A 230,741-nucleotide genomic window follows, 5' to 3' on the forward strand; every position below is an offset into this window, starting at 1 on the left:
ATATTCGGATGGGTATCCGCGCCGATCCAGACCTATTTGACGGATCGGGTATCGGCCGTGCGTGACCGATCCACGTCCCATACTTACTTATTTAGTTTTTGGCAGTCTCTAAAAAGACAGCTCATGTTTCGTGTTAAATCTATTTGTACAACCAATCGTACGACAGCTCTTTCCCATTTTATATGTGTTTTTTGCGGCATTCAAGTCGAATGCTAACGCTGCCCCTCAGTCTTTTTTGGTAGTCAGTGGGAGTGAGTACAGTGACTTCCGCCTGCTGTGACGTCATGCGCATACGCTTCACAGTACAAGGAACGTAGGATAAGACGTGACAATCTGGGAGTATTTTAGGCTTTTATCAGAAACCAGTAGCACAGCGATTTGCAGTCTTTGTAAAATAAAGTTTTGAGAGGTGGGAATAGTGGTTAATGGACAATCCCATTTAACAAAGCACACGCAACTGTGCAAGACAAAAAAAGCAATGGATGATTTGGTAGTCGCTAACTTGGACTGTTTTGCGAACTCGCTGCAGCTTGTGATACAAGAGGGGCTGCCATCACAACAACGTGTAACTGAGCTGACGTCTATGGGAGAAAAATTGTGTTACAATTTTAAGCATTCGCCACTCGTGTATAATTACTTTGAAGATATTCATATTGATCTGCAAAAACGCTTTAAACAAGACAAACAAGGTGGAACAGTACGTTATGTATGTTCGTAGTAGTCTAATTAAATATTTTTTTGTTATACATTTTTTTTCAATCTGCATTTACTAGCTTAAAAAAAATATATATAAAGTGTAATAAAGTAAAAAGAGCTCTTGATTCAGAATCGGTATCGGCAGTTGTGTATCGGATCGGTACTGAAAAAATGTGGATCGGCCCATCCCTAAAAATAATATTTAAAAAGAGATCTTTTCTTTAAATGGGCGTAGGTTTTGCCTTTCAGTATGTAGCCTGGTATTACTCAGCCTACAACTGAGTAACTGTTATGGTGTGTTATGTGTAAGTGGCTGGATTAACTCACAGCCTGAGTTTACTGTCTCTTTAAGAGCAGGTAACACGAACTTGTTCTCTATGCACAATCTAGTTTGATTCCTCATAGTGGCAGAGTTGTTAAGGAATAGGTGATTGGGACTGTCCATCATTGGATTCGTACTACCGATTGGAAAAAAAGAGGGAGGGGAGAGACACGCGGGCTTCGCGCCAGTTCTGTTAGTCCGGTCGTATCCCGTTTTTATCGACAGGAACATAGTACCTTTTGGGAAAATTCTAAGCCTCATAGTGCTTTATACGATTAGATAAAGCACTCCTTTTTGAGAGTTCAATTCAGAGCCGAGTTTGCGCTTTTGGTAACTACGCCACCTCATTACGTTGTCTATGAGCTAGCTAGTATTAGCATTGGGACGCCATTTGGCAGATTTTTTTTCTTCCTCCCTTTCCCTTTGTAATGGGGCAATCTATGCGTTTTATTTTGTTCTGGAGTGACGCCCTAATTGTAAATGCAGTAAGCCTAGAAAGCACCGTGCATATGGCATCTACGAGCTGCTCAGATAGCGCCTCCAGCTACCGTGAGACGCTGGAGGTTCCTCTGAGTGGTCAGCGCGGAGGCTATTGCGCCCGGATAGCACCACCAGGCTACCAGGATAAGCCCGTGGTTCCTCCGGCAACGCGGGACAATGAGACCGTTGGACGGAGTGGAGGGAAAAGGGACGTGAGTAACGGAGACTATCCTCATAATAAAGCAGCGACGCATAACGGAAGATCTTTTCTTTTTTTCTTTTCCATTTTGAGTTTTTCAATGCCAGAGAGGAATGGCTGAGTTATCCATTAATTTTGTAAAATAAAGTGTGTAGTGTTCTTATTTAAACAACTTCTGCTGAAGGGTCTCTGTAAACAGATTTATTAAGGGGGCTCAGGACGGTGATAACCAGAGAACCCAGGTCAGCCCATTACGTTAAAGTATGTAGAGAAGGGTTAGGAGTATATCTTAAAACTTCCACAAAGTTAAGAAAAACCTTTAGGTACCTAAATGTTGAATAATTTGTGTTGAATTCATTGGATGTGGTGACATTTTCACGTTAACCGGTTAATTTGACAGAATTATTTTACCTCAATGTCCAAAAACAATAATACAAAATAAAAATACAGACTTTCTTTGTGAATGCTAGCAGTTAATTCAGCAAACTATTGCCATTACTGTATAAATATCAGATGCTGTTAGTGCTCTGCAAAACCAAAGTATATTTTTGTATATCGGTTAACTAGGAAGCTGAAACCTTAAAGATACCATATTTTGCGTGTAACTTTGATGGGCCATAAAACCTGTTGAAAAACAAGAGAGATTTTTTATGCTGTTATTGGTTTTCAATTCATCTTCAAACCACTTATGGTTGGGGCCATAATATTGGTCCTGAATGCCTACCTCATAAATGTATGACATCAATGGCCTGTGATCTTTCTTTTAAGTCTCGGAGTCTAGAGTGAGAGGGAACAAGAGACCCCGCTCACCAAGTATGGATGAGGGACGCCCAGTGAAAAGGGAGAGGAGGAATTCACAAGGTAGAATTAGTCCCTCTACAGGGAAAACCCAGAAGGGCTCCTTAATTATCATTTTGTTAATATACTGTAAATGTGATTTTGTTTCTGTTTGACCAATTTATAAATGACTGTTGTAGTAGTAATAGATTTACTGACCTATTGTCATGTGGGTTACAGAAGACCAATAGAGCACAAAGCATTTGTTAATGTAGTATGAATTTTTTGAGACGGAGCTTATACGAGCAAATTTACTACATGATATCGTGGTTGATATCGTAACAGTCTGACAATGGTTTCGATATATTTTTTATCGCGATATTACGTTTTTCATTGCATCCCTAGTAAATATGTATTTTTGGTTTGCATTTTGTCACTGAACACCCCAAACATTTGCATGTGTCTCAGTTCAAAATTACACTCTACATCCACATTCAATGCAGTTTATTGTTCAATTACATTGTCAATCTCTCATTGTTTGCAGTACCAAGTGGCCACAGTGAGGCAGCAGCTGGGAGTGCCCCTGGAGATACCTGGCAGCTTCGTAGCCAGCTCCAGTGTGAAATTAATCAACAGCTGGCACGAAGACAATTACAGTCAGAAGCAGCAGTGTTGGATAGCACAGGCCAATCAACTCCGAAACCCACCTCCAGTAATTCTAAAGGTTTATATTTGTCTCAGTCTATTATATGAGTAAGATATATCTTACATTAGATCTCAACAAGCATATACATATGATATGTACAGTCTTTATGGACTCCATGTTCTTATAAGAAGTGCATTTGTATTTATGTTAGTTCGGTTCGGTTCTGTGCAAAATCTCTCTATAAAAATAATCTCTAATCTTCCCAGGTTGCAATCAAAGAAGTGCGCAACGATGATGGGGAAGAGGTAGACATAGTAAGTAGCATGTTGGGTGACACATTAACACTTAAAAGGGGATAAGTGTCTTTTCTGCTCCCGGCATTGCCTCTTATCTGCTTCAACAACCCCACAGCCTGCACTTGGGGGGAAGATGCCGAAGGAGGTTGCCTTGATGATGCAGCTGAGCATCCCACCAACCTGCCCCTATATTGTGAAGTTTATTGAGTGGTTTGACGGTCTGGAAAGCCACTCAATAATACTAGAGAGTCCTGAGCCATGTCAGGACTTGAATTCCTACAGCATTGACTGCGGTGGCTTCATAAGCGAGGAGGTGGCACAGCTGGTGCAATTACAGCTGCTGCTGGCCTTATTTTTCTGTGAGGAGAGGGGCGTCCAACATGCAGACATCTCAGCCGAAAACCTCCTCATTCAGAGTGAATCTCTACTGGTGAAACTGATAGACTTTGGATGTGGGAGTTTTCAGAAAGACAGCCCCGATCCAGAAAACATGGGTTAGTGAAAAAAAGATGTTAATTATACAGAAATATTGCTCCTTCATATTCTGTTTGCTTTATGTAAAATAGCGAGAGTTTATCAGTGTCTGTGACATCTTCGCTCTCTCATCTCATTAATTTTTTCTGATTTATAGGAGCAGCACTGCATCAGTCCCTGGATTTCGATGCTGTGTACAATATCGTGCGCATAAGCACAATGCTGTTTCGTCTAGTATGTGGAATATTTCCTGTTCGGAGCCGAGAATCTGACTCTTTGCAGTACCCCACAGCTGTCTCAGAAGGTTAGTGTCAGCAATGTCACACTGATCATGCCTGATGAGAGAGCCCTCTCACTTTAAATAATATCTCAACTCCAACATCTGTTTTCAGAATTAAAAAATTTAATGAATTGGTTCATCAGCCGAGACCTAACGAAGCGTCCCACGCTGGAGCAGATTGCTTCCCATCCTTGGCTCCAGAAGGGCTGGCAGTCGGTCTTGGGCAAGACCTAGGTAATAATAAACTCTTCACTTTGTCATATGGCCGGCCTCAAAGCAAAATGCACATTATAAAAGCCATTCTGGAACTGACAAGTTGATGTTGTTGGGTAGATCTGACAAACTCAGCACAGACCTGATGGAAGTGCACAAAGACTTATAACCCCCACCTCTTATCTTTTACACTACGGAACAACTTCCCTGTCTCCTCTATCAGTACCAATGCTGGAAAAGGGAACGGGTGGAACAGGGGTTCAAGATCTCATTTCTAATACTCAGACATCTCAGGTTCTTCACAGTACATCGTCTTGCATCTGCTAAAACACCAATTTACATAGTGTTTTTTTGTTCACTGTTAATGCATCACATTTTCCCTTTTACAGGTGAATAGAAGAGCTTGCTCTGGGATCAACAAGCTGCAATAAACGTTCTCTTGTCAGGCACATTGCGATCCTTCCGCTTCTTCTTTCTGCATGCGGTTTTGGTCGGTGCTGAGGACGGATCATGCTGTTCCGCCAGTGAGCATAAGGTAGCCCACAGTCCAGGACTACCCGCCTGAGTATAGCCAAGACCACCCCGCTCCTCAGCTGCAGAAGGTCTTGTCACACCTCCTCCGTGAGGTGCCTGTCTTTGGATAGGGAAATCTTTTCTAATATGTGACCCTCCAGCTCCCCGGGTGCTGAATTAGTTTCCCACCGCTATGTCACATGGGCTAAATGCAGAGGACACATTTTGTTGTTGTGTGCTGTGGTGTGTCAACAATGACAATTAATCACTAAATTCTAAAAGAATGCCGTACATAACACTAATAAATTATTGTGGTTCAAAACCAGGTGTTTTAGCTTCATTGTGTAACCCCTGTAGATATCACATTTTCTTACACATAGGAACACCTAGAGGGTACGTTATTTCATCTGCTTTTCTCGCATATACAGGAAACTATCTCAGTGGGGCGCCGTATCTCATTTTCTTCACTAGAACAGCACCCATCAAAGATAGATTTCCCTCTATTACAAGGGCACTTCATCATGTTTGCTCACTTAGAAGGACACCCTAGCGGCCACTTTGTGAGTTTTCTCCAACAGAAAGGCACACATAGGGCACCTCAAGTTTACCCAATAGTAAGGGCACCTTATATAGCACTACAACACATTGTCCCCACTTGAGTGGCATTCATTAAGACAACTCACATTCTCACACAGGGACAGACACCCTATACAGCACTACATGACATTAGGAGTACCAAACCCGCAGCCTATCCCGGAAGCAATGGGTTGTCGTAAATCACTTTGGATAAAAGCATCTACCAGATGAATAAAGGTAAATGATTATTTTCATATTATTTATCATTATTGCACTGGCCAGGTTTGCATTGCGCCAAATATCTGTCATATGGCAATAATACACCCTGAATGTGCCAAATATCGAGCTGCATCCCAAGGTCTACATCCATCTCACCAGTTTAAAAACTCCGCTCTAAACCCCAAAAAATGAAAATGCTCACACATATTGCAGCACCAAATTGGAAACAGTTTCACAGCAATTAATGAATTTGGTAACACTTTACAGTAACAGTAGATGAATTAGCATGTACTAATACGTGAATTAGTAACTTCTTGACTATGAACTAATGATGAGCTAAGACATGTATTAATCAAGAACTAATGAAGAACTAATGTAACTACGACATGAGTCATATGAATTACAGCATGAATAGCACCACCTTAATTCATGTTAATACATTAACATGCAGGAACTAACACTGTGGTAAACTAAATCAAACATGTTCTAAATGAAAGATGGCACAATGCAAAATTGTTTAGAAATTTGTCACCTGCAGCTGTCACAAACATCAGTGAATAATTTCATCTAACTCATCCAACATACAGTGATGCATTCACAATTAAAAACAATTGTCTCATCCTGTTTTGAGCGATTCTACTGCTGCCGTCCTACAATAATGCATTCATTAAGCAGATGCAATTTTCCTATTTAAAATCAGTGTTAGCATAGAGATGCTGGTTATCGCTTTGGTTATGTTATGGATCAATTTACTGTCATTATATCATCATATTGCACTGAAGTCAGATGTTTGTCTTGTGTTCTTGCTCTTCTTTTGCCCCTTAAAAAAGTCAACTTTCCTCCTACCATTCAGTTCCTTCTCCATCCAAATGCAGCCACAGGACCTCTGCTCTTCTACTTCTTTACAAACCACCAAAAGGCACAAAAAAATCTTATTTACATGAGCTTATAAAATATGTATAATTGATAATTTTTTTAAATGTCAGGGTTAGGTTAGGGTTGGCCAATAACTCATGACATAATGATACATTAACAAGTCATGAATTCATGTTACTTTATAAGTAATTAATATTGAGTAAACAATTATGTGCCCCCCCCCCCAAGTAAAGTCATGACATAATGATACATTAACAAGTCATGAATTCATGTTACTTTATACATAATTAATAATGAGTTAGTAATAATGTGCCTTATTTTGCACCAGTATATCCAAGATGATTAGTTTAAATTACATACTCATCAGCATGTAAAAAAACCCCCACAAAGCACAGAAATGAAAAGGTAAAACACGCCTTTTATTTTATAACGGTTTAACTATCAGAACACCTTTAATCAACAGGCAAGTTTTATATTATTTACATAAAACAACCTAAAAGGTATGCAAAACTAAAATCAATATTTAAAACCGTTTCGAGAATGGTCACTAATAACAGTAACATTACACATAACTTTACAACTACGCATTGCAACATTTTTTTTTTTTTACGATTTATATTAACAAAACATTGTTAGACTATTGAAGGAATAGTTCACCCAAAAATTAAACTTGTCATTTACTCACCCTCAAGTAGTTCCAAACCTGAATGATTTTTTTTCGTCCTTCTGCTGAACACAAATGAAGCTATTTGGAAGAATGTTTGCAACCAAGCAGATCTCGGCCCCCATTGATTACCATAGCATTTTTTCCTACTATGGCAGTCAGTGGTGCCCAAGATCTGCTTGGTTGCAAACATTCGTCCAAATATCTTCCCTTGTGTTCAGCAGAAGAAAAATCTAATACAGATTTGGAACTACTTGAGGGTGAGTAAATGACAATTTTCATTTTTGGGTGTACTATCCCTTTAAGCAACAAGTACACCTCACTTCTTTGATATATCAAGAAGGGCACTGCTCTCTTTCAATTTTTTTATCGTCTACATTAGGCTGAGCCAGGCACCTTGCAAGACAGACATCAGAACATTTGTGTATGCTTTCTCCCATTTTAAAAGTGGCTCTCACTGCTTTGTATTCTTCAGGATTTGCAACTGCCAACTCAGCAATGGGGGCTTGCATGACAATTGTGTTTCTGTCAACATTCATTTTGTTGTACGCTTCAGCTTTAGTGAAGCCACCATTTACCAGGTGTAACACTTTGTGGTAGCGTTTGATGGAGTCTTCAGGGTTTTTTACTGGAGGGGAAAGAAGAATGTTGTACAAGTCCGATATAACAAAGGTGAGAATTATTTTAATAATGATAATTAGAATTTTGATGTGTGTTATTGCTTTAAGAACAGACTACAAAACCAAAATGTGGTTATGACAACAAATGTGATTCTGCTGTAAAACAGGTTGCATCGCTTCCAGTTAAGGTAATCTATGTTCTTTATTAAATATTGTCCAAGGAGCTAATACAAACTGAGCATAAACAATGTTAATCACATATGCATTATGATATCTAAAAGTTTCATTTTTTTTTCTCACCAACATTTGGATATTAAACTTGAATAAAAGGCCAACAATAAAAACAATATGTGCCTACACAGCTTCGCTGCTTGACCCCTAATAACTAGATAGGTTAGCAGATTACCCTTAAGGTACAGTAAGTCATTTTCGCTGCTAGAGGAAGCACATTGAAAACAACAACAATGGCAGAGCGTGATGACGCTGAGAAGGAGCATGATTTTCTCTCATTATAATGAATTAGCTGAAAGTAATGTGAGGTTGAATAATAAATGGGCCATAGATCTTACCGAATTTGTCTTATTCAATGGTGTGTGTCACGGGAGATCGCGGGCAGAGCGGCGATCGTGCGGGCAGGCGTGGAAGGAGCAGGCAGGCAAGCGGGATACGGGAAAACGGGGGTTTATTATACAGAAATCCGGGGCAGGGAATACAGGACGGCAACAGACATCAATGACGGACGAAGGACTAAGGTAAGACACGGACTGAAATACACTGGACTGAATGAAAAGAAGCAGACACAGCTGGGTACAATCGGTAAAGAACACGTGGGTAATCCGGGGGCGTGGCACACAGGAGGAGCGGACGAGCCGGGCATGACAGTGTGATAATGCTGTGCAGATTTACGTTTTCAAAGCAATAATAGTAAAAGTACATTTGAACGTACCCACATAATTTGCAAAAAACTGTTTCATAATTATATATATAACATATACTGTGTTAATTTACATAGCCATAGACTTCAGACATGTTAAGTGTCAATAAATTTATCAAAAACCCTAACCCTGTACTTACATAAACTTTACTTGTAAAGAATTCAAGAGTTAAAGATTAAAACCCTTTCATAAGGGAGGTAGCAAGCTGTAAAATTGCTGCACAGCTACCACTTTCTCTCGCAGTGTAAGCATTTTGTACAGTGGAGGCGGCAGCAGTCTTGGAGCAACATAGTTACCAGTGTTGTCATGGTTTCTATAGTCGTAAAAGCCGTAAACCGACTAAGGCGGATATGACGCCACTGACAACTCTATTTTCTTGTTATTTACAAATAGTTGGAAACATTTGAGATAGTAGGTAGTCATCTGAACAAAATATATAACACTGCTCTAGTGTTTTTGGGATATTTTATTTATTTATCTTTTAATCTTACTTACTGTGCCTTTAAAACCTTAATTTTCACTTCTGGTTGAACTATACCTTTTAATATTTTTGATTGAATAAACATACCTCTCCTAAAATCAACCCTCAGTTTCTTGGATTTTTTCTTATTTCTTTGTTTTTTATCCTTTTTCTTCTTTGTTCTTGGTTCGGAATCTGATGAATCTGAAGATTCCGAGGAATCAGAAGATTCATCACTGGACACTTTCTTCTTGGATGCAGCAGTATGACAAAGAACAATTAAAAACAAGTGTAGAACAAAACTACAGGTAAAGACTTTTTACCACATTTAATTTAGGAATAAGTTACTTAATTTAAATTACTTCTAATTACAAGTTGTAACTTATGGACTGCCAGAATTGTTCTTAAAGTTCATGACCCTAATACTCACCATCCTCCAATCTTGCTCTGAGAAAATTTTTGTCATCTGTCAGGGAGTCAACTTTTTCCTGAAGATGAAGAATCTTCTGCTTTTGCATCTCTATTGTTAGTTTTGCTTTGTCAAGAGCAATCTGCAAAGTGGGTGCACCTAATAAAAGAGAAATCAGAAACATGCAACTTGGCTGAAAGCAGAATAAGAAAAATGTGGCCTACTTCAATTAGGCCTAAGTCAAAATACATAATTTACACCCTACACATTAACAGCCACATTTCTGTGAACCAAATTACACAAATGAAATAACTAAATTAACATTTCAATCCAGCAATTCTCTTTTCCCATTTTTTCCTGCAATGTTTACATATTTCTTGCAAAATATATAATCAAAATATAATTAATTTAGAAAATGTGTACACGCAGTACGTATACTTTCACTTGAGTACACTTTAATATGGCAACACTTTATAATAATTTAGTACATTTTATAACTTAATTACAACTTTTCTCTCAAATTCCTAATTGGCTCCTTATCAATAGTTAGTAGTTAAGGTAGTTGTTAAGTTTAGGTATTGGGTAGGATTAGGGATGTAGTATAAGGTTATGTAGATAAGCCAACAATATGTGCTTAATTCGTCTAATAAATGGCTAATATTCAAGTGCATGCCAATAAGCAACTAGTTAAGTGACCCTAACATATGTTAAATATCAACTTTAATACTTTTTATACCCCAACGCTTACAAGCTAAGTGACAAAACACTGTTTAATATCTCAGGAGAGATACCAATGAATGAAACTTTATGGATGTATCAGTAATTATATTAAATGACTTACTTTTTGATGAGTTAGCTGTACTTTCAGTCTAAACATTTTTGCGTGCAGATACAACTATAGGGGGGAAGCAAGCATAGTTCAGTATAAAAAAAAACAAAAAAAAAACACCTGAAAACATGTACATAAGCAGGGTTGCCAACTCACACATATGGCTTGTCTCACATTAATAGGCTGCCCAACTAAACTTTACAACAATTTTACATCAATAATCCCTATGTTTTCACACTGCATTGTGGAGTAAACATTTCCATGCAGTGAAATGGTTTTGTGATTGAGAACATTGATACCTTAAAATGGCCAATCCCCTGACCAGTGCCCTGACTTTTGAAGTAGAGAGCTGACAGAGTTAAAAATGCCTGTCTGTATTAGAAACTGTAGACAAATGAGGTGCATTGTTTATTGTAATGAATACTATATTATTTTTTCACTGTGTAGAGAATAAAACAAGCATAGAATAAAGCATTATGATTAATTTAAATACATAAAAAAATGGCATGGTTTTACAGATAAAACTTGAATTGACTGGGCCTTATTTCAATTAAGATTTTCAAGTAGCCTATCTTTTATAAACATCCCTTAGAATAAAACATTAACGCTACTGTTGTGCAAAACAATGTTTTACGATATGTCAGTGCAATCAGTTTTCAGCTAAAAAAACCGCTCAAACATGCATTTAAGTGAGACTAGGCCTTGTCTCTGAAAACGGGACAATGAGTTACCAAAATCTCACTCAAGCCAGGCCACTCAAGTTTACAAGCCTGGCAAAAGTACATCAAACAACATGCATGTTACAAATGCTTACCATATTCACCTGAGCTGTACTTGCTCTGTGTGGTAATTTTCCTCCCACAACGCGTTGCCTTTCTCTTCTCATCCATCTTGCTCAAATTTGTTGATTGGCGCGAAGCTATGCTTAATGGTGCGGTTGGCGCCACCCCATCGTCCTCGTGGTCTAATGACATAGTTTGGATTTTTATTACTGTAATTCCACTTCTAAACCCTTGGCGTGAAGCTCTGGTGGGTCTTGGATATCTTTACAGTTATCCCAGTTTATATATACATCCAAAGAAGGTGCAATACCATAAACTTTTACTTGGGTTAATGTGTGTATTATGTTTAAGCCCCTGCACATGATTGAAGCAGGTTCTCATCGCACCGGAAATAGGCGGGGCAATCTCTGTTGTTTTTAGCGCCACCTGACCTGAGTTTAATTAGTTAGCACCAATAGCTCTCTGGTCATGTTGCATTCAAAATTGCTGCTTTTTGCGATTCAGAAACCCACGACTAACAGGAAACGCAAGCTCATTAAATGGCTTCAAAGTAAAAAGTTACTAGCAAGGAGAGTAAAGTGCTCAAGATGTGGCCATAATATGATAATGGAGAGAAATCGAAGACGTCGACAGTTTTCATTGGTAAGTTAAACAAATTACAGATTTGATGTTTACATGATACACTGTTGAATTTTTTTTCCCCATGGATATTATAGGTCTACAACCTAAAAAAGTCCTTAAATGCGGCTTTTAAATGTCGTAAATACGGTTTTCCTAATTAGGGTCTTAAAACGACTTAAATCTAGATTCGATAGGTCTTATTAGGGTGATATTACCATGAAAAATTTCCCACAAATATCTGTCGATATCGATAAACGTCTTCTATATATAAATTTGAATCTGGCCGCAGATGAAAAACTTGGGTTGCTTAATTTCACACCGCCCCCACCTCCCCAGGCAGGTGAGTTTTTATTAGGTTGGAGCTGAACTCTGCAGGGCTGCAGCTCTCCAGGACCAGGGTTCGCTACCCTGGCCTATGAGATATTGTGTGTGTTTGAATAATATGGCGGCAAATCTATGCCATTAATAACCGAGCGTCCCACTGATGCTGCCGCGTGACATGTTCTCTGCGCGTAATTCTCTTAATCTAAGTTTGAACAGTTTTCCCCTAAGTTAAATGTGTTGTCATTTGTGTAATGATAAGCTGTCAACAATGTTAATGATTTTATTAATATTTATATTTGTTGCCTGCATAGCCTATGAGTTTCCTACATTACAATATAAAAAAGATGCATCCAACAATCAGAATATTGCTAGGGGTGTAGGTTTCAAGCTTATAAAATCAACAATTATCTGCATATGAAAACAATAGAGTAATAATAAAACATAAGTTTAATGTCTTCATTAAGATAGCTAAGTGTGCGTGTATTTGGGTGTATTTCCATTGCAGGTTTGGTCTTAAATTTCATGTAAAGTGGTATTAAAAAGGTCTTAAAAAGTCTTTAATTTAACGTGTTCATATCTGAAACCATGAATACATTCTCTCCACGCTGCAGTGTGTCAGGCAGCTTTGCCACAAAGACTTTAATAGATGGTTATAATAAAACAGGTTTTATATCTTGTTAAAAGTTTATATTTTACATGTTATCATGTTTGTATTTTATGTTACAGAAATAATGATAGTTCTGAGAGTTAGGGAAAAGAAAAAATGTTATCAATGTGTGTTAAAAATACTTTTATCTACATAACCTGTCACGTTCGGCGGTGAGACGGGTGATCGCACAGGTAGGCGAGTGAGCAGGAACAGTGTGCAGACATAAAAGTCATCGAGGCAAGAAAACTAGCCGATCAGTGCGAGTAGGGTCTCTCGTTGAGAAGTCAAAACTCAGCTTGTCATCTTGGCTAATGTTCATTTACAGGTGAGTCTGTTATTGGACAGCTGAGAAGGTATAGTATATTACAATGCATTTCAAAGTTCTTTGTTTTAATTTTTGACAACTCAGCTTTCCATCATCATTGAGTCATCATTGTGTACTTCACAGGTTCACTCAGGGGTTACGGATCAGACAAATTGATGTGATGCAAGATGGCATCGCAAAACACTCTCTAAGATGGCTCGTATCATGAGGAATGTTTGCCATTGTGCTATGAAACGATTCAGAAGAAGACATGGACAGATGATTGGAAGTGCTCTGGAATTTGCCGTTCTTGATGAAAGTAACTTTCGTCATAAAAAAAGGTAAATTTAGAGCCTATAAGGCAAATTCACACTGCATTTGCTGACCACTATTGTCATTTGAACATTTCTAATTGGCATTTATTTGGTTTTGGAATGTCTGTGATGTCTACTTGCTTACTATTTCTAGTAACATATAAATAATGTACAGGCACGCATCTGTTTTTCTCTCATCTGTTTTCTTTTAATAGAAATAACCAACTGAGTGTATATGTAAACCTTGTGTGTTTTGAAATAAAAATCAGCTACACTTGTATGAAGCTCCCCCAGACTTTAATTTGTTACCCGTCTGTATGTGTAAACATGTTAAATGAATATAATGATAATGTAGTATTTCTTTTTTTTTATTGCATATTTACTGTAACTTTTACAGTATGGGTGAGGGAGAGCATCAACAACATGGAGGCAATTGAAATGGGTGTTTGGCATTCTAGGTGTGAGGAATAAACACAGACACCCAAACTTGCGGCTTGTGAAAAGATGATCAAGAACACACCTCGTCCCCATAGTTGTGAAACGTGCGTCCAGGCACTACCATTATTTCAGATGTGTGGAGAGCCTACCGGGGTGTGCTTTGGCCAGCATGGGCTACAGACATTTCACAGTAAACCATTCCCAGTGGTTTGTAGACACACACAGTGGAGCTCACTCACAACACATTGAAAGAGCGTGGAAAACGAACATATGGAGACTAAGAGGGAATAGGACAGAGAAGATGCTAAAGGAACACCTCTCACTCATAGAGTGAACTCACTGGCTTGGAGAAAAACATAAGCAGGGACCACTTGGGCGCATAGTAAAAGACATTTGCCATTAATTTCCTGTTTAGAGGACAACAAGCTGAACATTTGTATTTTGTGTAAGACAAGTAAAATAAAGGTTAAAATACAAGTTACCTCAGCCTCTTGATTTAAGGTGCACTGACATTTAAACCTTGTAAAAATATGTAAAATAAAAGGTGTGTTTTATCTTTTCATTTCTGTGCTTTGTGGGGTTTTTTTTACATGCTGATGAGTATGTAATTTAAACTAATCATCTTGGATATACTGGTGCAAAATAAGGCACATTATTACTAACTCATTATTAATTATGTATAAAGTAACATGAATTCATGACTTGTTAATGTATCATGTCATGACTTTACTTGGGGGGGGGGCACATAATTGTTTACTCAATATTAATTACTTATAAAGTAACTGTCACGATCGAGGCGAACAGAACGGCGATCGTGCGAGCAGGTGTGCAAGGAACAGGCTGACAGGTGAAGATCAGGGCAGACGAAGGGTTTATTGCAGGTCTCAGGATCAGGGAAAATCCAAAAACGTCAAACAACACCAAAACCACAATGACGGACCAGGCAAACAGGAAAGACCAGGACTTAAATAAGACAAGACTAATCAAAGTAATCGGGCACAGCAGGAGACGATCAGGGAAGCACATGTGGGTAATCAGGGGGCATGGCACATACGAGGAGCGTATGAGCCGGATATCACAGAACCCTCCCCTAAAGGCGCGCTGCACTGGGCGCGCCTAGGAAGGGGCGATGAACGGGACGAGGGAAACCGAATCTGAAAAAGAAGAGTAAAAGCCATTAACGGGAGACAGGAAACAAGATCGAGGTACAAAATAGAGCAAGGGACAAGATGTAGGACAAGAGCTGACAAAGAATAGGGAAGGCAGAAAGACAGAGTAGGAAGGGTGACACAGAAGGAACGGGCGGAACAAAGGGGCCAGGAGTGCTAGGCGGGTACACCGGGGAACAAGGAACAGAGACGGGCGGAAAGAAAGGTCGAGGCTGAAAGACGGGAGCGTAGGGCGAAACGGAGGGGGAACAAAGGGGAGTCCGAGGGAGCCCCAGTGGGCGACGGGAGGCAGCCGGAGGGGCTGCAGACGGCCGGAGCCGGAGGGGACCTCGGAGGGGCTGAGGAGACAGGGCGAGGGACAAACGGAGGGGCCAAAGAGGGAGCACCAGGGAAGGGGACGAGGGAGCTGGAGGGGACCTAGGCGAGGGCAAGGAGAGGGGGGGAGCTGCAGTAGGCGGCGACGTCCTCCGACGCGCAGGAGGTAGGGGACCAGCAGGCGACCGAGGAGCCGCCGTTGGGGAACCCGCAGGCGACCGACCAGGCATCGGACTGGGGAGCGAGGCGGGGCGACGTGGCCGTTGAGGGGGATCCGCAGGTGACAGCCGACCCGGAGGGCCAGGACCCACAGGCGCCAACCGAGCCCCAGGACAGGCGAGGGAGGGCGAGCCAGGGGGCAGGGCGGGTGGGACCCCAGCCCTGCGTCTGTGTCCTCTCCCCTTATGGGACACGGACATAAGGACCCTTGGCCGGGGTCGGGCTCGCTGGGGTGAGGGCGAAGGAGGTACAAGAAGGGTCCCCAAGGGGTCCCACTCAAGCTCCTCCACCTCCGAAGAGGGAGGAGTGAACTGGGGCAGAAGGGACTGGAGAGGGGTCAGGAATGGGAGTGGGGCCAGGAACTAGAGTCTCATTGGCCACAGTCACAGGGGACACAGGGCGCGCCTCGGGCGTGGGAGCTGCAGGCAAGAGGAGCGCCACGGGCATGGGAGCTGCAGGTAAGAGGAGCGCCGCGGGCGTGGGAACTGCAGGCAGGGAGAGCGCCTGCTCGGGGACAGCTGCAGGCGGCAGAGGGAGCGCCTGCTCGAGAGCAGCTGCAGGCGGTAGAGGGAGCGCCTGCTCGGGAGCAACTGCAGGCGGCAGAGGGAGCGCCTGCTCGGGAGCAGCTGGCACAGCAGGAGACGATCAGGGAAGCACACGTGGGTAATCAGGGGGCGTGGCACACACGAGGAGCGTACGAGCCGGGTATCACAGTAACATGAATTCATGACTTGTTAATGTATCATTATGTCATGACTTTACTTGGGGGGCACATAATTGTTTACTCAATATTAATTACTTATAAAGTAACATGAATTCATGACTTGTTAATGTATCATTATGTCATGACTTTACTTGGGGGGGGCATAATTGTTTACTCAATATTAATTACATATAAAGTCCCATGAATTCTTTTTAATGCAGCAGTAAGTCATGAGTTATTGGCCAACCCTAACCTAACCCTGACATTTTAAAAAAAAATATCAATTATACATGTTTTATAAACTCATGTAAATAAGATTTTTTGTGCCTTTTGGTGGTTTGTAAAGAAGTAGAAGAGCAGAGGTCCTGTGGCTGCATTTGGATGGAGAAGGAACTGAATGGTAGGAGGAAAGTTGACTTTTTGAAGGGGCAATTGCGGCTCAAAAGAAGAGCAAGAACACAAGACAAACATCTGACTTCAGTGCATTATGATGATATAATGACAGTAAATTGATCCATAACATAACCAAAGCGATAACCAGCATCTCTATGCTAACACTGATTTTAAATTGGAAAATTGCATCTGCTTAATGAATGCATTATTGTAGGACGGCAGCAGTAGAATCACTCAAAACAGGATGAGACAATTGTTCTTAATTGTGAATGCATCACTGTATGTTGGATGAGTTAGATGAAATCATTCACTGATGTTTGTGACAGCTGCAGGTTACAAATGTCTAAACAATTTTGCATTGTGCCATCTTTCATTTAGAACATGCTTGATTTAGTTTACCGCAAAGTGTTAATTAATACATTAACTAACATGCAGGAACTAACATGAATTAAGGTGGTGCTATTCATGCTGTAATTCATATGACTCATGACGTAGTTACGTTAGTTCTTCATTAGTTCTTGATTAATACATGTCTTAGCTCATCATTAGTTCATAGTCAAGAAATTACTAATTCACGTATTAGTACATGCTAATTCATATACTGTTATTGTAAAGTGTTACGATGAATTCATTCAAGATCCATCACCATATTTTATTGTAAATACATAATGACTGAAAATACATAGTCAACCAAAAGAAAGACAGTATTTTTTAAGATTACATCCAAAATCCCTCTGATTGTTTGTAAGCTCTGTGCAAACCATGACTTTTGCTGTAAAATGCAACTGAGTAAATATCAGGGAAAATCCTACTAGAACACTTTTTTTCGTTACAGCCTCAGTATGGGTGCACTCTATTTTCATTTAGGTAATTCCAAAAGACCCTATTATTGAAAGGTTTTAATGTTCACATACTCCAAACAATAATGCAGATGAAAAAAAACACACACAAAAAAATTACAAAATCATATTGTCACGCTCCGGTTCGGACGAACAGGCGATCGTGCGGGCGGTTGGCCAAAAATCAGGCAGACGCGGCAGGATCGGGGAGATCGGGGGTTTATTAAGGGAAAGGAACACTGGGAACATGGAAACTACGGGAGACCAACTAACGCACAAGAGTCAAGCAATGACGAACGAGGGTAACAGGCAAGACCAGGATATAAATAGGACATGACTAACTCAAAATAATCAGACACAGCAGGAGACAATTAGGGAATCACACATGGGTAATCAGGGGGCGTGGCACACACGAGGAGCGGACGAGCCGGGCATCACACATATATACAAAGCCGTCCCCCAAATCCCTGATGGCGAAGTCTAATAAAAAAAACTAATCAATAAACACTACCAACAATGTCCAAAACATACAAGCATAACGGGGCAGTTGACGATGCATGAGTGAAAGAAATACCTCGTGGACAGCTCTCCGAAGAGAACGAACCAGCTCCTGATGCGGGGTTAGGTGATGGGGAGCAGGGCCGTAGCCAGGGTGTGAAAAATAGAGAGTGAGTTCACAACTCTGAAACATACAGTTTTTGTTTCACCTAAATTGATTTGTATACAAAAACGATTTACTTTATACAGTTTAAAAACGAACATCAATTGACCAATAAACCACGTCTATTTATACAAATTTTATAAAATACTGCATTTGAAAACTATTCAGCTTTATAATATCAGGATAGAACAGCCACTCTGTTAGGAACATTACGGCTTTTAGGTTGAGATTGTTTGATATGCTGCTGTTATGAACACTGATGTCACATTAGCGCATTCAAAAGGGCTGCATATGCTGAAGTATGTCTTGCTTGGAGGTTAAAGGATTTTGGCGTCCCTTAGTTTTATGGGAAATGAGCAGTTGTGCCTTTCACCATGCATTAAGGTGTGTGCGTGCGTATATATGTATGTATGTGTGTGTAACCAAATTATTCAGTTTAATGAGCATAATTACAAAAAAATCGGTTTATTTAGAATTTAATAGTTGTAATTTGCTATCGCCACACCCCCTCATACTGTGTTAATGGAAGATTCAGACAAGGTAGACAAACCGGTTACGCGGACTGTGTAAGAACAAGTATTCATAGGACAACCGAAACTTTGAAGAAAATAAAATGCTGTATTTTTTTTATTAAAAAAAATAAATCATACTGTTGACTTATCGCGGTGTGACCGGTACAATACGAATCTATATTGTGCTTTGCGCGTGCGACACGGAGCTGCTGCGGCGTATCTGCTCGGTTACCCACACCGCCCGCGTGGCGGCTACAGCAAGGTACTGCGCTAATTTTCTAATGAAAATGGCAATCAATAATAAAATGTTTGATTTAGAAAAGTCAGAAAAGACCGTTAAGGTTTAATCAACGAGTCACGTTATTTTGCTTACTCTCCTTCATAGCAAGAGCGCAGCTGTTAATAGAATATTAGGGGAAGCGCAGTAGTTTTCAGGTGACCTCCATCACTCTTACAATGGCCACAAAAATATGCAGGGATTATTACTATTATGATCGTTTTTCCATAATGTATCCAGTTCCCAACCTTTATGGGACTCACCATTATCAAAGGTAAACTCACGGTAGAAACACGACGCTTGCAGTACAACTGCAGATCCACGTCACAGCAGTTGTGTTCGGGGCTAGGAGGGGGCTGCAGGTTAGGCTTGGGCGGTGTATTAGTTTGAAATAACCCCCTCCCCCCAAATTTAACTTACTCAAAGTCAATGGCAGCTAAAACTGGTAAAGTGCTCCCATTGGCATTCAAAGGTCTGCCATCATTTACTGGTCAGTGATGTCATCTGACTGTCAGGTTTGCGGGTGGACAAGCGAGCAGGAAGCAGGGAAACACCAGGCAGGCAGGGAATTCGCGGTTTATTAGGGATTGAAACAGGGAAGACGGGGCAGACAGCGACAAACTCAGAGCAACTAACCTTAACTAACATCAATGACAGACCACAAGCAGGGCAACACGTGGACTGAAATAGACAAGACTGGGCGAAAATAATAGAACACAGCTCGGCAATATCAGGGAAGCACACGTGGATAATCAGGGGGCGTGGCACACACGAGGATCGGACGAGCCGGGTATGACACTGACAAATGTCATTTCCATTCTGTGATATCATAAAAACCTTTTCCATTCAGCAATATCACGAAAACATTACGAAGTACCTTTTTAAAAGTAGCATCATCGTTACTTTTGATGGAAGGGTCGCCAAACTCTGCACAATTGCTCAATGTTCCCCAAAAAAAGGACAACATGGAAATTAAGAAGCCTTCGGGTAAAGTAAGATTTAGTAAAATAATTAGAGCGACATACCGATATTCAGATGGGTATCCGCGCCGATCCAGACCTATTTGATGGATCGGGTATCGGCCATGCCTGACCGATCCACGTCCCATACTTATTTATTTAGTTTTTGGCAGTCTCTAAAAAGACAGCTCATGTTTCGTGTTAAATCTGTTTGTACAACCAATCGTACGACAGCTCTTTCCCATTTTATATGTGTTTTTTTGTGGCATTCAAGTCGAATGCTAACGCTGCCCCTCAGTCTTTTTTGCTACTCAGTGGGTGTGAGTACAGTGACTTCTGCCTGCTGTGATGTCATGCGCATATCTTTCACAGTACGAGGAGTGTAAAATAAGAAGTGACTATCTGGGAGTATTTTACGCTTTTAACAGAAACATTTGCAATCTTTGTAAAATAAAATTTTGAGAGGTGGGAATAGCGTTTAATGGAAAATCCCATTTAACAAAGCACACACAACAATGCAAGACAAAAAAAGCAATAGATGATTTGGTAGTCACTAACTTGGACTGTTTTGCAAACTCGCTGCAGCTTCTGATACAAGAGGGGCTGCCATCACAACAACGTGTAACTGAGCTGACGCCAATGGGAGAAAAATTGTGTTAAAATTTTAAGCATTCGCCACTTATGTATAATTACTTTGAAGATATTCATATTGATCTGCAAATGCCTCAAAAACGTTTAAAACAAGATGTACAAACAAGGTGGGACAGTACGTTATGTACGTTTGTAGCAGCCTAATTAAATATTTTTTGTCATACATTTCCATCTGTATTTACTAGCTTAAAAATTATATACATAAAGTATAACAAAGTAAAAAGAGATCTTGAATCAGAATTTGTATCGGTATCAGCAGTTACGTATCGAAATCGGTTTGAAACTGAAAAAATGTGGATCAGCCCATCCCTAAAAATAATATTTAAAAATAGATCCTTTCTTTAAATGGGCGTAAGTTTTGCCTTTCAGTGTTGGATGTGGTGACATTTTCACGTTAACCGGTTAATTTGACAGAGAATTATTTTACCTCAATGTCCAAAAACGATAATACAAAATAAAAATACAGACTTTCCCTGTGAATGCTACTGTAGCAGTTAATTCAGCAAACTATTGCCATTACTGTATGAATATGAAATGCTGTTAGCGCTCTGCAAAACCAAAGTGTATTTTTGTATGTCGGCTAACTAGGAAGCTGGAACCTTAAAAATACCATATTTTACGTGTAACTTTGATGGGCCATGAAACCTGTTGAAAATGAAGAGATATTTTTTATACTGTTATTGGTTTATCAATTCATCTTCTATCCACTTATGGTTGGGGCCATAATATTGGTCCTGAATGCCTACATCATAAATGTATGACATTAATGTCCTGTGATCTTTCTTTTAAGTCTCGGAGTCTAGAGTGAGAGGGAACAAGAGACCCCGCTCACCAAGTATGGATGAGGGACGCCCAGTAAAAAGGGGGAGGAGTAATTCACAAGGCAGAATTCATCCCTCTACAGCGAAAACCCAGAAGGGCTCCATTAAAGGTTTGTCATGTGACAGCAAAGTCATCATTGGAGATTGGAACCAGACTGATGTTATAGGTTAACTTATAGCAAACAAAAGTAACAAAGAAAAGATAGAATTTTTATTATTAGTTTTTGAAATGAAACTTACTGTGTATAATAATAATAATACCGGCAATCTTGGATGTACCTCAGTTTTTTGCTCACGGTAAGCTCCAGGCCCCAGCACACTTACTATGAACACCTACAATGGTCGGGGGCCATAATACTGACCATAAATGTCTATCTATCTATGCACCACATCATAAGTATATGATATTAATTTCCTGTGACCTTTCTTTGAAATGTCTGAGGCTAGGGTGAGAGGGAGGAAGAGATCCCTCTCACCAGGCAAGGATGAGGGACGCCCAGAAAAAAGGGGGAAGAGCAAAAATACTACTGCTGGTGTGTATGACAGACCGATTTATAAATGATTGTTGTAATAGTAACAGATTTAATAACCTATTGTCATGTTGGTTACAGAAGGCCAATAGAGCACAAAGCATTGTTTAATTAATTAATTATGAATTTTTTGAGACGGAGCTTATACGAGCAAATTAACTATGTGATATCGTGGTTGATGTAACAGTCCGACAACAGTTTCAAGGTATTTTTATATCGTGATACTGCTATATTGCGTTTCTCATTGCATCCCTAGTAGATATATATTTTTAGTTTGCATTTTGTGACTGAACTCCCCAAACATTTCCATGTGTCTCAGTTCAAAACTACACTCTACATCCACATTTAATGCAGTTTATTGTTCAATTACATTGTCAATCTCTCATTGTCTATAGTACCAAGCGACCACAATGAAACAGCAGTTGGGAGTGGCACTGGAGATACCTGGAAGCTTCATAGCCAGCTCCAATATGAAATTAGCCAGCAGCTGACACGAAGACAAATGCAATCAGAAGCAGCAGCTTTGGACAGCGCAGGCCACTCTACTCCCAAACCCACCTCCAGTAATTCTAAAAGTTTATATTTGTCTCAGTCTTTTATATGACATGGATAAATTTTCACAGATGATTTATTTTCAATGTATGACTAATAACTGAACATAACATTAATTGTATAGTCATTTGCTAAACTACTACAGGCATGCGGGTTTGCATATCTGAAACAAAAGGTAAACGAAGGCCCCCAAAAATATATTAATGCATTAAAGTTTCTTCTCTGGCTGCTCTGGTTTTAAATATCATCTAATATTTTGTAATTCTGGATGTTACCCTGACTAGCTGCTCAGTGTTGATTTGTGTCCCACTGTTTTTCTCTGTGCTGTAGAACGGCTGGAGGACATTTATACTGAAGGGGCCTTAATCGGCAGTGGAGTTTATGGGAATGTGTATGCCGGAATCCGGAAGAAAGACGGATTACCAGTAAGATATATCTTACATTAGATCTCAACAAGCATATACATATGATATGTACAGTCTTTATGGAATCCATGTTCTTATAAGAAGTGCATTTGTATTTATGTTAGTTCGGTTCGGTTCTGTGCAAATTCTCTCTATAAAAATAATCTCTAATCTTCCCAGGTTGCAATCAAAGAAGTGCGCAACGATGATGGGGAAGAGGTAGACATAGTAAGTAGCATGTTGGGCGACACATTAACACTTAAAAGGGGATAAGTGTCTTTTCTGCTCCCGGCATTGCCTCTTATCTGCTTCAACAACCCCACAGCCTGCACTTGGGGGGAAGATGCCGAAGGAGGTTGCCTTGATGATGCAGCTGAGCATCCCACCAACCTGCCCCTATATCGTGAAGTTTATTGAGTGGTTTGACGGTCCGGAAAGCCACTCAATAATACTAGAGAGACCTGAGCCATGTCAGGACTTGAATTCCTACAGCATTGACTGCGGTGGCTTCATAAGCGAGGAGGTGGCACAGCTGGTGCTATTACAGATGTTTCTGGCCTTATTTTTCTGTGAGGAGAGGGGCGTCCAACATGCAGACATCTGAGCCCAAAACCTCCTCATTCAGAGTGAATCTCTACTGGTGAAACTGATAGACTTTGGATGTGGGAGTTTTCAGAAAGACAGCCCCGATCCAGAAAACATAGGTTAGTGAATAAAAGATGTTAATTATACAGAAATATCACTCCTTTATACTCTGTTTGCTTTCTGTAAAATAGTGAGATGTAAAGTGAGTTTATCAGTGTCTGTGGCATCTTCACGCTCTCATCTCATTCATTTTTTCTGATTTATAGGAGCAGCACTGCATCAGGCCCTGGACTTTGATGCTGTGTACAATATCGTGCGCATAAGCACAATGCTGTTTCGTCTAGTATGTGGAATATTTCCTGTTCGGAGCCGAGAAACTGGCTCTCTGCAGGTCCCCAGAACAGTCTCAGAAGGTTAGTGTCAGCAATGTCACACTGATCATGCCTGATGAGAGAGCCCTCTCACTTTAAATAATATTCCAACTCCAACATTTGTTTTCAGAATTTAAAAATGTATTGGATTGGTGCTTCAACCGAGACCGAACGAAGCGTCCCACTCTGGAGCAGATTGCTTCCAATCCTTGGCTCCAGAAGGGCCGGCAGTCGGTCTTGAGCAAGACCTAGGTAATAATAAACTCTTCACTTTGTCATATTGCCGGCCTCAAAGCAAAATGCACATTATAAAAGCCATTCTGGAACTGACAAGTTGATGATGTTGGGTAGATCTAACAAACTCAGCACAGACCTGATGGAAGTGCAAAAAGACTTATAACCCCCACCTCTTATCTTTTACACTATGGAACAACTTCCCTGTCTCCTCTATCAGTACCAATGCTGGAAAAGGGAATGGGTGGAACAGGGGTTCAAGATCTCATTTCTAACACTCAGACATCTCAGGTTCTTCACAGTACATAGTCTTGCATCTGCTAAAACACTAATTCACATAGTATTTTTTGTTCCCTGTCAATACATCATGTTTTGCCTTTTACAGGTGAATGGAAGAGCAGAGGGAACAGGCACATTGCGATCCTACTGCTTCTTTTTGCATGCGGTTTTAGTCGGCGCTGGGGACGGTTCAGGCTGTTCCGCCAGTGAGCATAAGACAGCCCACAGTCCAGGCCAACCCGCCTGAGCATAGCCTCGACCACCCCGCTTCCTCAGCTGCAGGAGGTCCTGTCGCACCTCCTCCGTTCTAAGTCTCAGTTCAAAACTACACTCTACATCCACATTCAATGCACTTTATTGTTCAATTACATTGTCAGTTTCTCATTGTCTGCAGTACCAAGCGACCACAATGAAACAGCAGTTGGGAGTGGCACTGGAGATACCTGGCACCTTCATAGCCAACTCCAGTATGAAATTAGCCAGCAGCTGACACGAAGACAAATGCAATCAGAAGCAGCAGCTTTGGATAGCGCAGGCCACTCTACTCCCAAACCCACCTCCAGTAATTCTAAAAGTTTATATTTGTCTCAGTCTTTTATATGACATGGATAAATTTTCACAGATGATTTATTTTCAATGTATGACTAATAACTGAACATAACATTAATTGTATAGTCATTTGCTAAACTACTACAGGCATGCGGGTTTGCATATCTGAAACAAAAGGTAAACGAAGGCCCCCAAAAATATATTAATGCATTAAAGTTTCTTCTCTGGCTGCTCTGGTTTTAAATATCATCTAATATTTTGTAATTCTGGATGTTACCCTGACTAGCTGCTCAGTGTTGATTTGTGTCCCACTGTTTTTCTCTGTGCTGTAGAACGGCTGGAGGACATTTATACTGAAGGGGCCTTAATCGGCAGTGGAGTTTATGGGAATGTGTATGCCGGAATCCGGAAGAAAGACGGATTACCAGTAAGATATATCTTACATTAGATCTCAACAAGCATATACATATGATATGTACAGTCTTTATGGAATCCATGTTCTTATAAGAAGTGCATTTGTATTTGTGTTAGTTCGGTTCGGTTCTGTGCAAATTCTCTCTATAAAAATAATCTCTAATCTTCCCAGGTTGCAATCAAAGAAGTGCGCAACGATGATGGGGAAGAGGTAGACATAGTAAGTAGCATGTTGGGCGACACATTAACACTTAAAAGGGGATAAGTGTCTTTTCTGCTCCCGGCATTGCCTCTTATCTGCTTCAACAACCCCACAGCCTGCACTTGGGGGGAAGATGCCGAAGGAGGTTGCCTTGATGATGCAGCTGAGCATCCCACCAACCTGCCCCTATATCGTGAAGTTTATTGAGTGGTTTGACGGTCCGGAAAGCCACTCAATAATACTAGAGAGACCTGAGCCATGTCAGGACTTGAATTCCTACAGCATTGACTGCGGTGGCTTCATAAGCGAGGAGGTGGCACAGCTGGTGCTATTACAGATGTTTCTGGCCTTATTTTTCTGTGAGGAGAGGGGCGTCCAACATGCAGACATCTGAGCCCAAAACCTCCTCATTCAGAGTGAATCTCTACTGGTGAAACTGATAGACTTTGGATGTGGGAGTTTTCAGAAAGACAGCCCCGATCCAGAAAACATGGGTTAGTGAATAAAAGATGTTAATTATACAGAAATATCACTCCTTTATACTCTGTTTGCTTTCTGTAAAATAGTGAGATGTAAAGTGAGTTTATCAGTGTCTGTGGCATCTTCACGCTCTCATCTCATTCATTTTTTCTGATTTATAGGAGCAGCACTGCATCAGGCCCTGGACTTTGATGCCATGTACACCGTCATGCGCATCGGCACAATGTTGTTGCGTGTGGTCTGTGGAACACTACCAGTTCGGAGCCGAGAAACTGGCTCTCTGCAGGTCCCCAGAACAGTCTCAGAAGGTTAGTGTCAGCAATGTCACACTGATCATGCCTGATGAGAGAGCCCTCTCACTTTAAATAATATTCCAACTCCAACATTTGTTTTCAGAATTTAAAAATGTATTGGATTGGTGCTTCAACCGAGACCGAACGAAGCGTCCCACTCTGGAGCAGATTGCTTCCAATCCTTGGCTCCAGAAGGGCCGGCAGTCGGTCTTGAGCAAGACCTAGGTAATAATAAACTCTTCACTTTGTCATATTGCCGGCCTCAAAGCAAAATGCACATTATAAAAGCCATTCTGGAACTGACAAGTTGATGATGTTGGGTAGATCTAACAAACTCAGCACAGACCTGATGGAAGTGCAAAAAGACTTATAACCCCCACCTCTTATCTTTTACACTATGGAACAACTTCCCTGTCTCCTCTATCAGTACCAATGCTGGAAAAGGGAATGGGTGGAACAGGGGTTCAAGATCTCATTTCTAACACTCAGACATCTCAGGTTCTTCACAGTACATAGTCTTGCATCTGCTAAAACACTAATTCACATAGTATTTTTTGTTCCCTGTCAATACATCATGTTTTGCCTTTTACAGGTGAATGGAAGAGCAGAGGGAACAGGCACATTGCGATCCTACTGCTTCTTTTTGCATGCGGTTTTAGTCGGCGCTGGGGACGGTTCAGGCTGTTCCGCCAGTGAGCATAAGACAGCCCACAGTCCAGGCCAACCCGCCTGAGCATAGCCTCGACCACCCCGCTTCCTCAGCTGCAGGAGGTCCTGTCGCACCTCCTCCGTTCTAAGTCTCAGTTCAAAACTACACTCTACATCCACATTCAATGCACTTTATTGTTCAATTACATTGTCAGTTTCTCATTGTCTGCAGTACCAAGCGACCACAATGAAACAGCAGTTGGGAGTGGCACTGGAGATACCTGGCACCTTCATAGCCAACTCCAGTATGAAATTAGCCAGCAGCTGACACGAAGACAAATGCAATCAGAAGCAGCAGCTTTGGATAGCGCAGGCCACTCTACTCCCAAACCCACCTCCAGTAATTCTAAAAGTTTATATTTGTCTCAGTCTTTTATATGACATGGATAAATTTTCACAGATGATTTATTTTCAATGTATGACTAATAACTGAACATAACATTAATTGTATAGTCATTTGCTAAACTACTACAGGCATGCGGGTTTGCATATCTGAAACAAAAGGTAAACGAAGGCCCCCAAAAATATATTAATGCATTAAAGTTTCTTCTCTGGCTGCTCTGGTTTTAAATATCATCTAATATTTTGTAATTCTGGATGTTACCCTGACTAGCTGCTCAGTGTTGATTTGTGTCCCACTGTTTTTCTCTGTGCTGTAGAACGGCTGGAGGACATTTATACTGAAGGGGCCTTAATCGGCAGTGGAGTTTATGGGAATGTGTATGCCGGAATCCGGAAGAAAGACGGATTACCAGTAAGATATATCTTACATTAGATCTCAACAAGCATATACATATGATATGTACAGTCTTTATGGAATCCATGTTCTTATAAGAAGTGCATTTGTATTTATGTTAGTTCGGTTCGGTTCTGTGCAAATTCTCTCTATAAAAATAATCTCTAATCTTCCCAGGTTGCAATCAAAGAAGTGCGCAACGATGATGGGGAAGAGGTAGACATAGTAAGTAGCATGTTGGGCGACACATTAACACTTAAAAGGGGATAAGTGTCTTTTCTGCTCCCGGCATTGCCTCTTATCTGCTTCAACAACCCCACAGCCTGCACTTGGGGGGAAGATGCCGAAGGAGGTTGCCTTGATGATGCAGCTGAGCATCCCACCAACCTGCCCCTATATCGTGAAGTTTATTGAGTGGTTTGACGGTCCGGAAAGCCACTCAATAATACTAGAGAGACCTGAGCCATGTCAGGACTTGAATTCCTACAGCATTGACTGCGGTGGCTTCATAAGCGAGGAGGTGGCACAGCTGGTGCTATTACAGATGTTTCTGGCCTTATTTTTCTGTGAGGAGAGGGGCGTCCAACATGCAGACATCTGAGCCCCAATTCTCCTCATTATGAGTGAATCTCTACTGGTGAAACTGATAGACTTTGGATGTGGGAGTTTTCAGAAAGACAGCCCCGATCCAGAAAACATGGGTTAGTGAAGAAAAGATGTTAATTATACAGAAATATCACTCCTTTATACTCTGTTTGCTTTCTGTAAAATAGTGAGATGTAAAGTGAGTTTATCAGTGTCTGTGGCATCTTCACGCTCTCATCTCATTCATTTTTTCTGATTTATAGGAGCAGCACTGCATCAGGCCCTGGACTTTGATGCTGTGTACAATATCGTGCGCATAAGCACAATGCTGTTTCGTCTAGTATGTGGAATATTTCCTGTTCGGAGCCGAGAATCTGACTCTCTGCAGTACCCCACAGCTGTCTCAGAAGGTTAGTGTCAGCAATGTCACACTGATCATGCCTGATGAGAGAGCCTGACAAGTTGATGATGTTGGGTAGATCTGACAAACTCAGCACAGACCTGATGGAAGTGCACAAAGACTTATAACCCCCACCTCTTATCTTTTACACTACGGAACAACTTCCCTGTCTCCTCTATCAGTACCAACGCTGAAAAACGGAATGGTTGAAACAGGGGTTCAAGATCTCATTTCTAATACTCAGACATCTCAGGTTCTTCACAGTAACTTGTTTCAAGGTGGGATTTCAGGTTTTGGACATATTGGGAGTGTGAGCCTGGCTGGTGATTAACCGGTAGGCCGAAGGCTAGATCGACTGGTAATCTTGGTTGTCGCCCAAACATCAGTTCTTAGTACAGTTTTAAGCATGTACTAAGGGCTTTACATAGTCTCGCCAATGATTCTTCTTCTGGTTCTCTAGTATTCCCAGCATATTCAGTAGGGTCCTGTTGAAACGTTCAATGTGGTTCCCTCTTGGATGGTAGGGTGTAGTTCGTATTTTCTGAATGCCAGCCAGTTCACACAGCTCTTTTATGGTGTGAGACTCAAAGTGTGGACCTTGATCACTATGAAGCCTCACTGGAAAACCATAGTGCACAATGAAATGGTCCCATAAGCATTTGGCAACAGTTCGTGGTCTTTGATTTGAGGTGGGTATTGCCACTGCATACTTTGTAAAGTGATCAGTAATGACTAGGATATCTTTAGTGTTGCTTGAGTCTGGTTCTAAGGTGAAGAAATCCATGCATACGTTCAATGGGCCGTGTAGCTATGATGTTCACAAGGTGCGGTTTTCTCTGGCAAAACCTTGCGTCGTACACAGCAGTTACAGGTTTTGGCTTTCTTTTCCACCTCAGCAGACATCCTGGGCCAATAAAATCGGTTCCGAACAAGGTCTAGGGTTCACTCCACACCCATGTGGCCCATCTCATCATGAAGGATGTTCAGAACTAGAGATCTCAGCTTCTCAGGCAGCACAAGCTGGTAACGTGTTTCAGCACCTTCTTGCCGCTTTCGATACAGAACACCACTTTGCACTGCAAGTCTATTCCACACTCTCAGTAAAAGACAGAGTTCTGGGAGCTCTTTTCTGAGGGTCTCTCTCCTGACTCCACTTGATCGAGTACTTCTCGAATACAAGTGTCCGCTTGTTGCTCTCTTCTCAGTTCAGATGTTGTGAAGGAGGGAACAACAGGTAACCCACCAAGCTGATCCTCCTTTTGAAAGCTTTCTGGGACAGCCCTTGTATGATAAGCAAGTGAGAGGATCAAGGGAGTGTTTGAGCATGGACTCCCCTAGCTCACTATCTGACAGTTGACAAACTAAATGTTTTTCACCAATGGCTTTGACTGTACTCTCATTTACTAAATTTGGAGAGTGAGATTCTGATAAATGTCTCTGTGTGAACTGCTGCATTCGTTCCAGCTCTTTCCTTGACGACACATCATCAGGTAGGCTGTCGTGGACGTCTGGACAGTCCGTCTGCATCCTGATTTTGCCTACCTGCTCTGTACTGCAGCTGGAAATCGAATGTTGACAGAGCTGCTAACCATCTGTAGCTTGTGGCACCGAGCTTGGCAGAGGTAAGGATGTATGTTAATGGATTGCTATCAGTGATAACAAGAAATAGGTTTCCATAAAGGTAATCCTGGTATTTCTCAGTCACTTCCCATTTGAGAGCAAGAAATTCCAATTTGTGAGCAAATTGGAGCAGGATACCTTGATTCACACCTTGATAGTCCACGGCATGCATAAACAATCACTCGCATCTGTCCTTGTTGCTCCTGGTAGAGAGCAGCACCAAGACCTGAGGTGCTAGCATCTGTATGCAAAGTGTAGGACAGCTTAGGGTCAGAAAACCCGAGAACAGGAGCAATTAACTTTTGAATGATGCCGTCAAATGCCACCTGGCATGAAGCGGTCCACATATCACCAAACGAGTCCTTTGGGTGGTGATATTTCTCTGTGCCCACTTTGGTATTGATGTGTTTTCGCAGAGGTGGATATCCAGCAGTGAGCTCATTGCCAAAGTGGTAAAACCCCTCATAGTCTTTAATAAATCTGCAGTAATAACCACAGAACCCCAGGAATGTTCTCAATTCTTTCAGGTTTTTTGGTTTTGGCCGGGTTTTTAAAGCTGTGACTTTCTCAGGATCTGTTTCAATACCTTCTTCAGATACAATGTGGCCTAGATACTTTACAGAGCTCGGAAAAAACTTTCATTTCTCCGGTGAGAACTTCAAGCCATACTCTTTCAGCCGGCTGAGCACCCTCAGCAGTTTTTCCTCATGCTCCTCTAATGTTGAAGAGAAGATGATCAGATCGTCGAGAAAAACCAGAGCTTGTTTTAGATTCAGTTCTCCGAGACAACGTTCCAGTCTTTGGAATGTTCTGGGGGCGTTTGTGATACCTTGAGGCATCCTGTTAAACTCAAAGAACCCTAGAGGGCAGACAAATGAGGTTTTGTGCTTGTCTGATTCCTCCATTTCTATCTGGTAGACACCAGATTTAAGATCTAGCTTCTGAAAACCATTTGAGTCCGGTCAGTGCTGAGAAAGACTCTTCCAAGTTTGGTAAAGTGTATGAATCCTTTATTGTTTGAAGGTTCAGCTTTCTATAATCTATAGAGTCTAATATCTCCATTTTTTTCTGGACCACCACGACTGGTGAGGAGAAGGGTGATTCAGACTCACGAATGACTTCTGCTTCAAGAAGCTGCTGAAGATGGTTGCGCACAGCCTCTATGTCTTGTGGGTGTATTGGCCTTGCTTCTTCCAAAGGTAGAATCAAGGATTTCTAGATATACACCGGGAGGTGATTCAAGTGTCAGGTGTTTTACGATGTCAATGGCAGGTGATGAGAGACTTTCAAGGAGCCTCCGTGATTTATGTAAATCTGGTTGTCTGGTGTCTTACAAGAATAGTTCCACATTAGAACGCCATGTCTCATAATCTACTTCAGTGTTGGGGCGGGGGCTGTGCCCAGAGAAAGGTCTGAGTCTAAGGGGTGCATGCATTTGCAGAGCATTATTTTCACTTCTCACTATGTGCTCAACTATGACTTTCTGTAACTCGGGCGGGTTAACTTCAGTAAGCTTCAAAAGTAGGTGTTGTTTTCCCAGTGGAGGCCGATAATTGGGGACAACTCTGATCGGGGGGTTGAATTTGCTGTTCTAAAGGTGTGTGGAGTTGAGGACCAACATGTGTATCAGCCTGTGTGACACACACCTTCGGGTCATGAAGTGGGTCCGGCTCCATGTGCTCACTTTGGGACTCCAAGTCACCTGTGTCAACAGCTTTGCTGGTGAAGGAAAGCTCCTCTAAGACAGCTGCAAAATCCTTGCCGGTCTGCTTCGCTATGTCTTTCAGCTCTGTGGTGTATGTCTGTGTCACTGTTTTGCTGACTAACGGTGTGTACACACTGGTTAAGGCGTCAATGTGATATATAATGTCCGTTAGGGATCTAGGCGAGAACTTATATGGCAATAAAGGTGAGAGTGACTGAACAGCTGCGCCATATGTGCATTCTACAATAACCTGATCACCTGATCCTAAATGAGAAGAGGCTACAGGAATCATCCTTTGAATGGAGCCATACTGTTTAAGAAAGTCATGTAATTCCTCATTTACCTCTGTGCCGGCCAACCCGCTAACTATTACAGAGTTATGGATTTTCACACTACTCAACTGAGTCGCTCCCATCTTTTGTCTACTTTTAAAAGTCTCTGGTCTCTAATACTACGCCTACTTGAACCACTCCTGGCTGGTTCGCCATGTTGTGTAACGTTCGTGTCACTGAGAAACAGAGAACATATGCTATTGGGACAGTTCTAGGTTCGGAAGGAGTGGTTTGAATAGCTTAAACAGTGGATAAGTAGACCAGAGATAAAACCTTGGCTTCATAGCCGGCAATTTTACTGAAATTGCACACACAATCACACATACACACAACAGTAGCAAAATTAATTTGATTCAACTTCCCCTCTTTCCCTTCCTTTTTTAGATCCAGGATAGGTTTTGGTAATTACTATCCTAGTTTTAATTAGTTTTGTCAACTAGATGTTTAATTTTTTTCCTAAGACCGGTCTGTATACTTACTCTTGGATTGATAATTTGATTCACTAAACTATTTACCTTCTTCCCTTCAGTAACTCTCAATCTGAAAGAGTCTGCAACTCTTAATATGGCACCTTTCTTGAATATACTGACCTTTTAAATCAGTGTTCTTTTAGAATACAGCTGAAAATATACTATTCAAGTCAAATCAAATGAACAACATGGCAAAAGAATTCAATAATGAAGAGTAGGTATGTGACGAATCCCGCATTCAGCAGCGGCCATTATCTCCACACTTACTGCTAACGAACTGTTGTGTCACGCAGAGGGGTATCCTAGGAAAAGCGGAATTAAAATTGGTTCGTGTTGGGTATTCCACGGGAATCCTTAGCATGACACAAAGAAGATCCCTTTGTATCGCCTTGATTTAGAAATTTTCAATTTGGTTATGTTTTTCATGTTGATCGATTTCTTTAAACTTGTACGACAAATTCAGCAGCCAAACACTCCCTTGTGAAATATAGGAGACTATTCGAAGGTAAGTTGAGATCATTAACTATGTTTCAAATATAACATGACGAAGTTTCATAGAGGTCTGACGATCAGAAATGAAGAATTTGGCTCCGGTCAAATGTGGTCTCCGAGTATGCGGGGCAGCCACCATTTTGGAACAATAAGAAATCCATGAAAAATAACGTTCAAAATCGGGCCTGATTAAATTATTCGAGTAATGTAAAAAATGTTAATAATACTTTTAATATATTTTAAAGCACCTTATTTTTAACATAACCATGATATTCTTGGTAAAACTTATCATATCAGAAACACAGGTTATTCAGATCTGAACTTGGTGTAAGGAGGAAATATCTTAAGGAAAATAATGAGATGCTGCCAAATTATTCTTCTGAATCATTCTCACAATCACTTCTTGCAGATATTGAAAAAGTGGCATACCATTATCAAAATCTTTAAAAATTAACTGACCCCAGAGTTAGGGTCAGTTATTTCTGTATTCAGTTATTGAATCAAGTCAGTCTAGAGAATCAACACCTGAACGTCAACCTCCTTCGTCACCACTAAACCTCAGGCCACCACTTGCATCTTTGCCATTGACACCACAGGATGAACCACAGCCATCTACACTGCAGGAAAAAACACAGCCATCAGCACCACAGTATGAACCTCAGCCATCGACAAGTGCTGCTTTGCCAGACAATCGGCCACCTTCATGCCAGCAACCGTCCAAATCAAGAACCCCTCTTACCCCCTGCAAGTTGCAGCTCAAGAAACGCCTAGAGTTAATTTCATCTCAGCAATCAGCCATGCAGAAGAGGTATCAGGCAACCATAAAGGCTCTAAAACATCAAGGCAAAACTCCAAAAAGGATTGTGAATCAAGCAATAAAATGGAAAACAGACAGAATAAAATCTTTGAAGCAAAAACTTAGTGGACATCCCCTTGCAATTGAACTTGCCGAAACCAAATGCCAACTTCATAAACTTACGACTGCACATGAAAAACTGAAAGCTTATTATAAAATCAGAAGAAACTCACTGTCCAATCCTTGCAGCACTAAATGTTACAGGAAAAACTAAAATGCACTGATTCAGGATTTACAGAATGAGAACCTTCTGTTAAAAGATAAAATTCAAAAAAAGATAATGAGACTGGCAACTTGAAGAGTGACAAATTATACTCCTGTAATATAAGGATGATGGTTTTTTTTACCATATTATTAAGCAAGTGCCAACAGCAAACATACCAATTCTGTTGCGCCAAATTCTTGTACATGCCGGGAATAAAGCTGAGGACATTCCAAACCACAGTACCGTAGAACTGATGGCACGTGAGGTAGGTGTAATATCTGATCCAGACTGCTGAAGAACATATAGAAAATGAGAATGTAACTATTGGCTTCGACGCAACTACACAAGAAGGGAAACATGTCAATGAAATACATTTTACGATGGAAAAGAAATGTAACGTGGCCGCCATAGATGAGTTGCCAGGAGGCACTGCTGCTGATTATGCGGAGCATATTTTAAACACTATTGACAACCTGTGCCAAATATACTGTTACTTTCATGAGACTGACGAGCTAGAACAAAGGAATGTAAAGAAAAAGATCATTGGAAATATTGAGTGACCGTTGTGTTTGTAATAGGGCTGCTTTACGGATGGTATGTTCTGAGTGGAGCAAGGGTTTAAATGAATTAAATTGTCATTTACACCCTTTAGATTCCATAGCTAGTGCTACTCGCAGCGCTTTAAAAAAATCTGAAGAATTGAAGGGAAAGCTGTTTGGTTCGGATTCTATTGCTGCAAATCTTATACTTTCCATTAACAAGCTTCGCTTTAAGAATGGAAAGGGAGACCCTCGTGGGTTCATTTCCTTCTTAGATAAAAATAACTTACCTCGTGGACTTCTGCCTCGTTACCGTGGCAATCGCCTTCATGTTTTGTTCCTCATCAGTGGAATTCTTATTTATTATTATGACATCATTGTTGATTTTTTTAAAGACTGGAGGAGTCTTGGTTGGAGGACTACGCCTCGCTATACATCAGGACTTCACCAATGAACTTGCAAAAACGTCAGTGTGTCAGTGTGAACGTTTGTGTTTTGGAATTAATGGGCAAAATGTTAACTGCCCCATGGATGAAAACATTACATACCTCTAACGAAAATGAAATTAACCATGTAGAGGGTATTGAGGTTGTCCAACAGGTTACATAGAGGCTGAAGGTAGCAATAGATAACCCAGAAAATCTTCTTTTATCAGATACTGATCTATTTGGCAACACATTAACAGCAGATGCCACTCTCATGAAGTTGCGACATGAGCTGCAAAAGGACTTTGCCATGAAATGCATGTACAACAAACTTACGACAGCCTGTCTTAGTGCAACTCTACAGGTGTTGGAGCGACAGTACAGCACATACTTTACATTACAAATTACAGATAAATTAAAAAAGGAGACATGCACTGCAAGAAGTCATGACATAGATGCAGAGGAGATAATGGGGTTGTTTTCTGCCTCTCAGAAATCTTGTTGATATTTTAGAGGGCAAAATTGTCCGAGGACAACATGGGAACTGACTTGGTAACATATACTGGAAAAGTGGAGAAATTCAGAAAGGCATCTGGGAAATACAAGGTTGTGTATTGGCATGTAGATGAGGAATATGATGATGCTACAGACTGGGAAATGTCAAAGTATGCCATGGCCTCCGATCTTTTGCTTGGGGATCTGCTTATTGCTGAATAACTTACCTGTCATTCCAATGTCATAAGACTGTTACTTTGTTTCTTGAGCTGATTGACTTTTGTCTATGATAATAAGTTTTAGAGAATTTCTGAAGTTGATGCCACAGTTAATACACAGTTTACTTATCTGCAATGATTGACTATAGATATCTTGGATTATTAAGTTTAATAGAGTTTCTGAAATTGATGCCAGGATTTATTTGATTACTGATTCCGGGGATGTTTCCATTGTGGTAAGTTCATGCAGAAACACAGCTTTCTAGCAATGAATTAAAATAAAATCAATTCACAGAAAGTGGTATTGACTGTATTGCTACATGTTAGCTTATCTTTTCAGATATCTAGTAATGGAAATATCTGAACATGATTTTTTTATTTATGTCCAAACTTAGGGAATAACTGGGCCATTTATTCATTAATTACCTTATTAACTAATAAAGCTATAATCAGCTGATAGAAGGAAGTCTTGTCTATGTGGAAACTACACTTTTAGATGATAATCTAGTGCTAGTCATTTTTTCTTTCAGTCATTGTCAGATTTGGGGAATTTCTGAAGAGCTTCAATATCAATTGTGCATGTCACAACAAAGCAAAAAGCTTAATAACGGGGTCGTGCTAATTAATCAATTAAAATTACAATTAACTGAGAAATTATTATGAATCAGTTAGTTTTCACAAGAGGATAATATATTCTCACTGTCCTGAAAATTTCACTTTAAAATATTGAGAAACAAAAAAGCAATTCGCGGTCACAGTTTTCACATAAAACAAGACTTTTAATTGCCGTACAAATCAACAGTAAAATTAGTGTAACTTTTTTGTTTCTCAACCGATTTTCAAAATCTTGGTGTATTTAGCTCTTTCCAAGCCCTATCCTGTCATACCATTCTTAGATTTTTTTTTACATTTTAATTTTTTTGTCACATACCTATGAACAGTACATCACATAGGATGTTTTTATAATATGATTCAGTTCAATGTTCCGTTCAGTCCTCATTCATTTAATCAATGAGAGGTAATTGCACAATCCTACCACAATAACAGTGAGATAGTCTTCCAGTAGGAAAAATAAAGTTCAAACCGTGTCCCTTCGAGCCGGTTGTGACGTTGTCTCAGCCTCTTAAAGCGCGAAATCCTTGGGCAAAGCTCGCCATCCGAAGTCCTCGTGCACGCGCGTCTCCTCACACATGTACACGAGATAATGAACTTTCGTCGTTATCCCTCGATGCCCGGGAAACTCTGCTCAACGCCATGAACATTATATTTTTTTTGTCAAAAGTACTTAAATCTTAACAGTTGAAAAAGAAAAATAATCAGTTTCTGTTTCACGGTTAACTCAAAATGGCTATTTTTCCACTACACATTAGCCTCAGTACACATTAGAATATAGAACACATAAAATAAAAAAATAAAAAAAAACATCATTTGTACATTCAGTTGTCAAGTAAAACCGAAAAATAACCCATTTACTATGAATTATGTCAACGTTTTCCGTTCGAAAACGAACTTCGGTTAAACCGTTTACTCGTACAACACACTTCTCTCAAACTCCATAAAAACACAACAAAACTCACCAAAACTTCTCTGGTTAAGGTCGCTACCGTTTCAACAATCTGCAACACTGTTTTGACTGGAAAAGATCCGAAATTCACTTTGAAAACTAGAAAATTATTCTAACTTCGCGTCTCTGCCGCTTCTTTAGTCTGCTGCCGTTAGTCTCTCTCTCCTATGCACTATATTACTGCGCATGCGTGAGGAGGGGACAGAAGCACGCTGTAGGAAGGTAACACCAAAATCATAACATTTTTTACATGTAAATGTTTTAACGTGTAAATTAGACTATTTCACAAATCTTTGTTTTCTGGCTTATCTCATAGTTAATTATTTGTTAGCATTTTATTTATTTCACTATTTATAATATTTGTAACCTGGGTTACATAAACATAGGGACTTTTTAGACCATTGTAAGGGCATGGTGTAGGGCACTGCATCCATTTCTTTTAATATTAATATTTTCATATTGTTATTTTCTTTGCTTGTTCAATAGGCCAGTTCTCTCCTGCCACGGGGTAGGCTGGTTTTCCATTGCCTTGTTTGTCGTAAATCACTTTGGATAAAAGCATCTACCAAATGAATAAAGGTAAATGATTATATTCATATTATTTATCATTATTGCACTGGCCAAGTTTGCATTGCGCCAAATATCTGTCATATGGCAATAATACACCCTGAATGCGCCAAATATCGAGCTACATCCCAAGGTCTACATCCATCTCACCAGTTTAAAAACTCCGCTCTAAACCCCAAAAAATGAAAATGCTCACATATATTGCAGCACCGAATTGGAAACAATTTCACAGCAATTAATGAATTTGTTCCAGATCCATCACAATATTTTATTGTAAATACATAATGACTGAAAATACATAGTCAACCAAAAGAAAGACAGTATTTTTTAAGATTACATCCAAAATCCCTCTGATTGTTTGTAAGCTCTCTGTGAACCATGACTTTTGCTGTAGGATGCAACTGAGTAAATATCAGGAAAATCCTACTAGAACACTTTTTTTGTTACAGCCTCAGTATGGGTGCACTCTATTTTCATTTATGTAATTCCAAAAGACCCTGTTAGGAACATTACGGCTTTTAGGTTGAGGGTGTTATAAATGTTGCTGTTATGAACACTGATGTCACATTTACGCATACAAAAGGGCTGCATATGCTGAAGTACGTCTTGCTTGGAGGTTAAAGGATTTTTGCATTTCTTAATTTTATGGGAAACGGGCAGTTGTGCCTTTCACCATGCATTAAGGTGTGTGTGTATATATGTATGTATGTGTGTGTAACCACGTTATTCAGTTTGTGTATAATTACACAAAATCGGTTTATTTCGAATTTAATAGTTATAATTTGCTATCGCCACACCCCCTCATACTGTGTTAATGGAAGATTCACACAAGGCAGACAAACCGGTTACATAGACTGTATAAGAACAAGTATGCAGAGGACAGAGAGAGTGAATCTGTCACGATCTGGGGCGAGCAGACAGGCGATCGTGCGGGTCGGCTGGTAAGGAGCAGGCAACAAGGCAGATATCGGGGCAAAACTCGGGGTTTATTAGGGAACACGGACTAGGATACGAGGGATACCATTACCTAACCACAATGACGGACAGGGGAAACAGGTCAGACCAGGACTTAAATACACCAAGACTAATAAAAGGAATCGGACAAAGCTGGAGACGATCAGGGAAGCACACGTGGGTAATCAGGGGGCATGGCACACACGAGGAGTGAACGAGCCGGGCATGACAGAATCATCCCGCTCGCATAAAATTGACAGGTCGGGTCAAAGGTCACAAAGATCAAAGGATTGGGATCAAAAGGTCTGAAGGGGGCGGGGCCAGGCAGGGCCCCACGTGACGTCGCAAATATTGTTCATGGTTATTAATAATTTCCAGATGTTGGGGATATGAAATTAGTTATGGTTGGTTATTATTTATTCAATTTGATTTAATTCAATTGTGTGCTTATGGATACAAGTGTGATTGTGTCTGAAATGCTATAGCCTGTGTTATGAGGGTGCTGGCTCAAAATGATCGAGTGTGACCGTCTGCTGCTGGGGTCTGGCGCTGGCGCTGCCGTGGCGGAAGGTGAATGATTCCGGTCCGGAGGCTGGAAATGTTGCGGATACTACAGTCCTCTGAGGCTGGTCCCACTGCGGCTGGGTCTCTGCGGCTCCCCCCTCTGTAGACTGGGTCTCTGTAGGCTGGGTCTATGCGAGCTGGCCCTCCGTGGCTGCCCCCTCTGTAAGCTGACCCTCTGTAGGCTGCCCCTCTGTAGGCTGCCCCTCTGTGGTTGGTTGCGTCTGCAAAGGACTTGGACATTCTGAGAGCAATGTTGGAGCGAGTGTTGTACGAGTATGAAAGAAACCCTGTGAAAGTGAGAGAGCATAGAATGAGAGGAGGTGTATCCGACGTTATCCTCCTCCAATGAACGCCCCTCCTGCAGCAGTTCGTATGTGTGTCTGTGAAAAGTGGCGGGGAGGCGAGGGGGAGCGTGGGGGTTAGTGTGTGACCACCACCACTGCAGCATTCCCACGTTTGTACACCTGCCTGTTGGCTAAGAGACAATAGAAAAGCCACACATCAAATTGATATTTTGCCTTTCAGTATACAACAAGTTGAAGTTGGGGGACCCAGTAGTTTTACCCATATCCTGTTTAGTTTTCCCCATGCACCTGTTATTTTCTCCCGTCGTAGATCATCCCTGGGTCGAGCTTACCGTCGCTGTTTGCGCATAACTACAAACGAAATAAACACCGTGACGATCAAAAAAATTAGGAATCCCCGGTAACCTAAAACTTGACACACCGTATTTCTCATTAAAGAATCCTAAGAAAAAAGTTTGTCTTTTCCCGCTCATTTCATCTACTCATAAAAGGAACGCAACCACATGTAGATATTTATTACATTAACACGACTCGCCACCCGTAGCGTCCGGTGAGGCGAGGGTCGAAGAACCCTGTTTCCTTCCCTCCTTAGAGACATTATTAGACATGGTAAATGAAAGGGGGTCTGTTTCAGACTCTGAAGCAGAAGCGGGATGTGGGGTGCCCGGCGACGAGGTCGTATAGTCCCCAGCGGATTCTGAAATGTTGGAGGCCTTGTCAGACGTACAATTTCTTCTCAATGCTGAGGAGATTGAAAATGACTTGGGCCTGGGGTGGGAGGATTTGGGAGAATTTGAAAATGCCCCCGTTGAACAGGAAGGAGGTGGTGGTGACGTGGAAATCATGGATCCCCCACCCGACGGGGTTGTACATCGGCATAAATTCAATAATGTACAGATTAGACGGATTCTAAATATTCCGCAACCTAGAAACGGCGCAAATTTCCGCGAGTACTATGAAAATGTAATCGGAGGGTTTCAAAATATTGTGAATGAGGCAATACCATACGCCGCATGGGGAGCTTATATACAGGTCACCCTGCGTGGTGACTTTTTAAACGATGAGTTGTCGCAAATTGTACGGTATGGGGAGGGGGAGCTGACAGACTTCCAGCAATTGCTGGATCGCCTGGGTCAGTCTAATGAAGAAGTTCTAAACGATTCCAACCTCGAAGTAATCGTAGATGTAATCAATATCCCACGCAGTCGTGGGAACAAACGAAAACTACAGACCTTGCTAGCTACAGAAATAATTTCTAAAAAAGCCAGACACATGTTTATCATTAATAACAACAGCAACGCGTGTTTCGCCATAAATTTGGCGCATCTGCTCCATGGAAATCTCACTGACGCCGAGGGTGAAAAGCTCGGCCTGGAGTTACAGGAGAAAGTGGGATTCCCCCCCCGACCACGCTGTAGCTTTGAACGACATTATCAATTTTGAGAAAATCAATCATTGCAAAGCAGTAGTGTATTATCAAGAAGCGTATTCAAACAATCTCCACATTTACCAGACACCCACACCGATCGACGGTAGACGGCTGGTGTATTTCTTTTTACACAAACAGCATTTTTATGGTATTAAAAGCGTCACGGGTTTCTTAGGGGTGAGCTGCGTTTGCACAAACTGTTTCAAAGGGTACAACTCGCCACACACTCATCGTTGCGGAAAGTTCTGCAACGTCTGTCAGACTAATTGCAGAGAAGCTGGAAGCACACCGGCTATACAGTGTGAGCGCTATAATTTCAGATGCTTAAATAACTTGTGCTTCGAGCGTCACCGTACGCCAAGGGTCTGCCCCGTTAGGGGGGACATTGCTAGCCCCTGTGACAAGTTCAGAAAATGTAAAGCTTGTGGGCTTAACTACTACGTAAGTGACGAGAATCCAAAACCGCATTCGTGCAGAACACCAAAATGTAATATCTGCGACGGTAAACTCCACACAGCCGAACCGGACATATCCACCCCACATCTCTGCTATTTAAATCCACCGGAGAAGCCTAAAAAGGGGGGACGTGGGAAGCAGGTCGCCAAAAGGGGTGAGGGGAGTAATAAGGTCCCCAAATATGTGTTTTTTGACTTTCAAACATCCTAGACCTCGGGTACCCATATCCCCGTTTATGTGTGCGCCATCTCCGATCAGAATGAGACAATGACTGCAAAGGGCCCTGACTGCGCGCTGCAGTTCCTTAGACATTTCAGGACCCCATACTATACAGACGTCTGCTTCATTAGTCACTATGGAAAGGCGTTCTATAATTACATCATACTGAACGCGATGGTGAAGGAAGGGGTAGAACCGCATGTAGTGTCACAGGGGAATAAAATCGTTCTCATCGTGGACAGCATGTTTGAGCAAAGGTACATCGACAGTCACTCCTTTCTAAGCATGGCGTTGAGAAAAATCCCAGAAGCAATGGGTTGCTCGACTCCTGCTATTTTCCACATCATTTCACAGACATGGAAAACTTTGGATACGTACAGTAGGCCCGTACCCCCCTCCCGATCAATTTGGGCCCGATCAAATGCCCGCCAAAGTCTTATGAATGGTACGACGGTGTAAAGCACCAGACCTTTAATTGAGATGATTGCTTACTGTAAGAATGATGTGGCGATTCTGAGAGAGGGCTGCTTGCGCTTCCTGCAAGAGTTTAAAACGCTCACGGGTTGTGATCCCTTCTCCACGCCCACCATCGCTTCAGCCGCGTTGCTGGTTTTGGAGCAGATTGGGGGGATAACCGTAAGAATCGAAGAAGGAGGCTTTCCCCTCTTCAGGTTCCAAAATTATCCCAATCCAGTGTTCACCCTCTCTATTCCGGTCAGGTGTGTTTGCGACCAGAAAAGTGGGCCTTCTCTCTATGCGGCCGGGTAATAAATCACTAGGCCACACACCCCCAAAAGTATCGCCCAGCAGGGGTTGTAATCAGGGGCACCGCTAAGGGGGGGAAAGTTGGGACAATTCTAAGGGCCCACGCCCTTTAGGGGCCCCCAGAGATCTGAATGGGTGTGGTAGGGGGGCCCAACCTCATATTTTGTCATAGGGCCCAAAATTGCTAGCGGCGCCCCTGGTTGTAATAGACATTCCAGCTGGTGAGTGTTCATGATTAAAGGTCCACCAAAACCTGTCTCTTTGAGTTTATTTCAATCACGCTGTCGAAGCAGGCATAGACTATGAGACTCATGGTTCGAGGTAGCGGGGCTCTGAACCTTAAATCCAGACGGCATGTGCCGCTGATGACGGGTGACAGGGCACCACCGTCCAGCTCGTTGTCCCGGGAGAGATTGAGAGCAAATAGCGAGTATCCGTTTTCAAAATCCTCACGGTTAATGCACAGCGCCGAATCCCTTAAATGTCTGTTTGTAGCCAGGAAAAAGTTGTAAAACTCTCTGACCGACTGCCTCGCGTTAAAATCGGGTTGGAATGGTTTGCTAGGTATGTGTCGACCGTTCACAGAGAGGCTCAGAAATTCCAAGTCACAATGCTGAAACCAAAATGGGTTTCTGTTTCGTGTCCCCACGAACGCTGCGTGGTCCACGATCCCCAAAACGATGTAGCGTGGTAATTTACCCTGGAAAAGATTGTCCTGCGGGCAGACCCGCGATTGCGCAGGCAGAGTATAATTTTTAATGACTACCCTGCTTATAGGGTACAGGGCTTTCATAAGAGCGGCCGCGTGACCCAGTGACACCGCTGGGGAGACGTCCACTTTTTTTCACAAACAAGCTGGCCCTCAGTATTTTCAGCTCATAATGCCGCCAGAACGTGGGTCAAAGCGGGGATCAGCCAGTCGGTCCAGAGGTCACGTAGCACAGAGTCAAAATGGATGTAAAAGTAATTCCTCTCGGGCAGAAACAGGCAAGGATGCTGCCTTTGACTGGGATGATCCACCTCGCAGCCGTAGCAGTTCTTCTGCTGATGCTTCCTGATGACTGAGGGTAAAAAGCCCACTATCATCGCTTTTATGCAGTTCAGCATCCCTAGGCACAAAGCAGGTGTGGAGAGAAGCGTGCAGATCTCAGGCATCGGGACTTCTCCAGGGTCAGAGGCGTCAGTGATGGAGGAGGGGTTGGAGGGTGAAAGGCCCCATATTTCCCGCTTTCGTCGTCGGAGGAGATTACGATCACTTCGTTGGTAGAATCTGTAGATGCTGCCATGATGTTGAGGATGGTGATGATTTTGAGAGGGTTGTAACAACGTCCACTTTATACACTGTCTGTCGTGGGTGAAATGTAGGGTGGAGGGGAGGGGGGTGATCCAAATCACATATGGTAATCTCATTCCAGAAAAGCTGCAATTAGACCACGGCCATATATTCACCATTCTGTCCCCACAGCTCACCTGTCACGTCCTACTTGATAACAGTTGTCCGTTCTTCCCGATTGCTAGCATTCTGATCTTTTACTCACCCCACACATGAATATTACATTGTAAGTTTTTTCAACGCTTGCATCTCCTTACGCCCCCGACTATCCTTGAACAGCGCGTGGAAGAAACCCCCCTTTTCTTCAAACATCCGCATCCAAATCACATACGTTATTCTCAGCCCATAACAGTCGCATTTAGGCAGCTGACATATATTCAGCATTCTGTCCTCCAGCTCCCCGGTCACACCCCTCCGATCTTTACCTTTGTCAGGATTTTTAAACTGCATGACCATATTGTAGATGTTCCCCCGATTGTCAAGGTCGGTGCTCTCTTTCATCATCCAGATGATGATAGACTTCAGGTTTTCCCATTCATCTTCAGAGAAACTCAGCAGATGCGGGTCGTCTTTTGGGGGGTCTGCGCCATCTACGGCGACCTGAAACATGTGCAGTTCCTCCTCATCGTAGTCAAAGAGCCAAATCACTTTATCCCCGTTGGGCATCTCCCAAGTAGCCCTCAGGTCTTCCGACGCTCGCATCATAGGTACCCGTCTACGTGCCATATGAATCTTCCTGGGAGCCCCGGGAGGCCGTACACCATCCTCCTCCTCCTGAATCTTTGACCGTGCCGCAGAATCTTTCATTTCGGGCATGCCAGACATGTCTGTATCTATATTCTCTGTATTACCTCTTACAGGTAGGCGTACTGTTCGAAGCTTGTTATGTTCCCCACGGCCCGGTGGGGGGCTTGGCACTCTGCAGTTCAGCATCCATAGGCACAAAGCGGGTGTTGAGAGAAGCGATGTTCCACCGATTGCCAGGGTCGGTGCTCTCCATCATCATCGGGGTGATGACGGACTTCAAGGTTTCCCATTCATCTACCGAGAGACTCACCCGCTGTCGCTCGTTTTTCGGGGGGTCTGGGGCGTTTCCGGCGACCTGAAAGATGCGCAGTTCCTCCTCATCGTAGTCAAAGAGCCAGATCTCTTTATCCCCATTGGGCATCTCCCATGTAGCCCTCAGGTCTTCCAACGCTCGCATCGAAGGTGCCGTACGATTCTTCCTGGGAGCCCCCTGAGACCGTACACCATCCTCCTCCTCCTGAATCTTTGACCGTGCCGCAGAATCTTTCATTTCAGGCATGCTGGACATGTCTGTATCTATATTCTCTGTATTACCTCTTACTGTTAAGCCTACTGCTCGAAGCTTGTTATATTACCCATGGCCTGCTGGGGGGCCGTGGCACTCCCAACATGCATCTTTTGCGGTAGACAAACTTTTTTCTTAGGATTCTTTAATGTCGTGTCAAGTTTTGGGTTACCGGGGATTCCTAATTTTTTTTATCGTCATGGTGTTTATTTCGTTTATAGTTATGCGCAGACAGCGACAGTAACCTCGACCCAGGGATGATCTACGACGGGGGAAAATAACAGGTGCATGGGGAAAACTAAACAGGATATGGGTAAAACTACTGGACCCCCCAACTTCAACTTGTTATATACTGAAAGACAAAATGTCAATTTGATGTGTGGCTTTTCTATTGTCTCTTAGCCGACAGACAGGTGTACAAACGTGGGAATGCTGCAGTGGTGGTGGTCACACACTACCCCCCACGCTCCCCCTCCCCTCCCCGCCACTTTTCACAGACACACATACGAACTGCTGCAGGAGGGGCGTTCATTGGAGCAGGATAACGTTAGACACACCTCCTCTCATTCTACGCTCTCTCACTTTCACAGGGTTTCTTTCATACTCGTACAACACTCGCTCCAACATCGCTCTCAGAATGTCCAAGTCCTTTGCAGACGCAACCAACCACAGAGGGGCAGCCTACAGAGGGGCAGCCTACAGAGGGACAGCCTACAGAGGGACAGCCTACAGAGGGACAGCCGCAGGTTGTCAGCTTACAGAGACCCAGCCTCAGAGACCCAGTCTACAGAGGGGGGAGCCGCAGAGACCCAGCTGCAGTGGGACCAGCCTCAGAGGACTGTAGTATCCGCAACATTTCCAGCCTCCGGACCGGAATCATTCACCTTCCAACACGGCAGCGCCAGCGCCAGACCCCAGCAGCAGACGGTCACACTCGATCATTTTGAGCCAGCACCCTCATAACACAGGCTATAGCATTTCAGACACAATCACACTTGTATCCATAAGCACACGATTGAATAAAATCAAATTGAATAAATAATAACCAACCATAACTAATTTCATATCCCCAACATCTGGAAATTATTAATAACCATGAACAATATTTGTGACGTCACATGGCTCACACCTGGGCCCTGCCTGGCCCCGCCCCCTTTTGACCTTTTGATCCCAATCCTTTGATCTTCATGACCTTTGACCCAACCTGTCAATTTGATGCGAGCGGGATGATTCAGCTTTGAAGAAAATAAAATGCTTTATTTTTATAAATATAGACTGTTGCATAATCATACTGTTGACTTATCGCGGTGTGACCGGTACAATACGAATCCATATTGTGCTTCGCGCGTGCAGCACGGAGCTGCTGCGGCGTATCTGAGCGGTTACCCACACCGCCTGCGTGGCGGCTACAGCAAGGTGCTGCGCTAATTTTCTAATGAAAATGGCAATCAATAATAAAATGTAGGATTTAGAAAAGTCCGAAAAGACCGTAAAGGTTTAACCAGCGAGTCACGTTATTTTGCTTACTCTCCTTCATAGCAAGATCGCAGCTATTAATAGAATATTAGGGGAAGCGCAGTAGTTTTCAGGTGACCTCCTTCACTCTTACAATGGCCACAAACATATACAGGGATTGTTACTATTATGGTCGTTTTTCCATAATGTATCCGGTTCCCAACCTTTATGGGACTCACCATTATCAAAGGTAAACTCACGGTAGAAAGACGACGCTTGCAGTAGAACTGCAGATCCACGTCACAGCAGTTGTGTTCGGGGCTAGGAGGGGGTTGCAGGTTAGGCTTGGGCGGTGTATTAGTTCGAAATGACCCCCTCCCCCAAATTTAACTTATTCAAAGTCAATGGCAGTTAAAACTGGCAAAGTGCTCCCATTGGCATTCAAAGGTCTGCCATCATTTACTGGTCAGTGATGTCATCTGAATGTCAGGTTTGTGGGTGGACAAGCGAGCAGGAAGCGGGGAAAGACCAGGCGGGCAAGCAGGCAGGGAATTCGCGGTTTATTAGGGATTGGACCAGGGAAGACGGGGCAGACAGCGACAAACTCAGAGCAACTAACCTTAACTAACATCAATGACGGACCACAAACAGGGCAAGAGGTGGACTGAAATAGACAAGACTGGGCGAAAATAATAGGACACAGCTGGGCAAGATTGGGGAAGCACACGTGGATAATCAGGGGGCGTGGCACACACGAGGATCTGACGAGCCGGGCATGACACTGACAAATGTCATTTCCATTCTGTGATATCATAAAAACCTTTTCCATTCAGCAATATCACAAAAAACATTATGAAGTACCTTTTTAAAAGTAGCATCATCGTTACTTTTGATGGAAGGGTCGCCAAACTTTGCACAATTGGTCAATGTTCCCCAAACAAAGGACAACATGGAAATTAAGAAGCCTTCGGGTAAAGTAAGATTTAGTAAAATAATTAGAGCGACATACCGATATTCAGATGGGTATCCGCGCCGATCCAGACCTATTTGATGGATCGGGTATCGGCCATGCCTGACCGATCCACGTCCCATACTTACTTATTTAGTTTTTGGCAGTCTCTAAAAAGACAGCTCCTATTTCGTGTTAAATCTATTTGTACAACCAATCGTACGACAGCTCTTTCCCATTTTATATGTGTTTTTTTGCGGCATTCAAGTCGAATGCGAACGCTGCCCCTCAGTCTTTTTTGCTACTCAGTGGGTGTGAGTACAGTGACTTCCGCCTGCTGTGACGTCATGCGCATATCTTTCACAGTACGAGGAGTGTAAAATAAGAAGTGACTATCTGGGAGTATTTTACGCTTTTAACAGAAACATTTGCAATCTTTGTAAAATAAAATTTTGAGAGGTGGGAATAGCGTTTAATGGACAATCCCATTTAACAAAGCACACACAACTGTGCAAGACAAGAAAAGCAATGGATGATTTGGTAGTCGCTAACTTGGACTGTTTTGCGAACTCGCAGCAGCTTGTGATACAAGAGGGGCTGCCATCGCAACAACGTGTAACTGAGCAGACGCCAATGGGAGAAAAATTGTGTTAAAATTTTAAGCATTTGCCACTTGTGTATAATTACTTTGAAGATATTCATATTGATCTGCAAAAATGCTTTAAACAAGACAAACAAGGTGGAACAGTACGTTATGTATGTTTGTAGTAGTCTAAATATTTTTTTATACATTTTTTCCATCTGTATTTACTAGCTTAAAAAATTATATATAAAGTGTAACAAAGTAAAAAGAGCTCTTGATTCAGAATCTGTATCGGCAGTTGTGTATCGGATCGGTACTGAAAAAATGTGGATCGGCCCATCCCCAGTGTTGCCAACTATTTTCAATGGAAAGTAGCTAAAGTCTGCTCGAAAAGTCGCCAAATGTAGGGACTTGGAAATTTTTCACCAAATTGTCTTGATTAACTTCACACCTATTTTAATGGAAAGAGATTAAAAAACCATAAATAATGATGCCTCATTTGTCAATATATCTTTAATAGAACCAGAGATATTGAAGATTTAATATGCCTGAAATCGGATTTTTGTTCTAATGTAATTACAATTAGAGCTGCAGAAAAAACTGTGACTACTTAGAACAACTTCGCTCTGCATAGGCGGAGGGCAGCCTGCGCCTCATTCAATAAATGTAAGAAATTGTAAATAGGGTATGGTGCACTTAAACAACCAGAACTTTGCCAATATCTAACCAATCTTAGTGATTTTTGTTGTTGAATGTTGAAATGAAAATTTACTTGGAGTATCTACATTAACTGGCATGATGTTCAACCAATCAGGAGCCAGATCGGTGGTCACGTGACATTGATCCATCCTCCGTACAGCACATAAAATCTTCAATCACATAAGATCTTCAATCATCCAGAAGTGGGCACAGGATTGTATAGTGTGGGCATGCATCAATTGTCATCATAGTTGGCAATTTTCACATTTAGGGTGCAATAAATATGCCTGTGGACAAATAATCGATGCCCCACGATTCTTTCGATTTTTATTTAGTGCGTGAAAGTTACCTTGTTTTCAAATTGTTGTTGCTCCGCGAATACTGAACCGATTTTGATCCGGTAAAAAATAAGAAAATCAAGGATAAATAAATTATTCAAAACGGCGGATATCTCATAAGTTGAATGCAGAGCTAGCCGCGAAAACCGCATATTCGCACCCACCCCGTAGCCACCGCTGAAAAAATGATGACGTCATCACACGGAATATTAGAGTGAGCGACCAAAGCAAGATTTCCAAGTCCCTACCAAATGTCGCTAGATGACGTCATATGTATATTTGCATATTGATGACGTAATTACGTCGTATTTGCATTCTGCGTGTTTTCCATAATCCTTCCTCACGTGTCCAATATAAAACTGTTATCAATTACGTTGCATATTTTCTGTCAGACGACACAACGGAACTTATTAACCAGCAGCTACATCCTCTGTAATGAAATAATTCCGGAATCCGGATTTATAACTGCGTTGGACAAAATCACTACTGTAGGTAAGTTAAAGACAGCATATGTGTTGTGATATTGTCAGTTATATTTACAAGTAAAATGAAAATAGATATAATTTATACCACAGAATGCTTTCCGTCCTTATTTCACGGACGGATTGGGCCGTGGCAACACCGTTTGCACAAGCGCAGCTCATTCACATCTATGTCAGCTGCCGTGCGGTCACGGGAATATGCTGCTCCTTTCTGCCGGAGCTAGCGCTCACTCATCAGAGCAGACACAGGGAGATGAGTAACTGTCCCGGGAAAGCAAGACCTCGCGCTTACAGGATAGTACTGGCGACATTTGGAATGTTGCTAAGGTTTGTCCAAAAGTCGCTAGATTTGTCGCTAGGTGCTTTTTTGAAAAAAAAAAAGTCATCAAGGGGGTCTGAAAAGTCGCTAAGTTGGCAACGCTGCCCATCCCTAAAAATAATATTTTAAAATAGATCTTTTCTTTAAATGGGCATAGGTTTTGCCTTTTAGTATGTAGCCTGGCATTACTCAGCCTACAACTGAGTAACTGTTATGGTGTGTTATGTGTATGTGGTTGGATTGATTAACTCACAGCCTGAGTTTACTGTCTCTTTAAGAGCAGGTAACACAAACTTGTTCTGTATGCACAATCTAGTTTGATTCCTCATAGTGGCAGAGTTGTTTAGGAATAGGTGATTGGGACTGTCCATCATTGGATTCGTACTCACCAGGCTACCGATTGGAAAAAAAGAGGGAGGGGAGAGACACGCGGGCTTCGCGCCAGTTCTGTTAGTCCGGTCGTATCCCGTTTTTATCGACAGGGACATAGTACCTTTTGAGAAAATTCTAAGCCTCATAGTGCTATATACGAATAGATAAAGCACTCCTTTTTGAGAGTTCAATTCAGAGCCGAGTTTGCGCTTTTGGTAACTACGCCACCTCATTACGTTGGCTAGGAGCTAACTAGTATTAGCATTGGGACACCATTTGGTAGATTTTTTTTCTTCCTCCCTTTCCCTTTGTAATGGGGCAATCTATGCGTTTTATTTTGTTCTGGAGTGACGCCCTAATTGTAAATGCAGTAAGCCTAGAAAGCACCGTGCATATGGCATCTACGAGCTGCTCAGATAGCGCCTCCAGCTACCGTGAGACGCTGGAGGTTCCTCTGAGTGGTCAGCGCGGAGGCTATTGCGCCCGGATAGCGCTACCAGGATAAGCCCGTGGTTCCTCCGGCAACGCGGGACAATGAGACCGTTGGACGGAGTGGAGGGAAAAGGGACGTGAGTAACGGAGACTATCCTCATAATAAAGCAGCTACGCATAACGGAAGATCTTTTCTTTTTTTCTTTTCCATTTTGAGTTTTTCAATGCCAGAGAGGAATGGCTGAGTTATCCATTAATTTTGTAAAATAAAGTGTGTAGTGTTCCTATTTAAACAACTTCTGCTGAAGGGTCTCTGTAAACAGATTTATTAAGGGGGCTCAGGACGGTGATAACCAGAGAACCCAGGTCAGCCCATTACGTTAAAGTACGTAGTGAAGGGTTAGAAGTATACCTTAAAACTTCCACAAAGTTAAGAATAAGCTTTAGGTGCCTAAATGTTGAATAATTTGTATTGAATTCATTGGATGTGGTGACATTTTCACGTTAACCGGTTAATTTGACAGAATTATTTTACCTCAATGTCCAAAAACAATAATACAAAATAAAAATACAGACTTTCTTTGTGAATGCTAGCAGTTAATTCAGCAAACTATTGCCATTACTGTATAAATATCAGATGCTGTTAGCGCTCTGCAAAACCAAAGTATATTTTTGTATATCGGTTAACTAGGAAGCTGAAACCTTAAAAATACCATATTTTACGTGTAACTTTGATGGGCCATGAAACCTGTTGAAAAACAAGAGAGATTTTTTATGCTGTTATTGGTTTATCAATTCATCTTCAAACCACTTATGGTTGGGGCCATAATATTGGTCCTGAATGCCTACCTCATAAATGTATGACATCAATGGCCTGTGATCTTTCTTTTAAGTCTCGGAGTCTAAAGCAAGACGGAAGAAGAGACCCCGCTCACCAAGTAAGGATGAAAGACACCCAGTGAAAAGGGGGAGGAGGAACCTGAATTCACAAGTCAGAATTTGTTCCTCTCCATCTACAGCCAAAACCCAGAAGGGCCCCTTTAAAAGTTTGTCATGGGACAGCAAAGTTATTATTGGAGATTGGAACCAGACTGGTGTCATAGGTTAATAATAGCAAATAAAAGTTAAAGAAAGGATCATTTTTACTATTAGTTTTTTAAATGAAACTTACTGTGTATAATAATAATACCTGCAATCTTGGATGTACCCCAGTGTTTTGGTCACGGTAAGCTCCAGGCCCCACCACACTTACTATGGTCGGAGGCCATAATACTGTCCATGAATGTCTATCCATCTATGCATCACATCATAAGTATATGATATTAATTTCCTTTCACCTTTCTTTGAAGTCTCTGAGTCCAAAGTGAGAGGGAGGAAGAGATCCCTCTCACCAGACAAGGATGAGGGACGCCCAGGAAAAAGGGAGAGGAGCAAAAGAACCTACTGCTGGTGTGTATGATAGACCGATTTATGAATGATTGTTGTAATAGTAATAGATTTACAGTAATAACCTATTGTCATGTGGGTTACAGAAGGCCAATAGAGCACAAAGCATTCTTTAATGTAGTATGAGTTTTTTGAGACGGAGCTTATACGAGCAAATTACGTGATATCGTGATTGATGTCGTAACAGTTCGACAACAGTTTCGATGTATTTTTATATTGTGATACTGCGATATTACGTTTTTCATTGCATCCCTAGTAGATATACATTTTTAGTTTGCATTTTGTCACTGAACTACCAAAATATTTGCATGTGTCTCAGTTCAAAACTACACTCTACATCCACATTCAATGCAGTTTATTGTTCAATTACATTGTCAATCTCTCATTGTCTGCAGTACCAAGTGGCCACAATGAATCAGTAGCTGGGAGTGGCATTGGAGATGCCTGGAAGCTTCGTAGCCAGCTCCAGTATGAAGTTACCCAGTAGCTGACACGAAGACAAATGCAATCAGAAGCAGCAGCTTTGGATAGCGCAGGCCACTCTACTCCCAAACCCACCTCCAGTAATTCTAAAGGTTTATATTTGTCTGTCTTTTATATGAGGTGGATAAATTTTCACAGATGATTTATTTTCGATGTGTGACTAATAACTGAACATAACATTAATTGTATAGTCATTTGCTAAACTACTACAGGCATGCGGGTTTGCATATCTGAATCAAAAGGTAAATGAAGGCCCCCAAAAATATGATATTAATGCATTAAAGTTTCTTCTCTGGCTGCTCTGGTTTTAAATAATATCTAATATTTTGTAATTCTGGATGTTACCCTGACTAGCTGCTCAGTATTGATTTGTGTTCCAACTGTTTTTCTCTGTGCTGTAGAACGGCTGGAGGACATTTATACTAAAGGCCTTAATCGGCAGTGGAGTTTATGGGAATGTGTATGCCGGAATCCGGAAGAAAGACGGATTACCAGTAAGATATATCTCACATTAGGTCTCAACAAGCATATACATATGATATGTACAGTCTTTATGGACTCCATGTTCTTAGAAGTGCATTTGTATTTATGTGAGTTTGGTTTGGTTCTGTGCAAAATTCTCTCTATAAAAATAATCTCTAATCTTCCCAGGTTGCAATCAAAGAAATGAGGAAAGATGATGGGGAAGAGGTAGACATAGTAAGTAGCATGTAGGGCGACACACTAACATTTAAAAGGGGATAAGTGTCTTTTCTGCTCCCGGCATTGCCTCTTATCTGCTTCAACAACCCCACAGCCTGCACTTGGGGGGAAGATGCCCAAGGAGGTGGCCTTGATGATGCAGCTGAGCATCCCACCAACCTGCCCCTACATAATTCAAGTTAAGTGGTTTGACGGTCCAGAAAACCATTTCATAGTTATGGAGAGACCCGAACCATGTCTGGACCTGAATCGCTACAGCATTGACTGTGGTGGTTACGTTAGTGAGGAGCTCGCACAGCTGGTCCTTCTACAGCTGCTGCTGGCTGCGTTTTACTGCGAAGAGAGGGGCATCCAACATGGAGACATCTCTGCCCAAAATCTCCTCATCCAGAGTGGTTCTCTGCTGGTGAAACTAATAGATTTTGGATGTGGGGGTTTTCAAAAAGGCCTTGGGTTAGTGAAAAAAAGATGTTTATTATACAGAAATATCACTCCTTTATACTCTGTTTGCTTTCTGTAAAATAGTGAGATGTAAAGTGAGTTTATCAGTGTCTGTGGCATCTTCACGCTCTCATCTCATTCACTTTTTCTGATTTATAGGAGCAGCACTGCATCAGGCCCTGGACTTTGATGCCATGTACACCGTCATGCGCATCGGCACAATGTTGTTGCGTGTGGTCTGTGGAACACTACCAGTTCGGAGCCGAGAAACTGGCTCTCTGCAGTTCCCCAGAGCAGTCTCAGAAGGTTAGTGTCAGCAATGTCACACTGATCATGCCTGATGAGAGAGCCCTCTCACTTTAAATAATATCCCAACTCCAACATCTGTTTTCAGAATTTAAAAATTTAATGAATTGGTTCATCAGATGAGACCGAACGAAGCGTCCCACTCTGGAGCAGATTGCTTCCCATCCTTGGCTCCAGAAGGGCTGGCAGTCGGTCTTGGGCAAGACCTAGGTAATAATAAACTCTTCACTTTGTCATATGGCCGGCCTCAAAGCAAAATGCACATTATAAAAGCCATTCTGGAACTGACAAGTTGATGTTGTTGGGTAGATCTGACAAACTCAGCACAGACCTGATGGAAATGCTCAAAGACTTATATTGCCCACCTCTTATCTTTTACACTATGGAACAACTTCCCTGTCTCTTCTATCAGTACCAATGCTGGAAAAGGGAACGGGTGGAACAGGGGTTCAAGATCTCATTTCTAATACTCAGACATCTCAGGTTCTTCACAGTACATCGTCTTGCATCTGCTAAAACACCAATTTACGTAGTGTTTTTTTGTTCAGTGTTAATGCATCACATTTTCCCTTTTACAGGCGAATAGAAGAGCTTGCTCTGGGATCAACAAGCTGCAATAAACGTTTTCTTGTCAGGCACATTGCGATCCTTCCGCTTCTTCTTTCTGCATGCGGTTTTGGTCGGCGCTGGGGACGGATCAGGCTGTTCCGCCAGTGAGGCATAAGGCAGCCCACAGTCCAGGACTACTCACCTGAGCATAGCCTCGACCACTCAGCTCAGCTGCAGGAGGGGGAAATTTTTTCTAATATTTCCCTCAAAAGATCAGTGATGGTTAGTGCTGCAATGGTATGGCATTCCCTAGGCCCACTACTTTAGATGCATATGTCATTGCCAAGGATTACCAAACCATTCTGGAGCACTGTGTTCACCCAGTGGTTCAAACATTGTACCTTGAAGCTAGTGACGTGTATCAGGATGACAATGCATCGATACGTACAGCAAGACTGGTGACAGAGTGGTTTGATGAACGTGAAAGTGAAGTTGAACATCTCTCATGTCCTACACAGTCAGCAGATCTCAATATTGCTCAGGCACTTTGGGATGTTTTGGAGGAGCGAGTTAGGAAATGTTTTCCTCCACCAGCATCACGTAGTGACCTGGCCGCTGTTCTGCAAGAGGAATGGCTCAAAATCCCTCTTCAGTATAGTACTTGTATCTGTCCTTCCCAAGACAAATTAATGCTGTATTGGCTACTAATGTGGGCAGTGGTGGCTTAATGGTTAGGGTAGAGCACTTGTAATTGAAAGATTACCGGCAAGACACCACTGAGGTACCCTGAGCAAGGTACTACCCCCAAGGACTGCTCCTATGGCGCTGAAATAGTTGCCCCCTGCTATGTCACATGTGGGTTAAATGCAGAGGACCCATTTCGTTGTGTGCTGTGGTGTGTCAACAATGACAATCACTAAATTCTAAAAGAATGCCGTACATAACACTAATAAATTATTGTGGTTTAAAACCAAGTGTTTCAGTTCCATTGTCTAACCCCTGTAGATATCACATTTTCTTACACATAGGAACACCTAGAGGGTACATTATTTCATCTGCTTTTCTCGCATGTAGAGGAAACTGCATTCTGCAGTATATGAAAAAAAACAAACTAAATCTAACCTGGAATGGCGTTACTGCAATCATCTCACTGGGCATCTGCCAGTCATCAAAAGCAGATTCGCGTGCGGGGGTGCACTTCCCCATTTCGTTGTTCGGTGATGCTACACGGACCGGGGCAAATGCAAACATAAGGTCAGCTACGAGCACAAACATTGCCATCACACCACCTCAGCAGCAACCTAGTGCGACTGACTAGCACCACAGCGGTTGCAGCAGACAGACAGCAGGCCTTACTGTCACCAACGTCGGCTCTCAGAGCTGAAGTTCTCTGGTGCCTGAACACCGCAGTTAGCCGTCATTCGTACAATTCGAATGAGGGTATTGGGGAACTATTCGGAAGCCTGTTCACTGATTCCGATATAGCTAAAAGTTTCGCATGTGGCAAGGATAAGACTGCATATGTCGGTGAGGCTCTGAACTAGTTCAGCTGGAGTTTGTTGTGGCCATGGGGTGTCAATAAGAACACTTAGGACAGGGCACGGCAGATGCTTGCTCTTTAGTGAGGATGTATTAACTTCTGAACAACTGCTGGATCTGTGTGGTCTGAAACAAACAATATAAATACTTAAAGGGACTTTCTCCAGTAAAGCCTACAGCCTATGTGTCATGCCCTGCTCGTCGGCTCCTCCTGTGTGCCACGCCCCCTAATTACCCACGTGTGATTTCCTGATCGTGCCCAGTCGTGTCTTGTTTCCTGCTGCCTTGTTTCATGTATTTAAGTTCCTGATTTGTACTAACCCGTGTCTGTCATTGATGTTACCCAGCGTTTGTCCGTGCCTGTTGCCAGTAAAAACCCTGTTTCCCGAACCTTGCCTGTGTGCCTGCTTCCGCTCGCTCGCCTCTCTGCCCGCTCACCAGGCGATCGCGAGCCGTCCCGTGACACTATGCACTAACAATAACAAATAATAACACTAAAGGTTCATGCTACAGTATTTATAGAAGGGATACAGAGTACATATAAAAGATTCAGGTATAATACAACAGCAGAATCACACATTACCAACAAATAACAGAGTCATAACGTAAACTTTACTGCAGCTTACGACCTAACGCAATTACTATTCTACAATCTTTGTGGCCTAAAATACCGTGGCCAGGGTGTGAAAAATAGTGAGTGAGTTGACAACTTGGAAACATACGGTTTTTGTTTCATCTAAATTGATTTGTATACAGTTTTTATACAGTTGTTTAAAAACGAACATCAATTGACCAATAAACTACGTCTATTTATACAACATTTCATAAAACACTGCAGTTGAAAACTTCATCTTTACGATTTCAGGGCAGAACAGCCACTCTGTTAGGAACATTACGGCTTTTAGGTTGAGGGGGTTAGATATGCTGCTGTTATGAACACTGATGTCACATTAGCGCATACAAGAGGGCTGCATATGCTGAAGTATGTCTTGCTTGGAGGTTAAAGGATTTTGGCGTTTCTTAGTTTTATGGGAAATGAGCAGTTGTGCCTTTCACCATGCATTAAGGTGTGTGCGTGCGTGTGTGTGTTTGTGTGTGTGTGTGTGTGTATATATATATATATATATATATATATATATATATATATATATATATATATATATATATATGTGTGTGTGTGTGTGTGTGTGTGTGTGTGTGTGTGTGTGTGTGTGTGTGTGCGTAACCAAATTATTCATTTTAATGAGCATAATTACAAAAAATCGGTTTATTTAGAATAACACCACCTCATACTGTGTTAATGGAAGATTCACACAAGGCAGACAAACCGGTTACATAGACTGTATAAGAACAGAGGACGACCGAAGCTTTGAAAAAAATAAAATGCTTTATTTTTATAAATATAGACTGTTGCATAATCATACTGTTGACTTATCGCGGTGTGACCGGTACAATACGAATCCATATTGTGCTTTGCGCGTGAGACACGGAGCTGCTGCTGCGTATCTGCGCGGTTACCCACACCGCCCGCGTGGCGGCTACAGCAAGGTGCTGCGCTAATTTTCTAATGAAAATGGCAATCAATAATAAAATGTTGGATTTAGAAAAGTCCGAAAAGACCGTAAAGGTTTAACCAGCGAGTCACGTTATTTTGCTTACTCTCCTTCATAGCAAGATCGCAGCTATTAATAGAATATTAGGGGAAGCGCAGTAATTTTCAGGTGACCTCCTTCAATATTACAATGACCACAAACATATACAGGGATTATTACTATTATGGTCGTTTTTCTATAATGTATCCGATTCCAAACCTTTATGGGACTCACCATTATGAAAGGTATACTCACGGTAGAAAGACGACGCTTGCAGTAGCAGCACCGCGGCAGCAAAACGGGCGGTGTGGATAAACGCGCGGACCCACGTCACAACAGTTGCGTTCGGGGTTTGGAGGGGGTTGCAGGTTACTCTAGGGTGGTGTATTAGTTCGAAATTAGCCCCCCCCCAACTCTGGCTTGGAAAGTTTTACCGGGCAAATAGTGGAATGGTATTGATTTTTAAAACACCGTAAAATACTATACACACTGTGGTATAATATCTGGATGGTATGACTATATAAAACGACAGATAGGACACCAGAGATATGACCCCCGGGGTGTCTACATTTGGCTAATGCTGCCGATGATATATCAATAAATAAGCATGCAATGTAAAAGTGGGGTTTAGAGCAGGTAGTTTTCAAATCACAACACTTGTTTCCCTGTCCTAAAAATCACACACACACACACACACACACACACACACACATATATATATATATATATATATATATATATATATATATATATATATATATATATATATATATATATACAGATATGCTGTAGGCATTGTAAAATAAGGTTTTATCGGTTTGCATTGAATTATTTCTAATACATTTTTACATGCTTGCAAGTTTCAATTTTTCGACCAATCAGCAAACGGTATTTTGACAGCACATCGGGAGTTTATGACGTAGTTGCGTTCTAGAATTTTGCTTTGCAGTACGCATTGCATGTTGATAATTTCCGAGTTTACATTCAAATCTGCACAATACTTGGCTGGGTGTCAATTCCGAGTGGAGCTTTTTGGAATACTCGAAGTACACTATGGAAATCAACAAGTCTTCAGGTGAGCTAAGATTTAATGACATAAAATATTAAAATAGATCCATTCTTTAAATGAATACAAATTTTGCCCTTCAGTGTGTCTTAAAACTTCCTCAAAGAACCTTTAGGTACCTAAATGTTGAATAATCTCTGTTGAATTCATTGGATGTGGTGATATTTTCATGTCACAGTTTCTTTGTATTAAAAGTTGTGTAATATAACACCAGATGGAACAGCATCGCGCAAATTTCACTTATTCAAAGTCAATGGCAGCTAAAACTGGCAAAGTGCTCCCATTGGCATTCAAAGGTCTGCCATCATTTACTGGTTAGTGATGTCATCTGACAAATGTCATTTCCATTCTGTGATATCACAAAAAACATTATAAAGTAGGACCTTTTTAAAAGTAGTATCATCGTCACTTTTGATGGAAGGGTCGCCAAACTCTGCACAATTGCTCAATGTCCCCCAAACAAAGGACAACATGGAAATTAAGAAGCCTTCGGGTAAAGTAAGATTTAGTAGAATAATTAGAGCGACATACCGATATTCGGATGGGTATCCGCGCCGATCCAGACCTATTTGACGGATCGGGTATCGGCCACGCGTGACTGATCCACGTCCTCTACTTACTTATTTAGTTTTTGGCAATATTTAAAAAGATAACTCATATTTCATGTTAAATCTATTTGTACAATTAATCGTACAACAGCTTTTTCCCATTTTATATGTGTTTTTCTGCGGCATTCAAATCGAACGCTAACGCTGCCCCTCAGTCTTTTTTGCTACTCAGTCGGTGTGAGTACAGTGACTTCCGCCTGCTGTGACGTCATGCGCATACGCTTCACAGTACACGGAGTGTGAAATAAGAAGTGACTATTTGGGAGTATTTTACGCTTTTAACAGAAACGAGTAGCACAGTGATTTGCAATCTTTGTAAAATTAAGTTTTGAGAGGTGGGAATAGCGATTAATGGACAATCCCACGTAACAAAGCACACGCAACTGTGAGACAAATAAAAGTAATGGCTGATTTGGGAGTCGCTAACTTGGACTGTTTTGCGAACTCGCTGCAGCTTGTGATACAAGAGGGGCTGCCATCGTAACAAAGTGTAACTGAGATGACGCCAATGGGAGAATAGTTGTGTTAATATTTTGAACTACAAATGCCTCAAAAACGCTTAAAACAAGACGTACAAATGAGGTGGAACAGTACGTTATGTATGTTTGTAGCAGCCTATTTAAATATTTTTTGTCATACATTTTTTTCTATCTGTATTTACTCCCTTAAAAAAATTATATATAAAGTATGACAAAGTAAAAAGAGCTCTTGAATCAGAATTTGTATCGGTATCGGCAGTTGTGTGTCGGAATCGGGTCGGAACTGAAAAAATGTGGATCAGCCCATCCCTAAAAATAATCCCTAAAAATAATATTTAAAAATAGATCCTTTCTTTAAATGAGCGTAAGTTTTGCCTTTCAGTATATGTAGCCTGACATTACTCAGCATTATCTTAAAACTTCCTCAAAGTTAAGAATAACCTTTAGGAACCTAAATGTCGAATAAAATTAGTGTTGAATTCATTGGTGACATTTTCATGTTAATTTGACATGTTAACCGGTTAATTTGACAGAGAATTATTTTACCTCAATATGCAAAAACAATAATACAAAATAAAAATACAGACTTTCTTTGTGAATGCTAGCAGTTAATTCAGCAAACTATTGCCATTACTGTATAAATATCAGATGCTGTTAGCGCTCTGCAAAACCAAAGTGTATTTTTGTATGTCGGCTAACTAGGAAGCTGAAACCTTAAAAAATGAGATTACCATATTTTATGTCGAACTTTGATGGGTCATGAAACCTGTTGAAAAACAAGAGATTTTTTATGCTGTTATTAGTTTATCAATTAATCTTCTATCCACTTATGGTTGGGGCCATAATATTGGTCCTAAATGCCTACGTCGTAAATGTATGACATTAATGTCCTGTGATCTTTCTTTTAAGTCTCGGAGTCTAGAGTGAGAGGGAACAAGAGACCCCGCTCACCAAGTAAGGATGAGGGACGCCCAGTGAAAAGGGAGAGGAGGAATTCACAAGGCAAAATTCGTCCCTCTCCATCTACAGCGAAAACCCAGAAGGGCTCCTTTAAAGGTTTGTCATGTGACAGCAAAGTCATCATTGGAGATTGGAACCAGACTGATGTTATAGGTTAACTTATAGCAAACAAAAGTAACAAAGAAAAGATAGAATTTTTATTATTAGTTTCTGAAATGAAAGTTACTGTGTATAACAATAATAATAATAATAATAATATTAATAATAATAATAATAATAATACCTGCAATCTTGGATGTACCCCAGTCTTTTGCTCACGGTAAGCTCCAGGCCCCTTTTAGCATAAAGTGCTTCTGCTTTTCTTCATTAATGAAATATCCAGCTATGACCTTAAGCATTTCCCAGAACTTAGCAGTAATTGTCCTTTGCAATGAATGACTAAACATTACATGTAATTATAAACCGAAAACAAGTCAGTAGTCAGTCGTTTCTTTATAAAATATTAATTATTAATGCAGCAGCTGAATCTTTTAATCAAAACACAATCTGTAATTCTGAAGTAGTGTTTTCTGCCATTTTTCCGCCGGATCTGTTTTCACTGCGTGAAATATAGGCCACGCCCATACATACTAACATGCCAAATAATGCGTGAAAACGGTGCATGTGTAACACTTATGAACCTGTTATGAACCACTTAGTAGTGCTACTGGCCAGTTCTATGTTCGATGGGAGTGGTGGGAGAAAAGATAATGACAAAATTTAGGACAACAACCTTTAGTAAATATTAATTGTAGAACATGATGGATCATGAATACATTTATATACATTTACATTTAGATGGAAAAAATATAAATCTACCTCTTTATATAGTATGGATTTAGATATTGTTTGTTTTGGGTTCTAAGTCCAGTGGTCAAATCAGGTATCCATAGTTAATCCTAAGTCTGATTTTAGTTATATCCAAGTTCAGTTGTGCTAATGTTAGACTGCGCACAGATCATATTAAATAATTATTTTGTGTCTATTTATAATCACCTAATACATCCTTATTTAAATTTTCTATCCAGTATCTTTAGCACCTATTTATCTTTCCTTTAAATCAGTAACTTCCCCACATATGAAACTCAAAATTAAATGCGTATAAAAGGAAAAAACAAAATCACATCGTATACCATTCAGGCATAACAATGTCCAAAGGTTATTATACACTTCGATTCAGTCCATCATATCCTAACTGCACACGTTGTAATAAATTCAAAGTTCCCTCTACTCATCCTTCGCTGTTGCTCCATGGGTCTAGCAAACCATCCTGCTATGAACTCCATTTGGTGGGTCCCTGTTCGGCGAAGCACATGCAGGAATATCCATTCCAAATCTTCAGAAGTTTCAATGTAGTGCAGAAAAAAACAATTTATCGTGGTTTAAAACATTTCTTCCATCTTCTTTTTCCTTTAGTTGATTTAAAAAATCTTCTTACACCACGTAAGCTGTAAAATCAAGTTTAGCAAGTTTTCTTTTTACTGTATTCTAAATCCTATGGTAACCTGTTAGGACTCGCTACAGCCAGCCTCAACTGCTTCTGCAAAAAAAAACCTCGCTCTCCACATCACGTCGTGATATCACCTCACATTCTGCATAGAATCGTCTTTTTTTTCTTAGAGATTAATTATCATTTTGTTAATATACTGTAAATGTGATTTTGTTTCTGTTTGACCAATTTATAAATGACTGTTGTAATAGTAATAGATTTAATAACCTATTGTCATGTGGGTTACAGAAGGCCAATAGAGCACAAAGCATTTGTTAATGTAGTATGTATTTTTTGAGACGGAGCTTATACGAGCAAATTAACTACATGATATCGTGGTTGATATCGTAACAGTCTGACAATGGTTTCGAGGTATTTTTTATCGCGATATTACGTTTTTCATTGCATCCCTAGTAGATATGTATTTTTGGTTTGCATTTTGTCACTGAACTCCCCAAACATTTGCATGTGTCTCAGTTCAAAATTACACTCTACATCCACATTCAATGCAGTTTATTGTTCAATTACATTGTCAATCTCTCATTGTTTGCAGTACCAAGTGGCCACAGTGAGGCAGCAGCTGGGAGTGCCCCTGGAGATACCTGGCAGCTTCGTAGCCAGCTCCAGTGTGAAATTAATCAACAGCTGGCACGAAGACAATTACAGTCAGAAGCAGCAGTGTTGGATAGCACAGGCCAATCAACTACGAAACCCACCTCCAGTAATTCTAAAGGTTTATATTTGTCTCAGTCTATTATATGAGTTGGATAAATTTTCACAGATGATTTATTTTCAGGGGCGGCATGGTGGTGCAGTGGTTAGCACTATTGCCTCACACCTGTGGGACCCGGGTTCGAGTCTCTGCCTGGATCACATGTGTGTGGAGTTTGCATGTTCTCCCCATGTCATCGTGGGGTTTCCTCCGGGTACTCCGGTTTCCCCCCACAGTCCAAAAACATGCTGAGGCTAATTGGAGTTGCTAAATTGCCCATAGGTGTGCATGTGTGAGTGAATGGTGTGTGAGTGTGCCCTGTGGTGGGTTGGCCCCCCATCCTGGGTTGTTCCCTGCCTCGTGCCCATTGCTTCCGGGATAGGCTCCGGACCCCCCGCGACCCAATAGGATAAGTGGTTTGGAAAATGGATGGATTTATTTTCAATGTGTGACTAATAATTGAACATAACATTAATTGTATAGTCATTTGCTAAACTACTACAGGCATGTGAGTTTGCATATCTGAATCAAAAGGTAAATGAAGTCCCCCAAAATTATGATATTAACGCATTAAAGTTTCTTCTCTGGCTGCTCTGGTTTTAAATAATATCTAATATTTTGTAATTCTGGATGTTACCCTGACTAGCTGCTCAGTATTGATTTGTGTCCCACTGTTTTTCTCTGTGCTGTAGAACGGCTGGAGGACATTTACGATAAAGGGGCCCTAATCGGCAGTGGAGTATACGGAAATGTGTATGCCGGAATCCGGAAAAAAGATGGATTACCAGTAAGATATATCTTACATTAGGTCTCAACAAGCATATACATATAATATGTACAGTCTTTATGGACTCCATGTTCTTAGAAGAAGTGCATTTGTATTTATGTCAGTTCGGTTCGGTTCTGTGCAAAATTTTCTCTATAAAAATAATCTCTAATCTTCCCAGGTTGCAATCAAAGAAGTGAGGAAAGACGATGGGGAAGAGGTAGACATAGTAAGTAGCATGTAGGGCGACACACTAATATTTAAAAGGGGATAAGTGTCTTTTCTGCTCCTTGCATTGCCTCTTATCTGCTTCAACAACCCCACAGCCTGCACTTGGGGGGAAGATACCCAAGGAGGTGGCTTTGCTGATGCAGCTGAGCATCCCACCAACCTGCCCCTACGTAATTCAGCTAATTGAGTGGTTTGATGGTCCAGAAAGCCACTTCATAGTGATGGAGAGACCCGAACCATGTCTGGACCTGAATCGCTACAGCATTGACTGTGGTGGTTACGTTAGTGAGGAGCTCGCACAGCTGGTCCTTCTACAGCTGCTGCTGGCTGTGTTTCATTGTGAGGAGAGGGGCGTCAGACATGGTGACATCTCGGCTCAAAACCTCCTCATCGAGACTGATTCTCTGCTAGTGAAACTTATTGACTTTGGATGTGGGAGTTTTCATGAAGGCAGCTCCGACTTGGGTTAGTGAAAAAAAGATGTTAATTATACAGAAATATCACTCCTTTATACTCTGTTTGCTTTCTGTAAAATTGTGAGATGTAAAGTGAGTTTATCAGTGTCTGTGGCATCTTCACACTCTCATCTCATTCATTTTTTCTGATTTATAGGAGCAGCACTGCATCAGCCCCTAGATTTTGATGCCATGTATACCGTCTTGCGCATCAGCGCAATGCTGTTCCATCTAGTGTGTGGAATGCTGCCGGTTCGGAGCCGAGAAACTGGGTCTCTTCAATTCCCCCGAGCCGTCTCAGAAGGTTAGTGTCAGCAATGTCACACTGACCATGCCTGATGAGAGAGCCTTCTCACTTTAAATAATATCTTAACTCCAACATCTGTTTTCAGAATTTAAAAATTTTATGAATTGGTGCATCAGCCGAGACAGAACAAAGCGCCCCACGCTGGAGCAGATTGCTGCACATCCTTGGCTCCAGAAGGGCTGGAAGTCCTAATGTTGACTGTGACTTGTTTTTTCTGTGTCATGTGCTACAGTACTGCTACACAAATAAGGAACAAAGTTCTGGATTGATTGAAATTAATGACTTTATATCCTAAGCCAATCTTTGTGTTTTTCTAAACTTATTTTTCAGCATTTTACTGTTTGAAATGAAAGATTTGTTACCCACCTAGGCTTGAGCAAAGAAGCAGATGTAGGACATTATACTGTTTCTGTTATTAAATTAAGTTACAATGTACAGATCTAGAGCTATATATCTTTATAAAAGTGCTGTAAATATGAAAGGTCTATCTGTATATTCTTTCCTTTTGTCAATTTCAAATTACTACTGTTGATTTATTGGAATAAATTCACTTTGTTCAATTTAGTACTATTACGTTTTTTGCTCCCCCAACTGTCAGTTGTGTTAGTGTGTTGTAGTTTACGCAAGATAAAAAACAAAAAGATTCCACTTGTGCAAAGTTGTTCATTTGCCATACTACAATTAAATCAAATTAAATTCAATATTTCAAATGCCAAAGTACAACACATTCATTACAAGACAAATCACATTTTAAGGTCAAAAGCTTATAGAGCCAACAAATCATGATCAGGAAGTGCAGCCAGCAACTTCCTGGTGTTGCCAGCCGACAGGACCTGGACCATACAGCCTCCTTCCGTGACAAACACTTAGGAAAAAAGGAAAAGAATGGACAAGAGAGGGAGAGGCACAACGCCTGTATGCTTTGCCAACTGCCAGTTCATGTTTTAAAACATCAAATATTACATGTTGACTGCAAGTTTTCATTGATTTCTAGTAATCAAGAAAACACAACACTAACAGAATTTAAAACTGACCTCTAAAAACATTAACTATCATGTTATCTATCTTTCCAGTGTCTCAATATTGGCATGTTTCGCTAAATCTAACATTTATATTTCTAAAACAGTAAATACAAATCTAATTCACAAAATTACCATGTGCAATTGGCAATCAAAAGCTAATTACTGTGTTATATTTTAACTGAATTATTTGTTACTAGTCCCATTTGCAGAGGGAAATGTGGAGGTAAAAATAAATAAAGAAATAGTCAACTTTTTCTTTAATAGCTTTTATCATTTCCTCATCTCTGGGGATCCTCTGAATGAACATGTCCTCTTGTACATAAACCATAAAGTCACACCAGTCAAAGCCAGAAATGAGTGTAGGAATATTAGCTCAGGTAAATTTTAATATCTCCACCAATATGTTTTGAAATTAATTAAATTTTAATAAATTTTTATTTAATGATGATTTTTAATTAATTGTTATGCCGAACGGTTGGTTCCTCCAAACACGATTGCGGATCCCCCGTGAGTCGGTTAATATGAGACTTAAATGGGATTCACTAATTACCAGTATCGCTTAATAACCTAGGTTAGAAGGCTCGTCCAGCGAGCTGCGTCACCAGGTAATGTAAACGATCGGTCACGAAACTCCCCTCACGGCCGACGAGAGGGAGTCTCGCGATATTTCAGGTGAGTTTGAGGTTTCATAGCGTAGTAGCCAGATCGCACAGAGGCAGGGACTTTTGTGAAAACTCAGTGAACGGAGGCTGAAGTTGTGTGAAAGACATGCATTTATTCCTAACACTACAAATAACATGAGACAAACATTACCCTTAACACAAACAACAAGCACGAAATAACGGAATAGAAACAGACAGAATGTAATTATTGAAATGAAATGACTAGATTTAAATGAGTAACCTGTAATTTCTACAGTCACACAGTAAGACCTTAAGTTCTCATATCCATAGTTCATTATTTGCATGCTCTTTTTAATTAAATTGCTTTATTTACAGTAATAATTCATAGGTCTTGGTTGATGTGTTTTGTCTTTTGTGTTAGGTGTAGCTGTCATGCCCAGCTAGTCCGCTCCTCGTGTGTGCCACGCCCCCCTGATTACCCACGTGTTCTTTCCCGATTGTATCCTGCTGTGTCCGCTTCCTTTGATTGGTCTTTGTGTATTTAAGTCCTGGTCTGACCTGTTCCCCTGGTCAATAATTATAGTTAGTTGTAGTAAATGTTTCCTGGTCCCTTTTCCCCAATAAAACCCCGTCGTTTGCCCCGATTTCGTCTGTCTCGCCTGCTTTTTGCACGCCTGCCCGCACGATCACCGCTCTCCCCGCGACTGATCGTGACAGTAGCGTACATATATTGATATTGTAGGGTTGTGTGCAGTGATTGTTTAAATTAATCTTTTGGTTTGTAGTTACTTTGGTTGTGGGGGATGGTGTTTTCTATTCAGCATAAAGGTGTGGCTGAGGGTGGAGGTGTTTCAAAGGACAAGCCCTAGAGCAGGAGTGAACCATGTGCTGCCATGGCAAGAGGGGGAAGTTGCGGTTTAGCTGTGTTTTGCTTTTTTTAGTTATATGTAGTACTTATTTGGTTTACCCCTTTTGTGTGTTAATTGGTTTGGCCAAACCACTATATATATGTTCTCATATGTCTCCTTATAGAGTTATGGTTCTCAAACTTGGTCCTTGGATATTGACAAATAAAAATTTGCCGGGTAATACCTCTGTAGCAATTTATAACAAACATCTCTACATTTATTAGAAATGACATATTTGGATGACAAACACCAAACTTTTTTTCCACAAAATATTTGGAACAAACCTCCCCCAATATGAAATGGCTTTTCAGGGCTCGAAATCAACTTTTTTATTTGGTAGCACTGGTGCTCCCAACTTCAAAAAGTTAGGAGCACCAGCAAAAATTTAGGAGCACCCGCCAAAAATTAATGAGCATCACAACTACAAATTGTATATTAACAGATTTCTTAAATTTGAAAACTACACCAATCAACACTAACAACAACTAGCTACAACAAATCTGAAGCTTTACATATCCTGTGGCCAGGATTTGAAATTCGGTCTTCTGGCTCGCTGTCCCTCTGACATCCATCTTTTGACTGAGGCTGAGGCATCAAAGGCTTCCGAAGGAGGTCCCTCAATGCTGATTCGAATTAGATCTTGTAATGAAGATCTAATGTCTGACTTTATGCGCTTTTGGATAGAGAACCCCTCTCACACTGCGCTGAGGACACAGGAAGGACTAACATGATCTTTACTAGATGAAGGATGTTCTGAAATAAAAATTATTTTAATTTCATTGTCAGGGTAGAAGTATTTAGCCTAAAATACATTGATAATCTAACTACTGTGACATTAATTTGCTTAGCCTACTTGTAAATCTGAGGAATAGGGTTCCTTGGTCAGAAGGACTTCCCATAACCTGTGGTAGCTCTTGTCTTTAAAAGACATGAACACTAGGGTTTTCAAGGTCTGGAACTCCTCCATGGCAAGGGCACAGTCACAGCCGTTCCTTAATGAAATACAGTCCAAGTGTAACTGGTTGGTTTTTTAATGTTAAAGCTTTTAACACAAACAATTAGAAGTCTGTATTTTGAATATTAACAATGAATTACCTTTCCAGTACATCTGGAAAATGGTCCAACAGGAAAGTGACCTCCTCTATTCCATAATCAACCAACTCCTCTGCTGTCTCTGGCCAAACATCATGGTTAAACACGTGGAAACATTTGACCGCTTTGGTTGCTGCAGTGTCCGTTCCATGTTCCTCCTGACCTAAAAAAAAGCAATAAAAAGACATTTCTGTAATAAAATGTGACTCTGGACCACAAAACCAGTCTTAAGTCGTTGGGGTACATTTGTAGCAACAGCCAAAAAATACATTGTACGGGTCAAAATTATTGATTCTTGTTGTATGCCAAAAATCATTAAGATATTAAGTAAAGATCATGTTCCATTAATATATATTGTAAAATTCCTACTGTAAATATATCAAAACTTAATTTGATTAGTAATATGCACTGGTAAGTTTGGATATATATATATATATATATATATATATATATATATATATATATATATATATATATATATATATATATATATATATATATATTTTTTTTTTTTTTTTTTGCATCCTCAGATTCCAGATATCAAATAGCTGTATCTCCAAATATTGTCCTGTCCTAACAAACCACACATCAACGGAAAGCTTATTTATGGTCCAGGGTCACATATTTTTAAATAACGTTTTAATGTTTTTTTTTTAATTATTAGTTTTATGATGAATAATTAAATTATTTTAATGTAGGTTATCAAAAGTATGTCATTTACATATTGTGTTACACATCCTGATTAATAACATACAAAGCAGGCTGCTAAATCGAGGACGAAGCTGTTTAACTATTGCCGCAACGGTGGTCTCTATCTGCTTCTGATGTCTGGGAGCAGTCTGACTGATTGGTCCATCCTTAGCCATATTCTCTGCCTCTCCTTTCCTCAAAGGAACTCCATTGACAAATTAAAATGAAGACTATACATTGCAAACTAATGAAATGATTCTAAATGCTGTTAATTTCACATATAATTTCACTACACTACACTAAAACATTACAGTTCATGTAATATCCTGTCTGCACAAGACACCTACCTACATGACACAAATTAAAATGATCAGTAACACTTTCCTGTATGACCATCAACTGAATGTTCAATTGAACGCTTGAAAAGCTTTTATAAAGGTTGTACCCGAAACATAAACTGAGGCTGCATTTCCTGCTCCTGCTCCCTAGCATCTCTCTGCCTTTTCATGGCTGCATGAAAGGAAGCCAGCTTTCCACCTGGACGTGGCCTCACAGCCATTGCTTCAACGTTGAGGATCAGGTTCCTCAAGCTGCTGACTGCCTGTTAATGCGATATATTATGGTATAATTGATTGTTTCATCACAAGGTAAAGCTTACCTGGGGGAGGATCACATCATTTCTTTGAAGTAACAAGCTGTATTTACTGATGGCAGAAAATAAATCTGCAAAGAAATGGCAGAAAGCCAGAAATGAGCCATCCTCCATTGTCTCCTTGATCTACAAAGAAAACAATAAATTTATACCTTCCCTTTCCTCACTTTACATGAGCAATATCTATACATGTAAGACATAGCACTGTGCAGATAATTATTTATACAGGTATGACAGAGCAGGTAAAGTTCCACACAGTTTCCAGGCCATGATCATTCCCACCCATACTTTACACTGACATGCTTTGCTCTGCCAGCTATATCAGCATTTGTTGATGATGCAGCCAGGTGGTCCATATGAGCATATACTGCTGTGTGCTGCTCAGAATCTTCCAGGGTCCCCTCCTTCTTCTCTTGCTTCAGCAGCACATTCAATGCCCTGGACACATGTGGCAACCATCTTGTGCCCTTGACACCACTTGGATTGTTCACCGATACACCCAGTTCGACTCCAAGGCATTTTAATTCCCTTCTGGATTTAGAGCTGAAGTGATAGGTCTTCCAAATTAAGGTTAGCAGGTTGTACACATTGCCTACCCAAGGTGAATCCTTCTGAGCAGAGAGTAGGGCAAGCTCCAATCTAAAATAATGTGCAAATAGAGTACAAATCTGAAAATTTAGTTTGCTATCAAGACAGAGAGCCTTAGTTTTTTGTTAACCTGTGAGTTACTGACCATTATCAGCTCACCTATGAGGCATGCAGTGAAATGGGATGATATGCTTTCCTGCCTCCTCTTGGAGTTTCACTGATACACCTCCCTTCTTCTCAAGATTCACAGCTGCTCCATCAGCTCCCATAGCCACTGTCTTCTGCATCCAGTTGTCATGAGTCCCCAAGACCAGCAAATGCTGACTTGGAGGCTGCATAGATTCCTAAAATGTTTCCCACTAGTTAAATACATGTTTAAATGGGTCGAACATCATTAACACTTTAACAAACAAATCCATTTATAATATAAAAACCAACAAACATTCAGTAAAACACTAAATACAATTTATATATATATATATATATATATATATATATATATATATATATATATATAATATAATATAATATAATAATATATATATATAAAACCCTCTATTGCATGATATATGAAATAATAGAGAAAAAAATATTTGCACACATATTATTACCCGTCATCAAGCACATTGAATAATTCAACAGATAATTTAGAAAAATAATAATATTAGGGGGTAGATTTAGGTTTGTTACTTTGGAGCAACAACATGCAATAATTGTAATAAATACAAAAAGTGCAGTCTATTTAAAATGAATCTCTGTATTTCATAACAAAACATATTTTATGAAAGAGATTCAACACCAACTTCATTTAAAAAAAACATTTGTACTGAAAATATAATACATTACTGTCAGGTATCATTTTTGTGTAGGTTTGTTACCTATAAGCAACAACACGCAACAAAGGAACATCATTTTTATGCAATCATTCTCATTCAGCCTTCATGTCAGGAAATCATACACTGGATAAAAACAAATTTTTATTGTTTAAAACATTTTTCATGAACTAGTACAGAACAGCACTGGTGGATTATTCAATATTAACCCAGAAATCATGGACAGGAGTCCAACTCATCTATTGGTTACTGTGTGTGAAAGGAGAAGAAGCAGTTTTTTTCAGGAGTGTGACACAGAAACACATCACATTTCATGCACTTGACCTTGATTATTCCATTGCATCCAGGATATTTACACCTCCCTCTCTTTTCACTGTAGACAGACCAGTGGTCTATGCGATCCAAGCGAACTGGGGCTGGGGGAACAGGTGCAATTGGGCCTCGTCTTCTTTTCAGGTCTAAACCTGCCTGGACACTCAGAGATGGCCGTCCCCTCTTGCTGCAAATTGTGTCTTCTTTGCAGAGGCAGCATGCCACCTCAGTTTTGAAATCCATCAAGCTCAGCTGCTCCTTTTGTTTCACACCACAATTGGTGGAATTTCTTTTGTGGAGAAGCCAGGCTTCCACCATCACCATGTCCATCATATGGAAGAAGAGGCGAAGATACCATTTTTTGGAACGCACTTTGGTGCGATACAGTGCGATTAGGGAATCAAGGAGGTCTACTCTGCCCATGCTTTTATTGTAGATAGAAACAATGTTTGGCCTTACCACCTCCACCATTTTTTGGGTCTTCTTGTCCCACCTCTTGACCAAGGTGGTGGGGTAGGCTGCTGCATATGTACTTAGCAAGTGGACTGAACGGTTGTCATGCCATTTTACTGCTCTCAGGTTGACGCCATCGTGTTTTGTTTCCTTCTCTTCAAAGGTCCCTCTTCCTTTTTCCTTCATTGTTTTGTCATCAGTAAAGGTGCAATTGGGCAACCTTGAGGATTTCACTGTTCCAACACTATGGATTTTCATCCTCTCCAGTTGGACTTGTAGGTCGATGCCGCAGAACCAGCTATCAAAAAACAACTTGAAGGACTGGTTGGTGGGAATGACTGAACACAGCTTTAGAACTATGTTGCCACTGGCACCAATGTCCGGCTTCCCTTCAGCTTGAGTGATGGTTCCAGTGTAGACCTGAAAGTTGTAAATGATTGTCAGCAAGGATAAATACTTTATACCCCCAGCGTTTTGTTTTTTTTGGATTGTATTGTTTTAAACTGCTTTTGCCTTTAAAAGGCACAATCTGCTCATCAACACAGAGCATCTCAAGCATTGGAACGCCATTGAAGTTCCTCTTCAGGGCTGTCAGGAGAGGACGGATTTTGAAGAGCCTGTCATGCCCAGGCTGACCTACTGGGATCTGCTCTTCATTGTTGCTGAAGTGGAGGTATCTCTTGATGGTCTCCCAGCGATTGACTGTCATAGTGTCGGCAATGCAATCCACCCTTGCAGCTGTGCTCCAGTACATCCGTGTTTTTGGAAAGTTGAAGACTGCCATGTGCTGTGCAATGCCAATGAACTGCTCAATTTCCTTGAAAGTAACGTTAATCGGCTTATTTATGTCAGACTGGCTGGCATACAAGTTGCTCTGTGTGACCATGTTTTCTGTTATGTCTTGTGTCAGGTTTCTGAAGTAGTCAATTGGTGCTTTGACCTCTGTGGCCTGAGGGAGCTTGAATTTCCACTGGGGGACAGGTGGTATACTTTTTCGGCCATTTTTCCATGTGAGGTCCACGTTCTTGGCTTTTATGTATACCTGTTCCTCTTCCTTCTCTTCCACCTCTTCATTTATTTCTTCAATGTCTCCATCTGGAGGAATCAATAAACACATAACAAGTAATAACTATTATTTGGTATGTGTTTATTGATACCTCCAGATGTTGATATTTGTTGTGGTCTAAAAAATAACTAATAATATCCTAGTATTATTTCTAATGGCTGGTTATTACATCATAGAATGCATTATACAATGCAAAAATTACACTGTTAGCTGTAAGCAACTTAAACCTAACACTGAACACTCAATTACCTGACTGATCAAACCCATCATCACTGACTCCATCATTGACTGGTCTTTCCTCATCACTACCATCTAACTCATCCTCACTTTCATCACGTGGTAAAACCAAAACCGTATCCACTGCCTGACTTCTCTTTCTGCCATAGAATGTTAATGTGTTCATTGTCACTGAAAAGGATAATTACAAAATTATTATATATATCTGGAAATATTGATGGCAGTGAACATTTGGAGTACACACACGCACACACACACACACAGACACAAGTGCACATGCACATCTGAGCTGACAAAGCTACAAAATCTACGCTATGCATAGATGACTAACAGTAGCTAAACTGAAAAATAATCATAAATATTGTTAACAAGGCATATACTGACAAATACTTTAATATTTCTTGGTATCCTGCCATCTGTGTGAAATACTGTATTGCTAACAATAGTGTATTGCTAACAAGCATTCTCATTCTACTGTTGCATGTTGTTGCTTTGAGGCAACATAGCTATTTTAGCCCTTTACAAAACAAAAATTCAATGAAAACATTATTAACAGAGTGAAATGAAATCAGTACTTTGAAATATTTTTTATTTTATGAAAATCCTCAAGATAATATCAGTTTTTCAAAGTTTTGTGGAGCTGAAAAAATATGGCTGCCACATGCGAGTGCAGGTGAGGAAAAGAGATTGAAAAAAGGGGTGAAACAAGTCATGTGATCAAATACAAGCAGACTATTGGCTTCTTATACTTCCTTCAGATTACAAATGAGCATTTTTATTGGTGTATGATTTATTGTGCCTGGGAAACTGAGGGAAAATGGGTATGTTACCCTGAAGCAACGCTATGCAATAGAGGGATATATATATATATATATATATATATATACACACACACACACAAAATAACTATGCAATACCAAATAGGCTATTAATTAATTAGAAAGAAAGAAGAAGAAGAAACAACTTACCATCAGCATTAGCATGTTCCACCTCAACATGCCCGATGAGGATGGTCGTGGGTTGTCCGTCAAGCAGGATGCGGACAAACACAATCACGCACTCCTTGACAGACAGGTCGGTGTCTCCATCGATCATGAATGAAATGTACTGGGCTGATGATACTTTAACTGCAGTGTTCTCACGGATGGTATCTGCTATTACGCCGATGATATTGGCACATGACTTGTCATTTGCATATGTCATGTTAATTGCAATACCGTTCTTTTTCATTAGCTGCAACATGGGTTTAAATTTAGTGAAGGCGAGCTCTTCTTTGGCGATAGTGTATGTGGTGTTAAATTTTACGTTCAGTTCTGCCAACTGCGCGGAACGGCTGGCAGTATCCTGACGATTAAAAGCCTTAACGATCGAACCTGATGATACTGAACTTTTTGCCAAACATTTGTCCCTGCATTTCTTGTTTGGCACTCTCACCGTGTTTGACCAAGCTCTTGTGTTTAAAGTGCGTAGATTCAGTGGCGAACACTGTGTTACCTGCAAACTCCGTCCCACAGATTTTACAGTGAATGCAGTGCATAGAGCCATTTTCATAGCGGAGCCACTCGAAGTCTTTCAACCATTCTCTCCGAAAACTGTACGCCTTCTTTTCGGCTGGTGAATCAACATTCACCACATGATCACTATCACCAACGCCATTATTTGTAACTTTAGGTGGTTTGCAAAATAAATCTGTCAGTGTTCTTTTCATTTTCCCTCTTCTTCACCTCTTTACATTTCCCCGCTGTAGTTAGCGCCATCACCTGAATGAGTGATTGGTTAATAATAGCTGTCAATCTAAAATCTCAACGGCAGAACGGTCACCATATCAGCATTCAGCACACAGAACAGACATATACTGTTAACATTTTTTAGAGAAGTTAAAACAGGTAGCATGACAAGAATTACATGCACTCGCACCAATGCTCCCAAATATATTTTGAGGTCACATAGATGAAATTTCGGGAGCATATGCGACCAAAATGGTCGCAATTTCGAGCCCTGCTTTTGGTATAGTGACTACGTTTCCTTGAGCCAAAGATGTAATTCTCCTGTTACGAGCTGATGGACTGAACGAAAAACAAATTTTTCCTACCTTGGTATCATTTAGGTTCCAGGTATAGGGTACTAAATCTCTAGCCACTCCTAGAGCATAATAACCCCTTTGGAAATCGCATTCTCTAGGAGTAACAGAGATTGCATGGCAAGACAAAAACTCACTATATGTCATAAGGAAACCATCAGAATTAAATAATTGCTTCACCAAAATAATGTTGTTGTTAAATCAGCTATAAAGCTTCAGAAAACTTTTTTATAATATCAATCACAATGGGTACTTGTGACGAGTCTTTAAAAAATAGTGTGGTATCATCAGCTAATTGGCTGATGATGATCTGCCTGCCTAAAAGGGGGATTCCTTGTAGATTACTCTCTCGGTAATGTAGGTAGAGGAGCTGAACAGCAAGTAAAAACAAATGAGGAGATAGAGGACAGCCCTGGCGAACACCACGTGATAACTGAAAACGTGGTGATGTGCCATATTTCAGTTATATCGCACAATTTCCATTTCGGTAAAGAGTTCGAATGGATTTACAAAAAAATTCCCCAAAACCAAATTTGCGTAACGAATTAAAGATAAACTCATGTTCTAAGGAGTCAAAGGCCTTATAGAAGTCCAAAAAAAGGATAAAGCTGGCACCATCTATAAGCTCTGAGTCGTCTAATAAGTTTAGCACTAATTTATCATCATTTGCAATATGGCTATTAGATAGAAAACCTGATTGTGTTTCATCAGTTATAGTGTTCAGGGTTCTCTAAATTCGTTTGACTAATACTAGGTGTCATGTCCAGCTCGTCCAATCCTCGTGTGTGCCACGCCCCCTGATTATCCACGTGTGCTTCCCTAATCAGGCCCAGCTGTATCCTGTTATTTCGCCATGTCTTGTTTACATCAGTCCACATCTTGTCCTGTCCGATGTCCGTCATTGATGTTACTAACGTGTGATGTCTCGTGTACCCGCTCTCCCCAATAAATCCCCAGTTTTCCCCGTATTCTGCCTGCCTGCCTCGTCCTTCCCTGCCTCCTGCCCGTATTTGCCCATGGTTCATGACACTAGGGCAAGAACTTTGTAGTCATTATTCAATAAATGTATCGGTCGCCAGTTCTCAATACAGTTGAAATCTTTTTTAGGTTTTTGGATTTTAGTTATAAGTCCTTGTGTCCATGTAGGAGGAAGACCTTCCGTCTTGATACTTTCATTAAAAACATTAAGTAAAAAGGGGGTAATTCTTTTGAAAAGGTCTGATAAAATTCTGCAGTTAATCCATCTGGCCCTGGGGATTTATTATTTTTAAGTGTTATTATAGAATCAAGTACCTCTGCCTCCCTAAGATCATTTTCACATTCAGATTTATCTCCCTGAGACACTACATTACAATTCTGAACTGAATTCAAAAAGTTGCCTCTTCTGAATAACTTGATTTATAGAGAAACTTTGAGCAATAGTGTGCTATTGTAACAGGTTCATCAGTCAAACTACCATCAATACACAGTGTGTTCATAGCTGAGTTTCTAAATTTGTTTCAGTTAAGATTAGAAACACATGATGAATTCTGCTCCCCCTTCTCCATCCACTTCCTCCTCGATCTTACAAAGGCCTCATGTGCTTTCATTCTGTATATATTACTGTATGTAATTTATTCTTGCATTCACTTAGCAGTAACAATTCCTCTGCAGAAAGGGTATCAACACTTTAGCATGATAGAAATGATATTTTATGTATAATGCAGTCCTCTTCAAATCTTCTCAACTTTGCATATCCAATACCATAAGAACTTAGATACTAACCAATTTCATACTTTGATCACAAGCTTTCTTCTAGTAAGAATGAATAAAAAAAGGGACATAAACTTTAACTTCACTGTGTAAAAGACGTTTACACAGTTGTTTAACTTCCAGCACATACTGTAGCTCTGGGAATATTAAAAACTGGATCTTGACAGTGATGATCTTGTGATCTTTTAATGGGCAAGGATGAAAATCTACCTGTACATCACTTGTAGTAATACTCTGAGAAACAAGCCAATAGTCAATTCGAGACTAGAAAAGTCATTCGAGCTCCATGGATAAATTTTGGATCTAGGAGACTTTAGCCTCCAGATATCTACAATATTAAATTTCTGCATAAATAAATTCCACCAGGGCAGTGTTATGTGGTTTACCTTTCTTTGGTGGAAACCTGTCCAAATTGTTATCCAACAGCAGATTGAAATCCCCACCCACAACTAAAAGAGAGTCAGGAAATTTGCTCACATAAAATAACAGCTTTTCTCCTATTGCATAAAATAAACTGCCATTATCCCTATAAGCATTATAGCCATAAATGTTCAATATAATCACAGTAAGTTACCGGGAGGCGGGCTGTAGCAACATCTGGTGAGTAGAGATTGGGGTAGAAGACTGGCGACCTGCAGACTCAATACATAAACATTTACGGCAGGTGACATCATCTATCACAGTGTGCTTTGGGGCTACAACTAATCAGGACAAAGGGGCACTGCAGTGAACAGTGAGGGCAGCGGAAAAAATCATCAGTGCCCCCCCTGCCCTCCATACAGGACTTTTACTACGCAAGGACTAGGAAACAGGCAGAGAATATCATTGCAGATCAGTCACACCCTGGACACAATCTTTTCCAGCTCCTCCCCTCTGGTAGGTGCTACAGAACTCTGCATGCAAACCCACCAGACATAGGAGCAGCTTCTCCCCTCTGGTAAGCGCTACAGAACTCTGTACACAAAACCCACCAGACATAGGAGCAGCTCCTCCCCTCCGGCAGGCGCTACAGAACTCTGTACACAAAACCCACCAGACATAGGAGCAGCTCCTCCCCTCCGGCAGGCGCTACAGAACTCTGTACACAAAACCCACCAGACATAGAAGCAGCTCCTCCCCTCTGGCAGGCGCTACAGAACTATGGATACAAACCCACCAGACATAGAAGCAGCTCCTCCCCTCTGGCTGGTCCTACAGAACTCTGCATGCAAAAACCACCAGACATAGGAGCATATTCTTCCCTCAGACCATCACCCTCATAAGCAGGTAAGCTGTGTCACCTGCCTTCTGTCAGTTCCCCCCCCTCTTTATACTCTGTTTGCACTCAAGCTTGCACCATATTCTTGTACAATGTTACCCATGTGTGTATATTTCAAATTTTATTTCTTGTATAGTGCAATGTGTTGTTTGTGTAGTGTCATTTATTGTCTGTGTACTAGGGAGTCTCTAGCAGCCGGAACCAAATTCCTTGTGTGCCCCAGCACACTTGGCGTATAAAGCTGATTCTAATTCTGATTCTTTCATCAGTGGACTCTGGGGGACAATGCACACCCCTTAGATTTTCAGAATAACTAAATTATAAATGAAAACATTGCACACATATTATATGCCATTGGGGCAATGCACTAAGGGGTTAATAGCTCTGAACCCAAATGAGACAGGCATGTCCTATGAAGTGTGCTTATGAATATAGCCTGGACTTCAAGTAACAAATATTGTATAACAAAGTATTTATCCCTTATAATTTTTATAATAACAATAAGTATACTTTTTTGAAATATATATTGTTTATTAGAAATGGCTCCTCAAATGTTGAAATTTGTCTCCCTACACCCTCTGCTTGTTCCCTTCTTCTCTTTCTGTCTTCACTCAAGGAGAGCTCCTCAGGCATCTCCAGCCTGCAATTCCTGGGAAATGCCACCTGCCACCCATCCTTGGAAACGTCGCCCATTCTCAGGATCTCATACGTCACCATTCATCACAGAGTCACAGTGCCTGCAGACATCTGGATAAAAGGAAAAGCCCTGAAGTGCAACACATTTTGGAAACTTGCATAATAAAAATTTCCTCTCATCACCATTCTATATTTTGTCGTTTAATTATGCTTAATTACATTTAGTATGGATTAAGGCAATTCCCTAATCAATAATGGCACATTTTTTAACTGTGGTTACATGTGTTTAATCTGCTGCAGTGAAGGACTAAACCTATAGATGATTTTTATTATGTTAATAAATGTAAAGCTGTGTCAGGTAGACCAGCACACAGTTTAAGCAACCAGCATGAGCACCAAACATCAAATAACCTCTGAATACTGTACATGGGCATGAAAATCTACACTACTACCTTAAGAGATTCACATCCCAAGTGCCAAATGAAATCATCCGTCTTTATTAACTAGTGTTCAGTATAAGTATAACCTAATGAGTCTGTAATATTTTGAAATATAACAGCAGCATGAAATGTATATAATGCTGTATTTATGATTTACGGGAGTTGTAGTAAAATAAGAGAATGCAGTCTTTATCCAGTACACAAGCTGGATGATGTTAGAGTGGATGTAAGAATTTCATTGCAATACTTCTAAAATCAATGTGTGAGACCTGTGGTATTGCTCTTAATGCCAGTATAAATACATTCATTGATCCCCTATTTATGTTCGTACGGAAATAAGGACTCATAGAGTACAAAATCAAGTAGATTAATAAGTAAAATAAATCTGAAAAATTTGTCCTCGAGCGTCGTAACTGTTTCATCTGTGCCACGCATAGTGTCTGTTGAGGAGGAATGAAGAGCAGAGAGCGGCTTGTGTTGCTCCAGGTTCATGAGGCAACTGGCTTTCTCCAATTAACTTTACTGTGATCCCTACATATAATCCAAAGCATTCACAGCACCCATAGTGCCAGAAATTAAATTTAGCAAAATAAAAGTGCTTTCTTCCAAGTGTGTTATGTAATTTGATAAAGGTTGCAACTCACAGAGTGATCTGGCTGACAGCACATATATAACTGCCAGGGGAGAGGGGAAGCATAGGATAGGATTAATTTACCAATCCGAATAAAAATAAAAAAAGTAGTAGTAGCATACATCAGAATTACCAGAGGATGGAGATTTGGTGGCTAAAACATTCCCTAAATGTACAGTCCGTGTTTTTGCTTCCTCTCAGCTCCTAGCACGGGAACCAGGTATTCAATGCTCCTGATTGGCTGGAAGCTGAGAGGGACCAAAAACTAATTGACCATTCCAAACAAAAAAAAGATATAGTGTATACATCAGAATTACCAGAGGATGGAGATTTGGTGGCTAAAACATTCCCTAAATGTACAGTCCGTGTTTTTGCTTCCTCTCAGCTCCTAGCACGGGAACCAGGTATTCAATGCTCCTGATTGGCTGGAAGCTGAGAGGGACCAAAAACTAATTGACCATTCCAAACAAAAAAAAGATATAGTGTATACATCAGAATTACCAGAGGATGGAGATTTGGTGGCTAAAACATTCCCTAAAGGGACTTTTTTAATACAACCTGAAGAACTTAGAGAAAAAGGGAATTTTCTTAGTAGAGTACCACTTATAGCAGTGTTTCCCAACCCAGTCCTCAGGAACCCCAGGCAGTCCGTGTTTTTGCTTCCTCTCAGCTCCTAGCACGTGTACCAGGTATTCAATGTTCCTGATTGGTTGGGAGTTGGGAGGGAGCAAAAACATGGACTGTTCAGGGTCCCTAAGGACTGGATTTGGAAACTCTGACTTATAGAGTCTGTGTTGTTGCACAGTGCCTTTGGAAAAAGTTTTCAAATCTTGATGCTTAGAGTAACAGGCAAACAGGTCAAGGTGTGTGACACAGCTTTTTAACAATGCACCTCCCTTTAATGTAATATCTGCCTTCCAAACTAAAGCAAGATTATTGGTATATGTGGGCTGATTGCCCCCTGGTGGTTGGTGGTAAGTTTGCAGCCAACCATGGAATAAATTAATGCCTTGGACTGCTGAGTGCAGCATGTGATGCTCTATGCTACTTTCACTACACTCTGTAGCACGTTTCAGTCCCTGGTTAAGCAGATGCCAGGATGTTATGCTGCTTCTGAGTATGGACTCCACAGCACACCTGTTTGCGGGGTCTGTAGGTAACATCCAGGCCTTCCTCAGACAGCTAAGGGAGTAAAGGTACTGATGGGCCTTCTTCATAGGAGCTGTAGCGTGCTGTGCCACTTAAGGCCAGCGGTGAGGGTGACTCTGAGCAGTTTAATGCTGCTGACCCTCATGCAGGTTCAATAATAATATAAATGGGACTGTGACCTTCCTCCTGCTTACTTAAGCTGATGACTCGTTCCTTAGACCAAGGCTTAGTGTTACTGACTGCTTGTCTTGAAACCACTCTGGCAGGCGTCGTACCTCTTCCCTGACTTTTGTCTTAATCAATAATACGACCAAAATACCATTCAGTTCTAAAACAGAAAGCTAAAATATTGATAATATTAACTACAGCTATTTTTAACCTTCGCTAACGCAACGCAATGTAAAACGCCTTCATATTCAAGCAGAAACTGTTCGATGAAGAATTTATAGCCCTTGCCTAGTTCGCACCGGTTCGTTAGGGACAATTATTTTATCATCTTCTACCTGTATTCGTGACAGATGCACCAGACACTGAGAAACTCTATGAGAAAGTATTTCAACTTCGCATTTTCTACTTGATTAACATTGATAACCTGCTTCGAGTCAGAACGAAAGTTGGCTGACGTCATGTGACAAGGGTCCTTTATTTAAAAGATCGAATGTAGCTATTTCCGGGTCACAGTGGACGCCGACAGAGTAAAAGTAATATTTCGTGGATGTTATTTTACGAATCATCTCACAAATATGAATCACTGTGGACATACAGGATGTCATGCTAAAAACAAAACATGTTACTCTATTATGTCGATTTAATGTTAGGCGAATGTTATTGCGTCACTTTTTAAACTTTTATTTTGAAATTTTATAACCGGAAGTGGATGAGATTGTTAGGAGCGCCTGCCAGTAACTGTCAGTTTCTGATCACTAAAGCTGGGAATCGGTGTACGCGATGCGGATTTTGTGTAATGTACCTGTTGAGTAGTAACCGGGTCTTGTGGACGAAGTATCACGGAAAATAAGGTATTTACATTGATGCGAGCGATTTGTTCAGGGTAAATAGGTGATTTAGGGTAAAAAGTACACGCACAGTTGTTACTATAATGGAAGGCTTCAGAGACGCGGTCACTTTGCATAGCTTACCATTTACCCAAAATTGAAAATGTCACTTTACCATACATAATTACACATTACAGCTGAAGGGAGCGGTGGATTTTGGTGAACAGCTGACACCAATAGGCTATTTCAACTTGATTGTCAGATGAGGTGTTATTTTTAAATAAAATACGAACGATCACGCTGTATAACAAAGGTATGTTATAGCACACTCACTGTCATGAACATGGGGATCGCTAACTACTAAAAACTGCGACGTGAACTTTGCGAGGAGTCCGAACAAACCAAACACCAGAAAAGAGATCCAGAAACTTAGCGTCACTTATGAGCTGATGTTCCCGTATCTCTAGGTAAATAAAAGTAAATAATGGCGGTGAAGCTACGGATAGGGAATTAATGGCAGGAGTAGGTGGCATACCGAACGGTATACTAAATTTAAATTTAAGATGTTTAAATAAATAACATATTTGTATGAGCGAGTCGAGCCATTTTTCGACAATGGACATTTGCCCAATAAAGAATTCAACGTTAATCTCCGTTTACTTTATCGTTCTGTTTATGTAGTTCTGACTGGTACATTCCGTGACTTCGTATAGTATAAAATAATTTGTATTGATACTGTGTTTTGTTGTGTGTATTAAAATTATTTGAGTTTGTGATGTAGTATATGTGTTGTGACATTTTGGCATACTTTATCTGAATGACAAACCGCTACTGCAAATTTCAAATGTTTTGGTCTGTTGCACTTTATCAAAATAGCATATCTACATAATTTAAGGAGGGTAAAATAGTTTGATAAGAATTTATGACGCCGAAATTAACTGTATTTTTATCCGAGGCAGTGTGCCCTAATAAGGAAATTTACCCAATCAAAATAAAACACCTATAGTTTTTGACAGTGATATCATGTTCTGATAAGGAAATGTAAGCTATCAGAAAAACATACTTATAACAAGTATACAACTACACTATAACTGCATGTAATAATGGGTCAAGAAATAGTATAAATTATTATGCTACTTTCATATATAATATATAATTCATATCAATACTTTATTAATCCCTGTGTGGAAATTGTCTTTATGCCTCCCTCAATTTGCTTTTTGTAGAGTAAGCTGTCCATCAAGGGCAGCCACCTGTTGGGGGTTAAAGGCCTTGCTCATGGACCTACAGACGTGCTGAGGCTGGGTTTGAAGTGGTGAATTTGTGATTACAGGCACCCAGGTTTAGCCCACTGAGCCAGACGCTGCCCAGAAAAAGAGGTTAAGTTTTCAACTAGCAATAATCGTGCCTTGATTAAACCTCATAGGCTACGATCTTGCCACTGCGCAAAAGTACGTAAAAGTACATGTAATAACGTGGAAACATAATTGTTTGCTTTCCGTGTGATATATTATGCAATGCTGAACTTCCGTTGAATATTCTTGCAGCAGTATGATACTGTAAATTTATGGAATAGTGGAGATAACACTTGCTAAACACCTCTGGGAACTCCTTCAAGACTGTTGGAAAACCATTTCAGGTGACTGCCTCTTGAAGCTCATTGAGAGAATGCCAAGACTGTGCAAAGCAGTAATCAGAGCAAAGGGTGGCTATTTTGAAGAAACTAGAATATAAAACATGTTTTCCGTTATGTCACCTTTTTTTGTTAAGTACGAAACTCCACAATATGATTCAAACTTTTTCGGCTTTGAGGTGATGTTATTCATCAAGTGAAACGTATGTAAGCATTGTATCCGGCATGTAAACAGAAAAAGAAATTTTTTTGTGTATATATGTATGTATATATACTTATATGTATGTATATATGCTTTGTAGGCCATGGCCATTGGCATTTCATCAGTGTTGTGCTGTGGTTTATCAGCACCTACAGTAGTGAACTTGTGTGACAAGTTCTAAAGAGTTCTAAATTCCCGCTGCTTACATACGTTTCAGTTGATGAATCACCTCAAAGCCGAAAAAGTTTGAACCATATTGTTCTGTTGCTTTTGTCAGGAACTGAGTCATGAACTGCCAAAGAGCAGCCAATGTGGTGAAAGTGTTGTTTTTAATTTCTATTACTTTTAAAATGCTTCATGCTGTTGCTTTAAGTGTGATTTAATATTTTGAGTTAATTTATTTTTTATGCTTTATGTTGAATATTTAAAGTTAAGCAGTTGTGTTACTCATTGTGCTTAAAAAATCGGCCTATCAGTCATCGTCACCCTCCTTCCCACTAGGGTCTCCATCCGTCCCTTATAATTATAATACGTGATAATCCTGTATTGGAACATGCTGCGTCCTGTATTATACAGGGCATGGTGGCATCCCTATCTCCCAATCTCCAGAAATATTTGTCGCCTATATTTGTCGACCTCTAAACCAGGCTGTTGTATTCTTGACTGTTCAGATTTGGTACTTCTTCTGTTGCACATGTAGAATGAACATTTGGTTAGACGTGCTTAGTGTGTATTAATCAGTTCAAAATCTTATTCTTTATGTTCCCTTGAGTATTAAGATTTCTCAGCAGTTACATGATGATCATTGTTCTGAAAACATGCATCAGTGATTAACAGGCATTTGAGGATGAGGTGGTTGTTCTGCCTGCATGGTTCAGAAAACCTGATGATAATGTGAAATTTTAATCTTTCGGGTATTTCTTTAATTCCACAGGGATCCTCACCATTTGTCAAGAGAGTTTGTGTCACACAAAGAATCAGTGGCGTTGGGGGCAGGAGCCAGTTCTCTGCTTGTACTCTTCCAAACAACATGAGCACTGTGAGTCCCCCTCAGGGTCTTCAGCCGACCCCGTTTTTTTAGTATAGATTTATTTCTGTAGCAGACATGTTTGTTGAAAGTGACTTAAAAATTAGGATCAGTGAACAGGGTCAACTAGCAGGGTCAACCAGCCGGGAGCAATTGGGATTAAGTGCCTTGGTGAGGGGCCCAATAGTGATGTTCTTCTGTTGACCATGGGATTCAAACCAATTACTTTCTGGACATAGTGACAGATCCCTAGCAGTCTGAGCTACACACCCCTTGTTTACAGGAGCCATGCAAAGGGCAGGCTGGATCCGAGATGTTGAAATATCTAGGGTTATATTCTGATGATCTGTGCTTTAGGTGAATGTAAGCTAAAGCACATGTGGAATGAGAGGTGCACTATAGTTACTAAGCAAGGTTTCCTTGTCTTTTTTATGGATGCTTTCTGACCCAGATAGAGACTTCCCGTTTACTGGTTTTATTTTCTCACACAATCAATTTTTGCCTCATCCCAAACAGCCACATCTGGTTAGTAGGTTAATCATGTGGGTGTAACCAATGGTGTAAACATGGAGAACATTTTGATTTATTAGAAAAATTAACTAATATCCATCCATGTATAGATATCCGTCCATCATTCATCCTTCCTCCAACCAATTATTCAGAGTTGTGGGAACAATAAGGATTCAGAAATGTAATTGCCTTAGTAATATAATACTTGGGGCTGTATATATGAATTTTGACCCATGGTTACAGGCTCCCATCCATCTTCCACCCCCAGGTCCAGAGAAGGAGGCGCATCAATTCTTCTTGGTCCCGGCGACCCACCAAAAGGAGTAGGGGCACCAGTATGCCCCCCCGGAGTGGCCCTGATTCTAGCAGGCACAACGGTTTGTTACCGGCCTCTATTCACAATCCACTGATCTCTACAGAAGAAATATTTTTCACTCCTGATCCTTGTATACTGGGGCCTCTGCATTGCTGACAGATGTTACGATGTTGGATTATTTAGCTCAATGATGTGATTTAGTCACATATTTAAATGCTCATCTCTTCAGGATACATTAGGATGGTGGCCACCCAGGAATATGATTAGGGACCACTGCTCTACACTCTTAATACAGACATTACTGCACGGATTCCACTTTGCTGCATTTTGAGGGGGGAAGTAAGGAATGCTGAGCAGTTACCCTAAAACGACCGGAGCGTCAGAGGGTGTCAGAGGAATATAGCTTGTGCCCAGAAAAAACCCAGACCAAGATTTTGTTTCAACCAACCAGTCAAGTACTCTGTGACTGTGACTCTTTATACTCAACTGGTTGGTTGAAACAAAGTCTTAGTGTGGATTATGGCTGACTATTTATAGCATTAATCAAATAATCTACTGATTAATCTAACGATTAATCGAGTAATCATTTATATAATTTAAACATTGCAATTGGTGTAAGGCAGGAACCAACCAGTCATTGCAGGGTGCACACTGAGTCACACATATGCTTAATTTAAGCATTCAGATTTACTGAAATTGCCTGCTTTTGGACAATGAAAGGAAACTAAACGAAAAGCCACACATACACAGGGTGAGCATGCAAACTGCATATGCACAAAGCGGCAGTGTGCGGCAACAGCTCTATGTGCCGTGTCAGGTTTGCACGGTGTGCGATGTTTATATCAACATGGAATTTCCTGCACATCACAGGGACTGTTCAAACCATTAATAAATTATGCTAAATATCGGCCATTGTAACCCCCCTCCCAAAAAAGAAAATTACCATCTGTCAGTAACCAACCCATATTAGTCTTCCTCTGAACCACACTGTTGTATTCTTGGGCTTTCAGCAGATTTGCTGGTTCCTCAGTTACACATGTGGGCTATCACGCTATGTTGCGTTAACCATTTTTGGTTAGTCATAGGAAATAAAATTTAGCAAGCTTTGCAATTTTACTGATGGGCCTTTTTCAACATTATCTAGCATATATTAAAAAGTCTAATGTTAACCTTTGCTGCTTTTGCATGAGTTTTGCATGTACTTTCAGAGACGGTTATAATCATTCTCTTCCTTGGTGTTTGACTCGCTCATAAAACATATATTAGTGAGACATTAAACAAAAATGAATGAAGAGACGAAAAGCGAACCAGAACTGGTCCCAACACGTTCATCTTCCACTGTGTGGAAATATTTTGTATTCTGAATATTTTGAAAGCGAGTGATTTTTCGGCACTGCGTTGTGTCTGTTGGCACAACTCACGGCAACACCACCAACTTATTCGACAGACTTTGTCGGTGGAGAACAAGTTTTATTTGGCTATATAGTTAATTTCCAGCCCTTAAATATCACAAAAAAATCAAATATCTCAATGTGAACCTTTTCCAACATCGTTCAGCCCTAACATAATATGTTCACAAAAAATAGTTGATATTATATGGTTAATATGTACCGTGTTATGTAAGAGGATGCAGCTGAGTGACAGGACAAACATTTGTATTGGCAGCAGTTATTTTGACATAGAGGAATTGTAGAAAGTAACTGAAAGTCAAAAGCATGACAAATTATTTCCAGTCTTTCGCAAAATGTTGAATTAAGCTTTGGTGTTTGTATATGGCTGGATATTAATTTGACCGTGCTGCATTTTGTGGTTGCGGGCAGGCTCGGTTGTGGTTGACCTGACCTGTGAAGCCCTCGATCCTCCCGTGGTGGACCTGACTACCAGCGACTCGGTGGTGGTGAGTTGAAAGCGTCACCTTTTCAGTGCTCAAGGTTCCCTCGGGTCCTCGAGTGAGGGTTAAAGATGCGGCTGAGGTCCAGTACGCCATCTCAGAGGCTTTTCACCTTCACCTGAGTTGGTGTGTTGAGTTCAGCATCTTTTTAACCTGCTGTGATGTTAAATCACTGCTTGAAGTATATTGGGGGAAAAAAGAACGAGTATAAATTTCATCAAAATATGTTACGTTAAAAGGTAGCGTAACAAAAGTCCAAACTGCAATGGTGGCTGTTCAATCTACTAATGATGATTTTTGTTGTTTCTCTCTGAATTCTGACCATTTTGTCACCGTTGTTTGATCTCGGACCCTCAGCTTGTTGATGAACGTGAGTTTTTGTCTTGCTCCCTCCTTGTTCTTCATAATTAAGAGAAACTGGGGTCTCTCTTTGACTGTCTGACTCTTCCTGTTAGTCAGCCTTTTGTATGAATGTCTGTCTCTCACTTAGATTCAGCCCTCTGTGCTTCTGTTAGTCACTCGTCTGTTAGTCTGTTAGCCGTGTCTGTCAGTCAGTCAGCCTCTGGCATTAATACACTGTGTTTGCCAGTAAGTCAGTCAGTCAGTCAGTCATAGGTATGAATGTCTGTCTGTCCGGTTCAGGTTCTCAGGGTGACCATGGCGCTAGCAGTGAGAGCTATGTGCTGAGCAGTGGCGAAGAAGACGAGATGACTTTCCCCAGCAGAGCGGCCTTCCTCTCTGCCCTGGAGTCCAATAACAGAGCCAGGTCTGACTCTGACTCGACCCTGCCTCCTAAAGCTAGGAGTCCATCTTGCTAGGAGTCTTGCTATCAGGCATTCAGATGGCGTGATCAGTCTGTCGCTTTCTGTAGGTCCACACCGGGAACCATCAGCTGTCCCATCTGTCTGGAAACCTACGGGGAGGTGAGAGCCTGGCACCAGCTGTAATGTGCAGCAGCGCCCCCCCAGGTCACTGAGAGCACAACTTTGTTCTGAACGTTTCCACAGGTTTACAATCATTGCGGCATGATGAGACCCCCCTTGCTTGTTGGTGCTGGATCATTTATGTCTGAATCTCATAGGTGCTCTATTAGCGTCTCCTGACACTATATTTGAGTCTCCGTCTCCTGCTCTGTGTGACCCGGGTCTCTGTCTCCTGATCTGTGAGAGCCCCATCTCTGTCTCCTGATCTGTATAACCTTCATTTCTGTCTTCTCCTCTGCTGCAGATCGTGGCTAATGGAAGGCTGGTGGTATCCACCAAGTGTGGTCACCTGTTCTGCAGCCAGTGCCTCCGGGACTCCCTGCTTGAGTCTCACACCTGCCCCACTTGCCGGAAGCGACTGACCAACAAGCAGTACCACCCGATATACATCTGAAGGAGCAAGACCTCACTCAGCCCCTGCAAAGCCAGTTGGGAAGATGCAGTTTAATGTTTGCACTTCTATACCAACAAGCCACTTCTGCAAAGGTGCAAAGTGCCAGCACAGATCATGGTCTTGCCAATTAATTGGAACTCTGACAACTAGGGGGGCCACTACCCCAAACTGCGCCTATGCCTGGAGAGCCTACAACACTGGCTGTGCTCATTTCTAATCTGATTTGTCTGAAGTCTTTTTCTGGACATTTGCTTTATATTTTATCATCTTTGAGACCAGCTGAAAAAGATGCATCTGTCCCTATTGCTCAGGAAGTTATATTGAGGGTATCAGGCCCAGCGGTGATGCTGAGGCCCAGCGGTGTGGCACATCGCCCTCTGCTGGACAGACTGCTGTGCTGCTATAGTCTTATTTTTGTAAATATTTATAGCTGCTTTGTAAATATGATACCACTAAGTTAAGGGTTAGTGACAATATAAAGAAATTTTTTTTAAAGCTTTGGGCATAACATGACATCATTTAGATTTCTAAAAATCCTTGGTGCCTGAAAAACATTTTAATTATGCAACAGATGTGAATGAGTTTTAGGTATAACTGCGAACTGTTGATTGGTTTCCTTTGGGCAAGTGTGTGTGAGTTTTGATAATAAATGAACTTTGAAAATGGTCCCATTAGTCTTTATGTATTTAATGTTTTCATAATGCAGTACAGAGATGTAAATGGATAATTATGGATCTGTCTCCTAATTGTCTTATTTTGAACAGGTTCAATACATTTACATACATAGCAGATGCTATGTTAAACTTAAAAGCAGCATTCATTTTGAAAAAGCAGGGTCCGACAAAACCTGTAGCAAATGGGGGTTAAAGGCCTTGCTCAAGGGCCCAATGGTGACATCACTCTGCTGAACTTGGGATTTGAACTGGGATTTGAACCTTCTGATTACAACCACAGTGGCTTAACCCACGGACCCAGTGGATGGTGGCTAGGTGCAGTTTACAAATTACCAGTATAATTTGAAACATCTATACATTGTGAAGTTTAAATAGCTGAAGCTCTGCATTTGGTAGTATTGGATGGCAGTGTTTGGGGAAGCAAGGCTTCAGGGCAAAGGAGATATTTTTTTTTTTTTACACTGTCAATCACTCACCGATCGACATCCCCCTGGCTGATTTATTGGTTCCCATGATATTGAACCAGGCACTGATAAAATGATTCTATGCAGCTGGAGCTCAGACATGTGTGCTTTCTTGTGTTGCAGTACGTGTGGTGCAGCATCATATAGGTTATATAGGAGACATTACCCTCGCGTCTCCTCAGAGACAAGCCTGAACAAGTGAGGCCTTTGTGCTCCACATTTCCTCAGCTGTCTGGTTTGCTGTAAACCTCCACTGCTCAGTTTGCCTGCTGGTAGCTCTCAGGAAAAGGCCGGCGTCTTTGATGGAGATAAATAATGGGGCCCAAGGAGATGGATTCCTTTTGTGGAGTGTTCCATTGGGCGTCCATGAGGGTGACCGGTTTCTTGCCATACTATATATCTGATTTTGCCCTGCGTCCAAAATTTTACCTATAGATTCTCCTGCAATATTGTGATTTTCTTATTATAAAGTATTTGTGAATGGAACAGGCTCCCTTTCACTACGTCAAGCATGGAAAGAAGTTGCTTTGCCAACATAAAGTGTAATGAGCTTAGATGCTCAAGTGACAGCAAGCAGTGCATGTAGTGATCAAGCACATAGGGTTATGACTGGCACGAGGCCCAAAGGAGCCCTACTATGCTACATCTGAACAGCTCTACTGTATACTATGCAAAAATCCATCCATCCATTTTCCAAACCGCTTATCCTACTGGGTCGCGGGGGGGCCGGAGCCTATCCTGGAAGCAATGGGCATGTGGCAGGGAACAACCCAGGACGGGGGGCCAGCCCACCACTGGGCACACTCACACACCATTCACTCACACATGCACACCTACGGGCAATTTCGCAACTGCAGTTAGCCTCAGCATGTTTTTGGACTGTGGGGGGAAACCGGAGTACCCGGAGGAAACCCCACGACGACACGGGGAGAACATGCAAACTCCACACACATGTGACCCAGGCGGAGACTCGAACCCGGGTCCCAGAGGTGTGAGGCAACAGTGCTAACTATGCAAAAATAAATTGAATATTTATATATATTCCCCACTTGAGTTGCTCTCTAACCCCTTTGGTTTCAGGTTTCTTTTGTCCTGACTGTGGAGATTATGTAAGCTTTCCTCATTAGTATCTTGCATCTTTACAGGTTAATAATCGGTGGATAAACCAGCCACCGCCACAGAAACATGATTTCATTCAATAAGTGACTAGCTGACCGAAGGATTGTTGCTTAATGTGAACAGAATGTAAATAAATCGAATTAAATACAAGATATTAAAGCTACGGGAACATCGGGAAACGTGTCGTTACAGTTTCTCAGTGTGCATCCCCATCCCGCTGTAAACATTACGTGGTTTTCCTCTGGCGGCCACAAGGTGGCAGTGTAATATTACGTGTGATAGTCCTAAATATCATAAAATAGGCCTAAGTAAATGCATTAATAAATAAGCTAACAAATACTAATGCTGATGGTCTGAAGTGTCGAGGGACCGTAAGCTAACGTATTTTTTTCATTTCTATTTTATGATGCAGTAACGATGTTGACAGTACCACCCTTTTTAAAATTTAGTTGAATCATTATTTTTTCAAAACAATAAATGTACATTTTTTCTGAAAAATATATACACATTTTAGCAGGCCACTACATACATTGTATTGTTTGTCAGCATCTAAATCAATCACATATGATGCTAGCGCCATTAGCTACAGACTTTAAAAACCGTAAACTTCTGAACTGCTTATAACTCTTCTACTGTTCCGTTTTACAAGCCTATATATGAATCAATTAATAACAATGACTCTGAGGAAAAAACATCGTTATATATTGGGTTTTTAACGTATCAATTTATTTAATAAAATGATTTTTTAATGCTTAAACTGTACAATGCTCAATTTTGGTTTTCTGCTATATCCTTTGCCAATGTAATTCATCAATGCGAACAAACACGTCAGGAGAAATGCTCTTCGCAAGATGAGCGTCATTGTGATAAATTGAATGCCACGGAAACATATGAAGTTTTGTCTAAAGTATTGCACAATACATCCTGATATATATTTATAAATGTTTTCATAAATTTATTTAAAATTGTTAAGTTTACTAATGCATTAAAAATAATAGAGCAAGCATGAAAGATCCATAACAATCACCCAACACATGCAACAATATGCTGTTAAAGAATAACAAAATAAATATAAAAAGCAATCACCAACTTAAGTATATTGTAATAGTTTGAAGAAAACTAGAAAACCACATGCAACAGCAGACTTGTTTTACCACAGAATATCCTGCACTAATTATCTTTCTTTCGGTGAAAATGTTTATTTTTTTTTTTTACTTAATTATAATGGTCTTTTATATCCCAAGCATCATTCAATTCATCGGTAAGAACGGTACGGTGAAATTCATAAACTGCGAAAAAAGTATCCCTAGTTTATTCTTTGGTCGTGCCATTATGTCAATGGAAATTTACGACATACATTTATTGTTGAATTGCAACATGATAAGTCGTTCGCATTTAACATTCACATACATTTAACTCAATTCACGTTATTTTACAAGGCAGCCTAACGCATTCATTAAAATGTCCATTATGGATCTGTTAAAAAGTGGCAAAAGACAACTGCTTCGGGACATCTGGCTGATTGTCCATGACACTCTTTGTGATCCTGTGCCGAACTGCTCGAATCCCTTTTTATTGCACAAGTTCTCCTCGCTTCTCTTTAAATTGTGTGAAATGTGATCCTATGTTATTTTACCCGCTACAGATCTGGTACGTTTGAGCAAGGTGATCATTGGGTTCTACATATTTTACAGCCGACATTTTGTAACGTTTAGTGTTTTAAAACGCCACCGACTATATCCGCTTTTCCTCATACTTTTACAATTAGAAGTTATTTGGAAAGTGTTTATATTAACACAACCATTATTATAACTATTATTATTATTATTATTATTATTATTATTATTATTATTATTATTATTATTATTATACATCCAGTGAGTGGTTAAAGGAATCTCGATGACTCGACCAGTCTTACCTGCAGTACTTCGCTGCTAAATTAAAATTATTGACTAATGAGCAACTTTGCTCAATACCACGGATTCAGGCGACAGATTTTATTTATTTATTTGTAGATTTTTTCTTCAAAATCTACTGTGTTTGAATGTTTAGAAATATGGAGTGGAATTCATACATTTTAGTCCTCGGACTTAAACTACTTAATTAGTCTGATTTTAGTTTTATCGGTATTTGGTCATTTTATTCCAATATTTATACAAAGACATCAACAGTAATAATAATAGCACTTCGAAACGATTATTATTCTTACGTTTTTGTATGAATTTATATTTTGCAAACAAAAATGTGTTTGTTTATAAAATAAAACAAAAATGCGTCTCCGTACGTCAATAACTTGCCAGCGCCCTGTCCAAAAAGGCGCTTTAATCCGAAGGAGTTAAACGCTGCGAGTTGCGGAGCCTTTTTTCTGATTGGCCAAAAGTTCCGAGCTGGGTTGAGCCCAAGTCATCTCTATAGTGCCTCTGTATTCCTACGTCCGATACCTTGCGTGCTGTTATCTAAATGCGATTTTTACCCTGATTTCATCTCCTATTTACAGTTGCAAAGCGGGATACAGTCAGTTAGGCGTTTTCCTGCGAATTACGCTCCATATCCACAGACGAGGGTGGCGAGAACTTTTGCGGCTTTTGTTGGATTTATGTTCACTACGAGGACGCATACGGGACCCCGTCTAAGAAGCGATTTGTAATCTTTTTACATACTTGGCTGTTGCAGATTGCCAGACAGACTTTTCGAAGATCTGCTAAAAAAACAGCTGCTTTAAAACCACACCGGCTCTAGAGTGTCAAACGATCGTAGGAAGACTGAGATCACAGGCAGTACAGTGTCTGTCAAACTGTCTGTGATAGACACCCCTGGACCGATAAAGAAAAGCGGATTTAATCGTATGAATTAAATCAAGAATGTTTTCAATTTGGAAACCTGCTTTCTTTTGGAAACAAGTTCGAGGATAACTTTGTGTGTTTATGTAGCCTAATTACAGGTAAATAACTGGAAAATATGTTGTGTACTGATATTGCCTTGATGCTTGATTCATGCGCTAAAGAAACTTTTTTTCGGAAAACAGACACGTGCATGTGTGGTCTATATATACATAAAGTATTAGTTCGGAAAGCTGAACAAGTAGATTTCAACTGAACAGCATATAAAAAACTAAACTTTGTGAGCGAAACATTGGTGTATGTATAATTTTATTTAAGAAACCGTTTTCACGGCGCTCCATCATTTTAGCGGTCACGAAGATGCGTTAGGAATTGCGTTGTCTGCGTATAATGACAGGCGTAATAATAATAATAATAATAATTAAGGTGATATAAAAATTGCATACCATTACTTTACAATGAAATAGATTTTATATACAAAATGTACACGTTTTTTATATTTGTCGTTTAATTCCATATTAAATTGGATGCCTGCTTTTACCAACTGACGGCTAACCACAGTATCTGCAAGAATTGTACATTTTCATCAATATAGCACTTTATTAGGTTGGCAGCTTAATTAACAGCATAGACTACAGGTGAACCAAAAGATACGCAAGTTGTCCTCGGTATTTCTCCGTGGATTTTCACGTACTACTTCAATGGCAGACGAGGGATATTTTGCAACTTTTCGTAAATGTCAATGATTTGCTGGGTGTTGGATAACAATCATTAATCTCACATTGTCGATTTAAGCAAGTGGATGATTTAAATTCCGTTGAAAATCTGCAGAAATCGATAACTACTCAGTAATTATTCTACAGGTGAGAGAGAAAGCAGAATGTTGACGTATTAAGAGATTTACTAACAAATGCATCACTTGTTACATCTGCCACTTGTGTATTTTGAGCACAAAACAATAACTATTTCCTTAGGTTTGTTATATAAATACTGACAATGAGAGCAGAAACAAAATGCCAATATAGGTGTGTTAGAACAATGTATTTTCTGCTGATTCTAGTTGATTCTGAATGATATTCAGTTGCAGACATTTTCAGCCCTTAATGTACACAGAGTGTGTATCTGAAGATATTTAGTGTAATCCTGATTTTGTATGTTTAATTGAAGACTGCAGTAACTATTACCCCTAATCACTCAAGAGTAATTTTGTTTGTTCTTTTTTTTCCATAGAATTGAAATCTAGAAGACATTTGTTGCCAAAATGGAACTTTTTCAGATTGTACTGTTCCTTTTTGAGATTGTTCTGTTGTCGGACTGCGCAAGGGGTGAGTACCAGAGGTCCTAGTTTCTTAGCCGATTCTCCCGGTGCATCTTGTCGAAATGCCGTCGGCCCTTTACGTTCGCCTCCTATGTACTCAGCTCTGATAATTTGTTTCCTTGTCTCCTCTTACGACACACACAGTTTCACGTTGTTCCAGGTGGAACATTGAGGATGTGTCTGGGCCTCTTTCAAATGGGGGTGGGTGGGTGGGTGGGTTAGTGATTCAGGGGTTAGTCCCCGAATTCCCTCAGGTAGCTCCCAGCCCTGGGTGCTGACAGCCAAAATGGGGAACGGGGTTAAAAGCGAAAGAGAAAAGCCCACACCCCATCCTGGGTGGCTTTGCGACCCCCGCCCCTCACCACGACCAGCACCACCTCTCCCACCCTCCGATGAGTGCTAGTGTGGTGTGCATTCCCCACAGAAAGCTAAACAAACACATCCCATCTACCCCCCCCACGGAGACGCTAAACATACAAACACTGCAGGCCTTGGCCCCCACCGTGGCCAAATGCCCTTTCTGTCCCTCTGTGGATGTACCTAGCTTCAGAGATTTTTTCTTAATTTGCATTAACAGTACAAGCCGAATTCAAATAACGCCATTCTATGAAGCTGCTCCTATGAAGCTGCTCCTATGAAGCTGCTCCTATGAAGCTGCTCCTATGAAGCTGCTCCTATGAAACTGCTCCTATGAAGCTGCTCCTTTGTGCTTTCTGTTAATTAAACAAAGCTACATTGCTACTGCATCACTCGACAGATGTTTAGGTCTAAAAGGCCAGACTAAGAAAACTACAGGCTTTAACGTGCACCTTAAAAGTTAAAGAGTTTTTAGTGAAACCCGCCTGAAAAGTCCTGGGCCAAAGCACCGTTTTCTTAGAGTGCTACAGTAGCGTAGCGAGAACACGATACGGAATAAGGAGCAGACGGGATTCATCAATGTCAGCACGGTGCGGAGAGCTGGGTGTGAGGGTCTCTGTGCTTCACTCAGCCGGCAATGTCCATCTGTCTCCACGCCCGGCTGCGTGGTGGGGGTGCAGCCGGGGGGCGCAGGGGTTACGCTGGGTGTGTGTGTGTGTGTGTGGGGTGGGGGTGATTGCATCTGCAAGGCCTTGAACAATGCTGCCTTCACAGCTACAAGCCAAACCTTCACGCAGAAGCTTAACCAAAAGTAAACAAAGCAGGGACGCTAACGCTGTGAAATTGTCAGCCGGGCCTGCCTTCCCTGTGGTGCCGTTTTGGGTTTCTTAAACTGTTCCCAGCGTATAGAGGAAGAGTTTTTTCTTGAAAATTTATTACATATAGGTAATGGTGGGTGAACATATGGTTCGATCGCTGGCTCAGGACAGAGAGGAAGACGTAAAAATTTGTCATCAGAAAGACTTCCTGCTGGAAGCACAGAGCCGTGTAATGCTGGCCCGGATGTGACACTGGACCTGGAGTAAATCAGAATGGCCCATTTCCTCTTCCAGCTGGGCTCCGCTTCAGCCTGCCGTGATACTGATTGTTCTCCTGGGCCCGTAGCCGTCTGACAACACTTACTGAAGTGATTGAGGGTCACTGAAATTGATGTGTTTAAGAGAAATGCCCACTGCTTCCCTGAAGGAACACATGTTTGGCAGGAACGGCTACATGGAGTCTGTCTTCTGCAGATGAGTAGTTACCATCGCTCCCGATGTCTCCCTGAGCAGACTGTTTTCAGCATTTTTGTATCAGTGGGTCTGACTGATTCCCATCTTCCACCCCAAGTGGAGCATGAAACGGTGATATCCAGAGTTTTTTTTTTTAATTAGCAGAGATATGTGAGGTCATTAGCGCCCAATCAGGATGGACGCGTGGAAGGCGATCTTGGCAGTTAGCTTGTTGTGGTCATGTGACACACATACTGGTTGCTAAGCGGAGAGCAGGAAAACTGCAGAATCTACCCAGGGAGCCGGATTCTCAGCCACCTCCCAGCGAAAAGTGATTCGTGGCCCGGGGTTTGACCCTCACAGGGCGCGAGTCCGTCGGCTCTTGGCGTGGGCTGAGGGTGACGTCATGTGGCAGATATTTTCCTAAACTTGCCGTGACGTCGTTTTATACAGCTGCTTGGGAGCTGCGTAAACATGGACCTAACATATTTGGGGCTGCGTTGTCAGGCCGGTGTCGTTGATAAAAGTTATGAAAAATTACGTTATTTGGTTTGAAAATCACTCTGCTGCAGTTTTGTTGCATTAAATCTGCAATCTGCATTCACATTGAGTTATCTGGTCACTCCACAGCATTTTATCTTTCAACTGGTTTTTATACAAAAATCCCATAATACTTCAGGCTGTCAGTGCCATGGATGCTCTATAAAACAGCTTTTATATATATATATGAACAAAAATACCTGCACTGTTATTAAGAACAGTTATTAAGAAGTTGGACGTTTTTGAAAGTGAGAGAATTCCGTGTTCGTGGCAGCTGTATGGATTTTCTTCGCGCAAACCAAATAAAGGAGATGAATTTAAAGTGAATAAACCTGAAACATTGTACCAATTGTTATAGCTAAGGAACTTAAACTTAGTACAGAGAGTTACAACTGTGAAAAATCGAAATCACACAACAGGGAGTCAAATTGTAGAGGCTGATTCATACTACAGAGAAGTCATACTATGGAGATTAAGGCTGAGTGCAGGGAAAACAATCTACAGCCTTGACAAGCCGCAGCCTTCGCTGAGTGGCATGAGCTGTTCCCTGTAACTGGACTCTTAAGAACAAACAGGTGTGAGTATGATGGCCATTTTCCTCGTCCTTGTTTCCACCTTCTACTGGAATGCAAGCTGCCTGCAGTCTCGGAGGTTTGTGATGTAATGGGCATCATCTGCTTCTCAGATACTAGACTATCCTAATCGACGATCAAGTGGGAAGACCGTGGTGCGCAGTGGGGAGGGCGTAGCTCGGGGGGGGGCAGCAGAGGGTAGGGGTTTGTATCAGTGATGTTTCAGAGGTTCTTCTCAAGGTGGACAAGAGGACAAGCAAGGCTCTCTAGCAGCTTTAGCCCATGGGCCCTATCTCTCATTTAATCAATTTATGTCTGTAGTTTAGCACAAAACTACGGTCCTTAGGTTAGCAGGCATTTACACATACATTCATTATAGACACATAAAAATTGTAGAAACATCTGTCAACTGATATTTGGATGAAAATAGTTTAAGTTTAAGGCTTGTCTTTCTGTACACCCTGCTAAGGGTGTTAACTGCTTCAGTGAGTCGACCATTCACTAACTCCCAGTCTCTCAGGAGATCAGACATCTACTAACGTTTATTAGGTGTAGACAAAACATACGACGACAACCAAACATAAAACTGGAAATGTCCAACTTCCTCGTCTCTGTAGCCCTTGGCAATGAAACGCAGCAGAACTCCGCCTCGGTGCCCTTGTGTTGTGTGCTGTCATAGGATGCAAAAACTTCTCTGGGCAGATAACTTGTTGCAAAACATCTCTCTTGGGAAGCGTGCTGAGCTGGCTGCAATGAGCAAGATGAAGGGTGGACGAATGCCAGATGGGGTCTCGGGTGAATCTTTGGGTGTAGTGTTTTGGCTAGCTGTCAAATGAGATAAATGAATAATAAATAATAGAACATCCAAAAGTGAATAAGCTTTGCCGTTCAACTCAATTGTTTCATTGGACTGTTATTGCATCGTGTAGAGCATGAGCTGAGGTTTATTGTAAATAACTATTTCCGATTGGTGAAAGGGGCAGCACGGTGGCACAGTGGTTAGCACTACTGCCTCACAGCAAGCAGGTCCTGGGTTTGGTCCTTGGGTCTATGTGGAGTTTGCACGCTCTCCCCGTGTTCGAGTGGGTTTCCGCTGGGGGCTCTGGTTTTCTGGTTTCAAACGTGTGTGTTGTTTGGTGGCCCTGCAGTGTGTTGGTTCCTGCCTGTGCCTGTTGATCCCAGGATAGGCTCCTGTGACCCTGGTTGGGATTAAGTGGTTGCAGTGATGGATTGTTGAATCCCAACAAGAAATAGGTATTGAGCAACTAAGAGAAAAAGAGCTGAATATAGTTAAACCAAATTTCACCAGTGCTGATGACTTAAGCCAATGAGTAAGACTTAGATCCAGTTGATCTATGCACTTTATGGCACTGCATATGGAACTTTATTAGTGAGGAAACCACATTTCCCACAGGATTCACTCAGCATGAGAGGAAATAGGTGTACGGATGGCTTTGTAAAGCTAAGGAAAATCTGCATTTTATAGGAGAATGACATCATAGTCGTATCTTTTGAAAGCATGCAACATACATACCAAATCTTATATTCCTTTTAAAGTTCCCTTCAAGTTTGCTTATGGACAAATTTTATTTTCAAAATCCTTAGTAGCACTTTTTGTACTAGATATGTAATAGGTGCAGACTCTATGAGTAATGAATGGAAAATAAGGTACAGCTTTTGTTTATGCCAACAACAGAGACCAAGCTCCTGGAAGTCTTTAAAACATGTCATGCAGATCAGGCTGGATTACTGCTGCATGGAGACCTTTTCTTTGGTTATTTTCTTCTCTCAATGCTTTGTCAGCCACGTGGCAAGGCTGATCTCAGTGCTGCTCGTAACAGTCATTTTCTCTGTTGATTTTCTGAGCGGATGTTTTCCATTCCCGAAAAAAAGGAATTATGGTGTTTGCTAGTGAGTTTTAGATTGGCATGGTACTGGAAACGAACTTAGGCATTTTGGCTGAGCAGCAAATTACATGAAATTCTCAGGAGTGGAGGTTGCAGATAAACCCTGACAGTCATATGATAAAAATATTTTGTCAAACAGTTCTTTCTAAGGCTTCCCCATAATGCACTTTAGTTCTTAATATGAGGTAAATTATTCAATGTATAACAATGGACATATTGTGCATCTTTACTTTGCCCAGCTTGACATATAAAGTGTTCATTGCTACAGATGGACAGAGCACTTTGTGGTGGTTTCTCATGTCTAGATGTTCAGCAGTGAATCATCCATCAGCTTTCGCTAACAGCATACTGGCATAGATTATTGGAGATGAGGCTTGGGTGTCCAGAAATTGTATAAATGATCAAATATAGGGTTCCAGGTGTTAAAATCTTGTGTTTATAGATAAATAACTAGTTCTGGGTAGGTTGTGCTGGCAGTCTGGTATTCTACCTGGCATATGGCATGAAAAACTAAGGATATTTAACCGCAGTGGTTTCGTATTCCCGCGACCCAGATGGAATAAGCGGTTGGAAAAATGGATGGATGGATTTGTATTCTGTGACTTTAGTATTTTTGACACCAGGTCCGTAATGACAACCTTACACACTTATCCCCAAGAGTATCCATGTACTTTGCTCACAATAGAATGAAGAGTCATATAATTCACCCAGGATTTGATCCTCTGCTCTGCATTCAACAGTCAATCACCTGACATGTGTAGGCAGGTTAAACCATGATAGGAAGAACAATGGAAATATCGCCACTGGCAAACAGTAACTAAGAGCAACTTACGGGGGCCTTAGTCCCTCTCTGACATGATGACACCGGCAGACAAGAATACATTGCAATGTAGTCCCTCTTTTTATGGAACAAAGCAAAAGTATTTAATTTCTAATCCATTCATTTTTAATCCATCCATCCATCCATCTAGCGAACTTCCATGCCCACTTGTCCTCTGCAGGATCTTGGGGTCTGGAGTCTACCCTGGAAGCTACGGGAGCAAGGCAGAGAATAACCCAGGACGGGGTGCCAACCCTTAGCAGACAATGTATTTTCATTATACAAATGCTTCTTTACTTACGACTGAGATACGTTCCGAACGGCCGTTCGTAACTTGAAATGTTCGTAAGTCGTTATTCAACATCGTTTTAAGGGTACTGTACAAGTACAAAGAATTATGATGCTGGGAGTGCAAACGCTACGCTGCTGCACGGCAGGAGTAGCAGCCAGAAGTCGCACTAGGCGGAATTGGCGTGCAGAAAGAAATTTCTGATGAAGATATGGGAGCCCAAGGAACACAATTTGGAATTACAAGTCCTCTTTGTTCGTATGTCTGAAAGTTTATAAGTTGAAAGTTCGTAAGTAGAGGAGCGTCTGTATACAATACACAAGCAATACACCGTACACATGCAAGTAGGACAGTTTGACGGTTCTAACTCCACTTATTTTATGCTTTATTTTTGATGTACATCTGTAGCAGCAGCGGCGTGCCAATGCAGCTCCTAGGAGAGTACAGAAAGACCATCCCCTCATTACCATGGAGTGAAGGTTGAACAACTCCATCTAAAAGCCGCACATACATGGCTGGGGGAGACCCAGAGCATGAAACAGGAAGAGGAAACAAATGGAATATTATGGCCGAAAGAGAGCATGAACAGCGAGCCTCGAGGAGCAGCTGCATCTATTTTAGGGTGTGTGGGGTGCTTGTGCAACTGGCCCAGAGCAGCTGGTGTGTTTCCAGAAACAGGCGCACCCAATGCTTGTACAGTAGCACCTACTGGAGTGCTGGGTTAGAGCAGAGGGACTCGTGTTTCCCCAGATAGACCTTTCCACCGCAGGATAGCAGTGGGTACCAGTGCCTGATTTGTGTGGCTAACAGGGCTGGGCCAGCTGTGAGGCTAACAGGGTCGGGCTCGTGGCTATGTGGCTAACAGGGTCGGACCTGTGGCCTTGTGGCTAACAGGGTCGGGCTCGAGGCGTGAGGCTAATAGGGCTGTACCAGCTGTGAGGCTAACAGGGTCGGGCTCATGGCTGTGCGGCTAACAGGGTCGGGTTCGTGGCTGTGAGGCTAACAGGGTCGGGCTCGTGGCTGTGAGGCTAACAGGGTCGGGCTTGAGGCTGTGCGGCTAACAGGGTCGGGTTCGTGGCTGTGAGGCTAACAGGGTCGGGTTCGTGGCTGTGAGGCTAACAGGGTCGGGCTCGTGGCTCTGTGGCTAACAGGGTCGGGCTCGTGGCTCTGTGGCTAACATGGTCGGGTTCGTGGCTGTGAGGCTAACAGGGTCGGGCTCGTGGCTGTGAGGCTAACATGGTCGGGCTCGTGGCTGTGAGGCTAACAGGGTCGGGCTCGCGGCTGTGTGGCTAACAGGGTCGGGTTCATGGCTGTGAGGCTAACAGGGTCGGGCTCGTGGCTCTGTGGCTAACAGGGTCGGGTTTGTGGCTGTGAGGCTAACAGGGTCGGGCTCGTGGCTCTGTGGCTAACAGGGTCGGGTTCGTGGCTGTGAGGCTAACAGGGTCGGGTTCGTGGCTGTGAGGCTAACAGGGTCGGGCTCGTGGCTGTGAGGCTAACAGGGTCGGGTTCGTGGCTGTGAGGCTAACAGGGTCGGGTTCGTGGCTGTGTGGCTAACAGGGTCGGGCTCGTGGCTGTGCGGCTAACAGGGTCGGGTTCGTGGCTGTGAGGCTAACAGGGTCGGGCTTGAGGCTGTGCGGCTAACAGGGTCGGGTTCGTGGCTGTGAGGCTAACAGGGTCGGGTTCGTGGCTGTGAGGCTAACAGGGTCGGGCTCGTGGCTCTGTGGCTAACAGGGTCGGGCTCGTGGCTCTGTGGCTAACATGGTCGGGTTCGTGGCTGTGAGGCTAACAGGGTCGGGCTCGTGGCTGTGAGGCTAACATGGTCGGGCTCGTGGCTGTGAGGCTAACAGGGTCGGGCCTGCGGCTGTGTGGCTAACAGGGTCGGGTTCATGGCTGTGAGGCTAACAGGGTCGGGCTCGTGGCTCTGTGGCTAACAGGGTCGGGTTTGTGGCTGTGCGGCTAACAGGGTCGGGCTCGTGGCTGTGCGGCTAACAGGGTCGGGCTCGTGGCTGTGAGGCTAACAGGGTTGGGTTCGTGGATGTGAGGCTAACAGGGTCGGGTTCGTGGCTGTGCGGCTAACAGGGTCGGGCTCGTGGCTGTGAGGCTAACAGGGTCGGGTTTGTGGCTGTGCGGCTAACAGGGTCGGGTTTGTGGCTGTGCGGCTAACAGGGTCGGGCTCGTGGCTGTGCGGCTAACAGGGTCGGGCTCGTGGCTGTGAGGCTAACAGGGTTGGGTTCGTGGATGTGAGGCTAACAGGGTCGGGTTCGTGGCTGTGCGGCTAACAGGGTCGGGCTCGTGGCTGTGCGGCTAACAGGGTCGGGCTTGAGGCTGTGTGGCTAACAGGGCCGGGCCTGCGGCTCTGTGGTTCCCTCTGTCTCCCAAGCAGGGACGTGCTGGCCCAGGGTCCCACATGATGGATGTAATTGCCTGTTTCCCCCTCCCTCCTCCCTTCTTTCTCCATTTCCCCCACTTTATAGCCGGCATTAGGCCAGAGGAAGTGTATTAAGTTAATTTACTGTCGTTAAGCGCAGACATGGCTGCCACCCTGCCCCCTAGCCCCAGCCTGCCCCCGCTTCAGTGTCACTGTGGGCCTGATAGCAGAGGGGGCTTTTCACAGTATGGGGGCCTGATAGCAGAGCGGGCTTTTCACAGTCTTGGGCCCATTTACAAAGAACAATGAGCCCATAATAGTGTCCAGACCTTCCTAAATCTGACACGGCGGCGATCGTTAATTTTAGCCCCCCGTCCTTTTCCTAGGGCCGCCTTTACCCCCTTGGAACATTCCCCACTCACTCCTGCACAAAGCTTACTTAAAGCATGCTGAATACTCTCCCGCAGGCACGTTACCTTCTTGCAGAGTGGGAATGTTGCAGGCTGTGTCGCCATGGATTCCAGGTCCTGCGCCATATCTGGGAACCTACCTCCAGTGTCAGGCTTATTTCTTAAGAGAGAACACAGGCACACAACAGCAATTCGACCCGTCTGGCACTGTTCCTAAAATTAACCAACATATCTATATTCATTTACTTTAAGAGCGCGCGGGCCATGCGACGCAGGACTGGGGTGCTCTCAGACACTGTGAGTGAGAGTAAGAGCACGAGAGCCTCGCTCCTGACCCCCGGGCTCGCTGCAGGAAGCCAGGCTCCACGCCGGGGTCACGGCCATGCTCCAGGAAGCAAGCATTTAAATACAAAATCAAGAGTATACCTCGGCAGTGGAAAAACTGCAGTAAATGTTTAAACAGCCATTCTTTGGCTATCAGACACAATATTCATTGAACGTATTCCACACTTTTTGACACAAAGCTGGCTCGTTTTGTAAACCCTTGTTTACTGTTTGTCTTGTTCCCAAGAATAAACACCATAATAAAGAGCATGTGGTGGGATAATTGGTCGCCTGGTAACTTGTACATGTTGGAATAGAGATTCACTGACACCCCGGTGGGTGAGCACTTGTCTAACACCCTCCCGGCTTTGAATCTCACTTCTCCTGTGTGTGTGTTCAGTTTGAATGGTATTCTGGGTTCCTCCTGCAGTCCAAAGATATGCAGTTTGGTTAATTGTCAACATCTTGTAGTGGATGAGGAGTACTGCCTTATGAGGAGAGGTTAGCTGAGCTGAATCCTGTTTAGCCTCAAGCAAAGGAGACTGAGGGGGGACATGATCCAGGTATATAAGATCCTAACAGGTCTGGATGCTGTTCAGCCAAATGGCTATTTCAATATTAGTTTAAATACTACAACTCGCGTGGAAATTAAGTGGAAATTAGCGGGAGAACATTTTAAACTGAATTTGAGGAAGCACTTCTTTACACAGCGTGTAGTTAGAGTATGGAATAGTCTTCCTGTTAGTGTAGCGCAAGCTAAAATACTGGGCTCCTTTAAATCAGAGCTAGATAAGATTTTAACAACTCTGAGCTATTAGTTAAGTTCTCCCCAAATGAGTTTGATGGGCTGAACGGTCTCCTCTTGTTAGTAAATTTCTTATGTTCTTTTGACTGGGTGAGCGTGCCCTGCGATGGACTGGCATCTTGATTATGGTGCATCCTAGTGCTGCCTGTGATAGGCTGTAGGCCCCCTCTTGACTTGGCCAGGGCAAGTGGTTGGAAGATGGATGGATAGACAGCCTGCCCACTGCATGTGAAAATATGTTTGTGTGTGTGTGTGTGGGGGGGGGTGTTAGGAGGTTGTGAAGTGGGGCAGGAATGCGGCAAAACTCACTCCACCAAGGAAGCAACAAGAAGAGGCGCTGTTGCGTGACAGGGGCAATAAAAGGACTGTTACTGGGTCAAGTGGTGTTTACTCAAAGACAATGGGAGAGCTTCATTAGCATGGCTCTGATGCGCCTAATCACGTCCCTCTGTAATCGCACATTAACAAGCCCAATGCAGTGCTTCTCCAGAGTAACTGAAAGTCTAATTGACCTCATAATGGCCTTGTCAACAGACTTTACTGTATTGTCCAGATACTCATGAGCAGAATTATATGTTATTGTCCAAGGCTCGGGTTCTGTACCTGATATTTTGAGCGCATTTATTAATTACTGTGTATTTGAATAGTACAATCCAACAGGGTTTTATGAAATTGCACATTAAACAGTGAGCATTTTGTCCACACATTCACTTCTTAGGATATCACCCTTAACTTACAGCTGTAAACCTTGGTGGAGTTCCCCCCCTCAAACTCATGGGGCTTGTCTTATTTTCAGAGGATGTGCAGTTTCTTACAGAGTAGATGTGCGATCTGCGATTTCTTTTGGGGAAACTGTGCTTGACTGTGAGCTGCTCTGGACCCATGGTTTAGTGGGCCGGGGCGAGCACAGTGCTACATCCAGCTAGCGCGATAACTAGTACTAGTTCTCCTCATCTGTATGACTACATAATATTTTTTAGTTAAGTCAGATTATCGAACCAGAGATACGTAAGTTATCATAGACCCAGTGTGGGCCTCTCATACTCCTGTGAATGAATTAACTGGGTAAGGAATTAAGAAATATATACCTAACAATATTCATACCTATTTGATCCTTCTCAAACCCACTGAAGTAGAAAGTATTATTTTCTAGGTTTGGGGTACTATGTTACACAGCATTACCCTTCATTTAAAACAGTCATCATAATGCATTGTAGATACCTTCATAGTGCATTATAATGCATTTATAAAGTATTGCATTATAAAGGGCTATAATTGCTTATAAAAAGGCATGACACATTATAGGCATGTTTATTATGCATTATGAATGCTTTATAAAGCTCTCATCTATAATGCATTATGGATGCCTTCATAATGCCTTATAATGGTCAGTATTAGAATTAAGGATACCTTGTACTGCAGTATTAAGGTATTTATAGTTTTATGCTTTTTATAAACGGTTATAGCCCTGTTCATAATACTTTATGAATGCATTCTAATGCATTATGAACGTTATGTATAATGCATTATACATGACTGCTTTAAGTACAGTGTTACCTTATACATTAATGTGTGAAGTATCATATTTTTCTTAATAGAACAACTGAAAGAAGAAGGTGGAAACCTACAGGCATGGGGATTGAATTTGAGGAGAAGCTCTGGACATAGAAATAAAAATTTGAATAGATTTGAACATGCAGCTCTGTAAGGAGGCCTGAAAGTAAAAGCATATTTCCTTTCGGGGGTAACTTCTGCTCAGCTTCCAGTTTCTGTTATTTTTATCCTCGGGGTTGTGTCATCGGACGAGCAACACCTTGCTGTGGCGCGATTTCCGACGCTGACACAGATGGACTGGCTACAGCCCCAGTCTGTCAGGGAACTGAAGTGTGCTCCCCCCCCTCCCACTCCCCAACCCCCCAGCATTGTGCTACAATGGCTGATTGTTGTGAGGCTGAGGCCTGATCCGGGCTGGGCTCCAATGCCGGGCTCGCACTGGCTGGGGGGCCAGTGTGGAGGCTGCAGGTTAGAGGTCGGGTCAGAGGTGAGGCCTGCCAGGACCTGCACTGGGCGCTGTACAATAACAGGGGCGCTGTCCAGCGGGGAGCGCTCTCTCTCGCCCTGCCAGGACCTGCACTGCGCGCAGTACAATAACAGAGATGCTGTCCAGCGGGGATCGCTCTCTCTCGCCCTGCCAGGACCTGCACTGGGCGCAGTACAATAACAGGGGTGCTGTCCAGTGGGGAGCGCTCCCTCTCGCCCTGCCAGGACCTGCACTGGGCACTGTACAATAACAGAGGGGCTGTCCAGTGGGGAGTGCTCTCTCTCGCCCTGCCAGGACCTGCACTGGGCCCTGTACAATAACAGAGATGCTGTCCAGCGGGGGATGTTCTCTGTCGCCCTGCCAGGACTTGCACTGGGCGCAGTACAATAACACAGGCGCTGTCCAGTGGGGAGCGCTCTCTCTCGCCCTGCCAGGACCTGCACTGGGCGCAACACAATAACAGAGATGCTGTCCAGCGGGGAGTGCTCTCTCTTGCCCTGCCAGGACCTGCACTGGGCGCAGTACAATAACAGAGATGCTGTCCAGCGGGGAGCGCTCTCTCTTACCCTGCCAGGACCTGCACTGGGCACTGTACAATAACACAGGCGCTGTCCAGTGGGGAGCGCTCTCTCTCGCCCTGCCAGGACCTGCACTGGGCGCAACACAATAACAGAGATGCTGTCCAGCGGGGAGCGTTCTCTCTCACCCTGCCAGGATCTGCACTGGGCACAGTACAATAACACAGGCGCTGTCCAGTGGGGAGCGCTCTCTCTCGCCCTGCCAGGACCTGCACTGGGCGCAACACAATAACAGAGATGCTGTCCAGCGGGGAGCGTTCTCTCTTACCCTGCTAGGACCTGCACTGGGCACTGTACAATAACAGAGATGCTGTCCAGCGGGGAGCGCTCTCTCTCACCCTGCCAGGACCTGCACTGGGCACAGTACAATAACAGGGCCGCTGTCCAGCGGGGAGCGCTCTCTCTCACCCTGCCAGGACCTGCACTGGGCACTGTACAATAACAGGGGCGCTGTACAGTGGGGAGCGCTCTCTCTCACCCTGCCAGGACCTGCACTGGGCGCTGTACAACAACAGAGATGCTGTCCAGCGGGGAGCGCTTTCTCTCGCCCTGCCAGGACCTGCACTGGGCACTGTACAATAACAGAGATGCTGTCCAGCGGGGAGCGCTCTCTCTCGCCCTGCCAGGACCTGCACTGGGCACTGTACAATAACAGGGTAGCTGTCCAGCGGGGAGCGCTCTCTCTTGCCCTGCCAGAACCTGCACTGGTCGCAGTACAATAACAGAGATGCTGTCCAGCGGGGAGCGCTCTCTCTCGCCCTGCCAGGACCTGCACTGGGCGCAGTACAATAACAGAGATGCTGTCCAGCGGGGATCGCTCTCTCTCGCCTTGCCAGGACCTGCAATGAGCACTGTACAATAACAGGGGTGCTGTCCAGTGGGGAGCGCTCTCTCTCGCCCTGCCAGGACCTGCACTGCGCGCTGTACAATAACAGGGGCGCTGTCCAGCGGGGAGCGCTCTCTCTCACCCTGCCAGGACCTGCACTGGGCGCAGTACAATAAGAGAGATGCTGTCCAGCGGGGAGCGCTCTCTCTCGCCCTGCCAGGACCTGCACTGGGCACTGTACAATAACAGAGATGCTGTCCAGCGGGGAGCTCTCTCTCACCCTGCCAGGATCTGCCCTGGGCGCTGTACAATAAGAGAGATGCTGTCCAGCGGGGAGCGCTCTCTCTCGCCCTGCCAGGACCTGCACTGGGCACTGTACAATAACAGGGTAGCTGTCCAGCGGGGAGCGCTCTCTCTTGCCCTGCCAGAACCTGCACTGGTCGCAGTACAATAACAGAGATGCTGTCCAGCGGGGAGCGCTCTCTCTCGCCCTGCCAGGACCTGCACTGGGCGCAGTACAATAACAGAGATGCTGTCCAGCGGGGATCGCTCTCTCTCGCCTTGCCAGGACCTGCAATGAGCACTGTACAATAACAGGGGTGCTGTCCAGTGGGGAGCGCTCTCTCTCGCCCTGCCAGGACCTGCACTGCGCGCTGTACAATAACAGGGGCGCTGTCCAGCGGGGAGCGCTCTCTCTCACCCTGCCAGGACCTGCACTGGGCGCAGTACAATAACAGGGGCGCTGTCCAGCGGGGAGCGCTCTCTCTCGCCCTGCCAGGACCTGCACTGGGCACTGTACAATAACAGGGGCACTGTACAGCGGGGAGCGCTCTCTCTCGCCCTGCCAAGACCTGCACTGGGCACTGTACAATAACAGAGATGCTGTCCAGCGGGGAGCGCTCTCTCTCGCCCTGCCAGGACCTGCAGTGGGCACTGTACAATAACAGGGTAGCTGTCCAATGGGGAGCGCTCTCTCTCGCACTGCCAGGACCTGCACTGGGCGCAGTACAATAACAGAGATGCTGTCCAGTGGGGAGTGCTCTCTCTCTCTTTGCCAGGACCTGCACTGGTCGCAGTACAATAACAGAGATGCTGTCCAGCGGGGAGTGCTGTCTCTCGCCCTGCCAGGACCTGCACTGATCGCAGTACAATAACAGAGATGCTGTCCAGCGGGGAGTGCTCTCTTTCACCCTGCCAGGACCTGCACTGGGTGCAGTACAATAACAGGGGCGCTGTCCAGCGGGGAGAGCTCTCTCTCACCCTGCCAGGACCTGCACTGGGCACTGTACAATAACAGGGGCGCTGTACAGCGGGGAGCGCTCTCTCTCGCCCTGCCAGGACCTGCACTGGGCGCTGTACAACAACAGAGATGCTGTCCAGCGGGGAGCGCTCTCTCTCGCCCTTCCAGGACCTGCACTGGGCACAGTACAATAACAGGGGCGCTGTCCAGCGGGGAGCGCTCTCTCTTGCCCTGCCAGGACCTGCACTGGGCGCCATACAATAACAAAGATGCTGTCCAGCGGGGAGCGTTCTCTCTTGCCCTGCCAGGACCTGCACTGGGCGCAGTACAATAACAGAGATGCTGTCCAGCGGGGAGCGCTCTCTCTCGCCCTGCCAGGACCTGCACTGGGCGCAGTACAATAACAGAGATGCTGTCCAGCGGGGAGCGCTCTCTCTCGCCCTGCCAGGACCTGCACTGGGCACTGTACAATAACAGAGATGCTGTCCAGCGGGGAGCGTTCTCTCTTGCCCTGCCAGGACCTGCACTGGGCGCAGTACAATAACAGAGATGCTGTCCAGCGGGGAGCGCTCTCTCTCGCCCTGCCAGGACCTGCACTGGGCACTGTACAATAACAGAGATGCTGTCCAGCGGGGAGCGCTCTCTCTTACCCTGCTGCTCTCGGTCTGGCCTGCTCATTCCCTTCGTCCCAGGAGTAGCTGTCCACTTGGTCTTGTGACAAATGAGATGCTGAAAACTCCCCCAGCCCCCCACAACTGGAGACAGTCTCCCTTGTCTTCCTGTAGATTTTGCTTGTGTGTTTGTTTTGGGCCAGCTCTACCCGGCAGCTGTGTATATGTCACATGTCAGAACCCCCACCCCCCACCCCCCCACAAAAGCTCCTCCTCTCCTAACCCCTGTTTGTCCCATGGTGCCGCAAGCCACGTCCGGCCTAAGTGAAAAAGGGCACGATCGTTACTGACGGTGGCCATCTAGGCACAGTCAGTACTGATTAACTTATGCCCCCTCTGTGCCATTCAGAGTCTTACTTTGCCCTCACCTTGACTGAGGTGACCTCCGGCCTTCCGACTCTGCAGGTCTAAAGTGTTAAATGGGTGTTACCCCCCCCTCTGCCCCCCCCCCCCCCCCAACTACATCGGGTAGCGTTCGGTCTCAAAGTCGGCCTCAGTGCCTCCACGGCTGCTCTGACACCCTCTCGTATCTCACATCTCATCGCAGGCTGGTGATGATCGAAGACAGAGCTCATGTGAAATAGCAGACCGCCGGGAGCAGAGGGGCCTGAACGGGCTCATGCCCTGGGCAGCCTGACCAGATCTTATTTGGGAGGTTAGAGTTACCTTGAAGCCCCTTCTCTATATGACCCAGCATGGCATCCTGACGGACGCCTGCCTCAGGAGCCGGACTTGAGCCCGATGTGGGAGAGTGTAACGGCCCTGAGGGTGTCCTGTCCGCTTAGCAAACAATGCTCTCACACCCCCTGTAGGAGGAAACCTTGGGCTTCTGCGTGCTTGGACTGGGAAGGCCTGTGTCAACACACCCTGGCCTGCCGTCGCCTGAGTCTGGGTCCTGTGGCCGGTCAGCCCCCCTCCCGCGCCCAGACTTGTTTTAAAAGCAAACTGAGACACGGTAACCCTGACGTCTACGAGGCACCGTCCTCCCCCTGCACTTGGTGGAACCATCAGCTTCTCCCGCTCCAGCCATTTCCTGTAGAGTTGCATCCCCAGAGACCGGCTGGTCTCTTGTTATTTTATTTTATTTCTTTTTTTTTTTTTTTTTGGGCGGGGGCATGGAAGCTGCTCGGTCTGGCTGGATGGGGGTGGGGGACCCATGCGTCTGTCTGCAAGGGAAAGACAGCAGAGGCCAGAGAGAAGCAGATATATACCGTAGCAGATGGAACCTTTCTCTAGATGTGCGGAAAGTTACAATGATAACGGGGTGACAGTAGCTCTGCACTGGGTGCCGATGCGGCCAGGGGGGTATGCATCTCGCCCGTGGTGTGCGCGCCCCCCCTGCGGGAGCCCTGGGGGCGTGAGGGGGGGGGGCTACGACATCCCCCTCGTGAGGGACCATTTGAGTGCATGGCCCCAGCCTCCATTCTGCTGCATTTATAAGTCACCGCTGGGTCGGACCCAGACGCCAGTTTTGTTCTGTGCTGAAAGGTTAAGCTGAAAATAATCGTGGCAACAGTGATGGCTGGCTGGGTTTGAAGAAAACAAGGTCCAGACTGGCAGACAGAGCTCTGAAAGACCCCCCCCCCCCCACCCCTCACCCCCTGGGCCTGCCTCCCACTCACTTTCCTTTACCTCAACACCAGACTCGGCTTCTGAAGAGCTCAGCTATTGCCATCTATCCTCCTCCTCCACCACCTTTTTATTGGGAGTTCTTTTGGACAGCTTGTATACCTTTCCTGCTGTGTTCATTGGACTGTGTGTGTGTGTGTGTGTGTGTGTGTGTGTGTGTGTGTGTGTGTGTGTGTGTGTGCATGTGTAAGTGTGCGCGCCGCTCCTTTAAATGAACTTTAATTAGCTACCTTCTTTTGATCAGCAGGTAATGAACTTTTAAAGTGGCAGGTCCCATTTCCTTCTGCAGTTCCCCGTTGTTACGTGCAGATTAATGAACGTATGGTTACACTCACTCCATACAAAATGTGTGCCTGGGTTCAGCTGCGTGTCAGTCTGGGATTTTCATCTCATTAGGTAAATTTGAAAATTACAGTGAGAGCTGAGTGTGAATTACATTGTACTATAAATGATCATTTGCACGTTTCAGCGTGGCTTACGCACACAGTGTTCTGTCCCGTAATTTTGACACAGGATAACACTTCACTTGACAGGACACTACTACTTAGTAACATCTGAGTTACTACTGAAGTACAAAACATGCACAACAACTTGAAAGATGCATCACGATTCATTAATGATGAACAAACATGAGATCAGTATTTCATTCGTATAATTCATTACTTGTTCCTTCAGTAGTTCATTAGTAGTACACAAAGGTTTACAGAATTAACAGATACAATAAGAAATATAGTAACTACTTCAGATAATAATGCATCATGATTCATTATAATGAATTAACATGAGATCAGTATTTAAGACTCAAAGACTTAATTTGTGGTTAAGTAATACAAAAATAAAACCCCAGTACTATTTTATTTCTGCCCTGTTAAGTGTTACTATTACAAGAATATAGGAGGTACACTATGAAAATGACTGTGCTCTTGATCCAAAGGGATCGCTGTGTTTGTGGGTGGAATAGCCTGGACTGTTTGACACTGGAAACACTGACATGTGCATGAATCACCCCATGGAAGAGTGTTCTCCTGCTAACCACTGACCATCAGATCACTGGCGGAGTGCTCTGCTGGATAGAATCAGTGTGTTTTTTGGGCACCATTTGTCTGTTCACTGCTGTCGTGTCACTACGGCTGGTATTTTATACTCTGAGTATATTATTCCTTACGTGGGTCTGGTCTTCAAGAATTTTGAGTGTATTTCTGGCTTTTTTATAGGTGTCCTCGGTCCCAGGATTCAATTTGGCACAACTGGAGACATTTGTTCCAGCAAACTGACTGCTGGCCTGTGGTTCTGCGGGGGTTGGGGGGGGTTAGGGTGCCAACACACTCACTGGCTCTATTAGGCCAGCTGTCGCTGTGGAATCCTCACTACAGCAGGAATGTGTGATGTGTGTGAGAGTGGATGGGGTGGGGGAGGGGGGACGGTATGCTGGTCACTGAGAGATTAACCTTTCTGTGTGGACAGGAGTTTCCATCTGTCGCTTAAGTGGATCTTGTGATGGTGTAGCTGAACTACCAGATTTACTATGGAACAGCAAAGCCAGTACTAGGATCAGCCCTGTTGGAATCAGTGTTAGGGTGAGTCCTACCAGGAAAAACAGAACTTGTTTTGAGATCAGCCCTATCGGAATCTGTAGTAGGTTGAGTCCAACTGAGGAGAAACAGAAACTGTACTGAGGTCAGCCCTACCGGAATCTGTACTAGGATAAGAACATAAGACATTTACAAACGAAAGGAGGCCATTCAGCCCATCAAGTCCGTTTGGGGAGAACTTAACTAATAGCTCAGAGATGTTAAAATCTTATCTATCTCTGATTTAAAGGAACCCAGGGTTTTAGCTTGCGGTACACTAACAGGAAGACTATTCCATACTCTAACTACACGCTGTGTAAAGAAGTGCTTCCTGAAATTCATTTTAAAATGTTCTCCCGCTAATTTCCACGAGTTCTAGTATTTAAACTAATATTGAAGTCGCCATTTGGCTGAACAGCATCCTGACCTTTGAGAATCGTATACATCTGGATCATGTCCCCCTTTAATCTCCTTTATGGGAGACTGAACAGATTCAGCTCAGCTAACCTCTCCTCATAAGACATTCCTCTAAGACCAGGAATCATTCTTGTAGCCCTACGTCGAACCTTTTCCAAGGCAGCAATGTCCTTCTTAAAGTATGGTGACCAAACCTGCACACAATATTCTTGGTGGGGTCTTACCAAGGAATTATATAATCGTAGCCTCACTTCCCTTGACTTAAACTCCACACAGCTAGAGATGTAACCCAACATCCTATTGGCCTTTTTAATTGCTTCCCCACACTGGCAAGAGTGGGACATGGAAGCATCAACATACACACCGAGGTCCTTATCATAATCAGCTACCTTTATTTCAGTGGAACCCATAAAATATCTGTGATATGATGAGATCTATGGTGGAGAAACAGAAACTGTACTGAGGTCAGCCCTACCGGAATCCGTATGAGGGTGAGTCCAACTGTGGGGCAGCGGAAGGAGTGTTATGGGGAAAACCTGGCATTCTGTCCACTTGGAAGCTAAATACTGAAGAAGGCAGCTTAGTGCCAAGGATAGCCTCGGGTTCTCATGGTGTTGGTGATTGATGACGACAGAACAGCTGCAATAGAGAACTGGAGTAAACTGGGTTATATTTTGAACCGAAGAGCGCTCACCCATAGTACGCGCTGACATGTGAGATATTGGGACTGGGTGTGGATCTTCTACTTCTCACCTTCCTAACTACACAATCATACTTTGTACACATTTTTCATGTTTTTAATTTCCGTAGAATGTTTTGACTTTGCTGTGTCAGACATTGTTAGAAGTGGGTCACATAAAGTACTTAAGTAAAATACAAATACAATGGATATATCAAAACTGAATGTGTTCCACTATGCTAATTATTCGCTACATATGAATTGCAAATTTTGTTTGCATATGTTTATGTGGTGTGAAATCCGTGAGGACTGTTATCTTTCATTTGCAGACTCCAGGAATTCACACCAGGCATTCTGTCATCGTCTAGACAATGGTCTCCATATTCACAGCACCTGTGATTTATGGGAATGTGATTTAGTAAAGCTGTCTTAATAAGACTGACCCAAGTAATAACCTAAGCAATAACACTTAATAACACTTATTGGCAGAAGAACATCGGAATGATATTTTATCTTTATAAAAACATAAAAAGATATAACTGAATCATCCAAAGTTTCTATCTGTCCATCCTAAAGTCAATCTTTGTCAGGCTTACAGTGGGACCTGGCGCCTATTCTAGGTGGCAGAGGGCTCAAGGCACCCTGAATGGGACGCCAGTCCATCACAGGGCACGTGCATGCAGACACATCTATCCATCCATCCATTGTCCAAACCGCTTATCCTACTGGGTTGCGGGGGGCCGGAGCCGATCCTGGAAGCAATGGGCACGAGGCAGGGAACAACCCAGGCATGCAGACACAAAGAAACTGTATTAGTTCATTTCCTCTCGCTTGGTATTTGGGGTATTACAGCTGGATGCTGATACTATAGGCTAGTGTTTCTCAGTCTGGTCCTCTGGGACCCACAGTCGGTCCGTGTTTTAGCTCCCTGCCATGCAGTCCACATTTTTTCCAAAACTTGGACAGCCTGTGGGTCCCCGAGGAACGATACCATTTAGATATCCAATTTTAAAAAATAAACCTAAAAATTACAGAATAGCTCTTCCCTTTTCACAGTGTTTGAATGCGGTCATATAGATTTGACACAGTATCCTGGGACCTCAATGGGCTTGTAAGTGTAGTAATTTAAGCTATGCCTGTTATGTCTGACCAAAGTATTTTTCTTGACAATACATTTTACCTGCTCCATGTCAACCAGTGTGAGGGCTCCTGTGGATAAGTAGGACATTGGTGACGAATCTCAGCATGTTTTGAATGTGTTTACATCTAGACATTCAAAGTCTAGATAACCAGCTGATTATGTATCAGATAAAATTATCATAGTATTACCTTTACTGATCGTGGTATTAAGTTTCTATACCTAGTTACTAAATGCTGATGTTCAGCTTTCTTGGTCAGGTCATACAGTGGAACAAGCACATTCAAGGCTGAAATGCATTAAAGACAAGGCTGATGATGCACATTTTCTCACACAGATATATTGAGATGGAGGAATATCACATGGTGAAATGAGCCTTAATATTTGTCCAGTGTCTTGTTTCTTTTCTCAGCTTAAGTCTTGCAGAGCTCCAATCAGCAGATTGCAAACACCGATTTGAGTGGAAACCTAACCAGAAAGGCTCTTTCTCAGACTGGCTGTCGCAGTGCAGATGTGCACATGTCCGGTTTGCCACAAGCGGCATTACCTCGAGTAGCTATTCCATCTACCAGTATCAATGGAGCCTCACCTTTCATGAAGTCTTTTCAGAAAGTCGTAGTTTTTTTTCTATTAAACATAGTCATCGCAAAAGGCTATGGTGCTGAATTTTGTTGCTGAATTATGATTTTTTTTTCTTAAAAAAGCACAAGAAATACAGAAAATAACTAAATGACAGAAAATCAGGCAATTGCAAATCTCAGCCTTGTGTCAAATAGATAAATGGCTTATAGTGGCTGAAAGAACCATCCTCGGTTTGGACCAAATTGGACATGGCATTACTTTGAGTGTGGAAAAGGCGTGGAGTGCAAGATGAGATGCGAGAATGGGAAAGACTCAGAATCTAAAGTATGTGAAGGTTTCATATGTCGGCCTTGCCGGTTCCAGGCCTGAATTAAAAAGCATGCGATGAAACTGATTCAATTTCCTTATGCACTGACGGGGTCCCTGAGACCTCGGCTGTGCGTGAGTCTATGTCTGTGTGTTTGTGCTCTAGCAACCAAAACCAAGAGGGTCTCAGTTACAGCAGGGACTCTGTTGTACTGACTGAAAGACTGTTTGCTAAGCAACAACAACAAGAACAACAGCAATAGTAATAGTAATATTAATAATAGTAGCAATATTAATAGCATAAGTATCTGACACAGGACAGAAGTGTTCATTTTGTAAACACTATTTGTCTTGCTTTTACGTCGCTTTGAACAAAAGTGTTAAATAAATGCGAACATACTGTAATTGTTTTGCAGAAAATAACTTTGGGAATCCAGGATTATACGGAGGATATGCATGTAGCAGTTTTTCCTTTGAATATTCCTGCGATGTGGCTGTGGTCAGCCAGTGGAGGCAGAGCAGGAAGAGCAGAATCAGCGGCAGCAGTGGTCACCTCCGGCCGAGCAGTGAGACAGTCTGTCAGTCGCGGCCGTGAGCGGCGTCACGTAATGACACGTACGAGGCTGCAGCGCTGACAGATACATTTCACGCCACTTGCTGAATTTGTCTGCATGGGGACCCGCTTGGGGGGCTGCAGAGGCATGTGCTGTGCACTGGAAATATACGCTAGCCCCCAAACTGGCCCAATAAGACATTTATGTGTGTGTGTGTGTGTGTGTGTGTGGTGGACGGGTCAGGAACTAAAAAACAGCCCCTGTTTTTACATATATCGGACTGGGGAATATACTGATAGAACACACAAGCTGAATACAGCACCATGAATAAAGCATGATGTTTTGCGAAGTGCATTGCTCCTGAGTTTTATCTGCGTTTTTCATGTAGCGGGTGCTTGTTAAGCAGCTTGAATTATTGATTACTTTGATTGTCACTTTGACCCTTATCTCATATCATGGTGGATGGATGGCTGAAGTGACTGATTGTAATTTTACCCATTTTTTCTGCATCCCTGAATTATCATAAGCAGTCAGGAGATCAGCTGTAGGTGGTTATGGTGGTTACATTAGGTGATTTTGGAAGACAGTGTTGCTATGCGGTTTTCAGTGTGAGTAAGAGCAGAGTTGAGTCCAGCTTATTTGTGATTCCATATTTTTGTGGCGCTATCCCATCTGTGGTTCTGTCCCGTCTATGGTTCTGTCCTGTCTGTGGTTCTGTCCTGTCTGTGGTTCTGTCCCGTCTATGGTTCTGTGCTGGGGAGGGGGCTGTGCAGCCACAGCTGCTGTTATCCTCCAGCTGTGGAGCCCTGCAATGTGACACGCCGACCATGCAGAGCCGGCGCCCCCCAGCCCCGGGGGCAGGATGACGGACAGGCTGGGGTGCAGCGGCTGCCTGAGTGTGGTGTTATGCATTGTATTGTGGCAGGTTGTTTAAGCACTGTTTTTTTTCCAAGGGAATGGGAGGGGGGGGGATTTGCTATGGGCTTTGGGGGCTTATTAGGGCTAATCAATTGACTACAGAGATTTCGGGTGAAAACTCTTGTGACGAGGACCTTTGCAGAACAAATTGAGTTAGTCACGCCTGAGACCCAGGCCTGGAATGTAAGAGGGGATGTGAGGGGGGCACCCCTGTGTGGGGGGGTGGAGAGGGTAGGGCCCCGGGAGAGCAGGCGGCACTGCCAATCACAGAGCTCAGAAACAGCCAAAGTCCACCTCCCACCTACAGGCTGAAACAGTTTGTGCAATAAATAAGGGCTTAGGCATTGTCACCATGCAAATAGTCAAGGAATTACTTTTTAATTGCAGTTCTAGGTTGCATTAATCTGTAGATAGTATTTGTATTTGGAATGTATAACAAATTTTCAATATTTAGTACCACTTTACAATAAGACTACCCTTATAAAGGGTTTATGAATGGTTTATAATCTAGTTATTAATTAGGTTGTAATATTTTTATAAATCATTAATAGATAATAATAAACAAGTTATAAGAGTTTTTTTTGTAAGCACATCATGTGACCAGTGTGTGACTGCTGGTGCAGACGCTGCCCTTTTGGTGCCTAATCCCCATCTGTTTGGGCGATTACACAAACCATTCTCAAATATTGACGCGTGATTAGGAGCTGTGGGGCTGCCGGCCGATTTGTGCTGGTGTGGAGGCACCCTTCAGCGGACAGATAAGAGGGGCTCCGAGGGCGAGCTGGCAAGCCTGTGCTTATCAGTTACACATTAACCCCTCTGCCCAAAATGGGACACATGTCGCGCTTGTGTTCTTGTGACACCTTCGCCTGCCAGGATCACGAGAACGAAGAAGTCCTTTAAATAACTGCCATAGCGTTAGCTTTGCTTTTCAGTTCGTCCTGCCTTTCGCTGCTCGAGGTCTGGGGGGAAGTTGTTGGGGAGCCACAACTGCTCAGCAAGTCAATCTGGGCTGTAAACCGGCACCACCTCATCTGCCGGGGGAGTCGCGTAACACCCACGCCTGCGAAGCTGGCTGCTGGAAGCCCCTGTGTCTTTCCTCCAGGCTCTGGCTTCGTCTTTAGCCCCTTTCATAGCAACAGTGACTCCTTCACTTTCTTCTAAGGAAGATCTTTGAGTTCTTGACTGGCAGCAGACAGGATACAACAGTCATGATCAGAAATATGGCGTCCCGGTTGAATATAACATGATGCAATAATCGCTGTGGGTCAAATTAATATTAAAAATAAATGGAGAGCAATTATGTGTGGTCAGGATCATAGAGAAGGAAGATGGTCTTTGACCTGGAGCCTTTAAATGGTGTTTGTAAATGTGTCTGGGGGGACTGAGATGTTTGCAGAGGGAAACTCTGAAAGCGTACAGCCAAAGTACACCTCTGTAGGTGGCTCCGGCTGTTTGCCTTCCTGTTTCCTGCCTGATAGTTCCTGACCTACTGATAGTAGGTGATGGATGTGGCGAGACCCAGATAGCAGCTTCTCACTGTGTCCTCCTCTGGAGCCCAGCGCCTGGCTCACGTGAGCGGAAGGAAGGTCCCCACAAAGGATGACCTGTCACCTGTGGTAGGAATGGCCTGGTTTGGGATGGACAGAAGAGAAGCTTTACTGCGACTAGACAGTCCTCCTTCACATGGCATTAAAGACACTGTACTCATGTCTGTAAAGACCTGGCACTAATGTGGCCTGAGGTCTATATTTATCATTACATCCATCAATTTAGCAGATGCTTTATCCAAAGAGGGGTACAATGGAGAAAGTAGGGTCAACAATTGGTGTTAAAGGCCTTGTGTGGGGGCCCAAAGATGACATCACTCTGCCGGCCGCAGAATTTGACCCAGCAATGTTATGCGCAGCCTCGTTGGCTCATTGAGCCTCACACACTGCTTAATGTAGTTTTAATGTTATTCATGTTTAATGATATTTGCAGTATGTGCCTGATCTGGTAAATGATCCCCAGTCATCTGTTCATTAAAGTTCTCTTAGTGTGTGACCAGATGACTGTGTGAGGGCAGCAGGCCGTGTGTGAGATTGCTGACAGACCTTGCGTGTCTCCTGGGTGTCTGTGTGTGTCTCTATCTCCCCCCACCCCCCCCCCCCCCCCCCGCCTCCCGGGTAAATGCTATGCATACCCTCCTAGCCGGCGCAATGATAAGACTTACGATAAGCAGGCATGTAAGTCGATTAGTGAAAAAGGCTGACATAGCATATGCTCTCAACCCCCCCCCCCCCCCAGTGCGACCTACAAAGGTGGGGAGGGAGAGGGGGCTCTGTTTACTGGGACCTGCGTGTTTTCAGCAGAGGCTTGTTCTGTACCTTTGGACTTTCTTCCCCTCTGACTAAGCGTCACCAGACTTTGCTGGTTTTCCCACCTTTGATTTGCAACAACTTAATGGTCCCAGTATGGACTGAATGTTAGTGGTTTCACAGCCGGGACTGTAGCAGATGTTACTAGTCTACCAGTATGCCCCCACCTTGCCCACCTGCTTCTACCTTGTTTCATGGAGTAAAAATAATAAGGGATAAAACCATGGCTGTTTTTCATGTACCAAATTCGGTGATTCTTAAAGACATACCTTCTAACCAAACACGGAAACAGGACGGTATCTGCACGCCTTCGACACAAACTTCTCCCTCACTGGACCAAGATCATCGTTCCTCCCTCTGACCGGCCCTTCAGATGAGCACAATCGCACACCGTTGGCCATTTATTAATGAGGCCAGACAAAGGCTAGAGAAAGGAAACCATGCAAGGTCAGTGCCCATTCAGATAGCCGACTCTCAGGGTCAGGGCACTGATATGCATGAATGTTGGCACCTCCTAGCTCTCTGTCGCCTCCTATTCCTGTGGCTGAATGAGGACCATCGCTGTAAATCTGGCGCCTTTGGAGAAAGTCACAGACAGTGGAGTGAACATTTAAGGTTTGCCTGTTTGGGGTGGAGTGATGACCGCGGGCAGCGTAATGCAAAGCTGGCAAGAGAAAAGCCGTAGAGTGACAGCGGCAGTTACACAGGGTGCGAAGGCATCACACAGCCAATGGCTGCTTCCTCACAGCTCCTTTCATTGTTTGTAGTTGCAAGATACCTACAGAAATACATTAAACACAGTCGCTGCCGATACGACCATCGAATGAAGAGGACGCTTTCGGCTGCAGCAAAAATGTCCACTTTTTAGCCGCTATTAGCAGCCTTGGTTGCTCATACAGCTTCCATATGTGATTATAACACCTTTCAGTGGGTTGAAAATAAATAATAAGAAAAGCCACGATGAAAATGTATCTGCTGGATGGTCTGGAAACCGTTTTTAGTTTTTAGCAGCAAAGCTAAACTTAATGCCGTTCTGTCCATTACAAAGGGAAAAGAAATGAAACAGCACTCAAGTATATTGCTGAAACCTTTTTAACTGTCCTGAACACACCTTGGTTCATTATGCCATGTACTGCACAAAAGATGAAAAGATAAAAAGATGGGGTTTTTCTTTGACAAGAAGATGTAACGGGGGCGTGCCGGCTAGCGCGCGGAATCTGGCCCAGCTGTGCCGATTCAATGCAAATCCCAGAATGCAAATAGGTGAGTGAGGCGGGACGGCGGCCTGTGCTTTCAGCCGCGTCGCCCGGAGCTGCCGTCAGCCCCAAATCCGCTTGATCTGTGGATCCAGATCTGCCGTTGAATGGAGGGAACATGTCAGGGCGCACTCTTACGCCGCACATCGCGTGTGGAGCAGCGGGGGTAGCGGGATTTGGATGCACAAACACTCTACGCTAGGATGTATTTTATTGCAGTCTTTCGAGTAGGAGCAGGACATCAAGGCTGACACCATGTTTGTTGGGGGCACCGCGGCCTAACTTGAGCGGCTAGCTAAGCACGAGAGCTCAGCCGCTGGCTGCATATCTCAGGTCCCTTCCAGAGCGGAATTCCGCGGGATCACTGGAGAGTGGACTTAGCGGGTTTAGCGGGCGTCCGGTGACTCCCGGCACGGTCCCTCCTCCGGCTTCACGGTGCACCAGCAAACCTCTTAGCGCCCCGCAAGTTATCCTCTGAGCATTGAAGTATTTCCTGCTATTTGTTTTTGCTATGAGATTGCCCCTCCCCCTCCCTTATCCCCCCCCCTCCCAAACTGGCTGGCCAGCTCCATCAGGCTCTGCGTCATGGGTCTGTGCTATCATAAAGGAGAGTTTCTCAGTTTCCCAGAAAAACAGTTCGGAAAACCTCCACTGAGCCAGGCAGTCTCTCTCTCTCTCTCTCTCTCTCTCTCTCTCTCCGTATCTCTTTGTCTCTGTCTCTGACTCTCTCTTGACTGGTGGACAGCTTGGGGATGTCAGCTCTGCTTCCGCTGAATCCGCTGAAGTGAAGACGACAGTTAATGAAGCTGCTTTGTATTCTGTGCCTTGGTGTTAAATCTTGCCTGATAAACTGACGGTAAAAAGTTCTTTCCAAGGCAATTTCCCTTGAATCCCCTTGCAGAAATTGAGGGCCACGTATTCGTCGCTCATTTCAAGCAGGCTAAACCTCTTTAACTAACATCAACATAATCAGTAATTCAAATTCAAATGGATGACTGAAGGATGTTAATGACTGCGCTGCCACATGTTTTAGGTAAAGCTGAATCGTCACTTCAAGGTTCTAGGAAAAAAGACTGACATAGGGCCAAGGTCTTGATTTGAAGGCCGCTGGCAAGTCTCCGTTCTGCGTGTTGTCACGGCGATTGCGTGAAGCTTCTGTATAACTGCGGCCCACACATACCTCTCTGCACACACTTTGTCTCTCACCGTCTGCTGTGAAGAGTCAGCAGGGTTAGGGTTCCAGGAGCCAATTAGCAGGTACAAAGCGCACATGTGCGTCGGCCGCGGCCCATTGGAACAGGCCCGGCTGTACACTTCCGCCAGCTCTTTGAACTTCTGTTTTCTCACCAGCTGTGTTTATTGGTCTGTTGTCTGGGCCAGATCTGGTCCAGCAGCGGGGTGTCAGCCCTACAATGTCCTTTCTCCTGGTGAGAAAGGGTCGACAACAAAATCGCTGTTGCGTTGGGGCAGCCGGGAGCGAGCCAGATGAGAGCACAGACACTGAAGCAGAAGGCCGCCGCTGAGGAAGCCTGCTGCTGTATCCATCCACACAGTACAAACTCTATGACCATCTACATAAATGAATTAGGCTAAAATCATTCATTCATTCAGTCATTCATTCATTCAGTCATTTTGTGTACCATGGGGTTCCAAATCCCAGAATCATGCGGCAAGCCACATGACAGGGCATAACCCAGGATGGGATGCCAACCCATTGCATTTTTTAAATAATTAGATTAAGTAATTTTGGATTTTAAAAGTCCTGGAGTAGAGATCTAAACATGTTGCATAATATACGACGTAAAAGACGATGTGGTTTCTGTAGGCATATCTGAGGTGGTGCACCTCCTCATCTCCACCTCCTCATCTCCACCTCCTCATCTCCACTTCCTCATCTCCTCCTGCCCTCCTAGGTACCTTCACACTCTGAATTATAAAAGGTACAATGAATCCAAAGTAAACCTCCCCCCACCCTCCCCTAGAACACACCCCCCAGTTGCCCCCACATGGCAGCTTGCAGCACACGCATGCCAGGGGATGCTTCTGCGGGCAGAACGTGGGGTACGAGGTGAGAACGTTTGTGCTGAAAAGCTCTCTCAGCACCTGCTATGACCCCACCCCCCCCTCCCGGCCCCCCATGGAGCCTGCTGCAGCGGTTCTGAATTCATGCTCAGGAGGGCTGCCGTGTGAGCGGATATCTGACTTTGCTGTAGTACTGTCAGCTGACAGGTCTGCTGTGGCCAGTGGCTCGCCAGGCCTGCCTCCCCCAGCTAGAAAGGGGCCGTCGTGTGAGCGGGTCTCTGACATCGCTGTAGTACTGTCAGCTGACAGGTCTGCTGTGGCCAGTGGCTCGCCAGGCCTGCCTCCCCCAGCTAGAAAAGGGGCCTTGTTACTCCCCCTTACCCCACCAAGGCTACATTTTTAAATTTTACTTTAGTTAAAATCTACTCTCCCAGTGGCCGATGTCAGGGCTTCCTCTGGCCTCTTGTGAATGATTTATCCCTCATGTAGATGCTCCTATTCGGGGAAACTTGCTGTTGAAAAGTAGATCATCTCCTACTGCATATACAGTGGACAGAATGCGCCGAAACAACCTTAAACGACACTGATACAAGCTATAATATCTCAGCTAAGCCCTGGGAGAAAATTGTGATACACAGTGTCCTACTACCAGGGTGTATATAGCAATTGGCGATGGGCATCGTTAGTCATACCTAAATGTACCCTTCCTAATATGTGCAGTGTATGAGGCCTGTAAGAGTGTAAACATTATAGGCATTTAAATAGATGCCGCAGGATTTATAAGCCTGTGAGCAGCCTAGGGTGTCAGGTCACTGGCGGTTATGGTGTAGATGAGCAAACAGACACGTTAGAGAAAGAATACAGGATTGGAGGAGGTGCTAGAGAGGAGGGCCAGTGCTTTGTGGTAAGGGCTGCGTAAGCAACTTAGGGAATGTGGGCACTGAGGTGCCAGATCCTTGGGACACGAATTATCACTGGAATCCAGTGGATGCCTTTTGGAAATTTGGATTTGTATTACGCTGCACCTCGGTAGCTGAATGAACAGAGCAGGAAGCCGGCCGGAGAAGTGCCTCTCCAAGAGCAACACGGGCCGGAAGTGCTGTGGGCGAGAAGGTAGGGCAGCAGCGGCTACATCCAACCTTCAGCGGAGGAGCCCCCTTTGTAGGACACAGACAAAGGGAGCCGGGAAGTGCCCCCGGTTTGTTGTCTTAACAGATCCCGTCTTCTGCCTGCTGTCGGCTGCGCTGAGCCGCAGGTGCTCTCTATTCGAGCACTTGTCAGTGCCAAAGCAGCTTTTTAATGATGTATTTGTGCCGAATTGTAAGGGCAAATCGTTCTTGTGTGAACACACTCCCCATTTGCAGTTTTACCCCTGCGCAGGTGTTTTGTGGGGAAGAAAGGACAGAGAGAGACACCGGGCAGGTTTTTGTTTAGTTTAGCTTCCCAGTCGTTTACACGCACGGTATGTCTCCATCACCTCCGAAACTGGGATCTGGAATTTGCCAGCAGGACCATGTGACCATATGAGACATTCTTTAGCCCCGCCCACTTCCCAAAGAGAGTATGTGATTGGTCAGGCTTTAGAGCACACTTTTTACATGGTCATTGGAGCAGAAGATAAGGCGAAAGCTGTGAAGGTTGATTGCTCTGCATGACTTACTACTATACCACCCTATTTATTGTTTCTGTAATATTAATATCACTCAGACACTGGAAATGTCAAAGGCGATGGGCCTCTAAAAATTCTTATCACATGACGGGAACCAAAATTGAATTATTAACCCAGGAATTCAGACTCAGAACGTAAAAGTCTTCCATCCTCTAGGTTGCTTTGGGGTCAGGTGTCTGATAAATGGCAGGTCACACTCCTGCAGTAATGCTGCTTTGTGCTGCCTTTCCAGGAGCATAGTGAGTGTGAAAGGGAGGGTGTGTTATGGTGGCTCCAGTTTTGGCAGACATACCCCGGGGCTAAGGACAGTCAGACCTGCCATGCTTCACTAGTGTAAGCAATTGACCTACTGACACTGAGAATAGGTCTGCTGTCTGGCTGAAGGGCATCTGTGTGTGTGTGTGTGTGTGTGTCCATCTGTCCCTCACAATGTAATAAAAACCTGTTTTTTTGATGTTCTGGTGACCATTTTTCAGGTCCCCACAAAGATCTGTGAATGCAGCCAAAAAACAAAAAATGCCAAAAGTCTTGTATTTTGTTTGGTTACTTATGGTTAAGGGTGGGTAGGAGTTAAGGTTGTCATTGTTTGGATTAGGGTTTTGTCCATGGAAATGAATGGAGAGTCCCCACAAAGATATGAGTACAAACGTATATGCGCGCATGTCTGTGTGCGTGTCTTTCCGTGAGTGTGAAAGTGGAGAGGATTCATGTCTTGCAGTAAGGGGGGGGGGGGGGGGGTGAAACGTCAGGATTGTGTTCTGTTCACCTGTGGGAATATATACATTTAATATTTTAAGACTAATATTTATTTACCTCTCACAATAATGGGTAATCAAACGTCATAGAATATTCATAAGCAGCATGTAAGTATACCTTTATATCCAAACATACCATATCAGCTTTATTATACATTAATAACATGCATTATACAATTATAATGTTTGTTATTATCATATAATTTTGTTATTAATGTATGTTAAAGGTGTTCGGTTATGTTAGGATGTTATGATATACTTACGTGCTGCTTATGAATGTTCTATGAATCCATCATGAAGGTACAGTGAATGTTCTATGAATCCATCATGAAGGCACAGTGAATGGCCTATGAATCCATTATGAAGGTGCAGTTAATGTACAGCGTTACCCAATAATGACACTGACATGTTTTTACTTTTAAATTAAATATTAGAAAGTTACTCTGCAGGTTAACTACCATAGATACATCTCTATACTACAGTGCTGTAGAGGTTAGTAGGATCACAGCTGTCTGTTAATAAGCACCTCAAGGTCACAGTGGTCTGTTAGTGGAACTCTGGGACCACAGTGGTCTGTTAGTGGGACTGTGAGATTACAGTAGTTTCCTAATGGAACTTTGGAATCATAGTGGTCTGTTAGTGGCACGATGAAACCATATTTTTCTGTTAATAAGTACCTTAAGGTTATAGTGGTTTGTTAGTGGGACACTGAGACCTTGCTGGTCAGTGTCAGGAATTAAGAATCCTTTGAAGTTCGTCATAATTGGCCTTTGGAGACTTTGGAGGCATGTCAGAAATGCCCATCAGCCCCTTCTGCCACCCCTGTATACCGGGGAAGCCCCTTTGCAACTGCGCAAATTTGTAGGTGGCTATGCTATTGCCCACTAATGCTAGGTTATGCTCTGCGTTTGGTAGATGCAAATAAATGGTTTAGACTATTTGGGGCTTCCAGGACCAGCCGAGGAATCTATAAATCACACATTGTTATGACTGATTTCTGCATCTGACTTTGGATTGCTCAATCAGTGCCCACTTTCCACAGAACGTCATTCTCTTGCCAGTGTTTAGAGAGTGCATGTATTTTTGGCAGCCGAGAATGTGATTGCCATGGGTCAGGAGAAGCAGTCGGAGAATCTCCAAGGTTGGACCACAGGCCTGGGGCAGCCAAAGTTAGCATGAGCATGAGCACCATTCCAGATCTGCATAAAGTCCCCGAGCCAAAACTGACACATACATCGTGTAAAGTGGAAAAAGCAACAATAAAGAATAATATATAACTAATAATCAAGGAAATCGTATGTCGTCTTGGTCCATCAGTTATCCGTGTGCAGCAGTCAAGAAGCAGTTACATTAGCAAAGAATTTTATTAAATCAACGTTTCTGCTTATTTTGCGTAAATTTTATTGCCCATTGTTTCTACTTTCGTTATGTTTGTTGTGTTTAATCATCTAGCGGAGCTTGGAAGGCCAGGGACTGAAACCAGAAAGCTTCTCTAGATCCAAAAGACAGCCCATTGATTCTCATTTGGTACTGGAAGGCTGCAGCCGCTGTGCCGTGGAGCAGATTCAAGGTTGGAGCTTTAATCCTTGAGCAGAGGGAGTGGGTGATATGTTATACAGGGAAGAGGAGCCTCCCAGACATTCTTTGGTCATCTGACCTTGGCTCTGGTTTTGATGCCTCTTCAACACTTAGTATTAGCAGGGTGAAGGAAGAGCGTCTTGTTCCTCCTTCATCTGACATATCATGCTGACCACGTTCACCCGCGGCGCTGATACCTCATTTAAGTGTTTCTGATGAGCCGGCCCTTTGATTTTCTACGGCGCCTTGATTCTGATTGTGTGGAAGCCGCTACCACTCCCTCAACTGTAAATAAAACTCACTTTTAGATTAAAAATCTTTATTCTTTGGCCCAAGCTTTTTAATCTCCCTAAGGACAGGATGTAGAGGAGTGAAGGTGGGTTGGAAAAGGAATTTGTGACCTGAGTGAAAACTGTAGAAATAGGTGAGAACATAGAGATTGTTGGAGACTTGCAGAGATCTGCCAATCAGTAAGGGAAGTTAAAACAAGTTATTTTATTACAATCCATGAATGAGTTGTGTTGAAACTGTAGCACAGGTTGAACCCTCCTGTGACATTACAGGCTGGTCAGGTTTCCTTTCTTACCAGCTTTCCTTCCTCTTCTGCCAGATCTGTCAGTCATCTCCAGTTTGTGTTGGAGTGCCCTCGGCTGTGTTTCTAAGAGAGCAGTTTCCATGGATAGAGCCTCCAGGAGGTTGATGCTGCTCTCTACTCATACCACATCGTGCTCACTGTGCCTCCTTAAGGGCCCCGAAAATGCTGGCACCAAAATACTGTAGCTAAGCCCTACTTAAGAGTTCATAATCAAAAGCATTCCATTGCACTTAAGTGCCCTTTGTGGCCAGAAATGTGCCAGTACAAATGTTGTGCATCAAGCTATTTTAATACCGAAGGGTCGTGATCTGATTGGAGTTTGGTAACAGATTTCGTCCCCGGGTAAGGAACTGGTCTTTGGATATATGCACAGAGCCAAGAAACATTCAGGAAATGGAAGCAGTTTGACCTCACTGGCAGCATTAGGCATGCAGGGTGGTGGTCACAGCAAGGGGGAAAGTGTGGGGAGGAATGTTACTCGAGGTCTGGGCTGGAATCTAGGCGCTTTATGAGGTTCCCCCCTTGGTGGTGGACATTCCAGACCTGTATGTTTGCTGCCCCGAGGCTGGCTCTCTTAAAGGCAGAGCAAAAGGCTACCTAGTGCTTTGCTCCTGCTGCCTACAAGAACACGCTGGTAGACATGGAACGCTGGTTAGAAAATACTCGTACATTTTTGTCAGTGTACAATTCACCCTGTACAATATATGGATCAATCCACCGAATATACATTTTAATATTATTGTGCAAGGTGGAAGTTTTGTGATTGTGCATGTTAAATAGAAAAGTAATTGTGGCTGTTAGAGATGAGGCCTGCAGAGGTGATCGAAGGGAACACAGAGATAGGGTTAGTCTACCATACCTAGGGAATCAGTACAGCCTTCATCGCTCATTTTCATTCATGAAAATGCCCCATTGGTTATGGGCCAGTTTACTTCCTGGACATATTCCATGAAATTACATATTGCCCTTCCCTCAAAATGAGCACTGGTGCTGACTGTTGAGTTTCAATTATCTAGACGTTTCCTCCACTTCAACAATCCAAAGACATAAGTTTTCCATAAACTAGCACTATTCTCAAGCACCTGTAAAAGTAGCCCGCAAAAAACCAAAAGCTCACGACGATGGACTAGCATTCTGTCACAGATGTTCCCTGCCTTACGACCCAAGCTTCGTAGGTTCTGTCGTCATGCAGCTTGCTTTCTGCATTAGCTAGGAAAATCCATAGAACAAGTGGCCCTGTTTCACGACACAGTCCTAAATTATACCGTGTGTCTATGGGGAATATTTGAGGCAGTTATTGGATTTGAGGTTCAGAGTGCCTGGTAGACTTTGAGATTACACATTGTGGCAGTGTGGGGGCTGGGAATAGCCAGGATTCAGCATTTTTAGCAGCTACAGAAGGTAATACATTTAGGTTTAATGGCGAAAACACATTTAACGTTAATGTTTCCTGTGGCTACTGGTTTCTCCTGCACACACATTGACAAATATTTAACAAACCTCCTAAGAAAACACTTCTGGTAACCTGAAAAAACACAAAGAAAGCAGCTAACAGGAACCTGAAAATCCACAGGATCCCTTGTTCATCAAGCTTTTGTACTTAGTATGATAAGCATTTGTACCTTTTCTTAGATGTGCGTTTCGTATATTTCTTTTTGCAAAAATGTGGACTACTTATTACATTTTCATGGCACCATGGATTCAACAGAAACAAAAAATCAGAGACCATATGGAGGATATTCTCATCTTAAACATTAAATATGGAAACATACATTTGTTTAAACTGAAAGCAGTGATGCACATATGGAATATTTGTGTTGGGTGACTGTTTTTCAGCATAGGCATTAAGTAATAAATGAAAAAGCGCAGGGTGAATAATCTACCAGTATTCTATTTAGTTTTCTGTTTCTGGTCATGTACTGTGATTTCTTGTGGACACATAGGATATTGTCTCTCCATAAACAATATTAATGTTCCCTTTGAAGGAAGCTGTCTCATTCTACCATCTGTTGAGTTTGTCCTTTGTGTGCAAGGAGAAAAAAATTAAACAAAACTATAAAGTATATTATGAAAGGTCTATGTTTTGATCCCCTGGCTCCAGAACTCAAGCATGTTTCAAACCCGAACTACTGTCAGCTGCTTGGTCCATAACTGAGCTGCGGTGAGCCCGAGGGTCTTTCCAAAAACGGGCCCGCGGAAGGATTTGAGGGAGAGAAAGAGAGTGCCGTAAATCACCAGCAGGAGCCTGTCTGCTCTTACTTGGAGCCTGAGATTTCAATCTGTGTGAAGGTCTGGCACGAAGCTTGGACTGGCTCTCCCACGAGAGGGCCGGCATATGTGGAGAGTGGCTCCAGCAAATTCCTGCTTATGACTAATTTGTTTTTCACACCTTCGCTCTACAGTAGGTGATACGCTGGGCAGGAACTGCAGGCCAGCAGCCCCTTCACTGGAGAATGACAAAAGTTTGAGCACACAACTGCATGCTGGGATATGACTTTGTTCCACTTGTAATTGCCATTTCGTTTATCTGGTTTCCACTTGTTATCCAAAAATATTGACTCTTTAAATCACAGAGCAGTTATACTTCCTTTTTCTTATTGTTCCTGTAAACTTTATCTTATAAGTGGTGGGAATTTCATCGACAGCAGTATCTCAGCTGAAGATTGCCCAGTGGCCAGTCACGTTTTGATGTTTGTACCAGCACTTATAGAAAAAAACTGGGCCTAACTGGGCCGTATTGGTTCACGATATCTGTGATCTCTCTTTTGATGCATACGGATGCAAAACTTATAATTTCATGAATGCTTGGCCCTGTTTGTTTTATGCAAACCTACCCAACAACCTACCCAATATCTACGAGACTAGAATGTATTAAACCTGAAATTACCCCTTTAATTACAGTAGCATGTTTTTAGCACGTTGGTCATGCGGAGGGGAATATTTACAATCTCTGCCCTTTTTAGCCCTGGAAGAGCCACCGACAAAGCAAAACAACCATGAGGCCATGAAATGGTTCAGCTGCAGTCGAGCCGGAGAGACGTGGCTGACTGACAAGCACCGCGGTTGCACTTTCCCCGCAGACATAAACAATGACACGTATAATTTCCTGCCTGAGCTAGAATGGCAAGGCCCTGTCTGCTGGGGCGGCCGAGCAGCTCGCGACTGGCCGGGGGCGGTCTGGGAGACCCTTCCGGCAGGGCAGGCCAACCCTGTGCAGTGAGCTGTGCAGGGGCATGGCCGAAATGAGACAGTGACGAGTTCCACTGGCCGCCTCCTGGTTAAATGGCACTGTGTGGCTCCAGTTATCGAATAAGAAACCTTCCACAACATTCTGCCACATTTCACAGGCTTACTGCATTTTTCTGCCTGTCTGAAGTACAGAACAAAGCATCGTCGGCTATGATACAGTTATTTAAGCTTGTGTTTGAGGTAAATATTATACACACTTGTCAAAACAGTAATTCTAAAAAAAAAACAAAGATGTTTTCTTAATGGTTGATGGAGAATTTGCTCAGTGCTTTAGTTAAATGCCACAAACAGGATCTACAAAAGTTTTGTTGAATTTAGAATGGAAAATCTTGGTAAAGAATGTCTTATATAACCAGTGCAAGATTCTTATAAAGCCTTTCAAGAAGAATTGTTGAGCTCCACAAATAGTGGGAATACAGAGCTTATTTCCAAGGTCGAACTGAACACGATAAATATTGTAACATGAGAGCATGACTGAGAGAACACAAGTACTTTATTTAGAGTGAAAGAATCACTTTTGGGCTTTGTACTTGAAGATCTGAAAGTTTTTGTGAATAAATACATTGTATGTTATCTTCTTTTCCAAATACTTGGTCTGGGCCATTTGACCTTCCTGTGGAATTTCCTTTAGCTAATTGTATTTAACATGTTAATAAAATTCTCTTTGAAGTGTATTAGTGAAGAAGCCTTCAAGATTCAGGAATAGTGTGGGGTGTGTTGGCCATATGTTCGCTAAAAACATTGCAGCTCTCTGGCCCAAGTTATGGCCTTGAAATGCCGTTCTGTATGCTGTACATAATTGCTAAGAAACTGCCACTGTGCTGACAATTTTGACATATTGAAGCTATTCATCAAGGTGGAAGAAGTACATTATTATACTAAACTGTGGTGCTGTGTCATTTTCACCCTTAAATTCACTCCTGTCCCCTTTCCTAAGTCATTCTGTCTCCTCTTGTTCTCCCTATTTTCTTCACTATCTCCTGTTTCATTCTTTTCTGGCATGTTACTTCCTGCTTACTACTGATCCCACTCTTTCACTACTCAACTCCATGCATGCTGCACAATATGCATAAAGTCGTAATTGCAATACGCACAAAATCAAAGCATGACATCCCGGCTGGGAATAGAACCCCTGCGCTCATGCGTTCCGTTTACCAACTGCTGTAATATTAACTTCCTCCCTCAAGCTAGAGTAGTAGAGGCATGTTGAGATAAGCCAGTATGAACGTTTCTAATTAGCAGCAAAGAGCCTTGCTCCATGGTGGCTGGCTTCCCCCTTTTGATCTGATATGTGGTGTAAAACTAGGGAAAGTAATTATATTCTACGTTGTTTTGCGTTTTCTGGATGAGGTGCTGCCCCAATTATTTCAATCTGGTTTCAGCATCTCTGGGAAATCGAACATTAGGTTCATTAATTGACTGTTTTCTCCCTAATCAGAGGCCAAATGACTTGAACTTTACTTCTGCCCTGCAATGCTGATCATGAGATCAGCATCACCAGCCTCACTGAGACTTTCAACCAGCACCTAATCTCAAAACACATCTAGTCTCCAGGCCCTTGTCTTCCAAGAGGAACTCATGTCTACATAAACCATTCCATTTTGTAGACTAATGGCTTCTCAGTAATACTTAAAATGAACAGAACCTTCTTCCAAATGAATAAAAAAATGGTATATCAAAATTCAACATAAAAGTCATATCGATACATAAATCCCATGACATAGATGCTGCAGAAGGATAAGCTTTAAGAGCTAAGCACCACTAACTTTGGCCTTACACTTTGACCTTTAATGTTCTCCACTAGAAAAGCACCCGGCTTTTCCTTGAATTGGGGTATGTTCTGGTGTCACTGGGGCTGGCCAGCTCCACGCCCCTTTATGAGGGGGGAGGGGTGGGGGTGGGGAAGAGGGCGGTCTAATGAGAACTCATTAAACCTGGGGCATGGCAAAGAGGGCCTGGAATTATGAGCTTCCAGATGGTCTGCATCATCGAGACTCAAGAGGAATAATTGCTGTTGCTTTTTTCCTGGCTCATGGAGATCTTTGTCCAACAGGAACTGCTTGCAGAACTACTATCCATCTTAAAGGTTGACTAGTCTGCTGGGCTGGACCATGGCTGCCTGATCTCAAATATACCCCCATCAGTGATTTTCATTTACCCATTGTTCTATAATACATGACAGAGATGACCAGAGCCCTGTTTGTACAATTCACTATGTTATATGTAGGAATTCCAGAACTCTGGAAGAGGACTTTCACAAAAAACGTCCCAAACAGGCATTCAAAACTCAGCTTGCGTACTTCATGCAGTCAGAATGTCCTTATGTACTTATGTCTACTCTTATTATGTACTCCATAGCCCCCCCCCCCAATGGTTTTGAAGGACGTATATATATTTATTTTTATATGGGATCTCATTAACCTGAGCAACACAGGACTGGCCAGATTAACAATGGAACTAGTCTTTCGCTCTCAAAGCTGTTAGTGCTTCAGATTAGTGTCTCCCAATCCAGTCCTGGGGGACCCAGAGACAGTCCATGTTTGTCCTCCCTCTCAGCTCCCAGTAAAAAATGTGGACTGTCTGACGGGCAACTTGGAGGAAGAAAAAACATGGGCCGGCTGTGGGTTCCCGAGGACTGGACTGGGAAACACTGCCTTAGATCTATACCGCGTGAGTTTGTAAAAGCTGCTCCTGATTCTTCCCTAGGCCCTCCCCGCGTGTCGGAGCAGGTGGCCCACCGGCAGACAGTGAGGATCGGCCGCACCATGAAGCTGCCGTGCCCTGTGGAAGGGGACCCGCCTCCCCTGATCATGTGGACCAAAGATGGTCGCAACATCCACAGTGGCTGGACACGCTTCCGCATGCTGCGCCAGGGCCTGAAGATCAAAGAGGTGGAGGCCGAGGATGCGGGGACCTTCGTCTGCAAGGCCACCAATGGCTTTGGCAGCGTCAACATCAACTACACGCTCATCGTCATTGGTGAGTCACCCCCTTTGCTTGAGGGCAGGGCTGCCTTTCTGGTTTTCCATGGCTGAGCATACAGTTCCTTTCAATAACATGGCATTAATGTAGCAGTGCTGGTCCTGTTCTGCTCTGAGCTGGAGTAGGCCTTCCTGCACATGTGCAAGTCAAAGCCTAATAACAGCCTAGGCCACAAACCGGGCCAAAGCAAATGGCTTTGTTTAGTCTGGCCCTTAAGTGCATTTTTTGAGGTGTTTGTAACTTTTACTGTGGTATTGAGTTACATTCCTTTCTGCCATCCATTCACAGGTAGACCAATTTTTATCTCTACTCATGCTAAGTTTAACCCGTGATTATGAACAAAATCGGTACTTTATAATAAAACTCCCTTTTGCCACTTAAAAATGGTAGTGACTCATTAATACAACCTTGTTGGTAAGCTTGTTGGTAATAAAGGCTTGTTTGTAAACAAGTGATCATAATGCATTATATATACCTTCATAATGCATTATAATGCATTCATAAAGTACTATAAACATTTATACTTAAACATTTATAAAAAGGCATAACACATGATATCCATGTTTATTATGCATTATGAATGCTCGTCTATAATGCACAATAGATACCTTTATCTGTATTATAACACTGCATTATAATAGTTGGTATAAGAATTAAGGATGCTTTGTACTGCATTATGAAGGTACACTATATTGCCAAAAGTTTTGGGACACCTGCCTTTACATATATGTAAACTTTAATGACATCCCATTCTTAATACATAGGCTGTAATATGGAGCTGGCCTACCCTTTGCAGCTATAACAGCTTCAACTTTTCTGAGAAGGCTGTCCACAAGGTTTAGGAGTGTGTTTATGGGAATTTTTGATCATTGTTCCAGAAGAGTATTTGTGAGGTCAGGCAGTGATGTTGGACGAGAAGGGCAGGTTCGCAGTTTCCACTCTCATCCCAAAGGTGTTCTATCGGGGTGAGGTCAGGCCTCTGTGCAGGGCAGTCAAGTTCCTCCACACCAGACTCATTAATCCATGTCCTTATGCACCTTGCTTTGTGCACTGGTCCACAGTCATGCTGGAACAGGAAGGGGCCATCCCCAAACTGTTCCCTCAAAGTTGGGAGCATGAAATTGTTCAAGATTTGCACTGCACTTGGTGATGTACGGTTTGAATGCAGCTGCTCGGCCATGGAGACCCATTCCATGAGGTTCTCTACGCACTGTTCTGGAGCTAATCTGGAGGCCACACGAATTTTGGAGGTCTGTATCTATTGACTCAGCAGACAGTTGGCGATTTCTGCAGACTGTGCGCCTCAGCATGCATTGTCCCCTTCTCTGATTTTTCGTGGCCTACCACCTCATGGCTGAGTTACTGTTGTTCCCAATTGCTTCCACTTTGTTATAATACCACTAACAATTGACCAATATTTAGTAGCGAGGAAATTTCATGAATGGACTTATTGCAGAGGTGGCCAGTGTTGTATAATAACGAATAATAATACTTTACTACTGTACTCAAGTATATTTCGGGAGTGTATATACTTTACTTGGGTTTTTTTTTATTTTGTCAACTTGCACTTTTACTTCACTACATTTCCTAATGTAACTGCATACTTTTACTCTGATACATTTTCAGCGCGGAGTGTCGTTACTCCTTACAAAAATCAAATTAGATTTGGTGTTTTCTCTGCCACTCTTAGTTTAAGTGACCGCAACAAAAGTTTGTGGAAGCTGACTTGTCATTGTTCTATGAATCACGTAACGCGACGTGCACACGCATCACTCCACACTCAACCTGTCGTCTATCTGTCGATGTGAGCGCTGAGCAGCCATCCCACAAGCATGGAGGAAGAAATAGTGGAAGCAACGACGGAGAAGAAGATGAGCAGCACCCCTGGCCATACTTAAATACAATGTTTTCTTACGTGGTGGGAAAGAATCGTCCTATCAGATGAAATGCCTCTTGTGCCTGCCTAATGACACTGAAATTTTGGCTTTTAAAAGCTCCCCGTCCAATCTAAAGAAGCACATTGAGGAAAGCTAAATTAATGGTAAACACCAGTGAATTAACTTCACTTATCACGATTAGCCTGGATAAAAGCTTGAGGTGGGCTTTGTGTCTGATTTTAGGTGAACGTTTTCTTCTCTTGGTGATAAGCTGGTTAGGGCATTTGAATCATTAATATTAACTTGGACTTTTGAACAATAAACATTGAAATAGTTATTAAAGCTGAAAGATGGGGTTTTGTGACTGAGATAATGAACCCCATGCTGGTAATAGGAAAAATAGTGACTTATTTTTCAGAAATGGCTTTAAAATATGTTAACATTAACCTGTACTTATTTTTTAACAATAGCCTACTCCTGTTTAAGTTTTCAAAGCCCTGATTTTGAAGTGTGTGATGTAGGCAAAAAATTTTCTTTTCCATGCTTTAAAATGTTGAGTAAACGTTTTAATATTAAAAGTTTAGACAGCGTTCTGTTGTTGTAATACTTAAGTACAATGAATACTAGATACTTTAAGACTTTTACTTCAGTGGAATTCTAGTTGGTGACTTGAACTTTTATCAAAGTACATTTTTGGGAGGGTATCTGTACTTATACTTAAGTGTGACTTTCGGGTACTTTATACAAGACTGCAGGTGGCATCTTATTACGGTACCACACTTGAATTCACGGAGCTCTGAGAGCGACCCATTCTTTTTCAAATGTTTGCAGAAGCAATTTGCATGCCTAGGTGCTTGATTTTAAACACCTGTGGCTACAGAAGTGATTGGAACACCTGAATTCAACGATCTGGAGGGGTGTCCCATTACTTTTGGCAATATAATGTATTTATAGTGCATTATAGATGAGAGCTTCATAGAGCATTCTTAATGCATAATAAACATGGCTGTAATGCGTTATGCCTTTTTATAAATAGTTATAGCCATGTTTATAATAATTTATGAATGCATTATAATGCATTATGAAGATATCTGTAATGCATTATGCATAATGCACAAAATCAAACCACAATCGATGACCAGAAGGAATAAATACTGCTTAAGTCACATTGCTGTAATTGTGTTAAGTATACTGTCCCTGGTTTACAATTGGCCAAAAAATCCTCATTCAATTACCAGCAGTAGAAGGAGAGCTTGAATTTTTACATTGTCCCATGTTATCAATGTTTTTTGGAGCACTTTACTCAAGGGTGCACAAATAACTTAGTTACTCTGTCACTACTCAAAGAACAAGTCATGACCTACATGAAATACATGTATTGATTAATCATGATTGATTAATGATTGATTAATGATGACGAAACATGGGATCAGTACATAACTAACATGTATGTTAAGGAAGCGTGTACTACTACATTATATGTGTCCCCTCAGTTAAAGTGTTACCAGTGTTTCCCTTCAGTATTAGCATCCAAAGATTGTCAATGGCAGTGCTATGTTTCAGAACATCCCTACTTCTTTGCTGCTACAGTTTTCAATTCTGAGTAAAGAGTCCTATATATTTGCCGTAGAGACCGATGGACATTGGGTAATCTTTGCCACTGTGCATGTTCTAGGATGACACGCTACTCCAACATTTGCAACAGTGCTGTTATGTGGAGACGTTTTGTATGTTCTGGAAAAGTTACACAAGCTCCATCTTTCTGATACGGTAATATTTGTGTGCTGACATCTGCCACACGCTCTTCATTTAAATCTTTGTACTGTTTCACCTTCCGTAACCAGTATTTTGGAGGTTCCTAAATAAGTCAGAACCATTCCATCCATTTTGGCTTTTCATTTGAGGTTAACTCACGAGAGAGTTGGAGAAAAGAGCAGGAGAATTCAGTATAGCTGTAATCAAAGTAGGAGCTTTTATGGTCCAGCTGGGCCGGCTGTCTCAGCTCTGGGTGACGAAGCAAAAGAATGACTAATGGCAGGAGCTGAAGCTGGGTAAAGAGCAGAGTCTTTAGGGGATCTCCTCATCCTTTAATCTTCCATCGGTGCTTCCAAGGTCAACAACCACCAGGCATTCAGTTTCATCCTTTGTGATCCGGTGGCAACCTGGGCCAAGATGACGGACATCCGCCAAGGATGAGATACTGCCATGCTCTAATAAGACATTGCTGTGTTTATTTTGGGCTGCGTGTTCATGGGGTTCTCCATAGAACACTGAGATCAGGATGCATCAGCATGAAGCTCAAATCCATAACTGGACATGATTCCACTGGAAATCCAGCTGTGTAAATACGCCTTGGAAAGCATGTGAATTCAAATTATTTGTAGCTTAGCTTGGATATCAGAGCCGGTATCCTTATTGCATCACAGTGATGCCCTCAAAACATTACTGCAAAACAGAGAACCAACGTGAACAGAGAACAGGCTTCTCAAGATGGATTGGTAATAAAAATTGAGGTTATCGGTGCATTTTAAATAACCTGCCATGCGGTGGCATGTCTCACGATAGTGTTTACGGTGCCGTGCTTGTACCCTAAGTAAGAGGGGGAGAGGAAAACTGCCCCGGCGCTGGCGGGAGTTCCTGATTGTCTCATTTACCATGGTTCCCCAGGGTCTGGAACGGCCTGAGGCCACCTAGGATGGAGCAGCAGTCCTTCGGTTCCATTTCTGTAATTTGAGCAGTATGCGTAGAAATCACTGCAGAACAGAGTAACTCATTAAGGGGGAAAAATGCATCAGTTCCTGCATCAGTAAAATTGAATCCGGAGGCCGTTTAAATATTACAGATGGATTTGCCTGGATAAATGTAAAAATATTCACTAAGGATCTTATCTTCCGCAGAACTGCTTCAAGCTTCAGCCTGTGCATTCAGAGGTGCATTCCTACATGGCACAGTTGTACTGAGCTGTTGTTTTTACTTTATGTTAGTTTTGACAAACCTGGTCATACTCACCCACAGACCTGCTGTTGACTGGACGTTTCTTGTATATTGCACCAGTCTCTATAAGTTCCAGGAGGGTGGCAGATTCTTGCAGCCTGCATCATCTGGGATAAGCTCCAGGCTCCCCCATGACTGTAGTGCATGAATGGTTAGACTGGTGTATGATGAGTAAAATAAAATGGAAAAACACTCTTCATGGAGGTAACATAAGAATGAAGAATTTTCCGTGTAATTTAACAAATTTAAATGAGCAGGATCGATTCTTAAATTTCTTCAGTGGACCTGTGTGCTTCATTTTAGTCATTTCCCGCAAGTCTGAAAGTGAACTGGCAAAGCTGGCAGGCCAGTTGCACCTCTCACTCTCCTCCACTGGGTAATCGTGTGCCAGGACGTTTGTGCGAGTACGGGAGAGGAACCTTTGGGGAAACGGCGGGGTCACTCCAGAGCCAGTCTAGGGACGGACGGAGTGAATCTGTCATCTATCAGCTAAATGGGAAACCCGGATGAACCGCGAACAGCCACACAGCGCTGGCTCGTTTGAGTCGTGGAGCATTCAAAGTGATATGTTTAATGGGACTTCTCAGAATCCAGTTACTAACAACAAAGGGTAAAATCAACAGTAGCACTGGGAACTCTGCTTGGTTTGGAATCGCGCCAGACTGCCTATTAGGGTTCAATTCATCTTTTGTCAACAAAGGGTGGTTTCAGTCTGGTTCCAAAGAGCAGCCTGGTTACCATATTGACGTAAGACTGGCGACGAGGAAGCAAGGTGGGGTGCCCCGTAAAGCTGAGGCCAAGCCCAGGCCAGCATCCAAGCCCGGCAGAGGCTAAGGGGAGTCCCCATGTGGGACGCTGCTGTGCCAAACACAGATTAGCTTGGCTAAGTTGATGTCTTTCACCTCGCTCCCAGATACTGCTGTCAGCTCTGATGGCGAGGACAAAGCGGCGTAACTGAGGCGCGGAGAGGCCGGCCCTGCCATGAATGAACACTTTGTGTAACTCCACTGGTCTTTCTCAGCTCTGGCCGGGCTCTGGTATTCAGGGTCTGGAGGCCTGTGACGGCTTTCATGATTTGTTGCCGTTTCCACAGTTTTTACCGTCTGTAGTGAGGGAAACATCATTTATTGGAGCTCAAGGCCGCATTCAGTCTGAATTTAAGTCAGCGGAAGGTTACAGTCTGCAAGCCAATGTGAAATTTCCACAGGTGTGATTATTTAAATTCCAGTGTCAATACCAGATTTAACAATAATTATTATATCAAACAGCTGAATATTTTCATGAACTCATTTTTTTTCTCATTGAAAACTTTCTTTGAGGTTATAAAAAAGTTTTTCTGTAGCAGAATGTGTAAAAATGTACTGAAGGTGGGTTTAATTTTTTAATAGTTTGGAAATTAACATGAAATCCCGAAAGGTTAACCTGTTTTTGTACTTAGCTAACTTAGTAATGAATCCTCTTGATGTTTTGCCTCCGGTCTGTTGGAATTCCCAGGGCTGCTTCATCTCTGCTCCTCAAGCAGTTCCATTGCTTGACTGAGGAGGAACAGGTTGAAGTTAGGGGACGATCTCAGTACACAGGATAGTATAAGGAAAGCATGATTAGCTCAAAAAGGGGTGAGAAGCCATCTTGTGATTAAGGAGGCATTTGCCATCTTCTGTGATTTACCTCCAGTCATCTGATTATCCTGAGCCTTGGAACCAGGCAGCCGCAGACCTGAACCTTTCCTACCAGCAACTGCTGCATGTCTGGGGCTAAGGGGGCTGCAGCACCAGCATGACCTTCGGGGGGAGCCAGTTATGGCTGCTAGATATATTTACTGTGGTATTTGTTATACTGTAGTACTGAGCCTCTTAAGGCAGGCTGTACAGACCACTTGCATATGCTTGTTAAGGGAAGCATTTCAGAATGCCGAGCCAGATTCTGCGTCTCAGATTCTACACATTGTAAAAAAATGTGATTATTCTATCTGGCAAATCCCAAGCAAAGGGATTAATGTCAATTTTTTTGTGAATTTCCTTCTGGCCCAGTGATATTTTGATATGTCCATATGTGGCTCATATAGTGAGAGAGGTACATACCGGGTGGAGTCAGACGTGTCGGTTCCGTACAGGGGGAACGTTGACACCTTTTCCCCATTAAAGGCACCCCACCCCCACCATTGCTCCATCTCAGCCCACAGTTAGTTTGGGTAAATATTTTCGCAGTTTCACTTTTCCTCTCTATTATATCTGAGCAAACAAAAGGTCTACTGTGATGTGAGCGATGCCACAGAAGTGGGTCTGATGTGACAACACCTGGTCACAATTTGGGGGAAATGAGAAAGATTTCTCAGCCTTTTTCCCACCATCACATGTAGAGATGGGGAGTAAGAACTTAAAAATGTATAACAGAGTCAAAAACAGACTGCTTTTGGGCTAGCGGTTTAGTGCAGGTCTTCAGTCAGTCTCTGTTTCATCCATGTTTGAATTTTACATACATCCAGTAGTGTTTTTCAGTAAACACTCAATTTGATCATAATAACACCGAAACTCCATAAGTCTAGCTCTCTGTATCCTTCATGCAGATGCTGCTCCTACGAATTCACATTCTGGGTGCCAAGTTGCAGTGGCAATATAAACAGCCAGTGAGTGGTACTCACTCCTCTGTCTTGAGTATGTATAAGATAAAGCCTTTGCCTGGCCGCGTGGATAGGCAGCACAGAGCTTTGCCTGGTCGAGCGGATAGGGAGCACAGAGCTTTGCCTGGTCGAGCGGATAGGGAGCACAGAGCTTTGCCTGGCCGCGTGGATAAGGGAGCACAGAGCTTTGCCTGGCCGCGTGGATAAGGGAGCACAGAGCTTTGCCTGGTCGAGCGGATAGGGAGCACAGAGCTTTGCCTGGCCGCGTGGATAAGGGAGCACAGAGCTTTGCCTGGCCGCGTGGATAAGGGAGCACAGAGCTTTGCCTGGCCGCGTGGAAAAGCAGCACAGAGCTTTGCCTGGTCGAGCGGATAGGGAGCACAGAGCTTTGCCTGGTCGAGCGGATAGGGAGCACAGAGCTTTGCCTGGTCGAGCGGATAGGCAGCACAGAGCTTTGCCTGGTCGAGCGGATAAGGAGCACAGAGCTTTGCCTGGCCGCGCGGATAGGGAGCACAGAGCTTTGCCTGGCCACGCGGATAGGGAGCACAGGGCTTTGCCTGGCCGCGCGGATAAGCAGCACAGAGCTTTGCCTGGTCGAGCGGATAGGCAGCACAGAGCTTTGCCTGGTCGAGCGGATAAGGAGCACAGAGCTTTGCCTGGCCGCGCGGATAGGGAGCACAGAGCTTTGCCTGGCCACGCGGATAGGGAGCACAGAGCTTTGCCTGGCCGCGCGGATAAGCAGCACAGAGCTTTGCCTGGTCGAGCGGATAGGGAGCACAGAGCTTTGCCTGGCCGCGCGGATAGGGAGCACAGAGCTTTGCTTGGCCGCGCGGATAGGGAGCACAGAGCTTTGCCTGGTCGAGCGGATAGGGAGTACAGAGCTTTGCCTGGCCGCGCGGATAGGGAGCACAGAGCTTTGCTTGTTCCAGTGTTTCTCACTCGTTCCTGTCCTATTCTGTAGCTACATTAGTTTGTTGGTCCTGGTTTCCCATATTTCTGTGAGTTTCAGTTTCACTTTTGTCTGAAATGCTCAGTTACCTTCCGTTGTTTTTTTTTTTGGCCCCTAACCCTGCAAACCTGGGCCCATCTCTGAGCATCTCGAATTGGGGAGCCCCTGTCTGTTAGCACCAGGTACCCAAATACCCCATAGCCTGAGGCATGCGCTTGTTAACTAGTTTGCTTGTTAACTTCATAACTTGGTAGTGTTATTTCTCTATTCACACTTTTTTAGGGTAATAACATGCTCAGAAATTTTTGGCCAGTCTCACTTTGCGTTACCGTGTGTCCAAACCAGGTGCCACTGAAGCTACCTGTTCCTCATCCAAATACAGTTTTAAAATACTGTTCTGAAGTCTTCAGTCACGCACTTTTGAGGATTAACTACAAGGAAAATTTTGCTACTAAAGTTATTGTTGGACATAGGTCATGTTAAGTAATCCACTTCTTGACTTATACTTACCAGTAGATTTTTTCATAACTGCTCAACCTGAAATTATTTTGTGTTCAGAAGAAACTTTGTGACTTCTACGTTTTTTTGCCATTTCTCCCTTAGTTTTTCTGCATCTTTAAAAGCAGGGTGCAGAATGATTTTCTGCTTTTCCTGCCAGACCAGCTGCTTTCGTTACAAACTACCGCTTTTGTTTTGTCTTCTAAGAGTCATAAAAGATATTTTCCGAGCCTCTTTGTCTATGATATGCTCTCTGTGTCAAGCAGGACAACCAATCCTGTAGGTTTCCTGTAAAACAGTAGTTAACCATTTTAATTGATACCAACAGCCTTTGTGCTCAAAGACACATGCTGACGTGGTGGCAGCTGACGGACGGTGAGCAGAATATGAAGCTGCGTTGGTGGTTTGAGGACAGTTTGGCTCTGACGCGCATATGTACAGAGACATGCGCTCATGCTGACACGTATTTCCCAGGAAGCACTGAGGCAGTAGGGAGACAGTGAAGCAGGCAGGAGGGGGCAGCGATGGCCTCCCTGGAGCCCCACTCCCAGCAGGAGGGGGCAACCGGACGCTAATGAGCAGAGTCAGATGAAAACTCAGGAGCTACAAAACTGCCTTTGCTCTGGTGCCCCACGCCTGGTAAAGACATTACCCTCGGCCCATTAGCCACGGCCCTGGGAGAAGCCCAGTCTGCTCTCCGCTTCCTGGCCACCTCCCCCCTTGCTGGTCTTCTTGACGGCCCCCCTGAACACGCCCCTGCCTCTTATTGTATTTTCCCCAAACCCGCCTGGACCCTGCTATGAGGCACAGTGACAGATTTATGTTTCACTGAACCATCAAAGCCACACTATTTGCCCACTATAAAGAGAAACCTGCAGTGCTTTGTTTTCACATGTAATTACCCCAGTAGGGGGTGAAGTGTGTATGTGTCCATGTTGCTTAGCTACTGCCCTAAGCAGCTTATAGTTTTATTCAGGTTTATCCCGCTGGATATTTTACTGGAGTAATTCAGGTTAAGTACCCTGCTTGGGCTTACTGCATCAAGGTCCCTTCTGTGAACTGAATCCCCAGCCAGTTTATGTCCATAACCTGATGCCCACTGTAGTAAAATGTTTAGCGTTGTTTAATCCTGATCCCCCATTTCTTACCCATACAGCCTTACAGCCCCAAACTGTGGACAAGCAATTAGCAAGGCTCCAGCAATTAGCTTAGAGTCCAGTGCATTTGGCTTCCAGTGTGAAGGCCCAGTGATGAGCCCAGTGCTCAGCGTTGTGGCCAGTGTTGTGTGGGTCCATTGAACAGTCCCATGGGTCTATGCAGTGGCTGAGATTACAGCCCTATGGTTCCTACTGTGAGGCTCCATCAGCCAGCCTGCTCCACAGCCATCCCAAAAATCCGACGCACTTGCGTTGCGGCGCCTGCCCGATCCTCTGTGGCCGGCTGTTCAGACTCTGTCTGGAGCCCTGTCCCGACACCTGACAGCGCAGGCCCCCTGTCCAATGGGCTGTGGGGGACCGGGCCTCTCACGCAGCCCCCCGACGCAGCCGTTTAAAGTTCTGGTGCCAGCTATTATTACATTGTCATGTTGCGATTATTCATAGCCGTCCGGTGTAAACAGGGTGGGCTTGTGTCCTCCCGTTGTGGCCTGGGCTTTCCCGCTCTGCCACATCCCAGGCGGCACTCTGCAGGGCTGGCTTAGAGCCTTGCTTAAGGGGGGGGGGGGCTCAACACGTGGCCACCTGTCTCCCACACTACGGGGGGAGGTCAGCACCAGGATACAAAAACAACCCACAGTTAGGTGGCCGTAGGCCCCAGTCAGGGAGTTTTATTGTTAATCTTAGGAGTGCTGACGTTGTTGACGTGGTCTGAAGTGGAGCAGGCTGGATACATAATGAAAGGTGTCGGGGTGCGAAGGAATGATTTATAGAGCGATAACCTAGGGTCCAGCATCTGGAGCACGTAACAGACAGGCACCCCCAAAGACACGGGGAGGGCCCTTAAATCACAGAGAAGGGATCGGAGGGAAAGGAGCTGGTGTAAAACACTTGCGGAAAACACCTTAAAATCGCTGTGAAGGTTTTACGTCAGAAAATATGACTTTAACTTAAAGTAGCGATGTCTCAGTTTGCCCTAGAATGCTTCCTGACTTTGTACTTCCAGTTATAATTAGTTCAGTTTATGTCCGTTTAGAAATTATTCAAATAATTTCCACCATACAAGATTAATCACTGCTAAACAAAAACAGTACAACTCTGTTAAGAATTTCTGGAGGCACGACATGTTAACACGCCTACATAAATTTAACACTCTTATGTAATCACTCTTTGAGCTTCCAGCTGTCTTGACAGAAACCAAGTAACTGCTTCATCGTGAATATTATGGCCCTAAAAAGCTGAAAGTTTGTTCTCTGTATAGAATCGCAGTAATAAATGTCATTCACTGAGGAAAAATATCCAGATCCGAAGTATCCAGCCACGTTCTTCAAGATATCTCTTTGCAGTGGTTATTAGATTTAGATTAGCCTAGGTTAGCTTTTTCTTTTAATCAAATTATTCGTAGTCATTTAAAATCCCTTCAGAGATTTAAAACCTAGCCGTAGACACAGCTACGTTGTAGTTTTACTGAATTACGAAGGTGTTTAAAATGCTGCTTCTATATCACCTGACTGTAAATCTGTAAATTAGGAGGTGCTGGCAGAGGTCACTAGGTGTGCACACTGATGGTTTTTGTGCATTTTTGTGTTCCATCAAGGTAGCCAGAGTCCTCAACACAGATCACCCATAAAAATGCCACCTTATGATTCACCGTTCTGTAATTCTTTGCAGCTCGACCCCTCTCTTTCTTTGCCTCCTTGCTTCTCGAGTCAGGATCCTCCAGAGCCACGGTCCATCTCCTCAGCAGATTATACTTTTGCTCAGATGAGAAGACGTGACAGCTGTACGTCTGTGTTTCTGAGCTCTGAGCTGAGCGGGATTTGGAAAGAAATGTCAGGAATCGTGGAGCAGTGTTTGAGTTGGGAGACGGGGAAGCAGTAAGGAATGTATGCCCTGGAAGCTGCAGGAGAATGTTCCTCCCAGTGGTGGCTTTTTTTTAGGAAGGGTTATTATAGTTGGCCCACAACCCCTTGAAATAACGTTGACGTCATGCATTGGCCTGCTGGTGGAAGGATTGACAAAGAAGGTTTTGTGATTAGAGACGAAAGGGGCCAAATGGTATTGTGGCATGGCTCCAGCAGACCTGGCTGCACCTGGTTTGTACCTGGGCCTCCTGTGGTCTTTGCTCAGCTCAGCCAGGATGGACACTGGTGTCCCAATGGCCTGTTCCCAGTGCAGCTCCAAAAGGAGCTGAAGACCAGTGACGTTCCACAGATCGTTCCGCAAATTCCACAATGCTGCCACTATGTCCACTGTGAAGGGTAACCATGAATTCTCCTTTTGAATGGAGGTGGAAACTGCACTGGACCTGGATCTCAGAGTAGGTTATGGAGATGGAGAACAGTGTCATAGACCTACTGTCTCGATGAGCCTCATGTACTGGGCTCTTATTAAATATTAGCAAAGTGCCAGAACTTCGAGCCTTGGTGTTCAACCGGCATTTTTTCTTGAAGCCTAAGACAAATTGTTCATATTGTTTATATGCGAGTGTCTATATGCTTAACACATGGACCTTGTTCCAAAATAATTGCATGAAATGAGTTTACCCCAGAATACTGCCAGTGAATGTGAAATGTAAACACTGCAATTATAACACTGTAGATCATCCAAGTAATTTGTTCTGGTTAATTCTGAATATCTTTGAAAAGGGCAAAGCTGTAGCAGTCTTTGGGGCAGCAGTATTTTGAAATTGTCTGGGCTGAAATTTTAAAACATTCCAACAAGTTTATTAGAAAGGTTTTTATTCTAAAGAAACAGGAACATAGAGTGAAGCTGGTGATTACGTTGTGATAAAAGGATACATAGGTAAACAGACTGTAGAATTCTCAGATCCATCCATCAACCATTTATCCAGTTCTGGATCACAGACAGCTTCTAAAACGTGCCAAAAAAATGTTTGGGTTGTCTTGTGAAAGAATCATCCAGGACAGAAGTGCCAAATTTCCGGGGATCCTCGTTGAGTGTTTTTCATAGCAAAGCAGTTCATGGCTGTGGGCTCTCCTAATGCAGGCTGAGTTTCACTACCTGCGGTGGCTGTGGTTTGGCGCAGGTGGATCCAGGCAGCCCTGCGTGTGGAGACGCAGTCACTGGAGTCTGCGCAGCGTGACGCTGGGGCTTGCAGCTGTAGCTGCACTAGTGGCAGGCCTAATAATGCTGATCCTGTTACTCTCAAAGTCAAGCAGCGAGGGCTCCCCGCAGTGTCCCATTAACTGAGTAATACGTTTCGCTGGGCTTGGAGGCGTTTATCCGGACTTCTCGGGTTTGTTTACATAAATCGGGAGGCTTAAGTATGGAGATGAAAGATCCAGCAGGGTCTATGACTTCATTTTTTTGACATTCATGTGTCACAGCCACGGTGTGCTGTGTGTAAACATGCAAAAAAAATGTTGCTGTGCTGTGCTCATTACCATACAATAGTGTAAGATCACTTTGGTTTAATGTGTGCTGAAATCTTCCTGTATTTTTCCTGCGTACAATCAGCTTGCTCACAAATTTTGATTTTCACAAAAAACAATATATAATGAACGTATCAATTCATCAATCAAATCACTATATTTAATGCTTAATTTAATGGTTTTGTAATCAGAAGAACATTTAATGTTGGAGAGTAAATAAGAGACAGTGATATATAAATCATCAGTAACATTTCATAATATATATTTCATGATAGACAATTTACTCGTATGATTGTTTACTGTATGTTATTAATGTATATTAAAACTGTTAAAGTATGTTAGGACATTATGGTATTTAGATGTTGCTCATGAATGATCTATGAATGCATTATGAAGATTCATTGAATGTTTTATGAATTCATGATGAATGCATTATGAAGGTGCACTGAATTTTCTATGAATGTTCTATGAATGCATTATGAAGATTCATTGAATATTCTATGAATGCATGATGAATGCATTATGAAGGTGCACTGAATTTTCTATGAATGTTCTATGAATACATTATGAAGGTGCACTTAATTTTCTATGAATGATCTATGAATGCATTATGAAGATTCATTGAATATTCTATGAATGTTCTATGAATGCATTATGAAGGTGCACTGAATGTTCTATGAATGCATTATGGATGTGCAGTTAATGTAAAGCTTTACCAAATATCAAGTATCCTCTACAGTGATCCCAGGAGCATCTCAGCCTGTCATTCTCTGCTTTGCAAAGATATGAACTTAGCCACTTCCCTGATACTCTCTATTCATACCCATAGGACGTTCATAAGACACGATTATCCTGATGTCCCTGGGAGAAACTGAGCGGTGCAGACAAATGGAGGCCACAACAATGGCCCATACCCAGACAAATGAAAGTTAGAGCCCGGCGTATACTGCTAAGCAGGCCATATTAATGCAAATGGGGCTGGACATCTCCAGCCCCCCCTGGGTACAGCGTCGGCGCGTCAGTGTGGGCTTGTTAACCTCTGGGGGGCACAGCCGACATATATGTCGGGGAAAGAGACAGGGACAGGCACGGTCGCCGCATCGGTCTTAAATGTAATTGGTGGTTATGCCCAACCATAGTCTGCATCTGAATGTTGGATCTGAATGTACAGGTTAAGATGGTGGTGGCTGGGGGGGCGGGGGGGGGGGGTCATTGTTAAAGCAATCCCACAATCCAATCCCTCTAACTAGGCTTTTACAATGGAGCTGAGTAGGGGGGGGCTGAAGACATGGCCTGTTTGGGGCAGAGAGAGATGGAATGCATCAAGTCGCTCCTCTGATGTGGACCTTCCCCCACTGGCCCCCTCGGGGGGGGGTCTTTCATGTGCTAACTGGGGCATTATTGGGCTCAGCTTGGCAAATTTGTCTTTATTTGTACTTCAGTGACCCTCAATAGGGCCATGTCCACAGGCCCATGGTGTGGGGTGGGGGGGGGTCGGGGCTTTGTGAGTTAGGATCTTCAGGGAGGCTGGTAGCACCGGGGGAGGGGCCCGTTACCGAAAAGGAGGACAGAGACCAGTAAATTGGCCGATCCCAGCATTCAGGAGAGCTGGCCGCTATGGCTCATTCAGCGAGTCCTGTAATTAAACTCTGCCCTTCGCTGTGCAGATGTTCCTCAAATGCTGCTCACTGTTCTTTTCATTCCCTTATCAGTAATATAGTGCAGAAAAAGCAAGTGTTAAGCCACGATTTTGATCAGGCTTGTCTGTTTTCGGAGCCAGCGCTGTTCGTGTCTGGCCAGCACGCATGACTAAGCTTCTTTTTTGGCCACAGCAATGCAGTGGAAGAAATCTGCTGCTACTTTATTGAAAGATAAAAAAGAAAACAAAACTGGACATACAGTATATTAAAGCTGACTTTTATAGTGAGCAGTAAAAAGCCTGACCATACTAAAACGACTCTGCACCAACTTTTTCATATATTGAGAAGAGTTTTCCTGGTCGTGTTTTTACAATTCATCTCTTTGTCATGAAGTCTATAATTTAAATGGTAGTGTCTTATGTCCTTCATATAGTGTCCATCCACCCATCCACCCATCCATCCATCCATTTTCTGGAACCGCTTATCCTATTCAGGATTGCGGGGTCTGGAGCTTATCCCGGAGGCCATGGGTGCAAGGTAGCGAACAACCCAGGATGAAACGCCAACCCATTGCAGGGCACTTCACAGAACAGGGTGTCATCACTGGCAAAAGCCCCAGTTCTACACACTACCCATCACACCTGTCAAGGTCAGCACAGTCAATCAGCACAGTATAGGATGACATTTCATCCAAGGCAAAGGGCCCTTTCCCACTGCAGGAACTTTTTTCATGGACCAGGAACTTTTTAGGAACTCGGGAACTTCTGTCACTGTCCTACCATTCCTCATTCTGTTCTGGAGTACGTACTTTTTGTTTAACCACAAACTACTGGATTGGGGCTTATAGGAATAAACATTGCTGATTCACCACAAACTCCAATGCAACCTACATCAAAATATATGTTATTCTGTCTCCATATTTCTGCCTTGGAAGATATTATCATTTCAATTCGATGTAAGTCTTCTTCTTTTTATGCTCTGACTTTGCTGTTGTTTTATTTCTAGTCATATATGTCTTTAAGCTGAAGAAACCTACATATCATGGCTAAAAAATACAGAAGAGTAATTAACAAACTGACTTGTATATCCTCCATAGTTTTGGACTTTGTTTTATCGCGTATGAAATTACTTATGAAATTTAACTAGTGGTGCGCTAATTTGGAAATTTTGACCAGTACCGATAACTGATATTTGGACCACCCGATTGATCTCCAATATTGGTGGCTTTTATTGTCAGGTACCTTGGGGGGGGGTTCCTTTGTTTCTTCAGATTGAAGGTGGCAACCATACTTCTATGTGGTGAATGAGCCAATGAAAACCCTCGTCCTCCACTAATAATGAGCATCCAATGCAATCATCTGCATTGTTTTAGTAGCTGTGTCTACTGTCTGTCATTCCTCCTATTGTCAGTCTCTCTATACCCATTCCTCTTATTTTCGGTCTCTCTATGCCCATTCCTCCTATTGTCGGTCTCTCTATGCCCATACCTCCTATTGTCGGTCTCTCTATACCCATTCCTCCTATTGTCAGTCTCTCTATACCCATTCCTCTTATTTTCGGTCTCTCTATGCCCATTCCTCCTATTGTCGGTCTCTCTATGCCCATACCTCCTATTGTCGGTCTCTCTATACCCATTCCTCCTATTGTCGGTCTCTCTATACCCATTCCTCCTATTGTCGGTCTCTCTATACCCATTCCTCTTATTTTCGGTCTCTCTATGCCCATTCCTCCTATTGTCGGTCTCTCTATGCGCATTCCTCCTATTGTCGGTCTCTCTATACCCATTCCTCTTATTTTCGGTCTCTCTATGCCCATTCCTCCTATTGTCGGTCTCTCTATGCCCATTCCTCCTATTGTCGGTCTCTCTATGCCCATACCTCCTATTGTTGGTCTCTCTATACCCATTCCTCCTATTGTCGGTCTCTCTATACCCATTCCTCCTATTGTCGGTCTCTCTATACCCATTCCTCCTATTGTCGGTCTCTCTATACCCATTCCTCCTATTGTCGGTCTCCTTATACCCATTCCTCCTATTGTCGGTCTCTCTATACCCATTCCTCCTATTGTCGGTCTCTCTATACCCATTCCTCCTATTGTCGGTCTCTCTATACCCATTCCTCCTATGGTCGGTCTCTCTATACCCATTCCTCCTATGGTCGGTCTCTCTATACCCATTCCTCCTATTGTCGGTCTCTCTATACCCATTCCTCCTATGGTCGGTCTCTCTATACCCATTCATCCTATGGTCAGTCTCTCTATACCCATTCCTCCTATGGTCGGTCTCTCTATACCCATTCCTCCTATTGTCGGTCTCTCTATACCCATTCCTCCTATGGTCGGTCTCTCTATACCCATTCCTCCTATGGTCGGTCTCTCTATACCATTCCTCCTATGGTAGGCCTCTCTGTACCTCTATCTGCTACCACAGGCTGCTCTATAGCCAATCTGCAATATGCTGTAATGCCTCTGGCTGACTTAGGCATCTGGTGACCCTTCTCTCCCCTGGCTTGCCAGCACTCTTGTCTATTTATAAACCTGATTTAGTGCCGGCCTCTGACCCATACAGCTCATGTGTCCTCAAATATGTGTGTTTGTTAACCTCGTGATTAGTGATTGTTCATCATGCTTGGCCACAACACTCGGGCAGCTTCGTACATACCCGCCATCTGACTTTCCAGAAGAGTCAGCTTTAGGGCACCTAATACACCTGCACCAGCCTACTGAACATCTACTGTGTGAACCAAGAGTTACTGGAACTCAATAGTCAGCACTGACTTCTCTCCAGCTCAGACTCTGAAGACGATTAAGGACTCCTGACGGTTTTAGTTTGTGTAACAGATGCGGTCACCTTATCCGTGAGGCGATGATTTACTTGATGACACAGCAGCCAGTCACTTCTAATTAAGCCTGGGCCCCTCCTGCATCATCGGAGGGAGTTTTCAGGACAGGAAATTGCAACAAAGGTTACTCTTACAGCTATTTTTCATCTGCTGTTCTCACAAATTTTGCAGTCCAAGTCATCAAATTTATGTGAATTCTCCATTCACGTCCTGTTTACTCATTCTGAACTTTCCTTCGAGACAAACATCTGCCCCCCGCCCCCCCGAAAACCTCAACGCAGAAAAGGTCTCATAAAAGTAGGACGCGCACGCATCTAACTGAATGGTGTTGGGTGATTTTTGGTGCCTGCTTGTAACTGGTTACAGATGGGCATTACCTGCTGAGCGCCCCTGACAGTCCACCTGTGTGGACTGCTGTCCTTCTGGAATGTTCACCCCTCTGATGGAGTGTTCTGTTCAAACACGCCCCTGTTGCACATTCCCAGCTCACGTAGATCTGTGTACACTGCCTCTGTATCCAATATGACGCCATCAGATTATAAATTATCACCACCCGGTCGTTCATGTCCTCACATCTCAAACAGATTTGAGTTTACAATGCTATCAATATACGTACATTTCCGCAGAAGCATTTTATCATTGTCTAATGAAATATTTACAGTAATTGTAATGGTTAGTAACAATCTTGCCCTGGGTGCCCTGTCACATGATGAAAATAGCGATATAACGTCAGAAAGAAGTGTCACTAATGTGGCAAAAGTAATGGGACAGTGTTAGATGGCGCACAAATATAATTCTCATTTTAAGAATTGTAGACTGTTACTCAACTGTGATGTTGAGAGATGGGGCCATACTGCGTGCTCTTGGGCACTTCTGAATGGTAAGCCACCAATCGAGTGAACACAGACGGCTTTGACGCATGTTGCTAATGGTTACTCAGATTGGCTGAAAGTGAAATAAAAGCAAAACAAACCAGATCCTGAGATGGTGAGGCCCAGGTCTGGCCTGGAATTACATTATGCGCTTGGCTGTCCATGAAAAGATGGGAAGAGGAGTCACTGGGACGCTGCAAGGACGCTCCGTCACGGTTACGCTTCCTTTCACACCCTGAACGGAGGAGGGGGAATGGGAAGAATGAGGAGGGAAAGAAGAGGAGCCAGGAGGAATCCTTTTTGTAGGGCAGTTTACATGCTTGTCAGGGCCACTGCAGGATTCCGCTGCTGGGGCTTGCGACGTTCCAGTGGGACCCCCTTTAAAAAGACAGTCTGCAGCAGTCTGCAGCACTCGGGTCTTCAGTCACGCAGGTTTTTGCCGGAATCTAATTTCACAAAAGTTTGACTGAAACACCAACAACTCAATAGTGTTCTTTGGATGTGATGTACATATCAGTAATTGCCTTGATTTAAGTTTGGCAGTTCATATATTAATGGTTCATATCATATTTAAATCCTGATTTTTACTCATAATTGCTAGCAGTGATTCCTCTAATTCTAGAATAATAAAGTTTCCTTGGTCTAACCACAACATCTGATCAATTTAGTCACTTAATTAATCGGTGAGGTGGCATCAAATATAAGTGCACATAGGGAGTTTTATGGAAATGAAATGATATCGTTTTACCTCTGTGATGAGCACAAAGTCACACCACATTTAATTAAGAGTGGTCCCACCGGCAAAGAGCTAATACATGAATGTAGCCAAATACTGTTCAAAGTTAAGAGCTGAAATGATTATCATTGTCAGTTTTTACATTTGAAATGTCATTCTAAAACAGAATAATAGCTTGATTCAAAGCATGGCCGTTTCCAGACAGCGCTGTGTTAGTGAGTCCGCAGTATGCTGTAGGCCAGCTGTGATTTATTGTCTGCGTGGACGCTATGCCTGTAGATTTATACCCTGCCTCAAACCCAGCTGCCAACACATCTGCCCGAACAAACCTGTTTGTTATTACGAACAAGAGTGTAACATAAAGTTGTGTGATTCTCATTGCGTGTTTGGATTACATCTACACGAAACGTGTCATCGCCTTTTGGACATAAAAAATAAATCTTTCTTAACAAGCTCTGTTAAAAAATGGCTACAGCTTATGTTTTCAAGGGCAAAGTTATCTATCAAAAAATCCTTGCTATTTCCACCCTGGGTGGCACCTCACCTGTGGAAATTAAGGGTCAGTGTTTAATCCCAGGAACTATGAAAAAAACCGTCAGTGTGTCACCCCATCCCTCGTGTTTCTGGCCTCCAGGCCACTGATGTCCTGTGCTGTAAATGATACTCTGTTCTATCCACAAGAATTATGGTATAATATTTGCTAAATTACAGTGAAGGTTCATCAGTGTGTTTTCTTGGTGTAAGACGTCAATAAAGCAACAATTATAAATGAAACAAAGACCTTATCTGATCAGGGTGATTGGTGCGCTAGCATGTGCTCTACCGGCTTTCATACTCTACCACTGCCGTTGTTGAAATGCGTTTTACTTTGTAATGTTTTCAGTCCCCTTAGGCTTCAAGGATTCAAAGTTTTGTCATATGTGCAAAGTACAGTGTACAGAGTACAAAGAAATTCTTAAATGAACGCCTTCCTCGAAGATTAGACAATTAACAGAGCAGTGCAACATTAATAATTAACATTAAACAAACAATAAACAACAGACAATGAACAACTAACAATGAATAATGTATACTATTGACAAAGTGACCATGAGTGACCACTTCGTTTTTTAACTTTAAGATAATTAAGGGAGACACTGAGAATAAAGCCAAAGGAGAGGCTGAAATCACATTATTATGTGGACTGAGTTGGTAGAGCACACAATAAAGTGGCACATTATCACAAAAGGAAGAACAATTTTAATCATTACGCCCCTCAAACTTAATTCACATCCATGTTATGAAGAGGAAAACAGGAAAACTCTATATGAGAGCTGAGTCTGCTTTTATCATTTCTGATCCATGCTATTTTCAACGTCAAAGTGCCTCATTATGAACTTGTCGATTACTGTGTGTTTTTAGCCATCTGTTAGTCGATTGTCCACCTTATGGAATTTTTGGGGCTGAAGAATATCAACAGTCTGTATTGTAGTCTGACGTTTAGACATTGAGAGTCAACGCCTTGCCCCCCCAGCTCGGCTGTGGTACCTCTCCTCCAAGGTGATCACTCTTACTCTTCTGAAGCTTTCACCATCTGCTCTCTGCCAGACCACTCCAAAGTCAGCTCTGAATGCTGAGAAGGTGCTGCGTGATTTTTACTGGGAGCATAAACAAAGAAAAGGCCTAGAATTCATTTAAAAAATAGTTTGCCCTTTTGGTTAGGGTTAGGTAATAGTGAAATTGCTGGCATAGGGTCCAGCTCCCCCACAAAACTCTGACCAGATTAAATGGTTAGAGGATAGACGGATATAAAACCGTCGTGCAGATTGTGCTCAGCAAATTAACAGAGGTGCCAAATGATGTTTAAAGATGCGAAGCTCAGGTTTTCGCTGCCATTTCCTGAGGGGTTTTTTGTAGCCAAGAGGCACCTGCTTACTCCATTACTGCCTGTCATGTGGCCTGATGGCAGTGAAGGTTTCAGCACTTAGCCTGCATTCACTATTGTCACAGCAGATGTGGCCTAGCTGCCTCTGACGTGCTCGTAAAGCAAACCGCACAGCACCTGCTTACGTCAGTGACGCCTCCAGTCGGAGACGTAAAACAGCTCTCGCCCAGATGGAGTCCACTGAGGGACACCTAGCACCGACTTTCACTGGCCGCTCGTGGTAACCAAAATACTGAATCACAGCGGATAGGGATCTCCTAGATCGCCTAGCTGTTGCTTCAGACCGCTGGTATTCCTCGTCGGCCTGCTTGGAAGCATCGGAGGAACTCGGCTTTTCACTCAGCCCCTGCATTCACGGGGCCTGAAACCCTTCAGATAGATAGAGAGGAGAAAGGTTGGGGCCCCTGGAATGAGGTTTTAACAGCATGAATGGCACAGGAGCATTTGACTAGGATTAGGGGGTTAGGAGGGGGGGGGGCTTTTGTTTCCATGAAAAGAAAGCTTGTAGCTCATTAAGCGCTGTGGAGGATTAAGACTGTCCACCATTGTTGGCTGAGAAGGTAGCAGACTTCACTCACAGAAGGTGGGCTGTCCTCTCTGAAGCGGAGCCCCCATCCACCCACCACACATACTCCCTTTCCTTATGAAGATCTCCTCCACGGCCTCCACACGGTCACTAGATTGTAAAGTGGATGAATCCTCTCATTAAGGGATTTTCTCTTTTCTTTTTCTGTCCTGCACGTCCTTCTTTATGCTCCTGCCAGTTCATTACATGCCCCATGGCATACCTTTGGGGGGGGGGGCAGAGGACTGGGGGAGAGGAATGGGCCTAGGTCAGAAAAATGGGCAAACCAATTAGTTTGAGCGTATTTAAAGAGAGAATGCAGGGCCTTCTAAGTGCTTCATTTGCAATCTACAAAATATCCTGTGCTGTCCGTTCTGCTGAGGCAGGAGAATGTTAGGCTGAAGGTCTGTGTTTTTGCTGCTTCGCAACAATTCTGCATACAATGGGACTTTGATCCATAATAGAGACAGGCATTCTCTTAAGAAACAACTTTCAGGCAACATTCCTTATGTTTTGGATCACATCTACACTACACTACACTTCTCTTCAAGCTTACTTTCACATCGGATTAGATGACATAAACTCAAAGGCTAAAGAGTAGCAGTGGTTGCAGTATAATTTGTAAGAAAACTTCTACTATGATTAATAAATGACCTGAAAGACGGAAAACAATGTTCGCTACTTTAAAAAAACGTAACGTAAGTGAGGTCACTTTCAGACGACGTTTTGCGCGTGAGAAGGACTCTGTAAGTACAAAGGTAGCTCTCCTGCCACTTACATGTTAGCACACATTGCTGCGTAAACTGTGTAATCACTAAAGATTAGGGTTTGTTGTACCATAGGGTATGGATAGTAGAGCTCTGAGTGTTTTCCACTAAACCACAAACTCATGTTTCACATTAGTAACTGCGTACGAGTGTCTGTTTACAAATTCCGTACTCTGTACAGTGGGTATTATGGAATTAAATGGCATAAGACGGTTTGGAGATTGGTTCGCTGTGGTTGGCTGTTAGCTGTTTATGGCAAAATATGCTATTTGTTCTTGACCCAATTATAGCAGTAGAGCGGCATCCAGCGTGATAAATCTGCAGGATGTCTCAGGGTTATTCTTCTTGATCTGGACACAGATAATCACAGCAAAAGCTCAGCATGCACAAAAGATGAAAGACGGACAGGCATGTCGTTCTGCACAGTCTGCTGAGTGACTGGCTGTTGCTCAGACTCAGCACAGCGATAAACCCGGGGCTGTCGTCTGTGCTTTCTGTAAACGTACACCCCTCTGCGGCACATTTCATTGTTTTCTAAATTCTTATTTTCGTTTCGGATTTTGAAACACATCTTGTTTCTGTACCAGCCTCAGCAGGCTGCTGCGAATTGTTGCACAAACATCAAAATGCCGCCCAGCTCCTGTGGATTTAGGCACTGCCTGCTTGTCGTTCATTCGGTTTGAAAGCAATGCGGGGGTAGGGGGGGGAGTCCGGATTTTAGCACAGAAGGTGGCACTTTCAGCACAGCCCTCATGCTGAGTGAGCCCACCGCGTTTGTGCTGAAAAAGGGTTTGGGCCAAAGTGTGGTTCTCACCACTGATAATGTTTGCCTGACCTTGAACCCGCTGATGGATACCTGCAGGGCCAAGACAGGACACCCACCGTTACGTGGTGCTATAAAATTTATATCTCAGTTAGTATTATTTTCTAGGTAATGATGTCACAGTGTTCTGTGATCATTTGTTTTCTATCTTGGCTCAGGTGGATTAGAGTTGTGATTATTAAACAACAACAGTAATGAATAGTAATAACAGTAAATACAACAACATGATTCCTGTGACCCTGATTAGGACAAGTGGGTGAAGAAATGGATGAATGGATGGATGGATGGATGATTCTGGGTGATATATAGAATTTTTAGCTTGTATTTCATGCATGTTTACATGCAAAATGGTTTGATGATGTAATGCTTTTATTTATTAATTTATTGTAAATGTAGACAATATGGTTCGCTGTAAAATGGCGGGACGAACAGATCAGCCAGTGCCAGGAAAAGCCATGCAGTCAGCACACAGCTAGTGCCAGAAAACATAACGCAGTGCCAGAAGAAATCTACGCACTGGCAGTGCCAGAAAACGTAACGCAGTGCCAGAAGAAATCTACGCACTGGCAGTGCCAGAAAATGTAACGCGGTGTGCAAATGCTCAAAGATGCTGTGTATGAGCAATTCAGGCAGGTGGTACAGAGCAGGGAGTGACAGATACCGGCACAAAGCCCCGCCCACCCACAGAAATAGGCCAGATAGTGAAACGCAAAGAAAAGTACCAGCACAAAGGGACAGAAGCATCGCAAAATGCCACATGTCCCGTAAAGAAAATGAGAGCCAAAAAGACGCAAGACGTAAAGAAACAAGAACTCTTACAACACATGTATATATTGAAAAAATTTCGTAAAGAAATAAATCTCTTAATATATTGATTTTGTTTGCAATGTGTTTCTGTTTATGGTACATGCATTTGTTTGAAGCTCTATGTGGCTGTAATTAGACTCCATACATTTAACTTTTGAACAACTTAGTTGTTAAATATTCTTTCGTTTTTTTACATTTGAGGCACTCGTATTAAGTCAGTTTAAAAGTCTTTTTTTGGTTCCTGTGAAACAAAACAGCACAGATGTTATATAATGTTATATAAGGTCTTATTTTGAATATAAGCAATTAACTGAAGAATCTAATTATTAAATACTTAAAATTTTCACTTACAATTCAGGCACTTGGATATTTAGTCAATCTATATTTTTTCCAGAAATTCTGAATTTTTTCCGTATTATGTGATATTTTTATGTTCAGCACTTTTTCTGTTTTCCAGTTAACCCGCAATTTGTTCTGACTTAAAGAAAAAAAATTGTAATATTATCGACATATATATTTCATATTGATAGAGTGATCTAAAATAATAATAATAACAATAATAATAATAATAAAAGTTTCCCAGCCTGGCTGTGGGATGCTGCTTTCAGGGTTTAGGTCAATATTAAACAAACTTATTTACTCTTTCAGAAGCTGCTTAGCAGAACGTGACACCCTGGCCTGGACAGTTTAACGTTTTTTTTCCTGAGTGTTTTTTGTATTTTTTAGTGAATATTGCTGGGATGCCGGCTGTGGCATGAGGGCCAGCACTTGACTCGCGGCCCTTTGCACTGCGCAATGCGCACTGTCACTCTTCACCTTCCCAGAGCTGCTTCGTGCGAGAAACAGTCAGAATAGCCGTTGCGGTAATGCCCCCCGACAGGGGTCCATGTCAAAGGGGCAGGCCGGGCAGCGGCCTCCGTGGGGGGGACAGATTCCTCATCAGTGGGATCCATTGTTGTGCTGCAGGCCAGAAGACCCCCCCGGCGCCTACTGTGCACCTGTCCAGGATGCCGGCAGGGGGGCAGCGGGCTTCCTACCAGCGCTGGTGCTGCATTACATCGCCGGACTGTGCATGCCTGGATACCTCTGCACACGGCCAGAGACCGAGGGGGGGGGTGGGGGTTGTCGGTCGGCCAGAGACTCTTTTCTATTGCCCACGACAGAAATCCCAAACCCTGCTCCCTTTATCGGGCTCCTACATTTTAAAGAGCGGAGGGCGGAGCTGGAAGGGGCTCAGAGCGCAGGCCCGGCTGGGTGTGGGTTTCAAAGGCTCCGCTGGCGAGCGGTCACTATGTCAGATATGTTAATTCGCCGAAGCAGCGTTCTGCCATCCCCCCCTTGATGTTTGCTAGAGTTACATTAAAACAGCTGTGGCGTTAAATGGGACACACGGGGGGGGGACAGACCTCTTCTTCACGGCCCTCTGTTCTGCAGGCCCCCTTGTCCATGCACCTTTCAGAGGCTTTTAGGGAAATGAGTCTTTTATCTAGCGGAGGAGCAGCTTTGGGGAGAGAGCCTCACCACTGCCTTCTGCTCTGCCAGCAAATGCGGGTTGCATCTGGGCGAGATGGAAGCGGAAGGGCATCGGTTTCCCCTAAAAGCATCGAGAACCCCCCCCCCCACAGAATGCCCCAGCAAATGGTCCTGCTGTTGTTGCTGGGCACCCCTTGCATTCCCTGCAGCTAGGCATGAAGCCAGGGCTCTCCCCGCGTGGGAACGTGCAATTCTCTAGTCAGGTGACAACCTCAGAGGTGTACAGACAGGAAGCGAGAGTAAAACGTAAAGGACTGAGGGAATAATATGTGCTTTTCAGCACCTGATGTAACCCAATACCCTACCGGCTTCTGTGTTCACAAATGGACATTTTCTGGTCATTTGTTGGTTGAATTACTGTTGACATTCAGTAGTAGTGCTACATGTTTTCACTGCATATTCACTGTCATCACGATCCACTTTGATTCCCCCGGAGGCTCCATCATCTTTGTTATATATAAAAGGGATTTGACTCTTTTCATTCAATGTTTAACTTCTTTTACATGCTGATAGGGGCATTGCCCCTGCCATCTGAACACACATGCCTGTAGAAGCATTGTAGGGCTGTTTAAGGGCTGAGTAATAAAATTACATAGTCTGTTACAAAGTGAGCATATAGCCATGTATGCTTTTATTTAATGAATTTGCAGAGCATACTCCGAATGTAACTGTGCTAGCAGATGGAGTGATTCATTTACTATAAACAGAGAATATTAGGAGTTCTTTTCAAATTGATGGTGATTGACTCTTAATGTGACCAATGGAATGGCTCTAAAAAGGAGGAAACCAGTGTCCAAAAAGGAAGACAGGCATAAAGTGGAGGATTAAGGCACAAAGTGGAGGACATCCCATGAAAAGCTGTTGGGGAGGGGGGGGGGTCTATAATCATACACATACTACAGAAGCCAAGAACAGTATATCTTCTGTAGTATGTGTGTGTGTGTGTGGGTGGGTGGGTGTCACATTATTTGTGTGATTGAGGTTTGAAGAGAGTAGTCCTAGTTTTTGATGGGGAGGTGGGTGGGCAGATGGAAAAATAAGGGCAAGGGGACTAAAAGGTGGTACCTGGAAACCAGGACTGTCAGTAGCCAACTGGGCTTCTCAGCCTGCACTGACCCCTACTGGCCATGTGGTGCACTCTGCCTCAGCCCTCCTGTAGGCCAATGAGAATAACCCTGTCCAATACCTGTAACACCTTACAGGGGGGGAAAGAAGTTTTCTTCCCATCACTGTCATCCTCCTTCCTTCTCTTACTAGCTACCCTGATATAGTGCTAACAGGTGATATGATAACACAGGATATACCGGGAATTCCAGTCTAGTGCAGCTCCCCCTTAAACCCCTGCATCTGCCAAAGAGATTTTTTTTGCCTTTTTCCTAATTACAATCAAGGACAGGGAACACAAAGCAGACGGCTGCAGCTTGAACAAGCAATCTTGCTTCTATCTCCCGGCTGCCACCACTGACAGCCTACCTGGCCGACCTTTATTTTGTGGAACACGCAGGCTGAAGCACGGCAAGGCCATGTCCTCACAGGTGATTGTGATCAGGGCCCCGTTCCCAGCAGCTAGACCACATCCCCACAAAACTCCACTCACAGGCTCGGGCACCAAAAACCCACCTTGATTTGGTGTCATGTGATGTTATATGTGATTTTATATATATATATATATATGTGTGTGTGTGTGTGTCTGTGTGTGTGTGTGTGTGTTTTATTGCTTTTCCCGATTTCTGTGTTTAATGTTGTTTTTTGCAGCAGATGTCTACTTTTTAAAATTAACTCAGAATATAGGAAATATGGCCAAAGCCGCCAGAGTATGTTAATTAGCAGACTATCAAATAATGATGAAGGTCTGTTCAATCCCTGGATTGGAACAGCTCTAGTCTGCTAGCTATACAATTGTGTAGCTTTACAATTTAGCCTGCTGTGTCCCATAAAGGTAGAGCAGTGTTGATATTGTAGCTGTGGTAAATGTATTGGGGATGGTGGTCCTGAAAGTGCAAACTTCAGAGAGCACGTATGGCAAAGAAACTGCAGTGGACCTTGGACTGAGCCTTAGTGCACTTTCTGGTTAAGCCATAACTTGTCCTACTTGCAGATGTTAAACAGGATAAGATTATATGTAGCATGTAAATGTTTAAATTAACCTGATTTACAAAATGCATGCAAGTCATGAATTAAATTGTCTAACTTGAATGAATCTGTCTAACTGACTTATATGGTTTTCCAGGATACTTTTCTAGCACGCTCAATAAAGTTGGCGATGTTGTAGGTGCTTTCTGTGGGATCTGCCAAAGTACTTGATTGATAGAAGATACAAGTTGCGCATCATGGCAAAGCAATGTTCTGCTGAGGATATGCACTAAGTTGCCTGATGACAAGCCGATCACTTTCACCTTATACACTCCAACATTTCTCCTTCTACGAGGCTATGTTTCTGTTCTGATGCTTTCATCGTTCCCTTCCATACTCTTGAGCTTTTCTCCTTCCTTGAGACTCCCACTTTGCCCTCTTCTGTCTCTTCTGTCCTAAAAGCAATGCAGAGATATAAATGGAAGTATTTAAAGTACGGTCAACCCTGAGCTCCACAAAAGAAGACTTAGATTCAAGGAGAGGTGGAGGATTTAGCGGGTTGGAGCGTAAATGTGCTGGATGTTGGAGCGTAAATGTGCTGGATGTCTGATGGACCAGGTACTTCTACAAGCACAGGACACCGCAGGACGTGTGTTTGTGACTTTATGTACCTGATAAGTTACAGTCAGAGTTATTGATCTACAATCTCACTATGATTTTCATTTCTCCAGCACTAACTGATATCCTGTATACAGAATTGCTTAAACAATTTTAAATACTAGATCAATACACTTTCTGCACATAGCCTGCACTTTTTGGCTTGACCATGAACTTTTTCCTTCCACTTCTAATTACAACTTTTCTATCTACACCCTCTTGTCCATCCATCTGTGTTTTGTCTGTTGACCATCCTCTCATGTTCTCTAACTGCCGTTTTTCTCTCCTCTCCGCTTCCTCTTGTCCCTTCATCCATCTGTTTAGGCACTTCCCTAACGAGGCATGTTGATCGCATCACCTTCCCCAGGGCTTTGAACTTCTCTGGGGTGTCATGTTACGGGATTGATGGCCACCATGTTTATTTATGTGATACTAGCATGTAGTCCTGGGAGCATCGAACGGCCTGGTTTGGTGCAGAAGGCTGCAGGCAGAGCCTCGCTGCCCTGGCTGCCTCCTCAGGACAAAACTCAGCAAATTTTCACTTCCATGCTAATGCTATTTTAGCTTCTACCTTCAGAGTTTTATGCTAGGACTAGATCCCACTGGTAACACTTTACTTAAAGCTTTCATCTATAATGCATTCATAATGCATTATAATGGTCAGTATAATGAACAGTTAATAAAGCATTACAACATCTTCTATTGACAGTTGTAGGGCATTATAGTGTTGATTTTTAATACTTAATATCCATAATGTACTATAGATACCTTCATGAAATATCCATCCATCCATCCTTTTTCCAAACCATTTATCCTACTGGGTTGTGGGGGTGTGGAGCCTATCCTGGAAGCTATGGACATGAGGCAGGGAACAACCCAGGATGGGTGGCCAGCCCATTGCAGGGCACACTCACGCACCATTCACTCTCACATGCACACCTATAGGCAATTTAGCAAGTCCAATTAGCCTCAGCATATTTTTGGACTGTGGGGGGAAACTGGAGTACCCGGAGAAAACCCCACAACGACATGGGGAGAACATGCAAACTCCACACACATGTGACCCAGGCGGAGACTCGAACCCAGGTCCCAAAGGTGTGAGGCAACAGTGTTAACCACTGCACCACCATGCCGCCCCCTTCCTAATATATTATACTATATTATATTATAAAGACATGGTCAATGTAGCCTTTGTAAATTGCATCCTTTTAAAAATCAACACATTGAATCTTGGGATAAATAGAGCCATGAAGGATCCATTGGGTGGATCCTTCCTTGGCAGTCTGGGAAAAGCAGGATGCATTTCTAGGCAGCATTTGATGGAGCCTTCGAAACGGAACAGCCTTGTGGCAATGCTCTGAAACATTTGGTCCTTAAATGCAGCCTTGAAAGGCTACAGGCCCTGAAATGGGACATAGCTATGGTTTGGTGTGGACTAACAAATTACTAATTGGTGAGTGAGTCTCACCAAAGACTCCTACCCTGTCAACACACAAATTTTTCCTCACTTGTTAAAGCTGTTAACTACATAGTATATTTACTGAGGTTTCATATGATATATTTAAGACTTGTAGAAGTATTTTAAGTGACGTCTTTTAAATACATATATTATAGTATTTGTGTGTCAAAACAATTTGTATTTGGTGCAGAAGACATGGGCAGTTAAAAAATAATGGGTGAGTCAATTATGTCACGGTAAATTGCTTAGTGGGACCAGTAAATTTTGCAGGTGTTCATCCAGAACCAGAGTTCAACTGCAATTTCATTAATTCATTTAAAATATGTTTCATGCCTTTATAGAAAATAATTATTGGAAATTCTAGTCACAGTGAGGGCAATAAAGTGTGGTTTGACTAAAGGTTTAGTATGTTCACAAGCTGGATGGGAGTTGTTTGGGTGGAAAGGGGTTCATTGAGGGTTGATCCAAGCTCTTAGTTACGTTTTAAAAAGCAACTTGAAGAATAAAGTCTCCATGTATGGAAAAAATAAATCGCCCTTTTGTCCAAGACTTAGCTGGGCGGCTTAACACCCCACATGCCCCGTGGGTTTGCAACTGAGAAATATCCAAGATATCAACATGTAACCTAATACCCATTTGAGAATATTCATTCAAAAAACATTTGAAAGACATGTTTGTGGAGTTGGCTCTAAATATGCTCCACAGGCAATGAACCTGTCAACCTTTGGGCTCATTTAATTCCTAATTTAACAATGTCTCAGTTCGGAAGGTGGCCCATAACTTTAGGGAGGATAGACCTGGCAGCCGAGGTGGTGCTGGAGCCAGCTCCGCCCTTTGCGTCTGCTCCCACACGCCGGGATTCGGTAAACCGACCCAAGGGCCAGTGCACTGTATTGTCTAACCATGAGGCGCCCACTCATTTCTCTGCTGAGTGATTTTTTTCTCGGGGTAACGCTGACTCTCACATTTTACTGCCAGAGTCTACACATGCACAGAAGGATAAAGATGATTTAATACAACGGAAGACGGCGGCTTTGTTTGGAACCCAGTTGTTGGAAGGCAGCTTTCTCAAAGTCGTAAACCTGTAGAGATGCCTTGTTCAAGTACATAAACAAAGTAGCTGGGTGTGGTTTAAATTGTGTAGTATTGGTTGGAATTGTGGCTCAACAGTGTGTGAACAGCCAGCTTCAAAAGTTACCCATCCCAGCAAATTATTAATTACCAGGCAGAGGATTTAATTCTCTTCTCGCCGGTCAGCACTGTTCATGCTCCCAGTCAGTCTTATTTAAGATCTAAAGTACTGAAAATCAGGAGCTGTTTGGAGATAAGACAGAAACCCCAGGACTCCAATTTTCAAATGGAAAGTGTTGCACTCTTGCTGTGATCTAGGCTTGCAGACCGCAGAGATGTGAAAGAAAGCCAGTGTAGGGGTTATACAAATAGTGTTGTCATGGGGGAGCCAAGCAGATTTACTGACTCAGTTTCTTCTCCAGATCTGTAGTATATGCGTGAAATATGGCCTGTGGGCAGCTCATGTTCCTTCTGATAAAGACGGCTACAGGAGCTTGTTTTGTTGGGAAATCTGACCACCCTTGTCTGCTGGGCCTTTGTTTTTATTTCGGGGTGCAGCTATTGTTTTAGTGCATCGTGCACAGGGGGTAAGAGTAGGACCAATGAAGGAAAAACAGAATGACTGCGATGAGATGGAGAGCTTTGAGCTTAGTGGTAATAAAGCTCAATGAGGCTGCCGCCTCATTTTGAACTGGCATTCATGAAGTTCACCCCGCCTCCCCCCGGGTGGCAACTTCAAAGTGCCGTTCTCTGTGAAACTGCCGACCGCCTAGCAAACAGCCGCAACATTGAAACCTGAGGAAAACTGGACAGCGAGCTGGCACACTTGCCGCGGAGCTCAGCATCAGGGCCGAGGCACACGCTCTCTGTGCATTAAGGAGCGGACTGTCAGCAAGATCCATGTTCATCTTTCAATCCGTTCATGCTCAAAGTTTAAGAAAGGGAAGAAACCTAAGAATCATTCATTTTTACGTACTCAGTGTTCGCTCGAGCGTCTGTGACTGCAGAAACGTGCATCTGCAACTTGTTTAATTTTGCAGTGATTATGTACTCAGCAGTAATTCATCATCCTGCTCTCTTTTAATTTGTCGATATATATATTGGTGGCTTGCTGGCAAAAACTGTGTCACCATTAGTAGACATTTTTGGTTCAGTGGCCAGTGGCTGTACCTGTTTTCATAGTGGAGTTTAACTCTTAAGCTGTTTCTAACAGGTGTCTAGATTGAAGCTTGCCTCCCTCTGTGGAGTACACTGGTTATTGCTAACCAGCAAGGGTACTAACTGTCCGACCCTCTTCCTCTGCAGATGACTCCAGCTCTGGGAGGGACGGACCAGCGACCCCCAATGGGGCTAACACAGAATATGCCACCGACGACCTTTCAGCTAAACTGGGTGAGTCAATATACTACCTTGAAACCCTGTAGTATTTATTTTAAGACCCCTGAATGAGACATGCTTTGGAACATTCCTTTGACATGCAGAACGGCAGTCTAAACAGAATGAAATAGATCCCATTCCTCACAAAACACAATGAATGCCAAGGAATATGGCTGAACATTAGCTCGCCCGATGGAATCGTTTCGGCCTTGACAATGAAGGAACGGATGTGGTCATCACTATCAGATTTTCAGTCTTCTTCATATATTTTATATGTAAATAACACAAATCATCAAATCATCGAATGAAATTCAATGTGTTCATTGGTATTCATTGGTAACAATGTACAAGGTTAGTTGGTACAACTGATATAGTCTGCTTAATTTGGCAGGAAGTGTCATATTAAGTTACCCCTCCTAATTACTCTGTTGTACAATAGTGAGGCCTCGGTTCACCCAACCTGCCAAGATGCGTAAGCGGGTGATCGCCCGGCCTGTGGGCAGCTCCATCCGCCTCAAGTGCGCCGCCAGTGGAAACCCGCGGCCTGACATCACCTGGCTGAAGGACAGCAAGCCACTGTCTCCGCAGGAGGTGGGTGAGGGTCGCAAGAAGAAGTGGACCTTGAGCCTGAAGAACCTGACACCGGAACACAGCGGGAAGTACACCTGTCGCGTCTACAACAGGGCCGGCGAGATCAACGCAACCTACAAAGTCGAAGTGATCCGTAAGTAACAGTTCTGTTTTATCAGCCTATAAACATCGTATCTCCTATCTCCTACGCAGACAAAAATGGAGAGGAGACTCCTCTCCTCTTGCTGAATGTAAACCCAACCAAAAATCGTATCTTCGCAAAAATCGTGGCATTTCGTGAAATGACATAAAAAATCTATTCAAAGCTAAATGTCCCCCTAGCACCTAGTAGATTTTTATTGACTTTGCAACATGATGTAATATCAACATGGTGTCATTTTTGGAAGATCTGCTCAAAAAGATTTAGTTGGAGATCACTGTGGACAGCAGTGTTTCGGATCCTTCCACAAACTGTCAGTGGAAATGGAGTCAAGTCACAGAGCATGTCGGGATTAATTTAGGGCAGCTAAAGGGATGTCCATGTTCTCAAAGGCGTTCGGCGTGTGTGGCAGTGAGCAAAGTGAATTAGTCATTGGAATGAGGAGCATATTATGGAGGTTGGGTGGTTTGGGAGATGTGGGGGAATTGGCCTGTGTTCTGAGGAGAAATCTTCATCCATCCTGCTGACCATCTGCTGCTGGTTACAGTGCAGCTGTGTGGTGGCCTCGGCAACACATGTTGATACTAAATCCAGAAGCAGAGACAGGGAAGTGAATCGAACATCACCCTTGTCTTAGATGTGACATTTTATGCTCAATCTAAACCAGACATGAAAGGACGCTACCCATGTTTACGCACTCATTCATTACAAATGGAGATGTTAACATTCATACATTGAAATGCATGTACTGTTCCATTAATCCATTCACACACCTTTATAGTCGTACATAAAAACACATAAAACAATACATTCTTTCATGCATATTATCCTTCCACCACCTCTTCTGGTGAGGACTGCATTCCCTTCATACATGCACAGTACTCTCTCTGGGTGATACCTTCCAAGTTCTACTGTGGATGGCTGAGAGCACTGATGACAGTGAACAATTCATGGACCTCTTACATACATATAGAAAAGTGTATTAGATAAATTACACACCATCAGACATTACCAACATTAAATACAGTAGTAATAAAGTACATTGCATCGAATGAAAGGCATTCTCATGTTTTAGGGTAATTTAGAACATAAGACATTTACAAATGAGAGGAGGCCATTCAGCCCATTAAGCTCGTTTGGGGACAACTTAACTAACAGCTCAGAGTTGTTAAAATCTTATCTAGCTCTGATTTAAAGGAACCCAGGGTTTTAGCTTGTGCTAGACTAACAGGTAGACTATTCCATACTCTAAGTACACGCTGTGTAAAAAGGTGCTTCCTCAAAATTGTTTCTCCCGCTCATTTCCACTTGTGGCCACGAGTTTTAGTATTTAAACTAATACTGAAGTAGCCATTCTCAAGAGATGATAGAGCAATGAAAAAATATCACTTATTAAGGGATGATGGAGCAATAAAAATGTGTTCTATACCCCTCAAAGGGTCAAGGAACAATGAAAAAACATGTCATTACACATTTTACAATGGAAAATATTGTATTATGTATCTGTACATAACCTGTGATGGCGCCCTGGTGCGTTTCAGTATGTAACAGGCTGTACTCACTTGGCACGTGGTTTGAAACTTATAAACTGTTTATTCCTGGAATTTGTCCATTTTCTTTTCAGACTGCGGTAAACCGTGGATAACTGAAACGGTGGTTACCGAAACTGGGGATGGGGGGGGGGTCCCACTGTATAGACACCAATTAGTAATTGGACCAAATTCAATAGATTTTTGAGATCTAGAGATCTACACCAACATTCATTCACACACCAGTTTGGATGGGAAAGGACGGTACCAACAAGTAGCTCATTCACTGCTGGTGTTCGGGGGATTATTCATAGATTTTAATGTAACTGAAGTTTCAGAACAGCGCCCAGCACTACTGCAGATGACCAGTCATGTGGATCTATACCCGTTTCCTAAGCAATGTTACTCCATGAACACATAACTGGATATATCTGCATGATAATGCAATTGTGGGCTGACATGTGATCACCAAGTTCCTGATGCTATTCTCATTACTATTGAATGCCATACTCGTTTGTTCAAATGAGTACAGGCATTCACACTCGGTTTGCTTTTTGCACCTAAGTAGTGATAACTGGATCTATTTATCTCACTTTTTCGTTCTTGTATCCGCTACTGATGTTATTTTCCTTTTGACTCCATTGTAGAACGTACCAACTCCAAGCCCATCTTGACCGGCACCCATCCGCTGAACACCACGGTGGACTACGGAGGGACGACATCATTTCAGTGCAAAGTTCGCAGTGACGTCAAACCCGTCATCCAGTGGCTGAAGCGAGTGGAGCCGGGGGATGAAAGCAAGTACAACTCCACCATCGAGGTGGGCGACCACCGCTTTGTGGTGCTGCCCATGGGTGAAGTGTTGTCGCGGCCAGACGGCTCCTACCTTAACAAGCTGCTCATCAGCCGCGCCAAGGAGGAGAACGCTGGCATGTACATCTGTCTGGGCGCCAACACCATGGGCTACAGCTTCCGCAGTGCCTTCCTTACAGTTCTGCCAGGTAGGGATGACCCTCATCGCTCATTGCACCCACACATGCCTCAGTCAGGGGTTCTGGTCATGTGCCATAGCAAACAGTGAGTTTGATATGCCCCAAGGCAACTGGCAATGGGCCAACCCATTCAATACATAATTTCCTTCGTCTTCCTCAATTTCAATTTTTTTCTTACAATTTTTTTTGTAAAACCTCAATATAGTTTTTGTTTAAGATTTGACATTTGGTGAAATATGAAAAAAATGCCTTTATCCTCAAGGCTCAAGGCTAAACCTTACACTTCTCCCGTGCTCTGCCCCTCTGTTCTTCTAGACCCCAAACCTCCCACAATCCCAGTATCCATCCCGACATCCCACAGCCTGCCCTGGCCAGTCATCATCGGGATACCGGCGGGGGTGGTCTTCATCTTCGGGACTATCTTGTTGTGGCTCTGCCAGTCTAAGAAGCACTGCTCCTCGGGTGGTGCTGTGACCGCTCCCTCTGGCCAGGCCCCCCACCGCCAGCTACCCCGGGACAGGGTCGGCCTCCCCGTTGCTGACAAGGACTGCATGGGATCCCTCAGCTATGACGAGTATCTGGCTCAGCAACAGCAGCTTCTCTTGACCCAGGGGGGCACTTCTCTGGCTCCTAAAATGTACCCAAAGATCTACACCGACATCCATACACACACCCACTCACATGTGGACGGGAAGGTGCACCAGCATCAGCACATTCACTATCAGTGTTAGCCTCCAAGCTCTGGCTTCATCTCCCCATCTGGCCTGGACACCCACCCTCTCTGCACTGTGTCCCTAGAACTCTGTCCTAAAATGAGGTACTTCGGAGGAGCTTCCTCACTGCCATGCCCATGCCTTTCACATCCTGAGGTAAATCACGTGAAGGGACAGACTTTGTGGGATCCACAAATGCAACAAACAAATTCATGAGCTCTTCCTTCTGCAGGAGATCAAAGAAGATAACTTAGCTGGGACGAAATCAGCATGGTTATGTTGCTTCTGTGAGATTCCCTTTGCTTGTTTTGGGTTTCAGCTTTGTGTTTCATGCCAGTTTTCTTGGGCTCGTACTGTGATCTTGGTGAAAGGCTGCACAAAACAGACACGGACTTCAAGCTGTGGCGCGGTCCGACAAACACAGTTGGAGCTCACTGGTAACAGAGGAAGAACGGATGCATTATGGGCCAGTCATTTCTGTTTTCCTATGGACTAACCTGAATTAAGAAAACCAGCTGAAAAGTGATGTTTATTCTGCACTTAAAGGGCTTCTCTGGGTATAAATTCAAACAGCAGAAATGGACTTTGTTACTGGGATCGCTTTAGGAGTTGCTTTCTGGAACCTGGTTACTGTTCTAATCATCATTAGAGGAACTTGAAAATGCTGTTTAATAATAGCGGGAAATGGAATGCTATGAAAAATGCAGAATAGTGCCTCACGAAAGCGAGCAGGGATTAAAAAGGCTCATATTCATGTCACCTGACTGCACAAAACCCACTTACTGTCAAAGTAGGAGTGTGGTCTCAATAAGCCATGCGCAGCAGTTTGGGGAGTGGGGGGGCATGCTCCTGAATATGGGCAGCATTTCTTCATTTCGGTTTGAACTGCTTCCCTTTCAGTGTCCTCCACTGCTCCTGTCCTGTTGGCCTTTCTGAGATGGCAGGCTGGTGTGAGAAATACCACAGAAGGGCAGCTTTAGCTCTTGTGTACTCAGGTGTCCCTGACTATTCACAGTTTTTGTTCTCGTGTCTTTTTGTTTGTGTTTTTGAACATGTGTATGTTTCCCTGACCACTATTGCTGCCAACCGAAAACTGCATTATTGCTGCCTCAGGCTGCCGCCTCTCTGCCCGCCTCTTGTCGGCTTAGGGAACAAGCAGCGTGTGCAGCTTGCTAGATAAGTTGCGGTGGGACCTGCCGACATCCAAATGCCTGGAGTTGCCAGGTTGTGGGGGGGGGGGGGGGGGGGGGAGGGAATAGTTTGTCTGTGAAACGTGTAAAGGGACAGAGACCGAAAGACATCGGTCATCCTGTGTTTACATCTGAAGTCATGCATCAGCGCTGAGTAGACTGCCAAATCAAATATCCACCAGTTAAAAAAACACACTTGGGTTCACTATACAGTTAAGAAAATGCCTATAACACTATTTAATTACCATAAACTCTTACTATCCTTGAGGCAATAATGGACCTTAACAACGCCTATTTGGACTAGAGTCAAATTTAACCACAAAATATAAAGCTTTAGTAATTCTATATAGATTTTAAACAGAAGTCATGTATATTTAATTTATTTTGTTAAGCAAGAAATTATGTATAATTTTTTTTCATCAGATCAGGCATTTCTATACATATTTTGATCCAAAATATAAACAATCGATGCCATTTTGTTCTTATAGTTTAATGTAAGCTATGTAGTATCTAAGTATGTTGTCATCGAGTTATTTGTACGTGCTGTTTGAAAATACAAAAAATGTTATTAGTAATCTTTGTATTGACAATCTTGTACAGTTTGCCCTCTTTGTAAGCTGGAATTGTAACTGTAAAATTATTCATTGGGAGACATTTTAATCAATTTATCAAAGTTATTAAAAGCAGAAAATTCTGTTTTGTGTCATGGCATCTAATCCTGCCTGCCTGGTCATGCCGTGTTCCTCTATGTCTTTAAGAAAAAAACTTAACTTAAGAGTGATACTATGTGGCAGCGTTGAGAATTTGCACGTAGGATCTGTTCCATTGTAGGAGAAGTTCCTTATTTGAACTGGAGGGATATTATGACCCAGGGGACTCTACTCACATGAAGACTTCCCTAAGCACAAAGGACCTCCATGCACAAAGGTTCCTCACACACGAGATCTGAGCATACATCCATAGCTTTTTATACCAAGCAGCTCTCCAGTGGGATGCATGGTGAATTACTCCCTGTGTTCCCTCGTGAATCATGAAGTTATTGCAAAAATTAAGTTAAATGACACAAAATTACTTGGGTTAAAAAATCCCAATCCGAACGGGGTCCGCTGTAGTTGGCTTGCCTGGTCTAAAAGTTCTTCATGATTAACCCGCATGCATGAGAACTGAGCTGCAGGGCTATTTCAGTAATCTTCTGAATGTAATCCAGAACGTTCCTCTGCATTCTGTGAAGGGTGGGACCTTGAAAGTTCTGACCGCCAGAGTTATGACTATTCGGATGCCATCCGGGGTCTCATACATTCCACAGTCTTCTCATAAATCAAGCACGTATCACCCATTACATTTGGACACGGACAGCAGAGATCAAGACGCGAGTAACTTTTGATCCGTTTCTGACCTGTCCTGCAAAGGCCAAAACGGAGGACCAAGCACAGAGACCAGCACGTCTCCAGGCATGCCTACGTGTATCTGACAACGGCAAGGAACATAACAGAGATAAACAGACAACAGCAGATGTGGGTGAATCATAACCATGCAAGTGTAGCTACACAACCATGCTAACTATCAACACTGATTTGTACAGGATTGCAGTTTTAATCAGTGAGACAGTAGCATCCTGAGCAGTCGAAATGAAAAATAAACTATAGAAATGTATGCGAGTTTTAGGGAGAAATAAATATGGATGGTGCCAGACAAGTGACCACAAACGGCCAGAACGCAAATATAAATGCACCGAATTAACACACACACACACACGCACATGTAGGGTATACCTATCCTTATGGGGACCGCTCATTCACTTCTATGAAAAAAATGCTAATGCTAACTATGACAACCGTAACCCCCACCCTGCCCTAACCATGACCATAAGTAACCAAACAAAATACAAGAGTTTTTGTTTTTTTTTTTTGTTTTTTCATAGCAGTCACTGATTTACATAGTCACTGAACCGGTGCTCATAAGGGGAAAAAACGGATATTTATCACGTTATACTTATAGGGACATTGTGTCCCCAAAAGGATAGGCATACCCGCTCGCACACACACACACACACGCACACACACACACACAAATCCCGTAATAAACAATATTTCCAGTAAGAGTATATTTCGCCCACATTCTGTGTGGTTAAAATTAATTGAAATAACAGAGAATAGCTGTTTCAGTATAAGTTTATTATTGTGGCAGTAACAGCAGACAGACTGCTGTGGGTGAACTTTTAAAATATGCCAACAGAATGAATATTTCCCATGGAGTTTTTGGAGCCTTCATATTATTAACAGTAATAATAGCAATAAGGGGCAGCTTGGTGGCGCAGTGGTTAGCACTGCTGCCTCACACCTGTGGGGCCAGTGTTCGGTGTCTCTGCCATGGCTCCATGTGTGTGTGGTTAGCATGTTCTCCTCGTGTCGTCGTGGGGTTTCATCCAGGTACTTTACTCTCCCCTCACAGTCCAAAAACACGCTGTGGCTAATTGGAGTTACCAAATTGCCCATAGATGTGAATGGTGTGTGAATGTGCCCTGTGACAGGTTGGCACGCCATCCTGCATTGTTCCCTGCATTGCGCCTGTAGCTTCTGGGATCGGCTCCGGACCCCCCTGACACGCAAATACAGAAAAAGGATGGATAACAATAATTGTACAATGGAGGTATGCTTTTGTATATTTCTACATTTCAGTCAAAGCTATTGTTGCAAATCTAGGACCATTTCAGAGTAATTTGCAAGAATAATTTCAAAGAATAATAAGAGTACACACACATGTGCATTGCTATACGGTATGTTTAAGGCAAAGATCACAATGACAGCACTTCTCCTTTATACCACCAGCTTGAGCTGTCCAGCTGGAATTCAGAAACTTTACCAAGACCCAGTAAAAAAGCTAATCAAAAACATTTTACTACATTAAAAACATTACATCTGTATTACTCAGAAAAAACATTTTATTTGTATGTAGTCTTAGAGAATGATGAAAGTCAACTGAGATCAAACAAGCAGCAGAGTTTTAATAATGGTTCAGATTCAGATGTGAATGCACATACATTAATACAGAAAACAATAATAAATATGCGTGATCATGAATATACACACTTCTGCTTCTGAAACCGATAAAAGACGGAATGTGCGTGTTACCCAAGAACTGCAGATTCGTATTCATATTAAAACCATTGAATGATCACAGGGAAAATTGTAAAATACTGTAGCTTCCTTGTCCGCCGAAGGCCACTGGATACCACTGCACAAAATTCCTGAATATGATAAGACTGAATCACTGGACCATGGAAAACAGTACACTTTTAACATCATTTTGCGCAGATGGGAAAGCTGCAGACTAACATATGAGGCCTATTTGAACAGAGACTGGAATCTAGGCAAGTACAGTTCAGACGTGGACACTGCGGATCTGCCTGCAGTTGTGCTCAGAACCACGGCACTGGAAATTGAGGTTGCTGAAAGAAACGGCTGCAAAAACAAGGGGGACCTGTTGATGACCCAACTGGGCCGGCGTCCTGCCTTTCTGTGCAGCTGCTGATAAATGGTGAGAGGGCAGATCGCTTGTCCAGCCTGATCCCTGTAACTTCATGCTCTGGTGTCAGGATGCACTCTGTAATTCAATGTAAAAATAATTTATAGAGTAAAAAAACACATTACCTAAAAATAAGCGGTAAATGTATATTTTGTGTATTATTTAAACATTTAAATATACCCACTTGCTCCTTTTGTTTTATGCAGTAATTGCTTCACCAGTAACATGCCCCCTCACCCCCGCTAACATCTGGCTGTTTTACGTCGGCCTGTTTCCACAATTACTGCCATTTGCTCTTTGAAATGCTCCGATAGCATTTCCACACTCAGCCTGAGGATGTTTCTCATCTTTCAGGTGGATCTGCTCTAATTTCCAAGTATCATCAGTAATTTGTCCGGAGTATCCTCTCTCTTAAAATGAATAATGTTTATTACTTTCAAAGGCTAGAGCATTAACATTCAGCCTTTTCATGACCATATGATGATCACAAACAGATTGGCATTTTTTTTAACCGTTTACAGGACTGACTGGTTTTTACTGGAGCAAATAAAGATCAAGCACATTACACTTTTGAAGATTCAGAAATAAAACTGGACTTTCCTCATATCTTCTCCAGATATCTCCTCCACAGTCCGTTTAAACATCTTCAAGTATAGATGGAAGACAAACACAGTGCATGTGTGACCATGCATGCTGTTTGAAGTTTCATATGGGACATTACAAAAAACAGGATGATATTTCTTGTGTCGACCATAAGACATTACATGGAATTAGGTTTCAAACCTGGTGTTGTAAGGTCTCCAACATACAGAGACCTTGAAAACATTTTTTTGTCACTCTGATTTCCTGTACATGTCAGGCAATACAGGTAGACCTCCACTCTCCTGCATTTCGCTGATTTCAAAGAGACAGTGTGTTGCGTAACAGCAAGGCTCCGGAGATAACGCACACCCATATCAGCTTATCAGAAGGGAAGGGGGTCCGTTTGGCAATGTTGATAGCTATCTGAGATGGAAAGATCTGATGAAAAACAACAGGGATGTTTAAGGCTAAGGCTAAGTTGGGTGTGAGCTTACATACAATGTGTATATCAAAGAAGTCTGTCTTGCAGAAAAATAAATGTAAAAAAAAACAAGCATAGATGGAGGACATAGGACAACCAAAACAAACCCTTATGAGAAGAGCGTCTGCATACCAGTCAGAAATGGAGAAACCATCAGATTAGTGTCCAAAGGCCCCATCTTCTTTATCACTAGATTACAAAGGTGCGGAAGTTTTTCCTTTAGTTTACTCTGAATGATCTACAAATAAAAGAGAATAAAGTATGAAAATATTGTCCATGGAAAGTTTATTGTTTTATGACAAATATCTACTCAATTTCAATTTGATGCCAACAACACGTTTCAAAGAAATTGGGACAGGAGCCTTTGTCGTATTTTTCGTTTCATGATGCACCAAATGTTTTCAGTGGGTGACTGGTCTGGACTGCAGTCTAGCACTTGGACTCTGCTACTACAGAGCCATGCTGGTGTAATATGCACAGAATGCATTACCTTCTCTGAAAAGACCTTTTCTGGATGGCAGCATATGTTGCTCCAAAACCTGCATATATCGTTCAGCATTAATGGTGCCTTCCCAGGTGTGCAAGCTACCCAAGCCACGGGCATTAATGCACCCCCACACCATCATGGATGCTGGCTTTGGAACTGTCCACTGATAACAAGCCAGGTGGTCCCTCTACTCTTTACCCTAGTGGACGTGGCGTCCAAGTGTAGATTTTTTAGACCACAGGACAGTTTTCCATGGTCCCTCAACCCATTCTAAATGGCCCAGAGAAGTTGGCAGTGTTTCTGGATCATGTTCAGATGTGGTTTCTTCTTCTCATGGTAAAGTTTCTTCCTGCATTTCTGGATGCAGTGACTGAGTCCATACAGTGATTTCCATTACAGTATCATGCATGTTGTTAATGCAGTGCTGACTAGGACCTGAAGATCACTGTTATCCAACACTGCTTCTTGGCCTCGTCCCTCGCGTAGAGGTTTCTCTGTGAATCTCTTAGTCATATTATGTACTGTAGATGATGAAATTCCCAAATTTTTCACAATATTATATTGAGGAGCATTATTCTTAAATAATTGCCCTTTTAGCTCATGCAGTCTTTCTCAGTTTCAATATTTTATATGTCGTCTTTTTTCAAATAAATATGGGTTTATATGGTTTGAAAATCACCGCATTCTATTTCTGTTTTTGGACTTTTTTGGAAAGGGGGTTGTATGTGTTTAAGGGCCCCTGTGCTGGACCCCCTGAATCTGCCCAGATATCCATGCCACTCAGACACCCCTGGATTCATGTACAAGATAGATCATGTATGAGGTAAGAACTCTTTACTTTAAACCTCTTCAGCATATATTATGGGCTTTTGTGTAAAAGACTATAGCTACCCTATCACCATAGGGCTACAGTTTTCTGAGAAGCATTCTGGCAGGTGAATAGTGGATGTTGTCTAATTGCTTGCATAAAATTATTTCCTTATCTTTCCGGTGCTTGTGGAAATGTAGCACACAAGAATGGCTGTTCTGTGCTGGTGGGGTTTCCATAGACTGCTGGTGGGCAGGATGGCTGGGCAGTAGGGAAAATGTATTACTAAAAAGCTTCACTCATAGTGTTACACTAGACCCTGTTGTCAGTGCCATTTTCCCAGAGAATATTATACAAGGCAGGGAACAATCCAGGATGGGGTGCCAATCCATCACAGGGCACAATCACGCACCATTTACTCACGTCTATGAGCAATTCAGTAACTCCAACTCCCCTTAGCATGTTTTGGGACTGCAGGCGGATTCCAGATCAGCAAGATCAAACCCCTTAACAACTTGGGAGGAACATGCAAAGACCACACACAGAACTACAGCAGAGATTCAAACCCTGGTCCAAGAAGTGCGAGGAACCAGTGCTAACCACTATATCACTGCATCATCCCCACAATGTTCTGTTAAATATTTTTATTGTGATGACATCATCAGGGGGCTAACATTATAACCTCAGATCACTGCTTCTGTGGGCTCCATCCCATCCCCTATCTCTGTGTGCGTAGAGTTACCTGCTCCCCCCTAAACTGAAAACCCTGAATTGCCTAATGTGTGTGTTATTGGTTTATTACTACTGGGGTTTATTACTACAGCTTCCCGCTGCAGTATGAGCTAAGATTAGCTGGTATTATAATTTTACTATATGGAAAAATGTGACGTCTTCCTCCAGCCACCCACTTGGGCTCATGCTACGTGCTCTTCAGAAACTGCTTATTATGTTTAACCAGTGATTTTAATGTTTTCGGCAACTTGATTTACTCAGTATTTTATTATCCGAGTTCACAAGTCTGAGTAGGTGAATGAAAGCATATTTTTTCATTTTTTGTGTTTTTACAGTTTTACTGCTTCCCCGAAATACACTTTAGAAAGCTTAAATATCTGCCGCAGTAAGTGTCAGGTAAATCTGCAGTATGACACTGATCCCGCTCTGTCTGGAATTTGTGACCTTGGTGACTTCCAACATGCAGGCTATAGTGATGTCATCAGGGCATTGTGACATCATCAGGGCAACCAATACCTGGACTGTTGTTCTGTGTAAAACTGTTATTCTTAATTTAGATTTTTAATTGTTACTTTCATTTAGGTCTCTACTGAGACAGTGTTTTAAGGAGACAATACCATATCCACCTAATATCATAGTAACCCCTTTATTCCGAAAAACAGCAAATATACAGCTGACATAAACTTAATTACTCATACAATTGCTGCTATGAACTTCTGACCTCTGTACTATCCCAACATTCAGAGCGGCTGACTGCAGTATTACAGTAATAGTAATGAACTTTTCATTTTGTTATATAAGAACATTAGAAATTCACGTTTACAAGTGAGAGGAGGTCATTCGGCCCATCAAGCTTGTTTGGGGAGAACTTAACTAATAGCTCAATATACTTATTGAATTTAAGCTGATATATAATTATTACTTCATTAGTGGATCCCTTAGTACTGTGTGACAGTGGATCGTAGGGCAAGCAGTACAGTCATTGCTTATGTGAGAAAATAGACAGCTGAAACTAAGGCCTATGCGGTTGAATGTTTCCAGACAAGATTTTTTGGCTGATAATTTTTTAATCTTTATACTGTTTTTTTATATGTCCAGGTTCATAAGTAGGTTGAAAATCACACCAAATGGAATTTTTATGTGTATGAACACAATGAATGTTTGTGACAATATTATAAAAGCCATTACAATTACACAATCCAGTAATTTGCTAATACAGAATTATGAATGTGTTCTGTGAATGGAGATGATCTGAACTGTATGTTCATGTGAAAACGTACCTCCTGTCCAGTGCTGTGCTGGGATATGATGTGGGAGGGGCTTATTGTAGCTGATGATGAACTGGTTAAAACATAACCTCTAAGGAATGCATCTTCTATAGGATTGCTTCATCTACAGCTAAACTGCTGTACATTGATGTGTCTAATGTTGATACTATCAGTACACCCTGGGACCCTCAGCCACGCCCCCCTCCGTCCCCCTTCATTCTGTGTCTCACTAGCTGAGAGATATATGATGATCCTGTGGATCTAAGCCCTTTGGAGCAAGCTGTGTGGCACAGCTGCAGCGAGGTGACATGGTGAGGATTCCTGGCGATGCCGCGGCTTCCCGTTTTCCATGGCTCCGGCCCGGCATTCAGGCTCAGGGTCAGCAGCTGTCCTGCCAGGGCTAATTACTGCTGAGTGTTAGCAGGGGACGGGACCGACGGGAAAGAAGGCTTGGGATCCAGGAAGGGGCTCAAGTCGGGGAGGAACCTTGAAACTCTGCGGCCTCAGCTGCTGTTTCTCTGAACACATTCGGCTGCGGGACGCGTGGAACAGCTTCTACAAACCGCTGCGAGCCCGAAGGACAGTCCAGCAGCTCGTCATGGCCTGGCATCGTGCGTAACTTCCTGGTTTTTAGTTGAACACTAGAGGATGAAAGAGAGAGAGTGTCCATTTTTACATTTAGCAGACACTATTTATCCCGAGAGTGCAGGGACAGACAGTCCTGGGTGGGAAAATGGGGCTTAAGGGCCTTGTTCAGGCCTCAATGGTGCCGTCATTCTGCCAACCCTAGGATTTGAACCAACAATTTTCTGTTGACAACAGCATTGTAACCTACTGTGCCTCGCACCACCCTATGGGTACTAGTTTACTTTGTCAATTTGTTCATGGGAAGAGTCAAAGCCTGAAAAAGTATAGTTGATTTTCAACAACCCCAGCAGTGGAAATGCCATGAAAACACCAGGTCAACACAACTGCTTACCTGTCTGCTAGTGAAGGTTAGCTTACCCTTCCGTCCATCTATGGCTTCTGTTTCTACCCCCCTATTCCCTATTACTCTACCTCAGTAATATTAGGGCAGCCATTACTGAATCACCCAACCTAATGCAGAATTGGAAAAAACCTATAAATAATCAAATTAAGCTGAACAGTTTGTATAAAACTGATTTTAAGGGCCTAAACGGAGGTCATCTAAGAATAGAGAGTATGATATGGTAACCCGGTAACAAGAAATGTCGCTCCTCCTAGATTGACTGATTGGGGAGTCTGTTGTTGCTCCATTAGCCATTCTTTCTGAGGGAGAAGCTCATAGCATTAGCATTAGCATTAGCATTAGCATTAGCATTAGCACGCACCTGCTTTACATTACAGGAGGGATCCGGAGCAGAGCCAGGACTTGTTATACTTGCGAGCAGTTCTGCAGCCGCATCCCGAAACCAGAGAACTGTGTCCATGCTGGTCTCACCCTGTCCCCTTGGGGGCAGGAAATGCACGACTGCCAGCAATTTGTAGATGGTTTTGACCCCTGGCCTCTGCTGCAGCCCTTTTGAAGTGCTTGGCCCAGATGGCTTCTCTCGCTAATTTTTTATTTTTTTTTACGCCGTTCGCCCGTCAACCGTATGCGTTTCAGCGACATAAAACAGCCAGCAATAAAAATAAAATAAAAACCCTGCACCACCCATTTCTCCATTGCTCACACATATGTGTAGGAAATTGCCTGCTGAGTTAACATCCAGCTTGGCTGTCGGAGAAGTGACAGAGTTATAAAACGGGCAGCTCCACTCTTTACAAATTGCCTTCTACAACCTTGCACCCCTTACAAAATCCATGTCTGTCATCAGCCTCGCTGTGGTTAGCGAGACACTGGCCTTTTAAATAACTCAAATCAAACATAACAAATGAAATGTGTTTATTGGCAGCACTCTTCCATTTTTCCAAATCAAAATGTAATAATGTGATCGAAAAATTTGAAGCACAAAATGAGGATGTATAATATTTCGTGAACTTGAGATTTTCTCTCTTTAATTTTGTGAGAAATGTATCTGCCGCTGAATAACACTCGTTATTTAGTCAGGACTGACTTTTTATATCCACTGCTTGTCTTATTTTAACCTTCTTAAGATGGTCCTATTTACATTTTTAATGTAGACCACATGAAAATGTAATAGATGCAAATACTGCCTATAGTTCAGGAGAGCGCTAACATTAACAGTCAAACACACTGCGACAAGGACCCTAAAACCTTTAGACCTCGTGAAAAACACTGAATATGACAGAGCTTGAGCTCTGAGATGAGAGCCCACTGCGGACCTGCCCTACTGGAAGGCAGCCTTTGAATAGTTTGCTTGTGCCTGGCCATGTGTTCCAGCATTTACTAACATGCCAGCTAAGACCTCAGTGATGCTGCGGAACCCACATCAATGATAAGCCTTCTGAAGAGATTGTGCCTGTGCTTGTCCATTACTAGGTGTTTAGGCCTGATCTGAGAGCAGGGCGGAGTCCTGGGATTATGTATACATAAAGCGGCAAACAATGAAGCGAAATCCCGCGACGTGAGCCACTCCGCACGGCTTCGCTTTGCTGTCACGATATCCGGTTATACGCCACATTACGCCGGTTTCGCTCTCTCTTCATTCCTAATCCCGAGTCGTGTCTTCTACGCTTGTTTCCATAATTCTTTGTTTACTGACAAGATAAAGGAGACAAGGGATTCTGACATGTAAACTCTTACTCTTAAGACCAGCTCTTAAAGCGACACAGAAGAATTGCGAACGCTTGCAATATATGAAAAATGACATGAATTTGCATTCATATATCTTTTAACCTTGTTAACAGATCTACTGGCCCTTGGATTAAAAGACATTTAAATTATTTGCAACAGCTTATTTTAGTAATATGAAAGTAGCAAAGTGAAAAAGGTCATAGCATATTTGTTGCTGTTTTATAAATATGACTAAGCGATAAGTTTTCTGGGTTAATTTACCACATTTCCACAAGATGACCTAATGAATAACATAACAAAGAAAGAAAATGCTTTTTGAATTCAAAGTATCTGGGATAGATATGGGTGGATCTGATGAAGACTATGAAGTAGTTCCTGCATCAGAGCCTTCAATGGCGGCTAATTTTATTATAAAGGGCTGTGACTAAGGAAGAGTGATGAGTTCTTTATAGTGCAGTGAAAGTACTTAGTTATATACTTTCACTTTCATGCACAGATTAAACTTTAAACAAGCATTTCCTATGTAAGGAAAAGAAAGTCAATGTTATCTTTCTTTTAATTTTTTACCACAATGAATACACAGTTACTCACTTGGTCTTGATTGAGATCTTCCATTCTGACTAATACATTACACATTGTATTTATTTCCTGCGTGGCATTGTCCCCTCTCGGGACGTGTCAGCTATATTTTTGCTTCACATCACGCCTTTTCCCTGTAGAGAACGTCCCGGCAGGACTGAGAATGGCAGCTTTAACACGGGGGCTGTGCCTCACGAGGACCCACAGCAAAGGAAGAGTGTCAGTCAGACCCCTGTATCTGTCTTCTGAGAACTCTGCGGTGGAGTTAAATTATCCAGCAGCTGTTTTTTATATGACTGCGGCTGGTGGCATCTAGTCTGTGGTTCCTATATTTTGACAGATTAAAGGCACTAACAACTGATTACTTTTTTTTTTAAATCCCCAAATGACACAAATTGTTTCTAGTGAAGTAATGATACAGCACAATACATGATGACAGTTCTGATTGGCTACAGAACACATGAGGTCCGGAATGGCCAGACAGCAGAGTGATTTCAGACAGTTCAGTGTGGCTAGTTAGCGTGGTATCTTGTAATACCATAACAGAATGGACAAATTACAAACAGTTGAATGATACTTTACTGGGTATGAGTGCGTATGTGTGTATTTAGAGATGCAATAAAAACAATTATAATCTGAGGAACAATATTATCACAAGTGTTTATTTTGGTATTGTTTTGTTCTGTTTATATGAATAATTTAAAATCTTGAGTGCAGAGTATTATGTAGCCTGCTGGCTATTCAGCTACGGTGACCTGCTACATGTCAAAGCGTTTGCCAGAACTGTTCAAGACCTAAGCTGCAGAGCCAGATGCCCTAGTGGGGTGACAGTTTGTTTTTTTAAGACCATGACATATATGTTATAACAAATGAAATGCTTGACACTTTGGGTTCTGGTTGGGTAATAGAAGTAAACAATGTCCCTAAGATATTCTAGAAGGGCAGATGACATTTAGCATGTATATAATTCTGGGATAAGTAACGGTGTTTATTGTCCCTGTCAAATAAACCATAATTCAGACATCCCTCCATCTTCCAGCTCCTTATTTAGTATGGAGAGCTTGGAGTTTAACACCCGAGATGAGATATCACTCACTGGCAGGGGACACATGCTATGAACAATATGCACTGACAAATGCAAAAATAAAATTTTAGGGCTGTGGAAGGAAACCAGTGTATTCAGAGATAATGCTATGACCTCACATCTGCAGGGCAGTGTTTCTAACTCTAGTCATTGAGGACCCCCAGACAGTCCACGGGAGCTGGGGGGGGGGAGCGAAAACATGGGCCGTCAGGTCCTGAGGACTGGGCTGAGAAACACAGCCCTAGAGTCACGAGTTCAATGTGTAATTATCAGTGTATGAAACTGTGTCCTCTGCCGCATTACCTGACCTGGTATGTCTATGATCAATATGACTTTGCACTGGACAAGCAGTTATGGAAAATCGATGCGACGGAATTATTTCTTAATAGCCTCAATGGGTGCATTCACTTCTTTTTTTTTCCTTTTTCTTTGGTAACGATCGTCATTCTTGTATTCTTGCTGTTTTGTCGAGCTGGAAAACCTGCCCATCCAAAGTGCTGACAGAGTATGTCGTCTTTCTGTGAAGTGTGTGCTGTCGTTTCTAAATGATTCATATGCGTATTAAAACTAACATTTAATATAATTCTCCTAGTGTCACGTAGTGTCTAGCTAAGGATGAAAACAGCATGGAGCATGACTGTAATGTGCTTTTACAGGCGGTTCCCAGGTTAAACACATCCGACAAATGGGCAGCAGTTAGTCGGCTCAAGATACAGTGTAACTGTGTGCAGTTACTTATCACTGCATAATCATGATCATTATTATGTACTGTAATATTATTCTAACTTACCCACAAATTCGATTTAAAGACAGACTTAAGGAAGAGATCTTGTTCATAAGAATGGGGACTGCATGTACTTATTTAGTGGATCCTTTTATCCAAAGGAACACACATTTCAGGAAATAGGGTGAGACAGTCCCTACAGTCATTGGAAATAAGGGGGCTGTTGGGGGGGCCCTCTCAGCCCGGCATAGGGTTTGAAGCAGCTGATCATGGACCCCACATTCAAACCTGCTGTGCCACACAACACCCCACTGCCAACACACACATCGTCAATTGAGTGTTTTACAGCCAGCCCCTCCCCCCCCCATCCCCCTCCCTTGAATGACTGGCGGTTCTCTTTCAGATATAAATCTATCTATCTATAGATCTATCCTATTCAAGGTTGACAGGGGTCCAGAGCCTGTCCTGGCTGACAGGGAGAACATGCAAACTTCACAGACAAAAGAAGCCTGAAAGGGATTTGAACCCACATCAAGCAAGCGTGAGGCGACAGTGCTAACCACTGCACCACCATGCCATCCCCTCATTCAAATATTTAGATTTATATTCAGGAAACAGCACTGGGCGTTATGGACACAAGGACAGTATACTATAAACACATACTACCGTCTCGTCAGTGGAGCACAAACTCTTCTAAAAATTTATAAGATGGTTACATTTCACAATGAAGTTTCAATCAATAACATTCAGAAATGAACCAGAACTGACTGGCTGATCATGAGCCATTGTCTTTGCAAACTTATGATATAACGACACTATTATGTTTTCTGCTCATTTTGCCTCTTCCATCTGCAAACAATGATTCAATGCACCCAGACAACAACTGTCCCGAAATAAATGCCTCCCATATGCTCTGAATTGTCCTCCATGAAGTTGGCTTAGTGTGGATAAAGACCCACACAATGGGATCTCCCATTGTTCAGTGCCTTGGGTTGCACTCCCCCTGTAATGTTCCCTCTTCTATTTGCTGTATTTCAGGAATACATTCCAATGCCCTGCTTTGCAGAAGCATCATATTTGCCCAGAGCATGTGATATGCGTTAGGGCTTCAAATGGCCTAATTAAATCTTTAGTGATTTAGCTTATTATTGTAAACCGAATCAGCTGAGACTCACAGTCTCACCTCACTGTCTATTTGCATTAAAAAAGGATTTTTCCATTTTACCTTGAGATGTGGTGATTGGCCCAGAATTCCTGATAAAAACTCTTCACATGGATTGGACTCGCCAAACTAAAGTTCCAAACCAATACTCCTGATATCCTGGGATTTAATATTCATCAGAAGCCAAGAGACTGTTTTTAATTGGATGATTTATCCAGCTGGCAATGTGCCCCAAGACATGACAGACTTGTGACTTCCTTCAGTAAATAGGGGAAACTGGACTTGCCTGGTCCAGCCAGACCTCTACGGTGTAGAATAAGTATTTCCCCAGCTCTATTCTTTGCCAGTCGTGAGCATTATCCATTAATCATCTCGTGCTCGAATTGGACATGTGCCAGGGTGGAGCAATCGACGTGTTGGGTAGCTCTGGTTTACAGAATTAAATGCTCCATATTTTATTTTTATTTTTCGGTGAGGGGTGGCAATTAGGGTGGCCATGTATTTACTGGGGGGGGGGGGGGGGGGCATGACCACTCCTGGCCACCTGTTAGATCTACCCCTGGACATTTGTTTTGGCGTAAACAAACAGCTCTGTAGTGAAGTGTTATTGATGTGTATTTACAATGCTTTTTGTATAACATTGTGGTGTTCATAAGAAAATACATCTACTGTGGATTTACAAAATCCCTGCATACTTATTGCTTACAAATTGTGAACATGTGAACATATGCTTTAAGGAATGTTTGTTATTTTAGCCCATGGAGGACGCCATGCCGAATTCATTCGAAGAGACAATCCCTCCTCTATTCACAAGCTCTTTGGAACTTATCTTCAAGTGTCTCCACGGTCTCCGTTAAAATGTGACTTTTCGTTGCAGATTATTTGCTAAACCTCTGGGTAGTTTTCCAAGCAATGATTTTTCAGGCTTCCATTTTTTGGGTAAGTAGGGAAAAGTATAACCAACAGTTGTTGAAATAGTTCTGTTTTGAAGATGTTTTGTCCCACTAGAAAATAAAATGTTGTGTAAGATTCATTGTGTTGCAGGTCAGATTGCTGGAACTGTTTGCCTTCAACAGGAGGAACCAGTGCTGGGTTTGGAGTCTGGATAAGAAGAGAAACCCTACCACTGGTTTATCTCAGATTCTTCTCTAGGACTACTCTGGTTTCTGCAGATATATTTTCCAACATATTTTCTCTAGCTGTGTAAATGAGTGTAACATAATGTTAGTGTTTAGTAGTGTTTAGTTCCACTGCAGGAGAACAAGATTGTTGCTGTTTTGCGTCAGTCCATTTTAGGTATCTTCCGACAACCTGACAGAACTACAACTCTGCAACTATAATTATCCTCTTTTAAAGAAACGTCGTCCAATTAAAATCATAAAATGAAACAGTAAACAAGGCAGACACCAGTTTCAAAGTAATGTGTGGCTAACTGCTTTTCATCAAATACATACAGTCAATTCATCACATCACTATAGCTACTGTAAAAATTATATATAATCTCCTGATCTTAATATAATATGTAATCTAAGTCTCAGAATTTCGTGCTATTAACAATAGGCACATATTAGTAGATTTAGGTTATCTTGTGATGCATTTTTAGTAGTGTAGTGTTCCAAGTAACAGATAATTATAAATATATCGGGGCTACTAATACACTGATGTTTCACTAAATGTCAGAGTGACATCCTTGAAAACAGATGGAGAATTTATCTGTATAAATACAGCATGGAAGTCGCTTAAGAGAACATATTGTGAAATGCACACTGTAGTCAAAGGCGTAAATTACATGCTTTACTACCGGTTAGGATAATAACAGCAGGCTGTTATGTTACCAAAAAAAGCCCCTGAAAAAGGTGTTCGCTTCATATGGAATTCTCATTTCCGCGACTCTGATGCCATCACAGCGCTAAGGCCGTTAATGGTGTGCAGCTATGGGGGAGCCTCGGTGCAGGTAGCAGTGCTGTTTTCAGGGAGAGGGCAGCCCAAGCCGCACGGAGGCAGGTGGCGTCTCCGCTAATCCACAGCTACGTAGCTTTATAGCAGCTCCTTCACCCGTGTCTTCAAAGGCTTTTTGCTGTAAGGCCACGATTATTCGATTAGCACGCTTAGGTGCACAAATATGCGTCGGACAGCAGCGGCTGCTATGAGGTGGTTGAACCCCCCCGTGGCGGGAAGCCCCCAGCTTTTGAGCTTCATTCAGCCCCTTTCACGGTCGGTTCCTTTGGTCCGAGAGACAGGCTTTGCTGGGACCCTGCCAGTCACACTATGGAGCGAGTTAATTACCGAGTCCCCACCAAGAGGACACTCGCGTAGGAACGCGGGGGGGCTACATGCGGATTGTGGCGAGATGAATGCGCTCAATTGCAAACAGATTCCTCCCTGACTTCAAAGGCTGGGCTTGAGTGCAGGCCAGCGGTGGAGTGTGCTGCTCGGTTCATGGTCACTAATGGGAAAAGCATCACTTGAACAGGCCAAGCCTCAGACAGGTTGATAATTACTGATGCATTCCAGTATAGAGGAAACAGCAGCCCTCTGTACTGTGTGTGTGTGGGGAAGGCATGTACGTAATACAATGTGGGGACCAAATGTACCCACAATGGAATAAAAGTCTGTTATCTTGACCTTGTAGGGACATTTTTTTGGTCCCCACAACCCAAGAGGAAACTGACTTATACAAAAAATCTGTGACAGCAATCAAAAAAATTAAAACTGGCAAAACTTTTGTTTAGTTACTTATGATTAAGGGTAGGGCTGGGTAGTGGTTAAGGTTGTCATAGCTGGGATCAAGAGTTATACCCATAGAAATGAATGGAGAGTCCCCACAAAGCTATAGATACCTAATCTGTGTGAAGTGATTAATTGCTATTGTTGGCAACAACAACAAAATGTGTGACATAGCAGGGGGCAGCTAATTCACCACCTGGGGATCAGTGTTTGGGGGCGGTGCCTTGCTCAGGGTATCTCAGTGGTACTTTGCTGGTCCAGGATTCAAATTAAGAATCTTTTGATTACAATTACACATCCCTAATCGTCAGGCCGCCACTGCCCTAAATAGGTACGGCAGGCCACAGGCCAGCCTTTAGCCCACAACTGGATTCGGAGCCAGTTAGTTCAGTAGCTGGGAATATTTATGCGTTTTATTGTTTGAAATGATCTTTACGTGCGTGCCTGCTGTTTTAAGTGCTTTATCTAAAGTATCACATATTTTAGTTACACAGTTACACAGCTTTAGTGTTTGTGAGACAAAGAGAGGGTTTTTAGTAAAACTGGCAACGATTGTGATTATTACATATACTGGTTTTCTGTCAAGCACATGGAGAGGCATCTTTGAGGGAGAAATGAAGAAAAAAAAGAATGATAAAGTAATTACCCATCTGACACAGGCTGAGGGCTCTTTGGGTTCCTGTAAATGCTCAGCTCACATGTTTTGTCATGTAACCCTTCACTCTGCACTGAAACATTAATCATTCCAGGTATCCTGCTGTTAAATGGGTCAAGACATCCCATTCTTTTCAAAAGACTCCATGTCTGTTTAAGTCTCTTTTGCAGTTAAAAAAAAGCATAACAGTCTGAGCAAAGCGAGATCTGGGTATTTATACATCTGCTAATGTAGAAAACGTATTTCGGTGGTATGAAACACTCAGTAATGGAGCTTAACCTGACGGCGCGGGATTCAGCTCACATGTGGTTACTAGGCAGTGAGGTCATGCCTTTCCAGCATAGTTTCAGCATATTTATCACCTGGGTGGGTAATAAAATGTCTGCTTTTAATAGCAGGCAAAACAAACCACCCTAACTTTACTATAGGCTGAATAGCTTATACAGTTTTGGGTGCGGATTTTTGGTGATATGGATGTTTCTAGTGTGTTAAGATGAAATTCAGCAGCTCAGTAGAGACACACTGAGACCCCGACCTGTTCTTTAATTTAAAGGACGAAATAAACGAAATAAACTGCTAATGGTGACACCAGAGTTAATCTTTTGCAGTATGGCTCCTAATGCCTTTCCGCAGTGTGGCTCCTGTCACTCTTCTGCAGTGTGGCTCCTGTCACTCTTCTGTAGTGTATCCCCTGTAACTCTTTCGCAGTGTGGTTCCTAATGCCTGTCCGCAGTGTGGCTCCTGTCACTCTTCTGCAGTGTGGCTCCTGCCACTCTTCTGCAGTGTGGCTCCTGTCACTCTTCTGTAGTGTATCCCCTGTAACTCTTTCGCAGTGTGGTTCCTAATGCCTGTCCGCAGTGTGGCCCCTGTTGCTCTTTCACAGTGTGGCTCCTGTTGCTCGTTCACAGTGTGGCTCCTGTCACTCTTCTGCAGTGTGGCCCCTGTTGCTCTTTCGTAGGGTGGCCCCTGTTGCTCTTTCGCAGTGTGGTCCCTAATGCCTTTCCGCAGTGTGGCTCCTGTCACTCTTCTGCAGTGTGGCTCCTGTCACTCTTCTGTAGTGTATCCCCTGTAACTCTTTCGCAGTGTGGTTCCTAATGCCTGTCCGCAGTGTGGCTCCTGTCACTCTTCTGCAGTGTGGCTCCTGTCACTCTTCTGTAGTGTATCCCTTGTAACTCTTTCGCAGTGTGGCCCCTAATGCCTTTCCGCAGTGTGGCCCCTGTTGCTCTTTCACAGTGTGGCTCCTGTTGCTCTTTCACAGTGTGGCTCCTGCCACTCTTCTGCAGTGTGGCCCCTGTTGCTCTTTCACAGTGTGGCTCCTGTTGCTCTTTCACAGTGTGGCTCCTGTCACTCTTCTGCAGTGTGGCCCCTGTTGCTCTTTTGCAGTGTGGCTCCTGTCACTCTTTCGCAATGTGGCTCCTGTCACTCTTCTGCAGTGTGGCCCCTGTCGCTCTTTCGTAGGGTGGCCCCTGTTGCTCTTTCGCAGTGTGGTCCCTAATGCTTTTCCACAGTGTGGCCCCTGTATCAATCAGGGCTTGGGGCTGGGCTCTGGGACAGCTTTTCGTGGCGAAGGCAGCTCTAGCACAGTGAAAACTTCCATGTGGTGGGAATCAGGATGACAGGCCAGAATTCTGTCAGTGTGTGAAATGAATGGCCTCTGCTTGGGGAATTTCAGCGGATACCCCGCGTCTACATTCCCCATTTAAGCACGGTGCTTGCCCTGCTCACCGACACTCCACAGAGTCACCAACGGTCAGGATCCATACGACGACGCTGCGTTCTTATGCAGCACGTTCAGTCAAAAGATCGGCTGTAGAGGAAAACAGGAGATCGTCAAATACAAATAAATTTCGGCGACTTATTCGTATTCGTCGGGGGCATGTTAGTGTAGGAGGGGTGGGCCCTGGATGTAGCGTAACCAAGAATGGGGAGCAGTTCCAGGGACAATCCAATGTCTCCAATGCCAGGAGGAGGAGGTGTAGGTGGAGAAAGGATTGAGGATTGAGGAGGAGTAATATGGGTCAAAGGACAGCGGGTGATAGATCTGCTAAGGCTCTGCGCCGTCCTGGTACCGGCTCCCTTTGTATCTCACAGCTCTGCTGTCTGCTGGACTGGAATGTTCAAGACCCGACCTTTTACACAATGACCCTTCAGTTCTGATGCTGAAGGCTGTCTGATAACAATGCAGGCTGACAGAACATGTGCACCTCGTCTCTGTCCTCAAGGGGAATGCTAAAATTAGCCTGCCTGTGCTATGATCGACTTGAAGCAAATTTTGCTATGCAAATACAAAGTGACAAGTTACAAAGTTACAATGGTGCTTTCTAAATGCTGTGTAATTTGAACATCACACCCAGGCTGCTTGTGAGTACAGTAATGCCTGTTTTGTATGACAATATTATTTAAACCTTGTGTGCTATGGTGCCTCAATGGGCAGCATTTAAGCTTCAGGGCTCCGTGGATTGGGGTTTAAATCCTGCCTCTCCTCAGTCAGGCAGCAAAGGTCACAAAGCACCTTTGAAGGGACGCCAGTTTTGTTAGAGCCGTTTCGTTTTACGTTTTAGTATGAATGTTATTTAGCGGCGATACGGTTCAACGTCCAAATAAAACACACCAGTATAAGGTGTCAGGGCACGCTGTGTCAGCACAGCCCCAGTCACCTGTGTTTGGGGAGACGTGAGTGGCTGAGGAGTGTCATGAGTTCATGACTCTGAGTGGTGTTTATACTGCGATTCAGGATGCTGTCAGACCACATCTCTCCATCCCCTCCCGGGATCCAGAACATTCCACTCAGCATCCAGATCGTTCCTATTCCAGAGAAGGTAGTAAAGACTTTGAAATTATACACAATGTTAAACTTAAAGACAGCATTCAAAATGTCAAGGGATAAAATCATTTAAAGAATTACAAAAACAAAATGAATCTTTTATTAATCAGTGGAAAAAAATATAAGTTTGTATGTGAACCGTTCTGAAGATATTAGAAAGGAAAATATTTAAACGTTTTTTTTAATTGCCGAATCAAGTTGGTGCGGCACTAATGGATGGTAATAATGATGTAGCTGTCAGGTGCGAGGGCTTTTCAAGACAACCCAGCGTTGAGTAACATCTCTTTTCAGCATGTCAGATTCGTTACAGTTCCTGTGCATACTCGGTTTGTTAGCGGGCTGCTGGCTAATGACAGACGTGCAGCTGACGGCAGGTAGCCCTCTTCAGGGCTTCTTTGATGTGAACAGGCACCGATCCAGCCCGAGAATGCGCCTAATGATGAAGTCCAATCCTTATGTACACAATAACAAAATAAAACTGTTCAAAATACTGCCATCTTCAAAAAGCATCCTCCTGGAAAAGCCAAACAATTACATCTTCCTTCAAGCATAAATACTTTTATTATTTTATATAGCACCGCTCACAACAAAGTTGTGCTTTAAAGTGCTTTATAGGCTTGTGTTGTGGTACATAAAACAAAAATGAGAGAGAAATAGACAAGGGGAAAAAGGAAGGAAAGAAATTGAATAAAGAAAGCCAGAAGACAACGGAGGAGAGGAACGAAAAACTCCCAAGTAGGGAGAAAAAAAAAATCTCTTGGGGTCCACAGCTTGAAAGTGATGGCCCAGTGTAAATATGGACAGAAAGTGAGTTTAAGGGCCGAATGTAATATCCTGTGGTCTGTGCCCTGCACACAAGCACACGGCCGCAAACACAGGCTGGAAATGCAGAACCACCCTGCCGGTCTGCCCGGTGACTTTATTACAGTATATGTATAAAACAAAGGTTTGTTCTTTAGGGCACCAGTGGTTTTGTTGGCGGGAAAGAGCAGGTCCATATAAAACACTTTATGTTGTTCCCTGTTTCCTGCCGGGCTGACGGATCTGCTTCTGATGACGGAGACTCTGAATGCCTGAGCGCTCTTCAAAGACTTCAAACCTGCCCGTTGCGCGGTGGCTGTATTTGCTCGCGTGCCTCGGTCTCCCTGCCGCGGACCTGAGCACAAAGCGGGCGCAGAAGCCTAAGCACACCCCCGTTCATCCACGCTGTTTACCTCACTGAAGAAGGCGGCGGCTGTGGGTTTGGGGGAGGGCTTTATGGAGAAAACATCTGTGCGATGGGATGGGAGCCAGTCCTTTCAAGTCGGCCGAGGATCCGCGACAAAAGGAGCCTAATTTGGGTGTTGTCTTTGAGCCTTTCATTGCATAACCTGTCATGCAGCCTGAGAAGAAAGGTGCCCCCTTTCATACTGTCTGCCAGGCCATCAGTCAAGCGTAAGGCGGAAAGAGAGTCACCAAAGGAATCCGTGCTGGGGGGCTGTGTTTGCGAGGGCCCAGATTCACGTCCGGCCTGCGTTGGTCCTTCCACTTCACAAATTACCGAAAGACTGCAACAAACCGCCACCCTTTACTTTTATTGGTAACACTTTACAATACGGTTCCTTAGTAACTTAGTAGTAACTCATTTACTACTCAAGTATAAATGATGAAGAAATATAGTAGCTACTTGAGGTAAAACATTCATTCATTCATTAACAATAAACACAAGTATTTCACTTTTTGTTTATTTGTTCCTTCAGTAGTTCAAGGTTTATCAATACATTAGTAGATATAGTAATTAGTACTCTAGCAGATCACAATATTAACATAATAATGACCATCCATCCATCCATCCATTTTCTCGAACTTTCTCTTATCCAGGGTTGCGGGGGGTCCGGAGCCAATCCCCAAAGCAGCCACTGCACCAGCGTCACCCACCCCACATAATAATAGGGTTACAGCAAATGGTTAATTAACAGTAACAACTAAATGAAATTAGTAAAGATGAGTCCCAAAGGGAAGAAATGCTTTACTCCCCAGCCTTGGTACCACGGCATGTGTTCTGAATAGATATAAACTAGATAAAAACAGACACAGGTTGGTTGCATGTTCTACCACTTACAGGGATCTCCGTTCACTAACCCCATCTTGCTCTGCATAGCTTGAGGGTCAGAGCACAGGGTTAGCCAACATGCAGCACCCCCTTTTCGCAGCTGGGGGTTACGGGACTGCCTCACACACACACACACACACACACACACACACACACACACACACCTATCCTTATGGGGCCCGCTCATTCACTTCTATGGGAAAAATGCTAACGCTAACTATCCTTAACCCCCACCCTGCCTTAACCATAACCATAAGTAACCAAGCAAAATACAAGAGTTTTGCATTTTTAGTTTTTTCATAGCAGTCACTGATTTTTATAAAATAGTTTTACCTTATGGGGACCAGGAAACCGGTCCCCATAAGGGAAAAAAATCATAGATATCATGTTATGTGGACATTGTGTCTCCATAAGGATAGGTATACCCACTCACACACACACACACACACACACGCACGCACGCACACACGCACACACACACACACACACAACTGTTCTGCTGTTCTGACTCAAACACACAACCTTCAGCTCATAGGCACAGAGACTTAGGGCGCTGAGTCACTCACCGCCTTTTAAGCAATTTTGATGGATCATTTATTTCAAGTAGTTACTATATTTGTTACTATATCCGTTAATTTATGAACTACTGAAAGAGCAAATAATGAATAGCAGAAAAAGTGATATACTGATCTCATGTTTGTTCATCATTAATGAATCATGATGCATCTTTTATCTCAAGCAACGACTATATATGTTCAACATTTGTTTTTGAGTAGAAAATGATGTAAAGTGTTACCCTTTTATTATCAGCCTGAAGTCTAATTTCAGTTGTAGGCCTTGGAGATTACACTTGCCAGTAATAACTTCATTATGGATGCCAGTTATGTCTCTTCATTCTAACAGAGGATTCACACATCAAGCTTATCCATTCCCTTGGGACTCCAGTGTAGCAGTATGATGGTGTCTTAAGCGTTTCAGGATTTTGAGAGTTTCTCTCAGAATAATACTGCATACTGAAACATGGCAGTCAGGATTTAAAAAAAGCATTTTATTTCGCCAACTACCCGACCCCAGAAGCACATGTATGCATTGTTGAGTAGAGAGAATTTAGCTTTTGTGTGTTTTAATTTTGGTTTCGGTTTTGTATTTGAAATGGGGGCGCCTTCAAAATGCATAATTCCTTAGAAATCTGCTGTGCACACGTCTGAGTGGATATTTGGAAATAAGCAAACTATGGGTAGAGATACTGTCAAGATTTATAAAAAAAAATAGAAAATGATTTCTGCAAAGACATACCTGAAAAGCGTAAGCTTGTACGCTTTACAGAGGAGAAACGAATCGGTTCTTGTAGACTGTGATGCAGATACCAGCAGAATCTAATTCTGGTGATCTTACACTTGAAAACCTGAAATACTGGTGGAAAACAAAGGGTTAAATTACAAATTTACAACAAGCTCCTAAAGTCTGCTCTGCAGGCTCCATATATGCTTTCATATATGCAGATTCCATACATGCTTAACAGTCATTCAAATGCCAGACCGACAGGGCGTAAAAAGTGTGCCTTATACTTCATGTCCAGTAAGCTAAACTCTTCACTACATGTACAATGTTTGCTATATATATATCTGTCCTGAGACAGAGGCTGAAATGTGACTGGCCCGTGCTACATTAGCCTGTGCCCCGGCCGGCCAATCAGACAGCCAGGATTGGCCACAATCATTTGCAGAAGACTGTGTGCATCCTATCACAGCTCAGACAGCATGGCAGCATTTACCAGACTGACTGAACATGAAAGCATATTTTCTGAAAGACCATTATAACTTGAAAGGAACAACGTGGACCTGAACTAAATAAAACTTTTACACAGCGCCCCACTTAATGGCTCCAACTGTTTTTTCTCATCAGTCAGTGTTATCATTCATTAAGGACAATTATACGCCTTACGTTCCGCATAAGCATCCAGTTCAAAATGAATTAGGAATAATCTCCTGCTTCATGCTTTTCTGGGATCCATTTCGCACATACGTTACGGTGTCATTGCATCCAGGACCAACGAGCAATAAAAACATTGTTCAAGATCATTTTTCGGTCAAATGGAGCCGGCTGGCTGCACAAGGAAAAGAAAAAAGTGGAATACAGGCAACCGAAGTGCGCAACTGGCCGCGAGATTCAGAAAAATGCCAAAATTAGCAACATTTTTACAGAATGCCCCAGACATTTTTGTTTAATATACCCAACCATTTTCTGGGAAAGTTAATTTCACTGGTTGTTATAGGAGTAACTGGAGTCAGACCAATGACAGTTGAGACAGACCGATGACAGTTTTTCCAGTCATATACATAAATCCATTTCATGATTACAACAGATTAACAACCAGACTTCAATATTAAACTGACTTCCTGGATTTGACGTACAAACATGTTGAAACTGAGGAATGGTTACACTAATGCCTTATGCCTATTCGCCCCAGAATAGACCTAAATGAAGGCTAACCTGAAAAATAGAACCTTATAGGACAGATGGAATTTAATTATATCATTCATGCAGTGTTTCTCAAGCCAATCCTCTGGGACCCCCAGACGGACCACATTTTTGCTCCTTCCCAATTCCCTCTCAGAAGGACTGCATTTTTTTTCCTCCCTCCCAGTTCCCTACCAGCTAGTCCACATTTTTACTCCCTCCCGGTCCCCTGCCAGCTGATCCACATTTGTGCTCCCTCCGAGCTCCCTGCCAGATGGTCCACGTTTTTGCTCCATCCCAGCTGCCTGCCAGAAAGGCCACGTTTTTGCTCCCTCCCAGCTTCCAGTAGAGACCTGGGAGGGAGCATACATGTGGACTGTTTGCAGCTCTCCAAGGACTGGGTTGAGAAACACTGCATTAATGCCTTGATAATCTATTAATCAGCAGGATTCACAAAACCCTTTAACAGTATGAATCATGGGCCCCCTTACAAGATGTCCCCTTGGGCCCCCCTGCCAAATTTTATCTATCATTTTATTTTTTCAAGGACCCCTGTCCAGTGATGGGCCCCCTGAATCTGCCAGGGCATCCATGCCCCTCCGATGCTCCTGTGTGCCAACATTCAGTGTTTAACGAGAAATGCTGCGTATCTGCAGTGCTGCCTGTCCTCATTACCCGTCCACATCGTCCATTTATGCTCCACGTTTCCAGACCAGATCCGAGCTCATTGGTGTCACTGGCTCGCCTTTAGAGGAGACGCAGCCACCCATGTGGTGCTGCTTGGTTCTGTGGGGGCTTCCAGAAACTGGGAGGAGCCAAAGAATCAAGAGGCTGTAGGGGGCATTTTGGGTGGTCTCTCTTAGGTAGGAGAAAGTGGCAGATGACCAGAGTAGTTTCACAATTCAGAATAGGAACATAACAGGATCAGGAAAAAGCTGGACAGCATAGGAGTCAAAAAGGGTCTCAGTCACTGGGTTCCTAATGGCTACTGATCTAGTGATCAGTCACTATTTGTCCTGGACCTCCTCTCTACTTTCTGACAGGAAGAGTTTATGGGCAGATAGAGCCTGACATCAGTCAAGTGTTTATATATCAGCATTTTGTCCTTTAGCAATAAAAATTCTGATATTAGCTGGTGGAACATGAACTTGGCTTGCTAGTTCTTCAATATGTTCAACAAGTTGCTTAACCCAAGCTATCCATTTTGGCTTTTTGTGCCTAAGATTCTACCAAGCAAACAGTCTGTAGAAGCTGGCTCCCCCACCTGTGTCCACCCCCCCCCCCCCCCACCCCCTCACATAGTTTGTTCATTACTCATTCTACACAAGGTTTCATTTGTTGCCATTATTAGTAGATCATAAAATGTTCTGTTCAGCTTTCCAATAAGTTGGATGAGGAGTATCTAAATAGTGCCTGGCAGCTGTAGAATATGGTCCACATCCAGTCAGCATACAGCTGAACGTGGTTCTGTGTGTTTCTCTACAGTGACTGAAGCCCAGCTCATCATCAGAAATATGCCCATATAGCTTCAGTCAGCCTTCATAAGCTGGAGCTGCCTGCACTGCTCATATCTAGCTCCCATTACTGCAGTGATTCGCAGTTGTGTTTGCTTAGCGGAATGCCTTCCATGTTGCCAAGTGTACTTGACTATTTTGATGAGTGTGAGTGTGACTATTTTATCTCTTATTGGCTATGGATCATCTCCACTGCCGAGCCCATCACAGGAAGCTTGTTATTTGATGCTCTATATTTATACTTCCTATGGTCTTTAACATGGGCTACATCGCCCCTGCCTTCGAATGCAAGCAGTTCTGCTGGCCCTCATTTGTCTGGCTGACCATGGTCATCAGGGTCAACAAAATTCTGATCAGTAATTAAATCTTTAGGATTTTATAGATTTATAAATTCAGAACCAACCATTACAGGCGGTCCCCTGGTTATGAATGAGATTCTCTATTTAAGTCGAATTTGTAGATATGGCTGTACAACAATACAACATTTCACAGTAATAATAATACAGTAATAATAAAAGTAATTATATGAGGTATGGTACCTCGAGCTGATGAACTGCTAAAGCCGCACAAGGTTTTTGTGAGCGTCACAAATTACTGATTGCGTTCATTATTACCACCCATCGTATTAAAACCAAATTTTTATATAAAATGCAGCCTGTTTGTAAGCACAAGTTGTCCGTAAGTCGCTTGTTCCTAAACCGAGGACTGCCTGTACTTTGCTAAAAGCTCATAAACAACCATTTCAGTACCTCCAGTGTCTCACCTGTTCACCATGACCAACATTTTGAGTTTAACTCTAAACCCTGCATGGCTCTTATTGTTAATTTTAGCCTGTATTTCTAGTACAACGCAGGGCAAGAATAAGTAGAGTGGGTCTTTTCCCCCATGACAGAGGTATGCCTCGGTGACACTCGTTATTGATCTCAGGTTAATTAAAGGACCTTGTGAAAACCTTCGGACAGATGTTGAAATGGTGACGTTGAGATGTGTGTCACACAGCAGGAAACTCGTTTTCCACTTTTGTGTAAACAATGAGAATGAACCCATTAGCCAGTGAGACGACTGACCTGCAGGGGATACCACAGATACCTGGAATAATCCTCTGGAAAGGGGATTTGACAGATTCCCATAACTTGTGCTGATGAAGCAGAGCGGCCATCCTTAGCGCTGGCGTCCCCAGAGAAAACCGCAGCAGTCGTGTCTTTTAGTAGCCAGTCATAGTTATAAAGTTATCAAGCCGATAGTGGTGTGTGTGCCTGTGGGATAACAGTAATGTAAGTGAAAGCAAAGTCAGAATCAATAACTTCATTCTGAACTGAACAATTGTGGTGAGCCTGCAGAGTGCACCCTGTTTGGGATGCTAATCCACCACAGTAAGAACTATTAAATCTAAATATAATGCTTTACCAATAGCAAATTTTCAACTCGATTCATTGAAATGCTATTCAAATGAAATGAAAGTCATTTATTTTGTTGGAAAATTTCCAAGAGTCATTATGCAAGTGCAGGGGGTAAAATGTGTTAAGCTGGGGAATAAAAAGCTGGTTTCATTTCATATTTGAAATTTTAATTTGATGGTAGTGAGCGACACTAAACTGACCCGGAGCTCCTTTTTCGCTTTGGCAGGAAGAATCACTTGTGTTTCGAGAGGAACGTCTCTAGCAGCCAGATAGGAGCGATGAAAGCTTTCTGGACTGGGCGAAGAGGGGCGTGAGAAGGCAAGCTTGGAGGCCCCAGTCGTCATGACAGCGCAGAGAGAGGCGCCGCATCTGCTGAGCAAAGGGGCGGCAGGGTGGCGTGACCTCACGCCACTCTGTAACGCTGACGTGTTTTAGCAAACGTCAAGCAGACGGGAGCAGCAACCGACGCGGGAAAGATGAAAGCTGTTTCCCAGCCACTCTGTTTTTTGGTGTCATCTGAAATGTAAGAGGAGTGGAAAGAAAGCAAGATGATAGATTGGAAGAATCAAGAGGGAGAATCAATGAAAGCAGACAGCTGCATCCAGTGGAGGGAAGCGTGGAAGCCTGTCAGGAGGCCAGTTAACCATGATCTCTGTCGCTCTTCCAGGAACACAAGCTCGCTAATGAAAGGCGAGGTGCTTTTAGAGAAGAGGGTTCCTTTGAAGGTATTTTACCTAGAAAATAACCAATCCATCCATCCCTTCTCTGAAATCGCTTGTTCTCTTCAGGATCGTGGGGGTCAGGAGCCTATCCCAGAGGCTATGAGCACAAGGCAGGGAACAACCCAGGAAGGGGCACCAACCCATCGCAGGGCACACTCACACGCCATTCGCTCACACGCCATTCGCTCACACCTATGGGCAATTTGTTAATTCCAGTTTACCTCAGCAGGGGAATATATGCCCCAGAGTGCCGTCTTCTGGCAGGAGAGAGGAACTGGGTGGCGGTTTTTAAATATAAACACATTTTATCTTTAATAACTACTTGCGAAAGAAAAATGAAGAAAAACATGATCGACAAAACAATGAGAATCTTAGCCAAGCCACCTGTATTACACCCCTTCCCCTGATCTGAACTCCTTTCCAAAGGGCCCGTCTGAATTTAAAGTGTAACAATGTGAACAGTTCAATCACGGTCAGCTGGGATTCATTACCATGAGTCATCTGTATGCACAGGGCTGGTGATCAGTAATCATGGTAAATGGTAATGCAGTGTTTCACCCAAACCAAAGCCTATGCTTTGCTGTACCCCCCCCCCCCCAGATCTACAGCTCAATATGATGGCATATAAAACACAATGGAATGCCGAAACCGACAGGAAAAGTACTGATATTAAGGTGTTTTATTAATGTGTCATTAGCAATATACAAAAATATTATTAACAATAAAAACAAAAGAACAACAATAATAAAACATATTTTAAATGAATTTTATTAAAGCAAAAACAGTAATGATTTATACTGAATTATATATACCTTAATGCATTATAATGGTCAGTATAACAGTTAATAAAGCATTACAGCATCTTCTACTGAGTGATTTTAGTGTTAATTATAATACTTCATAAGTTCCCGTGATGCTTGCATCTGTAGTGGACAGTAGATACCTTCATAATGCATTATAATGGTATAAGAATTAAGGATGCCTTGTACTGCATTATAAAGGTATCTATAGTGCATTTTAGATGAGTGCTTCATAAAACATTCATAATGCATAATAAACATGACTGTAATGTGTTACGCCTTTTTATAAGTAATTATAGGCATTTTTATAATACAATACTCTACGAATGTGTTATAACATGTTATGAATGTTCAAGTGTTACCGCAGAAACAATATAATCTTTATTAATATGGCTAGAGTGACCTGTGTATATATAACCTATATATAATACAGGAATGTACAGCAGCCATCTGGTCAACATGTGACACTATAGAATCAGTAAAACCCGTTATTCTCCCCTTGCAGTTTCTCCTGATTCAATCCTAGCAACAGTCATCATCCGCTTGTGACCAACAGCTGTCAACACAGTCAAAATCGTGTTACTACACGTACTTCCTGGTGACAGCCACTCATATCAACAGGAGAACCGTAGAACCACCACCCCCCCCCATCAGTATTTGGGCAAGTTGTCTCCTGTTAAGCATTGAAATTTCACCCGAGAAACAGTATCAGACTGAGCGGATTCAAACTCATTCCGCCTTGGGTCCTTATTCAGTGATTAGTGCAGAGCAAATTCATGACTCCAGAACCAGGATTTAGTGTCCAGGACATTCACAGTGAAGAATGAAATAGTAACTTGTAGTATTTTTTTATGGCATCTTGGGAGGAGACATTACATGAAGAATCTCGGGATTGGCTACAGTGAAGTGGCCGCCCCATCTGGTAGTAATCACGCAGTCTTTGATAGGTAGCTTTGCTCTCCAGTGCCTTAGCCACCGTTGCGGAGTTCACAGCTCCCCACAGTTACCACGCTCATTTATTTTCAGTGTTTCCTTTCCACAGTGTCACGGGAGCATAGAACGTTCTGAGAACACTGGTGGACTTCAGGGCGAGCGAAACGGGCCAGGAGCCCTAACGAGAGCAGCTGGCCAATGGCCAGATACACCGATCTTTAACCTCCACACCTGGTAACTTTAATGCTTTATGGACACAAAAAAGGCTGAACTGCTTAATACACCCAGAATGCCCCACTGCAGTATATCATCCGCCCCATTTTATTGCCATCTTCCAGAAACACGGTACAGTCTGATTTACGTCTCATGGTTCCTTGATATCAAGTTAGGAAAGATATACAGCTAAAATAAATAATGGAATCTTGAAACAAAGACTTCATAGTCAAAATACATCACACATAACTTGTCAAAGAGCCATAAATATTCTTGGTTATAAATACACCAAAATGTCAGTGTCTCTAATCCATTTTATGTCATTTGCTCAAATTGCATTGTGTCAATACAAATAAAATACCTTTAGATCAATCCTCAGTATCAATATCTGCATTGGTCCACTTTTAAGAGGACTATTGTTTATTATCAGAATGGGTTGCACTTAGTATTTTTCAAGTGCATCCGTAATCAATACCATTCCCATTTGTCAGTAATCATTTCACCTTACTGAGGACTGCACATGTTTATCGTCATGCGAAGAGGGCACATCATTTACTGGGGAATTTACTCCATTTACTCCAATTCACTCCAGGCTGACCATTAACCATATTTTAATAGACTGTTTATGAGAGCTAGTCAAGGAACAGCTGTTGTTGTGGGACAGACACACCTGTCGCCATGCCCCTACAGACACCATCGCCTATCATGTCCCGTTGTGCATCTACCAGTGAGGGTAGGTACCGTAAACTTCCCTGTTCCCAGCCACGGGAATGCTCTTACCCTCTGACATGACCCACGAAGGCCTGGGTCACCACAGGAGCAGCAAAACAAGGCTTAATTCTCCTCAGGAGAGGTGCTCGTGCGCTGAAACGCAAGCCCTCAAAAGCCTTGGCCAGAAACCCAATATGCTGCAGTATATCTCGCAGCGATGGCTCCCTGTTCCCTTGTGATTTCCCCTCCATCTATGGCATACAAACCAAGCCCTTCAGCTCCCTTTTCAGAAGCTTTATGCATCCACGAGGTTGTGCCAAGCAGGCGAGGGCTTATCACAGACATCGCCGGGTCAAATGGCTGGGAAGCAGAGAGAAGCTGATGGCAGCCGCCTCCGAGATAGTGAATGGATAAAGCAGCCGCTCGGGGGTCAGATGGAGTCAGGTGCAGGGGCTCGGGGGGCAGGGCTGGCCCCCACAACTGCGATACCTCTCACAGACCAGGGCGGAGCTCCAAAACGCCTCTAGGCAGACGGCTCATTTGGTCATGCAATGCAGCGTTTGAAATGAATAAATATGTTTTGAACGAGGCTTTTACTGGTACAAAGGGAACAAATTTTCAGGTCCGGAGCAACGTCCAAACTATTCACCTGATCTGAAAATTACGAGCCAATTAAATTTAGAAAACCCACCAGCAGTAAAACAGAAACTGAAAAGCTATCTTGGCTTGAACTCGAGTTCTGTCTTTTTGGACAGCTAAATTGACAAATGGTAAAATTTTTAAATAAATACATCTGGTGAAAAATCAATGGACTGGATAAAAATAAATAAAAAGCACCGACAGAACATGCATGGTTTCTTTGATTAAAATGTCTTGGCTCTCTGCCTGCATAGCTGCCAAACTCTCGGTCCGTACCTGGCTCTTCTCATGCAGGCCGATACTCGTGGCGTTAAATAAAAACAAAACACTTTGATGTTCTGGGATTTCAGGCCTAACAAAAAAAAATCCACAGCAAAACAAGTAACGTGCCTCAAAGACGCAATACAGGCCCCTGAATCAACTGTACAGGGATAACGGAACATTAGGCAGGCAGTGTTTGATGATGTCAGCCATTGACCTGTAACTTCTCAGCATTAATGTGTACCTCCCTGTCAAAGAAATGCCCTGTAGCTTAAAGATGCCATACAGTTAACCCTTGGTTATACGTGCAGCACTTGGTTTGATGCTAAGCAATAAAATGGCGATGTGTTGACCTCCTGTCTGGGGTGGCAACAGGGGCTGATTGTTTTCATCAGAGGAGCACGTCTTTTTCAAGTCTTATAGGAGTAATGATGATTTGGATGGGTGACGGTTGGCATGTGGTACCTACAGAATAATGTCTGTGTTTAAGTCTTGACAGTAACAGTTGCTTTCTTAATAACCAACAAAGGCGACGATGCTATTTCATTTGGGGTGTCGAGGCAATAAAAATAAAGAGCATCATAAACCTTTGCACAATTTCTGTAGACAAGCTTACTTGCAGTGAATATAAAGCTTCAAAGGAGCAGCTTTATGCACAGTTACAGAGACAGATTAAATACCTCAGACGTACAGCAGTCGGCTTAGATTAGACTGTGCAGCCCATTGTCCGCTAATCCATGGAGCTGGAGGAGAGGGAAAAGCCAGACCTCACAGCCTGACCGAGACCCACTGATCTGTAGCAATCGTGTTCTCAATTATTCTTTAAATGCTCCACAGTTGGTACAGAAACTGACAAGGAACATATTTAAAATTTATTTGCTTAGTAATTCACACTTGGATGGAACCCTTTTACCGTGACACTGCCGTAAAGTGCATTATAATTGTCCCTATTGTTCACGTCTCAGTCGCTGAAGGTCACCGCTCCTGTTAGTATACAGTGCGGAGGGCAGTCGGCCGGAAGCCGGCCTCTGCGAGCAGAATGTCTCGTAAAATGAAAATGTTGGAGGAGCAGCGTCGAAGATAAAGTGGCCCGAGGCGGTTTGTACATATGCGCTGTTTAATTATCAGGCCATGTGTAACGTTCTGGCCAACAAACCGCTCCCTCTGTGGATCAATGAAACGCTGAACTTTCGAGGTTGGTTTCCAAAAAATAAATATGGTACTCTAATCAACACGCTGCCCCTCCAACACTGTATTCCTCTACGTCTTCTTTTCTAAGGGACTCCCTGCCTTTTATGGAGCACAGTAAAGAGTGTTGTGATTGCGGAAAGCCGGGTGTTTTCATGGTTCACCGGACCTGCAGCTGTGCAAAGCCTCTGCTCTGTATGGATCACACTTACATTATGGCTATATTATAATCTTGGATGACAAAGTGAGTTTTATGTCTTAGTAACCTAATATTTGGATGTAAATGTCCAGGATAGAAATACGTATAACTTAAACTTTCAAAGAACATTCACTTCACTTCTAAATAGCAGTATACATTGCATTATTTTAAACTGAAAAACAGGAAATATGCATGTAAGTAACTATTAATATCAACATTTTCTTATAAAATACAGAAGAGCATAAAAAAACTCCAGCAAGCATCAGTAATTTATGGATAGTTCATAAAAACAATGAAAATAAGCAATGTCTGGGATCCCTAAAGAATGGCAAAATATCAGCAAAACGCATTTTTATTGCAAAATTGCACATTTCCCAGCTCCCTTTGCACAGATTAACACAGGCAATTTGTTTTCCTCAAAACAGCACAGCTTTGCAGAAAAAGATATTTTATACTTTTTCCCAGGCAAAAGAAAATATATCAGCATACTCCGGCCAAAAAGTGATTGATTTTCTTTTTCGTGACATTTTTTATGCCATTGTTAAAACTTTTAATTTAGTGTGTCAGAAATAGAAAACTATATTTATATCTTCCATCACTGAATAAGGAGTTACAGCATGAATACAATACTGTGTTAAAGTCTTAGCCAGTCAAAGAAAATGAATAGCTATTTATCTGGGGAGTAATTGTGTTTTTGCTCACAATGTAACAAACATTATAGTTTTACATCAACATCGAGGTGGGACTGCAAACACCCCACAGCAGGGAAACAGTAGAGAACGTGGCACGCAAGAGAACACGACACACTCACATTCACTGACATCATTACATGGACTGGGACAGGACACTGGGCATAGCCATGGACTGGGAGAGGATACCGGGCAGCATCATAGACTGGGAGTGGATGCCGGGCAGGGTTATCGACTGGGAGAGGATACTGGGCTAAATTATAGACTGGGACAGGATGCTGGGCATAGCCATGGACTGGGAGAGGATACCGGGCAGCGCCATAGACTGGGAGTGGATGCTGTGCAGGGATATCAACTGAGAGAGGATACTGGGCTAGATTATAGACTGGGACAGGATACTGGGCATAGCCATGGACTGGGAGAGGATACCGGGCAGTGCCATAGACTGGGAGTGGATGCTGGGCAGGGTTATCGACTGGGAGAGGATACTGGGCTGGGTTATAGACTGGGAAAGGATACTGGCAGAGCCATCGACTGGAAGAAGATACTGGCAGAGCTATAGACGGGAACAGGACACCAGGCAGAGCCATAAAGTGCTTGGTGCATCTCTTTACTGCATTCCAGGAGAAAAGAGTGACAGAGCTGAGATTTTAATCACAGGAAGGAGAGAGTGTCTGCTTTTTAAGTATTTTAATGGACTCTGGGGCATTTCACCCATCTGGGTGAGTGAGAAGCACAAAGAGACAAAGGAGGCAGGCATTCACAAGGAGGCCAAAGTCACAGGACCAAAGGCTTCCTGTTTTACAGATAACGCCTGATATCTGAACTTTGACCACGAACAAAACATTTTCATGCAGTGATCTGTCCAGGCAGTATATGAATTTGTCATTTTTCAAGTGGTACAATTATTCTATTATACATATGCTCAAATTAAAATTTAATTTTGAAATCTACCTAAAAATACAAAATTATGAAGAAAATATGATAAACTAGCTAATAGATAGTCTTTCCACATTCCAGCAGAATGGGTTTTACCTGTTACCACATATACCTGACATATGATACCACATTCCATGCACAGAATATTGCTGATCCATACAAATTACATGTTTTACTACGTTTTCCCTGGATTCGCTAAAAACAACAAAACAAAGCAGCTTGCTTCCTCGCCTCTGTATGCATCACTCAATTCACATTTGTTTCACATGCACTGATGCCTTTAAAGTTAATAGCTATAATTTTTATAATGGTTAAATTAGTTCCATGTAAACGGATCTAGTTTGGGTTTGGCAGTTTGTTGGATATTACAGCCTGAGAACCTGCCAAGTTCACGGGTTCCTGTGCAGCTTTAGATTTTTCGATTTTATTCCTCCTGCATTAAAATACAATTGCTGCAATTTCAAATGCTCACTTAAACTCACATTCCTTAAAAAAAAAAGAAGTTAAAAAAGTAATAAGGAGCAGCCGGATCTAAAAAATGAATCTCTGCAGGCTTTATAAAAACCTCACTTCTCATTTCTTCATTTCAAGTACCATGGACATCCAGAAATGCCATCATTTTTTCTCCTCCTGACCCTCCTGAACTATAGCAGCTTGGATCAAAAACTAGTTAACTGATAGTAAGCAGCGAGTAGTTATTAGAGGCACAATGTCACAGTGGGCCTGCATTCATAGTGGGGTACCGCAGGGTTCAATATTAGGACCACTATTGTTTCTAATTTACATTAATAATATTGATACCAATACATATAGTAAACTGGTTAAATTTGCAGACGACACCAAGGTGGGTGGTGTAGCAGATACTGAACTAGCAGTGGAGAGGCTACAATGGGATTAGGATTTAATTAGCGACCGGGTCCCACCTGATTTGAGTTCCTTTAAATCAGAGCTAGATTTTAACAACTCTGAGTTATTAGTTAAGTTCTCCCCAAACGGGCTTGATGGGCCGAATGACCTCCTCTCATTTGCAAATTTCTTATGTTCTTAAAACCCAGAATGGTCTCGTGGAGATAAACAGGTTGAACTTAGCAGCACATGTTTTGTGCCACAATGTTCCCAACTCACCAGTGTAACATTGAACATCACTGCCAAAGATCTATGTATTATGCAGGTATTCATGCTATCAAGCTGACCAAGATATATGTGTGACATACACTGGCGGCCAAAGTTGTAGAAACACCTAACATTTTTGGTATTACACTTTAAAATTACTATACGAATATTGACAGTAAGGTTTATAAACAATCAAAGGATATTTACAAATATCATACACTGGATGATTAAATAAGTAACTGGAGTAACTGGAACAAAGTTCTGCACTCACTAAAAATGATGTGTTTCCACAATTTTGGCCATTAGTGTAACTAGTTTGTTGGATGCTGACGTCCAGCCCACACTCCGTCCTTCCCAGTTTACTTTGTCATATAACTGGAATAAAATAGCATAAAACACCTTGGCCTGTATTTTACACTTGACACACGGCAGAACCAGGCACAGTGCAGGTTTCTTTTCTAAGATGAGCCCGATGCAGTCGTCACTTTCCCGTCCAGCACCCACATTGTTTAAATAGCAAAAGTGACCATCTGAGCATCCATGGGCATGTTAGACCATCATATGTCACAGTTTTGGGAACCAAAACTCACTCAGTCTTCATTTAATCCAGAGAAGAACTTTCATTAAATTTCCACAAAAATAAAAGTCCACAGAAATGCTCTTGAAAATGTATCCTGTACGTTGATTGAGTTTTGGGAATTTGCCTTTCAGTTGTGTTAGTGATACATTTAGAGAAATAATTCAAATATTAAGATATGTTGCAGATGTGATATACCTGGTGTTTTCGCTGAGCAGTAAAATGGGGAAATTTATACCAGGAGATGCCTCTGCTGCATCTGGCCAGCTTCTGTGTTTTGCACTATGAAATCATCTTGCCAGCTTTAATGGACGTGATTTTCTGCTAAACTTACAGAAGACCCAACATGTGTGTGAGACCTGAATTTTGGGATATGAAAGGACCAGCCATCAATCACGCAGCCATTGTAGGACAGAGATGTACATATCGAATCTAACTTACAGTAGATATTGTACCATCCATCTTCCAAATGTTTATCTTGGTCAGAGTTCTCGGGCTGTTTTTGTTTTATGCATATTACACTGCATGAGTAATCATTGATTTCTCAGACTAGAATGTAGAAATCCATTAAAATTAGCTTTTTTTATAACTGTCCTCAGCCCTCAGTCATTTAAAATAATTGAGAACCCAGGTAATTACAGACCTGTCCCCCCCCCAGCGATTTGCCCAGCACTTCCAGCAATGGAAAAGCACTTTTCATAAACAAATGCTTCTTTTACTGCTCCCTGGGCAAGAACAGCATTGTTATTTTTGAGTAGATATAGCAACAGTAACCCCCGATCACAGAGTGGAACAAAACCTTGTGCATGGCAGTCAGGCCTGAACCAGGGTTAAATACTCCCTGGTCCTGGGGGATGCGGGGGGGGGGGGGGGGTCCTGGCCAAAGGCCACATTCAGGCAACAGGCAAAACCTTCCTATTCCTGTTCCTGTTCTGGTGCATACAGTCACACAACAGACATCAACCTACCCTGGAAAATATATTCACCTCCCGTTGCCTTCGCAAAACATCAAATACCATAGAGGATCATCCCACAATCTCTTCCAACTTTTACCTTCAGGCAGACCACAAGACTTTTGAACAGTTTTTACACAGAGGCCATGACCACCCTGAATGATGCTATGAAGTCGCTAAAACATTGATTGTGGAATGACATGTATCCTTATTTTATTTTTATGCCAGTTACTACTTTGTTTTGACAATACATGGCTGGTACTTTAAAATTACTATGTGTGTGATTCATTTCTTTTACTCACTTAATTTAGGCTTATTTCTTTCTTTTCTTATTTATTAATTTATTTGTTTATTATTTTGAGATAGGAATGGTACTTTATGTGGGTGCAATGCAATTTCATTGTATATTTGTACTATATCTATCTATCTATCTATCTATCTATCTATCTATCTATCTATCTATCTACAGAGATGCAGATAGATATACATTTAGTGCTAAACAGACAAAACGGTCAAAGACCAAAGACAATCCAGGAACCTGTAGAATATCCAGAATATTGTAATATTACGAAAATTAATAAATATTTAAGGGTTTTAAAAGTAAAAGGCGATCTCTACAATGTTTCTATTTTTGGTTATGCCTGCTGTTTCCAGAAGATGCTCACTGTGTTTTCAAATAAGTCATCATCTCGAATTGAGCTTAAGTGCAAGATCGTCCTTTTAAAATGCCCAAGAGGTGCCTTTCTCTTGTGTTGACCCCCCCACCTCGACTACACTGTCATTAAACTGTTTCCGTGCCAACGGACCAGTTGGAGAGGGGACACCTGAAGGGGTGAGGCAGGAGACAGAAGGCCTGCAGGTTAGACTAACAACGCTGTTCAGGGCGGAGGGGGGTCTCCATCTGGGCTGGGGGGTACAGGTCACCTTTCGGCTGCTTCGATGCTATCAGCGGAAAAGTTCCCCCCCCACCCCACCCGTGAACAAAACAGCAGCTGCTGCCCCAGTGGAGCATGCGACCTTCTCACAGCGGCTGTAAGCGATGCTCCACAGCTCCCAGTGGATGAATAGCATCCCTTCCATTAAGAAAGTGAATCCCACTGCATTCAGCCGCAATCTAGGTAGGATTTCCTTTCAGGAGTCAGGAAGCAGCATTGTCCCCTTGGAATGATGTAATTGTGATTATGAGCATGAAGAGGGACTTTGTACCAAAGCCTTTGTTTTAAAGGAGCTGGACTGAATGTTTAACCTTGTCTGGTAAGGCAGACAATGGAAGAGTGAAGAGGTAGCAATCCTAAATAGATCTAAAAAAAAACACTCACATGCTTATCAGGACGGCCTGTATTTAAAAAAAAAAAAAGCTATTTCTAAAGAATCCGGCTTGTACAGGATAACCGAGGTCTGTGTCTCCTGAGAGCCTTGGCAGAGACGTGGGTGTCGATCCATATCGGATGTCAGGAAAGCCACCCGGTGTTTATTTACGAGTGAAGTGAGGAGCTTTTGGTGATAGACATAAAAATGCTGCCACAAAATGAGGAATCACTCAGAAATGATGACATCATCAGTCTGAAGACGTACCCATGACATCGCCTGCAATACTATAGATACTAGTCTGCTGACCATTGTGCCTTAAAATGCATTTGGCAAATGAATAAATGAAATTATGAGATGCACCACTTATAGGGGAATTCCACTGATATTAACCTTGAGCGTGTTCTATAACATAGCGAAAAATGTTTATATTTAAATGGTTTTTAGTAAAATGGACCTTATAGAGCCAACACATGCAAGTGTAAACCTTGCAATTGTCAGCAGCGGTACCACCTGCATTTCAGACTAGGTACTTTATCTGAAGCTAAGCAGGTTTGGCAAATATGTGGATGTGAGACCAACTAGGAAAGCTGAGTTGCTTTTGGAAGAGGTGTTGGTGTTGCCAGAAGGTTAGCTCATCCGGTAGTCTGGGTGGATCCCAATTCCCCAGTGCAGTGATGGGGACACTGTGCTGTAGAAATGGTGATGTCATTCAAATGAGACATAAAACCGAGGTCCGGACTCTCTGAGGTCATAAAAGATCTCTGGGAACCTTTCTAAAGAGTAGGGCTGGTACCATAGTGTCCTGGCTAAAATTACCCACTGTGGCCCTATTAAATCTGGCCTCCTAATTGTTCCCAATGTCTTAGCTACTGTGTGGTGAGCAGACTGGTGCAGAATGGCTGCTGTTGCATCACCCAGGTGTGTTCTACTCAGTGAGGGTGGTTCAAGTGGTTTCCCATTGGTTCCGTAAAGTGCTATATAAATGTAACATTCAATATGAAAAGGGATGCTCTTCTAATGCTTTGAATGCTAAACCCAGATGAGGAAAGTATGGGTGCTTTTCCACTGCACCAGGTAGCATACTTTGGTACTTCAGAAAAGTACCAAAAGTACGGTACTTCAAGGTGTTGGTTTTCCACTGGCATAAAAAGTGGTACCAGTGCCAAATGACATCACAATGCGTGGTATTTTGTACTGAATTTGAAAAATGTCTGTAGTATACTATAGAGCTGGACAATGTGGGATATTAATACCAACATGGCATGTTATGCACATGCAGTTCTCACATTGCAAGGAATGCGATAGTCAGTTGGGTTGAGATCAGGCTTTTTCATACTTTCATATTGTACAGACATTGCCGGGGGGTTAAGTTTCACTGAAACATTTTTACTCTGTCATAGGAAACAAAACTTAACAAGAATTATAATTTTAATGTTCCTTTTAAAGATTATCTAATATATGTTTAAAATGAGTAGTGCATGCCTTCTCTGAGCCAGTCATTTTCATCCTTGCAGTTTAAGTCACTTGTGAGAAATGTATTTATTTTTTAACTCCTTTTTGCTTTATAAATTCCCAAATATTTAGTACAAAATCACATCACAATATATGAATATTTTCAAGTATGGTTCAGTCCAAGTATTTTATAGCAAATACTTTTTTATTCATCTGCATGACATCCTGATCTTCTTCTGGTCCTTCAGAGCAGATCATCTATTCACGCTGCAAACGCGTTTCATCTCGCCCTGCGTTCACGCTCCACAGATGTCTGAAACTACATGAAAAAGGCAGCTAGCCACCTTGGATTTGAACATTTTTTTGTCAAGTCACAATTTAAGCTGTTTTCTGTTTAATGTTTTCTGAGTTTCTAACTTTTTTCAAGATGCCAGTTGTTTTCAGTGTTTCGGACTTTCAGAGGTAGGCTATTTGCATAATGAATCGACACAGAAAGTGTTTCAAAGTCCCACTCCAAAGTATCGAAATACCAAAGAAGAACCAGAGCTGGTTTGGCACCTTAGGTCCTGGAACATTTGGTACTGAAAAGTCTCCTATGCAGAATTCACACTCACACTGACATAAGAAAAACGCAGAGACAGTCTGCAGAGAGAATACATATCCTGCATCTCACTGATGTGCACTTTCTAGCACAGATTGCACGAGGGATGTTTTTAGGTTATATATTTATATAAATATATTTTATAGAATGGCCTGTTTCTCTGTTCAAAGCCCATGTGACTCATACAACTGAGATTAATTAATATCATCCACATGTGAAATCTTCCTTTGTCAGCAAACATCAGGATGCCTACAGTAGATACATTTTATCCCAAATTGTGGAGACAGAGTTCAGGGAGAATCCTGCTGGGAGTGTGTCTGTCACACTAGTTGCTTCTGCTCTGAGTCCAGGCTGTACCTTTCAGCTCCCTGTGTGTCTGGGTATAACTGCCTCTTCCTCTCTTCCTGTTACGGTCTCCGGGCTGATGCTGTATGCACTGCTTTGTACCGCCTTGCCACTGTGTCGTGCCGCTTAAGCGCTCAGACCATGATGGAGCACGAGACATAACTGGAAAATGTACTATAGTGAAAAGGCGCATGTGGGGTGCAGGGACGGATTATGGGTTGTGTGGGCCCCTGGGCAAAACGTTCGCGAGGGCCCCCCCCCACCACCACCACCACCAGCACCACCACCACAACCACCACAATTCAAGGGCCCTTGGCAGCCAAACGCCCTCCCTATAGGGTCAGGGGCCCTTGTAGGCAGAGGATCAAAGAATGTAGGCCCTCTAAAATAGACAAACGAAAATACATTGTTGATAAGCGTTGCAAATTGTTTTGGGCTAGGGGCCCCATGGGCCCCCTGCACCCCAAGGGCCCCTGGGCAGCGGCCCCGCTGGCCCGGTCCGTAATCCGTCCCTGGTGGGGTGTAGAGAAACTAAAAAAGCTAACGGCTGACGTGGACGTTGCTGGATCCCTTTTACTGGCCCCATGGCAATATCTCACGTTCAGGTTTTAACAAGCTGGCAGTGCATTAATTTAGACTGAAAATAACGGGAATAGAATGGAATTTTTTCTAATCCACAATGTAAAAGCAATGCAGTTTAACACAGAGTATAAACTGAGGCTTGCACCTTGAGGTCCGGGTACGTACACTGAAGCGAGCACAATACAGTACAGGAACGGTAACATTATGGAACTAAAGTAAGTTTTTTAATAATACCAATTATCTTATTTTGATGACATAAATGTTATTGACTCCTGTAGATGGACATCAGTATGCCAGTGACAGTGAACTAAGCAAGGGAAGTTCGTATAGCACATTGGGTAGCACATTTATGTCCAGCAATGACCCTGGTAGCTGCATCCCAGACACAAAAGTGAAACCGCCCAGCTGGCTCTTTTGCAGACAGGGTCTCACTCTGGCTGCCACCTGCCATGGATGTCAGAAAGAAGACCTTGAGCTTGATACAAGTGATTCAGTGTCCTTTACTAAAAGCTCTGCCGTGTTCATCCTGTCCAAGGGCCTAGGCACTGCATCCATTAAAGTTTATCTGGACTCGGGAGAGCCGCTTCATTCGTCACACACTGGACTGAGAGAGACCTCCTCACTGCAAATCTCTCATTGAAAATCAACCTTTCCCCGTACCTTTCACTGCATTACCTGACGTAAAAAGCAAAATTATATTCAAATGCCGACAAAGTGAAAATATATATATGAAAGAAAATATGGCTTTAGCTGGGAAAATGGCTCTTTGTGCTCTGAGACTGAAGTTGAAGAAGTGAAGGGATCTGAAGTCTAGATCCTTTCCAGGGTAAATAAGGTCATCCTGCAGAGCATGGCCTTCCAAGAAGCAAAGTTATAATTCCCTCCGCAGGTACGGATAAATCACCGAAACCGGCTCTAGGGGCAGATCCTGAAACATGGCATGCATAGTAGATGATGAGCATTACCATTTATGGCAGAAAGTTTCAGCAGAGCAGGCCTCGGTTAAAACACTGTGGCTGCCTTCCCTTCACAAGTGGAAATGTGTTATCATTTTGTGTTCAATGCGCAGTAAATTTAAAAAAAAATCTTTTTTTACTGGGTAACTCAAAGCAGGTTCTCTGGGTGACCTTTGCTCCTGTTCCGGTTAAACTAAGTGAGAGGAATCATAGGATCATAGCGCAGGAACTGTGTATAAATTCTCAGGAATTTAGAGTGAGAGTAGCGAGCTACATCACTGCCCTGTCAGTCACATCCCCAAACTCCTTTGTGTTTCCATTAGTTGACAATGAAATATCTGATAACCTTTTTGGAGCATAGATTAAGTTTCTATACTGTTCCATGAATGGATCAACAGTGGCAGATTAGAGAGTGTGTGTTACTGTTCTCAGGGTCATCCGAGTCTTTATAATTACTAATTAAGAACCAGGAAATAAACACACACTTATACAATTGAACAAAACTGAACATCAAGGGCTTTGGCACACATGTTAGTACACTAAATGTAGAGAAGAGAAAAAAATCATAGAAATTCAGTAGAGAAATGTGACAGATGGCTCACATGGTGATCAATGACAGGAATGAAGGTTAACAAACAGTAATTAATACACAAAATAAAAACCTACTTCTATAGATACTATAATTATAATATCAATGGCGATCTGCTGTTTGGGAACAACATTAAACACTTTGTAGAAGATTTATATATAATTAATTACATTTTTTAGCAAGGAAAAGTATCAGTAATTACAGTGATTATTTTTATTGTTTTTAAATTGCATTTTTTCATTGTTTTTGGAAAGCTAGCAGAGTAATACTGACCTAAAAGAAATCCCTATAAAACAGTATTTTGAAAACATTGAAAAACAATGACAGTGAGAGATCTTGCCTGGTTTGATCCGATACAGGATGTCCTGGCCGCTGTGTCAAAACCCAGACTAAGAGGGATGGAATATGTCACTGACTATATAATCCAGGGGTTGAAATCAGGGTCAAAGGTTCCGTACTCCAGGGCCCTATTAGCTCTGACGTAGACAGACGCAGCTGTAAAATGTTGGAATGATGGCAGATGGATCAAGCAGAGGTTTGACTCCTGGACCTTTGTATTACCTGGACCCCTCTGTTAAAAGGGCGCTGCTGTAATTGCAAAGGGAGGGCCTTGACTTCAGTTCCTGTTGGAGAGAACTCTGTCATGCTTATTTTCAGCACTTGCGGAGAGTTCTCCAGGGCGTCGGGGAACTATACGTGTCCTGTTGGGAGTTTCACAAGTTCACTTTCCTGTCAGCTGCAACCAGGAAGCAAGCCTCTTCTGACAGTGATAAACTTCAGGCTAGGGACCAATTTTCAGTGTTATACACTGCAGCAGTCATATATCAACATATCTACTAATAAGAATGACCAAAAAAATGACAAAAGATTATTAAAACAATGGTCAGAATCTATTGCTTTAGTGTAGCACAAGAGACCTGATCATAGCATTTGAATTTAAACAAAGTGCTGTTAGACACTGGCAAAAAATTTTTTTATTCCTTTCCAGACATCTGCCTTGGTATTAATTTATAATATTAATACATATATTATTCAGATTTAACTGAGTGCAATTTCTGTTCAACTCAGTGATTCTAGTTTTTCAGGGGCCAAACGAAACAGACCACAGCTGTACTGGAATGTGTGGTGCAGTTAAAATAAGACCAAAAAAAATCCTCATAAAAATCAGACAACCAGAACAACAGATAGAACCTTTTCACTATAAACTTTAATACCGCCATACCGATCAGATTAACATAAATCCATTTGTCTGATGCTACAAACCATCTAAAAAGAGCAGAAACAGTGAAAAGTCTTGTTTATTTTTTAACTGTGTGCCAAAAATGCAGCCTTTGCTATTTACTCGACCAGGATTATGATTAATCACAGCACAGCGACCGTTAGAAACGGAAAACTCCATGGTCTACTTGCTGAAGAACCGAGGATATTTCTGATAGACCTGGTGAATAAATGCTGATCCAGGCAAAGTTAAATTACTATCGTTACCACAAAAGACGGAATCCAATATACAGCTATTATCTTGCGAAGTCCTGGAAACACTCTCATAGACGATGAGGCTATTTCTCAGCCATGGTGAATATAACAAGACTATGAAGATATTTTAATAGATGCAGAGCTTCAATTCTGACTCTGTCCAAGATTACAAAAAGCTCTTAGCAATGAATGGAAAAAGTAACAGGGAAAAAAAAATGGTTAATGTGTTCCAGGTAATAATGGAATTCCTAACTCTGATAAATGCCGACTAACCTCAAAGCCCCATCATCGTGTTAAACAATCCCACAGAGAGCAGGTATGTCAGCTCTCTGGTTTTAATTTAGTTCCTCACCCTGGCTCCTCTGTTTGCCCAAAGGTTCTCGCCCCTGGAGCAGAAAGGCCTAAAATAAACAGGGACTCGGAGCAGATGCTTGAGGCAGGGCACTGAGAGCGAAGCCGTCACCAGATCCTGTGTCAGGGTACAGATGTCTGAGTGCCACTCGTGGTGATCGAGCTCAGGAGCAGAAGGCCAGGCAGGCAGGATGGAGCACTAAAAGTACGGCTAAACATTATGATTCGGATATAGGAGCAGAGTGAAGACAAGACTAAACAAGGGCAACGTTCCTACAGCGATGTTTCAGTTTGATGCTCGTATTGTTGTTGTGTGTTCATTTTGCAAAGTTATGACTTGAGATGAAATTGTCCGAAGACCCAGGATGGAATCTTATCCGGTTTTCCTCATAAATTATGAGGCTGAGCCACAAAATTTTTGTTCAAGAAATCACCGTACTGTAGGTGAGGAGGAGCGGTAACATGAAATGTCCGCTTTGGGCTCGGGTGCTTCTGAGGAGATGTGGAGCCCCTGGAATGTTTATTTACAATGTGTGTGTGATAAACAAATTATTACGTGTGACAAACAAATGATGGCATCTTGCTTCACTGAGAGGTATGGTGAAGCACCTCGATTGCCCGTGACAGCCAGGGCCGGCAGAAGCATCTTGAATGTGGAAGGGGACACACACTGGAATAAAACTAATACTTTATGTTAAATGTGGGAGGGTCCAAACGAATAATTATGAGATGTGAGGGGGACGGCTTTAATGGCGCCCATCGTACATAAAGAAACAGGTCAAAACATGGTGCTTTGTGTGTTCTCCCAACCCAAAAATATATACTGCGAAAACCGTCTTCAGAAAACAGAACAAGGATTAACTTGGAACATCAGCTGCTACATGATTTGAATGGACCTCCATACTATTGCTGACACTTCTCCACCAAACAGCAAACCCAGGAGTGAATCTGAAACAGAGGCCTGCTATCCATCAGAGATCCCCCAGCCCCCAGCTTCACACCTTCAAAGCCCCTTTTTCACTAATCTCCCTTCCCCCAGGACTAATTGACAAGCCTGTAAACTGACAGTGATGCCTCTCACAATATATGGGGAGCAGGGCCATCTGGAAAATGCACTGCATTCCAGTAAGCCCAAGAGATCAAGTATTTTACCAAGAGTACATCTGGATAGAGACACCTCTCTCGCCATATTACCCACTGTTTGCCAATGCCTTACTGTCACTGATAACCTTATTTACCTGTATTTTACACTAAATGAACTAACTGAAGATATTCTCCCTGTCCAGGATAAGTGATTGTAAGATGGATGGGTGGATGCATGCATGGATGAAAGAAAGTAGAACCCTTGTGTTCCATACATCATGAAAAGCTATAGCACGTATCTGACTATATTAGCTGACTTATATTATGGATGAGGTTTCTGCTCTGAGACCCTTACAAACACAGATTTTTAGACATATCATAGACAGGTCACCACCTCCCCAGAAAGTCCTCTTACACTCATGACCTTGTGGCTGAATATGTGTATACAGATCGACCTGGTTAAGTTCAAGCTCCAAGAAGGGGCACATCTTTCACTTCGACCAGCCAATCTGCTTCACACATCTTAATGGCTCATTTACTAGACAGCTACATTGCGCAATATGAACCCTACAGTCTCCACATATAACCCTGAGGGGCCACCAGTGTTCTGTCCTTTGACCACCACAAGTGAAATGTCACCCAACTAGCCATAAGTTGAAGAATAGCCCCACCGTGATCCATATCGGTCACCCGGGAGCCCATCTGGCATTCAGTATGTATGGAGATTCTATTTGAATGTTGAGAACATCTTGTGGGAACATTGTCACATCATGGGATGCACCTGTTTCTGCAAAACAGCTTCATATTCTTTGGCTGTTATATGACCATGCAGAGCATCCTAAGACACAGTGACACACTGGAGATTGACAGCATCCTCTGGCTTTCTCCAAATGTGACCCATCACCACGAAATGAGTCTTAAGTCGCACTGGTAGAAATACACCCATAAGACTCATTTCGTGGTGATGGGTCACAAATGTAAACCCAACCAGATGCTGGAAAGAGATATGACTCACAAAACCATGCTAATTCTTTCCATTGCTCTGGGGTCAAGGTTTTACTTCTTACATCAGGTTGCACTTCATTTTGCAGTGGCCTTGGATGCAGGTGGTTTCCAAATGGTAGCACTGCCATAAACTCTGTGTTTGTTGATAAACATACTGCACACCCGATAAACATCCTTAAGCAGATTCCCTCACAAGGCCCCTTCTACAGCACCATTCCTGCAACATTTCTACCTTGCGCTGCAATTTATTATGCCGGTGGCATTTCAGTTATCCTTTCAGCAAAGGACCAGCCAACTCCAGAGGGTTAAAATGACAGCCATGAAAAGATTGTTGAAGTTTCTAATGTCTTGGAAATTCAAAGAACATTGTGGGACTCTCCAGATGCTGGCAGTCGTGAATAAATTTTGCATTTCGGCAACCTCTCGCCTAGGCTTACAAAGAGAAATTTGAGCAAAGAGCTGATGTAAAATGTGATTATGTAAAAGGTTTTATGCACTTTTATCTGGTCAGTGGCCACCAAACTCCCACCAGAGGGGTCAACAAGCCGGTGGTGGAGTGACATTTTGGGGAAGAATAACAGGAAGTGAAATGATAGTATGACGTTCATGCAGGGCGATGCTCCATCACATGCTGCCAAGGACACCAATGACTCCTTGGATACATTAACACAGATCCAGTTATAGTTTGGCCTCCATCATCCTCTGACCATAACCCTATTGAGAACCTATGGAGCATTTTCAAAAGGAAAATCCATAAGGATGGGTGGTAGGTCGCCTCAAAACGGCAGCACTGGGAGGCAACACTAAATAGGGGAAGAAACTGAGAGAGTTGTTGAAGTAATATATGACTTGTTTCTTAAGAAGTTTTTTGAAGAACAATATGTTTTATGCAACAAACTCAACACATTTCTGTTGTGAGACATTTCTAACATATTGAATGCAGTCTGCTTAAAAATCTGGATTATTTTATGTTTGTTTCCGTATAAATAAAAAATGTTGTTATTGTCAGGCATTGTTGCTATTGTAACAATTAAGTCAGCATTGATTACTATTAAAAAGCGTAACACTTTACTTGAGGGGGCACAAATACACTCTGACTTAATACATTAATTAAACATAAACTAGTAGTAGTTATGTAATGATCGTAATGATTCATCATTAAAGTCATTAAAAGTCATATCTCAATAGATTTAAACAAAGATAATGGCAGGTAATATAAATCTTGTCAAATAATTAAACATCCTTAGATGGAAACACCTAGACATGTCTCAGAGCACTTTTCCAGTATGGGGCAGTCACGCAGTGCCAGTCTGTCTCAGGCCACACATTAACACACTGGACAATACAGTGACACCCATTTACTTAAACTGTGTGTTTTTGGACAATAGGCGGCAAGTCAGTATGCCACACTATGGGTGGCTGCAGTGCTACCCATAGTGAGACATAATTATTTAAATTAGTCCTGTCACCATGTAAATGTGCTGTTAGCCTAACACACAATTATACATCAGGATCTGCATTATTCATAAAGCATGCAGTACCTTGACGAGCCGGCCTTTCGGCCCGTTAAACACAGCTGCAGTCATCGCCTGACCGAACCATAAAACCGACGGCTACAGTACATCTGCCAAATTGCACTTTGCTTATAGTGCAGTAAAAGCAAACACATCTTTTGAGAGGCATCTGCATTGTGTTCAGGCGAGGTAATGGAAACACCTGAACAATGCCAGGTGTGTCGTCCTAGGCCAGGCAGCACCAATTCCCAGAATTCATAGGGTTGACTAAGCTCTAATCACAACATACAGAGGGGGTTTTAAGTTACAAACCCATTTAACAAGCTATAGTGAGGTTTTATGTCCAGTACAAGTTCCTTTCAAGTAGAAAAAATAAATTGATTACTTACAACCAAATGGTTTTGGAAAATAAAACATATTCAATGTCACTTAGACTTAAAACCTATCAATTAACCTTGTATTGTTAAATCAGAATAAGACTTGACCAATCAGCTAAGCACCTGCTCACTTATGTATTTCTTGCCTGTATCCTGGCAAAACAGGTTAAGGAGAGCTGATGAGATTTCTGGCATTGCACTGAATGCCAGACATTGTCCCAATACAGGCAAGGTTCACCTATGCTTCACCGTGGATGTTTACAAAGCGCTTACTCCTGTGATGTGAGGGAATGATCTGCAACATAAATAGCAGACGTATCCACTGATATAACTGCTAATTCTTCAGATTGTTTTCCTCAGAACATACCTCTCCTTAAGAAATAAATATTTTATTCACAAACCTTCGCCAAATTGCTGACTTACGATATAATTTTTAACGTCACCATCCATTTTAAGCAGTAACTATAGCAAAGCATTAGGCACTTTGAGGGCTGATCGTGATTGGCCGATAGAGGAGCCAATGGAAAGCCACAGGAATTGCACATGGACTGGCCAGGCCTGTGAAACGTCACAATAGTGCGTTCATGATTTGACAAGAAGATATTACATTTCTTATTTGTACCAGAATAGGGTAGATACCTGATTTCTTTAGCTGACTGCAGCTTGATATTGTATTCCAACTATGAGTAATGGTCCTGTCATAACTTGAAAGCTAAATTCATTATAATTCAGGAAAACATGGAATGTCCACTCAACCTGTCCATCACGGTGCTCTAATCTTGGCGGAAATTTTGGTTTCGTGACGAAAGTTGCGTTCTCTACTGGCCAATTTCACAGGCCCACCTGTAGCTGTAAGTCCAGGGGGAAAACCCAGTAAAAGCAAAAACATCTGGTTACTCCTAGTCTCTCAACCTTCTGTCCCCAATGAAAAATGAAATGCAGATGAGACATTGATTGGGGCAGATGAAACTGCAATGCAAGCCAGATTGCTGCCTATACTTCAAAGGGGAGTCTCTGCACCTCAGAGGCAGCCCATTGTCTGCGAGCCTTCGGCCACCATTTATCATCCTGACTCGGAACAGGCTCCTCTCACCTATCCCCACAAACCCAAGGTGTGCCACGGTGGAGAGCTATAGCAGCATGGGGTATCTCACACTCGGGAGATGGTTATGCATATCGAAATCCATCCCACAGACAAGAGGGAGCGTCAGATATCTGACTGTTCTGATGTTCAGGTTCAGGTCTCCATGTTCTGCAGGGTGAAGACGGTGATGCAAAACAGGGTCTCTGTCATTAAAGTTTTTAATGGAAAGGTGGAAAATCAAAAGGTATCAGTCATCTGCAAATTATGCAAAAAAATGAGGGATTATTACATACAGATGATATTGGAACAGGTTTATACAATATATAGTCACGCACTGCATAACAATGTTTCCATCAATGATGGACTGCATATACAATGGTGGTCCCATAACATCATAACAAAGATGAAAAATTCCTGTTACCTTGTGACAGTAGCTGTCTTAATGCCATCGAAAACGGCTTGAGAATTATGGAAGTAGCAGTTGCCCTTTAGCGAGACTGAACCTGACCCTGAGACCTGTGATTTTGACTGATTACCTGTGTTGGGCTATGATCCCCCAATCCGTCACATAGGTTTAGGTGGAACAGCCTCAGACATACATTCTTCCTGTTCACATGGACAACCTGCCCATGAACGGGGATGATTGGGGACGGTCTGTAGCAAAACATAATCTCAGCTCCACTGACTTCTTGCTATTGAGGAACATCCTGTTGACTTCTGCCTATTCCTCAAGCTGCCTTGCCTCACTTCCTACTGAGATGTCCCTCCTTAAATCAGAGAGTGAAGCAGGAAGACCCATGTCATCAACCCTATATCGACTGTACCTTAAAAAAGAGCTGACCGGGTTGACTTACAGCGCCCTCCACAATATTTGGTAGCCCTTGTACGGATCTACCTTTTGCTGAAGTAACTTCATCTAACACAGAAAAAATGAGAAAAATCCAACATTTCATTGAAATAAATCTATCCACAGAAAAACAAATCCTTCATCAAGAAATAATTATCTTTAACAAAAACACATGTGCCACCATTATTGGCACCCTTGGAATTTACAATGAACACAATGTAACTGAAGTATGATTCCCATGTAAATTGTACATCTTTCAGTTGATTGGAGTGAATAGGATCCTTCAAGCTGTAATCTATGACTTTTTGATTAACTGGGATACACACATGAGGTGACACAGAGACCAAATTCCCTCATCTATCAACATGGGAAAGATAAGAGACACACAAACCGAACGAGGGAGAAGTGTGCTGACCTTCATAAGACAGGGAATGGGTATGAAAAATAGCTACTCACCTTAAAGTGCCCATTTTAACCTCTATACCGCAAATGAAGTACGAATTAGCATATAAAGGTTAAAATGTACGATAATTTTTTGTCATATCGATGACACATGCACATGAAATACATACGCATTCATGCTGTTATGAAAATCGATTTCTGCACGTATAGCTTTTAAAGGTGAATGCATACTCGTGTACCAGTTATGTCGATCCATATACATGCCATTTGCAGCTGTATTACTGTGGATCCAGGTATGAAGCTGTGTGTATATGTCAAGTGTAACCAGATGCTCAATTTTCATTCTTTTTCCAGCCAGATTAGCACAATCAACACTGTCAAAAGCCTGTAAGCATATCAGCTAGGAGAATCTGGACCACTGCTGGCTAGCGAGAGATTGTGCGAGCAAACCAAGAACATTTGTTTTGTTTCTGCAGAACTGTTGAGTTTTTTTTTTTCAACTCAGTCTTGTCCTGTACCCTTCCAAGACATGAGGTCAGGGAAATCAGCGTCCAGTCATCAAATTGATTCGGATTAAGGTCTTTAGGAAAAAGGAAGATATTTCCACTCAAGGGGTACAATACTCAAAAGATAGGATTGATTTGTTAACAGTGATAAGAAGTTCTAGGTCATCTGAATACTTTTAACAACCAAGGATGGATACCATCTGCAGAATCTGCTTTCCTGGGCTTTAACCTAAGAACAAATCTGTCTAATATTGCACAACTCTCCTAAGTTAACAGGGAGCAGAATCACAGATATGTACTGTTTCTCATCTCTATTTCAGAAAAATAAATCTGAGGCTAATGCCTGCCTGAGGTGACGTTAACTCAGTATCGACCATTATTTTAATGAAATTTCATCTCTCTCATAGTCTAAGCATCACTATGCATGTATTCAAGTTTCAAAATATATAGTGACACTCACCCCAAGTTTCAGTTCTTTTCTGAAAACTCACAATAGTTAAAGACTCTTCTGGGATATTCTCATATGTTTTCTGTAACACATCCAAATTCAGCTCCAGCAGATCTTGACAAGCTTATTGGATTCATCCTTTTTGTTTTCCAGACCTTGAATTACATAGGAGATGCTTTGGGAGGCAGAGCGGGGTCGCCCATCAGGTGATAAGGGTGGCTGCCTAGGACACCCAAACACCCAGCCTTTCTCATTTTCTTTTCATTCTCTGTTTGTGACTTGATTTAGTATTACATTCTTTTCCTGATTGATCTGTGACCTGCCCGTGTGTGGATTCCAGATTCAGCTCTTGATTTCCCTGTCTGACTGTTATTTCAGGATTGGATTTTCCCTTAGTGTTGCTGTAATAGCTGTTGAATGTTCTTCATTTCTTGAGAAGTGCAGCTGAATGCTTATGATTCACCATCATAGTTTCTCTCAGCCACCAAAAACTTCAGCAGGATTAAAAAATAAACCAAAATATTTCCACACATCCCCACAGAAGCATTACATAACTAATAATAATAATAATAATAATTCACGTTCACTCTCAATATTGAAGTCTATTCAAGGTGTGTAAAAACACACCTGTTTAGTTTATCTTAGAGTTCTAGCTTTAGCTAATTGTTCACACCCAGTCAGACCTATAGTGTGAGGTGTAGAGCTGGGTGGGGATCGGTGCCATTGGCTTTGGATAAACTGAACTGTCAGTGCTGTCACTCTAGCTTCACAATCCCTTGTGGAATTGGAGTGCTGACATTTCAGGGAGTCCCCATGCCTGCATTCCCACTTGCCTCTCCCTCCTACTTATGCTGCCATAGCCATATCTGCCGGAGCTTGCACATTGCACTTACATATTACAGTCATCTAACTGTTAGCACTGCCTATAATCTCCCCTACTTTGACTAATTGCATTTTGCTTTTCCCCCTACCCCTTCAGAGGTATGCCGCCTGGAGACCCCAAATTTATCAAGATCCTGCACGCTCTGCTACATGCGACGTCTCCACTACGCATGACATCCTTCTGTCCAGCCCGCCCTTCTGCCTGTCATCCTCCATGTATGCCTGGTTGCCTTGCAATCGGAAGGAGCGTCGGCACCATCTTGTCATCTTATCACCTCCCTGCTTCCCAGTTGTGACTCATATTTTATGACTTAGACTGTGTTAACTGCCACTTAACCATCTCTCCGATTTGACTCTCCCTGCCGGCCCCAGGAGGATGGGCTCCCCCTTTGAGTCTGGTCCCTCCCAAGGTTACTTCCTTACAAGGAGTTTTTCCTTGCCACTCTCGCCTATGTCTTACTCACTGGTAGCTTTGGGTGGGGATACTGTAAAGCGCTTTGAGACGATGTAATGCTGTGAAAACACGCTATACAAAAATAAATTTGGTTGTTTGTTTGTAGTTTATAAGAATGGGTGGCAACCTAAAAAGGTGACATTTAATGGACTTAAAATGTAAGGCATAGAACGGGGCAGCCATTTTGGCAATTAGCTCCGCCCTTGTGCTGTAGGGGTGTTGGTAATATTGGCTTATACAGTCTTGGCCGAATTTATCGGCACACCTGGAATTTTTCAAGAAAATGCACCATTTCTCCCAGACAATTGGTGCAACTAGAAATGTTTTGGTATACACATGTTTATTTCATGGAGAACAGGTAGAAGAGCAGAGAATTGTCTGAGGACTTATGAACATTTGTGGAGAAATATCAACAATCTCAAGGCTAGAAGTCCATCTCCAGAGATCTTCATGAGCCTTTGTCCACTGAGCGCAAAATAATCAAGAAGCAGCACTGTAATCTCCATGGACGTGGACGGAAGAGAAACATTGATAAAAGACAGAAGGGTGCAACAGTGTCAGCTTGAACTATCAATCGACATCTGAATGAAATGAAACGCTATGGCAGGAGACTGAGGAGGACCCCACTGCTGACACAGAAACATAAAAAAGCCAGACTGGAGTTTGCCAAAATGTACTTGAGGAAGCCAAAATCCTCCTGGGAGAACATCTTGTGGACAGATGAGACCAAGGTAGAGCTTTTTGGTAAAGCTCATCATTCTACTGTTTACAGAAAACAGAATGAGGCCTACAAAGAAAAGAACACAGAACCTACAGTCAACCATGGTGGAGGTTCTAAGATGTTTTGGGGATGTTTTGCTGCCTCTGGTACTGGATGCCTTGACTGTGTGCAAGGCATCATGAAATCTAAAGACGACCAAAAGATTTTGGGGCGCAATGTAGGGCCCAGTGTCAGAAAACTGGGTCTGCCTAAGAGGTCATGGGTGTTCCAGCAGGACAATGACCCCAAACATACCTCTAAAAGCACCCAGAAATGGTGGAGGACAAAGCATTAGAGAGTTCTGAAGTGGCCAGCAATAAGTCTGGATCTACATCTGATTGAACACTTATGGAGAGATCGCAAAATTACTGTTGGGAGAAGGCACCCTTCAGATCTGAGACCCTGAGCAGTTTGCAAAAGAAGACTGGTCAAAAATTCCAGTTGAGAGGTGTAACAAGCTTGTTGATGGCTATAGGGAGCGACTGATTTCAGTTATTTCTTCCAAAGGGCTTGCAACCAAATATTAAGCTGAGGGTGCCAATAATTTTGTCCAGCCCAGTTTTTGAGTTCTGTGTGAAATAATGTCAAATTTGTCTTTTTTTATCTATTTTTTGTGTTGCTCCAATGCACATAAAGGAAACAAACGTGTGTATATCAAAACATTTGTAATTATAACAATTTTCTGGGAGAAATGGTGCATTTTCTGGTAAAATTCCAGGTGTGCCGATAATTTCAGCTACGACTGTATATATGACTATGATTTATAAGCTTCTGAAAAGTATAGAACTTCCTGGGTACACATGAAAACAAGAGCGGTGCAACCAGGTTTGAAGGTTCAAATCCAACCTCTGTGTTTGTGTTCCTTCTGCATTGTGTGGTTCACCTCCCCGTATTTTTTTCCTGCAGTCCAAATATGTGCTCTGGATCGGCATCTGATGGCCCCCCTGCTCTGTATGCCTGTGAGGCCTGCATGTTCTCCCTGTGACATGCAGCTAACTGCCATCTCTACATCAGACTGGCACCTCTGCCCAGTGAGTATCCCAGCCTCATACACCCATTGCTGTCTGAGGTGGCCTACAGTCCCCCGCCCCCAAAACCTTGATCATCACAAGCATTTGGAAGAGAGATGGTTGCACTGTAAAAATAAAAAAGTTAAGACAACTTAATATTTCAAGACAACTCACTGCACTAGATTTTTGAGTTTTGAGGGCAAACTCAAACTTCTAAGTTTTTAAGAAAACCACCTTTTGTTATGCCGAGTAATTATTTTTCATTCAGATAATTTATCTTTCATTTCTGTAAAAACTTAAAATGTTTAGTTGTACATGCTAAGAATTGCTAACAACAAATGTTGTTCCAACCTATTGTCTTTTCTTAAAATTTATCTTTCATATGTGTAAAGACTTAAAATTTTGAGTTTTGCATACTAAGGCTTCACCCACTGCAGATCCCAAACATGGGCAATCATTGGGTCAAAGGCACAGAGGTTTAACCCACTGAGCTACATGCTGACCCCACTGGACTAAGATGCTGCCAAATCTCTGAACAGTTATAAAACTGTAATAAAAAACAGTGTTTTTGTGTTAGCACCTTATGTTTCATACACCTGAACATGTGGCTGTGTGAGCTAAGCCTCTCTACTCATGGACTAAAGGTCACCAGTTCAAGCTCAGCATCAGCGCATGTGGGGGCCCTTGAGCAAAGCCCATGACCCCCCCCCACCCCCCATCTCCCTATAGGTACCACAAGAGGTAGCTGCCCTTCACAGTCAAGTTTGCTGTCATTACCCACAGGGATCCTCAAAATGTGTCCGTTATTATGTATTACTATCATGTTTAAAATAAATATGCTAATTGAACTGTTTTGTTGTCTTCATTTATAATAATTAGTCGGCACATATTTTGCGTTTTTGAATTCTCAGCATGTTTAATTCAAATTTTATAGTTCTTACGCATATGAAAGATAAATCATCGGAACAAAAGAGAATAAGTTGCCACTTTTGTTGTTTGTAAATTTGTAACAAAAAATCAGGAGTTTTTATAGGTATGAAAGATACGAAATATATAATCAATATATCAATATCAATATAAAAGTATGAAAGACAGATGACCTGAATAAAAAATAATTAGTTGTCACAACAATAGGTGGTTTTCTTCAAAGCTTAAAAGTTTGAGTCCACAAAACTCAAAAATGTAGTGCAGTAAGTTGCCTTGAAATTTTAGGTTGTCTTAATGGTCTTTTTTTACAGTGTGGAGGACAGAGAACAGCAATTAAAATGCTATTAGATGCACAGTGTACTGAAAGATCCAGGAAAAGAGCTGGAAGATCATCACCGTGGTAGTTTTACAAGTGGCAAATTACTGACTGACAAGTTATTCCTTTTCTATTGATAGTACTGTAAGTACATAAACTGAACTCTAAGGATCCTGTGTAAAAGAAAGTGATTGATACCAGGAACCTGTATCACGAAGCAAGATTTCTTGCTTAGCTGGATAACTAAACAAAGCCTAGGATTTGTGGCCTTATTTGAACCAGTGTTCCTGTATGTGTCATACTGTTTCTGTGTTATGAAAATGCATATTCATTTATTTTAAATTGCATGTTTGTGGCATTATACACAGTCAAAGCACAATAGAGACATATGAATAATACAGACACTATTCTGATATGACATCAACGCGAAGCAATATAATGAAATAAAACACACAAAGAAATGTACTGTTAAA

At 42.9% G+C, this 230,741-nt stretch overlaps 5 protein-coding genes, 2 long non-coding RNA genes and 1 pseudogene across 12 annotated transcripts; 5 read left to right on the forward strand and 3 right to left on the reverse strand.

Annotated features, from left to right (window-relative positions):
* Positions 1-1,100: 1,100 nt before the first annotated feature.
* Positions 1,101-65,862, forward strand: LOC125704955 (serine/threonine-protein kinase pim-3-like). 4 transcript variants are annotated; one of them, XM_048971139.1, is made up of 9 exons: positions 1,101-1,710; positions 52,105-52,149; positions 52,561-52,660; positions 63,464-63,643; positions 64,315-64,409; positions 64,570-64,617; positions 64,715-65,084; positions 65,232-65,378; positions 65,467-65,862. In XM_048971139.1, exons 3-9 carry the CDS (start codon positions 52,612-52,614, stop codon positions 65,571-65,573), a joined length of 996 nt encoding a protein of 331 aa, XP_048827096.1. In that variant the 5' UTR covers positions 1,101-1,710; positions 52,105-52,149; positions 52,561-52,611; the 3' UTR covers positions 65,574-65,862. The 4 variants fall into 4 exon arrangements, with proteins under 4 accessions (XP_048827096.1, XP_048827097.1, XP_048827094.1 ...); XM_048971140.1 differs by lacking the exon at positions 1,101-1,710 and adding an exon at positions 51,284-51,348; XM_048971137.1 differs by lacking the exons at positions 1,101-1,710; positions 52,105-52,149; positions 52,561-52,660 and adding exons at positions 59,210-59,344; positions 61,332-61,478.
* On the forward strand, positions 3,020-5,204 carry LOC125704956 (serine/threonine-protein kinase pim-3-like). The gene is made up of 5 exons (XM_048971141.1): positions 3,020-3,198; positions 3,387-3,434; positions 3,532-3,910; positions 4,048-4,194; positions 4,283-5,204. The coding sequence occupies exons 3-5, from the start codon at positions 3,550-3,552 to the stop codon at positions 4,402-4,404; spliced, it is 630 nt and encodes a 209-aa protein (XP_048827098.1). The 5' UTR covers positions 3,020-3,198; positions 3,387-3,434; positions 3,532-3,549; the 3' UTR covers positions 4,405-5,204.
* Positions 7,567-11,574, reverse strand: LOC125705239 (coiled-coil domain-containing protein 106-like). Its single transcript, XM_048971682.1, has 5 exons — positions 11,299-11,574; positions 10,497-10,550; positions 9,677-9,814; positions 9,355-9,489; positions 7,567-7,859 (listed from the first exon to the last, which is right to left on the reverse strand). The coding sequence occupies exons 3-5, from the start codon at positions 9,762-9,764 to the stop codon at positions 7,567-7,569; spliced, it is 516 nt and encodes a 171-aa protein (XP_048827639.1). The 5' UTR covers positions 9,765-9,814; positions 10,497-10,550; positions 11,299-11,574.
* On the reverse strand, positions 22,288-53,562 carry LOC125704957 (uncharacterized). Of its 2 annotated transcripts, none has more exons than XR_007381303.1 (3): positions 53,216-53,562; positions 24,834-24,947; positions 22,288-22,409 (listed from the first exon to the last, which is right to left on the reverse strand). It is a non-coding gene; the product is annotated as an uncharacterized LOC125704957 (long non-coding RNA). The 2 variants fall into 2 exon arrangements; XR_007381304.1 differs by lacking the exon at positions 24,834-24,947 and adding an exon at positions 27,258-27,371.
* Positions 65,863-78,867: 13,005 nt separating the features above from the next.
* LOC125705189 (uncharacterized) lies at positions 78,868-79,765 on the forward strand. The gene is made up of 2 exons (XR_007381448.1): positions 78,868-78,955; positions 79,564-79,765. It is a non-coding gene; the product is annotated as an uncharacterized LOC125705189 (long non-coding RNA).
* Positions 79,766-82,688: 2,923 nt separating this feature from the next.
* Positions 82,689-90,420, forward strand: rnf4 (ring finger protein 4). Of its 2 annotated transcripts, XM_048971628.1 has the most exons (9): positions 82,689-82,822; positions 84,025-84,437; positions 85,568-85,672; positions 86,439-86,547; positions 88,307-88,383; positions 88,735-88,747; positions 89,020-89,143; positions 89,249-89,300; positions 89,605-90,420. In XM_048971628.1, exons 3-9 carry the CDS (start codon positions 85,664-85,666, stop codon positions 89,752-89,754), a joined length of 534 nt encoding a protein of 177 aa, XP_048827585.1. In that variant the 5' UTR covers positions 82,689-82,822; positions 84,025-84,437; positions 85,568-85,663; the 3' UTR covers positions 89,755-90,420. The 2 variants fall into 2 exon arrangements, with proteins under 2 accessions (XP_048827585.1, XP_048827584.1); XM_048971627.1 differs by lacking the exon at positions 84,025-84,437.
* Positions 84,120-84,251, reverse strand: LOC125705527 (U4 spliceosomal RNA; annotated as a pseudogene).
* Positions 90,421-94,405: 3,985 nt separating the features above from the next.
* fgfrl1a (fibroblast growth factor receptor like 1a) lies at positions 94,406-173,944 on the forward strand. Its single transcript, XM_048971612.1, has 7 exons — positions 94,406-94,952; positions 96,082-96,176; positions 135,173-135,445; positions 168,008-168,094; positions 168,519-168,803; positions 170,986-171,339; positions 171,646-173,944. Exons 2-7 carry the CDS (start codon positions 96,113-96,115, stop codon positions 172,059-172,061), a joined length of 1,479 nt encoding a protein of 492 aa, XP_048827569.1. The 5' UTR covers positions 94,406-94,952; positions 96,082-96,112; the 3' UTR covers positions 172,062-173,944.
* The last annotated feature ends 56,797 nt before the right edge of the window (positions 173,945-230,741 follow it).

The sequence above is a fragment of the Brienomyrus brachyistius genome, chromosome 12 (assembly GCF_023856365.1).
Source record: "Brienomyrus brachyistius isolate T26 chromosome 12, BBRACH_0.4, whole genome shotgun sequence".
In the NCBI taxonomy this organism is placed as follows: domain Eukaryota; kingdom Metazoa; phylum Chordata; class Actinopteri; order Osteoglossiformes; family Mormyridae; genus Brienomyrus; species Brienomyrus brachyistius.

What these genes read in the sequence shown, in the direction of transcription:
- LOC125704956 (XM_048971141.1), top strand. Translation starts at nt 3,550, where the DNA reads ATGCCGAAGGAGGTTGCCTTGATGATGCAGCTGAGCATCCCACCAACC. An exon ending in CCCCGATCCAGAAAACATGG is followed by an intron (nt 3,911 to 4,047) that starts GTTAGTGAAAAA and finishes TCTGATTTATAG; the next exon opens with GAGCAGCACTGCATCAGTCC. An exon ending in CCCCACAGCTGTCTCAGAAG is followed by an intron (nt 4,195 to 4,282) that starts GTTAGTGTCAGC and finishes ATCTGTTTTCAG; the next exon opens with AATTAAAAAATTTAATGAAT.
- LOC125705239 (XM_048971682.1), bottom strand. Translation starts at nt 9,764, where the DNA reads ATGCAAAAGCAGAAGATTCTTCATCTTCAGGAAAAAGTTGACTCCCTG. An exon ending in CAGAGCAAGATTGGAGGATG is followed by an intron (nt 9,490 to 9,676) that starts GTGAGTATTAGG and finishes CCAAGAAGAAAG; the next exon opens with TGTCCAGTGATGAATCTTCT. An exon ending in GAGGGTTGATTTTAGGAGAG is followed by an intron (nt 7,860 to 9,354) that starts GTATGTTTATTC and finishes TTTCCCCTCCAG; the next exon opens with TAAAAAACCCTGAAGACTCC.
- LOC125704955 (XM_048971137.1), top strand. Translation starts at nt 59,323, where the DNA reads ATGGAAATCAACAAGTCTTCAG. An exon ending in GGAAATCAACAAGTCTTCAG is followed by an intron (nt 59,345 to 61,331) that starts GTGAGCTAAGAT and finishes CTTTCTTTTAAG; the next exon opens with TCTCGGAGTCTAGAGTGAGA. An exon ending in CCCCCGAGCCGTCTCAGAAG is followed by an intron (nt 65,379 to 65,466) that starts GTTAGTGTCAGC and finishes ATCTGTTTTCAG; the next exon opens with AATTTAAAAATTTTATGAAT.
- rnf4 (XM_048971628.1), top strand. An exon ending in TGATTCTAGCAGGCACAACG is followed by an intron (nt 86,548 to 88,306) that starts GTTTGTTACCGG and finishes GGTTGCGGGCAG; the next exon opens with GCTCGGTTGTGGTTGACCTG. An exon ending in GTCTGGAAACCTACGGGGAG is followed by an intron (nt 89,301 to 89,604) that starts GTGAGAGCCTGG and finishes CCTCTGCTGCAG; the next exon opens with ATCGTGGCTAATGGAAGGCT.
- fgfrl1a (XM_048971612.1), top strand. Translation starts at nt 96,113, where the DNA reads ATGGAACTTTTTCAGATTGTACTGTTCCTTTTTGAGATTGTTCTGTTG. An exon ending in CTACACGCTCATCGTCATTG is followed by an intron (nt 135,446 to 168,007) that starts GTGAGTCACCCC and finishes CTTCCTCTGCAG; the next exon opens with ATGACTCCAGCTCTGGGAGG. An exon ending in CTTCCTTACAGTTCTGCCAG is followed by an intron (nt 171,340 to 171,645) that starts GTAGGGATGACC and finishes CTGTTCTTCTAG; the next exon opens with ACCCCAAACCTCCCACAATC.